Source organism: Lepisma saccharinum, chromosome 27 (genome assembly GCF_977018435.1).
Source record: "Lepisma saccharinum chromosome 27, izLepSacc3.1, whole genome shotgun sequence".
Classification (NCBI taxonomy): domain Eukaryota; kingdom Metazoa; phylum Arthropoda; class Insecta; order Zygentoma; family Lepismatidae; genus Lepisma; species Lepisma saccharinum.
Window position 1 is genome coordinate 34,841,157 of NC_139255.1, and position 233,954 is coordinate 35,075,110.

The 233,954-nt window shown below is 38.6% G+C and overlaps 3 protein-coding genes across 3 annotated transcripts; 2 read left to right on the forward strand and 1 right to left on the reverse strand.

Moving 5' to 3' along the window:
• Nucleotides 1-812: 812 nt before the first annotated feature.
• Nucleotides 813-134,402, forward strand: LOC145980361 (long-chain fatty acid transport protein 4-like). Its single transcript, XM_083113416.1, has 12 exons — nucleotides 813-1,075; nucleotides 83,045-83,198; nucleotides 89,364-89,601; nucleotides 99,550-99,778; nucleotides 103,578-103,779; nucleotides 105,067-105,259; nucleotides 111,117-111,260; nucleotides 113,127-113,264; nucleotides 114,590-114,656; nucleotides 117,409-117,499; nucleotides 121,586-121,739; nucleotides 133,609-134,402. Exons 1-12 carry the CDS (start codon nucleotides 906-908, stop codon nucleotides 133,761-133,763), a joined length of 1,935 nt encoding a protein of 644 aa, XP_082969542.1. The 5' UTR covers nucleotides 813-905; the 3' UTR covers nucleotides 133,764-134,402.
• Nucleotides 134,403-140,613: 6,211 nt separating this feature from the next.
• On the reverse strand, nucleotides 140,614-189,509 carry LOC145980399 (long-chain fatty acid transport protein 1-like). Its single transcript, XM_083113471.1, has 12 exons — nucleotides 189,267-189,509; nucleotides 159,461-159,614; nucleotides 157,715-157,952; nucleotides 156,105-156,333; nucleotides 155,530-155,731; nucleotides 151,038-151,230; nucleotides 149,941-150,084; nucleotides 149,616-149,753; nucleotides 146,243-146,309; nucleotides 145,747-145,837; nucleotides 145,380-145,533; nucleotides 140,614-141,414 (listed from the first exon to the last, which is right to left on the reverse strand). Exons 1-12 carry the CDS (start codon nucleotides 189,443-189,445, stop codon nucleotides 141,260-141,262), a joined length of 1,944 nt encoding a protein of 647 aa, XP_082969597.1. The 5' UTR covers nucleotides 189,446-189,509; the 3' UTR covers nucleotides 140,614-141,259.
• Nucleotides 189,510-196,453: 6,944 nt separating this feature from the next.
• Nucleotides 196,454-226,805, forward strand: LTV1 (LTV1 ribosome biogenesis factor). The gene is made up of 9 exons (XM_083113522.1): nucleotides 196,454-196,542; nucleotides 201,514-201,654; nucleotides 207,045-207,263; nucleotides 208,213-208,303; nucleotides 216,674-216,803; nucleotides 220,680-220,872; nucleotides 222,816-223,121; nucleotides 224,382-224,615; nucleotides 226,604-226,805. The coding sequence occupies exons 1-9, from the start codon at nucleotides 196,540-196,542 to the stop codon at nucleotides 226,715-226,717; spliced, it is 1,431 nt and encodes a 476-aa protein (XP_082969648.1). The 5' UTR covers nucleotides 196,454-196,539; the 3' UTR covers nucleotides 226,718-226,805.
• Nucleotides 226,806-233,954: the final 7,149 nt, after the last annotated feature.

Consider the following 233,954-nt stretch of genomic DNA (forward strand, 5'->3'; position numbering starts at 1 on the left):
TATGAGATTCCGAACACTGAAGCCAAAACTTAAAGTCATTCATTAATTTATTTCAGTGATCAGAGCCTCCCAATAATTTTGGCAAGTCGGCGCCCCTGGCAATGGGCATTGCCCATCCCCAACCTTGGACAGAAATCAAATCTAGGGGGGCAAACATTGAGGTAAAAGAAAGCAAGAGTAGTAGAATCTAAGAGTAGCAGGACAAAAGGATACTCAAGATGGAATTAGTTTTCACATCATTCTTGCATTATTTCTTCCAGACGGCCAAGAGCACCTGCAGGGGAGAGGGGCAATTGCTCCCCTCGATATCATTTTTTTTTCATCCAATGGATTAAATATGGTTCACCTAACGGCTTGAATGGGTATGGCGAATATGTGGAAAAGTAGAGTAAGATATGTAGTTTCTGTACCATACCTTTTTTAACACATCATCTACCGTTTGTGTTTTACACCAAAACGTTCATTTTTTTTCTGGATAACCCTCGTATATTTCAGGAAATATATAAATGTTAAATTTTATATTACTTTAAAGGAAAAAAAACAACATTAATTTCGATGGCACAGTCTGCGACATATTTTCCCCTTGTGGGCACCCCTGGCTCTGGGCAAGTTTGCCAACTGTCATCAATCACTTTCCCTCTGAGACAGTACAGAAAAAAAGCATGAACCACGTCCACAACAGGGAGAAGAAGCCTAAATATCTTGCATCCTCTTCCCCCGACCACGGTTGGTGACGTAATACGCGCGCGAGCGTGGCCAAGTGCTCCGTGGTAGAGGGAATGCCTCTTTCCGCAATCATAATCATTCCGGAGTGCCGTAGTGAAAGGTCTACAGAAAGTTTGACGCGTCAGGACTGTTCTGGGGAGTGTCGCAGCGCTGTGCGGTAGTAAACAACGCAGTTCCAAATGAATAGCTCCGTCGCAAGGCTTGCGTTAACTGCAACAGGTGTCTGGTTTTTGCTGGGATTCCGAACTGCGTTTCAAGTTTATTTGGTGGCAGCTTTTAGTTACATTGTAACTGGCCAACGCTACAAATGGATTCGTATAATTCACAAGACATTTCGTCGCGATATAACGTGAGTACATTACTTTTATTCTATTAATAACGCATTCTCACAGCATGTACCGAAAAATCGAAGCTCGTTCAGAATGCAATATTCAACAATGACAGCTAAATTATTGCAAAAATATGTTATTTATAAAGTTCACTGAGAATCGACAGTGTCATAAAGTACAGTGGTACCTTGAATATTTTCATAACACCCCGCCCTTACACCCTTAGCATTATTTGCACTGCGAATTAAGATTCTTGCTGGGGGGCACAGCGGCGTATTTGTGATTTCCTTTCGGGAAGTTGTTTGGATATGCAAATGTGTATATGTTACTAGTTAGGAAACGGTTCTAAGTACCTTAAAACATATTCTAACCTAGGACATTAAATATTATGATAACATTTACACGTAATTTAGAAACAATTAGTATATATATATATAGGGTGTCTCATAAGTAATAGCGCAAACTGGCACAGGTGAAAGCGCACGATAATACAGAGCAATCCCTGACATTCTCTAAGAGACTCGGCGGCATGCGGCCCGGAGTCAGCGCTTGTCTTTCCCGGTGAACGGGTACCGCGACAGTCGCACGCAACAGTCTGTTTTTGTCGCTTTCTCTGCCTTCGCTCTATTTCCCTTTCTGTTGACGTTGCAGACTGACGCCAGTAGGCCTATAATCCTCCCTCGGACGTTGTGTTGTGTCGTGTCTGTGTGTTGAAGATTGTGGCTTAATATGGCACCACAAAAGTTTACATTACAAGAAAGGGTTTATCTTGTCGAGTGTTACTTCCGAAAGAGGAATTGTGGAGAAGTGCGACGACGTTTTGCAACGAAATTTCCTGATGTTCCCGTTCCACATAGGACCACTATATTAAACCTCGTAAAAAAGTTTAGAGTAACAGGGTCAGTTCTGAATCAAAATGGAAAGAAAACCCACGTGTACTTACTGAGGAAAAACTCGATGAGATAGGACAAAGGTTAGAACAGTCTCCTCGGAAATCTATCCGTCGCCTCTCACAAGAAACGGGTGTTTCAAAAACCACAGCATTTAGAGCCGCTAAAATTGTCAGCCTGCGATTTCTATTTATGGGAAAATCTAATAAATAAAGTATACAAAGACAATCCGCACACCATCCGTGAGTTAAAAGAGAGTATTGTACGAGAAATCGGGAGAATTACAGTAGACGAACTTGCACGTGTAAATGCCAATTTCCTTCGGAGATGCCAGGAATGTGTTGCAGCAGAGGGACATCATTTTCAACATCTTCTGTAGTCAAGGTTAGTACACAATATGAAAACTGTAATTTTAATAGCCGACTCTAGCGACTGTCGCGGACCCCTTAAACCGGGAAAGACAAGCGCTGACACCGGGCCGCTTGCCGCCGAGTCTCGTAGCGAATGTCAGGGAATTCTCTTAGAAGCAAAAGAGTCTCAGTAAACATGGGTCTGCAAACGAGCCGTTTCCGAGATAATCGCGAATGTATGATTACAAGCCGACATTGACTTCGTTGTTTGTAAACGTCATCCTAGTTGGTAAAATGCTAATAATGTGTGGTTACAAGCCGTCACTGATTGCATTTTGTAAACACCGAGTGCTTTACTCCTTGCGAGGTCCGAGGTTTGCTCTTTGTTTACAAAACCGAACATTTCCGAGAGGTGGCGCTGTAATCAAACAGGATGGATACAATCAGTTCACAGTCTAATCGTACTGTGGGAGTCACTTTTCTTACTGTATTATTAGCAATTTACCAACTAGGACGACGTTTACAAACAATGAAGTCAGTGGCGGCTTGTAACCATACATTCGCGATAATCTCGAAAACCCATGTTTACTGATACTTTTTGTGCTTCTTTTATCGTGTGCTTTCACCTGTGTCAGTTTGCGCTATTACTTTTGAGACACCCTATATATATATATATATATATATATATATATATATATATATATATATATATATATATCAGGCATTATTTTCCTGGGAGTTCACCGAAGTCATATGACACACATTCAGTTTCCGCAAATACTTTCTTCGCGAAACAAAGGGATCGGGGGGTGGGGCTTGAAAGATTGGTACATAATTTTTTCATAGAATGAGGTTACATAGCAGAGTTTCATAATAATTATCATAAATTACTGTGACTGAAATGCGTGGATAATAAATAGTTTTTCCTGCAATTATAAAACGAATAATCACAATGGTTATACAATTATTAAAGGGAAATGGCAACCAATGGCATGTGCGTACCAGAAACCTGAGACCCTATCATTGCAACGCTACAACTCATTTTTTTCTTCTTTTTTCAAATTTGGAGTTGGTCGACCAGCACACGCATTATCTCTTATTTTCTTTCAACATACGAGAAAGTTTGTTTCCGTTAATTGTATGCATTTTAGCGGCCATTTCTTACCTGCGCAGACAGCAACACCTACACTGCATCAAATGGCGTAGCATAGTCCATCCTTTGGAAAACCAATACTTTGCAACAACTTGGTTTGAGTTTGGTGTTTTAAGTCCATTTTATGCACAGTAAGGCTAATCGGGACTGGACCTACAGTTTAAAGTTGGATCCGAACCACTATGTGCCTCCACCGGGTATCGAACCCGGGACCCCTTGATTACAAGGCGACGACGCTACCACTGCGCCATCGGGGAGGCCTACTTTGCAACAACTATCCAAGCACTTAGAAAACTTATAAACTTGAAACAGTGACACAGACAGGGTTTGTCACGTCTTCCTTTCTTGTCTAAGATCGCGGCATTCTTTTACTTTCACATATCCGAAGTGTTTCCATCTTTAAGGAAAAAGTCTGAATGCATGCACGAGATATTTTAGTAATGTAATTCTTATATTTTAATTCATCGTGTCTGATTCCAGCTTTCATTCATTTCTACTAATCCACAATTTTGCATTTATGCCAAGAAGTTCGGCACAAAAATTATTCAACAGAGAAGATTAAATATGTAACGAATGCGTTCCAAACTTAAACCTCACAGGGCAACACTGGAAGGGAGGAACCAGCTGGGTCTCACTGGCAGCGAGGACGATGCTGTGCCCTCTGGCTTCTGCTGTGGCTTCTGAGAGAGCACGAACTGCGCATGACCGTTGGTTGGAGATCGAGGTTCCTCAATATCCTTTTCCATGTTGTATTTTCCACATATAGCTACCCCGAGCTTCTGCCTGCCGCCCGAACCTTCACCATGGCAGGATTTCTCCTGTAGGGGTTCAGCTGAGGGTCTGCACGAGGGAGCCCGATTCGCGCTTTCTCTTTCTCAGCAAAAGAATTTGCCGTGTTACGGACACAAATACATGACTTCTTGTGTAGAAATTTAGCTAAAAATTGTCAAAAGGTAAAGACATTGATTATTGTCCATTCTCGAGGTAAATACCGTACATTATAAGTGGGGGTTCACTGATCCTGTGCGCTATAGGGCCAACCGCGCCTGATATATATATATATACAGGGTGTTTCGTAAGTTCGTTTACAACGCTTGGGAGGTGATTGTACGAGTGAAAATAAGGTGGAAAGTTCATGTAACGAAATTCCGGAAACTGCTTTGTTGCCGAGTTATTGACGTTTGAAAACGTGGGAAAATGATTTTCCGAAGTGAATAATGGCAAAACTGGTGGAGAGAAGTCGTCGGTGTTGGGCGGTCAACTAAGAAATTGGGTACGCTTTTGTCAAAAAATCACACGGCAATGTTGTGCAATGTCGGAACAAGGGATTTCCCATTTCCCAAAGGACGCGAACGAAGATGTTGACGGGTGTGGGGGTGCGTTCTGCATGAGCTGGTATCGACGAAAATCGGCATGTATTGAATGGCACCAAAAAACAAAGAAAATTTCCTGAGCGAAGAGCACCATGCCGTAAAAACGAAAAAAATGAACTGTCATACCCTGAAGGGCAGATGGGTGTCCATGTGATCTGACATTAAGTACCACCTTCCCGCTAGGGGCGCCAACAGTGTAGGTTTCCTCATGAAGGAGCGCAGGTGTCTGTGCCATTCGTGCTCCAGGTGCTGTGCCAGCAGCAGGTTGTTAAACATTCACGGTTGAATGGAAAGACGTGAGGTTCTTCGACAGTAGTGTTGGGCAAACATTTGACCTAGCAGTGTTACGTGTTAATTCTTAGCCACAGCCCATCGTGTTCTGTTCTGTGAAGTGTACTAGTGTTAACGGCCATAAACACTTGTAGCCTGGTGTAAGGGATGGCTGCATACACGTCCCAAGAGCTGGCGGACATGCATCTGATTTATGGAGAGGCTGGAGGTAATAGCCTTGCTGCAAGGCGTATGTATGGGGCACGTTTTCCAAATAGGGTGTTACCATCGCACACCTTATTTCAAACTGTAGACACTCGACTTCGGGAAACAGGATCAGTGTTGCCACCTCGTCGAGAAGTTGGACGACCGCGAAGTGTGCGAGCACGACGGTTTGTGGAAGATATGCTAACTGCAGTGATGGATCATCCAGGCACCAGTATGCGCGCACTAGCCCACGAACGAAACACCTCCCATGTGAATGTGTGGCGAGTCCTGGCAGAAGAGGGGATGCACCCGTACAAATTGAAGAAAGTGCAAGCACTTTTACCTCGGGTCTTTGACCCACGTGAGGACTTTTGCCAATGGTTTGTTCATCAAATTGAAACTATCCCCAATTTTCAGAATACGGTACTATGGACTGATGAGGCTATCTTCACAAAAAATGTTGTGTTCAATAGTAAAAACAGTCATGTCTGGGAACATGAAATTCACATGCACTGCTAGTGGCACATCATCAGCACAGATTTACAGTGAATGTGTGGTGCGGGATACTGTATGACCATTTGATTGGACCGTACATTCTCCCTGTTCGCCTATGTGGACCCACTTATCAAGCATTCCTCAGTGAGGTTTTGCCTGAACTACTAGAGGACGTGCCCTTGGCACTGAGACATAGACTGTGGTTTCAACATGACGGTGCACCCCCACATTTCGATCGGAATTTGCGCCATTTCCTCAATACCGTATTCCACAACCAGTGCATTGGCAGGGGAGGGACTGCCATGGCCACCTCGATCGCCTGATATTACGCCCCTGGATTTCTTCCTCTGGGGAGAGATGAAACGCCTCCTTTACGAAACACCTGTCGTGTCAGCCGAGGACATCGTTGCCCGTATCAATGTAGCTGCAGCATCGATAGCAGAAACGCCGGGGTTGTTGGGTCGCACTAGACAATCCTTGATTCGCCGCTGTCGCCTCTGCTTGAAAGTACATGGTCGACACTTTGAAAGGCGTCTGTGATTAGGTTCCCTTCACATCTCCATTAAGCACACTGTGTGCCCTTCAGGGTATGCAACCTATGACAGTTCATTTTTTTTCGTTTTTACGTCATGGTGCTCTTCGCTCAGGAAATTTTCTTTGTTTTTTGGTGCCATTCAACACATGCTAATGTTCGTCGATACCAGCTCACGCAGAACGCACACCCACCCCACTCCCGTCAACATCTTCGTTCGCATCCTTTGGGAAATCCCTTGCGCCGACATTGCACAACATTGCCGTGTGATTTTTTGACAAGAGCGTATCCAATTTCTTAGTGGACCGCCCAACACCGACGACTTCTCTCCACCCGTTTGGCCATTATTCACTTCGGAAAATCATTTTCCCACGTTTTCAAACGTCAATAATTCGGCAACAAAGCAGTTTCCGGAATTTTGTTACATGAACTTTCCACCTTATTTTCACTCGTACAATCACCTCCCAAGCGTTGTAAACGAACTTACGAAACACCCTGTATATATAATGAGCTATCGAACTACAGTGCGTCCATTTCGATATTCAGCCAAGAGATCGGGAGAAGCGTGGCGGGCGGCGCTGACGGAGATGCCGACATTTGCGGCCTGTAATGCCCGCTTATTATTATGGACATATGCAGACATTTATATAAATATTGCAAAACGAGCACTAACCAGTGTTATAATTTATCATCTGTAATTCATCCAAGTTCTGTCCTTATATACACAAAAAAATACACTTTAGAAACGATGTTAAGAGCCACAGATAATAAAACATTTTAATCATAGTTTTGACCAGTAACGTCCTGCTTAAGTTTATATCCTTGAAAGAGTTTTGTGCCGATGGGGATCGTTTGGAGGTTTCGAATGTGCAACACTGTATCAAGATTACGCTGTAGACGAAACCGTTAAAAGTCAATGGTGTTCGTGAGCTTCCTTGCAATCCGAAATCTCCGAGCTCGAGTTTTTTGTTCCTTCATGACAGTGCTGTGAATATAGTGGCGAGCAGATGTAATCCAAGAGCGTGTTAATTTCGTACTGTGCGCAAGAGTGTTATTATTGGTTACTTGCCGTTACTTGTTTGTGTTATTGCAGTGTGTATGTGTGTTGTGTCAGTAAGAGGATTGGAATGCCAGCCGCAAGGTTCACGTTACGAGGGGGGCTGATAAGTTCTCGGCCCGACCTAGAAGGACTTTAGGTACAGGCACGAAAGTTTCAGGCTATTCAACGTACTCTCCCCGAAAGTCTACACACTTGGCACTTGGTGGATATCAGTTTGAACAACTCTTATAACACAGGTTAGTGCTCGTTTTGCAATATTGATATAAATGTCTGCATATGTCCATAAAAATAAGCGGGCATTACAGGCCGCAAATGTCGGTATCTCCGTCAGCGCCGCCCGCCACGCTTCTCCCGATGTCTCGGCTGAAGATCGAAATGGACGCACGGTAGTAACACGGAAAACTTGACGAAATTTATATCGCCAAGTTCAAACTCAATGTCCATCTAACCAACCTACAAGTATCTTGTGGCACTTTAATACGTGTAAAATACCAGCACCGTGCCATGAAAACGTAAGTGTAAACAGGCTGCTGTTGCCTCGGTGAGGTCTATCAGTTTTGAGAACGATGTCTTTCTTTAATTCACAAGGCTGTCTACTTTGCGTTAGGGAAATCTTCGATGAGCACATGAATGGTTTTTCAATTGTGTTCGTTACATAGTAGTTAAGAAATGGTGTACTATGTGCGTGGTTTCAATCCTATTTTCTTTGAGATATATAAATATCCCTGGCAGGGATAAAAAATAATTTTCTTTTGCCAGGGATAACATTGCAACCAGTGATGTGCCGTAGACTGTAAGTTTACGTCTACATGCGTTGTCTACACGTAATCTAAAGTGCATTAAAATTAATTTTCAAGGGTTTCATGAAAGGAAAGTGACATTTTCAACTCTATTGGTTCCTAAAGAAATTAAACTAATCCTATTTACAACAAAATTTATCTTCTCTTCTATTATCAACTATGGAAGAAGATAAATAGTATGCAAAAAACAACAACAGATGGCAGTCGTGAGGCAAGAGTGGTCTTTTTCCCATAAAACACTATAATATTTCCTATCTTAGGTTTCTTCCTAGGTGAGAAATTGTTCGAATTTGGAAGGTAGCGTATGAAAGGTTCTTCTCACACATCAACAACTGATACGCAGTATTATTTTGTTTTACTTCCACGGCGCCCTTTGCTAAGTTATCACCTTTCGCCATGTTGTTTACATAGATTACGTAATCTACGTGTATATAATAGTGTACGTGTAGAATGTAAACTAACGTTGTTTACGCGTAGATGCAAATCACTGATTGCAACGGGCCCATAGCCAGACCTGACTTCGAATTGGCGGTTAAAGGGAGTCGTTTTACGCATATTAAAAATATATATTTTACAATAAGATAATTCTGAATGTGTGTGGTGGGTGTGGGTGTGTGTGTGTGTGTGTGTGTGTGTGCCCCAAGGAATATTTATTATTATTTAGTAACTTTTCACTTATTAAAAGCCTATTAGTTGTACAGTCACGAAAACTGCCGGGTTGTAACGATTCCATTGAAAGTCAGTGTATTCATTACAACCCGGCAGTGGCCGTGACTGTACAACAGAAGTGTCTGTGACTGTACAGTGCTTTCGTTACCAACAACTCAAATCAGATAAGATTCGAATTCGAGTGGAACTACAGCTACATTGGTAAACGGTGCCCCTTCCATGGGCGCCCACAAAAAGAGGGGGTTAATTGCCCCACCCCCGTGGAATACATTTCTTGCTTTAACTGTCATATATACGTGTATATTTATTTTTCTGTCACTGGTTTCCATTTATTTCTCTCGTTCTCTGTCGAGATTCTTCTCAGAAAATATACTCGATAGTCAATATAGGCGTATTCTGCTTCAGAGCGACGATATTCTTACCTCCTAGACTAGATTGGACTTATTTATCCGTGAAATATTCCTCAGCTTGTATGGGAAATGTTCTACCGTGCGGTCTAACGCACCAGAGCCTCCTCGAAGCAAGCGCACCGACTTTTCTCCTAAGATTTCTGCCTGTGCATGGACATGTGGCAACCCACCAGCGCGAGGACATTAGGGAGCAGTGCCGTGTCAAGGTTTGTGGAGGACCCTGGGCAAAATGTTTTGTGGTGGGGGCCCCTATTTTAAAATTATTTTTTACTAGGAGCTATGTTAGCTCAATATGTTAACCAGCAATTTTCAGCAGTTGAAATGGTAGACCTGATTTTAGAATTAGTAGTCATTCACAATCGAACATATCGCAGATAGGTTTGCAGGGAGAATAGCACAGTAAAATAAGGTTACAGGACGAATATTGTAGCATTATAGCAGCAGTAAAATTCTGCGTCTAAATGTCTACAGTATATTATGAAGAGTGAACACCGTAACTACAATATATAGTAAATACTAAGGGGGTTCAGACGGAAACAGAGAACTGAGCAGTAGACTGTAGTTACGTACATAATTTATTATAAATGATATTATTTACAATTAAGAGTAAATATGTCACTACATATGCACGGTCCATCTACTGGACAATTACCGACAGGTTCATTGTGGAAATTGTAGTAACTACACTTTCTTCAAGAAAATTCCCAAAGGCTTAACACTTATAGTAGACACACTTTTCTTGCCTTTTTCGCCGAAAATTCATCTACTATATCATCGAAGTCCAATTCACGAAGAAGTTCATGTTCAATGCTTAATAAAAAAAGATTGGATAAGCGATTCTGTCCCATGGCAGCACGAAGCCTGTTTACACTAATTTTCATTTTTGATGTTATTAACGAAAGAAAGTGATGTACTTTGTAGGAGTATTTATTATCTTCATCGTATCTGAGAATTGATTGTTTGAATAAGTGTGCCAAATCAATCCATGGCATAAAGTAAGTAGGTATACTGAGCTTCATATATCTACAATACAACATATCGACTGAGAGCTGTGCTACAATTGGATCCAGAAGAGTGTAGACATACGACAATATTGAAGTTATTTTATTTTTAAAATACAACTTCTTATGTAATTTTTCACAAGCATAGCCAGCTGGTTAACAGTTTTTTTGATGGAGGCGCTTCACAGCTTCCTGTTGGTGGGGACCCAGGGACAATTGCCCCAGTTGCCCATAGGTTAATCCGGCCCTGTTGGGGAGCTATGGATGAGTATCGTAACCCGGTCATGGAAACCTACAATAATGACTGGGGGTTCGTTGTGCTGACCACCAAGGGTCAGGCAGGAAGGGCCAAGCAATATTTTTTTTTTCAGTCAGTCATGTTAGGCATACTTTCTATCATAATAATGTTGCCTCCCCTAAAAAAAACAGTCATTCAGCCGCTATAATAATTAACATTAACTGTGAGTGAAGTACAATTATACATGTCAAATAAATCATTTTAAGTTGACATTCATTTTCTCCTTCCAGACGTAGAGGTATAAAAACGACGTAAAATAGCCGAAGTGGAAAGAAGGTTGCGTCGAGAGGAATCGTCCTATTAGATTTCGAAGTGTGATGTTGAATTTTTCTCTCTTCAGTTTCGGTAATAATAATTGTTACAAAGTTGCGCGACCCGCCATCGTCATATTTGCAGGTTCTTCTCTTCTTGTTCCTCTCTCATGGCGCCACCTTCCGGATTACTGTTGACAAGCCGGGAACAATTGGTAATGTTTTGCTCTTGTACAAAAACATGCTGAATATAGTATGAAGCGAATTGTCATTGGTTGCAGTCTGACATTCTCCCAAGCAAATTGTCGAGTATGCGACTGCAATTCAAATAGTCGACCTGATCTAACAAACATGACGTCACCATTTGCACGATCTTGTTTGTCTCTTGGCAATGTGAAATGGCAGAAGTGCCTTTCGGTCAATTGCAGAGAATTGACAGTCGCCTGCTTGTCATGATTCTGGCAGTGACACGCTGACTCTAGGTAATTGAGTCCATGTGGATATGAATGCCACACAACAATTCGCTATTGGTGCCTCGTGCCTGCATAACAGCGTTATATGAAACTCTGAAAGCCAGGATAACTGTCACCCTGAATTTGCAGTAAGGTGTTTATCCGACAGTTATGCGTCACTTATTCACATTCTAATCAACAATCACCACGGTAGCGCTAGTGTAGCTGCGAAAATGGCTGCCGTATAAGTGGGTTGCATGTGACGTCAGAATTCGCACCGCCGCCATGTTTGCGGCCGAGTTGTTTGTCGTCTGCAAGGAAATACCCATCACGTAGGAGAATGGAAATGCACGTAGCGTTCGTTACACCTGCGCCAACTGTACGTTTATTGTTAGTAGCTACTGTGTAAAATTTCGGTAAAACATTGCATACAATTAATGACAATGATGTGTCATCTGGAAATGGCGGTAATTTTTCGTGTTCAAGCTCTTTGCGCAGTCGACACAAAAAGATATGGAGAAAAAACAAAGTTTTGCGGTGTAGATCCTTAACGATAACGAAATGAAAAGGAGCCTAAACCTTTGGCCCACTCTAGTTCACGTGTGTTTAATTACTTCACCCAGCTAACTGGAATCAATTCGTTTTCGTATTATTATTGGTTCGGATTCGGCTTGAAATAATTACATCTAGTACAGATTTACTAATATTTTCAAGGCTCTGCCATTTTCGTCTCCGTTTCCCCCTAAGGTTTGTTCAAGCGCTGTAACTTAAAATGTTGAGTTGCTCAAGAAAAGTAATTTCACTCCTTTCTTTAACAATTTTGAATATACCGGCCTCCATGGCGGAGTGGTTAGCACAGCGCGCTACGATGCCAGGGGTCCCGGGTTCGAATCCCAGGCTGAGCATCGGTGTTCTGATAAGTTTCGCATTTATCAGTTTCAACATATCATCACCCAGCCTCGTCTTCACGATTAGCCAAAACTGGCATAAAAGCGAAGTAAAATAAACCAAACCAATCAATCAATTTGGGATCGGTTCTTTTTTTGTGTGTGAAAAATAAAAAAAAAGCAGTGTTGTAGAATTCAGTTCAAGTTTGTAAGTATTAGGCAATAGGATTTCCGTAAAGTATTTATTTTTAAAAAATGTCTGTTCGTTTATATTTTACATCGTTTTTCCCTTGACTCTACTTCAGAACTTTCACGACTCAAATTTACTTTGGGAACGTCTGATTTATTAGAATAATGACAAGGGATAGTTTGTGTGTCTTACACTCACATATTACGTGCCAACTCAAGGTCATAGCTGTTTTTTTTTATGCCGTGGAAAGTTTGATCATAGATAATATCTCCAGCTATGAAAAAAATGAAACATCTCTTGCTTCACAGGCACACAATTGAAAGACTGCTATCTGTGGAGCCACTGTGGCTGAAATGCAAGAACTTCAATTACGTCTGCTAATGATGATAACGATGCGAATTGAATGCACATTTATTTACAAATATTGCATAAGAGCATAACATATGAAATACTGGTCCAACATTGGAATGAACTGCCTACCTAACCTACAATCGTGTCTGACGTTTGAAGTTTAAGTTCACTTTATGCACAGAAAGGCTAACCGGGACTGCTGGGCCTTCAGTTTTAAGTGGGACCCGAACCACTATGTACCTGCAGCAGGTATCGAACTCGCGACCCCTTGATTACAAGGCGACGACGTTACCACCACAACATCGGGTAGCGCTATGTCACTGACACATCCAATTAAACAAATAATATCCCTCCCCCCTCGTTGCTTGAAACTTTAATCGGCTTGAAAATGCTTCATCTTTTTTTGAAAGAACACAGTGGTGTTTATTAATGGCGATAAGGTCCTCTGATCTAAATTTCTAAGTGGAAATATTAGGGGGAGAATTGCCCCCCGTGCGTGTCTACGCTGAACAGAATATAACTGTGCAATGATATTGCTATTGACACGTGCCAATGTAATTTTAACAGGCCCTGTGAGAATGTGAACGTTTCGGTGGCTACTTTCTTTAAATTCCGTTAGATTAACGGAACCCACGACCCTTTCATACTTGCCCATTAATGGAAAGGGAACTGTGAAAGATAATTGTTCGACTATGTTTCCAAAATTGATATCGATGGTTTCTGCATCGCAACAGAAATTAGGATCACTCTCGGGTGATTCTAAACCGGAAGGTTTGTTGGTGCAGGAACATTTACCTTGATCTGCTCCTATCCTTTCTGGTAAAGTTCGAATCGATAATTCTATTACGGAAGCGGATTTATTGTTATTTCGTTAGAATAGTCTAAGACGTAAAATATAAATATTAAAACAAACTTATATATATATATAATATCGGGAAACATATCAAGATAAAAATCGAAAACTCACGGATTAAGGTTGTTAGTTCTGAATGGGTGATGCATAAGTAATTATATTTGATTTTAAAACAAACACGACTAAACTTAACTAAATTAGTTCAGTATTCAATATTCTATTTATTTCTATAAAAAAGCAGCATACGTAAAAAGATGAGTCAAACTAAACTATCTTGAAAATTTTTCACGGATTTGCTTGACATACAGAGATAGGATTAACAATAAGAAAGGGTGCCTCAATTTTTACTACTTGGGGCATCCCCGATGGCGTAGTTGTGACGTCGTCGCCTTGTAAGCAAGGAGTCTCGGGTTCGATTCACATGGAGAGGCACATGGCACAGTGGTTCGGATACCACTTTAAACTGTAGTTTAGTCTTTTTGTGCATAAAGTGGACATAAAACAAAAATTTCAATTCAATCAATGAAATTTTACTTCTACCAAGCTCCTTGGGGAGCTGTCCCAACTATCTCTGGAGTAAAGACGCGCATAGCTGCAGAGAAGGGAGGGAAATCAAGTCGGCAGAGCGAAGCAGTACACGCTTCTTGAAGGCTGCTAACTGCATTCGCTTCCCCCTCCACGCAATCCCGTTCCTCTCACGTGTTAATTGGTGGAGCCGTCTCGCGTCACTACTTGCGCAGACTTGTTTTCGTTCGCCTACTCCAGAGATAGCTGGGACAGAGTGTACCTACCATTTCAGAAAAGAAAAACAGAGAATTGTGGATAAATAGTTACAGCTGTTGTACAGCATGCAGAATCAACACTAAAGAGGGCTTCGAACGCACTCGGTCCAACTGCCTACGAAAATATATTTATTTGCAGCTTTTACACTATAAAACCAGAATGGTCATTTAAATCATAAAACACGAGACAATTTTCAAAATAAAAAAAAAAAGTATCATGCTGTGTAGCCTATGTGTATAAGCAAAGTTTCACAATAAAAATAATTCCAAACACTTAATTATTAATAAAATGTGGTATAAATAGTGTTGTTTCTGCGCACATAGGCCAATCAGAATACAGTTTTGATATAAGAACAGAACCATTGTTTGCCTCACCACCAAAAAACGCATAATTACGAAACTTCTCGGTTACATAGCGGCAGCGTTAACTACTTCGCCATTAGTGCTTTTATAAATTGATACCATGATATGAAAATGACAGGTAATGAGCAAATATTTTAAATTCATTCCATAATCAAACGTTCCAAGGTCACACATGTAAATACGTGAGATTTCTTTTTTAAAAAAGTTGTGATTCACTGTTTTAGAAGTCCCTCGTAAAAGTAAAGTTTATTATTAAAATCTAATTTTATGATGAGCGAAGGTTCCGTTTCAGATAAGATCTGTTTATTTTCACTAATGAATTGAACGATTCAATGTTTCAACAAAACTAAAATCCCCCAAGACAGAAATGGGTTAACGGTAGTAAAAGAACCGAACACAATTCAGGAGATCATAATGGAATAGGCAAAGAACAGATTTTCCTTTACTTTGCTTCGTTTTGTAAAGAAAATTTCTGTTTCATGTTTGTGTGTTTAGAAATCATTCTAACTTGCAGTATTTTTGTATCGCAAATAATAATAATAATGATAAAGGTATTTGTACAAACTGGTCAAAGCTTCGACGAAAAGCACTCTGAATAAAGATAACTTTGTTCTAGGTGATACAGTTTTTAAATAAATCTGTACTAAAAAGTGCGATAAGAACCTGAAGATAACGTAGATAAAGTTTTGATGCTTGTTTAAAGGAGAAATACGTACTTTGAAATTCGATAAAACAAATCTTAACTATCGCGTTGACAACAATGAAGAAAGCACGTTATGTGAATTGCATAATCTTCAATAGGTTCTTATCAGGTTGCAAAAGGCGCGTGGGTATGTCATTGGTTGAAGGGAGGGAGGGGAGGATACAAAGGACACATTTTTTCCGTTAGAAAAGTTTGTGTAAACAACCACCAAGAGGCTTGATTTGCGGAACGTTGTGCAGGAACTCTTCAACCCCCTTACTGGTCAGCTTACTCGCCAGACTTAAATCTTATTCTCCTTCAGTCCAGTAAGAAACTATTTATAACACAATATATTCAAAAATGAAGGTTTAACACCGCGTTAATAAAGAAATATGTCATTCACAGGCAGTGGCGTGCACAGGATTTTTGAAAGGGGGCTTACATATACTTTTTTTTTACTAGTCAACCATCTTTTCTTGCCTTTGACGCTCTTTTTCTTAAAGAAGTCTGGGCCAAAATGACCCCCACCAACCCCCTCTCCCCCGGGCACGCCAGTGCTCACAGTCATTTCCATGCACAATGCTCGCCATAACATGTGATACTTTGATGCTCTCCAGTAGAGAGCCATTGGATGAACGAATGTGGCCTCTTTAATTTCCGGCGTAGTCTGTGAGCTGGTGCTGTTTGGTTGAGGCAAATGGAATTATGCCTGTGACGTCAGAGAAAAACAGGGAATCCTTGCATTTAGTCATGTGTAGGCGAAGACTCAGACTAGTGTTTACGCTGTTGCCAAGTTTTGTCGAGATCAGACTTAAAGCAGCTATTGTTAATTATGGCAAGCTTTGCGACGTTTTGACTATTTAGCTACTGGGGTTTTGTTTCAAGTCCCAACTCTTCTGCGATCCGATAATTCTTCATTACATACTAATGCAGTTTTCTTCACAAGTAGTAGGTCTCCCCGATGGCGCAGTGGTAGCGTCGTCGCCTTTGCTAGTATCGTAGAGGCTTGAGCATTTTACTTTATGCTCAGGAAATCACTATTCTACTTCACAGCAAATTATGAAATAAGAGTAATGTAAATAGTTCAAAATCACAACACCGTTCTCTGGTGAATATACTTGTTATTTGCACTAAATGAATACATTAGTTTGTGCTCGATTTGAAGTGATTCGAACTACTCACAAACTTTCTTGTTATCTCTTCTCACTTGTTTCTTACAACTAGTTGCTACGCAACAAAACAGTATGCTATAACATTTCTTTCTTTTTCTTTTACACAAGAAGTGATTATACATTTTACAATTTGAAAACAGTCACACCTTGTAATCACACTCCGATACCCGGTGGAGGTACAAGTGGTTCGGATCCCGCTTTAAACTGTAGGTCCAGTCCCGATTAGCCTTACTGTGCATAAAGAGGACTTAAATCACCAAACCAATCAAATCTTCACAAGTAGGCCTAAGAATTGGTGTATTTTTTTCTTATTTGCCGTCTTTTTCTCTACGTTTTTATGATAATCGTCGCGATGAGAGCCGGGGCTAATAACACTGGGTGGCCCACCAGTGCGCAATTTCAGATATAATTTTGAAGCCGAATTACGTTCGATAGTTATATATGGACTGCAAAAAAAATATTGCATACATATATTATCTTAGCGATACTTTCCAAACCAGTTTTTTTTCCCCCAGCAAATGGAGGCCAGGGGTTGTTTTACCTCCTAAGCCGCTCCCTAAATCAGGGCATGGCGAATGAATGATGAAGATTACTGGAAATTATGAAGGAAAAAAGAGACAGGAATACCTAAGCACAAAGCCTTCCGTGTATGGCTGAACCGGGGCCTAAGAGAGATACTTATACTTATGTACGGGCCTCACACCAGCTTTCGTGACGTCACAGGATTAGTCAAGTATGGTCCATTTACAACACTTAACAAAGTGCATTATTAAGCCAGCATCACACGGAACTGGATTTCCAGTAGTATGCCCTAGTTGGCGCTGGACTGGCTACCAATTTGCTAGTTTTCGCCTCACACGATACTTATCAGCGTACTTGTCGATATGGACAGTGTTAAAAATGTAAACTTAAACATTGATGAGGTCTTGCCCGGTCCCCCCGGAACTTCCGGTTTAGGCCAGTCACCGTTGTTTCCAATGGAGATTCCCCGGCATACGAGGTAAGAAATGAGCGCTTGTTTTCATCAATTGTGCGACGATAGTCAAGAAAGGTATTTGTTAAAGTTCTACTATGAAGGAGTGGACGTCAATAATCCGTCGGATGATCAACTGTAGAGCAGATTATTAAAACATGTCTTGTCTTTGTGGCCGCCAGTTGTATACCATACTACCACTACGTATCTCATGTACACGCACGACGAACTGAAAACGTACGAAAGTTTAGATATATATTCAATTATTTTGTAAATGGAAAAGTGAGGGAAAGAGAATTCTATAAAACTAGTGATTATTATATTATAAAGTATGCTTAAGTGAATCTTTGCCAACAAATCTGTAGAAGTAATGACACATGCAAATGCTAGTAAATATGTGTGCTTTCAACTTCGCCGGGAGAACCCATGATATGGCATGCCACTTTCACTTGCACAAATTTACTTCAAACAACAAGGGAGTTTTCAGACTGAAGCGACAAGCGATTTCGAGATTTCGCACAGAAGCATTCGATCCCGCTTGCGCAAATAACAGGCCGGGGCAACACAATGCACAGTATTGATAAAACGGCCCAGTCCGAGCGACATGAAAGCGAGAACCGACACCTGCAATTTGTCGTGTCGCTTTAATTGGGAAGGTGTTGTTTATTTTTTAATGTTGGTTTACGCACATAAGAGATCAACATGCTTGTAACAAAATGCAAGTCGTACAAATCCTTTCCGGGTACCAATCCTTTTTTCGTTCTGCTTGTATCCACAGGTTTCGTCTCTACGTCCTTCGGAAACCTACGAAGTGATACTTGACTCAATAAATTTGTTCCCGATCGAACTGTGCAACCATATGCTATCCAGCTGACACGCTATTTCCTTGTAAAAGAATCTCTACTTTGCTGTTTCATATTATCGTCCATAGCACCGTAAGCGTAACCGGATGTTCCAGGGGAGCCAGACGAGTGCGCATGCTCCGCAGTAGCTCCGCCTTTAACACCGTCTATATTTTTGTTCCCATACGAGGGAAGTTGTAATGGTGGCCGCGTGAGATGTAAACAATGTATCACTTCACATTTTTAAAAGCCGATAACTATTCAACCAAGAGGAATAAAGTTTCGTATAAAACGTTATTAGGTACAAAACAATGGCGCTGCTTAAATACATACTTTACAACGTTTACTGTACACGTATGGAAGAATATTTTAGTTGTTTCAAATGTAAACCCCGTGCACTCAGCATAGATGGTGTAACTAAACGCGCATTTCATGCTGTATACGTTATACGTTGCTGGAGTAACACTCGGAAACCACAGACAAAAACGCTCCTTTGCACACTCACAGATTATCTTCACATGGCGAAACTTTTCTCTGATTGACTGTTCCACAGAATCCAGTCGAGAAAAGGGGCCTCCCGATGGCGAAGTGGTAACGTCGTCGCCTTGTAATCAAGGAGTCCCGGGTTCGATACCCGGTGGAGGCACAAGTGGCTCGGATCCCACTTTAAACTGTAGGTCCAGTCCCGATTAGCTTTACTGTGCATAAAGTGGACTTAAAACAACATATCAATCAATCAATCCAGTCGAGAAAAGCAAGTAGCAATTAGAACATGTCCTATTCCTCCAAACCAGTCAAGCAGTCAGCCAGGCGGCCATGATTGCTACCTAGAAAGTTAGTTCAGCGCCAACTAGGGCATTCATACTATAAATCCAGTTCCGTGTGATAGGGGCTTAAGAGTATAATATTTAGTTTTCTGAGTGAATAGACCTCTCTTATTCGTTCAGAACGTTGCTTTCACCTGAAGAACGTTTCAAATGTTATATGACATTGGAAAATACGTAAATAATATCGATATAAGTAAAATCCAATCTTTACCGTTCTGCATAAAGTACCTTTATTTTTCAAATTACCAATGAAAAAAAGGCGATATAGATAAAATTTCATCCTACATTTGGAACTTACTGTAAGTTCGTAAACAATTATCGTCGTTAGTATCTAATTGTTATCAAATTGCTGTGGAATGAGAACTTACTGTCCAAATTATGTATGCAAGATAATTTTGTAAAAGTTTACGTACAGATGGTTGAAGAAAGAGCTTGTAAGATTAGAATTTCGTATTAAATAAGCTTTCGAACTTTCGAAACTCAATTCCCGTGTCTAATTTGATAAATGTTTAATTTTCTAGAAATCTGGTAAATATTTGGATTCACAAGTTCCCGTGGTTTGGTTGTAAGTTACATTTTTAAAAAATCATTGTTCGCATCAAAATCTTACATGCAAGCATAGAGAGAAAGTGTACAGATACTAATGCAACAAACGTACTAGCCTAACCTATTCGCAATACCTAGAGTCTAAGAACACAAATCTTAAATAACCTAACAGTAATTCAAGCCTATGAAAAGGGATTTGCGATCACACGGAAAATGAAACTCGTTGAGAATATTATTGCAACTTGCAAACAACTTACTTTAATTAAGAAGTCCAAAGCATCAGGACACAATAAACCTCATGCTCTATCAAGAGATTATTGTTAGAAGAATGTCGTATTCTAAAATCCTTATAATTATATCCCTTTTCGGTAAACAAGCTAGATAATGGTAAAAACCAAGAGACAAGTTATTTTTCAGGATAAGGCGTAAGTTTTAATATATATCAGGGTGTGTTTCATTCATCCCTAACAATGACAATTTACTTCTAACTGTACCTGAACATATACTGAAATCGTGTCATGCAATATTCGCTGACATGTAAGTTGATAATTATATATTTCCCCTTGTACTTGTGATATTTAGAACAGGTTGAGATAATATCTCGCTCTTCTACTTTTCCACAGAGCATAAATGTAAATAAAGGAAATGTGTTACATGAAATCACAATGACTGACTATGCAAATGTAATTACTAATCGTTATTCTTTAGGATAGTAAATTTTCACTTTAACAACTTGATTATAGAAATTATGTTCATAACCTTCGAAGGAATAGACGGCTCCGGTAAAACAACGCAGTCTATATTTCCAAAAACCTTAAATGTTGGTGACACAAGTGCATATTTTTATATAGTTCGCTAACTACATCGCAATAATCAAGAAGATCTTCCCGTTTTTGACAGAAATAATCGACAAAGGGAAAATATAACATCGATTACTGAGTAGAAAGGTACAAAATTATCCACGTTGTATTTGTGAAATACGTAGACTAATAAAATTGAACAGTCGTAAAATTCTATTGATGTATAGTATATTTCTTTCACATCATGTATATCATGAAGCACACAATTCTTGTAAATTGGAACATAGCATGAAGGAGTAAGTGAATATCCTCCACTGTGACTAGAAAGTAAATGTGTTAAAGACGTACACTGTAAAAAAAAATACACTTCTTGTACACTTTTGGTACACTTTCTTGCATATAATATGCACAAGATGTGTACTGAAGGTGTTGCAAAAGTGTACTTAAAGTGTTCTAGACGTGTGCGACCCGAAATGACGAAATTTTGTACACTTGTTGCACACTTTGGGGACACATTCAAAGTTGTGTGCACTTCTTCAACGCTTTCTGTACACTTTTGTTTAAAGTAAGTGTACACTTCTTGTACACTTTTGTAGCACATGATTTCATTTTGTGTTGTTGGTCATATCGATTGTTATTTTATACTTTTTTGACAAATGAATATCTTATGAACATAAATTAATTTCATTATATAAAGCAGTAACACACTTGAAAGCAAGCAACATTAAACAATAACAAAATATAACTATTTTTTTCCTGGAACACATGGAAATCGCATTGCATCATGAAACTATCAATACTTTTTTGTTTAATGTACCAATTTGATAATTGGATAAATCTCATTAAAATCGAAGAAGGATAAAGTTGAATGTTCCGAGGAAATTAATAGATTTTCTTAAATCGAACTATTCATCTTTAAAGCACACCAAAACAGATCGTTAACTTCGGGGGGCTGGTTGTTCCTACACCGGCCGCTAGATGGTTCTGTCGAAATGTGTACAAGAAACATAAGTTTTTGTACAACAAATAATGATACGTTCGATTGTAATCATAGTGAAAAATTGTGCTTTAACACTCTTCGAAAAATATGTGAACATCTAAGATACAAATTAAAGAAGAAAATGTACTGCAGTGAATAAAAGTGAATCTCCCATGAGCAACCTTTTTGATTCTGGACTATATATGTAGAAGGTACGTGTGTCGCAGAAAAACAAACACGCATCTCACAAAATTTAAGGTTCACAGTTGAAAGTTGTTGCTTTTACCTCTTTCAATTGTCAAGTTAAATGTGAGTGAACTGTATTTTTATTCTAGAAACTAAGTATAAGTACTGAATTGCGATATATCTCATGTGTGCAAGAAGTGTCGCTCAAGTATTTTCACAAGTGTTCCAAATGTGTAAAGTGTACCAGAAGTGATCAAAAGTAGTTTCTGCAGCACACTTCTTACACACTTTTGGGATACCTTTATATTGGAAGTACTTCTTGCACACTTCCTGTACACTTCTTTTGCTGCACTTTTTGTACACTTCCTGTACACTTTTTAGCACTTCGTGTACACTATTGAAGCACATCCTGTACACTTCTTGTGCACATTTAATGTGTACAAGAAGTGATCAAAAGTAGTTTCTAGGAAGTGTTCCAAAAGTGTGCAGAAAGTGTATTTTTTTTTACAGTGTAACTCTTGCACTTTTAACTGCACAATTTGGGACGACGTATGAGCAATAATACGGACATATAAATAACAATCAACATTTTTTCGTGTTAAATAAAGGAATATTATAGTTACAAGGTCGACATCCATGTACATAATATTACCATTCAGCTCTGTTCACAAATTCTTAAAAATGTATACTTCGCACTAACTTTTTTTTACTAACATATACTCCCTCTGTCCCGTAATTATTGTCCGGTACATTTTTGTTTGTTGTGTCATAATAATTGTCCGATATTCAAACTGTGACATTTGTGTATACAGTAGAAGAACATGAAACACGGGAATGAATCATACAACTTTATTACTCAAGGATCAGTACAAATTGTGCTTTCCATCTGCCTCTTCGTCTGTCATTCCTGTACTACCATTTTGGCATACCGGACTATAATTATGGGACAGAGGGAGTAATTAAATGTTGTACTACATACAAACGCAAAAATTTACTTGTAACTAATCAGGAGACAACTATGTTTAGTTTGCGATAACAATTATTGTTCTTACTCTGAAATGAATAGATTTACGGGAACTCTTTATCGTACAAATCTCTCATTCAAATACATGTATTTCGAAAAAACGCACGACTTATCTTTTGATGTCATCAGTCCTTTGACGTCATCAGGTTGCGGCCCGTACATAAGTATATAAGTATCTCGGAGGCCCCGGCTGAACCGATACAGCTTTGAAGTGATACCCATTCCGATATTCCCACCGATATCCATGCTTCTAAATTGTAACAAAATTTGCTCAAAATAATGATTAATATTCCACTCCACGCATCAATTTACCTGAGTTTTGCTTTAAAATATTAAAAAATTACATCAGAGTATGAAAATACCTGTTATGTAATCACAAAATACAGTTTTTCGCATAATATTTGTGTGGAAACTTCGAATTTTGCATAACTTCCAGGATAGTTAAATTCCGCGAAAATGTCGTGTTACATTTTTGGCGACCCCGCGAACGATCAAAACTCCAGGAGACTGGTAACGGTAAATAAAATCACCAGTAATCACAGAATTAGAGTTTTTCATTGCATACAAAAGTTGTATGTCGTAAACTGTTACATCAAAGTAATCAGTCGAAAATGTCAAATTTTCCGCCACTGAACGAACAATTGAGCTGTATGCATCTCGTCTATGTTCTTCTCCCTCCCTTTCTCTTTGCATTCTGTCCACAGCCGACGGAGCGAAAGTTGTACATGGGCTGAAGCCAAAGAACAAGAAGACTGATATTGTTGTGGGTCAAGGCTTAGACATCTGCTTAGAGCTAGATATTGAAGCCCCTTCCCCATCTTTTCAGAAGGCCTTTACATCGCAAAGAGAAGTTGTTCGACAAAAACCTCTCGGGTCGTGCTTTATCACGAACGAAAGCTTTTGGCCTTCCGTCGGCTGAAGTGCCAGGAAGAGTTCTTCAGAATAGACTGCCTTGACTTCCTTCCTTCCTGATAGTAATCAGACTAACCAATTGTAGGGTTTTTCAATATTTTTTTCGTATTTTTAGTACTTCTATTACTTCTAACGTGTAATAAAAGAAATCCGAGCTAGTGTAGAATGCATTATTTGCAGTGTGAGATCATTAGCTGTACTCTTTGTTGTTATTCAAAAGTGTAAAATATCAAATTTAAAACTCCGTGCTTCAGCAGCCCTTTGAAGGCCAATGCGTGCGAAGCGGCTTTTTCATTGGTTGGCGCATGGCCAGCGCATCGAATCCCGTTGTCTCTATTTTCTAACTTTTGAAACCATGGTCCGTACTATTGCTTCCACGTAGCTCCTTACTTTCCTCCATAGTAGTGGGTTAAGAAAATTATTGATTGGACTTTTATTTTTATGATTAATAAATAGAATGTATTGTGCTGGGTCAGCATTGTTATTTTGAAACTACTATAGTGGAACCAACGGCAAAAGAGCCTGCGCAGATCAGCGACTTCTGTTCATCGTACTCCCGCATGAAGGGGAGGGGCAGAATGGAGCATGCTTCCTTATGGTCTGACTTGAGGCGAAGGTGCGCGGATACTTTTTGCCCGAAGTTTGTTTTCCTTGTGGTCGCTCTATACCAGATATCGAACCCGGGACCGTTCACACCAAAGGCGAAAGCGCCAACCATTTGGCTGCAGGGCAGCTCAAGTATAGTATAATAAATAGGGAGCGGAAGTTGATGAAATGTCATCTTTTTTCTGACATCTCGGACACGATGCCCATTAAATATCCACAATATTACACTTCGTCTAGAACCCAAAAAAGGTAATTTTAAAGTGCATTTTTTGCCAATTTTCAGGTTTTAGGTCATTTTGCCCGATTTTCGGCATTTTTCTCAATATTCGGTGTATTGCTTCGTCATATTTTGTCACTTCTTTCATTTTGGTAATATTCTTGAGTCTATTCGCCAAGGTAAAATATATATCTCGCAGGATTGCAATTTACGAGCAAAAGAAATGCTGAACTGGTGACGGTCTTTGTTGTGTAGGGTGAAACCACAAGGTGTCCGTTGGGGCAAACTCAAATTTAAGATCAGATAAGGAGATTGCATTTTGTTTAATTTCCTTTTCATTAAAATTTTTAACCCGAAACTAACAAATGTAATGGTTATTTCTTGCCTTTTTGTACGTCATATTTCTCATTTTTTAGGACATTCTATAGGTCATATACCTATATTTTTTTAGGTCATCAACTTCCGCTCCCTAATAATAAATGTGCGTCTCGCATTCTGGGAGTGCTGTCTACGGCTTCAGGCTTTGGGCTCGGACTACGGGAGGCGCGCTGTTTCGAGTCTCCTGGGGTGGGGTGGGGTGGGGGGGGGATTTAACAACTTTTCTACAGAGATATCGTCCTGTATATGGGTCCGATGGCACCTACCATCGTGAGGAAATTGGAGAGCTACGAATGAGTAGCGTAACCCGGTAAAGGAAACCTACGATGACGACTGGAGATTCGTCGTGCTGACCACACGTCACCCCGTAACTGGTTGGCTGATAGCTCACCTCTGCCGAGGCATGTGGGAGTGAGGCCGGCAGTCGGTAGGTAGGTCTTGACCCTCAAGGGGTTTTGCGCATCGGGTTATTTAATATTTTATAATAAATGTGCGATTAACAATTATTAAACTAACAATTACAGTCCGTAATCATAGTAATATTCAAGTCGTAAATTGCAATGTTGGCATTATTCAATGTACCCCAAGGGCAAGTGTATAGGAATGTGTTCTTGTTTTCATTATTTGGTTTTGATGATGTGGGTTAAATTACTTTTGTTCTCAAGAGATGGCGTATGGAGTCCATGTATCAGCTGTTTGCGTGGGCGCCAAGCAAAGAAAACGGTTAGTGAGAGAGAAGCAACATGGCGCGAATCGCGATAACCACAGCTGGACATTACTAAGCACATACGTCGTCTAAAGTGATTAGAATTGCCTTTCAGTGATACTTCATGGTAGTTAGTGCATTACAGGTAGAAAATAGATGTCTCAAAAGAATCAGCGTGTGCATTTGTGATTGTGTTTTCTTACAAGAATCAACGCAACTCTAACAGCAAGGTACCTACGTATCTCAGGTTGTAACATCTGCTACATCACCCTTTATACTTACACTGCAACGAACTTTGATCGAGGAGTTGAACGAACCAGACATCGAAGATCTTCTACAGTCTGACCCAATCTGTGCTCTGACCTATGCCTAGCCGAACTTATTCCCGACACTTCACGACATGAGCCACGTGCTTCTGTTGGACCTTTTGGACTCAACAGTCAAAAGGTCGAAGAATGACATTTCAGTGTTAAATTCCATGTTTGATAAGGACTTCTGATTGGAATTTCCATCCACCTTTTATATGTATGTTTTTTTTTTTGTTATTCGCCGTCTCTTTTCTGCCCTTTTGGCCAATCACGACGAGAATGAGTGATGCTTATAGATGAAATTGAAGACTAAAATTGGTAAACGCTGTAAGTGCCACAATAATTCAAACACAGTTTTCCACGTTAAACTGTGAAATGTGCCATGCTTTATAATGTGGTAAACGTGAAATGTGGCTGGTAGCCCTCTAAGTAGTTCAAAGGGCGTGCAAAGAGGTTACTAGTGTGCACGTTCTTACGGGCTGAAGTGCGGAACAATGCGATTTCCCAGCACTTTCGCTTTTGGCACTTACAACGTTTACCACTTTTAGTCCTCAATTATGGATATTCAAAATAACTCATGACCAGGATGGCACTAGAATCATGGAACTTCAGTGATGAGGTCGAAAGTCAACCACTAGTTACCGAACCAATATTTCCTACATTTCTTACATTCCTGGAATTATGCGTGGATTCTACATAAACAGGAAATGCAACACAACTCATACTATGGGTCCCGATGACGTAGTGGTCACTCGTCGCCTTGTATTCAAATGGTCCCGGGTTCGATACTCGGTAGAGGCACATGGTAGTTCGGATCCCACCTTAAACTGTACATCCAGTCTCTACTAGCCTATATGTGCATAAAGTGAGCTTCAATCAAAACTCAATGACTTCTTGCAGTTTAGTTTTCAAAAAACAGTGAGCTATGAGGAACAGTTGAACAATTGTGACACGACATGAAATGTTATACCCACCAAGTCGACAATGGTGATTTTCTTCAAATTTCGAGTGCTTCCCGATGGCGTAGTGGTAACGTCGTTATCGTGTAATTGAGGGTTCCCGTGTTCGATGCTTGGTGGAGGCTCATGGAGGTTCTTTTCCCACTTTAAACTGTAGGTCCAGTACTGAGTAGCCTATAAGGCGGACTTAAAACAATAACTCTTCAAATTTCGATTCAAATAATATGTTCTATCGGTTTCTGATTATGAATTTGTTTGAATTGGCCCGCACTTCATTCATCACCAATATTTCGGTGTTGCATTCAGCATTGTACATTTGGATAAATGGGCATCCACTTCAGACACCTCTACCTGAAGGAGCGGGCTCTGGAATGGCACATAATCATTTCTGATGTAGGGGGGGAGGTTACAGTGTGTGGGTGTGTGTATGTCTGTTGAAGACTGGCCTGTAACGAAGGGTAGGTTGGGTGTACTGAAGCTTAGGGCGCATTGAAAAAGAAAATGCCCAAATGGTAAATATTGATAGTACAATTAACGATTTTGCATCATTGAAAGCAAGAAAAGTTAAATTCTAATTATATTTTCCTTCTGAGGTATCAGTCGGATTTTTTTAAAAAAAATATTTTGTAAATTTTCCTTAGAGCATAGTTTGAACATAGTTTATAACCGGAATTTTTGACAAGCAGAGTTGAATAAATTGAAATTACGAAATTTGTCTACTGAGGGCATACTGCACACTGTATTTTAATTATTATTCTTAATCTTATATTTTTCTTCTATTAGTTGTGGGTTTGTATTCTGGTAACACTGCTGGAATTTTGTGATTCCCAAGTCGTAGTAATAGTACAGTAATAAAGATGATTTTCAGATGTTCCGCAACACTCCACCCTTACCGGGCCGCTTCTGGCAGGAAAAACCCAAATAAACAACTAAATAGGCTCGTTAGTCCTGGGTTCCCATCCCGTTCCTCACCAGAGCGCTCGGAACCAAAGAATCAATCACAGGCAATAACTTACTGAATTAATGTTGCAGGGTGATTGCTGAAAACTCACAGAAATGGGCTTTATACATTTATTTACAATTCAACAAAACAAGGCTCGGATTCTTCCAATAATTCTCTAATTTACATTATTTACATTCCTCTAACTTGAGCCCCACGGCAGAACTGCCAAGTGGAAGCTAGCTAAGCATCGGCAGAACTGCCTCGGGATGCTTTTCTCATGGGAGTCCACTGGAGCCTGAAGATCGCTCTCCCTTCCGCTATCCAGTTCCTAAACACACTCCCCTGTCCTCTGACAGAGGCCATATTTATACTTCCTCCGGCGTCGCATGGGGGAGGGCTGAAAGTTCAAACCTTATTGGATCTTATAAGCTACACAGAACCATGGAAGAAACCCAAGCATACAAATTCATACACAATCACAAAAAAGAAACAAAAAAACAAATACTGTTTGTAACACAGACTAAGCCATAACTGAAATATTCTTTAAAATGCTAACCCTTTTTAAAAATCAAATGGAAAATACGAATCTTTAAACTAACTAACTCTCTAGCCTTCTTAAACCCGAAGGTTTATGGCTACAGCAACACAAGCCTTCCATTTGTCCCTATCCTGGGCAAGATCAATCCAATCTTTTCCATCCTTACCGGTTTCCTTTAGATCCATCTCAACGTTATCCCTCCATCTTCATCTTGGCCTTCCTATAGGTCTCTTATCATCAGGTTTCCCAACAAGAATCCTGCAAACTCTTCTTTCCACATGGCTTGCCAACCTAAGTCTTCTTAATTTAATCATTCTTTTAATGAGCTTTTCTTTATTTCCTCATTTCAAAATTTGTATAGTGTGTAAAAAAATCACAAACCATGGCATTAGAATATCTACGGACGCACATAGTGTGTGTCTGGGGGGAGGGGCAACAATCCTGCCTACGGCGACAAAATATGTAGCTTACTCTGCTGGTTGAAAAGGTGAACATTGTCGATTGCTTCGTTATCCAAACATGGAAACCATCATATGCCAACCATGGAGTAACGCTCTTGACTTTATCTGTTGATGTTTACACTGTTATCTATCACCAGACTCGTGTTTGACGCATGTTAACGAACATTTACTTTGTGCTCGCAAATGTGACGGCTTTATTTTATTCCGAAAAGAAAATTCGTTCACACGTTCACGTTTAAAGATTCCCGTAAAGACCTTTGTGCTCGAGTTGTCTGTGATATCATTCGACAAGTTGACAAGCTTATTTCTCCTGCTTACATTGAACTTATTTCATAAATAGCTCGTGTAAACTTTTGTTATTCTTATCACAAGATGCACCGAGGTTAATACAGAGCCTACTTGAGCTACGTTCTGAGACATACTTGATACCGATACTGATATGGACTCATTTTAAAAGTAAAAAGTTGGCTACATTTATTTTGATGTAATTTTACGTAAATAGACTAGGCCAGGGGTTTCCAAACCTTTCGTTTCACGGCGCCCTTAGTGTTTCAAGGTTATTCCGCAGCGTCCAAGTCAGAATGCAGGCGTATCTAACTAGTGATGGATCGTTCGTGAACGAGTCGTTCAAAAGTAACGACTCTCTCTTGTGAGCGGTGAACGACTCGTTCACCAGAATTGAACGACACGTTCAAAGAGTCGTATGTGTGCCACGACTCCTCCGCCCGCCAAGCAACTATTATTCCATTATTCCCTCTCCTTTCCACGAATTTTGCGAGGAAGGCGCATGCGCAAGTGTATACTCGCCTGGCGGCCGGAATTTTTGAAAGAAAGCAAGTCGATTCTGCGGGTAGCAAATGGGGACTGGAGAGGAGAGGGAGGGGGGTCCTCTCCAGTGTTGCCAATCTCCGCATGCAGGATTTCCCTTATACCAGTGTAAAATTTCCCTTTTTCGACCTAAATTTCCCTCGATTTTCAAAACACATCTGAAGCTGTATCTTTGTATTACTATAACTGTTAATCAGGACCGTATATAAGGGGGTTTAGTTGGTTCAATCCCCCCCATTGAATAAAATACCAGAAACTGATCATAGTTTCATAATATAATTATCCTAAAATAAACATTTGAATTTTAAAATAAAACACTAATATATTTTAAAAATCCCCACACCAAAAAAATAAATCATCTGCGGCGCAATGCGTCGGACTTTGAAACCCACCCATTGTCAAAGCTTAGCTAGGGGCTGCTGTTAATATTTTTGTCTGAGGAACAAACTTTATTATTATTATTATTATTAGATATATATGAAAATCATAAAAGTGTGAAGTAATGGTCGGATATCCTCGAACAAGAAAAGATAACAGGGGCGCACCGAAGTGGGGTCGGGTACTCTACGTTTTTCAAATTTTCCTGGGGAAAGAGAAACAGAAAATTTTCCCATTCGCTTCACTTGGGTAGGGTTACCAGACGTCCGGTTTTTCCCGGACATGTCCTACATTTTAGCCATATGTCCGGCGTCCGGGAGGAATTTGAAAAATAAGTTAAATGTCCTACATTTTTAGGGTAACATAATATTAATTAGGAAAATACGTGTTTCAGTTGAGCAAAGAGAAATCCTACAAGTTTCAAGTCTATGGACTGCGCTCTCAAACTCAATAGTGAAATTAATTTTGATTCTTCCATTGCCCAAAAAGAACGTAAAAAGTGTCTAAGTGGAATTTCTTACCTCGGGGTTTATACTGATGGAACAAGATGTTTCCTATTCTTAAAGCAGGGTGTATAGAGAACAAAGCTATTGAATTAAAAACTACCCTAGATGAAACTTCTGGAACCATTTCAAGTTATGGTAATTGCTGAATATTTGTTTACCATTCCAGGTCATAATGAGAGAGTACTTTTATTACCAGCAGCATAACGAAATCATGAGAGAAATATTATTTTCCAAAAAATCTGTAGAAATGTTGGTACTGGGGTTCAGTATAATTTGACTGTTCAATGTCTCATATACAGACTAAACCTGAAACTTTAATGAAAATTGGCTTCCCTGAGAATATCAGTAAAACAAGTACTAAGAACTATATTGTGTAGAATTAAATACGATTTTGAAAATTTTACATTTAAGGATTATTTTTTTTAAAATCTGAAAATTGTAATTTTTAAATTACTTTTTGACTTGTTCTAGAAATGTGTATTGTTTATTCCGAATGTTTTGTGTCCTGCATTTTGACTTAAAGTCCTACATTTTGGGACATTATGTCCTACATTTCCCCTATAGAGATATGGTAAGCCTACACTTGGGATACAAACATTTCTATGATATTCAAGGATTTAGGAAACAATTATTATTACCCAATATGTTGCTAGTTTTCAAAGGGAAAAAAATTTACTCGCTTCGCTCACAGTGCAAATATTTCCGAGTTCAGGAAACAATGTTAGCTTTTCACATGTTTCCCAGATATCTTTTCATCCGCAGATAAATCCCCACAACGTTTTCTAACCACTCTCCTTGCAACGACACAGGACACATAAATCACATACACAGCCACTAACACACGGTCTGAAATGATGGATGGAACAAGGAAAGAAGTTGAAAATCGCTTCCCAAATTTTTTCCAGGTGCAGCGCGGTTCGTGCCTTGAGGCCTTTCTAGAAAACGCGACAAATATAAGACTGACCGGTGAAGGTCATCTATAACAGGGAGAAAGGAAGCTTACTGAAAAGCGTCACTGTTGCTAACTATTCTTTTGGAAAAGTACGCGCTAAAAAAATATTTTCGACCTTTTTAAAAGAATGAAACGAAAACGTGAGTTTAAATTTCCCTGTTCTTCAGCTATTTTTCAATAAATTTCCCTTTTCCCTTTTCACCCTCAAATTTCCCTGTGCCGAGGGAAATTTCCCTGCTTTTGGCATCACTGGTCCTCTCTGTTCCTTTTCCCTACCCCTAGTTGAGTAAAGCTGGCTGAAACGTGCCGTGTACGATGAGAGGGGAAGGAGCATGCTCGCGAGTCGACTCTTTCCTTCGTTCAAAGAGTCGTGGCACACTTTAGCGACTCTTTGAACGAAGGAAAGAGTCGACTCGCGAGTGTTGTTTGCAGAGAGAGAGCGCGCAACCTCAGCCCATGACGGGCAGCGAAGAACAGCCAACAAATTTGTCCTGTAGTTTCAAGTTCGGCCAAACCATTAGCGCTAAAATTACAAGAAATTAAATGTTAGTAAAAATATTAGGGGAGTCTTGTAAAAATTTTGGGAAGGTGTTAGGCACAGACCTCTTGATTACAATATTCCGATTAGCCTATTTTGAGTTGTTATTGTTTAAGTCCACTTTATGTGCAGATAGGATAGTCGGGACTGGACCTACAGTTTAAAGTGGGATCCGAACCTCCACTTTGTATTGAACACGGTACCCCTTGATTACCGGCGACGTTATCACTACGCCATCGGGGAGACCCGATTAGCCTATTGGAGCATAAAAGTGGACTTATAACAATTTTTGCCAAGCAGACCATTTTAATACATGACAGCGTTAACCACTATGCTATTAGGGTGAATCAGAAAAGGGGGGCAGTAATTTATAATTTGCAACACAAAATACTTAGTGTGGAAAGCGATTGTTACTTTTAATTATTTTCTAAAGCGCCGGCCTCCATGCTGGAGTGGTTAGTACACCTCATTACTCATCCTGATCTTCGCGATTACCCAAGAAAGTGACAGAAAAGCGAAGTAAAATAAACCAAATCAATCAACCAATCATTATTTTCTAAAGCAAGATCAAAGACAATAAACACCTTTTGTTTTCTGTTACTCCAAATCCAAAAATGACGTAATACAAGCACAAGTTCAAATGATAAACCTTTGGTGAAAATAACAAACATGTATTAAAACAAAAATTATAACTTACAATTTTTTTATTCAGTTAAGAATTACCTAATAGAACAAACCACATGATAATGAATTAATTATAAGTGGACTCGTGAAATGAAGGTCTTTTTATATTTGAATACTACATTATGTTCTGTTTTTCTGATTTTTTTAATAAAGAACCTGAGAGACAAACACACGCTCACACACGCAGTTATACACAATTTCTTATAATCCGATCTATAATGGATATTCAATTTGTTATAACATTAATTTAATATATTTTGTGTAATACAAGGAACAAATTTGAAATTATGCGGGGAACGGTGGGGATTTCCCCTCTAACGATCATATCATGCAATTTCCCAATACAATCGCTCTCTCTTTCTCTCTGTTGGCATGTGTACATACATATACTTACATATTATACACGTGAGATTAAATCACATTGAAATGATAACGTTATTAGAGATGAATCACAAATTTACACCAATAGAAACACAGCATTATATACAAAATAAAAGTAAAACACAAATGAAAAGTAAAGATAAATTGAAAATTCAGTGCGCAGAATCATTGCAAAACAAAAATGCAATCAATAAAATTAATATTGACAAAACTAACTCAAGTATTCTATAATGTATGCCGGCGTGGTTAGCACATCAAGGGTCTCGAGAAATATAGTTTAAGGGATGTAAGGGATGATCCTTCCACGTAGTACACCCAATTGTCAACCTCACTTCCACATAGTACACCCTGGACTCCATTTTGCAGACTAACGAGGCTCTGGCGTCTATACCTACGACCAGTATATTTTTCGTAGGAATGTGTGTGTGTGTTGTCCTGTGTTTTGTCCTTATGTGTGCTGAGTGCCTTTACAGCCTCAGCTTTTAACCGGTCAGATTATTTTAATATTTTAGTTACTACAGGACATTACAGTTATGTTATTTTAGTTCTGGTAAGTGGCTGGATCCCGTATAAAGTGAAGGGTGCAAAATAGCCTAAGTGACGCACACAAAATTTTAAATTCATATTCAATCATAGCCTTTAGTATAAAACAGAGATGTGATGGGGAGGGCCGGCCCCCGTGGCGGAGTGGTTAGCACATCGCGGCACGAGGGCAGGGAGTCCTGAGGCCGATATTCGGTGGAAACACATAGCGGCTCGGGATACCACTTTTGCCCAGGCTTTGCTCTTCTGCCACTTTGGCTAATCGCGAACATGAAAATCAGTGATGATATAATGAAATTGATGAAGTGACACTCAATTCCGAGATTCCTCTTAGCGCATTGTTCTAACCACTCCTCCACAGAGGCGACTGAAATTGTTGGAAGTGAATCAGTTTCACAAGTAGCAGGACATTACAAAATCGCAATGAAAACATGGCCAACCCTTCCAAAGTTGGTGAGATGATGAGAGATACTCTGTGTAAAATGTACTGTCCGAGAATCTCGTCTCATTGGAGTAACGATACCGATTTATGCTTTGAAATCGATAAGCGAACAAGACCAGACAGGTGTTTTTAACTTGAAATCAAATCGCGAACAAGATATGCATTCTCATTCACGAGTTGAAACGATGTGCCAAGTCATCTTGTCTCACCACGATACTCGATCGAGTTGCTCTTCCGCTTCGTGCACATGTAAACCTTTTAAGTTACACGTTCAATTTTATTTATCCAAGAAAACAAATCTGTTAACATGAGAATGAACAGAAGAAATAAGCTACTAGTTATTTTTCCATTAAGGAACAAACAAATTTTAAAATGCTATAATTTCTTATAAATTAGCATGGAGTAATTATATTTTATAATTTATTAATTCAATTTTAATATTTTAACTGCCTAACACGCTTTGTTGTATTTTATGCATCTTTTATACCTAATTACTTAGTATTGACAGCGAGGATGAATGAATTTTACGTACAGATAAGCTAATCGGGACTGGATCTACAGTTTAAAGTGAGATCCACCAGGTATCGTTACAAGGCAACGACGGAGGATGGATGGTGATTAGAGTAATTGACAAGAGGTTAAATACAGATTACCACTCATCTCTGGGCTGGGGTTCGAACCCGGAACTTTCGGTGTCAATAGGCTTACTTTGAGGAGGGCGACACCACTTATCTGTCACTCCAAGATTATTTCAAGCTGGCCAACATAGAAACCAAGAAACAAAGAACATGCACCATGGAGTATGTTTTATTTATGTTATTCAGCCATCCTTTCATTCCTTGTTAAATCCTGGTAAGGAAATCGCTTCCTGTCTCGGATTCGATCCTCGGTGCAGGCACCTTGCCCAGTGATTTAGACCCCAGTTTAAAATGTAGCTTCAATCCCGATTAGACTATCTGAGCATAAAGTGAACTTTAAACATTGTCTGACAAAATCGTTTTCATATGACGTGAAATATTTCATTAACATTAACGTGTAAATATTTTACTAATGAAAACAGCATTAAAGAATAAATATAGAAGTTTAATCATAAATCTCATCGTACATGATACTGCAAAAAAGCTTTTATTGAATGACTGCAGAATTAGGATCAACTGCGTAAGATGGACATGGGTCATGTTCACGAGTGATATAAACAACTGTTGGCCATCTGCGGTGAGCCTACGTGTTAAGGTGTTTTACTAGTAGAAAGCAACGTTAAAAAAAATACATACGTATAATTTGGCCCGCTTTATAGAAATTCGATCATGCATTATGATATTGGCAGAAACTTATATTGAATGACTGTAGAACAACAAAAAGCTATGGACATGGATAATGTTCAAGAGCGATATATATTTCTTAAACACAGCTGTTAGCCATCCGCGGAGAGCGAGCGGGTGGATCCTACTTTAAACTGTAGATCCAGTCTGCTGGCGAGACTGCCGCACCCGCGCCTTGTGTAAGAGAGCTCGCGACTCGCGAGCGAACGATGAGTGAGGAGAAGAGTCGCTAAGGCGAGCGAGTCGTTAAGGTGCTTAATGACTCTTCGTGCCGACTCGCGAGTCGTGAGCGATGAGGGAGGAGAAGAGTCGCTAAGGCGAGTGAGTCGTTAAGGTGCTTAATGACTCTTCGTGCCGACTCGCGAGTCGTGAACGAATGATGGGGAAAGAGTCGTGGGACTGTGCTGTGACTCTTCGTGCTGTTTCAAGAGTCGTGAACGAGCGATGCTCGTGGAAATGCAAGCATGTGGCGCAGCGCAGATCTGGAGTGCATTTTGTTGCGATGTTAAAACCAGTGATCGAATGCAAAAAAGGAAGAATATGTAATGCACGTTATTACTAATAAAAGGTTGATATAATTATATAGCATTTCTGTGTATGCTATCGTACTGCATAATTTGCATTATCCGCAGTATGAAATGTAAACTGAAACAAGATACAAATATAGAAAATCTCACTCATGAGACAGAGTAATGAAAACAAGTATGTGCAATAAATTTTGTTTGTGTGTGTGTGTTTACTGTTTACACATATATGTATATCCACACACATACAGAATCGTATTTGTATTTTTCTTATTTTATGCCGCTTTTCTTCAAATTTTAAGTAATCGCGACGATGAGGATGATGCGTGATGATATAGATGAAGGGACACTCGTAAAGAATATCCTTGCCCAGACCGGGACTAGAACCCGGGAACTTCTGTGGCAAAATCAAATGTCGATTACTTCAGAATCTTGGCCATCTAGTCGGCTACACGCACACACACATGCACAAAAATGCAATACAATTTATTAATCTTGAAGGACGTACGTTGTGTTCCTTTACTTAAATACAATCATCTGCTTCAACACCACCTACCCCCTTCCCCCTCTTCAGGCATGTGTTTCGAGAAAAAGAAGCTTGGCGACTCTTTTGAACGACTCTTCTCAGTGAGCGAGCGCTCATGAGTCGACTCGCACAAATGAACGGCTTGAACCCATCACTATATCTAACACTTGCAACCAGGGTGCGATATCATTGAAAACTGGGGGGGGGGGGGAGAAAGATCTTAATCAGGGTGGTCCATATGTCTTGTTACCCCCATAATTTTACATAACTTGATAATAATACAACTTTATAATAATACAATATAATATAATGAAGTGTAAGGTAGCCATTCATTCCATATGTCGTGTGACACCAACAATTTTACATAATTTTATATTATGATAATAACAATATAACAATTTGTAAGATGTATGGATTCAGCGTCAACCAGGATGTTGTTCACGCATCCAAAAGGTCCGCATAACCACCATTATTTTCATGGCACAATATGACACGGCGCCATGACCTGTGTGAGATTTTACGAAGCAAATTTTTCGTGATTGTTGTCTGAAAGGCTGCCCTAATAGCGTAATTTTATTGTTCTGTTGTTTGGTATCGTTGTTGTGATACCTTTTCCTTAATAATGCCCCAGAGGGCATTGTCACAAGACGAGAGATCAGGGCTTCTGGGAGGCCAATCCAGAGGCGCCGGATGATGTACCGATCCGCGTTATATCCACCTATTGGGAAACACTTCACTTAAATATTCCCTGACAGCGATGGCATAGTGGGGCGGTGCTCCATCCTCTTGAAACCAGGAACGTCCCAGGAGATTCATTCTTTGGAGCTGTGGAACAAAAAATGCCCGTAACATGGCGAGATAGGAGTGTTGATTGACTACGCCATCGAAGAAATAGGGACCTGTCAAGTGTTTAGCGGACATAGCGACCCAGAGCATCACATGTTGTTTTCCAGCTCTTCGTAATAATTCCGATTTTCCTTGGACCAGAAATACACTTTCCTTGCACGTGCACTTCGATATATTGCGCATTCATCGGATAAGAAAAGGTCAGCCCGCTGCGGGAGTGTCAGAAATACCTCCAACATTCTTCCACATGCTGCATGTCGTCTACGCATGTCATCATCACTGAGCTCGTTAACGCTTGCTGGTTTAAAGGATTTCAATCCAAGGTCCTTCTTCATGTGTCGTAACATTGTTGTTTTCGGGATTCCAAGCTCAGCAGACCGTTTGCGCAGTAACTTCTGTGGTGAACGAAGCACAGATGCAACCACTCCTGCACATGTGTTTGTCTTTTGGTTGGTGCACCAGGCCTCGGTTTGTCTTTGATACATCCCAACATAAACAGTTTCTTTTCCCAACGCAGTATTGTCACTTTTGGTGGTGCATTTGTTTGGAATCGTCTTGTGAAATCTCGTCGCACATCCTCCATGGTCTTGCCGGTATGTGGACGTTTTCATGGGCCCAAACACTGACAACAAGGCGCTCTTCTACATTGTAGGAGCTTGTGTCAGCCATCTCTGCAAACGAAACACTAAATTAGAGATAACAAGATATTGATTCGGGGGAGGGGGGGGGTAACAAGACATATGGACCACCCTGTACAACCCCCTCTCCACACAAACATATGTATAAATTATACGATATGTATATTTATAATGTTATTAAAAGTAAAAAAATACTAAATTAAAAATATATTGTTATTATTATTAATTACAAATAAAGAAATCAATTTATTACTTTTATATATATATATATATCAGATATTATAAACTGGCAAACTAATTCCTTTACTAACTGGTTAAAGATGTTAATAAATTATGAAATGGTTGAAGTGGTTTTAATGTAGCCTATGTAAGTTTTTAATTAGTTTTTGCATTATGTTAATGTAAATCAATTAGATTTCATAATTATTACTGTCTTGCATTCTTGTTTTACTTTTATTGTGCATATTGATATAGATACTGATTAGATCTCTTGAGAGAGAAAAGCATTGAACACTCACAATCACACTAATCTGTGTGTGTTTTCGATATTATTCTTAGTAAAGTATATTTGAAATTAAAAGTAATTCCTGATTTTTTGTTTATTGTAACAAAAACTTTCCTCCTTGGAAATTTTTTGTGGGGATTTTTGAGGCCAAGATTATTGGGGGGAAATCTCCCCCAGGATTTCGCACCCTGCTTGCAACGCTCAGTTAGTGTGGTTAGGTTGCCTGTCTTAAGTTAAATAAGTTAAAAAATAAAGAAAACATATTTCAAATTCAGAAACATTTTACTTGTAAGAAAGTATTAAATAAGCACATATTTGGAAGAATCATATCATTCAATCAATAAATACAATAAATATTGGAATTAAATTAAATAATGGAACATTTCGCGGCACACCATGCAAGTCAGCCGCGGCGCACACTTTGGGAACCATTGAACTAGGCTAGGCAGTTGCTGTATTGCCACTGGGTAAGGTTATGTCAAATAGGCACTAAATCTCAAAATAGGCATTTATAGGCACTATAAAATGAATTACCAGTCTCGAAACGACATAAAGCTAAATTAAAACATCAAGGTAAATATATTTTGCGTATTTGCAAAATTATACTCTCTACTGATAAAACCTGCAACAAAAGAGACATGTGATTCACTATTTGTTTGCACTTGCTTCAAAGCTAGTAAATGTCAATTGCCACGACGAGTACAGAGAAAAAGGAAACGCACTTGTGAAGTGTGTAAGGGTATTCACTGCACGTAAACAAACTCCTCTTGCACACTTGTCCATTTGCATTTGATTGCTTCTTGCGGCATCCTCAACCTTCTATACGATGCCTGTTGAATTTGAATAGGTTCCTTTTCTGTCGCAGTCATCATAACAAGTATTACATAATGTAAATAAGCTTGGCCAGCTGATATGTTTCCGAATGTTGAATCTTCAACCCAACTATCGTAGGTTTGTAGCATAGGCGTGTGCATGGCGGTGGGGGGGGGGGGGCAGTTGCCCTCCTAATACTCTCGCTTAGAAATTTAGTGTAGAGGAATTTTATCACCGTTATTAATCTCCTTTACAAACCATGGTGCGCTTTTGTTGGTCTGGATTCGTGGTCACAAAATGAACAATAAGATTCATATCCAGAAGCTTACATGATGAACAAACGGAAGAAACCTACTGAATGAAGCGAAAGGTAAATTGAATAAAGGGGCAAAATTGGGAGCAAAAGACAACCCTTTCATGAATGAATGAATGAATTGCACGGAGTCGACTGCTTCTGATATATTGCGTCACTCGTTGAGCAGGGGCGATGAACTGCTTTGCCTCGCAGCACAAGTGTTGGTTTGCTTGCAGAGAGCGATAAGGGAACGCCAACTTGCAAGGGAGAGGGCGCACTTATCAGCGCCTTATCTGCCTGGCTTTGGCAACTCTCGCTGCATCGGTGGGTTCCAAAATGTGGTGGTACCGCCTCGTATTGGACACTGAAAGCAATGAGATTTAAACTTATTACTTTGGGGGATAGAGGACCATTTCTGAATTCAGGTGTGAGCAGATTTTTTTATTATTATTATTATTTTTACGTCGCTCTTATGCCAGTTTTGACTAACCGCGACGATGAGGGGAACTCGAATCCGTGAACTTTAGTGGCGAGATCGAAAGTCGATTACTTGATCCCTCTGCTGTCTGCTAGGTGCATACTATATTTGCAAAAAGCTCTACTATTCTCTTTTTGAAGAGATAAATTTATGTCGTTCATTCTCTTTATGAGCCGGCTTTCGTGGCGGAATGAATGGCACATCGCGCTTCGACGCCAGGGGTCCCAGGTTCGAATCCTGGCATGAGTTTGTGGGTGTCCCTTCATCAATATCATCACTCATCCTCTTTTTCGCGATTAGCCAAAAGTGGCAGAAATGCGAAGTAAAATCAACTAAATCAATCAAACAATCCTTTATTATGACACTATAGGCTATACGTTTGCATTTTGGCTCTAATTCGACACTCTTCGAGAATATATTTTGGGAATACACATACATATGCAGTGTTTACATTACGTTGTTACATTTTACGATGATGACGGATAAGAAACCGAAATCACAGATACAAACGCTCTGTGATATTCATGGATTTTTAAGGCTTGCCTTTACTCACCTTAGAAATTGACTCAAATTCAGCTGTCGTTTTTTACACGAATCTTACAATTGCATTTCTTCAAAGGACAAAGTCAGAACATGTGTTGAAATTTGTTACTTGCTCGTTGTTCCGCATCGAGACAAATTGCTAAGCCATTAGAAGCTTACGACACGCTTTTTTAGCTCGCGGAAGTTCGTTAGGATGGCTTTACGCTCTGCTGAGCGTGTCTTCAGTGTTGCCAAACCGAGTTGGTGGAAAAGAGTTAAATTGTTACATTAATCTAAAAGTTACATTCTGGAAGCTATTTTTTCCCCCCGTAACCTTGATAATTTGTATACGTGCGTTATTGACTTAAAAATATACAGGTCCGTCGATATTATTTTCCCCACCTTCTTCGACTAATAGTTACGTCATCCTCAGAAAAATATCAAAACGCACCTGACCTTGCCGTGTCTCGAACCCAGAACTTGATTGATTTGATTTATTTGACTTCGCTTTTCTTCCACTTTCGGCTAATCGCGAAGATGAGGATTAGTGATGATATGATGAAATTGATGAAAGGACATTCAGAAAGAACACTCATGGCCAGGCCGGGATTCGATCCCGGGAACCGTGCCGTCGTTGCATGCTGTGCTAACCACTCCGCCACGGAGGTTGGTTCGAACCCAGAACTTTCTGTGCTCTGTGCGATAGCAGTGATCGTAACATGCTACCAAGATGGCATGGGCTTAATACCATATGAGAGTGTATACACAATGAATGAGTGAGCGATTTTTAAAAAGTTTTTTTTTTTTCATAAAATGCTGTTTTTAGAGAAGTCGTCCAGTAAACTTGATGGTGGTCCTCAGTCATAGATTTTTCCCCCTTATTTGTTCTATATACATATCATTCGTGTGAGCCTAGTGCTAGAAATAAGTGTAAAAAGAAAAGAAAAGTAAAGGTGCCCTGTGCACTGCACCATGCCACAGGGAGTGTAGAGGTAGGGTTCCATACTTTATCGATCTCGGCCGTACTGGAAGTGATGTGTTCGGTACCACGCCCCAGCGAACTTTACAACCCCCTCCCCCGGTTGTCCCCCGGGTACCCATTGATTCGAGGTGGGTCGTAGAGTCTCTTTATACAACCAGCCCCTTTCAGACTTTTTTTTTTAAAGTCTGATGTTATACTGAATTTATTCTCGTTATTTTATTTAATATCTATCTTTTCAATTTCTTACTCTTTAATTCAGTTCACGATGAACGGAAAAAACACCAATGTCTTAGGATTCGAACCCAGGATCCCTATCGCCGTAGCGCGGCGCTGACCACTCCGATACGTGCATTTCCTGAAAATTATGCAGGGACTCTTATTATAAGTGGCGTGCCCTAAACTTGTGAGCTGGACCATAAGTTGGCAGTGATCTTACCAGGCCCCGTTGGCAAGCCATTGAACTGTTTACACCAAAAGTGCTCAGTTTCGAACTTGCTATCCTGCCGTGTGGTTAAAAGTTCCTTGCAAAAATCAGTAAGAGCACAAGGCACCATCTGGCGCCAAAGGAGCCAAGTTGGCAACAGTGCATATGATTCATCTTTCCATTGTTATGGCTATTCAAGGATAATTTAAACTGAGCTGATTTTTTCCCAGCAAATATAGTTTTTCGGGCAGAAAGGCACACGTAAGTGCCAATGTCTCTACATCTTAGCACGCTGTAGTAACTAAAGCTCACGAACAAGCCTGGCATGCACTTTCCGCATGGTTTTCCAGGCAGGAGAAAGCAAGTAATATCTTTAAGAGTTCAACCGAAGCATATTTCCTTCCCATAATAGTGTCGGCCTGAAACACTCCTACAGCTTAAAGTTACGATCCTATTATGTACCTGCAACACCCTTTTAATAAAATACTATGGCTGAAATGAAATTGTGTGAACTTACTTTTTAGATTGACATTCATTTTCCATGAGAGCCTTGCCCCCTTCCGCCCCATTCTGGACGTCCATAGTCTTTGGCATTAAAACCACAATCACAATAATCATATAACGTAAGTGGCGTCAAAATTACTAACAGATCTCCACGTGTTAATCTTCACTTGTACCTCAAGAATGTAATAAAATAAAAGCAAGGCAGATTATTTGACTTCGAATGATTAACTGTGGTGCGAAACGCACTTACACTTCACCAGAGATGCCACTAATCTTAATTACACACCCTCTGCTTGTCGATTTTCATTTAGTTATACTGTACTTGAAACGGATCATGTATGATTCAGTGGCGTATACAGGATTTTGGAAAGGGGAGGATAAGTATACATTTTTAGTAGTCAGCCCTCATTTTGCATATTATTCTGTCTTTGACGTTCTTTTCTTATGAATATTGGGCCAAAGACTGGTTATGGACCCCCCCCCCTTGGGCACGCCACTGGCATGATTTACATATTGATGATCAGAAACAAAGTTACCAAATTCGATATGAAAATTCCTGTCAAGTAATACAGCACTTGAACCAAGAATTATTAATTTTAGTAATCTGTCATTTTATTCACAACACATAAATTGTATGTATATTAAATATTATCCGTTTTCCTTGTTGTTTCATTCACGTATTAGTATTTCATAACTTTTTCCTTCCTTGTACTCGCATATTTACTTTTTTGTTGTTGGGCTATGTGCTGCTACAACAATAAAGCCAATTGAATTGTATTTATTTGCATAGAGACTACCATTGTGTATAAGAAAGAAAAACCTTGTAGGAATGAAAATGTGGTTGTAGGATAATAGTTAGACATTAGACCATAAACTTCTCCCTTAATGGTCAACATCAGTAACAAAGTTCAGAAGTTATAAATTGCAAGTCATTGCCTTTACTTGAACATTTTCTTAGGAATTCGTACTCTGTACCTGACACCTTTACGATGTTTCATAAGAGTATTGCGCTTATACACAGCGTATCCCGAATGAGTAAGATAAGGCGATAGGACATCTGTTCAAAGTTCATTGACAACCGGTGACGTCACCCGTAACTGCCATTTATTTTTGCCCAGGTTTCTATGCTATTTCCTTAGGATATATTCGCCCTGGAACCACGAATAGAAATGAATAGTGGTGTCTCAGGGAGAAAATTTGAAGGGTGCTTTACCATTTGTCTTCGTTTTCCTTTCATGAAGAAAATATTGACTACATGAAACAATTGCAAACTACTGTACATCGGCAAACCGAAATTATCATGTTCTTCTCCACCAACTCGGAATAAAAACTTTCATGTCACATTTTAACTTACCAACGGTTAGATTATTATTGTAAATTCTTGTTAAAAGGTTGCCAGAAGCCGTTATTTTAGTGTTCAAAATTTGGTTAATGCATATGAAGGTCTGACTTAATAATATTGTATATACACCGCTAGTTGCTAGTATTCTTAAGTTTCATGGCATATTATCATAGATGCCTACTGAAAGTTGTTTAGTATTTTATTTAGTGACTAAAACATGCATGCATGTTTCTTTTTTTTTTACTTTCAATATCGCACCCCTAGATGATTAACATTGGCGCCACCGCTGGCTACTACACGTAACAGACAGAAACTTCTTACATCCACTTGGCTCGTCCCCATTTGCATCTAGCAGCACACCCAACTGAAAAAAAAAATGCTAATTGTCCGTTCCCATTTACATTCATTTTGTTTATTTCAATTCCTTATTATTATCACGTTGTGGATGCAGGAGAAACTCTGAAAAGTAAAGCGTTCCGTTTCGTGAAAATTCCCTTTGAAGACCTGCTTCTTTACATTCACAAAAGAAAAACGCCTGTCGAAACTTTTCCACCTACCGCTGTAGTAGTCACGGCCACGTGACACTTTCGCCTGTGACCCGGAGCTTGAGTCACCGGACGGTGCCAATCAAAGATAATATAATTCTGTCCTTCGTAACTTTGCTACTCAGAATCGGGTTATCACGCACGCGCCCTGCATGTCTTCTGAACCTCAAGTGCGACGAGCGCGCCCCCTCCTAATGTTTCCGTTGATTAAAATAACCATGGCTACCCGCATGGTTGAGAAGTGCCAGATTCTATCTTATCAGAGATTAGGGTGCTTTTTTTTAGTCTACTCGAGACGTTAAAAAAACTAAGCAGATTCTATAGAAAAAGGTTTCCTCTTCTCCAGAAGCTGTTATTTTAGTTCAGTAAGTTTTTAATGCACTTCTGAATATAGTTTCGCCTGTTTTCTGACTTAATAGAGAGTGTGAACTCGTACTGCGATTTTTTCTAACAAAGGTATCCTCCTCACAATATCTTGGATTCTCTATTTATGGTCATTCGTTTTTCTTTCACACTTTCGTATTTTATATATTCAAAATTAAAAACTTTATTAAGAAAATTCTATGTTTTAATGGGCTCTATACGCTGTGAAGCATTGTGCGGTGACGTCTTGTGTATGTTGCTCATACTGCGAATGCAAGACGAACATAATTATTTTTGTACATATGACATGTATAACTCTCATTGTAAAAGGTAAAAAAAAAAACGATTGTTGATGCATTTAAGCCAAACTGTTTAGCAGCAACAGTCTGAAGTACATAGTTGGTCTTACTTCTCTCCCCTTTGGTTATTTACAATGCTTTACAGAAACGAAAATGTTTAGATCCAAATTACTGCAAACTGAAAACAATATTAATTAATAGGGCGCTGCATTCTCTCTTTTAAACGTTCTTATTTAGATTGTTCGCTGCCGGGCTACGGCTCTGAACTTTTACGAAATGCATTTTTTTATATATATAAAATTTGAAATCAAGGATGGCAATTGCCTCTCTGTGCCCCCCGGAAGGTGCCCTTGGCCATCTGGAAGAAAAATAAAGAAATACATGAAAACTAATTTCATCTTGGGCATCATTTTTCCTGCTACTCTTTGATTCTGTTAGCCTTGCTCTTTTTGCTTCAATGTTTGCCCCTATAGAATTGATTTCTTGGGGGGGGGTGATAATGCCTCCTGCCCACCTGTAGATGCGTCACTATCTTCCGTCTACCCCAGATGCTGCGGTGTCGGGACAAAACGTGAAGTGCACATTAACTTCGTCTTCGTTAAAATCCCTTCTGCAGCACTATCCCCATCAACGAACTGTAACATTTCTTCGCGAACTTTGGGCTCCTCAACAAAGTCTGAAATAGTACTACATGTGACGTGGAAGATATAGGACGTACTAACAGGTAAACTAACCCTTCACGATGCAACTCGCGTTAAATCATTTCCCGAGCACGACCTGATAATATCTTGAAGGCACCTGAAACTTTTGTTCCAGTGCGACTTGGAGAAGAGAGAAAAGAACAAGTAGGCGGACATTAAAACAGTTTAACAAAAAAAAAAAGCTGTAGACAAATATATAAAAACACAAACAGGCCACTTAAAACAAAAGAAGAAACAATTCTTAACAACAATACTGACGAAAGAATAGACAACGGCCTCTGATCTTTATAGAGACTGCTGACAATACAGGAAAATATATGCAGCTTGTCTTCCAATGCTTGGCTGTTGTATACAATAACAGCGGTTTCACTACAATACCTAACATTCGAGCGCTCAACATGACTACGACATATGACACTGTAAGAGTTAATGTTTTCAACATAGGTTTTGAATAGGGGGTGCGGATGATAATTCCCCCTGCTTTTCTGCCTCTTTAGGCAAATTGTAACGATGAGCACGAATGATGGTGGACGTCTCGCCAGTAGTGAGGTGAACCCCAAACCCACAGCCATTACGAGAAACCCCAACACCCACCTCCCAAAACTAACCAATCTTCGAAATTTCTTGTCTTCAATGGTTTCTCGCCCGTCTCCCTCGTTAGCCCGAGGAGCACAGACTGGAGGATTACAGTCTTGAAGGAAGTCCAACAAATAAACTTTCAACCAATTAAAAAAAAAATCTCCACCCAAAGCAATAAAATATTTGGTTACGTTAAGAAATTTCGTGGTCCAAATACTTTATGAACACCCTGCCAAACTTATTACGTAGTAGAATAGAACAAGCAAACTCCCTTCCCACTACATACTATGAGATACTTAAGAATAAACCAGAAAAACCTCCACAATTGAATGAACTAATGATTTTGCCCTTGAAAGTTATGCAATCTGTAAGACATACATGTCTTCAATCACTAATGGCTATTGGTACCCAGAATACAGAGGTTGATTCATTTATATTGAGCCGAATTCAATGTGCGACTGTACCGCACATGCGCAACGCATCGCCGTGACAACAGTATCTCGTTAGTCATGCAGTACAGCAGTGTGGTCGAGCGTAGTCTGATGCCGCCGAAACTGAACAGATTCTGGGAGGGGTACATTGTTGCCCTTTCCGACGGTAAGTTCACGGCGTCGCGCATTGTAGAAATGTGTAAAGTGCGTAAATTTCGTGTAGGTCGTGCCACTGGGATTCGTATTATACGGAAATATGAGGCACAGAGTTCTGGGCCCACCACACCGACGCGAGCAGCTAGAAACCGGCCTCCCGTGAAGAGGACCCCGTTGCTATTGCGTGTTGTTCGGCGTATGGCGTCCACAGAAAATCCCCCCGCACAGCGTGTGATGGCCAGCAAATGCCGCACATCGCAGGCGACAATCAACCGCGCCATTCAAAGGGATATACGCCTCAAGGTCGTTCGCAAGAGCAGTGTACGTACCAGCATGAAATCCCAGCATTCTACGGACAAGACGTACACCAGGTTGAACTGCACTAAGACCAGGCATCCAGCCACACAGCGAAAACATCGCTGGAATTCTATCGCCGTATGTAACAGGAAACTGGAATATCTGCAATTCCCATTCGGACTCCTCAAGCGGCGCCTGTCCCATCGTCGAGTCCGCACCGTCTCCGGCATGTGGAAAGCCTGTGAGGAGGAGTGGGATGCAATACCCATGGTCCAGCTGCAACGCGGTCTCCTGCAATGGAAACTCCGGCCGGGCAATAGCCAGTAGTGGTGGCCTGCAGATCGAACACAACCGTTGGTGGAAACACTGCATTTCCTAGGTAAGTGATATATTCCAGGCTACCTAGGCTATCTGCGAAGCCTGAAGCACACAGACTGAAATACACAAGAAAAATCGATTAGAAAATGTGCATAATCTGTTCATTTCAATAATAAGACGTTGATGCTTTACGAGTTGGAAACATGATTTCTTAGGAGTTGGTTGATGCTTTGCGAGTTGGAAACATGATTTCTTAGGAGTTGGTTGATGCTTTGCGAGTTGGAAACATGATTTCTTAGGAGTTGGTAACCTGACCAGACTTCATCTAGAACAGGGGTTTCCAACTGGCGGCCCCCGGATGCCTTTTTTTTGCCAGTTTGCAAAATACATTAATTTTATATATTTTTATTCAAATACGTTCTATTTTTACTGAAGGAACGGAAGCTCTGTGAAGAAAGACAATATCACAGGTGGAATTGATTTTGCAGTCAATAATGATCATAGAAGAATCTAAAGTGACGTAACTTTCTCTTAATACCATGCATTCCATCCCTTCGCTATGCGGAATGAACTCGCCCGCTTCCCACATCTTCGCTATGCGGAATGAACTCGCCCGCTTCCCACCTCTTCGCTATGGGGAATGAACTCGCCCGCTTCCCACCTCTTCGCTATGCGGAATGAACTCGCCCGCTTCCCATCTCTTCGCTATGGGGAATGAACTCGCCCGCTTCCGCGAAAGCTTCACTCTTTGTGTTTAGAAAACAAACTGCAGAGCCAGGGGGTGCTATTCCGGCTTCCCGCGCTATGGCGGCACGTGAAGGTCTTCTGCTAGAGTGACGTCAAAAAGGGGATCCCTCAGCTGCGGGCCGCTTAATAACATGTAAAATCATACAAGTTTATCGCCTCATAGAGGCGATTATAACTCTTGGGAAGCAATGTTTATAACATGTAGTTCTTCTTCACTGCTTTCCCGTACCTCCTCAAGTTAACTGAGGTTGGCAAACGAACAAATTCATGCTGAATTCAGCAAAAAGGGAATCAATGTCTTTGGTTCTTTAACACTATTTGTCTACACTTCTACACTGTGCTGGAGGGGGGGGGGGGAGTAGTGTCTCGTGCGCATATTTTCATGCAAATAGTTTACTAACTTAACTAATTATAGCGTGGACATAACTGCAACAGGATCGAGAGAGTAAGATTGAACGGAAAGGATTAAGTAAGTCCCTCTACATGTATATAACGGGTCTCCATGACAGCATAACGCTTTAGGAAGCCAGAGGCCCCAGTTTGAACCATAGTAAGGCATATATCAATGTTTGTCTCATTCTCCACTCATTAGTTCATCATTCATCCTCATAGTAGCGATCAACCCAGTAGAAATTCGTCTTTAAATGAACGACACATACATACATATTGATTTATTATTATTTCGTTTTTCTGCTACTTCTGGCTAATCGCGAAGATGAGGATGAATCGTGATAAGATGAGGCGGATGAAGGGACAATCATAAACATGTAAGGACAACACAATACGAGCCCCACCAAGGATTATAATGGCCACGAGTCCAGACGCCAGAGCCTCGCTAGTCACTAGTATGTAAAATGCAGTGGTATGAGTCCTGTCGAGTTGCATCCACGGGAAGCTCCAAAATTTCGGTGTTATGTGCGTGTGAATAAAACTATTATTATTATGAAGTTACAGTTACGCAATAATAAACGTCTAAGCCGTATGAATGCAAATATTGCCATCAGTTTCAATAATACGAATGTCTATAACAGTATCCTTCTTATTTAATTTTTATTTAACACGTAGTTTTTTTTTGATACGGAAGAAACATGCATCAAATTATGTCAATATATTGTACAGTGTCTCTCAAAAGTTTTAGGACAACGACATTTAAACTAGGCAACCCAATTTACACAAGCCGTTGGTGGGTTGCGTGCAGAGTTAGGCTCAATTTCAGGGTTGCCACATGCACAATAGATATTTATAAAATACGCTTAAGAAATATAAACAAGTATTATTGTATAAAATTATTAAAAATATCACTATTATATCGCAAACGACAAAATTCTTTCTTAAAGAAAAAAATAGGTTTTCTAGTATTTCATCGCTGATGAGTCTACAGTAAGGAAAAGAGGTGAGAGGAAACGAAAGGTTACAAAAGAGAGGAGAAAGAGAAAGCGAAAGGAGAAGAGGAAAAGTATATGAGAGAAGAAAGATAGGATAGACGAGGAGAGGAGATGTAGTGAGGAGAATGGAAAAAGATTCGAGGAGAGATGAGGAAAAAAGAACAAAGAAGAGAAAAGAGGAGGAAAACGAGAGGAGAGGACAGGAGGAGACGAGAAGGCGGAAGTGGAGAGTAGAGTAAAGGAGAGAAAAAGAGAAGAACGAAAAAAGAGAAAATAGTGCAGTGGAGTCGGAAATCTAAGACAGGAAAGGAGATAAGAGGAGTGGAGAAGAATGGGATGGAGATAAGAAAAGTAGGGAAGGCGATATGAGATAAAAGCAGAACGGAAAGAGGGGAGAGAAGAAGGAGAAGGAACTGGAGAGAAGAGGTAGTTGCAGAAAATATCGTCTGACCGTCAAGAATGGATGCATTGGTCAAATTATCGACATGAAACATTCAACAACATTTTGAAATGTATTGGAGAATATATTAGATCGGTGCGAAATGCCTTTTGGCTGAGTTCAGAGCAAATTAAAATCTCCCATGTAAGATCTTTGATTTTACCTGCGATTACACCACTAAAAAAATGAACGGAATTTTTAATATTTATAAGAATTATTCAATTTTCTTCACTTCTCGGTTCGTTGAAATGGAGATTTTGTAATTCAATATTTCCCCTCCCCCCATCGTTAATTCCAAACTGAATCATTCCGTTTCACACGGCGTGGACAATGAACACAAGGGGATATGTCTAAAACTTACGAAAATTTTCTGCCACCGGAAGGGTTTGAACCTACGACCATCAGATTGACAATCCTGAACGGTAGCCACTACCCTACAAGATTTAGCTCCTTAAACCAGGTAGAAGAACCACTATACCACGCCTTTACCTTCGAATGAAACAACAATTTTTTTAAGTATTCTGTCCCTCCAATATTGTAAATGTCGTTTGGTATACGTGTAGTTGAACTTTTACTTTAATTTTGATTTGTTTTCTTGTAGCATAACCGATATCTTCGAGAAATAATTTTCGAAGTGATTAAAAACGAGAATATTGGTAGTTGTGAAAATGCGAGTTATTTCTTCTAACTTATTATTGTGATTAGACATTATTAATGGAAAATATCTAGAGGCTTGAACATTACAGGACGATGTGCTTTTCCTGTGATACTGTAACAGACAAAATGCTTGTTTACTGATGCAAGTCTTGTGTCCAGAACAGTCTTATGAAATGTATTTGCTGTTGCGTAAGATAACACGAAATAATTACACCGTGTGCGAACTACCAAATCTGCGCAACGTTATACGTAAACAGGCGGAAAATTTTATTCATAAAATCACTTCACATTTGACAGTGTTAGTCAAGAGAGACTCGTGGGACACTGTGTTAAGGTGCTGGACTAAATTCTTCAAATTTTTCGTTCTCGAAGAACAACAATTTCTAAGGAAGAGCAACAGTGATGATCAACAGACAGATATTACAAAATAGTTCAAATAGTGCGAGCGCCATTAAAAAGTCATAATAATTCTATGTTGCGTACTTAGAATTATTCATACGATAAAGAACATGTCTAATTGTGAGTTAACAAAAAAAAAAAAAACAATAATAAAGAGACATTTTCGCATGACGATTGCAGTTCGAAAAAGTCGGGACAGGGATTGAAAGTAACGCACTGTCCTGACTAAATCGGTGAATCGGACGTCTGGTAGCCTTGCATCAATGATTATAAAACTAAAACCACCCAATATTGCAGCTTGAAGACTTTTGCTCAAGGAACAGATTCATTTATACAAAAGCAAAATTGAAATTTTTACTCATTTCATAAATCGACGATGTTATTTTCGTATTTATTTATTTATTTATAGGTTCACATTTAAATATTTTAGGGTTCGAGGGGGAAGCATGGCCCACATGGCCCCTCCCCTGGGTACTGACCTTACGTAGACAGTGGGAGAGAAATTTTGGAGAATCTTTCTATTAAGTGTATTATTTAAATCCACCTTATGCTCAGATAGGTTAAACCGTTTATTGACAATCGTGAACTTTTCGTTTAATAGATAATATTTGGTTTTAAACGACGGGAGAACATTGGTCGAATTTCCTTTCTTGCTCTTTTGAGAGAATATATACTTCTACAATTGCAATCGCGTTCGGAAACCGTGAAAAAAACGACTTGGTTTTCAAAGGCAGACAAGCTTGGTAGTCTAGCTTGCTCGCGATCAAAGTGACTCACTCACGCTATTCAAGGCCGCTTCTTATCGCAAAACACTGTACTTCGATGCACACGCACAGTGTCTGCACCCAGCACGTTACAAGTGACTAGAGTCGAAATTTAAAGAGAATCTGAAGAATGGTAGATTTCATCAGAGGCGGCTAGGTAGGCACCAGCTCAACATGCAATAGTTTAAGTGATAATTCCTGACAAACAAAAAACCGTATTGAATAATTATTGGGATAGTAATACGTGTATCCGCTCCTTTTTAACAATGTAACCTCGAAGACAATCTGTATTCCATTTATTTATATTGGCAACTTGGTCAACCGGAGGTTATTTTATCGCCTTCGATAATCGAATTATCTGATCGATTATTTTTTGTTTACCCAGGAACATGCCCCATAGGAGATTTCCGAGACCGGGTTACGCTACTCACTCGTAGCTCCCCAATTTCTTCACGATGGTGGGTTGCCACCGGTCCCATACACAGGCCGAGAACCTAGAGAGTGAGCATAGGCGGACTCGAATCCATGCCGTCCTGCATTCGGAGGCCACGGAGGAGGACTTTTCTTATTTTACCTTTGACTAATCGCGACGATGAGGATGAATAATGAATAGAAAAATAAAGAAGGTCACGCACAAAGTAGAGGACGATCTTCAACCTCTTAAGTGACGAGTTCAAGCCCTAAATATGAGGATTTCAACCTTAGACGACCTCAATTTCAATTTTATAAACAAAATGCCTACTTACACTAAACTTCTCATCAAGGCCAAAATAGTTTGTAACTGTGAAACTACCCCTGAATACAAATTGACATTTTATTTCCATGTGAGTAAGAATTAAATGTGTGGCATACAGAGATGGATGATACCTTTTGAGAAGCAATTAACTGTACCCTATCCCAGCATCTCTGGAGCAAAGCCGCGCATAGCGGAAGAGAAGTAGAGAGAGGGGAGAGGGGATCAAGTGGACAGAGCGAATCAGTGCACGCTGCTGGAAAGGCTGGTAATTGCAGTGGCTTTCCTCCCTCCACGCAATCCCATTCCTCTCACGTGTTCATTGCTGCTCAGATACTTGTTTTCATTCACCTGCTCCAGCGATAAGTGGGACAGAGTGTAGTTCGCATACATGTAGCAAGTAAAGAAACTTATCCCAGAATGAAAATTCCACATAGTTTAAAAACGTTTGTTTAAGCAATGAATGACTGGAAACGGATCACACATAATTCCCTTGCCAAAATCTAGTGGTCGAAAATTAATTTCAAGACATTTCATATCTATTCACCATATTCCAAGTTATAAGAAACTATTTCGTAGATGTTCATGACACCGTTATAAAATTACAAATAAAATATATTCACAAGCTTAGATATACTAATACGAAGAAAGAAATTCAGAGTTATATTTCAAATGCATGTGTATAAAGAAATTCTAGAAGTACAGAGCTATATCTGAGTATTTAACTTCTTTTTTGCAGATAACGTTTACAATATTGAGGCGAAAGAATAATTAGGAACAGTAGCTCCAAGAAAACAAAGGGCGTAGTGTATTGGTTAGAGTTCTTGAAAGCATTGCGGTCCCACGTTCGATCCTCCATACTAGATGTTCCTTAAAAAAGAACCCCTTCCATTAAACAAGAGCATGGTAACATTATTTGTAATAGCAGTATATAGTGGCTACATTGTTCTGCATATGGAATTTATAAAAAAAAAAACAAATAAATGAATTGACACACGTTCAACGGGATATTTTTATATATAAGATCATGGATTATGATACTCTAACGATAATTGTGTACTGCTTCAAAGACATTGACAAATATTAATGAATAAACTATTTATATGAGTGGCAATTCAGGACATGCTAATTTTACCCCTTTTCCCACTTGAGTTCAATGCAAGGATGCAAGGATGTGTAAAAATTTCAATTTTGCTCTTGTATAAATGAATCTGTTTCTTGAGCAAAAGTCTTCAAGCTGCAATATTGGGTGGTTTTAGTTTTATAATCATTGATGCAAGGCTACCAGACGTCCGATTCACCGATTTAGTCAGGACAGTGCGTTACTTTCAATCCCTGTCCCGACTTTTTCGAACTGCAATCGTCATGCGAAAATGTCTCTTTATTATTGTTTTTTTTTTGTTAACTCACAATTAGACACGTTCTTTATCGTATGAATAATTCTAAGTACGCAACATAGAATTATCATGACTTTTTAATGGCGCTCGCACTATTTGAACTATTTTGTAATATCTGTCTGTCTGTCTCTCTCTCTGGTCTACGTCAATGACAGAAATGCAAGCAATATTCTTATTTATTTTTAACCCAATTAAAGGAAAGTGTAAGCATTTAAAAGAAATAAGAAAGATCATCACTGTTGCTCTTCCTTAGAAATTGTTGTTCTTCGAGAACGAAAAATTTGAAGGATTTAGTCCAGCACCTTAACACAGTGTCCCACGAGTCTCTCTTGACTAACACTGTCAAATGTGAAGTGATTTTATGAATAAAATTTTCCGCCTGTTTACGTATAACGTTGCGCAGATTTGGTAGTTCGCACACGGTGTAATTATTTCGTGTTATCTTACGCAACAGCAAATACATTTCATAAGACTGTTCTGGACACAAGACTTGCATCAGTAAACAAGCATTTTGTCTGTTACAGTATCACAGGAAAAGCACATCGTCCTGTAATGTTCAAGCCTCTAGATATTTTCCATTAATAATGTCTAATCACAATAATAAGTTAGAAGAAATAACTCGCATTTTCACAACTACCAATATTCTCGTTTTTAATCACTTCGAAAATTATTTCTCGAAGATATCGGTTATGCTACAAGAAAACAAATCAAAATTAAAGTAAAAGTTCAACTACACGTATACCAAACGACATTTACAATATTGGAGGGACAGAATACTTAAAAAAATTGTTGTTTCATTCGAAGGTAAAGGCGTGGTATAGTGGTTCTTCTACCTGGTTTAAGGAGCTAAATCTTGTAGGGTAGTGGCTACCGTTCAGGATTGTCAATCTGATGGTCGTAGGTTCAAACCCTTCCGGTGGCAGAAAATTTTCGTAAGTTTTAGACATATCCCCTTGTGTTCATTGTCCACGCCGTGTGAAACGGAATGATTCAGTTTGGAATTAACGATGGGGGGAGGGGAAATATTGAATTACAAAATCTCCATTTCAACGAACCGAGAAGTGAAGAAAATTGAATAATTCTTATAAATATTAAAAATTCCGTTCATTTTTTTAGTGGTGTAATCGCAGGTAAAATCAAAGATCTTACATGGGAGATTTTAATTTGCTCTGAACTCAGCCAAAAGGCATTTCGCACCGATCTAATATATTCTCCAATACATTTCAAAATGTTGTTGAATGTTTCATGTCGATAATTTGACCAATGCATCCATTCTTGACGGTCAGACGATATTTTCTGCAACTACCTCTTCTCTCCAGTTCCTTCTCCTTCTTCTCTCCCCTCTTTCCGTTCTGCTTTTATCTCATATCGCCTTCCCTACTTTTCTTATCTCCATCCCATTCTTCTCCACTCCTCTTATCTCCTTTCCTGTCTTAGATTTCCGACTCCACTGCACTATTTTCTCTTTTTTCGTTCTTCTCTTTTTCTCTCCTTTACTCTACTCTCCACTTCCGCCTTCTCGTCTCCTCCTGTCCTCTCCTCTCGTTTTCCTCCTCTTTTCTCTTCTTTGTTCTTTTTTCCTCATCTCTCCTCGAATCTTTTTCCATTCTCCTCACTACATCTCCTCTCCTCGTCTATCCTATCTTTCTTCTCTCATATACTTTTCCTCTTCTCCTTTCGCTTTCTCTTTCTCCTCTCTTTTGTAACCTTTCGTTTCCTCTCACCTCTTTTCCTTACTATAGACTCATCAGCGATGAAATACTAGAAAACCTATTTTTTCTTTAAGAAAGAATTTTGTCGTTTGCGATATAATAGTGATATTTTTAATAATGTTATACAATAATACTTGTTTATATTTCTTTCGCGTATTTTATAAATATCTATTGTGCATGTGGCAACCCTGAAATTGAGCCTAACTCTGCACGCAACCCACCAACTGCTTGTGTAAATTGGGTTGCCTAGTTTAAAATGTCGTTGTCCTAAAACTTTTGAGAGACACTGTACATATATTCAGGTAGTGTTGTATTTTAAAAATTTCCAGCAGTAGAATTTCAGCAACTTCTTTGCAGGGGCGACTTATTGTTGACAAGAATTAATTGAAGTTACTGCTGCATAACATAATAAGTACGAGTATATTGCAAAATCATAGACAAAATGCAGTGGGTGGAGGATGTCTATGCAATTTATCCTAGTGGGGGAATTAATTTTCTTTAAGAGGATTTTCTTAACTAGAGAGATAGCATTCCAAAACCTTTCCCCTCTTTGAGCACTGCTGCCTCTCCTGTGAAAAAATCTTGCGGGCGTCCTTGTCAAATTGCATCATTACGAGGCAAATATTTTCTTCTTATTTTTGGGTTGCTTTCCTGTAACTTTTACCTAATTGAAAGGCGAGGATGAGTAATGAATAGATGAAATAGATGGACACCCGCAAAGGGACACAATGTCCAGGCGGGACTCGAGCCTTAAACCTTCGCTGGGTAGCGAGATCGTTACTGAACCAATTAACGTTCTCATCTATTTCTATTTTGAGGGCCTCCCGGATGGCGTAGTGGTGGCGTCATCGACTTATAATCGAGGGATCCCGGGTTCGGTACCCGGTGGAGGCACATAGTGGCTCGGATCCCACTTTAAACTGTAGGTCCAGTCCCAATTAGCCTCAATGTGCATAAACTGGACTTGAAACGCCAATTCAATCAATCTGTCTTAATGTTTCACGTCGCTTTTTGACATATAGAGCAAACTAGGGTAATTAAATGAAAATGAAAGATGAAATAGATAAGACATACAATGATACACACCCATGCCTCAACCAGGGTTCGCTTCCGAGTTCATAGAGCGTTACGCTAGCCATTCCTCCAGGTAAGGGATATACGATAGACTATTTGACGTACACCGAGGGGGTTCATACCTGCAGTTGGGAACATTCAAATGGAAAGTAATTTCTTCCAGTTTCCGAACGCGACATGGCTTTCATTGTTCGGTATAAGCCAACTTCGAGGCACAGATTTCTCCCAGATGTCAGAAAAATCTGCAGGTCCAGTAGTAGCGATCAGGTATTCGTTTACAGAAGTGCTTGTGCTGTTTGTCTTGAATATTAAAGCGAGTAATTTTTGGTCGTATTACGTTTATTCGGTGTCTGTACCATGAATAAGAGTGCCAAAGGTAAACATTCTTGTGCTGTTGCAGAGTGTACCAATTGGGGCTTTAAGGAATCTGGCACCACATCTGTTTCTATTTTGAAGGCCTCCCCGATGGCCTAGTGGTGGCGTCATCGCATTATAATCGTGGGATTCCGGGTTCGGTACCCGGTGGAGGCACGTAGTGGTTCGGATATGGAAAAAGTTATTCAATTTGAGATTGTGTTTGCATCCTTCCATGGGTTAACTGTTTCCAAGCAACATAAAGTTATGGACACTCTAAAGACAGTACTTCAGTCAAAATTTCCTGAAGTTAACGAAAAGATTATTTCCCTGTATGTCAGAACAAGAACTTTTATTAGAATTCGACATTTGAATAAACTAATGAAACTCAAGTCCATGGAAGCAAGTGCAGCGAGAAAAAGACGACAGTGGATAGCATCGTCTTCAAAATCATAAGTCTCCAGGAAGGGTAAGTTGTAATGAATTTTTATTCTTACTGATATTTATTTCCGCCTCGGCCTCCACCGTATAGTGATTAACAAATCACATTGCTAAACCAAGACAGAGGCCAGGCCTATTGTTCATGTATTTGTTATTTGACGTCGCTTTTTTACCACTTTTGGTTAATCGCGGTGATGAGTGTTGATCACATAAAATTAATGAAAGGGCAGGCACAGGATGGGATACGGAGCGGCGATCCTCCGCCTCCACTCGCCACACTCACTTTTGGTACCCTCTCACTCAGATCTTCTTTCTTGATCTTATCTGAGTGTGGTATCCGTATCCCGGAATAGGATATAAGGATTAACTTAGTAAGTGGAGAGGTCAGAAGGTACGTAAGAGAGAAGAGGCAAGTGCTCTGAGTCTTGGTACCTAAGATTTAAACCAAGACGTTTTTGAAAAATTAATATTGTGAAATTGAGTAGCTCCAAACAATAAGCAAGATATGAAATATAAAGATACATATAACATAGAAATAAAATAATGAATATATAAGAATACAATATAAGAATGAGAATATAGAATAATATATTCGAGGAACCCTTAGATCCCATAAATAAGAGAATAATAATGGCACTTGATGAGGAATTCTTAGATCAGAAGACAAGTAGATATTCATAAGAGTTATATTGAAGAGACATCCCTGAAGAATAGGGAGTTCTCAAGCCTCCTCTTCTGTCTTCAATCTTCTACTCGCAGTCCTCAACTGGTAGACAGCATCTGGATACTGGAAATATATATATTGGTTTCAGTCATCCAGTTCTGGTATGTCGGGTTCTCTTCTGAGGGATGTAATGTAGTATTTTCTTCTATTCAGGGAAGCCGGTCCTTCTTCATACTATCTTATTTCATTTAAGCAATTATTTTGTGCACAGCTGCTTTCTCCCATTAATTGGGCAGCAAGTCTCATGCTCGATCTAGTTTTAGTTCCAGTGGGTTCCATGTTTTCAATAAATGATGATATTGGAACCACTTGTCGGGCTCGTGACTCTTGATGGTGTTTGAATTCCATTTCCTCAAGCGTAGATATCAGCCAAAGCATTAATTGTAGGAAAGGTTCGTTGACAAGTAAGTTGTTGTCTTACAAGATCTGGTTCTAGCTTAGCTCTAAGTTCCCTTATTTTGGGGTCTTGAAATTTATTGCAATAAAACACAGCGTGTTCTGGAGTATCAGTAGTCTTACATACTTGGCACTGGTCATCTAGACTGAGGCCAAAGCGTTTCAAATATGCCTTATAAGGGTCATGCCCTGTAATGAGGTGTATCAACCCTTTAGTTGGTTTAAAGAGTGAGTTCATTGTCCAGAATTTAACGTCAGGCATATATAGCTTCGTGTGTACTGATCCCGAGTATTGTCTCCACTCTTGTTGCCATTTGCTTTGTAGAACCTGGTCAATGTCCTGCATGGTATTCACATTAATTCCCAACAGCATGAATATCTTAGCTTGGTCTCCCTTCCGAAACCAATATCTAGAAGCGTGTCTTTGAACCTCAAAATCAAGAGGCAAGACACCAGCTAGCACTATAGTTGACATAGTTGACGTTGTGCGAAAGGCCCCAAGAATTCTCAACAAGACGTTGCGCTGTGCCGACGGCAGGCACAAAGAACATCAATGCCCACGACGTGACTCCAAGTCGGGAACTTCAGTCGAACACGCGGTTGACCAGATTCGCCATCGAGCTGGCACGAGTTTTCTTGAATTTATTCAGGGATTACGCTTTCCCACGACATTGCATTTTATCCATTTATTATTTATTTATTAAGTTCTAAAAAACATAGTTTGATGTTACGGTTTTTTAAACACAAATCAGTTTAGGTAGAATATTTCTGCAATTTTACCATAGTGTAAACTTTAATGTAAGCGAAAACATGTGTGCATCACTAGTTAAAGATTTTCACATCTACAAAAAAAAATATCCAAAACCCATTTCCACCTCACTCAAGGATTATGTTAATTCAATTCAAATTGTACGCGGGTTCAGTGCCATGAATCTAACCTTTACTGAACAGAATGAGATTGGTTCATAGAATGTATCGCCGAAAATCAATTTCGCTGATATCCCGTTGTCGCTGTTCTATTTTCATTAGATACGAGCTCCAATTACCATTTTAATCCTTCGTTTTAAAAGTTATTCAAACACAAAAATAGTTATTGGGGGTCATTTTAAAGTTTTTTTTTACTTCATTACTGGTGTTATAATTCATTACTGTATTCATTTGATTTTTGATTTTCTAAGAATTTCGGCGGGCTGCAGCCCCTTAAACCCCCCTGCGTACGCCAGTGCTTGCCACACTCATCTAGCCTACGCTCCCATCAAATTTATCATTTCATCATTCATTTTTATTGTTGCGGTTACCCTAAATACGTAGAAAAGCGACGTCATATAACAACAGCGACAGCGACATCCTATGTATACTAGATATATAAATTATAATGAACAAATTATTAATAACAAACATCTGTGAAAATTTGAAGGTATGAAGGATAATAAGTATTGATGTGGTAGCGAAATATTTAATACGTAAAATTGTATTTATTTACCCATACGCAACTTCAGATTTCAATGTAGGGGCGATATAAGAGGATAGTCGTGATTACTTTTTGTTTGATTTGTATAACGCCATTTATTGTAATTGCGTGCTGTAAACTTCTTCATATTATTGCCTAGGTCTTATTCCTTGCGTTTTGCTTATTATTCTGCCTCAAATGGTTAATAGAACCAAGATATGGACAATTAAAAATGAAAATATTTCCCGTAAGCTTCCATTGCTACGCGAGCCCCGCCCCTTGACAGATCCCCTGGGTCACGTCAGAGCTCGTTGCGGCTTCTGGCCAATGGGAGAGCTCCGTGTCTCGGAATGCTCTTCCTAAAATACTTCTATATTCCTTGCTGCAGAGCGGCGCTATAGAGATCTGTTTTACTACGCACGAAGTACGAAGAGATTTCCAGTGTTCGAACTCGGATTGTACTGCGACTGATTGTTAAAGTCTGTGCAAATATCGAAATGAGCCATAGGAAATGAGCAGCATCCAGCAATTTAGCAATCCTCTTGGCGTTAACTTCGAAGAACAAGAAGCTTCTCTCCAACTGAATTGTGTGATTTGCAAGGCGATGTGTTCCTTCAAACTAGGCAAGAAAAGGGGCCATAGTTTCTCAAATACCTTTCGAAGGAACACTTTCCAAACCTTCGTAGTTTTGGGCAATGATTGACATATGTTCGGCAGCACATACACGTGTGAAAGTGTTTTTCCTTCAATGAAGTTCATCAAGAACCGCTACAGAAGCCGACTGGCAGATTCTTCACTGCTTCACCTTTCAAATACAGAAATTGAAGTGGACATTCCAATTTTGATAAAAGAAGCAGATCGGCTTCAATTTTCACATTGAACACTTACTATGAAAGATTCTTATTTGTATGGTGTGTTTTTAATTTCTTTCAATTCATCCATAAGTATTGGGTTTTTGTGAAATAAATTGTAATTATACAATTTTGATTTGTGATTCCATTGTTTTTATTGCCTCATTTAAGAAATTTAGGTCATGGGAAAGTACTACATTTTCAGTTCAGTACTTACAACTTTTGTAATTTTAATCCCCCCCCCAAAAAAAAAATTGCGGCCCGCCAATCAAATGCTGGATATAATTTTGGCCCTCGGACCTTTTGAAGTTGGAAACCACTGATCTAGAAGTTGCGAAGAACATAGGACTAGCCTTCTTCTTTGAATACAGTGTTGTTCACAGCATGGATATTTCTCAGGAATGGGGAATTTTGAAGCCAAAAATATTAAATAAAATTGGAAAATGGAGAAACATTTTAAAATGTGCATCTCCCCTTCACCAATGGCTAAGTATGTCCAGCTACAAAACTTTGTTGCCATATTGAATAGAAAGAGACAGTATTTTCCAATAATTGAACAACAGATAATTTTATGATGAAAAAAGAAACTGTTTCGCATTGTTTGAAAAAAAAATCTTATTTGAACACTAATGTCTTATGAGATAGCCCAAGTTTTGAACCCAGCATACGACACTGGTAAGTGGCACATTCGAATTCGACTCCAAATGAATCAACCTCTGTACACATGAGAATCCCCCCGCTGCAAGAGAATTCACAAATTAGTATACAAATAACAAAACACTATGGGTGATGAGTAAGTTGATTACTGAGAAGTATGAACACAGGTGCACAGGTATAATACTCAAAGAAACTTTATGAAACAAGCAAGTATGTCGAACAAAGCAGAAAAAAAAAACACTTTTGAAATGAACTCAAAATTAATTATGTATCTGAGTGTACAATAAATCAATTATCAAGTGACATTATTACCTAAAAGGTTATTTTCATACCTACTAAATGGCAGATTATTTTAAGAAATTTGTATTGAGTACAATTACTCCTACTCTTCAAAATTAATGAATTACAGTGCACTGCAGCGTACTTAATGTACACATGTTACTAGGGGTGTGCGGGACAGAATTTTTTTGGTCGGGACCAGTGACGTAGCGTTATAGTACGCCCGTACGCCCGGCGTTCCCAGATTTAAAATTTCAAAAATGCTAAAATGCTGTGATTATAAAGTAAAACGTGACTAATTTCAAATATGTTTGACCTTCATGGCATTATAATAGCTATTTTTCGCGATCCGCTTGCAACACTCCACTCTCAACACTCGTTCTAGCATCTCTTTTCAATGCCTTTCCCGGCCGGACGCCGAGCAGGTTCGGCGTACAGGACTCCTATATTCCTTGCTGCCTTTATGGAGGGAAAGCTTCCATTTCTACAGCACGCGCGTAAATGGGCTCTCTTACGCTGGCGTACGAGAGGTCTACCGTGATTGGTTCATGTGACCCTTCCTGCCTTCTGAAGCAGACGACAGCGGTAGCATTCCTACCCGGTTCTTCGCTCTCATGCAACTCGTGCTATGTGATGCTACAATACGCAATATTGACTGACGTAACTTTACCAATCTCAAATATACTGCTTCTTAATAGTCACTGCATTGTATGATTTATCGCACGAACAGCGATGTGCATTAGAAACTAAAAGATCAACACAGTTTTTGTGAAGTAAGTTGGTGAAGTCCTCGTGGTAGAAATTCAGCGTGTTGCTGCTCTACCACTTAACCCGCAAAACTATTAATTTTTTTTATTGAATTTTTTCGTTATTATCTAACTGCTTAATATTGTGTCAATGGAAATGTTTAGCATTCATTTGAAAACTCTTAACATCGAATGGTCTCTGGACAAAATTATTTTAAAATGTTTATCAGCATTCTCAAGATGTAATAAACAGTGGTCTGAATTACTAATCGGCACTGTTACGTCAGTAGAGTGTACGATATTTGGATTATCCACTCTGCTTTGCACAGTGCGCCAAGACGACAGAGGTCCCTGGTTCAAATCCCAACGTGAGCACGGGTGTTCTTTGTCAGTGTCCCTTCATCAATATCATCACTCATATTCATATTCGCAATTAACCAAAAGTGGTAGAAAAGCGAAGTAAAATAAACCAAATCAGTGAGTAGTTGGATCAACCACAACAATGACGTCTGCTGTTGTTCAAAGGCGCTTGTGATTCAGGTAGGTTTTCTAATGACTTGCGTCATGCAGAAAGGTATAAAACACCAGAGTTCAAAACATTTGTGGCATAGTGAGGCATCTAATTGTCTAGCTAAAACATGCATGGATGATGTTTTATTGAAAACCCAGCTGACTTCAGGCAAATAAACAATACCTGTGGCGACTAATACCATAAGTAAGTTATTAAGCAAGAAAGGGCCGACCCTTCCTTCGGACTTGGCGTTCCCACCCGAAATGTCCATGCTACGCCACTGGTCGGGGCTGGAAATTTTTTAAATCCCGACATTCGGGACGGGAAAAAATTGCAAATTTCCGTGACGGGAAATATTCGAAATTTCCCGACGCTCTAGAAATCTCGAATTCTACACGTCGTTTTCACTTTAAGTGATTGTTTTTGCATTTCTGGAATAAAAACTAGCAATTTCAGATAATTTCCAGAAACTTACAATGCAGAAAACGTCGAGAATTAACGATATTTTAAAATGAACATTCGGTATTTCCCGACTGCTCGGGATACCCAATAGTCGGGAAGTCGAAGTCGGGATTTGGACGGTAAATTTTTCCCGATCCCGGTCACGACTTTTCGGGATCCCGAACACCCCTACATGTTAACATTACATTACTGGATTGCCACAAAATGGTTATGCACTGTAGTGTACAGACTAGTGTGCATTAATTGTTCTTAGAATAAAGGAACATACCATATGTTTAACGAATTTCTATGCACAAATACTCTGATCATGGCCTAGTGCTATTGGTGTTACATTACTACCCAAATAATCACGTACTGTAGTGTACAATTGCGTAGACTATGCGTGTCACTAAACAGATATCGCCACACGCACATCGACTAATTTCAAGTGTTTTAACAAATCAAACGTCATGTTCATTATTAATTACATATAAAAATACGACAAAGTATTTTTTATGTATTAGTTCGTATTACTAAACTGTGAAAACGAGAACAATCTGGGTGTTTAATAGGTTGAAAACAATATTTCGACACAAAATTCTTATTCCTGTCGTTTAGTTTGGACAGTCAAATCAACAAAGAACCCTAAAATCGTGATTATTCCTTCACGAAACTGACGTGAAAAGATCGTAGGAATATTTCCTTACTACGTGTATTATCTTGACTTGGGAGAAAGTCTCCTATTATCCATCAAATCTCACGAAATCAATTATTCTTAAGTCGCCCATTTTGTTATCACGCATGCTTTTCACTGCACGATTTCATATGCTGGCATCAGCAAAACACCAAAAAAGTTCGCTTGATATTCTGTACTACGAAGCGAAAGTCGATTCCTATCTTACTGCGTCGTCCCAACGTGTTTATACCCCCCGACTATTCCAAAATAATGGTTGAAGATCTCCACGCTTAGAGGGACGAAGGAAAGCGTGGGAGGGAGACCAGCAGTCGGTAGGTAAGCCAAGGCCCTTCATGGGTTGTAGCGCGAAGTATTATTATTATATTCAGTGACGTGCGGTGATGTCGACACTTGGGGTAGCAATCAGTGGCGTGCCCAAGGGAGGTTGGTGTTGGTCATAATCCCCCTCCCCCTTTAGGGCCCAGTATTCCTAAAAATAGAATGTCAAAGAAAGGAAAGGATTGCAAAATGAGGAAGGACTACTGAAAAGAAGCACGTGTTAATCCCACCCTCTTTCGAAAATCCAAAACATTTTGATTTGACTATTAAGCCAGAGATCCCGGGTTCGAACCCCGACCTGGGCATGGGTGTTATTTGTGTTTGCCCCTTCACCAATTTTATCGTATCATCTTGACGATTAGCCAAAAGTGTAGGAAAAGCGAAGTAAAACAAACCAAATTAAACAATCAATCAATGATTTGGTTTATGCTACTTAGCGTCGCTGTCACATTTGGTTAATCGCGAAGATGGTACAATACAATTAATGAAGAGACAAACACAAAAAACACCCATGCCGAGGTCGGGGTTCGAACCCGGAACTCCTGGTGTCATAGTGTGCAGTGATAACCACTACCCCGCGGTTGGTTGATTTGGTGTTTAAGTCCACTTTATGTACATAAAAGCTAATCGGGACTGGACCCACAGTTTAAAGTGGGATCCAAACCACTATGTGCGTCCAACTGATATCGATCCGGGGCCACTTGCACTCCCTCACGGAGGTCGGCCGACAACAAAGATGAGTGGAAAGCTCTAACAACTATTCGGATACGTGGGTATCGGTAAAGCAAACTGCATATTTACTCAGTGGTACGTAAATTTCAATTGGATTTTTGAAACACCTTATTTGCATATGATTAACGTTTTTCCAAAAAAATTGCATTCCTTGATTTCCCTAATTTCTTCATCTCACGATCTCGTTACTGAAGGATCCGGGCTCGAGCCCTGGCCTGTGCATGTGTGTTCCTTTGTAACCACTTTTCATCCCTTTAATTTAATCAACGTTCATCGTCATGGCAGAAGTTAGGTAAAGTGATGGAAAAGCAACGATAAAGAAAGGAAAAAGAAAATACAAATAATTTCCTCCCAGTGCATCTGCAGGGCACTGCGAAATCAGGAGTCTAGAGTTCTCTGTTTATGATTGTACCTTGTGACTTCCATAAGCTCGTTAGCTAATTATCGCGATTAAATCTATACAGCTAGAAAAAGTGATGGAAGGTGGCAAAAATTAAATATATTAGAGAAGATAAACAGGTAACAAAATACACTTTTTGTAGTTTCTTCAACCATAATCGTTTGGCTCTTTTAGTTCTGGGATACATTTTACATTCCAAATTATTTCATTATTCACTGCAGAGTACAATACATAGGAACAAGAATGCGCGCTCGTCACGGGTTCGAATCCCGGCCTGAATTGTTCTTTGTGAGGTCCCTTCATCAATTTCATTATATCATTACTCACCAAATGTGGCAGAAAGGTGAAGTAAAATAAACCAAACCAACAACAACAATTAAGAATGCGCGTTTTCTTGCCCAAATTAATACATCCGTATTCATGACTGTTTAACTTACCCATTTTTTTTATTGGAGGCCAGATTATTAGAATATTTAAATAAAACACTACTAAAACGAGAGCGAGAGAGAACGTGAGCAAATATTTGTTATTTAATCATTATATATTCCATATTTGAAAAAAAGAAAAGAAACCATAACATTTTTGTCTGCATATAATACAAGTACGTTCCCATTCATATACAAATAAAACTAAATCCCATATTATACATAATATTGTACAACGTTTAAAGGGTTGTGTAAATACAGAGAACATAAGTACTGCAGAAAATTTTCCCCTGAGTTCTTTAGAGGATTTACAAAGGAATCGAAGGGAAACCAATCCCCTATCTGTCTTATAGGAGATAGACTGGAGGACTTGAAACCACGGGCTTTCAACCATATGAGCGGGGGGCGAAGGGGCAAGGGAGATACAGTCAGAAATCTTCCCTTTCGCTTCGGGCGGTTGTCTAGAGTCGTTTTCACGTTCAGAAGACACAACGGCGCTTATGGAGAAACCGCACAGTGTTGCCAATACAGTGCTAGCTCATGTCGCCGGGAAATGATGACCTTCCTTCACAATGAAGGTGTTACATATTTTGTATATATAATGATAATTATATGTAATTATTAATATTAATATTATACTGTGAACGTTACAGTTACCCTTTTTACTATGATCTATTGCAATCACTACACACGCGAGTGTAATGCACGAATATGACACTTCAGAAATCACTTAAAAAAGTAAAAATCACTGAGCGCTCACGCAACTGAAAACACTTTTTCGAGAAAGGGAAAAAGTCTAAACAGACCAAAGCAGACCTCTCACTCAAGTAAGGTGAACCTGGCACATGGGTTAGATTCAAGTTGCAACCCAAACAAACAAATGAGTTATGGCCCACGTGAACTGATAAGACGTGAATGACTCAAGCAAGGCATGTCATATTTCTATCTTGAAGCCCCATATTTTGTCACGTGTTGGAAAGCCTTTCAAAGGTTAATATGGTGTCTATGAATTTATGTGTACGTTGGAAACTGAAAGGTGATCTTCATTTCAGTATTAATATCGACAGTAATGTAAACAAAAGCAACGTGTATTTGCGACAGCACTAATGTTGCTCACAACAGCAGCATTGGAAATAATTGTCAATTATTAAATTTAAGTAATTTCAATTCTATTATAACAAACTGCATGAAGTTCATATTTTTACTGAATGGAAATAAAATTAGCTCGAAAACTTGGTGGTGATTAGCCGGAATGCTGCGGTGAGCCAGCTCAAGATGGCCAGACAACGCCTCCTTACTTCGCGCGCGGTTCGGGTTAAAAAGAAACTCCAAATGCTTGGAAGTAATATTTCTGGGAACCTTTGAGTGGTTATAAAAAATAATTTCATTATTTTCTCCACAACTTTGTCGCTGGAAGTTTTTACTTGGAATTACAGAACAAAAAATTGCCAGCGACGACATTTTCTACTGCACGAATATAAAAAATCTCCACATACTTCATTTGAATATTTTTTAATGCAAATATGCTTTAAAGTATTGATAAATTCTGAGTACCACCGTCACCTATGACAATTAAAAAACAGTGTCAATTTTTTTAATAATGAATGCTTCAATTTTACGGCATGTTTCAACGTTAGGAATGAAAACAATGTAAAAATTGTGTTTTCACAGAAAATTTGCGTTTTTAATTGATCTAAAATTATGTAAGCAAGTTACCAGTTTTTTGTGTTCACCATCGTATTCTCTACAAAATTTCCTGCAAAACTGCAGGTACCGATTTTACTTAAGCTAAATTTGTAAATCCAGAAATTTCACAACAGCGCGCTCGTATTTCCCATAAGAAAAGCATTGCCCATAAGAGCCCATTGTGTCTTCTGAACGTGAAAACGACTCTATACCTGGAACTGCTAAGGCGGAAGAAGAGCCAGCTAGGGTATTCAGCCTTGCCAGCTGATCACATCGAAGGACGAGAAGCGCGTGGAAAGAAATGTTGCATATGAACTTAGGCTTCAAGATAATAAATATTTTGATTTGAAAATAATTAGAGATGTGAGATTGATTGATCTATCTCTGCTAGACTAGCTACTCCTCAGTGCACGTCACTGATTATATTATATAAGAACAGTGGCGTCTCGTCCCTTGGGGCTTCCGGGGCTTAGCCCCTAAAGAAAAACGGACGTATTGACGTAATTTTCAATCACCATAATACATAACTATCACACAATCTTATAAAAGGCGATTTTTACCCACGTAAGTTCATCGTCTGCTGCAATGGATACGACAGCGCTGCTAGCGGCATTGATGTCAGTTATCGGTCTCGGGGCTCGTCGCAGAGGAAGGCGTGGTCTACGCTACACGCTACAGTGAAGGTCACGTGCTAGCAGAGAGAGAGCGAAGGGGGGAGTGCAATGGGTTTGTGTGTTGATTCGGGGCTAGCTTTTATTCGCTATGAACAAAGTGGATTTCTTGTTGGCAACACCATTTCAGACATTGAGTAACCAAGAAAAACGTGTTGTTAAACAATTAGGTCCTGACCATCCGAGTGTTACATTAATACAAAAACACAAATCACCAGTGGCGTCGCTAGGCCCTTTTGGAGGGGGCTTCAGCCCCCCCAATCCCTCGATAAGCCCCCCCAATTTTTAGCAATTATTACATACAGTATTTCGAGAAAACATATTTGAACAATTGTTGATGCAGGAACATACCTGTAGATACATATTCTGGGAAAGAATCGTTTCGTTGTGACATAGTTTTTTTAAACCACGATCTTACATCTGACACATCATGCCTTTAGCTGGCAACAGTGCAAACGATCGCCGTCATTTGTTCTGTTTTGACAACGGTTGCTACCCAAGGAAACGGTAGTGGTGCATTTTGTGTTACGGAGTTTGTGATATTGTGTGTTTGTTATGAAAGTTTTTGTGACATTTACTGTTGTTCGTACAACAATGGACAAATTTATTATTCGAAGTAAGCGCCTGAAATCGGAAATCGGAAAAGGAAGAGTGTCATGAATTGTGTGTGGATTGTGTTATTGATAATTTTGCAAGAAATTCGAACCGCAGAGTACAGCTGATACATAAAGACATAGTTCACCAGCATTAGAAAAACAGAACAAGAATATCCATCTGTTTTCATAAACATTAATGCAGTAAATCTATGTTAGTTTTAATTCCTTATGCTTGTTATATATTATTGTCTTATTAATCACTTTGCTATTTTCAAACATTAAAAATATTTACAATAGTAGTAAGTCATGTATCTGGTAGCAGCCCCCCAAAGCAGATGGCCTAGTGACGCCACTGCAAATCACAATCACGCTCTTTCAATGCAGACTGGTACAACAGAAAACCGTGGTTGACAGCTAGCGAGATCAAGAAAACTCTCGTTTGTTTTAATTGCCTTTTGTTTGGTGGTGATGCTTCATGGACAGTTCATGGTATAAGTGATCTCAAACATCTTTCTGAAAGAATTAAGTCACATGAAACTAGTTCTTCGCACATTGGAAACTCGTTAAAATTGAGTTTGTTTGGAAAGGTTGATGTTCGAACACAAATCGATGAAGGATATAGACTGTCAATTACAAGGCACAATGAATTAGTCCGGAAAAATAGGCATATATTAAATAGAATTATCGATTGCTTAAAATTCTGTGGTCGATATGAACTTGCTCTACGAGGACACAACGAAAGAGAACAATCTTCAAACAGAGGCATCTTCGTAGATTTAGTAAATGAGATTGCTAAGCTAGATAACAGTTTGCATGAACATTTAGAGGAATTCAAAGTAAATAAATACACATCAGCCGTGATACAAAATGAGTTGTTAGACTGTATGTACCAGGTTTACAGTGAGGCCCTCCAGGAGGATGTAAAGAAAGCTATGTTTGTGTCTGTACAAGCTGATGAAACCAGTGACATTTCCAATAAGACACAATTGGTTATTGTGATTCGTTTTGTTCAGTGCTCGCAAGTAGTAGAGCATTTTCATGGTTTCGTGCAACTGACTGACAGATATGCATCAGAGATATCCCAATGTATATTAGATGCATTAGAGCAGTACAAACTAAAAGATAAATTAGTTTCTCAAACTACAAAATTTACAAAATTTGCTGAGCAGAAGAACAGGAGAGCACAGTTCTTGTTTAAATGAGAACCAACGTTCGTAGAGAGGTACGTTTCACAGCAATACCTGTTTCTTTTGTAATTCATGTGAATGGTCATTATATTTTAAATTCTTTTAAAAAAAAGTCCAATTTTGTAGTTTAGAGGAAGATAAATACCTGTTTTTTTGTAATTCATATGAATTACCATTATATTTTAAATTCTTTAAAAAATAAGCCCCGGGCAAATTTGAGGCCACGAGACGCCACTGTATAAGAAGGAAGGAAATCTCTTATCTCCTTTGCGTATAGGATAGCATGGCGACGGGAGTCCTAGGTCCACCTTCGTCTTTCTGGGACTCGGCGATATTAACCTAAACCTACCTTCTCCGAATTTCTGCAGCCGATACCTTTTTATCGTAGAACCCGCGTCGCGTAGAACCCTTTCCCTTTCACTTGCTTCCGGATAATCTGTTTCGACTGCCAGAGACATCTTGTGATGCTCTCGTGAATGATCCAGCGGAATTCTAGATTGTAGTCCATACACTGATGTTATCTGTTGTGATTCACGCAAACGAAATGGACTAACAGCTACGCGAATCTCTTGCATACAGGGCCGGCGGAAATGGGGGGGGGGGTCGTGCCACCGCCCAGAGCGGCAAAATTTGAAGAGAAGGAAAAATAAGCCTCTTGAAAACTTGAAAGTCATAATATTATAATATTATATTATATAACTTGGAAGTTAATATATGTCAACCCACCGTTTTGAAGGAACAGAACCACTGAGTGCCACAAGGTGGGAAAGCAGATTCGATGCCGTAACTCCGTTGAAATATCAAGTGAGAGAGGTCTTTGATGCGCTCCTTCAAATAATTGGCGACAATAAAACTGTCCGAATGGTCCCACATGAGGCTCGGTGTATTGCAAACCAGTTTTGTGGCTCACTAGTGATCCGGTATGACTTTTTACTCCACGCAATGTAATGAGCAAATGTCTTTAAAACATTAATCTATCGTACGATGTGTTAGATGCTGTTAGATGATTTCTTGCAAACAAATCAGCGCTTTGAAGAAAGCAGTAGTGATGAAAAATTTCAAAGTTTCTTAGACACCACTTGGCAACCTGGCAGGGCCTCCCTCCCTCCACTCGTGGAGGCGTCAGGGGGCGGCGACCTGTGGGTCCCGGTTGATGAGAAAGAATTGGCATTGAATTTAGATATAGATGATCCAAGAATAGGCAACACTGTACAGGGCCGAAATCGAAAGAAGAAGCAGTTTCAGTATGATGATCAGTTGAAGATCTACAAAAACGGTACAAAGTTGATTTTTATTACCATGTCCTAGACGATTATTTTAGCTCTAAGAGATTTATTTTTATGATATTAGTAAGCATAAAGATATGCCATCGGATCTTTTGTCTGAAAAGTGTAGAAAACTTGCCGGAATGCTAACACACGAAGGTTACTTAATTAAAAGATGAACTAAAATTGCTTTCGGCTATAATAAAACAATTATACCAAAGGAGACTTTAATCTGATAAAGGGCATGATTTTGCACCTAATGTGGATGTAGAACATCGAATTTATTAACATTGTCGGTAACCGTGGCAAGTGGCGAACAAAGTTTTTGTTTGGAATTAAGGCTAATAAAATACTATGTTCGGTCAATCATGTCTGAAACATGCATGTTTCCATTTTATGCAATATAACATTATACGAAAAAGAATATTACATGCATGTAGCACCATGTCATGAAGTCACACTTAGGGGATATGAGGGTAGGGCCACACACATTCTCGATCACGGCCATTTTGGAGGTGATGTTATCAGCACCACTCTCCGACCGCCTTTACTTCCCAGGGTTGCCCCCAGGTACCCATTAATTTGAGGTTGGGTGAACCCCAGAGCCGCTTTATGCGGGGACAACGCAGGAAAAAATTCAGACCTTAGATCAAGCACACGGGAGATCCGGGAATATTATATGTAATTCTTGCAAAAAAAAATCCAATCATATATCAGACCTACAACGCTAAACATATGAAGTCAAACCTTAATTTCTTTCCGAATACTCGTTACATTAAAAATTCGTATGAGAGAGAGAGAGTTTTTTCATAAAATATAATAATAATAATATAAAATTAGTGTCGCACTTTTTAAAGTTTAACTGTCGTCGAGCGAGATATCCTTTTGTGCTTAATGTATTGAAATAGCGTAACAAGTCTCATTATTTATTTTGTAGTTTGATGTTTTACTTAGGAATATATTGATTTTCAATTCCCCGTTGCTGCGTAATTACGGCGGGGGTGGGGATGGGGCGTTAGAAAGGGAGCGGCATCTGCCGCCACCGCCCAGGGCGGCAAAAGGACTAGCGGCGGCCCTGTTTGCATATAATAAAACATATGATAATTTCGTTTTCGACAGATATTATGCCTATCTATCGTCATAATGGTTAGATGAAATTAAAGAAGGAACACTCACTGCCTACCACTATATGAAATTTATTGATACTCACAATGAAATGAAATGAAACACTGAAGCCCAGTCCAGTATTTGAACCCGGAATTTTCGGTGGGATTAACCGCTCAACCACCTTATTGATGTGATGGAGAATTTTCATTTTGAAAAAAGAGAGAACGTGCGATGAAGTTAAGCACGCAAATCATCTCAGGGCACGAGTAATATAAACAGGCATGGACGTCCGGAAGAGGAGGCAAGGAGGGGCCCCCTGGAAAATGAAAGTCAACCAATAATTATGTATTTCACACACACAATTTAATTTCAGTCACAATAATGTGTGTTAATTATTGCATGAACATGAAAAATTCATATTGAAGCAATGTTTTTGGGGGACACAACACTATTAGGGGGGAAAATGTGCCTTGTTTGCCCCCCTGAAAAAAATACCTTGCTTGCCCCTCCCTGGAAAAAATCCTGCGGACTCCCATATAAACAGGTAGACAAAGCCATGTATAATTTACAACCAATGAATTAACCAATTTACCTTGTCTCTTCCTCTACTCAACTATTACAAATTATGACAAGTTAAAATATATTCATAAAGTTTCGTGGGGAAACACTAAGTAATATAGCAAACGTAATTTGCGGTTTGCTTGAATTCTGAATAATAAATATTATGAAGATGATAGATTGTTGTAAAAACAAAAGCGAGAGCAATGTTTGAGAACTCAATATTTGAATCGTAGGAGTGAAAAACTGATATGATATCAATGATGCAAAAGCACAGAACGTATCCATAATTTTGAAGTTCTTCACATCATTGCTGCTACAAACAACTCCAGCCCTCTGAGGGCCAGGGTGTGCTTCTTTGAGTCACATCGCCGATGTTTTCTGGCTTTCGAAATCGGAGACACTTCCTCAATTTTTCTCACGATGCTGGGTCAAATTTTGTGGATTCCCACTGGGACTGGGACCTTTCACCCCAGAGCTAAAGCACTACGCACTAAGCTACGCAGGAGCTCTCTTCCATAGGTGTGCGCATGGGGATGCAAGACGGGGCAATTGCCCTCCCTTATCATGGACGTCCACAGATTTTATCCACGGAGGGGCAAACAGATTATTTTTTCCAGGGGGTAAACAAGATAACAGTTGAGCTGAAAAGTTCGTAGGCTAACATAGTAAAAAATATTTTTTTGACAAAATTCGATTTTATTATTCAATATAGTTGCCTTCGAGGGCGATACAACGATTATAGCGGTCATACCATTTTTCGATGCCATTTTTATAGTACGATTTCTCTTTATCCTCAAAATAGGCCTCAGTTTCGGCGATTACCTCTTCATCAGTGCTAAATTTATTTCCAGCGAGCATTCTTTTAACGTCTGCAAACAGGAAAAAGTCACTGGGGGCCAGATCTGGGGAAGCAATTCGTAGTCTAATTCATATAATTTTGCCATCGTTTTCATTGATTTGTGACACGGTGCATTGTCTTGATGAAACAGCACTTTTTTCTTCTTCAAATGGGGCCGTTTTTTCGTGATTTCATCCTTTAAACGCTCCAACAACGCTATGTAATAATCGCTGTTGATGGTCTGGCCCTTTTTGAGGTAATCGATGAATATAATACCATACGCATCCCAGAATACTGATGCCATAACCTTGCCAGCCGACTGTTGCGTCTTTCCACGCTTTGGATTCGGTTCATCACGTGCAGTCCACTCGGCTGACTGTCGATTGGACTCTGGAGTGTAGTTATGGAGCCATGTTTCATCCATTGTAATATATCGACGGAAAAATTCGTGTTTATTACGGTTGAATATCGCTAAACATTGCTCCGAATCATCAAAACGTTGTTGCTTTTGATCGATTGTGAGCACGCGCGGCACCCATTTTGCACACAGCTTTCGCATGTTCAGATATTCATGCACAATATGTCCAACACGTTCCTTTGATATTTTTAAAGTCTCAGCTATCTCGATCAACTTCACTTTACGATCATTTAAAATTATTTTGTGGACTTTTTTGATGTTTTCGTCGGTAACAGCCTCTTTGGGGCGTCCACTGCGTGCATCGTCTTCGATGCTCATTTCGCCTCATTTAAATTTAGCAAACCACTTCTCAACGGTTGATTTTCCTGGTGCAGAGTCCGAATAATGTTTATCAAGCCAAGCCTTGGCTTCAACAGTATTTTTTTCCGCCAAACAGCAATGCTTTATTAACACACGAAATTCTTTTTTATCCATTTTTTCACAATAACAAAAGCTGCTTCACTCACAATGCTATATCTCACGACCTAATTATCCGGCAGCTGTGAAATTTATACACGTATCTTTTGAAGGTTAGTACTAAGTAAAAATCACGTGGATTTAATTCTAGTAACGCCATCTATGAGTCAGCCTACGAACTTTTCAGCCCAACTGTTATATTGCCGCGATAATAGTGTTGCTCCCATAAAAAGCATTACTTGAATTTGTAATTATCGCGTTACTGCATCCCCATACTGTGACCGAAATCAAATTATACGTGTTAAATGGTTGACATTCGTTTTCTAAAGGGGACGTGTGACCATCCTTGTTCCCCTTTCCAGGCGTCCATGCTCCTATATATTATACTTTCACCTACAAATTTAGTGTAGAGGAATCTTATCGTCATTATTAAACAATATGGTCCTACTACAGAAAATGAAGTATTTTCAAGCCGACGAAAGTTCAAAGCAACTATAACACGCCCCTGTTTCATATCCATCAATACAATAAAACAGAGATGAAATGGGATTTTCTTTCCAGACTGAACTTTCATCATGGCTTTTGCCTCCCCCCCCTAATCAGAGGGTCTGCGCACGCCTATGCCCTCTTTCCAGTAATAGGTATGATTAAATTTGAGTTGTTTTTTTTTTTTAACTAAAGTAACTTTTTCTAATTTCATCTACCATCGTCGTGACGATGAGCCCAAAAAACAGGAATGTGCATCTTTTTGTCATTGTGGTGCCCATTTCCCTACTTGATTTAGTTTTTAGTGCTTACAAATCCCCACCCATACTCATTTCATTACTTCCTAAAACGATAAAACGAGAGCGTTTACATGATTTGCACTACTGCAGTACCAAACACTCAGAAGACAGTTTCATCTTACCCAGAAGACAGTTTCATCTTACCCTCAGAGAAACCTATATATATATATATAGTGTGTGTGCGCGCGTGCGCGATTTGTAATTAATTAATACACTTACAAGGGAGGTCTAAGTCTCCCCCTCCGATTTCCATGAAACTTGGCAGGTGTATAGAAGCCCCCCCCTCAAATGTCAAGATGAGGAGAAATTGAAGTAAGTATCTGACCCCGAAACCACGTAAATAGGGCATAGGGTCTCTCTATACACCTGTCAAATTTCATGGGAATCGGAGGGGTCACAGGGGTCAGATGATCCCCACGTCAATTTGTCCTCATCTTGACATTTGAGGGTAGGTTGCCCCCTAGAACAGATTTTTAGCCGAAACAAAAAAACACGTATTTCTTCATTTGGGCCCGTTAATACACACACCTGCCAAGTTTCATGGAAATCGGAGGGGGCCACAGGGGTCAGATCCCCACTTCAATTTATCCTCATATTGACAATTGAGTGGGTTTTGCCCTGTAAAACCGTTTTTTAGCTGAAACAAAAAAAACACGTATTTCTTCCTTTGGGCCCCTCTATACACCTACCACGTTTCATGAAAATCGGAGGGAAACACAGGGGTCAGATCCCCACTTCAATTTGTCCTCATCTTGACATTTGAGGGTAGGTTGCCCCCTAGAACAGATTTTTAGCCGAAACAAAAAAACACGTATTTCTTCTTTTGGGCCTGTTAATACACACACCTGCCAAGTTTCATGGAAATCGGAGGGGGCCATAGGGGTCAGATCCCCACTTCAATTTGTCCTCATATTGACATTTGAGGGGGGGTTGCCCCCTAAAACAGTTTTTAGCCTAAACAAAAAAACACGTATTTCTTCCATTGGGCCCCACTATACACCTACCAAGTATAATGGAAATCGGAGGGGGACACAGGGGTCAGATCCTCACTTCAATTTGTCCTCATCTTGACATTTGAGGGGGTTTTGCCCCTAAAACAGTTCTTTTAGCTGAAACAAAAAAACACGTATTTCTTCCATTGGGCCCCACTATACACCTGCCAAGTTTCATGGAAATCGGAGGGACACACGGGGTCAGATCCTCACTTCAATTTGTCCTCATCTTGACATTTGAGGGGGTTTTGCCAATAAAACAGTTTTTTTAGCTGAAACAAAAAAACACGTATTTCTTCCTTTGGGCCCCTCTATACACCTGCCACGTTTCATGGAAATCGGAGGGGAACACAGGGGTCAGATCCCCACTTCAATTTGTCCTCATCTTGACATTTGAGGGGGTTTTGCCCCAAAAACAGTTTCTTAGCTGAAACAAAAAAACATGTATTTCTTCCATTGGGCCCCACAATACACCTGCCAAGTTTCATGGAAATCTGAGGGGGACACTTAGATAACCTCCCTTGTTAGTCTTACGCTTTGTAATTATATAACACTGCATATATTATAATGTTTTATTTTAATTTGTAAAACTGTAACTCAAGAACAATTGTATAATTTTTGTATAACATTTGTATCTTGTTATAAGTGTTAAAGGTTTCATCCTGGAATGGAATGTCTCACATTTATGTGTGTTTTCATTTCCAATACATTCGAATGAATACATATTCGTTTCAATGGCATTTACAAAATCACCTGTGACATTTTATGTTAAACAAGTAAGATTATTTTTGTGTACGAGTGTGTTAGCCGATGCGTAGCAAAGTATTTTAGGAACAACACTTGAAAAAAATTCTTGTAGGACTAACTAATGAAAAATTTCTTTGTAATCGAAGATCATAATACCTTTTAAGGTGTGGTAATATTATAATGGGATTGAGATACGAAACTCTCGGATCCGGATCCGAAACTTTCAGACCCGGATCCGGAACTCTCGGATCCGGATCCAGATCCGGAACTCTCGGATCCGGATCCAGATCCGGAACTCTCGGATCCGGATCCAGATCCGGAATTTTCGGATTCGGATCCAGATCCGGAATTTTCGGATTCGGATCCAGATCCGTAAATTTTGGATCCGGATCCGTTTGGCCATCCCTATTCTAAACACGAGGGCTTGAAAAGAGCCTGGCGGACCTTCAGAACCGTGATGCCAACTCTTCTTTTCAGCTTTTCTCAATTTGGCTAAATCGTAAATTCCAAGGGCGGGGAGCGGAACTCCCTCAAATTTGTTGTCCCTCAGCTTGAAGAGTAGTCAAATAGCCATTTTATGGTGCCTCTGTCGTTCCAGGCCCGTAACCAGTCAGGGGCCAGGGGGGCTCAACCTCCCGCTGGACCTGCCATCAGCCCCCATTGACACTGGGTAAAACTATTTTGTGTAATTTGTTTCCAGTGAAGAGTGAGAATGTAGACAGCTCACAATTTTAAAGATAAATCCACAGAACATGAACAGCAGCTATTACATTCGCTCATCTTGTTTACGAGCAGAAGTCTAAGTAGCTGCAAATATTTTGAAGATTATCTAGACTTTGTAAGTTCTTTCATAAGGGGTCTTCTTTATCTGTACCTTCACTGTCCCTGTTGCGACCTCCCGTTTAGACAGAAATCTGTGACTTTGATGTCGTCATGTAAATTCCCTTCGCATCTGCATCAAAGGTCAACAACTCTCAAGATTTGGGAACGAAGGAGAGTGTAATTACTTCGGCCGGGTGTGAAACGTACTGTAGGCAATGTGATTGAATATTGTGCGTTCTTTTGATATACATGTCTGTATCATCTGTAGTATTGAGTGTGCAGTGGTCCCCAAAGTGTGCACCGCGGCACCGTGGTGCGACGTGGCTGGGTTTTAGGGTTGCCGCGAAATGTTACAATATTTTCACTGAAATGATTATATTGTTCCAAATACTTGCTCATTTAGTACTTTTTACATGTAAAATGTTTCTGAATTTGAAAACTGTGTATATATTTTTTTAAAACTAAGGCAACTAACCACACTAACTGGGCGTTGCAAGTGCTAGATAAAGTGCTAGAAAGTGTGGGGCGTTACCCCCACACCCCCTATACGCCTTCATGGCGTGGTGCTATGCACAGGGGAAGACTTTACTTTTTTTTACCTTTTTTTTTAAGTGCTAGATAGGCTTACATTCTGACCAGGGCGCCGCAGAAAAATCTTGAAACACTAGGGGCGCCGTGAAACGAAAAAGTTTAGGAACCTCTATTGTAAGGGATGATATCAGTTTCAATCAATTAACACTCCAAGAGATGGTTTAAAAGATGTTGAAAAATGTAGTATCTGTATGGTATTTATAAATTTTATATAAGTTAATGACACCCCCCACCACACGCACTCACACACATCTTCATTTAATACTTTTAACCTTTTGAAAAATAGACTTGGTTTACAAAGCCCCCCCTGATAATCCGTGAGCCCCCTCTAGCGATCATTTCTAGCTACGGGCCTGTGTCGTTCCCTCTTTTCCTTCTTCCCTTCGGGTTCCAGTCTAGTGCCTCTTGACAGCCTCATTTTCCTTCCTCAACGTATGCCCTATCCAATTCCATTTTCGTCGCTTTATTTGTATGGACACCTCGGTTTCTCCAAAGTTCTTGGTTTTGAATCACTTCTGGCCAAAAGATATTCAAAATTTTTCTCAGGCAGTGATTGATGAAGGTCTGTAGTTTAGAGGTGATTGTTTTTCTTACCTTCCAGTCTCAGATCCGTATAACAGCACAGCCCAGTGGCGTGGCGTGACTTTTTCAAGAGTGTTACCGGTCGCGGTCATCAGACGTTATCATCTCCGCCCTAGTCGCCCCCACCCAAAAAAACATGCCTTTGATCTGGATTTTTGTTCATTTCGTTTTTTTTTTTTTCAATCCGCTCAGTGATTTATTTAGCCACAATCACTTCTAGAAAGAACTACCACTCATGAGAGAGTTACTGCGAAAATCCAGTGAATAGTAGTCGAGCCTTGTCAACCATCTCTGTTTCTTTGCAATGAGGTGGAAAGGGGAAGAAGAACCACACATTCGGGTCAGTTTGACGTTTCTGCGGTGAGCAGACGACAGAATTCCCCTCCTCCAGCGGAGGAAGGGAAGTCCAGATGTACGTTCTACTGTTGCCAACTTAGATTTTTGGAGCAAGGTTTGTCCAAATCACGAATCGCATCAAGTACTTATCTCTTCGTCTATTACTAAACTGTCTCAGTTGTAGTTAAATCCAGCTTTGGCTTTGCAGTCTAGCTCTTGTTGCTTCAGAGAAATAGTATCCCCGTTTTAGGCGGGATTTAGCTCTTTTCTGGAAATCCAATGTGACAACACTTGCTGATCCGGTAGGCCGCAGCGGCAACAGGACCCTTAAACAGGCCTATGAATAAACCCCTAGCACACTTGCCTCTAAGTCTTTCCCCGCTGTTTCCTTGCATTGGCGCCCTTTCCTCTTGTTGCCTCTTGAGGGTAGCGGAACGGCCTGTCTCTTCGCTTTTGCCGGCTGCAGAAAAAATATCCTCTGCAATATACACTCAACTCGGTTAACTTATTTAACAATGTTGTTATTTTATTAAGAATGTTTTTTTAAATTTCTTTACATTTTTCTGTTACCTGCTGTAACACGCCTCTGGCACAGACTTAACATTACTTCGAAAAATACGAAGTTTGGTCTTCATAGATATTTTCTTGAAGGAAAAGAGGGAGGCCTAGAGAGACGTGGCGAAGATCTGTTCACGCTGAGGCATTGGAGGAAGGAAAGAGCTGGAATGCAATGAAGAGAATTGCCATCAGTAGGATCAGGTGGCAATGCTTCGTTGATGCCCTATGTTCCACAGGGAACAACAGGAATTAAGTCAAGTCCTCTGTCGAGCAATGATATATGACAGGAAATCAAGGAACGTTGGATTTTCAAATAAATCGCTGTTCCTTGTCGGTGAATTCTGACTGATGACTTGACAAGAATGGACACACACAGTTGTCCCTTACGAGAAATTAAACTTTGTTATGGTGGAATTTTTAGTTTTACAGGAATTATGTTTTTCTTCCCTCTATTTGAATTCAATCTCGCTTGCTTGTACAAAAAATTAATGAATTACTGATTTAGAAGCGTGAGGCCCTGTTTGGGGGCATGCGTAGCACACCCCTAAGGGTGGCCCTGGTTCAACATCATGGGGACAATTGGCGAGCTTCTTGAAAGAAGTAGTAGCTGGGCCAGAAAGCTAGATCATAGAGGGAATGGGATTTGATGCACTAAGCACATGTTAATCCAATCCAATGAAAGGTAGACCTTGGCTCTCAAATGGCTGCTGTGCCAGAGAGTGTAGTTTACTTTTATGAAGATGTGCATTCAAACTTTACCCAATCATTGTGGAGCTACTTGAAAATTTGTTACAGTACCCAATGTGCTTGGCATGTCACCAAATGTAGAATATTTTTAACCCATTCACTTATTTACATAGGCATGCGCAGACCCTCTGATTTGGGGGGGGCAAAAGCCTTGATGAAGTTCAGTTGGGAAAGAAAAATCTCATTTTATCTCACTCTTTTTGTTTTATTGCATTGATGGGTGTGTGTGTGTATGTAAAGCATATGATTTAAATACATTACATAATTAATTCATCCGCCCCATAAGAAACCAAATGCAAAAATGATAGCCTATAAATTGTCTTTGAAATGTGCGCGCTCCTTCTCCTCCATACCAAACTGTTATAGCAGCAACTATCTCAAGTACTTACTTGTTCTTACTTGTCCCTCTGGTAATTCACAATGCATTACAGAGAAGAAACAAATTGCGAGCGAAGTGAGAAAGATAATTTTTCGATCAAAATTTATATAAATTGAAAAGAGCATTGATTTAATAGCACGCAAAAAAATATTTCAAGGATGCAATGGCATTCTCCTTTACAATTTTTCTTATTCAGATCATTCAGCGTAGAAGGACAACTCTCGCAGCCCCCTAGCTACTACTGTTCTGAACTTGACAAGACTGTAAGGAAAGCAGATATATTGCAAGCGAAGCAAGCAAGAAAATTTTACAAAAATAATTTTTATTTGTATAAAATTAGAAGTCTAGGGGCAATTGCCCCTCTGTGCCCCCTGCAGGTGCATGTGGACATCTGGAAGCAATAATGCAAGAAATACATGAAAACTAATTCCATCTTCAGTATTATTTTGTCCTGCTACTCTTAAGATTCTGCTAGTCTTGCATTCTTTTACTTCAATCTTTGCCGGCCTCCCCGATGGCGCAATGGTAGCGGCATTGGTAGGGATTCGATACCCAGTGGAGGCACATAGTGATTCGGATCCCACTTTAAACTGTAGGTCCAGTTCCGATTTGCCTTACTGTGCATAAAGTGGACTTAAAACACCAATTTAATTAATCAATAAATTCAATGTTTGCCCCTAGAATTGATTTCCATCCAAGGTTGGGAAGAGGCAATGCCCCTCTGCCCCTTGTGATTGTGCCATTGAACCCCCTTCCCCTGTAGTTGCTTCGAACTTTCATCAGCTTGAAAATACTTCCTTTTCGTTAAGAGTATAATATCGTTTAATAACAGCAATAAGATTCATCTACACTAAATTTCTAAGTGAAAGTATAATAATGGCATGGAACATCTGGAAGGGGGGGGGGGGGCAAGGATGGCCACATCTCCCCCTTCGAAAACGAATGTCAACCTAAAAGTATATATTTTACACTTATAATTTGATTTCAGTCATAGTAATTTACATTATTTATTATGTGATAATTTCAAATTCAAGTTGTGTTTTTTGAGGGGGGCAACACTATTATCGGGGTAATATGCCCCATGGAAAAATACCTTGTTTATCCCTTTGTGGAAAAAAAATATGCGAACGTCCATGATTAGGAGGACAACTGCCCCCCCCCCCTTGCCCCTCGAGCGAACGCTTATGTTTATTTAAGTGTAGTTACCTAAAATTGTATTTATTCCATTCTTTTAGTGAGATAGCATCATGATTTGTGTATTCATGTATATTTATATGCATTTTTCTTTACATAGATTAGACTATTATGTAACCTTCTCTATCATCATTATCTTTACCATTATCTGTGTTATCATCTTCCACTATTTTATAACTCTAATTATACAATTACAATTATGACCTGTCCCATATCATGGTAAAACGTATTATACTTATATGTTCAAGTGGATGGCTGGACAGACCTTACTGAAAAGATGATTGTGTTTGTTTAGTGTATTTTGTCAATTGTTCTTATATTAAACAAAGAAAACAATCCATTACATTAAAATTACAAAGTAATATATTTATTCTATCATTACAGTGCCGCAACCAGGTTACTTAAGTCGTACATTATAATGTGGTGGTGGGAGAAAAAACGCTACACTGTAGCCAAAATTTTTAGCAAGGAAACTGTGCCCAGAAATCCTAAGAAAGTTGCAATTTATTTTGAAGATCAAACATGGACTTATGAACAAGTAAGTAATCCTCGTGCCTCTGATATGAATATCCTATTCACTAATGTTTATTATTAACCTAATCTTCACTTAATATTCAACTAATCCTCCCTAAGTTAGTGATATATATATATATACACACTGCTGCGTCGAAAGGAAATGAGATACGCCTACAAAACTATATGAAATAGATTGCATTTCATTGCATTATACTTCTTCCAAAATATATTAGATAATGTTCACACTACATACAATAAGCCATATGTGCAGCATAGATAGGTTTACCTGGCTACTCTGCAGTTCAAACACAATTGTTAACTTATTTTGAAAGATGAGGTAACAAATACCAGAAACTACCCAGTACAAGTTTCCCACTTATGATAAACTAAAAGCTACTCCCTGTGCATTTTACTGTTCCTGAGAAGGCACATTCTTGAACATACTCATAGTGTAGGTGGTGTGATCAGTAGCACACTCCAACTATATTTACCTCCCCTCCCAAGGGTTTTCTTCCAAGTACCATTGTTGCGAAACCAGGTGAGGTCCAGAGCTACTTATGAAGGGACACTCCCTTTTATACAGGGTTATTCAGAATAAACTTGACAACATAGCAGAAAAGCAATTAATTAGAGCTTCTGTATAACTGTGGTCAGAAGATCAGTGGCATATCCTGCATATTTGACGTGGTTTACTGCAACAATTCATATTTATTGTATGTACTTATTATACACCCCACCTAGGTTAATTAGATATAAGATATAATATAAATAAAATACCAATGCAGGCATGCAAAAAAAAAAAGAAAACAGTAGTCAGATAAATTAAAATTTTCCAGCAATTTTGATATTTTTCATAAAGTTTAACCTGGATTTCTCTTCATGTGGCACTGCCTCTGCCAAGTGTGGCACAGAAAGCAGAAAGGAATAAGCAGTTTTCTCCCACCAACGTTGTTTGCAGAATTGGAACTAAGCACTTAGGCTATGTGCTTTTCAATAGCCACCCGCCCATTCTCTTCGGCTCCTTTGGGAAACTGGGTCATCAGCAGTGTGTGTTGAAGACTGATCAGTGGCATAGGGTTGTTTAGATATTTGATTCTGGTATAAAAGCTTGTTTTAATCGAGTGCATAATAATGAGCCACTTTCCACATATTAAGCTAACTACATACAAAATATGAGGAAAGATGGTGTAATGGCGGTAAACGTGGTACCATTGAGAATGCACGACTGTAGAAGATGTCCCAATGTGTGCCAGTTGATTGTGGTTTTGTGAGACTTGGTGCTTGTCTCTCCCCTGACTACGGTAATGCATTAGAAGATTTGGAGGGGGTATCTAATTTTACTATGGTCTTGGCATGTGCAGCCTATGGAACTGACATTGAAAACCTGTAACTGTCATTGTAAGTAAATTCTCTGATATGCAAGTCTTCATTTGACACATCTTTTCATTCAAATAATCATAAACGAGTCAATCCATATGAAGTCATACAACATGGTTGCTTGACCATTTTTTAAAAAAGTTTTTTTTTGTGTGTGTGGTGTGAGCCTCATATGTTGACAGTTCAGAACCACTGTTATTTTATTTTTACTATAACCGATTTGAAGATGGCGGGCATTTTTTTATCATGGCATGCGTCATTTTCTCCATTCGTAAGCATCAGCGGCAACTTTTTTTTCTCAGCTCTGGTAAGTCCTGCTACAATGAGACAAAATCTGTGATGTTAAGCACATTATAGGCTACAATTATATTTCAGTGTAATTTTCTAAATATTATTCCTTCATAATAAATTTTAAGGTCAAAATTGTGTATTTTAATCACTCAAAATGACATTTTCGTACATTTTTTTGGGGAAAAAGGCAGCTTGTTTGACACTTGAATTTTTTTGTGCAAGTACCTGTGTACCAATAGAGTGTGTCAAAATTATTTGAAGCTTGAGACTTTAATATTTTTTTTTTTCTACAGGGTCATAAACATGTACTTTTTGTTGAAAAATTCCAAGTTCAGGGTTAAATATCTCTGGTGGACAGTTGTTTAAAAATCTGAAATTTGTACACAATACAGTACTCCATGATAAGTAACTTCAGCAAAAAGTTTGAGTTTGAGATTCAATTGGTTTAAGAGATACAAAACTTGTGAAAAATTCAATATTTTGCATTAAATATGGTATGCCTAATTTAATTTCTTATTAACATGTTGTGTTAAAATTCTGCAAACTGTAATTTGGAATGTCAATCAACAACATTACAATCCTGAAATGGATCTACAATAAAGTATATATACGAGGGCATGCTGAAAAGTAAAGCTTCCTATGTTTTTATTTTCTTTGTTACCTTGTAAACGTATTTTGGATTTTGAGCAACCTTATAAGACTTTCCTGCTTCTCCATTGAAATGTTTCAAACTTCTATCGCCAGGGGGTGCTGAACTATTGCAAGGAAAATGGCAGTATGTAACCATACAATGTTGGTGAAGCACCTGAAGTAGCGTGCAGTGATCGCTTTTCTAACCACAGAAAATGTGCTACAAATTGACATTCATCTGAGACTGAAAGCATTTTATGGGGATGAATGTGTAGACATCAGTACTGTGCGGTCTTGGGCTATTCATGCTTGTAAAGAAAACCCAAGCTGAACAAGATTCCGATGACCTCCATCAGTTGCAGGTCGTGGCCTTTCACTCCATTCTCTCACATAGCTGAGATTTCTTCAGCTGGGGTTTTCTTTACGAGCATGAATAGCTCAATGTACAAATTTCAGATTTTTAAACAACTGTCCACCAGAGATATTTAACCCCGAACTTGGAATTTTTTAACAAAAAGTACATGTTTATGACCCTGTAGAAAAAAAAATATTAAAGTCTCAAGCTTCAAATAATTTTGACACACTCTATTGGTACACAGGTACTTGCACAAAAAATTCAAGTGTCAAACAAACTGCCTTCCCCCCCTCCCCCCACAAAAAATGTACGAAAATGTCATTATGAGCGATTAAAATACACAATTTTGACCTTAAAATTTATTATGAAGGAATAATATTTAGAAAATTACACAGAAATATAATTGTAGCTTATAATGTGCTTAACATCACAGATTTTGTCTCATTGTCGTAGAACTTACCAGAGCTGAGAAAAAAAAGTTGCCGCTGATGCTTACGAATGGAGAAAATGACGCATGCCATGATAAAAAAAATGCCCGCCATCTTCAAATCGGTGATAGTAAAAATAAAATAACAGTGGTTCTGAACTATCAACATATGAGGCTCACACCACACAAAAAAAAAAAACTTTTTAAAAAATGGTCAAGCAACCATGTTGTATGACTTCATATGGATTGACCCAAACATGTATTACAATAAGTGTTTATACTTGCCAATATTATTTTGAATAACCCTGAATACATATTGTCACAATTACCTCTTCTCATAGTTTGAAAGTAATTAATGATAAGTTACAGTTTAAGCCTAATTATTTGCATGCAAGCATGCTTTGACTTTTCTCAAGTAACCCAAAGTGGTTGGGCCAACCGTATTGAAAATTTAAAAACATACTATTGGCTAACAATAATTTTGGCTGTGGTTCCAATGTTGGCCCAATGCATGTTTTTACATTGGACCAACGTATGGTTTACAAAAAAAAAAACACTGTTACATGTCATTCATTTTACACTAAAATTTACAGCATACTTCTGAAAATTGTCTCAGTATGGAAAAGTTGTTTTTAAAACTGATCTTCACTCACTTTTTCGTGGTTGGGCAAACATTGGCAACCACCATTGACCCAACATAAAACCAACGTCAATTTGCCAACCAACGAGAAAACCAACCTTTCCCACGTAAAAACTGACGTTGCCAGGCGCGTATATTCTAGGCTACCTAGGCTATCGCCGAAGCCCATATTAAAATACAGGAAATAATCGAGTAGCAAATTTAACCGATGCTTCACTCTCAAGTTACGACCAAGGGGGAAAGCGCTAGTGTAAGGTCGTCTTTATTTATCGCCAGGCTTCTTCGTCTGAGGATAAAGTCTTTGAACCAGCAGGCGGTCCTTTCAACCTATGACGTATTTGTGCTGGCAGGGACGACCTTGGTGGTCCCTGGTGCTGGCTTCCAACCCCAAGCGCTGGAGAGTGAAGACTTCGCTGCATCCTGGCGATATTGTAGGGTTGCCAACAATGGAAATACGAAATTCGCTAGATCGCTGGAAAAGAAATTATAGGCGGGGGTGTCAATGCAAATTATTCAAGCTAGGGGATGCCTCATGAAAATTACATCACCTCCCCCCCCCCCTCCATCCCTTCGAGCATTGCCCGTCTCTCTTCCAGTTCCATGAATTTCGTCACATACAAGCATTATAAATCCGCCAAATTTAGTGATTTTCCCCTGAAGGTGGCACTCTGCTTCTCCATGAAATTCGACTGTGGTCGCAGCCGGTCGCAGTTATATGGGACATTCTGATGACGTCAGCCATGTTGCCATCCTGTTTACTTCTGTTTCAAGCAACCCCCTCCCACCTCCCCCCGCTGTCAAAATGTCAAAACCTTCGCCCTCGCGGCGGTGGGGGTTTCGGCCCGAGTCATCCCAATGAAATACGTTTGGCAACATAAACAATCCATGTTGTCATAGCAACCATTCACGCACGTGTTTTCAACCACGCGGGTCGGTGGTAGTTTCCGCAAAAGGAAGGGATATATGGTCAAACTTGTTGTGTCCGAGATCCGAGTTCTTTGTGTCGCCCGCGTATCGTGTTCATGGATGGGAATCCTTTTTTTAAAAAAAATCAGTGATCGAGGCCCTTTTGTTGTGCTGTGTTTTTGACATGTGTTGTGTTGTTCTGTGTTTTTGTTCCGTGGGCGTGTGAAAATGGATTTAATCACCGAACTTGTCTCAAAGACGCCATTCTCACGGCTTCCTTACGAGGATAGGATGCAAATAATAGACAGGTAGGCCTCTTCCACCTCTTCCGGACCTTACAGTCGTGCAGAAAGACAAAAATAAGGTATATATTAGGCGTTTTCACGAGACCAGCTGCCAAAAATATATTTGGTTGACTGGGTCGAGGGCACTTAATAAGTTGTATTGCTGGGCATGTTTGCTTTTTTCTACCGACAAAAGTCCTTAGAATACAACAGGATTTAGTAATTTAAACTATTTGGTAACTGCTTGCGATAAACACCAAAAATCACTTAGTCATATACATGCGTTCAGTAACTTACAGACATTCGGTTCTCAAAGAATTGATCATTCCTTGAATTTGCAAAAGAAGATTGCTGACAGTTTGCATAATGAAAAAGTGAAGGAAAACAGAATTATTATAAGAAGATTAATTGATGCAATAGCATTTCTGGGGAAGCAAGAATGTGCATTTAGGGGCCACAATGAGCAACACAGGGACAAGCGCGGCTTAGCAATTTAGCTATAATGTCTATTGAGATAGGGGTTCTAATCAACATCAGAAATTCATGTGAGGACACATTCTTCGATAAAGTGACAAAAAAAATTCACGGAAAAGGAGAGAAGAATGGAGTTTATCTTCAAGTAAGGTAAGAAGTTAATTATTATTTCATACTCGCATGTAGGTCTTACATATTGCATGTTATAGACCGCTCCTCTTTATAAATAAGCATTAAATAGTTTATGTCCATTGCCTACTATTGTTGTTTTTAATGGCAAGATATCGATGTAAACAAAAAAAATCCAAAATGAATGAGGAAGAGCCCCCCCCCTCTTTTTTGCCGGATACATTTTCATTTAAAATTGAAACACTACTATATTTGGAGATAGCCCTGATCTTGGTCTCAGCATACGCCACTGGACGTTGCCCCAACGGTGGTGGTTACTTGTGTTAAAGCAAAGGTCTACTCAGTATTATTATTAATTGAATGATATTGACTTGCTTTATTTTACTTCGCTTTTTGTGCCACTTTTGGCTAATTTGCAAAGATGGGGATGGGTGATGATATGATGAAATTAATGAATGGACACTCACAAACATCCATGCCCAGGCCAGGATTCGAACCAAGGACCCCTGGCATCGTAGCGCAATGTGCAAACCACTCTGCTATAGGGGCTGGCTATTATTATTATTAATGAAATATTATCCATCTTCTAATAAAACTATATTATTGCAACTCATAATATTATATGGTTTATAAGAAATATTCTCTGCTAATTAGACATATTATTTCATTCTTAGGTAGAAGAATACAGCAACAGAGTTGCCCATTATTTCAAGAACCAGGGCTTCAACCATGGTGACACAGTGGCTCTGTTCATGGAGAATCGCCCTGAATATGTCTGCATCTGGCTTGGACTTTCGAAAATTGGTGTAATAACAGCTTTAATAAACTTTAATCTTCGTCGACAGCCTCTCTTTCATTCCATCACAGTAGCAAATAGCCAGGCTCTTATATATGGTGCTGAGGTATCTGAAGGTAACAATTTGTTTGTAATGATTAGGGAAAATTATTTAGATTTAGGTTTAGATGTACTATGAATACAGTAATAGATATCATATCATCAATGTTTTCTTTCCATCATATTGATACTGGGATGAGGTAGATTAATCAGTACTCTTGCAGTATATGGACTTGGTATATCAGTGAATTGAGCAGCTCAGGAGTAAAACTTAATTTCCTACAAAAGTATGAAGCCGAGAAAAATGCAGGCGAAAGCTCGTCCATTACATTGCAGCTATGTTTTCATGTGTTTTAGACTATCAGTGGCTATTGAAGGAACGTCATTCACTATCATACAGCAACTTTAGACTGTGCAGGAACTGAGTCCAATGTTAACTCAATTTAAACAGAGTGTGGCTTATTGAATTTTATTCCTGAGCTGCTCAATTATAAACAGTTAAATATTTAAATTATAGCATCATTAATATAGCTGTAAATTTTGTCACAAAGAGAACTAATAGATTGTTACATTGTACTAAATGAAATTACAGTGGAAGCCAGATTTTACGTTCCCAGACTGCCTTGTAATCAAGGAGTCCCAGGTTCGATACCTGGTGGAGGCACATAGTGGTTCGGATCCCACTTTAAAATGTAGGTCCAGTCCCAATTAGCCTTACTGTGCATAAAGTGGACTTAAAACCCCAAATCAATCAACCATCGTTCTCAGATTGTACATTTTCCTGCATCCTGCATCCAATCTTGATAGTCCCAGTATGGCAATGTTATAAAATTTTGCTTGATTTTACATTTTCCTAAATTTTAAATTTTTCAGCTTGGTCCCCTGAAAAACGTAAAGTTGAAATTCCACTGTAATTTACATTCAAGAGTCTTAAAATACAATAAAATCACTGACTCAGTGGTTAAGCATGATAAATGGTCAAGTTTCGACTTCACCACCAAAGTGAATTGGTTCAAATCCCAGCATGGGTCTTCTTTGTGAGTATCCTTTCATCACTCATCCTTATCATCATGATTAGTCAAAATATATTAATTCATCCATCGTTCTCTACCTTAATAGGCAGTTTTTTCATTGTAAGCTCCAGGCTGTCTGATCTTGCACCTTATGCTTCATGTGAGCATAGAATCCACTTAAGCCTAGAAAGCTAGCATGTCCTGTTCCAATTGTAAAAGCTAACTATTCGTCTGCTGGACTACTGATTTCTTCAGAATTAATACACAGGCTGAATTTTGCAAAAACTATTTTATTTACTACAAAAGTTAGTATTTACTTCCAAATGTACATGAATAGTATGGCAGGAATGCAAAATTACATTTTTATAAGTCTTGTGTGCACTCAAAATAATACTTTGACTGGTGTTCACCACACATAGCTTTGGAGCAACGGAAGCAAAAGAATCTGGTCATCCTCCTCTTGCCTGAGGGTCAGAATGCACAAATCTTCCTTCCTTGTAGTTGTTCAGCATCTGCATTAGTTTGTTTTTTTCATTTCCACATTCAGGATGATAGCAGAATCTTACAAAGTTGTTATGGAAATTTTGGCGTACATAGACACTACCGTTTTGTCCACCAGACAATGCAAAATTGAAAGCCATTAAAAACACAATGAAGGAACACTTGTAAAAGGACACCGATACTTCCCTATCGACCTCTCTGATCCAAATGAAGGTAGATATGACTGGGAGCAGAAGAGTTAATTGAAAGGGTGTGAAACAAGAAAACGACCTTAAATGCGTAGTCTGCCAGACGATGCGTAAGCCTTTTGGTGTTAATTAATATTATCTCTCTTCTGATGTCTTCTTCCCTGAATCTTTACCACATTTCTAAAGGCTTTAGTCTCTTTTCCTCACTTCTTCATAATAATCATAATTTCTGCATCACACTGTGTGAGTCTCCTCCTTAGTTTTTTGTCCAAAGGTCCATAAAACACACTTTTATTAAAGGCTTCCTTTACCATTACTATTCTTAGTGTGACTTTCTCTCTTCAGTTCCTGTCACTGCTTATGATGCATCCCAGGTTGAGTAATCTGAAGCTATGAACTCGTATAATACAGTGTGTCTGGATGAAAATATACCAATAAGAAATTTGAATAACTGTGCAACCGTTGGTAATAGAAATGTCCGGTTACATTTATTTGGAAGAGGGAATCATAGAATTTTATGATAACCTAAAGCAAATTGCAGTACTCACCTCAGAAGATCTCAGTGTGATCTCCTTTGGTGGTTCGACAAACATGAAGTCGGTAATCAACCTCAATCCATACGTTGCGCAACGTTTGACGTGTCAGACGGACATGCATTGATAATTCTTTCTCGTAGATCGTCCAAACCTTGCACAGGTGTTCAGAAGAGAGAATCATAGAATGCTTTTACTAGCAGATAGCAACAACAACAATGCAACATGAGTACGTGCATGAGCCGCTTTGTTCTTGAGTAGTGAGTGAAATGGCATCGTTTTACTGTGCGTCAGAAAGTTGAGTGCTGTTTTTGGTTTGCAGAATTGAAGATTTAGGCAACAATATGGACAAAAACCACCAGATCGTCATTGTTAGATGGTACAAACAACAATTGCAATTCTTTGTTGAGGAAGAGAGGCAGTGGTAAGAAGTGTGTGAGTGAGAAGAAAGTGGTTGCAGTGAAGGAAGCTTTTCAGAGAAGTCCACGCAAATCAATTAGATGTGTGAGTTCACAACTGCAAATTCCACGTTCAACTGTGCACGATATCGTACATAAAACGTTAAGGCTCAGAGCAACAAGTTACAGCTGGTTCAAAACCTTAGGTGCTCTGACAAACCTGCTAGGATTGACTTTGCTGTGGAAATGCTATCACACATTGATCAGGACAATGGATTCCTTACACGTGTTGCCTTTTCTGTAACCTTCCATACATCGGGAAAAGTGCATAGGCATAACCGCAGGATATGGGGTGAGCAAAATCCACATGCAGTTGTTGTACAGGGTCCGGCGGAATGAATAGCCTGATTTGAGTCACGTAGTACGGCTTCGCTGTTGCGCAACGACGTGTGTGCACGCTGCATTGAGGAAGTACTGCCATTTGTAAGTATGTCCTTGTGGAGTTCGGAACACCGAGCATTCGCCGTTGAGGCGTATTTAAAAAATAACGAGTCTTCAATCACCGTGCAGCGGCTCTTTCGTCGCCATTTCCAGGTGGGCCGACATCAGAATGTCCCGGATCATAGGACGATTGTACGGTGGGCGCAACAATTCAGGACTAATGCATCGTGTGCAAAAAAGAAAAGCCCAGGGTGACCAAAGACACAACGGACCCAGGAGCGAGTGGAGAAGGCCCGTCAAGCACTGATCCGAAGTCCTCGGCGTTCTGCTGCCAGACATGCTTTGGCGCTAGGAATGTCAGATCGTTCCCTGCGGCGCATCATCCATGAAGACCTCCACTTCCACCCCTAGAAAATGCAGGTCGCACAGAAACTAACCGAACAAGATAAACATGCCCGACGAACCTTTGCGTTGCGTTACTTGGAACTTTTAGCAGCCGAGCCTCAGATGCGAAACAACATAGTAATGTCGGATGAGGCTCATTTTGATCTGCACGGTGGTGTCAATAAACAGAATTACAGTAACTGGGCGCCATTTAATCCTCTTTGGCTGCATGAGCAACCCCTGCACAGTGAACGTGTGACGGTGTGTTGCGGTGTGGCATCGTTTGGCATCATCGGTCCATATTTTTTTGAGGATCTTCATGGACGTGCGGTAACGGTTAATAGCGATCGCTATGTCCAAATGTTACATGACTTTCTCCTTCCAAGGGTGAACAGAGACATATGGTTCCAACAGGACGGGGCAACAGCCCACACGGCCCGCCGGTCCATGACTGTCTTGCGGCGTCATTTTCCTCGTCGATTGATTTCCCAATTTGGGGACATTCATTGGCCGTCACGGTCGCCCGATTTGTCTGCCCCGGACTTCTTCTTGTGGGGCTACCTGAAAAGTCAAGTGCAGGCTACACATCCTCATACCGTGGCTGAACTGAAGGCAAGGATACGTACAGCTGTGGAGGCGATCCCATTGGACATGCTGGAGCGGGTGATGCGAGCTTTCCTTCGCCGCCTGGAAGAATGCGCTGAACGTGATGGCGACCATCTGTCGGGCGTTATCTACAAAACCAAGTAAAATGACATATATGGTATGTAATGGCATCTATTATTCTTTGTTTTCAATGTGTGTTTCAATAAATTATTCGATTTGTTTCGACGTTCTGTCCTTTTTATATCCTACTATTCATTCTGCCGGACCCTGTATATGAACGCGGCAGCCCAAAGTTAAATGTGTTATGTGCTTTGACACAAGATTCTATAATTGGGCCTTTTTTCCTTGAAGGGGCTACAGTTCCAGGAGCAAGTTATCTTGAAATGTTAGAACAGTATGCTGTACCCTGTGTACCTAATAGGTACATGTTCCAACAAGACAGCTCCCCCCCCCCCCCATTATGCCTGTTGTGTCACGAACTTCCTACATAACCATTTCCCTGACAATTGGATTGGGAGCGGAAGTCCTATTAAATGGCTTCCAAGGTTGCCCGACTTGACTCCTCTGGACTTTTTTCTGTGGGGGTATGTCAAGTATATTGTCTACCGAACACCTGTGCAAGGGTTGAACGATCTACGAGATAGAATTATCAATGCATGTGCGTCTGTGACACGTCAAACGTTGTGCAACGTATGGATTGAGGTTGAGTACCAACTTGATGTTTGTCGAGTCACCAAAGAGCTTACATTGAGATCTACTGAGGTGAGTACTGCAATTTTATTTTGCTTATCATAAAATTCTATGAATTCCTCTTCTAAATAAATGCAACCGGACATTTCTCACCACCGACGGTTTTCAAGTTATTCAAATTTCTTTTTGGTATATTTTCATCTTGACACACTGTACTTTGGCCTCAAATTCTGACATAAATATTCCTTGGTTTCTTCCCAATAACCATTACTTTTGTTTTGTTCACATTGGCATTAATCCCAAACTGCTCACAATGGGCATTTAAGGCTTGTAACATACTACGTATTCACCTTCCTTTGATCTGCTAGCAAAGCCATGTCGTCCACAAATTTTAAACATTTTATTCTTCTTCGTCTCCCTTATTCTGGAAACAGTTATTTACTAGTTCTCCTAAGTAGATGTTGAATAATGTAAGTGATGCTCAGCATTCCTGTCATACCCTCACTTTCACTCATTGTTTAATGGACAGATTGCATAAGGCTCTCCCTCTTTCCAGGTTACACCAGTATATAATATACTTTCTCTAAATGGGAGTTAAACTTTCAAATGATTATATAAATAAATTGTTTGTTGGCAATATATGTAGGCCATTCGCAAAGTAAAGAATGTTTGCATATACAGCCCGTGCAACAGTTTCGTTGCAGCTAGTCATTTGTTCGCTGCCTTCAGTGTGGTGTAGGTAGTTGTCTGGTGCAGTTGGTGATCAGTGGCGAAGCGTCCTATGAGGCCAGGAGGCCGGGCCTACCCACGCCATTACTCTTTTAAATGTGTATTTACTTATTTCGTCAAAACACATGCAATGCAATGGAAAAGTTTGGAATTTTAATTTATGATAATTACAAAAAGATTCTAACCCTGTCCAGTCAGTATATGAACTTTCCACGGAGTGAGGCACATTTGCTGGGGCCTCTTCTCTTCACATTCCGTCCTACGGTGGTATATGCGGGAAGCCTAATCTTACGAGTACTGTACGTATGCTTATAACGCGCTCCTGAGGCCGGCCTCCCGGTGTTACCCACTAGGACGAACAGCATATCAGCAACACTGCATTTCCGCCAGGGTTGGAAATTTGTGGTGTACCGGCATTTTTTATAAACATTAGCCTGTGTTCGTGCAGAGAGACTTCTATTTCATTGTACATTCTCCATATTTTGTACGAAACTTAGGTTTTCCTTCCTTTCATCGACAAGTGTAAGTGAAATTGAAAATTACGGAGTACTGTAGTTCTGACTTCGTTTTCTGGTCAGAGTGCTGATGGTCTTGTCGATTCACCCAACACCGTAGCGTAAACAGAAAGTCCAAAGAACTTATATTTGTAAAGTAAGTCTTCATACCAAATTACGTAAATTAAAATGATAGTTACGCTTTATATTTACAAAGTAGTTTTACTTTCACTGGGAATAGAATAATTTATTTTTATCGTGAACGGGGATTCCCTTCTCGTTCACCCTCTGGGAAAACTTGCCTCCTGCTCACGACGCTAGAAGGGAGCTTGGCGCTTGGCTCGGAGCGTGAGGTTCGTGGCGGTAGAGCTTTGTTTTTGATTGGTGTCGTGTGCAGCGATCAGATTTATGCAAGAAGTGCTGGACTGAAATGCAAGAACAAGAACAATCGAGTTCTTAATTGAGTGAAGAAGTAATCATCGGTAAGGTAGGACCCACTTTTGGTCTTTCATGTTTCCTTCTTATAACAATCATTTCTAAAATGTTTTCAAGTATATTTTCCTTTGCAAGTAGCAGTGGCAAGTGACAGCAAAATATTTTTAAAAATTCAAAGTTGTTGAAACGTTATTTAATGCGTTAACACTGTCGTTGAATAAATATTACAAGCAGATATTTTTTTTATGCAGCCGACACAAGCGAAGAGGTAGGCAGTTTCGTTTACCCTGAAGGGATAACAAGAGAAGAGGGCGGCCAAATAAAGTACAATGCAAGGGAAGACTTTTTTTGGGTTTAGGACAAAGAGGGTTATGGGGTTATTGCGCGGGCCATGTCTGTTTCAGGTCTGGCGGAACATGCCAGTGTTGTCACATTGGATTGGCAGAAAAGAACTAAATTGCGCCTAAAATTGGGATTCTATTCTCTCAAGCAACTACATTTATTATAACCTGTTTATATGTTACATAGTAACCTGTCGTGTTGCCGGGTCCCAAACAAGGATCCTATGTTCTGTTATCACGTAAGGGTGTCTACTAACACAAGGGGTAGAACAAACTAGGATGCGAAGTATACACACTGAATGAGAGAGGTCACCTTTACTTATGTTTTTTTCTTGAAAGCCCCGTAGTCGTCATCCTAACACGTTACGAAGCAGGTGACCTAATTGTGGTCATGTCAATGTTTCCTGGTCATCTTTAATTCATTCTCCATACATTCTCATCGTCACGATTAGCATAGATCAGAACAAATGAGATGAAAATATTCAAAATTTAAATTATGTTTACTTGCACATACAGGTGTCAGAAATTCATTTATCTAGAAAGCCAAGACTGGAATTAACTACAACCATTCCTTTAGTTAGACAACAGATAACAATGGTGTTTTCCTCGGTGCGAGGAAGTCTTGCTACAAAAACTAAGTTGGCAGCAATAGAACATACCAAACTGACAGTCGCTGAAAGTGCGGAATTCTGTCGTCTGCTCACGGCACAAACGTCAGACTAACCCGAAAATTATGGGGTTCTTCTAGCCCTTTTCACCTCAATTGCAAAATAAATAAATAAATTTAGAAAAAAGTGATGAAGAATTGACAACAGGGCTCGAGCACTATTTGTTGGATTTTCGCGATGTCTCATGATTGGTAGTTCTTTCTGGAGGTGTGTGCATAAATCAGGGGTTGAAAAAATACAAACAAATAAAAAAAACAGAAGTGAACAAAAATCTAGATCGATGACATCTGGTGGGTGGGGGAGAATGTCTAAGACACAATTATCGTGCTGATGGCCGGTAACAACACTTTTGAAAACGTCATGCCACTGCCAAGTAAAGAAGCGGTCTGGAGAGACATTGAACCACTCTCCATGACATAGCCCCCCCCCCTCCCTTTCTTTTTTACAGATTTAAGCAACTAATGGAAATTATCGCACTTCTGTGCCTACCCTGCTAGGAACTCTACGCTTCGCCACTGTTGGTGATGCCAACCTATTCATGTGGGTGTAACAAGCTGCAACAATTAACGTGCTGTTTGCAAATCCCACCAACTGTAAGGTGCATTGTGTGATTCATTTTTGACAGTGGAAATGTTGAACCCAGTTTCATTCATCAGAGACTTATTGCAATCTATCTAGTGTCCGGAAGTAGTGCATAATATTAAGAATGGGCGAACAGATGTTCATGATGCGGAGCGATCAGGGCGACCCTCTGTCATCATGGATGTATGGATCATTCAAGAGAATCGACGTAGTTTCAGACTTTTACCTTTTTTTTTTCCAAAGATGAAGAAGCACCTTGCCAGTAAATGCATCACAGGTGATGAGGAACTACAGGATGCTGTCATGGATTGCAGGGGTGGCGCGTGCCTTTTCAGTCAGGCAGGGCACATTTTTCTTTTGGGTGAGGAGGGGGGGGGGGCAGTTAACCTCTGTATTCCTCTTTAAGGTTTTTGAGGGAAGTTCCTTGATATGGAGGAAGTAAATTGTTCGAACAATTTGGAATTAAATTAACATTCTGATCAAGATATCTCTCCAAAGAGCATTAAATACTCACTACGTAGGAATACGAAAAATCAGCAACATATGGAACAAATTACATGAATAAAAAAAAACTCGTCGGAACCCTATACGCTTGCAGTAACTAAACTTTGGGTAGATACTGGAATGATTAGGAAAATGTTACACTGCATTTTTCTTCCATTGTCAATGAATTGAAATTTGTAGATATTAAAGTTTCTACATGATTCAATGTCATATTCACCAAGTATCCACTAATATCAATGACTAAGTAGGAAGATGATGCAGCGTTAAGTTCAGTTAAAACACTTTACATTGGCCATGTACCCCCAAAAAGTTCGTTTATACTTACGAAGATATTCTGCATGTCAAGTTGCTGGAACACAGACACAATTACACAAATAAATAAACACGTACAGTAACTATAAACTCGCGAAAAACTAATCATTTCACAAGCCACCAATACGCACAGACGGAACGCAACGCAAACTCACACACTAACTCAAATCCAAATCCGTATACAATGGAAAGAAAGGAGGATCTTTTTTGAAAATACAAGGGACTAGTTTGTGCAGGTCGAAGGAACAAGCGCGAAGAAAAGCATTCGAGGGATTTTTTTATATCTTATTGCTGCAGGCTGGAAGAACGAATGAACTGCCTGCCAAGCATTGGAAACACTGAACGGTGAACGAGGCAAACATGAATGGGCAGGGCACCTCGTTCACTGCCCAGAGACGGCTATGAATTTTGCGCTTTTCCATTGTGAGGGGACCGTCCCTTGCTGTAAATGTTTGGATCAGTCCGTGACGTCACGTCTCCGGGCAGAGCTGAGATTGGACTCTCTCCAACAGGACGGAGAAATATATTAACCTCGCACAGGGTGCATACCCTGTAAGTCTGGTTGCAGCAACATAGGGGTTGAGGGAAAAACAAAAAATTTAGTTACACGTATATACCGATCGTCTCTTCAGATGAACTTTTTATGTTAAAATTGTTGTGGGGCAGTGCCCTAGTTGCCCTTTATGTAGCATCGCCACTGATGGATTGGTTGAATTGCTACGCGACAACGTGGTACGAGGATGGGATAGTGAAACTGGTGCTGAGGTATGACAAGTACTTCAATGTCAAAGGCGACTACGTGGAGAAGTAGGAAAAAGTATGTGACAAAACATGTATATTCTGTTTCTTCAATATCATTAAATATCTTTGTATGGAAAAATGTTCTTTACTCTCCGAATGACCCCATAGATTCACACTTCTTAGCATGTAATGTTAATTGTACATGATCTATACTTTATTTATTCTAACATGGCAATTGAAGGGAACACCTCTTCTTTGGCATGATGGTGGGGATATACTTGTGATTCACCCACCACCAGCTAAAAAGAGATTTGGGTTCACCTGGAAATGAGAGAAAAGGTGCTTATACTTCTTTTCTGAAACTTGTAAAGTATGCTGTTTTATTACGTTTTGTAAATTTTAAATGGTGTTTACTTCTAATATTTTATGAAGTTGTTAATTAAATTTTCGTACATATCTTTCCAGCTGTTAAAGAAATAGTGGGAAGTCTGAACAATATGACATTACATGAAGCAGGAGGTAACTCAACAGAGGTAAATATTACAGGAGCAAAGCAGTTAGACACAGCTCTTCAGTCAGTTTCAAGTTCTTTACCAGCTGAAATTGACATGGGATCTCCCAGAGACAAACTTGTTTACATTTATACATCTGGCACAACAGGTTTACCAAAAGCTGCAGTTATTACAAACATGAGGTGAGGAATATTTTTTGTCAATGTAAAACGTAATTTTAAGCATTCGAAAGAAAATTAGTCATTCATGCAGATTTTATTAACAGCACATTGATGATTGAAAGGTTAATGAACAAACATGCACGTAATGCACTGATAGTATCTGTATACAAAACAAAATGTTGTTCATTATATGAATTAATATACAAAGATATAAGATTTCACTGTTATTATCACAGCAGTAGTTGCATTGCCATGGTCAGGGCTGTCGTTAGGGGTGTGGGACACTTGCCACCGCACCGGGCCTCGCGCTTCGAGATATTTAATATTATTGACTCTTTTATTCACATTCATTTCTCGTCAAAAGTTAATCACATTAGAATAGATAAAATAAAAGAGAAGAAGCTACATTAAGAATACAGCTTTATTTGCAATCATAATATAGAGAAGGAAAATGAAATCAAATCGAAAACGGGGACAGCGAGCCTGATGTGAAAAGAAAATTTCAACACTTACAGTGAATTTCCTTATTTGTGGTCCCAACCTTGTACCGATTCCCTGTCAAACTCTATTGTTTGATAGAGTGCAGGCATCCTTGCGATTCTTTGCGTTGAAACCTAGCTTCCAGGCCCCAAATTTGATGATGGAGAATTTACATTGTCGGTAAATTGAGAACAGGTGTCAAGAAGAGGATAGACCATGACAGGGAAACTTGTCCTGGTTGGCATTTTACCTTTTGTGCGAATGGATTCGCAGCTCACTAGAAATAAAGTTTTGGAGATACTTTTATATTGATGTTCTTGAACCCCAAGGAAGGGGATTTGCAGATATCGTGGATTTTACCACTATGCCAATGAACCAAAAAAGGCTAACGACCAGGAGGTATTTGAAGAGTGGATGAAAGTAGTTTCGCTATGAGCCTGTGCCTGATTTCCGCCCACTTGGGAGGAAAGTAGAGGTTGATGAAGCTTGTCCTGTGGTTGCTAATGTTTTGCTCTTAGGGGAGCAAATGTATGTTCTAATTTTTATAATGTCCCAATCCTTCAGAAGCAGGCAACTAAAATTCCTCACATTGGAATTTTTTTCAAATAGCACAATGGGCTCTCTTCCATCACCAGATTATTGACAGAAACTTATGTGGCATCAAAATTTGACTTTGATTATGGGATTGACCAGGGTGCACACAGAGGTGTGCTGATAATGGCAAGGACCACATTATCAAATACACGTATTTGGGGGTGATTTTTTTCTTAAAATAATATAAAATTCAACAGTATACATTTTTCTTAAATATATGTAATATTGTAATATGTAAAAAAAAGTTTACAAGTTGGCACCATGCTGCAATATGTGCAATGATGTGGGGGAGAAGGGAATCCTTAGTAATCCATTTACTTTAGCTGGTTTAATGTCATTTTTACTAACAGCTGCAAACATATTTAGTTCGTTAGGTGAACGGAATGATGAATTTTGGGGGAAGGCAGATCAATTAAAGTGTAAAGCTAAGTGATTTCAGTTATGAAATAGTTACGCTGTCTTAATTATCTTAATTAAATGCTTTATGAGGATTATGACATGATGTGGGTGAACGCCATTGGCCTTGGGTAGAAGGGAATGGCGACCCCTGGGATTGACGATGTGAGGGATACATTTTATCTGAGCAGTAATCTACTCTATGCTCTCTAAAAGAAGTTCCCTCAATTATATCATACCAAATACTTATACTTCCACAACACATGTGTAAAGAATAGCATTCGTAGTAGAAAGTGTTAGGTGGGGGATTTTGTTTGAGTCTTGGGGGTAGTTGGGGGGAATTTGTTGCAAAAGCAAAGGGACTTAGCTGGGGAATCCCATTCTCTCGCACCACACTCCCCACTGCACCTAGAGCATTGGTAAATATCTTAAGTAACACACAAATATTTATATTCGTTTATGGATATATATGTATGTACACAGGCTGTTGCTGCGAACCACCGACAATCTTTCACAGCATTGAGAGGACATCAATGTGATCGACTTTTCTAGATAACGTTTTGTTTATGTAAAACCGATGAGGTTTTATTTCGACTTTACGACTCCTCAAAAATTAGCATTTTTATCCTATATGTTTGCAGTCACGAATCACATTTTTCTACCGGAAAACTACGAAATCTTTAGTATGCTACGGATAGATAGGAAAGGCTCGCCCTCAGGATATTAATATAACTTAGCGAGTCACTAAAGAATGATAAGCAACAGTATGTGAATTGAGCGAAAGGTGAAATCAGGAATGTCTTTCTGCCAGCTTCTCTGCCAGCACAATCTCGCTTCCATAGAGTACTAATGTGTCTATGTTGGTAAAGTTCCCCGTGCACTCGTAGCACCGTGTCATGAAGGCACATTTAGGAGATGTGGGGGGTAGGCTCTTATGCATTCTCAATCTCAGCCATTTTGGAGGTGATGTGATCAGCACAATTATCCAGCTGCCTTTACCCCAGGGGTGACCCCAGCTGCCCATTTATTTCAGGCTGGGTGGGGCCGCAGAGTGGCTTTATGCAGGGACAAGGCCAGAAAAATTCCAAACTTAGATCACCCACCCTGGAAATCGAAACACTTATCATATCGAACAACAAGCTTTTGTATTCCGTCGTCATAGAAGTTTTCCGCCTGAGTTGACAGCCACTGCAACATGGCCGTTTTGAGGCTATCGTCTGCTAAAACTTCACTTTCTTGGGCGATGTTGAATGCCGCCATTCCATGGATTGTTGTTTTGTTTCGGGTGTAATGTAGGCCACCCATGTTTCATCGCCTGTGACAATTTGGCTTAAGTACGCGACACCTTCAGCTTCATAACGCACAAGAAAAGTCAAGGCGCTACCTAAACGTTTGCTTTTGTGCGCCTCAGTTAACATTTTTGGTACCCATCGTGAGCACAATTTTCGATAGTTTAAGCGTTCGGTAACAATTTCGTAGATAACACATCTTGAAACTTCAGGGAACTCCTCTGATAACGAAGAAATCGTGAATCGTCCATTCTCTTTCACTTTTTCGTCGACTTTCTGCACCAAATCGACAGTGATCAATGAGGGTCGTCCACTCCGTTCCTCGTCATGAACATCCTTTCGGCCATCTTTGAAAGCTCTTACCCATTTGCATACCATTCCATCACTCATAATGTTTTGTCCGTACACTTCACAAATCTGACGGTGAATTTCAACTGCTTTCACGCCTTTAGCACTAAGAAAAAGCATAACCGCGTATTTCACAGTCGGAGGGATTCGCAATCGGCGGAGGCATTTTAAATACACAAAAGCAAATGTATACACGATCGATTGTTGCCGCAGTGGCGTCTGTTGCTTGCCAACAGATGTAGGTACACAGTGCGCATGCACGGGACACCGACTGCAACACTGCAGTGGCAGAATTTCAAAACGGTACTTACTTTAAAAATACACCTCGTATTTTAAAGTATGTTTTTACTTGGTATGTGTGAACCTACTAGATATATGTTAACTTAATCTTGGAAGTAGTGAGTCATAAAAGTACATAATTTTTTTCAATCATCAGCTTATAGTGGTGGTGATTAGAGGGTGGGGGGTGGGGGGGGGGCAGTTGCCCTCACACTATGCTAAATCTTATCTACAGGGGAAAGTAAACTGTCTTTGGGCCCCCAGTTTTTGCATCTTGACCCCCTAATTTTGGAACCTAATCGCCACCAATGTCAGCATAGCATTAAATAAGTAATTGAAAGCACTATAACAACATATGATTATATGTGCATATGTGTATTATTACATTTCAGCAATAATATATTGTATAATGTGATCATGTTTTACTTTAACAGGTTTATATTTATGTCAATGGGTGTAAACATCATGCTCAATGTAAAACAAAGTGATGTCATTTATGATCCATTACCACTGTACCACACGGCAGGAGGAATGGTTGGTATTGGACAATTGCTGCTCAGAGGTGTCACAATTGTTCTCCGGAAAAAGTTCTCTTCGTCCAGCTTTTGGACTGATTGTGTGAAATATAATTGCACGGTAAGATTTCAGCTTCTCTTGCATGCTTAGCTTGTAGTTTCAAGATTCCAGGTTTCCTGGTTGGAAAAACTCACAAATGTAGTCCTTGGGACAGAAAATTCTGTGCGAGTGGATTCCCTGGCTCACCCCACTCCTTCATTTTGAGCACCACTTTCTATCACCAGAACAACAGCAACCAGAGGCGTCTCCTGAACACATGTGGTGCATGTTGCGCATGCATCAATTGTGGGGAAAAGGACAGCTTGCTCTACGACGACATTAATGAGCATTTCTACATTCTAATTTCTTCATATAGCAGAAGTATTTGTTTTACACGAGAGTGCTCAACTAAGCTTATATTACATTTCTTGGATCTGAAGTGAAAGAAAGTAATAATTCTTTTCCCACAATTGACGCATGCATCACTTCAGATCCAAGAAATGTAATATATGAGTGCTCTCGTCTAAAATAAATACTTCTGCTATATGAAGAAATTAGAATGTAGAAATGCTCATTAATGTCATCGCAGAGCAAGCTGTCCTTTTTCCCACAATTGATGCATGTGCAGCAAGCATCGCATGCATTCAGGAGACGCCTCTGATGGCAACCTTTTGTAGTATTTTGTTGATGTATGTATTTAAAGAAATTATGGTACACTTAATGATGTACATGTAATGGAACTTTATTTTCAGGGAAGTAGGTGGAAATTAAAATGTTGGAAAATATAAAATCAGTGTTCCACTATATTGCCCTCCCCCCCTCACCACACACACACTCACACACACACACACATGCATCATAACAGTTATAGTGGTGTCTTCTTCAGCAATAAACTTCCATATTTAAGAGTACAGCTACCCAAAATAAAATAAACAATTAAATGAAATATATTTCTTATGCTTTTCAACTTCAATGCCTCATTTTTACATTTTAAGGTGTGACATTTATAAACTAAATAGTTAAAATAATTAAAGGCTGTATATTGTACAACAGTGCTTTCAGTGGCCAAGGTCTGTGAAATGGGTTTTCATTGAGTAGTCAGTCTATGGAATTCCGTTGGTCGAGTTACCTGGCTTTCTAGGCCATAACTTTCTGTCATCATGTCCTCATGATGCTGGGTCAGCCCTTCAAAATTCCCATCTGGGACTTTCACCTAAGATGTAACATCAGCTATGTGAATATCCTCACTGAAATTACACCTAGGTAGTAACAATTTCTTTGTTATTTAATTTTATTTTAGTTGTAACACATACACATTTGGAATAATGAAACAGAAAATATTGTTAATGCTATATTATCCTCTTTCAGATTGCTCAATATATTGGTGAAATATGCCGATATCTACTGTCAATGCCACGAAAACCAGAAGAAATTAAGCACCAAGTTCGTTTGATGTTTGGGAATGGTCTTCGGCCTCAGATATGGACTAATTTTGTGGAACGATTCCACGTGAAACAAATCGGAGAATTTTATGGTGCAACGGAAGGAAATTCTAATCTTAGTAAGTAATTGTAACATTTTAAAGTAGCCCTTAAGTTGAAAGATTGCTATTTTGTTCAAACTTTCACTACGCAAGAGCATGTGCTGTAACTGTATCCAGTTACTTCTAATAGGCAGCTAGCCAAAAAGTGGCACCAAAGTGATGCTAAATAACATATAAAAGAACAATAACTTATTTTTATCATTAGTTCTGGCACCTATTTGTTTTTCAACTATGATATTTTCACTGTATATGTGCACACTAAAGAGGAAAAGACAGAAAATAGGAAAAAGAACTAGAAAAGACGAAGAAAAGATTGATTGATTGATTTGGTTTATTTTACTTCACTTTTCTGCCACTTTTGGCTAATTGCAAAGAGTGATGAAATTATGACGTTGATGAAGAGAGACTCACAAAGAACACCCAGGCCAGGATTCAAACCTGGGACCACTGGCATCATAGTTAATCACTCCAGTACAAAGACCGGCTAAAGAAGAAAAGGAAAATAAAAAGATGAATGAAAACCCAACATCAGATTCATAATCCTTGTTATTTGACCTGATGAAAACTGTTTGAAACAGTGGATATGTTTTGCCCCTCACCCTCCCAACAATCACCCTCAAGTGTCAGCTTGGCCCAATGTTGGCTCATCATCATCAACTATGTTTTTTTCACATCGACTTTGACCAATATTAGTGAATCAGTTCTGTCCAATAATATTGGAATGTTTTCTACAAAATGTAATTATTTCTCTCTGATGACACTTATTGCATAGATGGTTTATTGTTGAACTTCAACGCAGATATTTCCGTGCCTTGGTACAAGGAGTAACAACACGTGCTAACAGTTAATTAACACTTTATTAGTGTCTAACGCGACGCGATGTACATTGCTACATTCTTGGTACAATACAAACTTCTTGGAGAGCATTCTCCACAGACTACTCACTACAGAGCAAAAACAAATGATAAGTCAATTTGACCATGTTGGGAAAGTGTGTCTTTTGTACAACGTTCAACACTTCCCCTCAAAAACAACTTTCACAAGCTTCCCTTTACAAAAAACATTGTTACACTTTAACATAACAATAAGTACACTACTTTTCATTTCCCACTCCCATTAAGCCACATAATTTAGCAAACCTAACTTTTGCTAATGGTTTCGTGAGAATGTCTGCTACCTGACTTTCAGCATCAATGTGTTCCACATTTAACATTTTTTCCTGAAACTTTTCTCTTACAAAATAATAACGCACCGCAATATGTTTTGAGCGTTTATGAAATTCAGGATTTTTTACTAACTTAATAGCACTAGCATTATCCACCAGCAGTGTGGGCATTCCTGTCAGATGAGTGATCTCATCCAACAGTCTTGTTAGCCATATCACTTCCTTCGCTCCCTCGCTGGCTGCCACAAATTCAGCCTCTGTTGTTGATAGAGCAACAGACTTCTGCTTCCGGCTCATCCAGGATATCGCTCCACCTGCATACTTGCATAGAACTCCAGTTGTTGAGCGTCTTGTTGTTGGATCTCCACCATAATCTGCATCACTGAAGGCTTCCAGGATCCCAGGATTATGATTTGAATTGTAGCATATTCCATAAGCAGTGGTTCCTCGTAGATACTTGAAAATTCGTTTCACTGCTTGCCAATCAGATAGTCTTGGACTGTCCAATGCTTGCGACACTAATCCAACAGCATAGGAGATATCTGGCCTAGTGACTGTAGCTGACATCAAGCTGCCAACTGCTTCTCTGTAAGGCACACTAGTGTCTACTAACTGCTGTGTGTTTTCTTCCCCTGCATTTACACTTCCCTTTTCAGCAGGTGTTGACACAGCATTTGCTTCACTCATGCAAAATTTCTCAAGAATTTTCTTTGTATAGTTTTCTTGACATACAAAAATAGAACCATCTTCCTTTTGTGTTATTTGTATGCCCAAGAAACAATCTAATGACCCAACCACAATTTCAAATTCTTCTTTTAGAGTTCCGAGAAAACTGTTGATATCTTCAATATTATTGCCAGCAACCAAACCATCATCCACATAAATGGCTACGATCATTTTCTTTCCATTTTTCTTACGAATGAACATACTGGGATCAGCTTTGCTGCATGTAAAACCATGCTTCGATATGAAATTCACAAATCGTCTATTCCAGCAACGAGGTGCTTGCTTCAGTCCATAAAGACTCCTTTTTAGCTTACACACACGACCAGTCCCGTCATCAAACCCTTCAGGTTGACACATATAGATTTCCTCAAAAAGTTCACCATAAAGAAAAGCTGTTTTCACATCAAATTGAGCTAACTTCAACCCTTCACAAGCTGCAACACTCAGCACAGTTCGTACAGTATCAAATCGAGCCACTGGACTAAAGGTTTCATCGCAATCAATTCCACTCTTCTGTAGATAACCCTTTGCTACCAGTCTTGCTTTAAATCTGTAGATACTGCCATCTGCTTTGGTCTTTACTTTTAGAACCCACCGATTATCAATAACTTTCTTATTGCTTGGAGGTTCAACTAGTATCCAAGTATGGTTCTTAGCCAAAGACTGCATTTCATCTTCCATTGCTAATTTCCACTCTGCAGCATTTCTTGATGACATGGCACCTTTATATGAGCTCGGTTCTAAGCAATCTACCTGTAACACATAACCATCTTGCCACACTGGTTTCTGCACCCTTTGACGATCTCGCAATTCATAACGTGGTTCACTTCCCCCAGTTACATCTCCTGTGATGCATCTGTTTCCTGTATCATCGTAGTTTGCAGACTCACTACCAGGGCTATCAGGTTCTTCCACAGTAGATTCAAACATTACTGATTTTTTTGGTGAAACAATTTCAAAAGACTCTTTTACTGGCAAAATTGTTTCCGTGCAAAAAATAACATCACGACTGAGCAACACTTTATCAGTTTTCTGATTCCAGATGCGGTAACCATCTTTTTCATCACAGTAACCAATCAGAAGACCCTTAATGCTCTTTTTGTCCCATTTCTGTCGCTTTTGCTTTGGTACATGAACAAAACACTCTGTTCCGAACACTTTCAAATGATCTACACTTGGTAAGTCTTTTCCATACCAAAGTTCATGTGGTGTCTTTTTCTCTACAGTTGTTGGTCCAGTTCTGTTCAGAACATACGTTGCAGTATTCACTGCTTCAGCCCAAACTTCCACTGGAAGACCTTTTGAATGCAACATTGAGCGTCCAGATTCAACCAATGTTCTGTTCTCACGTTCTGCAGCTCCATTCTGTTCAGGTGTATAAGGCATGGTGGTTCTGAAATTGATCCCCTTTTCTTTCAACAAAGCCTTCACTTTCGCATTATCAAATTCCTTCCCACAGTCAGTGAGCAATTCTTTTACTACATGACCTGCAACACTGACTTCAACTAAAAACTGTTTTAGTCTTGCAGCAACTTCCGATTTTTGTTTCAGAAAAAACATGCGTCGGAATTTCGAAAAGTCATCCTTGAAACAAACAAAATACAGTGCACCTCCCAATGATTTTGTTTGCATTGGTCCACACACGTCAGCATGGATTATTTCACCTGGTTTTTCTGCACGAGTAACCCGCTGTCCAAAACTTTTACGATGTTGCTTGCCAACCACACAGCCTTCACAAAACTGATCATCAGTTTTTACATCAATTCCGTGCTGCACTAGAAACTTCCGAACATGTTGCTTACCTTGGTGTACCAACCTTTCATGCCACAGCTGCAATGTATCGGAAGCTGACACTAAGCACACTTCAGCAGGATTTTTGGGGGGTAATGCATGCATGTGCATTTGGTACAAACCACTTAAAGTAACACTTCCCCATGCATGTACTTTACCATTCTTTTTTAGTAAACACTTCATGGAGTCTGCACAGAATAGAAAACCTCTTTTTGTAGTGGAGTTCACAGAAAATAAATTCCTACTGATATTTGGCACATACCACACATCACGAAGATGATTTTTCACCCACTTACCATTGACCAACATTTCCACATTCACTATACCACTGCCATGTGCTAATATGATGGCTTTATTTCCCACCTGTAATTCCTTTGGTGCTGGGAATTTTTGGTACTGTAGAAAGTAGTCCTTCCGGTTAGTCATATGTGCTGTGCTTCCAGTATCTGCAATCCAAACTTCCGAAACAGGACAGTTCGATTCAAAGCTCACAAATGCTCCTCCTTCTGGAACACTGTCACTCCCACTGGTTGAAGATCTATTTAACACCAACTTGCATTGTTTGGCAAAATGGCCTACCTTGTGACATTTAAAACACTTTTTCGCTTTTTCTGGACGTTTCTTGTGTTTCTTCGGATCATCACTTTTTACCACAAAAGCTGTTGTGTCACCACTCTTGTTGGGAAGTCTCATTTCAATTAGCCTAAGTCGTTCAGTTAGCCTGTCTACAGTACGCTCTTGCACTGGAACTGATTCCCATACACTTTTGAATTCAAAATATTCACTAGGTAAGGTAGACATGATTCGACTCATTAGAAGCAGTTCTGGAACCTTGGACTTCGTGAGACGTTCCATTTCGTCATTCATTTCACGGAAATTTCTCTGTAATTTGGACACGTATGTTGCAATGTCTTCCGCTGCATCTTTGGATTGATTGAAGAACTGCTCTGACAATCGATCCAAACGCTGTGCTGAACTTTGTTCATATACTGACATTAGTTTGTTCCAAATTTCCTTAGACGTATCACACGTGCTGGTAAATTCCGAATTTGCATCATCCATACTATTCACCAATATCATTTGTGCCATAATGTCCGCCTTCTGGAATGTTTTACACTCTGCTTCGTACTTACGTCGATCTTCGGTAGTACACTCAGCACCAAGTTCCTGTGGAGAAGTACACGTGCCATCCACAACTTTTAGGACATCGTGGTGTCGTAACAGCAGCTCCACTTGTCGTTTCCATCTCGGCCAGTTCTTTGCACCTTCCAGCTTGTCTACTGTAGTCTTGAACTCCATCTTCAGCAGCAAAAGAAACACGCTTCTTCCGAAAGTGTAAAACTCTCACCAGTCCGGTTAGGAAGACAAAGGACACTTCCTGTTGTACTCCAAACAACGACGACATTTACTGTTGCACTCCGACAAACTACCAAATTTCACGGTCGCAGTGGGAACGTATCTGGGCCCATAACCTGTTGAACTTCAACGCAGATATTTCCGTGACTTGGTACAAGGAGTAACAACATGTGCTAACAGTTAATTAACACTTTATTAGTGTCTAACGTGACCGACCGCGACGCGATGTACATTGCTACATTCTTGGTACAATACAAACTTCTTGGAGAGCATTCTCCACAGACTACTCACTACAGAGCAAAAACAAATGATAAGTCAATTTGACCATGTTGGGAAAGTGTGTCTTTTGTTCAACGTTCAACATGTATCATACGAGCATTGCAAAATCCAACCAGCACTTACATGGAGTAACAATATACTGGGAATCTTGAAAAATGCATAATTTTTATTAATAATTCTGCTCCAAAAGTTGATTTTCCAAAAAAATGCTTGAAATTTTAATATTCGATTGTCCCATGAGTAAAAAGTTTGAAATGTTCCTATAAGTTAATTGAAAGTGAAACATCATGCAATGTGCTTACGCCTTGAATCAAACTCAGGGCATCTTGATTAAAGACAGTAGTGTTATAACCATGGCAACAGGGAGGGCTAGTGTCAGGTATAGGATTTTATAAATTTCATAAACCAAATAAGTGGTGGGGTTACATGTGATAGTTACAGTGTTTTGTAAATATTCTAGCATTTGGAACTATTATAAACCATTTAAAATTGTTATAACATGGAAATATGAGTATCTGTATTTGTGGATGTAATATATATTCTCTTCTTTTAATATAGTTAACATTGACAGCAAGGTTGGAGCAGTAGGTTTTATACCAAGATATGCAGGAAGTGTTTATCCTGTGAGATTAATTAAAATTGATGAGGATACTGGAGAACCAATTAGAGGACCTGATGGATTGTGTATAGCTTGTCAGCCAGGTATGAAAAGTTTATGAAATGTTCTTAATACTTGTTGAAATTGCCACATCTTACACCTACAAGAAATGAAAGTTAAATATGCTGTTGAGGCTGCAGAGTGGCAAAAGTGGATGAGTAGATAGCAAACCAATGCAAAAAATGTATGTCGCACTCTGATCTGGCTACACTGCAGTCTGGATGGCAACTTTGATGGACACCAGAACATTCATAAGTTTTTAGAACGTTTCTTTCTAAAAATAACTGAGTTACAGTTAATGCTTCTTTAACAGTAATTAAGTTATTTCTGCAGTTACTTTATTCTTGATAAGCAATCTTGTAGGACGTGTTACACACATGAATGTTGTTCCTAAAGACAATTGGTGTTTAAATGTTACATCATTCTGTTATTTTCTTAGATTATATGTATAAAATTATATTATTAACCTTTTGCCGCCCAAGCATCTCGAACGAGATACCCAAATGTAACCCTCACTGTCCCAAGCGTCTCGATCGAGATGCTGTGTCAAGGTCGTAGTTTTTACGTTATAACTTTTCTATTTTTGGTTAGAATTTCGATTTTATTTTTTTTATATTGTTCCTAACACATGTATTTAACAGAAATGGTTTTTTGCATTTTTTTTTGTCTTCATGAAAATGGAGGGGAAAAGGCGGGAAAAGGTACTTCTCTTTTGCGGCTCTTTTCAACGTCAAATTTTTGCCGATAAAGGAAGACGGGCTTTGTTGATCTAAAGCAATGATTTTCACTCCCGTCTGTTAACTGCATTCGAAGGAAACTTGTTTATCAGTATCTGAAGTCAAAATGAAAGTTTTCCGTGAGGGTGCATGCAGGGGTTGCGGGGTGGGGGAGGGGGAAGACTGGTTGTTGAATCTGCATTGTGAGAATGGAATTTCAAAGCACGCTGAAGGAAACCTTTTTTTTTTTTAGCACAAGTGTCCACAAGTTGCGACAGGGGTTACCCTGCATTGTCTAAAAATAGAATTTCAAGCAGCTGCAAGAATCGCCACTCATTTTTCACTGCGTTCTAGCTTTGTGTGCGTAGGTGTCGTTTTGTGCCCAAGTGCGAGGACATTTTTTGGGTGAAGTGACAATTTTTTAAAATAATTTTTGGGGGTTTTCTTCTTTCCCCCCCCCATATATACGCCAAATTTGCATAAATTTTGCATTTTGTGCATTTTGACCTTTTTTTCAGGGGGGGAAACACCATTTTTTTTAAGAAAAGTATTTTTGAGGGGATTTCCCCCCTTTCCCCCTCCATATGTACGCCGAATGTGCATAAATTATATATCGTCTGAATCTGTGATTCATTCTGCGTACAACGATATATCTTTCATATCTCTAGGGCATTTAGTTTCTGAGCTATAGTCATTTCAAGGTACCGCTGCATTTTGAAGCTTGAATCAGTGGCGTGCCGACCATTCCTTTTGGGGGTACAACTCAAGTTGCATTGGTCATATGATAATAATGCAAATATTTTTGTGTTCCTTACATGTCAGCGATCATTTCCATGTGCATGTCGACACTGTCATGTACTTTTTTCTTGGGGGAGGGTGGGGTAACCAATTTTTTTCCCCGAAATTTTGGAATTTTGAGAGTTAGCCCCCTCCCCCACCACATATACACCGAATTTGCATAAATGTCATATAGTCTGAATCTCTGGTTCATTCCGCGTACAACGGTATATCACTCATCTCTCTAGGGCAATTAGTCTCCGATCTACACTTATTTAATTGAAACTCTGCATTTTGCTCAAAATCTGCTCGGTACCGAGAGGCTTAGATGTGAAAATGGCCTTGAGCGCCAAAAGGTTAATTTTAATAATTATTATAAATATAAAATTAATTCAATATGATTCTTTAAAATTTCAGGTGAAGCTGGAATGTTAGTTGGCAAGATTAATCACAAAAATGTCATGAATTCCTTCCAAGGGTATGCAGATAAAAAAGCTTCAGAAAGAAAAATTATTCAGAATGTTTTTTCCATGGGAGATTCAGCATTTAATTCAGGTAAATTATCAATGTTATTTAAATTATTTATATATCTGAAAGCAACAATTGTCTGAGTATATAAAACTATTTTTTTTATCTTACTGAAATTAATACTTGAAGTTTTTTGGAAAACTTTTTAACTTTTCTCTTTTCATTGTTCTAAAAGTAACAAACCTTTAAAACTATGAACCATGACATAGAAAGCATTTGCAGTACAGTTTATCAACTGAAAACAATACAGGTTTCATAACACCTATTGATCTACTGAAAACAGTAAACAGAATTTTCAGTAGGGTTTGCACATGGCATTTTATAAGATACCTGTTATTCTGGCAGAAAGAAGCTCTATTGCAGAAGTTACTACACATTTACATTTGAAGAGCAGTTGCACTTATTGTGCACACATGTCTTTATATTGGTTTCTACTCAAATTATTTTGTATTTTTCAAATTCGTGCTGTTAGAAGAACCATGCCTGCATGTTATCTACGACTAGTAGACAATTTTCATTGAACAAAACCTGCTTTCCAGTTGATGCATTTTCATGCTAGAAGCAACTTCACACTTTGCTTTGCACAAAAAATCAACTTCAAGAACACCATAACGTACTTCACAATCCTCATGAGAGAACTTAGGAACAGCCAATTGCCAAACATCATTTTAACACATTAAATGCATAAAAGCTAATTTCTCTTAAGCAAAAAAAGATTCATTCTTGGATACCAAAGAACTTCAGCTGACACACAGTACTCAATTTAATTAAATATCGCTACATTTTTACTTAAGAAAACCAGCAACCCTTGTACTGAAGATACTCCCTCCAATCCAGTGCCACTCCACCACCATTTACCAACATGTTAACCTTTTAACATAGTAACTACTAATTTCCATGTCCGGAACAGTCTAAGGAATCAGACTTTGGGCTTATGCTACAGGATGTACGCTGGTTTGAGTCTCATAGAAGGAAGCATAACACTGTTTCTCCTGAGATTTTGGCCATTGTATGGGACTGGTGACCACCAACTACTATGAAGAAGCTGAGGAGCTATGAATGAGTAGCATAACCTGGTCATGGAAAACCTACAACATCGAGTGGGGTTCATCTTGCTGATCACGCATCAACCCCTAGCTGGCTGGGCGATCGGCTGGATGATTGCCCACCTATGTTGAGACATGTGGGAGTGAAGCTTGCAGTCAGTAGGTAGGCCTTGACCCTCACAGGCTGTTGAATCATGGGTTGTTATTCATGTCAATCACTTTGACATGTACCTAATGTTCCTCAAGTTTATGCATACAATCAGAATTCATAAGAATTTTAGAGAGATAACTCATTTGTTTTTGCAGGTGACATCTTAGAAATGGATGAACTTGGATATTTCTACTTCAAGGATAGGACAGGAGACACATTCAGGTATAGACCCAAAACTATTATAGATTTTGATCTATTAAATAGTTGCGGTTTTAATCTTTTTATGAAATTGAAATTTGCTTTTGTTTTGTTGACGTAGTATCTCAATGAAATCAATTACATAATGTGAAATTATTCAGGGGGGAAGGGGGAGGAAGGCTGGTGTTCAGTGGGCACCAAGTGAAAATTTATTTGTTATCTGCATGTTGTATTTGGTGTATAACATTCTTGTGTGAACCAGGCCCAAATTTATATATGTGGAAGTCTGGAGTTAACAACATTGCAATTTTAGTTGTAACTTGTAGACTAGATTATACCAAATCAGTATATATTTTATATTTTTGCCAGGTTTCAAATATCTTGTTTATTTTATTTATTATTTTTTTACATTTTGTGACACTTTTCAAAGTATATTGCTAAAGGAGATCCCAGGGCTTAAGCTCACTGTTCCTCTCCAACTTTTAAACACAGACCTAATGTAAACTTATAAACAAACATGTTGCAATGTGCAGATGTTAAAGGCCTGAATACATGAGAAGCAGCCATTATATGTAATGCTCAACCTGAAAAATACAAGTATCACTTACATAAAAAATGAGCATCTCTGTATGCAGTTTCATGTGTTCAGTTCCAACATATTTGATACATACGAGAGCAAATCAAAGAGTCTTTGCACCTAATTTTTTTCTAGCTTGTTATAAGTGTTATTACAAAAGCAAGATATATGAGGGATGCAGTAGGCTTTTCTTGGAACGGCCCTATTGTAACTTCCAATTCCTTCCACGGCATGGTGCTGTTATCAGTTGGCAAAGATGGCTTGAGTGTTCAAGAAGTCCACGCCATATGAGCAGAGAAGTGTTATTCGCTTTTTAAACAACTTTCATCATCAAGAAGCTTAGGAACCCACCGACACAACACCTTGCGGTATCCCAACAAATTGTGAACAATGTTATAAACACTACCATTGGTAGGCTTACCATATGTCTGGGTTTAGCCCGGACAGTCCTGTTTTTTTAGTGCTGTCCGAGATTGCAAAATGTCCGGGGTTTTCAGAATCTGAACATGAAAATAGTTACTGATATTGAATATTCATGACCAGAATGTATGACCGGCAAGGATCGATTATACCTTTTCTTTCTTCGAGATATCGACTTCTGAGCGGTTCCGTTTTCGTACTTCCATGAGCATCTTGGTGGTCAAGGCAAGCAATTTTGAAGGTGTTTCAAAAGACTTATATGGCCTCCACGATGCCGCAGTGGTAGCATCATCGCCTTGTAATCAAGGGGTCCCAGGTTCGATTCCTGGTGGAGGCACATAGTGGTTCTGATCCCACTTTAAACTGTAGGTCCAGTCCCGATTAGCCTTACTGTGCATAAAGTGGACTTAAAACAACAAATCAATCCAATCCAATCCACTCCAATCAAAAGACTTATATTTCATGCACCAACATTTCTAAAATGGTTGAGTTTGCTTATTTGCTATGTCTTTGCCTGAAACATCTTCTTCAGTTGAGAGAGTATTTTCAATTATGGGGAATATTTGGTCTGCAGAAAGCGGTAGACTTCCAGTATCCACTGTTAAACATCTGCTGAATGTTAAAATTAATTCAGAACTTTCATGTTGTGAATTTTATGATGTTATTAAAACAAACAAACCATTTCTGAAAAAAGTCGTGTCTAGTGAAAAGTACAAGTGAGTCAACTAACAGATAATGCTACCTAGAACAGAGAGGTTTCCTAAACATCAGAAAATTTATTATTCAATGAAATATTTGAAAATTAATTGATTGATTTTAGAAAATAAAGTTAATATTTTTTCTTGTACAATTTATAGTTTAATGTTCCAATAAAATGTTAAGGCTTTTAAGTAATTTCAATTTATTTTTGAAAAAAAAACTAAAATTCAGCAGTAACGAGTTGATCGCGAATATGTCCTGGGTTGGGCCCAAAAGAATATGGTAAGCCTAACCTTAGGAAATGCCATGTTCAGTGGCAATGTCCTTCAGATGAACACGTAGATCAGCTTTCACCATTTCATCAACACGGGTAATGTTGTCCGGTGTCAGCGAGGAACTAGGGCTGCCTGGTCGCTCATTTTCCTCCACATTTTCCCATCCATTGCACCACCACTGCACACTTTGCACTGATAAACACTTGTCACCATACACTGGCTCCATTTCCCTGTGGATATCTGTGGCTGTTTGTCCTTTGCACCATAAGAAACGAATAACACTTCGCTGCTCATATGGCGTGGACTTCCTGAGCTCTCCGGTCATCTTTGCCAACTGATAACAGGGCCGTGCCGTAGAAGAAATCGGAAGTTACAATAGGGCCGTTCCAAGAAAAGCCTACTGCATCGCTCATATATATCTTACTTTTGTAATAACACTTAAAACAAGCTAGAAAAAATTAGGCACAAAGACTTTTGATTTGCCCTCGTACATAGTGCAACACTGCCGCAGAGCATTCTATTTCAGTGTATGTGGATAACTTCTCTTTACACCAATTACATCAACCCAATTCATCCCCTCATCCCCGTTGCTCTAGACATTCTTTTACATGTAGGAATATCCAATATGTATGACATAAAATTCATAATCCAGTGTATGATACTATGATATATATTGTAATTTTTTCTATCAACATAATAGCATGAGAAGTATTCAAATTTTGGCTTGTTTTCTCATGTCTTCAGGCTGATACATCATTTTGTGGTATTCTGCATCATAACTCAATCGTCCTTTCATGAATTTCAGGTGGAAAGGTGAAAATGTAGCAACTTCTGAAGTTGAAGCGGTTATTAGTAATGTCATTGGTTTGAAGGATGCTGTTGTGTATGGTGTGGAGGTAGGTGCAAATTTTACTAGTATTTGGAAATTTAGTTTGTAGAAAAACTTTACAAGATTGCCTATTAGTATTGCTAATAACCACTAATGGCACACAAATATTTAAGAAAAATTATCAAATAAAATTTGTTGCAATGCAAGTATGTAAGATCAGCAATTAAATGAACACAAGACAGGAAGCGTACCCGGAAAATATTTTTATAAAGGGTTTGGGCAGGGTCATAATTTTCGTAAATGAATATATTAAGGTTGGGTGGAAAGGAATGAGACTGACCATGTGAATGGAACATGTTTCATGTTAGGGAAAAAATGACTGTGGTTCACGTAACTGGTGACCTTTGTCCTTTGCCAGTGCCAAACAGAAATGTAGAGTTTTCCCCTAGAGTTAGCACCACCGAGCAGCCGGTATTACCCAGGAGTAGTGTCAGGCGTAACATGATTAAGTGTGGTGCTCTCATGTTGTTGTGTCATCATAGGACATGACTGTCATGGAAAACCTGTTATTTTTGTGTAAAGAGGGTGTAACAACATTAGAGACATTGAATAGGCTATGACACTCCTTAAGAAGTAGCAATCAATGCAGTGGAAGCACGCAACCCTGCACACGGCCAAAGAAACTCGGACCAGGTTTCACATGTGGGGAAACAACTGGCACCTGTATTCTAGGATGCTGGCAGCATCCTGCTGCTGGAATGGCTACCATAAAGATCAGCAGTGACAGGTACTGTGACCAGCAACATCGTCTTCGTCAGAGAATTCAGACAAGACAGCCAGGTAAATGGGCCAAACACATCATTTTTACATAATAATGCTAGGCCTCGTACGTCTGCACAGACTAGGGTAAAACTACAGGAACTCTGAGTACACCATCCTCAAATATCCTCCATATATATATATATATATACACACATACGAGGGTTATTTTTTATGTAAGGTCCGTTTTGCAATAAAAACAAAGTAAGTAAATGTTTTTCAAGATACCATTTATTTTCTGAATTTACATACATTTCTCTATTTTTCTACATAATTTCCTTGCCGATTTAAACATTTATAGTAATGAACTACGAGTTTTTGGATACCCTCCTCATAGAACTCTGCCACCTGTGATGATAGCCAGTTACTCATGGTCGCTTTCACTTCATCAGTGTCTAAACGCTTGCCACCCAGGAAGGTCTTCAGATGGTGGAAGAGGTGGTAGTTGCTAGGCACACGGTCTGTTTGTGAATACTGTTTGAAATTGCACGTGCATGTGGGAATGAGTGTGCGTGCAGGCTCCCGGCATTCTTTGAACAGCATCATGGCAACTGTGTTTTGGGACAGGCAGGGTGTTTTGTTAATGGACTTTTTGCCGCAAGGAACAACAATTAACTCAGCTTCCGTGAGTAACTGGCTAACATCACAGGCGGCAGAGTTCTATGATGAGGGTATCCAGAAACTCGTAGTTTGTTATGATAAATGTTTAAACAGGCAAGGAAATTATGTAGAAAAATAGAGAAGTGTATGTAAATTCAGAAAATAAAGGGTTTCTTGAAAAACATTTACTTACTTCGTTTTTATTGCAAAACAGACCTTGCTTAAAAAATAACCCTCGTATATTATTGACTCCCTGTTGACATAGTGGTAACATCATCTTGTAATCGAGGGTTCATGGGTTCAATACCAGGTGGAGACACAGTGGTTCAGATCTCACTTTCAACTATAGGTCCAATCATGGTTAGCCTATGTATAAAATTGACAAAAAAAAAAAAGTATTTTTGTTAGCAGAGACAATTCGTAATACACATATGCATGTATATATGGGTGAATCAAATATGAACGAGCCTTGATTGGCTAAGCATCGGAATGGGTAGCAGGGTGTGATTGGGCATGTGTGGCCGGTAGGTGGGGCTGTCGTGAGTCAGGAACCAGAACAGCTGGCATGTCACATGCTTCGTTTAGTAGCTCTCACGATGAGTGAGCAGAGTGTGCCAGTGTCTGTTGCGCAACGCATAATCATCAAGTACCTCACCCAGGAAAATGTCAAACTGGCCGAAATTTACCGGAGACTGCAGGCCCAGTTTGGGAATGGTACCCTCTCGTGGGCAAGAGTGAAGGTGTGGTGTAAGGAATTCCAGCAAGGCCGTGGACGTGTTGCAAATGAAGTGCACCCCCGTCGTCCTCGCACCAGTGTGATGAATGACAACATGGCTCGTGTTCGTGAGCTTGTCGAACAGGATCGCCAAGTCACTGTGAAGCAAATTGCGGCAGAACTTGGTGTGAGCTATGGAAGTGTCCAATCTATCATCACAAAGCACTTGGGCTTCCTCAAAATCACAGATCGGTGGATTCCCAAGCTGCTGAATATTGCTCAAAAAGATGACCGAGTTCGCATTGCTCGCCAGCTTCACACTCGTTTTGAAGTGGAAGGGGAAGCGTTTTAGCATCACATCATTACCTGTGATGAGACATGGGTGGATCATTACACCCCAGCATCCAAGCGTGTCAGCATGGAGTGGAGGAGGAAAGGCGAAGGAAACCCTGTGAAGGCGAAAGTTCGGTTGTCTGCGGGGAAGGTGTTGGCCACGGTGTTTTGGGACTGGAGGGGGATCCTACTGGGGGATTTCTTACACAAACGTCAGACCATCAACGCACCCTACTATTGCGGCCTCCTGGATCAAGTTAAGGTCCCATTCAGCAGGTGTTACGCGGCAGAAACTGCTGGAAATGCACTGGAAACCGCTTCCGCATCCACCGTACAGCCCAGACCTTTCACCATGTGGTTTTCACCTGTTCGGACCCCTCAAAGAAGCACTTGGGGGCGAGCGATTTGCGACCAACGATCAGGTGAAACCTTTGTGCACAACTGGTTGGCTACCCGCCCAGCTTCATTCTACGAGAACAGCATCTAGAACCTACCACAATGTTGGGAAAATTGTATCACTAAGGGTGGAGACTATGTAGAAAAATAGGATGTGGTAATGTCTCTGTTTCCTTCAATAAATTTTGTTTTTCCGCACAAGGCTCGTTCATATTTGATTCACCCTCGTATGTGAAAATCTTGAATTCTGCATGCTAATTCTCCCTGAACCATGAGTATAACTTGTGACCTAATTTTGGGGAACAGAATCCAACTTGGGGCTTCACTTTGGAGGAGTGGGGGCAGGGGGAAGGATCAAAAAGTAATGTATGTGATAAAAAATAGCATCCATGGACCCTTTTACTAAATTGCCTCCCCAATGGCGCAGTGGTAGCGTCGTTGTCTTGTAATCAAGGGGTCCCGGGTTCAATACCCGGTGGAGGCACATAGTGGTTCGGATCCGACTTTAAGCTGTAGGTCCAGTCCCGATTAGCCTTTCTGTGCATAAGGTGGACTTAAAACATCAAATCAACCAACCAACCAATCTTTTGCTAAATAACTGATAAATTGTTGAAATCATAAAAAATACTCATTATTTTGCTTCTCAGGTCTGAGGAGGTTAACAAAAGTACCACTTACTTGTAAATTTTAATAAACATGAAAATTTTGGTGTGGAAAATGTCCCCCTTGCCCCCGCCAAGTTACATCTATGCCCTGAAGTGATTGTTTTTGAATTTCTGGGATGAAAATCATATTTCCAAGAAATTTTTAAGACAGTTCAGAAAACTTGTAAAATTAAATACCATGAATGCAACAATACTTGTATATGACCAGTTGAAATTTCCCAACTGTTCGGAATCCTAAAGCTTTTTAAATGTTTTCCCAAAATAACTGGTTGGGACAAGATTTTTTCTTTGCAGGTCAAAAACAAATTATTTACTTATACCACATGAGAGGTTATTGAAATATACAAATTTGTATATGAAGTGCACAGTGTGCAATGAAAGCTAATTTTTTTCATGCATTATGTTTTATTTTTACTGTTTCAAGGATGTATGAGGGGAGGGGGTTGTACACCTTCCTCTCCTTGGCATGTTCATGACGTAAGAAGACATAACATCAGAACATTTGGCTGCAGTTTTAACTGAGTTCACATTATCTTCTGTATTCAAATATCGTTCATGCTTTCATCTAATCTGTAATGTGTATATTTTGTGCTACTTTACTTTTAAGTTTGTTTCTTTAAAATAGATACCAAATGTTGAAGGAAGAGCTGGAATGGCAGCTATAGTAGATCAGGATAATTCCCTTGACATGAAATCTTTAGCAGAAGGGATTAAGAAGGATCTCCCTAGCTATGCACGGCCTATACTCATCAGAGTAATGAATGAGGTACCACTTACAGGTAAGCCAAATACAGTGAGGATTTATACCCTTACTCTTCGATAATTTTTAAAATTTTCGCTGTAAAGGTGTTTGTGCAGATTTCTTAAAAAAAATAATGAAAATATATAGAAACGAGATCAGAATTATAGATGACATGCTATCATGGGCATTCAGAAACCCGTGTGCATCACTAGAAACCCTCAACATATAATATCGCAAATCCCAATATTTCCTATTTGCACTGCCCCTTCACCCACGATTTCTAGGATGACTTTTCTGGTAATGTCGGTAAAGCTGACAGGAGGGTTGCAGTATGTGAAAACCTCTATCAGACAGCATAGATCAAAAAAAATATTATCCCCAACACCACTTAATGTACACCCCCAAAATAAGCCCTATCCTAGGTGTGAACTAAATACAAACTCAAGTATAATATTTTCTGATTTATAAAAGGTGGTTATAATTAAAGTGACGGTGTTCAGAGTGGCACAGCACAGGCTGTAATGAGAGTAGCAGTCTGAAACTTCGTAGATATGATAATGAAGCAATGTGCTCGCGAATTATGCGGAAAAAAAAAAAAAAATAGTTCCAATTCTCGCCACCAGGGTAAAAAATGGCGCTGTAAGCAGTCAAAACGTGGAATTTTCCGTAACTCTGACGTCAAAGTCGGTGACATTGCCTAACCATTGTGTGAGCTCCCTAGTTGTGGTTGGTGACACTTGTTGCTTTTTCCTTTAGTAATGTTCATGTAATTCGAATAGTGAAATTGTAGCGATATTTTATTACAAAGCGTATTGTTTTCTGTGATTTATAGTGTTTATCCTGTAACTATACCAAGTTTTGACTGCTTACAGTGCCATTTTTTACCCTGGTGGCGAGAATTGGAACTATTTTTTTTTGCCTCGCGAGCACATTGCTTCATTAGCATATCTACGAAGTTTCAGACTGCTACTCTCATTACAGCCCGTGCTGTACCACTCTGAACTCCGTCACTTTAATTATAACCACCTGGTATGATGTACTTATACCACGTGAGGCACCTAAAAGTACCACCTGAAATAGCGAAGAAACCAGAAACAGTAGCGATGTGAGGTTTGCGGGAAACAATAATATCAAATGGGGCTCGTAAATCGGAGGTATGGGGTGGGTCGAAAAATATCGACAAATGGGGCATCTGGAGCAAAGTCATATTTTTTTTTAATGGAACGATATACAATAACATGCATAATATAAAAGAGCACACGTAGAGAAACACAACGCCGTTGGTCTCATGCATCTACTGCACATAGGAACGAAGATATGGCCATGTGAAAATATGTAAACAAACTAACAAGTGGCCCACTTGACCGTCAGTACCACGGCATGTACAAGTATGAGATGTCGGAAGCCATTGGACAAGATGAAGACAGAACGTGTTAAAGGAAGAAAAAAATAGAGTAGACATCGTCAGCACCATGTATTTGACAGTGTTACAGCATAATGAAAATGACCATGACAGTATGTCGAAGAACCACTGCGTAAGAAGCGAAAACCTGTCAAAGTGTGTGTTCAAAGTGGTGGCCGTCAGCTGCGATACAGGCAACGAGGCGCCCACGCAAAGATCGTTGCACAGAATGTAGCATCTCGTAGGGAACGTCCCTACAGTCCGCAGTAATGCGGTGTTGCATATCCTCTGGAGTTGTTGGCACATCCTGGTAGACAATGTCCTTCAGCTTTCCCCACAGGAAAAAGTCTAACGGTGTCAAATCTGGGGAACGAGCCGGCCATTTGACAGGCCCTCCACGTCCTATCCAACGATTTGGAAATGTATTTTCTACACATGCTGTAGCGCGTCTTGCACTGTGAGCTGGGCACCCGTCATGTTGGTACCACATTTCCCTCCTTGTCTGAAGTGGTATGTCCTCCAATAGTACAGGGCAGTTCATGTTGTAAAAACTGTATGTATCGGTCAGCATTCAGTGTCCCTTGTATAAAAAAAGGGCCAATAAGATGTTCACCCACTATACCACACCACACGTTCACACTCCATGGGCGCTGGAGTTCCACTTGGCGAAGCCAATGTGGATTTGTCACCGACCAATAGTGCATGTTCCTTAGGTTGACATTTCCATGATTGGTAAAAGTTGCCTCGTCAGTGAAGAGGATACGTGACAAATCGGGTGTGTCGTGTCGTAACATCCATGTGCAAAACCGAACACGGTCCACAAAACCATTCCCATGAAGTTCCTGATGGAGGGAGATATGATATGGGTGAAACTTGTGTGTGTGCAGAATGCGCAATACACTTCGCTGACTCATCCCATCATCCCTGGCAATTTCACGGGAGCTAACGTGCGGATTCACAGCAACAGCGGCGAGAACATTTGTTGCACCTGCCTCACCTGTAGTTGGCTTATTCCGCACACGTGCTCGTGGTGTTACACTTCCGGTGTCTCTTAATTTAATAAATAACTTACCAAACAGACGTCGAGATGGCTGTCGTCTGTCCGGATATCTCTCTGTGTACACACGGTAGGCTTCTGAGGCATTCTTTCGGCATTCCCCATAAATCAGGATCATGTCCACTTTTTCTATGTTTGTGAACACCATAATCTTCGCTCTTACCACTACAACTGCTTGCTATGAACTAACACAATCTCGTGGACCTGCTATCAAAACTTGCTCTGCGTAAAGGCAGTTCTGTCAGGCACCTGAGAAGTCTTACATGCCGTGGGCCACTTGTTAGTTTGTTTACATATTTTCACATGGCCATATCTTCGTTCCTATGTGCAGTAGATGCATGAGACCAACGGCGTTGTGTTTCTCTGCGTGTGCTCTTTTATATTATGCATGTTATTGTATATCGTTCCATTTAAAAAAATATGACTTTGCTCCAGATGCCCCATTTGTCGATATTTTTCGACCCACCCCATTCCTCCGATTTACGAGCCCCATTTGATATTATTGTTTCCCGCAAACCTCACATTGCTACTGTTTCTGGTTTCTTCGCTATTTCAGGTGGTACTTGTAGGTGCCTCACGCGGTATATGTTCCTATTTGAACCTACTAAATACCAGATGTAGAAGGATATATGATAAAATCTTATATTGGTAGTTCAATCGTACGTTGGTATACCTCTTGTTCCACCCTCATATATGCGATCAAAACTCAAAGTCGTTTGGAAATACACTCTACTCATAGCTTTTGCAAGTACACATCCCTTAGACATGCACCCCAACGAGTATTCTGATTTTTATATACCAAGCCATGCTACATGTAACTACAAATCGTGCTGTTGACATTAACTCAGATCAAATATAGGCCAAAATGTTTTAGTATTGTCAAGAAACAATAGCCGGTAAAATTGATGGTATCATGAACTTCACGTCGAGGTTAGACATGACCAGAACACTCTAGAATTCCCCCTTTCTGGAAGGAAAACATTGATTAATGCACAAATGAACATAACTATAGTGTACCCTTGGATATATTCACCCAATGGAAAGGCTCTTGAATTAATGATCACATTTATTAAGTTGGAACATGTACAAATCCGTTGCCATCATGCAACGTAAATTTTGCTCATGTTTAATGACAATCCCAGAAAGACGTGTAGCTCGTTCTAATACCTCAGAACAGCTGTTATTTATAGTTGATTGATTTACCATGCTATAGAAGCCTAGTGAAGTGACTTACATCACCATTTCCATCTCCTCAAATTTATTTCACAAAAATGTAAGCTTTCTTTTATACCACCGTGTTACACATAAATAGAACATTTTTATAATAACCTGATTGGCTCATTCACACAGGTTTTATAACAACAATACTTCAAACTACTTTAATGCAGTGATCGACGTCTTTCGAGTCATATGTATGCACCCTGAAATCCTACTAGTGCGAAAAGCTTATGTCAATCCTATGCACTCCCATATAAGGGCATATGACCTTCCTTCAATACAAAACTGAGAAAAGAGCATTGTCCGTTCATACTCAATCTCAATTCTTATCTTTTCATGAGAAATCAACCAGTTTCATGCCCACATAACAGAAAAATCAATTTTTCTTGGCAATGACATCCGCCGCCATTGCACTCGAACCACTTTGAGCGAATTGAAGATTTTGGCTTTTCCTGTCAGCACACGATACACACGCCAGCATGCTATGAAATTTGACTATCTATGAAGTATATCTACCATTCTAGTACACTACATGAGCTCATGTGAGACAAAATGTGGAAAGCCGGCTTACCTCCAATGCGGAAGGGGGGAAATGAGAATCAGTCACTTGCCTACCTTCGATAAGCTCAAGATGAAATATATGCTACTGTGAAGTTTATTTGATAATAAAATTGATCTCATCATTTTGATACCAGACAGGTAAGATGCAATTCACAATCTTTCATTTAATTACACCAAATGGCCAGTGCCATCTAGCAAACTTTTCCATCATTAACGTATGCAAAGGCGACTTCATTGAGCAGTTGCGCACCACCTATTGTGAATACTCTTAACTATATGGAAGTATGCCATATGGACGTGAAATTTTATATTAATTTACTGACAAACATGTAAAAACAGTAGTATAAATAGGCCTTATGACAATATTTGTCATACAAACATATGTCCTTGTATTTGTGTGTGTGTGTGTCACTTTTGCCTAGTTTCGATGATGAGGATGAATAATTACTGGATGGATTGATGAAAGGTCCAAGTCCAAGTTTAGAATGTGACTCACTGTCAAACCTTTAATTTTTTATGGTGAAATCCTGGGCAGACCACTCAACATGCTGTCATTCAAGTTACAATGCAGTGCCAAAGTATCTCCTTCTCTTCCATGCCCCCCCCCTTCTCTCTCTCTCTCTCTCTCTCTCTCTTTGTGTATCATCTCACTAACTCAGATTTTTCTCTCTCTCTCAAACTCAATGTCTCTTCCAAATTCTCACTGTGTGCATCTCTCTCTTACTTCATCTCTCACACTCACTCTCCGTCTCGCTTATAATATATCTTTCTCTCACTCTATATTTATCGATCCATCTCTCTCTCTCATGATGCTGAAATACTTACATAGATTTAGGCTTACCATACGTCTGGGATTAGCCTCAACAGTCCTGGTTTTTTAGTGCTGTCCGGGGTGATGTCCGGGATTGCAAAATGTCCGGGGTTTTGAGAATCTGAACATGAAAATAGCTACCAGTATTGAATATTCACCACCAGGATTTATGAGAAGGTAATTCAAAACCAACAGGTTCAAGTTATGAAGAAGTACCAGATACTATTGAAGAGAAATGGCAAGCAATTTTTAAGGTGTTTCAAAAGACTGATATTTCATGTACCAACATTTCTAACCTGGTTGAGTTTGTTCTTCTTTGCCTGGAACATCTGCTCCAGTTGAGAGAGTATTTTCAATTATGGGGAATATTTGGTCTGCAGAAAGAGGTAGACTTCTAGTATCCACTGTTAAACATCTGCTGAATGTTAAAATTAATTCAGAACTTTCATGTTGTGAATTTTATGATGTTATTAAAACAAACAAGCCATTTCTGAAAAAAGTCATGTCTAGTGAAAAGTGCAACTGAGTCAACTAACAGATAATGCTACCTAGAACAGAGAGGTTTCCTAAACATCAGAAAATGTATTATTCAATTAAACATTTGAAAATTAATCGATTGATTTTAGAAAATAATGTTAATATTTTTTCTTGTTCAATTTATGGTTTAATGTTGCAATAAAATGTTAAGGCTTTTAAGTAATTTCAATTTATTTTTGTAAAAAAACAACCTGAAATTCAGCAGTAACGTGTTGATCGTGAATATGTCCTGGGTTGGGCCCAAAAAAATATGGTAAGCCTACAATTAGCCTCTTTCTATGTATTAATATTTAACCTCTTAACTGGGTATGACGTAATACTCCGTTCTAGCTCTACTGATTTATAATGGGCATGACGGGATACTACGTTCTCATGTTCTTACTGCTGATATCTGTTGTGTATGACGAGATACTTCGTAAAATTACTTTCTTCTTTGTTTCACCAGATGGCTCTGACTTCCAGACTGTTGTAACCGTTAGAGTTAGCGGGAAGCAACGAACACAGCCCGACGTTCAGTTCTATCGCGTATGCAATAATGGCTCAGGCAAATCGGAAGCGACGGCGTGTTTTTCCTGCTGAGGAAATCCGAGATATATTGGATTGTGATGACGAATCGGAAGAGTTTTCGGGTGAATCTAGTAATGATGGCTGGTGCAGTTCAGATAACGATTATTCCAGCAGTGAGGCGCATCCTGAAAGTGGGACAGACAATGAAGAAGAGGAAGAATTGGAACCTGCATCAAAGAGTTTCGTAAGTAACGGAGGAGTTAGACCAAAGTTTCCATTTGTTGCAGTAAGTGGTTTGCATGCTCAATTTGATGATGAAAAAGACGTTGTGGAGTACTTTGACACATTTATAGGCAGTGATATGTGTCAGTTGATTGCCGAGCAAACAAATACGTATGCGAATCAGTTTTTGTTGGCGCATCCCAACTTGAAGGCTCGGTCTCGAGCAAGAGACTGGGTTGATACAAATAAAGACGAAATAAGAACTCTGATTGGTTTGTTGCTATTGCAAGGAATTGTTCACAAACCAGAGAATGGCATGTATTTTTCTAAACGTGTTTCTATTATTACACCATATTTTCTAGAAATTATAAGTGAAAAGAGATTTCATTTGCTTCTGAAGTTCCTCCATTTTGCTGATAATTCTAAATTTGATCCCCTTATGCACAACAAAAAGCTGTACAAGATTCATCCTATTCTTGACCATGTAAAGACAAAATTTTCATCTGTATACACTCCTGAACAAAACATATGTGTCGATGAATCGCTTCTTCTCTGGAAAGGGCGACTGGGATGGAAGCAATACATCCCTTCAAAAAGAAGTCGCTTTGGAATGAAAGTGTACAAGCTCTGTGAAAGCAACTCAGGATATGTGTGGAATTTCGTTGTGTACACTGGAAAGGACACTGATTATGGACAAAGACATCCTGGTGAACAAACTTCTTCACGAATTGTGTTGGAACTTGCCAATAACTTGCTTGACAAGGGATATTGCCTGTACCTGGACAACTGGTACACCAGTCCCAAACTAATTGACACATTATGTGCTCGAAACACTGATGTTGTTGGGACAATGAGAACCAACAGAAAGGAGTTCCCTCTGTCAGTGAGGAGTGCCAGATTGAAAAAAGGAGAAACAGAGGCAGCATTTCGAGGTAAACAGATGATCATGAAATGGAAAGACAAGCGGGATGTTACACTGGTCAGCACATTTCATGATGACAGCATGGAAAATGTAACATCAAGAAATGGAATTGTACAGAAACCATCTGTTGTACTTGATTATAACAAAAACATGGGAGGCGTAGATAAAAATGATGGTCAAATTGGCATCTACACAATGGCTAGAGAGCGTTTGAAGAAATATTATCAGAAGATGTTCCGCTATTTACTTGATCTTGTGTGCCTGAATGCCTTTATATTATACAAGAAAAATGGTGGACAATTGTGTAGGCTTGATTTTCTCATGGTATTAGCTGAAAACTTATCCTCATCTGGTGGGGTACAGAAGTCTGCCAGCAAAGGCCGTCCGTCTAGAAGTCCAGCACCAAGTCGACTCATGCGACGATGTTTTCCAGACACGCTGCCTGCAACTTCTAAAAAGTACCCTACAAGAAGATGTGTTGTATGTTGGAGCAATGGAAAAAGAAAGGAAACATCGTATTGGTGCCCTGACTGTGAAAAAGCTCTGTGCGTTGTGCCATGTTTTCGTGCATATCACACTGACAAAAGTTTAAAACTATGAACTATTTTAGGTGTAACTATTGTATTTGAAAGCATTGTAATTGTAAACATTGTAGTTGTAAACATTGTAACTTTATAATTGTAAACAATATATTTGTGAACATTTCATTTGAAATCTCGACATTCTAAAAACATAGATGATTTTAAACCGAACTAAATTTAAACATTCCTTTTGTAATCATTGCAATTGTAAACATTGTAATTGTAATCATTGTAGTTGTAAATCTCGCATATTGTAAAAAGTACAACAAGGACCAATAAAAGAATAAACAATACCTAAATGGTATGCCATGGAGCACAGAAATATTAACTAAAATATTGGTTTACGAAATTCATCAATTTATCAACAAAAATACCCAGGGCAGATTGGGCTTTCGACGACGAAATTACCCAGTTAAGAGGTTAAACATCAGAGACAGTGGCGTCTCGTGGCCTCAAATTTGGCCGGGGCTTATTTTTTAAATAATTTAAAATATAATGACAATTCACATGAATTACAAAAAATAGGTATTTTTTCTTCTAGACTACAAAACTGGACTTACTTTTTTGAAAGAATTTAAAATGTAATGACCAGAGTTAGGATTTTTAGGGGAAAATTTCATTGGGAAAAAGGAAGGGAAAAGGTGCTAAAATAAGACCCAAAAAGGGGCAAAAAAAGTGCTGATTGGGGCAAAAAAAGGTGCTGATAATTATACTACTTATTAAAACTTTCCCTCCTATTTTATTAGTCTAAGCTATTCACTCGAAGCTGTGTACACATCACACACATAGGTTGTGTTACAGTTATTCACCAGAGTCGGGGAAAAACACAAAGCTGTTGTACCTTACAACATTAAGCATTTCTAAATTTTTAAAAGTGAGTTTGTTTCTTTTCGGAGATAAAATATCTTTATATAAGCTGAAGCTTCTCTCTACATCCACAGAAACAAGTGGGGCAAACTTAGTATTCACTCGGAATGGCAACTCTGTGGAAGTGGCAAATTCCACAACATCCAGATTCTTGTCAAGACTAGCCTCAAGTTTGTCTCTGGCAAAACCATCTAACTGCCCCCTCACAGATATCCCATTGTTTTCCCTTTTCAACACCTTGTTGTTCTAAGCTTTTGATGGCTGTCGACAGGTACTAGGTAGGAATGTACACAAAATAGTTCTTTTTGCAAATCATCTATCTTGTCTGGGAGGAGAAGTTGCTGTGCCTTGGAAATTGCACCTGCGTCGATTGAATCCAGGGAAAGCACAAACTCCTTAATTTTTTCAAAATTTTCACACAGAAATGCAGCACACTCAATCCATGATCCTCAGCGAGTAATGATGGGGAAATGTGGCAGGGGCAGGCAGGTAGTTTCTCTGTAGGCAAGAATGCGACTCGGGGCCTTAAGGAGTATTTTCTTCAGATCAGATATGAACTCATTACAATGTTGTATTCGTTCCTAATAGATTCAGAAACCCTGTGAAGGGCATGAGCCAAACAGGTTGCATGCTTTAACTTAGGGAACAACGGCTTCAATTGGTTAAATACCGGTAGCATGTAGGGAGCCTGCTCAGTAACTACAACAACAACTTTTTCGAACTGAATTCCACCGGGCCACAGTTTTTGACAGAAATTCATAACTGTACTGGCATTGGTTTTCTGCAACTCATACATGTTTAGTAACATGGGCTTAACTTCCTCACCTGTCAGAGGAAAAACCAAAATGTTCAAAACATATTGTTGCATTGAGTCTGTCGTCTCATCCAGAATGACACCTATATCGCAATCTGACACTTTCACCTAATTTTACGAACAGTTTCTTCATACACAGGTTCAATATAGTTTTCCCTTAATGTGCTCTCATCGGGCACTGACAACCGTGTGTACTTTTCAAGGAACCCTTTCAAGGCCGTATGGTTCACCTTGTTGAGTGGAATCCCCAACTGTGTAAAAGATGCACACAAGTCAACATTAAATTCCTTTAAATTTTGGTTCTTGGAAGAACACTGCTCAAATGTATTGCGTAAGAGAGGCTGCCGAGATTTACTTCCTTGCAGATTCTTGTTCTTTTGATGCTAAGAGCTGGAAATATGTTGCTGGATGCGATCTCTCTCGTGTTTTTCATCTAATGTGATTCCCGTATCACAAACCGTGCATCGAATAACAGTTCCATCACTTTCTATGAACTCGTGCTTAAATTCTTGAGCCAGATTGAGAAATCTGGATCTGGGTACTTTCGGCATGGTAAAGTACATGCACTAACAGGATCTAACAGAGTGAAAAAGCAGGTAAGGAACTTACATCCACAAACAATATCTGTCACTCCGCACACATGAAACGTGAAACCCACCACTTCAGAAACACATTCTTGCTTAACTGCTTCCAGGACCAAACTGCGTTTCCTTCTATCTTAAAAAAAATAACGGCGATCTTGTGCATATCAGTAGCGGTCTTTCCATTGTTGATTTCAAATAGGCAACAATCAAGCACAGTTTAAATACATTCAATTTCAGTTAACAATGTGAAAACATCTTAAAGAGAAAAGTGTCGCGAAAAAAGAAAATAAAAATTCAATGATTTGCTGAGGAAATATATTTAATAACACCAGTAAAAGACACAAAAAGGGGAGGAAAAGCGATGAAGAACATGAAAAAGGGGGAAAATATATAAATGTCCCAGAAAAGGGAGGGAAGGGGAAAGGTCATCAAAAAAGGGGGAAAAAGGTGCTGGAAAATTAACTCCATTCTCACGTTGAGGCAACATTTCACCCACTGAGTCCTTCCAGAGAGATCTCACTTTCACTACAAAAAAAAGGTGCGCACCTAAAAATCCTAACTCTGGTAATGACAAATTACATGAATTACAAAAAAATGGGTATTTATCTTCTAAACTACAAAACTGGACTTATTTTTTTAAAGAATTTAAAATATAATGACAATTCACATGATTACAAAAGAAACAGGTATTGTTGTGAAACATACCTTTCTACGAACGTTGACTCCTGTTCTTCTGCTCAGAAAATTTAGTTATTACTTTTTCGTTGAAGCCCTCTATGTTTGAAATGTATTCTATCTCTATTGTAAGCAAGTGCCAAGGCATTTGGTCTGTCTTGTCCCATTGCATTTCTTAAGCAGGTTTTAATACGCTTCAATGTGCTGAAACATCGTTCAGATTCAGCTGTTGCCACTGGAGTTATTAAAACTATGTTTGTCATTTTTACTGTTTCTGAAAAGGTACCCTCTAAATAATTTTAAATAAAAAATGAATGCAATCTACTGATAGAGTTTATGTTTTTCAACTCTTCACTACAATAAAGAACACGAAGTTACCTCTTCTATGAAGGGATAATACATCTGGGAAAAAGAGTGTTCTCTTTCGTTATGACCTCGTAGAGCAAGTTCATGTCGACCACAGAATTTTAAGCAATCGATAATTCTATTTAATATATGCCTATTTTTCCGGACAAATTCATTGTGTCTTGTAATTGACAGCCTATGTCCTTCATCAATTTGTGTTCAAACATCAACCCTGCCAAACTCACTCAAACATATCGAATGGAAGCCACCAAAACACTACAGAACAACATGCGAGATCGAACGCGACGCAACAGAAGTAGCCCCGAATCAGCACTCAAATCCATTGCTCTCTCCCCTCCTCTCTCTGCTAGCATGTGACCTTCACTGTAGCGTAGGTGGGTGTAGGCCACGCCTTCCTTTGCGACTTGCCCCGGAAAACGATAATTGACATCAATGCCGCTAGGAGCGCTGTTGTATCCATTGCAACAGACGATGAATTTAAGTGGGTAAAAATCGCCTTTTAAAAGACTGTGTGATAGTTATGCGTTATGGTGATTGATAATTACGTGAATACGTCCGTTTTTCTTTAGGGGCCAAACCCCGGAAGCCCCAAGGGACGAGACACCACTGATCAGAGACCTTGCCAAAGTTAATGAAGTTCCAATACAACACTTTAAAATCTTCAACTAACACTGCACAATTAAAACTAGGCAAATGCCTGCTTGAAATCTCATGTTGGAACATTTTAATGTGTGTCTTTTCAACCTTTTTAAAGTGTAAATAGTTCTGTTTCTTTTTTTCAGGAACCTATAAACTCAAAAAGAGAGAACTGCAAGTGGAAGGGTATGACTTATCAAAAATCAAGGATAAACTGTTTATCATGGATAGAACTGGCTACTATATACCCTTGACACAAGATGTATACTCTGATGTACTATCAGGAAAAATGAGGCTCTAGTATTATAATGTGAAATAGTATTCAGGTGAAATAGGGAACAAGGTGAAAATGAGTTGTTTATTATATGTTGCAGTTTCCACATGTGGTGTAGAAGGAACATTTTGGTTAAACTATATGTGCAAGTTGCAAAATGCACTTCATTCTAATTAAATATGGATTCAAGCATAAGTTGTGCCATTCTGACAAAAGGTGATAATAAATTGACATTATTTTTAGTGAAATTTACTTCCCCCTTCCCCAAATAGTGTATATTTTATAAAGATATATTTTCCTATTGGTGCATACATCTATGTGTTTGTGTATGTGTATGTGTATGTGTGTGTGCATGTTAGTCACGATTGTCATTTTTTGAAAGAGCAAGTTGTATGTGTTTACAACTCAATGTAAATATTGTATTATATGGTAGTACAGACTGTGAAGTTTTCATTTCACATTAGTGGTATTGTACAAATGCTCTCTGGGGACCATCAATTTTTAATTGTTTTCTAAAGATGTTATTGTTGTCATACACTGAGAAACATTTTTTTACTGTCGTGTTTTATATTGTATATTGTAGTAAAATACCAGTTTCACTACATGGTTCATACATTGCTGGGATCAATTTATTATATTCTGAGAATAAAGTTTCATGAACTTGTATTTGCCTGTATAGTTTCTTCATTTGAGTTCCCAAAGTAAAATTTACTTACTTGCTTACTACAACATGGATTCATATCTTGGTATTGTAGTAAATGGACAGATTTGGGTGTTACTCTGTAAGGTGCATTTAAACACATATTACAATTTTGTTTTTTTAGTAACAGTTGATCTTACCAGTTACTCAGAAAATGGAGTTAAGATTAGAAACCTTCCTCCACGTGTGAAGGTTGAAACTCCAAAATAGCGGTGGCTTAGCCAAGGCCTTGCCTTTTAAGTGATATGCTATGATATATTTCAGGAAATGCTATGAACCTAGTGTTAATCATGTGAAGTGTCATATGATATCACCACACTAGATGTGATAAACATCCCGTACAAATGTACCTAGAAGCTTAGACATCTAGTATGGATATGCCTGGCAAGGCCTTCCTCCTAGATTTTGGACTGTTTGCAAATATAGCCACCAAAACAGAAAAGAGCTTACTTCTGTTTGAGAGGCTGAGTAATTAGGCAAGGTTAACCATAAAATACAAATGCTTAAGACTTGAGAGGTGTAATCATGTTGTGTACCCAGAAACGCTGTCCGAGCTGTTACTGTGGCTGAAATTCAAAGGTAAGTTTACAGACTAAGTCCAGTTTTTGGAGGCTTAGATGCTCCCTTTTGATATACAACTAACTAATTAGATTGGGTTATCTCCTAACTTAGGATTAGGGTACTAACAACAAAATATTGATTAGTTACATGTTAATAAACTAATTATTCCGGATTGTGAGTGTGTGTATCTCTCACTAGAAGAGCAGCGTTTCAACTCAAAAACGTAACATTAATATGTTACTTGCAAAAGTAATATGTTACAAGTGCCATTACTTTGGTTCGAAAAGTTGTTACAATTCCTGCTATTTTGCTTCCGAAAGTAACATCTTATCATTACTGTTACTTTGCTTCCACAAGGTAAAAAAAAAGGTAAAGTGCTCCCCTGTGATTAGCATCATGCCATGAAGGTGTATAGGGGTGTGGGGATAACGCCCCACACTTTCTTAATCCGGTCGTTAGTGGGGGTGATGTGATCAGCATCATGCCCCTGACTGCCTTTATTCCCCAGGGTTTCCCCCCAGGTGCCCATGTCATTCGACGCTGGGTGGGGCCGCTTCCAACGTTAGAAAAGTTCCTGGATTTGAACCGGCTGGGGATCGAACCCGGTACCTTTAGCATGGTAGTCAGACGAGTTACCGACTGAGCCACTGCGGCCACAAGCTTCCATAAGTAACAAGTTATTCTCTACATAAAAAATACTGACTACTAAGTGGCATGGTGGTAAAGTGTCAGATTCACACACTGATGGTTCCTGGTTCAATTCCCGCTCATTTGCCCCTACTTTTTTTTCCTTTTCTAATAACTAGAGCAACTATTTATTGCAAAAATTCATCATCTATTTACTGTGTGAATTGTTGAGAAACTGGTACACTACCACTGATCTACAGGTAGGGTTACCAGATCACTGTAAGGGAAATGTAGGACATGCTGTCCCAAAATGTAGGACATTAAGTCAAAATGTAGGACACAAAACATTCTCATTAAATAATACATATTTCTATAGAACACTTTAGAAAGTAGTTGAATTTGAATTTGAATTTAAAATTTTGGGTGCGTCAGCACTTAGGCTATTTTGCACCCATCACACTATACAGGGCCCTGCCCCTTATCATTATCTAAAGTTGCATAACTAAAAATCTTAAAATCTTCTGACTTCTGTTAAAAGCTGAGGCTCTAAATGGGCACTCAGCACACACAAGGACAAAAAACAGGACAACACACACAAAATTATACTGGCCATAGTGCCAGTCGCCAGAGCCTCGTTAGTCTACAGTCCAGGGTGTACTACGTGGAAGTGAGGTTGACTTTTGGGCCCCTACGTGGAAGGTACCCCTTACACCCCAGAAAGTAGTTGACGCTTTTCAGTTTTAAAAAAATTAATTCTTAATGAATTTTTAAATGCCAAATTTCAAAACTTGCAATCATACTAATCAATGCACCTCTCACTACATGTCTCAGAGGAGACAATTTTTATCAAAATTTCAGGTTTAGCCAAACTATATTTATGTTAGAGTGGACAGTCAAACTCTTTGAAATTATAGGGACCAGTACCAAACAAACATTTTACAGACTTTATGAAAAAATAATTTCTCTCGTGAGTCTATTGTGCTGATGGTAATGAAAGTACTCTCTCAACATTTCAATTATGACCTGTAATGGCAAACAAATATTCATCAATTACCGTAATTGAAAATGGTTTGAGAAGTTTCATCTTGAGTAGTGTCCAGGGTGTCTACCAATATAACACATCCAGAATTCTTGACTTTTTCTGGACTTTTCTATACCTTTTTCCGTTTTTCTTAATGTCTATTTATTCAACCCCTTCTTAGGTAAAGTTGAAAATTAGTAATTAAAAAAATAAATATTTATTTAATGAAAAACCCTACCAAAGAGCCAGTTATGATGAAAACTGAAGCTGAATTTAAGAAGAGAATTAGATCTGCTTTCTCGTATTAATATAATACATCCTGAACTGTGTTTGGAAGATAAGCGAGGCTTTGGCGTCTACTCACAGCCAGTATAAACTTATGTGGGTCTTGAGTCGGTTGTCCCTATATGTTTGTGACTGTCCCTTCATCCATCTTATCTTACCACCATTCATCCTCATCCCTGCGATTAGCCAAAGGGACAGAAAAAAAGTGAAGTAAAATAAACTAAATCAACCAATCAGTCATTATGATAGCAAAAATTCTTGACCACAAAAATAATTTATTGCCTTTTTATTGACTTCTTGATCTACTTGTTAATTTCTTTATTTTTTCATGACTACCATGACTTTCTTGACTGGCAGACACCCTGAATAACTTTGTTCTCTATACCCCTGCTTTACAATCAAATTATCTTGAATATTGAATAAGAATGGGCAACACCTTGTTCCATCAGTATAAACCCTAAGGCAAGAAGTTTTGCTCAGGCATTGAACAGTGGCGTTATCAGAAATTGGTCCCAAGACTTTGTTCATTAATTGCTTCCGTTTTCCCATTTGTTTAATAGCAGGACAAACTTTATTCTTCTTGTGCAATTAGGGTGACCAGACACATACATTAAAAAAAGAGGACAGAGCATGGCGAAAAAGGAGGACAAAGTCATAAAAAAGAGGACACGGCAAAAAAAGGCTATACATTTGCCATTACTCATAATTTAATCAATATACAAAAATCTTACCAACATTTTGCTCACAGATGATTTTCAGAAGATCTCTGTCAAGAACCTCATCTTACCTTTAAGCAAAGAAAGCAATCTCCTAATCTGTTTTTTTTTTTTTTTTAACAAATTACAAAGAATATCTATAATTTGAAGCACAGAATTTTACTCCTTTTCTAATTTTTGGATATTAGACTCAAATATCTCCACAAGTGAATGCAAATGTAACAAGTAAGATTCGCTTAACTTATTTTGAAAAGCCAAATTAAAATTTTAGGTAGTTTGGATTGGGTAGAGAAATATGATTTCAATGCCACGAACATTTCTAGCACTCTTTCAACAGCAGGGGAAAGTGACAGCCACCTTACATTTACACCACGTTCGTTTCTTCCATCCTTTAAAACTGGATGTTTTATTTCGCATCGTTATTTCATGAAAGTAAATATTACGTAATAATCAAAATTCTCAGTACACATTTCTGTATCGCGTATGTATAACTCAAAAAGGAACTGGCCGACCTCTGTGTTGGAGTGGTTACCACACTGTGTCACAATGCCAGATGCCTCGGTTTCGAATCCCGGCCTGGGCATGTGTGTCGTTCATCAAAACCATCATATCATCGCTCATACTCATCTTCGTGATTAGCCAAAGTAAAATAAACCAAATAAATCAACCGAAAAGGAACTGCACGGACTACATGCGTTGCAGCAGTCTCAGCGCTTAATACTAATGACTGGGGTGCGGAAATTTGCCTATTTGCCTTTTTTATTCCTTTGTAGTAAACTATAGGCTTTCATGTTTAAACTTTAAAGTTCATTCCGAAAACACATTTTTATAGTTCCTATAAATTCCTATTTTGATGGTTAGTTCCTATTTTGCTTAATCGTGCCAAAAAAATGGATATTCTGCAATTTTTGCATACTTCAGCTTTTTCTTACGTGCATTTGGCTTTCCCTATACTGAAAGATGTAAGGTTTTGTTGATGTTGTACTCACTGAAATCTGGAATTCGCCAGATTTGATGGTCTGAATTGGAACATTGTTTTAAATATTTTTGGTTACAATGGTGCAAATTGTTTATTCATCATTTGTTCAAATTCGCAGTCGTTAGCACAAGTTCTTTTTGTGAGAATTACTTTAACAGACGATTCCCCGCAAATGTGAATTTCGATCAAAAGAGTATTAAAGTATGTTAATCGCTAGCGCACTTTTATAAGCTGAAGTGCTAATACAGTATAACTGTGCATTGTAAGAAGAAAATTTAAATAAGTTCACATCCATTGCCTATTTTAATGTCTTTTTTATTTAAGTGCCTTTTCTTAGTTTATGGTGCTTTTTACGTGCCTATTTTCATCATTTTGGTACCTATTTGACTGCCTATTTCAGAGGTTTTTAGTGTCTTAAATACGTGCCCTACTAATGACTCAGTCAGGAAAGTGATCGTATTGAGCTCCCAGATGCTAGGTGAGCATTGCTCAAATTAATGCACACCAAATGAAGCATTCTGTGTACAGCACATTTGCTATGGTCAATGCTATACTCTTTCCAAAAAAGGAGGACATTTACCAATTTCTAAAAAATCCGCCCGGACGCCGGACAGACACCTGAAAAGGAGGACATGTCCGGATAAAAGAAGACGTCTGGTCACCCTGCACAGTGCAATGACTGAATCAAAATAAATTTCACTATTGAGTTTGGAAGCGCAGTCCATAGACTTGTAAATTGCATGATTTTTTTCTGTTACGTATTTTCCTAATTAATATTAGGCGACACTCAAAATGTAGGACATTCATGATATTTTTCAAATTCCTCCCAGACGCCGGACATAAGGCTAAAATGTAGGACATGTCCCGGAAAATCCAGACGTCTGGTAACCCTATCTACAGGGGCACTAGGCACACTTAGAAAGCTTTGAAACCTTGAAGCACTTTTTCTTGGCAATGGCTGGCTAGTGTGCATTGTATCTTGGCATATCAATACCTATAGGGTAGCAGTCCCATTCGAAAGTCAATTTCCCAAGACATAACCTCTCCTTGTCAGTACCACCGTAACATTAACACATTTCATATTTTTGCTCCCCCTATCCACAAGTGCCTGTTCCAGTTGGATACGAGGGATACACAATATCAGAAATTTAATATCGTGATATATTGTCAAGAAAATATTGTTACAGACTATATGATAATATTTTTCCCATATCATGATATCAGCGATATATTGTCTCCATGATATATATCACCAAATATCGTGATGATATGTTGCAAACACTATACATATCACCAAAAAATTGTGATGATATATTGCCGACACAATATATATTGCCAAAATATTGTGATGATATATTGCCGACATGATATATATCACCAAAATATCGTGACACTATTGGATACTTGTCGTACTATTCCTGCTACATATACACCCTAAAAATGTTTGTTTATTTGGGAACAGTTACAAGATTTTTAAAAAAGGTCAATGAATGTCAGTTTAGTATGTTTGGTTCAAAATTTCAGTCTCTTAAGAAGAGAGATTTATCTGTTGAAAATATCAAACAGAAGTTCCTCATTAAAACATCAGAAGGCGATATTAAGTTGAAAGTTTTCAAATTGATTATTATAAAAGAAGCGGGATTAATTGTACAGCCGTGAAAAATTGGAAATGTTACCTAGGCCATATATTTCTCCCCCCCCATCATTATGAAACTCTTTGGAGTACACACATTGAACTTTAATCTTACGAGGAAAGGGTTAAGAATCAGAAGATCCAACATTGTCCATTCTTTGTAATTACATACTCTGTATGTAATTGCATCACTGCTGTACCTGACTTTCTAGACTAAGACACTCAAACAAGGAAATTAGCTATGTGCAATAATTGGTATTGAAACAAAAAAAATGTATGTTTAGAGGCTCCATGCAAAATGATAAAATATTTTTTCTCAAATCGTTTCACCTCATCAATAAAGAATACACAAATGAATATTTATAAAATTTATTGTCAAAACATACAATAAATTGTTCCCAGATTTACATCAAATCTCAAATTTAAAATGCAGGAATGCAATGAATGTCAGTGCAAATAGAAAAATTCTTAGAATTTTTTACATTTGGATCACAGGCTCAGTAGAATTAATCACTTGCACAACATCACTAACATGTAATGGTACCCTGGCAGCATGTTTAAACATCAAACACTACACAATATTAATAAGTATGCTTTTATTTTCTCCCAAAAGAGGAGAAAAAACCTTAAACTCTCTCTCACACACACACATGCACAGAATTAACAATAACAAAATAACTTTTGAAGAAATTTATGACACATTTAAAACAAAAAAATCTTGATAAAATGTCCAAAAAAAATTCAACCACATCTTGAAAAAAAAATTATATTTAATGCCCAATTACCCACAAGTTTCTATGCACATTCATCTTTCCTGACACAATCTTTAAAAGAGCATTTCAATCCAAATAACTAGCAGAGAGGAATCCAAACTTAAATGTTGATTTCACAACTGCCTTTGTCGATTGTTCTGAAGAGGATTTTAGGCTGCTAACTTTCTTACAACGTTGCATTCAATAACATTGGCACTACTACTTATTAATGACACTATCTCAACACCATTATAGTCTTACTTTTCCATCCATTAGATCTGAGTATACTTGTTCTGTCAATTCTGTATAGTATCCAGTCTTATCCATGATGAACAATTTATCTTTGATCTTGGTTCGATTGTATCCCTCCACTTGCAGATCCCGTTTCTTGAGCTTGTATGTTCCTGGTAAAAAGAGAGTTTTTCTTTTTTATTTGGGTTTTTACATTCATAAAAGCATGGGAATGAGCTGAAATTTTTGTAAAGGGGTCAAGCTGATAAATCTTGATTAGTATAAATAATGACTGTAATTATTATTACCACAGTTGTTATTTTACAATAACTATTATATACTAATAATAATAAACTCATTTTATTCCAAATTATTATTATCCTTATTTTTTTAATTATTATTATAAATGAGAGACTTTGTTAATTGATGTGCCATGATAGATTGTTCTCATTCCACCAGATGAGTGAATATCCAGCACAACAGTTTATTATTATTTACATTTCATGCAGTTAGTGTACTGAAATTAAGTTATTATTTTTTGTTATTAACTTTTCCCCTTGTTCAAGGAATGGTTTTATAAATTAGGGAGAAATTGTATTCATGAAGTTTATGTGGTGTAACCTCTTTCATAAAACTATAATTTTTGGAATTTCGATAACTGTGGAATCATTTATTGTTTAGATTAAATGATAGAAGATGAAACTATGAGGGCAGTCAAATGAAAACCGAACACCCACTACAAACTGACAATGGAGTTTGTTTTATTCAAAAGTAATTGCCACAAGTGTTAAGACATTTATCCCACTGGGAGACGAGACGATCAATTCCAGTCTTGTAGAAAGAGGTAGGTCGCTGACGGATCCACAACCTCACCCACTGTTACACTTCCTCGTCCGAATGAAACCAACGTCCACGAATGTCTTTCTTCAGGTCACCAAAAATGTGGAAGTCAAGGGGAAATATCGGGGCTGTATGGAGGATGTTCAAGAGTTTCCCGGCCAAATGTCTGAAGCTTATCCCTCACCAGATTGGCAGTATGGGGACGGGCGTTATCATGCAAAAGGATGATTCCATCCGACAGCATTCCAAGGCATTTTGACTTTATGGCGCATCACAGTTTCTGCAACATGTCTGCATAGCGTTGCACATTGATTGTGGCTCCACGCTCTAGGAAGTCGACAAGCAGAGGGCCCTTGCAGTCGGAGAAGAAGCTCAGCATGACCTTACCGGAACTCATATGGACAGCTTTGGATTTCTTTGGCGAGGGAGAATCGACATGTTTCCATTGTTAGCTTTGCTGTTTGCTCTTGGGCTCAAAATGGTGACACCACGTTTCGTCCCCTGTGACAATACATGACAGAAACACATATTCTTCCTTGTGGTATTGCTGCAAATGACTCAGACATGCAGTCATTCTGTCAATCTTTTGTCCCTCCGTCAGTTGATGTGGAACCCACTGCGTTCAAATTTTTTGGAACTGCAGGTGATCTTTCATAATGGCATGCACAGCCATGACTATGCCAACCTGAAGACGAATTTCTTTCTCTGTGATTCGTCGGTCTTCCCGGATCAGACCATCGATCCTCACAATCACATCAGGCGTAATTTCTCGATGGGTCTGTCCCGGGCGCGGATCGTCTTGCAGTGATGTGAATCCTTCGCAGAATCTCTTCTGCCACTTGTGCACACTTATCAGGGACATGCAGTGTTCGCCATACACTGCAGACCTGCGACAATGAATTTCACGTGTTCCAGCACCCTCAGCCACCAAGAAACGAACCACACCTCTCTGCTCTTCTTTGCTTGCCTCCATTTCCAATGCTGGACGGACACACTTTTCACTACTCTCACCTCCTGAGCAATGACGAAGCAATTGTGTGGACCTGTGCGTTTTCACTATGCATTTCTCTTACCCTACAGATGGCAGTATCGATACGTAACAACAGTGTTGCCAACTTGCAAGGAATGTGTTTTATGGTGGGTGTTCTGTTTTCATTTGACTGCCCCTCATATAACCTTTTTCCTGTATTTTACACTAAATATTTTCAATCTAATGCAGTTTTTACTGTGGTTATTCTGTTCCAATACTAACTAAATGTTCTTTATTTATGTATTAACAATAAAAATAAGCTTTCTACTTTTTGTAACTTGAAATGAATGATACTTAACTTCCAGGTGGGGTTGGCAGATACTTAGCAAAAGTCTTCCTAGCTGGGGAATATTACCCCACACCCCTTTCCATATCGAGCACTGATTTGTTTAGAATACCTCATAGGACATTCCATCTAGGTTATGTTTCTGTTGTTTGCAATACTCTTGTGGCTTTAAAAGGGAAGGGTGGGAGCAAATATTTAGATAGCATTGCAACATTAAGTCCAAGTACCGACTCTCCTAAATTATCTAGAAGAAATTAGTTCTAAACAGAAAATTTTGACAATTACTGTGCAATGGCACAGGTATTGGTTGGCAAATTGTCCATGACTATTTTCATTAATTATTCTCATGCATCCTATTTGCTTTTACTTAGCCTGGTGCAGAGGTTGTCACCAGCTTGTTTGACATTTAGTCAGGGGCGATTCCTCCATGTAGGAAGTGAGGAAGTTCCTACAGTTCATTTGTACTTATTTCGAGTTCTCTACTTTTTAGGAGTTAAATGGGTTTTATAAATTTTGAGCGCAATGTATGTTCAATTGTCTAGATTAGCTACTGTCAAGAGTTGACTGCTCTCGCACTCACCAGCACTCACCAGCAAAGACGATGGTCACAGCTTTCTGCCGCTCAATGAGGAACCTCGGCTATAATCCTACAGACAGATGGGTGAGGGGTGGAAGGGGCAGTGAAGGGAGGGAGGGTGAAGTTGCAAAGATCGGCGAGGACTGAGGAACCAGCAAGTTTTTCCTCAATCAGCGTTGCCAACCCCAGCAAAATGGTACTAAACCAAGCAGAGTTTGATATTTGTTGACACTTATGAGCCTGCTTTTGTCATAATGGGAAAATCTACCATAATCTGCAAACTCCAGTTCATGGGAGAGGGAAATCGAACTCAATGCAGTATGTTTTCAGGAAATAGAAATAATATTATTTCCAAATCTTATGTCTGCTTCACGAGAGGACATGTTTCAAACGAAAGGCAGTATGCCATTCCAGCAGCAAGCTTTTTTACAACCATGCCACGAAACATCCTCTATATTTTCTTCATCCTGCCCGATTTAGTTCGTCAGGAGATTGTATGGTAGGAAATCGGTAGAAAGTTGGGGGTAAACAATTTTCTAAAACCTTTTTAAGTTCTATGTTGAACCATGTCGTTTGTTGCACAATTTAAAAAAAAAAAATTGGGGAAAAATTTACACTAATACATAACTATGAAGAATAAGTAACGCAAGTTCAAAACTCTATAAAAGTAGATGCAGAATTACAATTATACTAAAAAAAGTAATTAATAATAAATCCTAGCACAATTTAGAAACATTTAGCATAATTTCGAAATTAAAGAAGCACTTTTTGTTATCGTGAATCCACTCGACGACAGGGAGGGAGAAGAAAATCGAAATTCTTGAAAAATCTGAAATATCGTTAATGTTATTTTCGTTGGTTCTTATAGGTTCACATTTAAATATTTCATAGTTCAAAGTCATGAGCAAGTTCTCCTTGCCCTAGCTTGAGCATAGGCCAGCAGCTAACATTCTAAATGCAAAGGATAGTACAAGCGATACGTGTGAATGTAATTGAATGCATTTTTCAAACCTTCCTCGGTTTACCATAAATTCTTCCTACACTCCGAAAAAGTCACGAGTCGCCACTGCATTTAGTTTCAGTTATTGCAGCTCTTATTGCATAAAACGAAGAGAATATACATCCTAATGGACAATTTATTTGGTAAAACTTATGCATCTCACTCTACAATGTCTGGAGTGTATGAAGTTATGGTGATTTCTTGAAGGAAATGAGGCATATAATAATTCACTACATTTTTCTATTCATATAATTGCATTGAAAATATTCTTCAATAGTTTACCTCCACTCCCTTTTATAAAAATCCTGGGTGAACTTGTCTCTGGATATCCTACACATATTAATTGTTTCGGTTAAAGTGGTTAGGTATGTCAGTGTCATTTTAGAAACTACGTGTTAATCTTACCTGTGAGTGGCAATTCGTTCATCACTCTGATGAATACAGGTCGTGCATAGCTAGGGAGATCCTTCTTAATCCCTTCTGCAAGAGACTTCATGTCGAGGGAATTATCCTCATCGACTATAGCTGCCATTCCAGCCCTGCCTTCCAGATTTGGAATCTGTTTTACGATTAATAAACATATAAGTGATGGAACATGATAAAATTAATGCAAGATGAAAAAGGCTTTTTCCCAAAAATACAAGAGATTCTGAAATGACGAACTAGTAAAACATTATTGTATTCTATTTAACAAATTATTAGGTTGAGCTACACATATATTATTTGTCCAACAGAAGAAAATAGGTATTAAAAGTTAACAATGTAAACTTACCTCCACACCATACACAACCGCATCTTTCAAGCCAATGACATTGCTAATAACTGCTTCGACTTCAGAAGTTGCCACATTTTCACCTTTCCACCTGAAATCCATTAAAAGTATAGAGTATATGAGGCAAGATAGGAAAACAAAAAATCTATATCATATGTTATATCATTCTTTGCTATGACAATATGATTTGTTTGTGGATTATAATGCTATTTTTCCACCATTAGCATTTTTTTCAAAATAACTTTGAGAGAATAATAACTAATGAAGAAAACAGGTTAGATATTATGAAGTTGTAAAGATAAAACCAAAGAACAATTGAAAATTACATTGTCCAATTGTATTAACTGCAAATTTGTTCTTTATGGGTCGCCTGAAAAATTCCCAATGTGCCAGTGGGGAGGGCATTCCAGTGACTTCTTTTAAAGTGTAGGAATTTTATATACAGTTATCCTCAACGTAACACTTATTAATAGAAGTAAGCTAAGTTAATTCATACCTGAATGTGTCACCCGTTCTGTCTTTGAAGTAGAAATATCCTAGTTCATCCATTTCCAAGATATCACCTGTAAATAAAGAATTTCAAAAATATATATTTTTTTATGTTTATGGAAGTACGACAGCAACAAATATGTGAAGAATTAGACCAATTTCATGCAAGGAACTAATCAGGTACCACAACTGTATGAAGTAATATTTTTAAATAACATTTTCAAACAAATCTACTGAAGTTGGTCAGGAGGACAAGACTCAACTGTAACTGATCTTCACATGCTCGAAATGAAACATAGTTTGTAATGCAACCTTTTATGACTAGTCAGTGGGACTTTCAGACATTGGAGCACCAAAGGAGGGGTACATGTGGGTCCTCCTTTGTACTTAATTTTTTAATTTCACTAACCTATCTATAATAGCATTCAAAACACTTTTTTCAGCAGCTGAACCCCTCTTCAAACATTTTCTGAGTACATCTATGTTTTCAGACATCACATGTCTCCCTTGGCCAAATGGTTGCTTAAGGTAATTGATTCTTATTTGGAAAGTTCTAGTTTCAAATCCCAGTATCAGACATCACAACCATTATTTTTTTTTTCATGATTTCTCTAAGAAACAGCTTTCAAATGCAGGGGCCAACCTCCATGGCAGAGTGGTTAGCACAGTGCACTATGAAGCTTGGGGTCCCAGGTTCGAATCCTGGCCTGGGTTTGTGAAAGTCCTTTCACCAATTGCATCATGCTATCACTCATTCTCATTTTCGCGATTAGCCAAAAGTGGCAGAAAAGCAAAGTAAAATAAACCAAATGAATCAATCTAATGCAGGGTTAATGAAGGAACGAGATGCTTCCTCCTATTTTCATGTATCTTTCCAACAACTTTCCCCACACCCACCAAGGTTAGCCTAATTATGCAAATAAGCAAAGGTAATTAAACCAATCACATAATTAGCCATTTCATGTGAAAGAGAACTAAATGTGGGTGACCAATCTCTCTTCTCCCAGTCATCTCAAAAATACTCGAAAGCAGTGGCGTACGCAAGGGGGGGGGGGGGGGTTACCGGGTTTAAACCTCCCCCTTGAGCTTTTGAAATATTATGGAAAATGCTGTAGAAAAAAATTAAAAATGGCTAATTTATCACAGTCAAAGATCTGCGACAGTAATAATAATAATAATAATAATTTGAATTATTATTCCCATGCAGCATGAAGAAAAATACAACATTCTAAAGACAATGTAAGCGGCCGCAAAGTTCAATTTTGCAATTATTTTTTTTTGCAAAAAGTCGCGCAGTGACTCTCAAGAATTGTGAAAATTCCTTGCATCCTCGCAGTGTGCCGATATTGCAAACGTTCTTCCCGGTACTGATTTCACATCCCCTTGCGAACTCTCAAGTGATGCTGAGTCTACATCCGCATCATTAAATAATGTTGAAGAAGTGCTTTGTGAATCACCTAGAAGTGATAAATGTGTTGGAATGTCTATAAACTTACTTTTCAACGAAAACATAGACTCAGTGGAATTTAGCAACATGTATTCTCGCACTTCATCATCATCCTGGGCGAGTTCCATAGGTAAAGGTAATGTAAATTCCCCCGTTCATATAGCACCGTGCCATGAAGGCACACGTATTGGTGTGGTGGGCCCCAAAGATTCTCGATCTCGAACTATTTTGCAGGTGATGTGATCAGCACCATGGTCTGGCAGCCTTTATCCCCCAGGGTTGCTCTCGGGTACCCATTGCTATGAGGCTGGGTGCGGAGACAAGGCTGGATAAATTCCAACCAATTCCGGGAATCGAACCCGGATATCCCACGAAGTTGTCAGACTAGACCAGCGTGGCTCCTTGAATGAGTTTCATATTTCGATTATTTCAATAAATTTAATATATTTGCTTGTTTTTATGGATTTTCTTCACACTTAAAATGTGTCACTTATCATATACAAATAACCGTTGACTAGACAATTATTTTGTAACAAAGAAACATAAGAAATGTAATTTTGTTCTATTTCTTTCATAAATAGCAGCTGCATTAGTAGTAATTATTAGTAGTATTTATAATTAACCTAATTAATTAATTAATTATAATAATTATTAATTAATTTATTATTATTATTATTATTATTATTAATTAAAGTATAATAAAACAATGGTAATGTGAATTTGTAGAAAGTTTTCGAAATAACACCCCCCTTGATGAAATCCTGCGTACGCTACTGCTCGAAAGGGTTATGTGCAATAGATTAATAACATTTTTCAACAAATTTTCCATCATTTCAGAACAACAACATGGTTTTTGCAAAGGAAAATCTACTCAATCTGCTATACGCACATTCACAGAAGCAATTAGAGAAATTTTGGATGAAAAAGAACACTGTGAAGGGCTCTTTCTTGATCTAACAAAAGCATTTGACACTGTCAACCACAAACTCTTGGTAAAAAAAAAAAATGGACCAGTATGGGATCAGGGGAGTAGCAAAAGAATGGTTTAAATCATATCTAATGGACAGGAATCAGATAGTAGAAATAACTCACATCGATGAGGATAATAACAAGGAAAATTATCGATCAAAGAAACAACGTATTACATATGGTGTACCCCAAGGATCCATTTTAGGACCCTTACTTTTTTAAATTTACATCAATGACCTTCCACAGAACTGTAAAGATGCAAACGCAACTCTCTTTGCTGATGATACAACTGTTCTTATAGCAGGAACAAACGCAGAACGGTTAAAACACAACATAAAGAATACGATCACGCATATCTCAGAGTGGATAGAAAAAAATGGTCTTGTGGTAAACACTAAAAAAAACAAATGCAATTAGATTTCAAATCAACAGCTGTAGCAGTGTAACTCCAGAAATTAACTTTCAAGATCAGGGCATAGAATATGTATCTAACATAAAATTCCTTGGCGTACAACTATCTGAAAATTTAAAGAGGGATCTACATATTGAAGCTACAGCAAACAAGGTTAGTGGGTTTTGTAAATAATGTCACAAATCTCTCTCTCTCTCTCTCTCTCTCTCTCTCTCTCTCTCTCTCTCTCTCTCTCTCTCTCTCACACACACACACACATGCATGCAAACGCACACACACATAGAAAGCTGTTTATATATAAAACAGTATTGTTTCACCTTTGCAACATAATTGCATAAACCGTTTTCCAGCCCTAATAATATTTACAGATGATCTTAGTGAACCAGGACAACGTTATTATATGAATTTCATATTATGTATGAATTCATATTATTTCATATAAAGAAAATATCATGTAAAATTTAATGTGAAAGATCTGCACTTTCCCACTAAACATCTATTGAAACTGGAACTTATAAATGTAGAGACATACATAAATTTGCAAAACATTACCTGAAACAAATGCTGAATCTCCAACAGAGAAAACGTTTTGGATAATTTTCCTTTCTGAAGCTTTTTTATCTGCATACCCAAGGAAGGAACTCATTGGAATTCTGCTGATTATTCTGCCAACTATCATTCCTGATTCGCCTGGAATTTAACATGTTATTACATTAGCATCTGCTCAAAATAGTGAAATGAAACATGAACAATATGATATAAATTGGTGTTAAGATACAAAAAGAAAAAAAACTTTCACAAATACTCAGATTAAAACTACTGTGCTCATCACCAGAAGTCAGTCTTACTTGAGGCTTCAGAAATTATCTTTTCATACCTGCTTGACAAGCAACACACAATCCATCAGGTCCTCTAATTGGTTCTCCAGTGTCCTCATCAATTTTAATTAACTGTACAGGATAAATACTTCCAGCATATCTTGGGACAAAACCTACTGCTCCAACAGTGTTGTCATTATTGACTGCAATAAAAAAAAGTATGATACAATATATTTCTGTTAAACCAGTTTTCAACTTGAACAAAATGTAGAGATAAGAGGGTGCTTAAGAAATTTATTTATTTACTTGTAGATATAAGTATTGTATTGTACTCTATCTAATTGAAATCAATTTAAATTGATTCATCACAATAAATATTGCATGGAATGTATTTTTAACAAATACAATTCTGATCCCAATATTTGTAATATCACCATTGCTGCATGCAGAAGCTCTCAACATTTCCATTTGTAGCATGTAAATCATGGGTACTGCTAGCAGGGGGAACAAGGGGTTGATTCCCTTCAATGATCCACGCAGGATGTATGTGATGTATTAGTGTATTATATACACAGTGGCAGATCCAGAAATTACCTTTCGGATGGACAAATTTTAGTCTGAATTTTAGCAAGTGTATCCTAACATACACTGGTATTGTTTTACATAAAGAATAGAGTTTAGCTCTGTTAGGTCTAGCAGTTAGCATATAGCTCTGTGAAAACAGGACTGGTAGCTTCGAATCATGGGTAAGGTTTGAATGCTAACAGTTTGTTTCGATTTCCAAAATTGATCCATTTCTTACAATAAACCTGAAGGTATAAATAATCTCCAGAATTACATGGTTCCTGCACAACATGGAAGATTTGAAAGAAAAACACACCTGTGCATGTAATTAGACCTGGTCTGGCAGTTGGGAAGGTGATCGCCCCCATTATCCACCCTGTGGATCCATGCCTGATTACAGAGCATGTCCCATCAAAAGTAATTGAAAGGTAATGATGGTTATGATATAGGCAGATAACAAAAACAGTTAGCTTAAGAGAAGAGGAATTTTAAAAACATGGCCATGTAAGCTATACAATGACAGTCAAATTCTCTCTGAAAGAAGCATGGTACCTTTATACATATATGCTTTTCGGGAAATTATGTGGCTTACCAAGATTAGCATTTCCTTCTGTTGCACCATAAAATTCTCCTATTTGCTTTATGTTGAATCGTTTTACAAATTCTCTCCAAATCTGAGGTCGAAGGCCATTTCCACACATCAAGCGTATGCAATGCTGAGTTTCTTCAGGTTTCTTTGGCACTGACAAGAGATATCGACATATTTCACCAATGTATTGAGCAACCTGTAAATATAATATTGTTTGATACTTTCTCACTATGTTCTTTTTGTAACAATTTTGCAACTAAAAGTCTGGTATTAATTTAATAATCCAGTATGACAAAACATCTATCGACATGCATGATATAGTTTGGTAGCACCAATAAAAAAAAATTGGGCACCATGGTTGTATAATTGTAAGCAGTGGCGTGCCCAGGATTTTCAAATGGAGGGGGTTAGATATACATTTTGTTAGTAGTCAGCCCCATTTTGCCATTTTTTCTGCATTTGATGTTCTTTTTTTAGGAATACTGGGCCAAAGGGGGGGGGGGTTAGAACCCCCACCAACCCCCCCCCTTGGGCACGCCACTCATTGTAAGGGTTTCAGGTTTGGTCCCCAGTGGAGGCACATTGCATAGAGATCTGGATCCTACATCTTGATTAACCCATTTAACTTTTATCTTCTCATATAATATCTAAGAAACTGAAAGTTAAAATATACAAAACAATAATTTTGCCTGTAGTACCCATACACCAAAAGAGGAACTTAAATTAAGAGTTTTTGAAGAAGAAAAAAAAACGTTTGAAAAATATTTAGACCTGAAAGGAATGAGGAGACAGGTGAGTGGAGAAGGTTACATAATTTAGAACTGCATAATTTGTATTCATGACGAGATAAATTTAAAATAATTAAATCAAGACTTAGATGAGCAGGGTATGTGGCACAAATGGAAGAGGAAAGAAGAGTTTATAGGATTCTTGATGGGAAACTTGATGGTAAGAGACCTGGAAGATGGAGGGATAACGTTGAGATATACCTAATGAAAATCAGTAAGGATGGAAAAGATCGGATTGAACTTGCCCGGGGTAAGGACAGATCAAAGGCTTGTGTTGCTGCAGCCATAAATCTCGGGTTTAAGAATGCTAGAGAGTTAGTTAGTTAGAGCATAAAGTGAACTTGAAACAAACTTTTGACCAATAAAGAATCCCCTCCCATTATGAATTTTTTGGGGATAGCACTGAGCACAGCAGTATTGAATAATTGAAATTTTTCAGATAAATGAAGTATAGTCATGTCTGCATTTCTTGACTATATTTACAAAGCCATGGTGGTACCCAGTCAACACACTAACATTGCCACAATGTTGTATGCATGTTATATTTATGATGAATGTTGTATGTAGGGGAACAACGTTGTGATAACATTGCATCAACGTTACAAAAAAAATATTCCACTGAATGCGCTTTAGTTGGAATGGTCACCACCACGAGCGCCACAAGCATCAGATCGGAGTGTTTTGTTTAATCTGAATTTGTGTGTGCTCTGGCCACCAAAGCTTATATTTCCTACAGCGTACATTAGATGAAAGTGCGACTCAAATGCAAAACAAACATAAGTTTTAGTAACACATATAAGGATAACTGCGATTGTAATTAGTGAAAAAATGTGTTTTATTATCCTTCGAAAGATGTGTGAATATTGAAGTTGTAAGGAATATCAGAAAATGAAATGTGGTGAATACAAGTGAAACTCCCATGATAAATATTTTTCCCAGACTATGTAATCAGGAGCTAAGTACTGCACAAAGAAACTGAACAGATCATGACAGTGATCGGTTAGTTCATATGAACTTTCCAGCCTGAGTATTACCAGTGCATGATTAGAGATCCGCTAGTTCATTGAACTCTCCAGCCTAATTATTGCCTATTTTTGTGGGAGCAGGAAAAGGTTTATTATCCATTTTGCCTTGACTCATCTCACTCAACAGGTCGCTATAGCTCGACCACAAGGAAAAAAACCTTCCGTCCAAAGCATTCGCGCAACTTCCCTGCCGTTATCGGTGTTCGGGGCAGTGTTGCCAGGTCAGATTTGAAAAATTCGGGAGATTGTTCCTTGGAAACCAGAAGTTCTGCTACAAAATCCGATGATCTAATAGAAGAGGATGAACGACGTTCTTGGGGGGGGGAAGGGCGGCATAGTTGTGTGCACTGGGGGGGGGGGGCAGGGGAGAGTGGCACGCATTGTTTACGGTGTAAACGTCACAGATACTTTTGTAACAATGGTGCTAAACCCAGCACCCTGTGTTTGGCGAAAATATACCGAAGATCTCCATTTCAGGAGTGGACATGTTTCAAACAAAAGAAAGTAAACCGCCCGAAGGAACCGACCAACATCTTTCATCTCTTCCGCATTTTCCGGTTAGAGGGTGCGTGGAAAACGTCCTCAAATTTGCCCTTTCTCAGCATTGACACAAGGGGTTGGGATGCCTCTATTATCGCGAGGAATTTTTATGACAGGAAATGGTAGAAAGTTGTGTTCACAGATGAAGCTAACGTGCCGCCTTTCGTTGTCAGCGATTTTCCACAATCTTTCAAGTCGAATGCTAACAATAACAAATCAATTTGCCTTCTGATGGTGTTCGTGTGCAGCTATCGATAGGGGTGGGCACGCGTCCTGCACCATAATGAAACAATGCATTACGTATGTGAAATATATTTGGTGAATTAGACAGCATGTCTTCCTCAATAATTCAAGATAGCAACGCTTATGCTAGGGTGCCACCCATCCTCCCCATCTGCTAGAAATACACACACACCCCCACAAACACATATATGTATAACATAATTTGCCCACGCTACGAAGTCAGTGTTTCTACCTAGTAAGGCAAGGACGTTTTTCACTGTGTCTGTGTCACTTCATCCATTTCATCAGTTTTTCATTCATCCATATTGTTGTACTTACCCGTAGAGGCACAAAAGCGACGTAAAATAACTAAAATAGAAATAGAGTTTAGGGTGGGATAAAATACAGCCATCTAAAAATAGTAATGTAGTAAAAGTAATAAAATAATGTCCTAGCACAATTGAGTAGCGTTTGACATAATTTCACAGTTCAAACAGCACTTTTCAGGGCTGAGTGGAGTTCCACTCCACATCTCCCCTCCATGTTCAAGTAAAGAGGAGCAGGAAACGTGTTTTTGAGCAGGCCGTCGGAGGTGCCATAGCAATAGTTTATTATGGAATCCTACCGAGAAATCAATAGGTCTGGCAACACTGACGTTGGCGACTCTGAAGGCTCCTTCCTCCTGTCTTTTTCCCCCCACCCGCCAGCGCGATGGGGTCTGCGCAGGTTTCTTTCCTTGTGGTTCCACTATAGGTGCCGTGGCTTGCCGCGAGTTGATAGCTTCCTGGAGATGAGGCTTTCCTTGAAAAGATTTATTATCCATGCACAAAGAAACTGATTACCAGGGTGTAGTTAGAGATTGGTTACTTCATCAATCTATCCAGACTAACAATTGCCTATTTCTGTGGAGCAGGAAAAGTTTTTATAAGCTGAAAAGAGAAACTGTGACTTTACAAACATGGGTTTTTCCTGTTGCGCATATGTATTATATACAAAAATGCCTTGGCAAGATTGCTAATAGTTTACCATAAGCATATTTTAAATACAGGCAGCAAGGTAATGTTGCAAAAAAGTTGTGGCAACGTTAACCCCTTACATGCCTAACGTTGCTACATAATGTTCAGTATATGTTGCCACAACGTTGTCAACCTACGTTGCAGCAACGTTGAAATAAATGACCCTTAAACGTTGACACAATGTTTTCACCACGTTGTATCAACATACATGGAACATTGTAACAACGTTAGGTATGTTAGGGGCTAACGTTGCCACAATGTTGTGGTAACATTACCTTGTTGACTGGGTAAAGTTTCTGACTGAGCCAGGTTCGATTCCTGGAATATATTATTTCAAGTGGGATTTTTTCCAGCCTGTTATAAATGACTACCTGGGAGGTAACCCAAATGAAGGTAAAAATAAATGGAGAATGATGCTGATCACGTCACCTCCATGAATGGCCAATATTGTGAATGTGTAGGACCCTACCTCCACATCGTCAATGTGCAAAGGGTAGTTAGTTTACTTTTTCTTATCTCTTATCTATAGCGTTCAATAGAGTAAATTGAATCATAAATTGTTTATGGATAAACTTAGTGAGGGTGAAATAAAATAAATAAATAAATAAATAAAGTGAACAGTGAGAGATATTCAATGCAAACTAAGTTTGTGAAAAGAGAAGTGATCAAAATAGTAATTACAAACATAAACAACACACATGAAAACTCCGTAATTTAAAATTATTTATATTTGTTTAAATTTCTGTATTTATTTGCAAAGCTTAAATGTAATATTGTAGTCAAAATTGTCAAGTATATTGTTTGTCCATTCCATTAAGTTTCCTCTGTTACTATAAGTAAATTGAATAAGTAAGCAACACCACAAAAAAACCTAAAATGCTAGAGAAATTGTAATTAACCTTACCGTACAATTGTATTTAACACAATCAGTCCAAAAATTAGAGGCGGAAAATTTTTTTCTGAGGACCACGGTGACACCCCCAATGAGCATTTGTCCAATACCAAGCACACCACCAGCTGAGTGGTAGAGTGGCAGCGGATCATATAACACATCATCCTTCCTTATTTTAAGCATGATGTTGAGTGCCAATGCTTGAAATACATACCTAAACAAAGTAAATTTACAATGTAATGAAATTAACATAGAAGACAAGTAAAAATTTAGCAAAACAGGTAACAATGGAAAAAATCCTATAACAATGCATGTTGAGTTGTAATTACTGGATAATTTTCCCAGAAGAGTAAAAGATTATGGCTAGTGATAAGAGATAATATATCAATTTGATATCATAGTCCATTGGTGCTGGGTGAACCCTCAATTTATTTTATTCTCACCAAGGATCAAATCCAGGATCACCTGCATTAAAATCATGGTGGTATTAATTTAACTATGCTTGATAGAAACAAATATTTATTAATATTGATTTTTCATTTTAATAATAAAACAAAAAAATGTATGATACACATACAATTCCTTACCTCATACTTGTGACAACAGCAGCTTTTGGCAGTCCTGTGGTTCCAGATGTATAAATGTAAATGAGTTTGTCTTGAGGAGACACCATGTCTATTTCATTTGGTACAGAAGTAGGAAATGATTTTATTGCTTCGTCCAATTTCTTTGTTCCTATAATATTTACATCATCTAGATCACCTCCTGATTCATATAATGGCATGTCATTTAGACTTTCCACTATTTCTTTGACAGCTGGAATTACACATAATAATGTTCAGTTTGCCTTATAGCAAATAATTAACTTACATAAGTTATTCTTAGTTTTTATAATTATTTGAAATTTCAGCTCAGAAATAATCTCTACTTGTGGCGCCAAAAATATATAACACTTCAATTATATTGAAATAAGAGTAAATTGCATAATGCTTTTCTTATTAGAAGAGGCTGAATGTATATTTAACTATATATCATTTCTATTCCAGCATGTTCTTGTCTCAAATTAAAAAGTGTTGACCTTGAGAGGCAAAGAAAACTTAACACAAAATAAAAAATAAATAATAATACATGATGAAATTAAAAACTTGGCTCATAGTATAAGTAACAAATACTATGATTATAACTTTAAAAAAACCACACTCCATAGTGCACCATCTCTATGACAACAAAAGACTGACAAATATTTATCATCAACTGACATGTAGTTAGCATATCTAAGTTCATTAATATTGTGTTATCTGGCTATTAAACACACAGTCTGGTATTAATTCTCAAGCTGTTCCTCAGTTGTCATCACAATGCTGTACAAACACCATAATTTTGAGTTTCCCCAACATGAATTAAATCTGGGATATGCAAGGCAAAAGCATGAGTCATGCATCAAAATTTATTTCCATTATCAGTGTGTTCACTTTATTTGTGTGATTATTACAATAATGAGCTCCTGTGCAGTCTAATATTCAGAGCTCTTGCCTTTGTGGAAGCAGTTCCGAATTCAATCCCTGGTGGGAGTTCCAAAATGTTGGTGTTGACCCAGCATTGTGAGGACAATTGGGAGTTACTTGGAATCAACAGCTGTGAGCTCCAGTCTGGAAAGCCAGAAAGCAGAGGTGATGGGACTCCATTTGCTGACCACACATCACCCAACAAAAAGCTACTTAGCAGGCCTTGGCCCTCATAGTACTGGTGTACCATGGAGCTTAGTGTTTTATTTTATATTAATAATAATAACCCATGACACAAAAGTATGAGGCTAGGGTCTACTTACAAACTTCCCCACTCACTCCCACATGCATCAGCAGAGGTGGGCGACCATCCAACCAGTTACAGGGTGACCTTTGGTCAGCACGATGAACCCCCAATCATTATTGTAGATTTCCATGACCGAGTAATGCTACACATTCACAGCTCCCCAATTTCCTCATGATGGTGGGTTAGGTTAGGTTAGGTTAGGTTGAAATCTCAGGAGAAAAGTTGTTACACTTCCCACCAGGAAATTCGAACCAGCACATGTCCTGTAACCCAAGTTTAAAGTCTGATACCTCAGACCACACAGCCACAGTGCGAGACTTAATTTTATTATATCATATCTAAATTTACCAACATTTTTAGCTCCATTCCATCATAAGTAACATACCTTCTGATACCTCAGCACCATATATAAGAGCCTGACACTTTGCTACAGTGATGGAATGAATCAGAGGCTGTCGACGAAGATTGAAGTTTATTAATGCAATGACTACCCCAATTTTCGAAAGCCCAAGCCAGATGCAGACATATTCAGGGCGATTCTCCATGAACAGAGCCACTGTGTCACCATGATTGAAGCCCTGGTTCTTGAAATAATTGGCAACTCTGTTGCTGTATTCTTCCACCTAAAATTTACAGCAAAATAATTGTTGTTAGAAAGTTCATACTTTGCATTTAGTTCTCATGCACCTTTTGTACTACATTAATTTATTCAATATTTTCTAACTGGAAAATAAAGTATATGGAGACAAGTACTGTATATCTCTGAATGCAAGATGACTCCGAATCCAAGACGACCCCCATTTTTCAACAAGGGATTATGGAAAAACTATTTTCAAAACTTACAAATGATTACCTGATTACAAGTAACTGAAGGAGACAATAAAAGTACCAGTACACAAAAAATAAAATCAGATACAGACATCCCTTAGTCAGCATGCGAATGTTCAAGGCTAAAGCGGTAGGTGTGGCAGAGGGTAGAATTAGAGCTTAATGGAAGCTCGTGGTTCTGTTCAGTAAAGAAAAGAAAAACTCCACATCACATGCTGCGAAAGCAAGATGACCCCATACTTCTGGGTACGAAATTGCGGCAAAAAACCTCATCTTGGATTCAGAAATATACGGTATATTGCAAGATGATGCGTATGAAATCAAAACAATAGATTCTTATTGTACACCACATATTCATTCCTTCAAAGGCAATGTCTTTTCTTGCTCATGAAATTAATCTTCCCTGGGGACAAAGAACAAAAGAAGTAAAAGTCCATAAGGTCCCATAGTGGGGATGAGCTTTACTGTGGTGTGAGGTTTTGGAGGGGTGTGTGTAAATCTTGTCAAACTGTAATTAACTGGCTCTTCTTGAGGATTTATATTCCAGGATGTACAAAAACTACAGACTTATGTTTTTACGTGAAACAATTCTGTCTAAGAGCAATAAGTGCTGAAATTGATTTCATAAGTTCAAGTTCAAAAGGTAGTATATATTAGCATATGAGCATAATTGTGTTAATCATATATTAGTTGTGGTAATATATATTTATATTTTTCTTACTTTATGTCACTCTTTTGCCTCTGTAAGCTAATTATTACAATAAGAATGAATTAGATTATGCATCATTAGATGAGATTACCTACACTGGGACTCAAACCCATAACCTTTGGTAGGAAAAATTATGAGTACACCATTCAACATGTTTAATCACTGACATGACATATAAATCTAGGATACAGGGTGTTTAAAAAGTTTTATTAACACTTACATGGGAGGCAACTTGCTTAGAGATACTGAATTAATAACACACAAAATTATACTGTCAAATGCATTTTGTTTCCAATGAGTCCCCACTTGTGCACTATTACATATGTGTTTGTGTGTGTGCATGCACAGTCAGAAGAAGTGAATTACCATTGTTCACACTTGCTGGGGAAAAAACCACTGAAATAACCACATGGATCCTAGAACTTTTTTCATGATTCTTTCCATTTATTGGCTTTTTTGACAAAAAAGGAATATTAAGTATAATAATTTTAAGGTGTGGTTTAAAGATTCGATAACAATAATAATCTCCTGACTAAAATACTTCACATAAGTGTTAACATTCTTTGGACCATCCTGTAAATAAGGACCACTTACTTGTTCATACGTCCATGCTTGATCTTCAAATTGGATTGCAACTCTTTTAAGATTCCTGGGCACAATTTCCTTGCTGAAAATTTTGGCTATAGTGTAGCCTTTTCTATCCCACCTCCACATAATGAAACGCATTTTCACCAAGCTAACTAAAGCTCTGTAAATAGAGTAAGATAGGATAAATATTAGTTCTATTGTTATGCGTAAGATTATATATTCTATACTAAATCTACTACCAATGTCATTTATGTGTCCAGGTGAGCATACCAGGTCATTTTTCAGGGAATGAGGGGGATTAAAGCTGAAAATGCATTTTGGGTATAATTACAAATGGGAAAATATAACTAAATAACTGTATTTATATTTCTCTATTTTCTTCAGGATAATGAAGCCAAAGAGGGATACGTAATCCATAACACCATGTTTGATGCTTCGATATAGGTGAGCTGTGCAATGGACAGCATGACGTCATGCACAAGGAGGTATCATGGTACAATGGGATCCATGAGCATTACCATGCAAATTATCCATTACTATTTTCATTAATTTTTCTCTCACATCCTGTGTGTTTTTAAGCGACGATTTTTTATATGTATGCTGGTGCAGAAGTTGTCAACAGCTTGTTTTGACTTTTCTCTTAATTCTTGAAGCTCTTTTTGGGTCAAATAAAGTGTACGAACATGGTGATGGACAATTTCATGGTAATACTTATGGATCCCACTGTACCATGCCCAAGGAGGGGAGAATAGTGTGGAGTTATAGCACTTTGGGCCTGGCCAAAGCACATTGTGTTTCTCCAATCATTCATTTCATTAATTCACCTCATCGTTGAGAATAACTCAAGAAAGAGGAAACAATTTTTGATTTAATGATTGTCATTTACTCAACATCAATTCAAGATGTATTTGCAATAATATTTTTTGGGGGACTACTCCCCTAAAATCTGCCCATGTGGTCAAATAAGATACTTCTATCCTTCCTTTATCCAAGGAGTTTATACAGAATTTTCCATTAAGGGGGTGATATGAGTTTGTATATAGGGGGAGGATGTAAGGGTAAATTTATTTGTTTAAAATGACCATAAATTGGACCTTTGTGATAAATTTTAGGGGGTGTTGAGGAAATGTAAATAACCACTTGGTGTTTTTTTGTGTGTTTGTGGATAAATAACTTATTTATCATTGTCAGTGTCTTTTTTTCACATAGTTCTCTGTGACATTGATGCACCTAGCCAGTGTGAAATGAGGGGGATGCGAGGAGATCGTGTACCCCAGAGCTAGCAAAATTTTCACGAAGCTGTCTCATTGCCACTATGCTAAACCATGGGAGCATCCCCAGGGCAAATCCCAAGGTTCGACCAAACACCTCCCAGCTAGAATTGCTAGGGTGTTGCTGTGAATCTCCGACAAACTTTCACATGGTGTAGAGCCATAGGCGTGCGCAGACCCTCTGGTTAGGGAAGAAAAAGCTTTGATGAAAGTTCAGTCGGGAAAGAAAAACCTCATTCTATCTCATTGTTTTAGATTCATTGCATTGATGGGTATATACAAACTGCAGCAACATGGAGGTGCCATAACAAATAAATAAATTGTCTCTGAAATGTGCTTCTTTTCTCCAAACAATTGTGTTCATGCACTTAAGACAAAACTGTTTAGCAGCAAGAGTCTGAAGTACTTAGTAGTTATAACATCTCTCTCTGGTAATTTACAATGCATTACAGAAAAGAACAAAACTGCGAGCAAAGCAAGCAAGAAAATTTTTAGATCCAAATTTTTGCAAACTGAAAACAATATTGATTTAATATGGCAAGAATAATGCAAGAAAGACGTGAAAACTAATCCCATCTTGAGTATCCTTTTGTCCTGCTACTTTTAGATCCTAATAGTCTTGCTTTCTGTTACCTTAATGTTTGCCCCCCCCCTGCACCCCTAGACCTAGAATTGATTTCCATCCAAGGTTGAGGAGGGGCAATGCTCATTGCCCACCTGTCGTTGCGCCTAGGGTGACCAGACACATACATGTAAAGGAGAGGACAGAGCATGGTGAAAAAGGACAAAGTCATAAAAGAGAGGACATCGCAAAAATGGCAACTCATTTGCCATTACTCATAATTTAATCCATATAAAAGAAAACCGTACCAAAACTTTGCTCACATGTAATTCTGATGATCTTTTAAACAATTTCCTCTTACCTTTAAACAAGGAAACAGGCGCGGCTCGTGCATTATTTACCCGGGGGTTCACTGAAGTCATGTGACATATATTCAGTTTCCGCAAAATAAACTTCCTTCGCCTAACAAAAGGATGGGGGGCGGGCTTAAAAGATTTGTCCAGAATTTTTTTTTATCTGGGAGTATAAGGTTTTGTATTAGGGGTGTGCGAATAAATTTAGGGCTGAAACTACAATAAATTGTGCCTTTATGAAAAAAGTTGAGTTTTGTTGGAATGGACGTCCTCAAGTAGGGGCAAGTAATATATTTTTTCCTCAGGAGGAGCAAAAAACACTCCTTCAGTCTGAAGTTACTGCAACGCTTTTATAATAATTACCAAAAATTACTGTGACTGAAATTAAATTATATGCGTGTAATATATAATTTTTGGTTTACATTCAATTTCCATGGGGGGCTGCCCCCTTTTCCCCTTCCGGACGTCCATGCCGACTAATCAGAACTGGTCCTACATTTATTAAAGGGAAATGGCAACTAATGGCATGTGCATACTAGAAATCGAACCTGAGACCCTTTCATTGATACAAGATAGCTTTGTTCAAATTTGGGGCTGGTCGACCAGCACACGCTTTTTTTCAGTGGACAAGGAAGTTTGTTTAAGTTAATTATGTGCATTTCTATCGGTCATTTCTTACCTGCGCGGACAGCAACGCCTACACTGCATTAAATGACATAACCTAGGTAAAGTCCATCCCTCGCTTCACTCGCAGCTTCACTTAATACTTTCCAACAAGTATCCAAGCACTTCAAAAACTAACAGGCTTGAGACGATTGACACCGAGCAACAGCGAGTCACGTCTTCGCGCCATTCTTTCTCTTTCGCGAACCCGAAGTGTTTCCACCTTTAAGGAAAAACCTCTGAATGCATGCACGAGCTATTTTGGTAATGTATCTCCTTTATTTTAATTCATCGCATCTAATTCCAGCTTTTATTTGTTTCCACTCATCCATCTCTGCCACAATCTTGCATTTATTCCAAGAAGTTCGGTACAAAAATGATACAAAGAGAATATTGAATATGTAATGTGTGCGCTTCAAACTTGAACCGCCCACAGCAACACTGGAAGGGAGGAAGCAACGAGATCGCAGCCTTGTCCCGCGCCTTCTGCGAGAGAACGAACTGCGCATGACCGTTGGGTGGCACATAGGTTCTTCAAATCTCAACTTCCATGTATTTTGTCCTATACCCTCCTCGAGCTTCTGCTCCCGCACGAAGCTTTCACAATGGCAAGAGCTGTCCTGTGGGGGTTCAACTGAGGGTCTGTATCAGGGCGGCCGAATCGCGGTTTCTTCTTCTCAGCAAAAGAGTTCACCGTATTACGGGCACAAATACATGACTTATTGTGTAGAATTTTTAGCGAAATAATGTGAAAATGTAAAGACATTGTTTATTGTTCATTCTCGAGGTGATTATCGTATATTACTGGGGGTTCACTGATCCTGTGCGCTATAGGGCCAACCGCGCCTGCAAGGAAAGCAATCTCCTAATCTATTATTTAACACATGACAATCATAACTAAGAATATCTATAGTTTGAAGCACAGAATTTTACTCTTTCTACAATCTTGGATATTAGAATTCAATGTCGCCACAAGTGAATGCAAATGTAACAAGTAAGCTTCGCTTTAACTTATTTCCAAAAACCGAATTTAAATTTTAGGTAGTTTAGATTGGGTCAAAAAATATAATTTTAATGCCACGGACATTCTAGCATTCTTTCAACAGCAGGGGAAAGTGACAGCCACCTTACACTTTACCTCATATTCGTTTCTTCCATCCTTTAAAAGCTGGATATTTTCTTGCAAGATCATTGATGCACATTCGCTTCCTTATTTCATAAAAGTAAATATGACTTAATAATCAAAATTCTCAGTACGCGTTTCTGTATCACGTATGTATGACTCGAAAATGAACTGGCCAACCTCTGTGGCGGAGTGGTTAGCACACCGCGCCACAACGCCAGAGTCTCAGGTTCGAATCCCAGTCTGGCCATGGATGTTCTTTGTGATTGTCCCTTCATCAAAATCATCATATCATCGCTCATCCTCATCTTTGCGATTAACCAAAAGTGGCAGAAACGCGAATTAAAATAAACCATATCAGTCAATCAAAAAGGAACTGCTCAAATTACATGTGTTTCAAAAGTCTCAGATTGCGAAGCAACGAGTTAAAATAATAATACGTACTAATGACTAGGGGTGTGCGGGACAGAACTTCTTTTTAGTCGGTACGGGGAAATTTTTTTAAATTCTGACGTTCGGGACGGGTGAAATCCGCAATTTCCCAACCAAGTCGGGAAATTTTCAATAACGGGAAATGATAAAGAAAATTCCCGACGCTGTGGAAATCGCTAATTTTACGTCATTTCTCTTTTTTTTCTTTTCTGAAATAAAAGCTAACAATTTCCGAGAAGTGTCATCACACTTACAATGCAGAAAACATCAAGAATTAACCACTTTTTAAAACGACCATTTGAAAGTTCCGAACTGCTCGGGATCCCGAAATGTCTGGGAAAGTGATCATGTTCAGCTCCCAGATGCTAGGTGAGCATTGCCCAAATATTTAACGCACCCCAAGTGATATGAATATCATTATGTGTGGAAGCATTCTCTATGCAGAACATTTGCTACGGTCGATGCTATACTCTTTCTAAAAAAGGAGGACATTTACCGATTTCTAAAAAATCCACCCGGACGCCGGACAGACACCTAAAAAGGAGGACATGTGAGGATAAAAGAGGACGTCTGGTCACCCTAGTTGCGCCATTTAACCCCCTTCCCCCGTAGTTGCTTTGAACTTTAATCGGCTTGAAAATACTTTATTTTCTTTAAGAGTATAATATCGTTTAATAACAGAAATAAGATTCCTCCACACTAAATTTCTAGGTGAAAGTATAATTATGTAGAAACATGGACGTCTGGAAGGGGGGCAAGGATGGCCACACCTCCCCCTTAGAAATCGAATGTCAACCTAAAAAGTATATATTTCACACGTATAATTTGATTTCAGTCATAGTAATTTACATTAATGCGATAATTTCAAATTCAAGTGGTCTTTTTTGAGGGGGCAACACTATTATCGAGGTAATATACCCCATTTGCGGATGTCCATGATTAGGGGGGGCAACTGCCCTCCCATGCCCCTCTTGCGCACGCCTATGTGTAGAGCAGTGTTCCTCAACCGCCAGCTGCCTCACGCGACAGAACGTCACTGACCAATGCAGTTAAGAGGCCATATCATGGGCAGCGGAAAAACAGACCTTCATTCAGAACACTTTTACTCGAAAACTATTTGAGACATTTGAATGAGCTTTGTGGTGAATTGATTAGAAAGGATGAATCTTAACAGTGAATATTGAAATATTTTTATCACTTCCATATTTTAAAAGATATTAGCTGTCAAATATCTCACTTTTTGGATCGGCGTATAGAGCCCGATTCTAAGTTACTGTAAAAATTAAACCTTGCAAGGCTTTCTTGCATCCTTCCTGAGTAAACTGATTTTTTGTTTTTTTCAAATTGAGAGGCCCATTGTGACAATACGCCATTTGCAAACATTGATATGCATTTTCAAACAGCTTTGAGAATGGCTTTATTCGAGCCATAGCGGGGCTGGCCATCGGATGGCGGGGTTATGTTCAAGTCCTACAAGTTCAGCCGTCTGCCGATAGATGACTCTGACCAGGTTTTACAATAGTGGGCGTGGCTTCGCTTACTTCTTCTTCTACCCTTGGTATTGTCTTTTCCCTTGGGGGCGGCTTTTGACCGTGCTCCGACCATTTCGGAAAATCCAAAGTTGATTTCCTTCACCCGGCTGTTTTTTCATTGTGTTCCATTTGTCTTATTTCTATTTTCCAAAAGGATAAATACATTAATACAGAGACTGTCCCAATTGAATCTTACATACATTATAGCAAAATTAAAGTTAGTTTTAAGTCAATTACATGCTTAAATAGGGTAATCGGGACTGGGGCTACAGGATAAAGTGGGATCCAGACCACTGTGTAGTTCTACCGGGGAACGAACGTGAGACCCCTTGAATACAAGTCGAGATAATTACTACTAATTTCATCGAGGAAACTCAAGGACTTATTTGGGGAGGGGTCCGGACCCCTCCCCAAGAAAGACTTTCCAAGTGCAAAAATTAAATAATGAAAATATATTTGTGTAGCATTCATTTATTACATAATCGATGGTTATAATTTCCTTTGAACTTATTGATTGATTTGTAGTTTCTAAGTCCACTTTTTGCACAGAAAGGCTAATCGGGACTGGACTTACAGTTTAAAGTGAGATTCGAACCACTACTTGCATCCACCGGGTATCCAACCCGGGATCCCTTGATTACAAGGCAACGACGATACCACTGCGCCATCGAGGAGGCCCACTCTTTGAACTTATTGGAAGAAAGATTGGAATTAGGGGGCTTAGAAGGACAGTACCAATTACCAAAGATTTATGATTGCACGCTACTATTTATAACAATATACATAAAATATTAATCAGGAACTTTACTTTTCGCTAACCGGATCTAACATTCTCTTTTATTCAATAAATATTCAATTCTTCATCAATTTGAAATGAATTTCTTTGTCAGGGCACTTGTTTTTTATGCAAATTATGCCGATCTTAACTACAGGTAAGCTAGATAATGAATACGTGCTGTTATCCGATCTTTTTACCTATTTATGTGGTAATAATATAATTTTAACTTAAACATCATATTATTATTATTATTCCTGACACACTTGGTTCGGTGTATTTCTAGATACGTGTCTTGGGAGGCCCTACAGAAATTACAGCGAAAGGAAGTGAGACAGTCGGATACTCTTTCAAACTCTAAATCTTGTTCTTGTCCCAAGTTATGTAAACGCTCTCTCGTTCTCGTCTCGATCTCTGAATATAATTTCAATTATAGTCACATTAACTTCAACGCATTTCAAAAATACAATTTGTGTCTATACAAAGAACACGCTTGGGCAATAAATTCACATTTAGAGAACACCGATGTATTTCATAAAGAGGTAAGACAACTATGCTGAAGGTAGATATTTACATTTTAAATATAATTCACTGCACATTCAATTATACTATACGTAATGTTATGTTATAATAATGTAACTCACATCTTGCAAATTTTTTAATTCTAGTTTCATTGATATTTTACTTTGGATATTATGTGAATACATTAATCGTGATGGAGGGAGAAAACATACCGGAACGACAAGTGACCGACGACACGTGTCGCTTGAGAATTTCACCAATCGAGCGTAGGCATGTGCTGCCTGTCATGCCGCTACGGTGTGAAACGTTGCTGCTGATTGGCTCGTTCCCAAGCGACATGTGTTGCGTGTCGCTTCGGTGTGAGTTCTCCCTAAGAGGGCGTGTGACAATGAATTCAATTACATCTTCATAGCTCCTTCGTGACTGAAAGAAGCTACTCGTGTCGCATGTCGCTCGGATTGGGACTTTCTCTCAATATCGTGTATCATGTCGACTCGGTTTGTTGTTCGTGCATGTTTTGCTTTAAACTGAATAGGCTCTTGTTGCTTGATGTGAATGTCCCGTGTCGCTTGGGAACGAGCCAGTCAACAGCAACGTTTCTCAATGTAGCTGCAGACCGAAGTGACAAGCGACACATACCTCCAGAGAACAATCTAATCAACAGCAACGTTTCACACAGCTGTAGAATAACATGTCATACAAGCCTGCGTTCAATTGGTGAAATCCTCAAGCAACACGGATATTTCATGCCGTCTAATACAAGCCTGCGTTCAATTGGTGAAATCCTCAAGCAACACTGATATTTCATGCCGTCTAATACAAGCCTGCGTTCAATTGGTGAAATCCTCAAGCGACACGGATATTTCATGCCGTCTAAAGCAAAATATTCACTGTGCATGCGCGAACAACAGGCCAGGGCGACACGATGCACGGTATGAAAAAGAACTCAGTCCGAGGGACACACAAGCAACAGACAACACAAGCTGAATGGTTGGTAGGATTTATTACTGAGAGCCAGTTACCAAGAGACACGTGTCGCTTGTCGCGCGTTGCTTCGATATGAAGTATCCCTAAAAGTAAGCAGCTTTTGAATAGTTAATAGGTAAACAGCAGTGACAGCGCCAGACTTTCTTACGTGGGAGAACTACTGGATACCTGTCAAAGATTTGGGTGGACCACATCTTCACATAAATATATTTTGATATTAAAATTTTACGTGATCGATACTAAGAGGGTCCCTACCCTTGCAGCCACTTCTGTAGCCTTTTTAGCACATATGCTCTTAAGCTGACAATAACTATTAGTCAATCATTTTCAAATGCCATGTTAACATGAATTAATTCAGAGAACAACCAGTGTAGCATACAGGTATGAATAAGCTCATGACTTTCTAATGTCACTATATGTTTGCATTCACCACACCTACCATAGTTTATTAGAAAGATATTAATTTACATTGAAGAACGAGATCAGATCCTGCGTGGCCTAGGGACACGAGATCGAGTATGAGACTCCGTCTCTAAAATAGAGCCAAACCAGAATTGGAGGTAGGATATTTATTCCTTCTCATGTGTGAGCCGACGAGCTGCAGCTATGTATACAGATGTGAAATACGTTTTCTACCACACTTTCCTTTTGGTTTGGAGAAAAACTATACCAGTTGCCCTGTAGTTTCTAATAATTTTTGACACCGCTGATTTCCCAACACCAGCCACTTCAGCGATTTGCCGCACAGTCATGGATGTGTTCTCACTCAATGTAATAATTCTAGAACGTTTTCTGGGTGTTATATCCATACTGAAAACACGTAGGAACACGGAGCACAACAAAAGCGTGTTTACTACAGCCAAGCACTCACAGAAGTCTGTTGGTTAATAATTGGCATTACACAACAACGACAATAATGAAACAACAAAAATGCTTCAAACCTTGCAATTGTTGCAATTGTTGTAAACAGTATCAAGTACGCATCAAACAGTTAGCTGATACTACTAGTATAAGTTTATGTTACGTATTTATTCGATTATCTCCCATAAAGCGTGGAGAACTGTGGAAGGGTGATTTTTCTCCCTTTGTCCGCATTAATTTGCACAGCACTGTATGTGAGTGTGTGTGCCCGTATCTATAGGTTAGATTACCATTCTTATATGCATTTTTTTCTTTGTATTTCTTATTTCTCTGTAATTTTAATTTATATTTTTATTTTTCAATATTTCAATTATTTCACATTCATTTTTTTTGTAAACATGGTCAAGTGGAAGAAAAGGCTCCACAGTCTTAACTTCGCCATGTAAAAGAAGACGAAATAAATAAATAAATATAGATACATTGTTTGAAAAGTAATAATAATTCAAAGGAATTTTAATGGTACACTTCTATGGTACGGCTAAATGATCGGGCAAGAAATTTTATGTTAATTGCGCAGTACTTCCACATTTATGGTAAACACCAACAAATACTGCTGTTTCACTACATCTAACACGGATGATCTTTCTTCTTCCTCGCCGTTACCTCATTTCTGCAGGTTTCATTTCTTTTAAATTAGTATTTCATACTCTCGGTCTCGACTACTTCAAACATACCTGAACGTTATTTATCTACTTCATTATTTACAGATTATCATAATCGAAATTACAATCATAAAGATAAATCGTAAGTGTCAACTGTGAACCTGTGCGCATTCATTTCACATATTCAGGCGAATTCAGTTTTCCGAGGTTCTAAGAGTTGAAACAAGACGCCAGCCCCATAGATCAGTCCCTGGGCAGGATTGTCGTTTGATGCCTCCCTTTCCCCGCACTACTAAGCACCGACATTTTATACTTTCTTCTTATGCAATGGTTTTTAATATTTACATATTACAAATTGTGAAATGATGAAACAATTAAAACTCAGTAAATGAAACAACAACAACAATAATATACTAGACCTTGGTGGCGTCCCTTCATCATCATCGCGATTAGCCGATGTTGGCTAAAAAATGACGCTAAATAACAGAAATTGAATAAAATATGTAAATAATACTTGTTAAATTTGAAGATCAGTAAAGCCGGCGAATGGCAAAACTGTCATAAAAGTAACAACAATAACAGCGGCGCAGCGTAGCGACCATTTTATTTTCGGAAAGGGTTTGCGTTCCTAGAAACTACTCTATCCCTCTCCAGTAGTCGGGGCATCAACCCATCTCATGGTAGGTGTAAAGAAAATCCACCCACTGTTTATGAGTTAGACTGTAAATATTTATTTCCCACCAGAATACTTCCGATCTGCAGCAAATTTGAGCACCAGACCTTGAATATAGTTGTTTTTAATATACGAAGATAAAAAGATACTCGTTCGTCTAGAGAACAATCCAATCAACGTTCGTCTAATATCACTAAGGTAAGGACTTAGGGCAGTGCGGGCTATTCTCAAAATTATATTATTGGTATCCTGAGATCCATGCCAACCCTATTAAACAAACACTTCAACTACCCCACCTTACGAGGAATTTATACTCAAGCTCTCAGCCTCGAACCCCTGTCCTTTAGTAATTTCAAGAATCTGAAATATTACATGCAGATATTCTGAAAATACACAGTTTCATTTCATGCAATTTACAAAGAGAAATGTCATTCCTTTAAATTAACAGTTCCTGTCACGTTTCACACAGTTGTAGGATAACATGTCACACAAACCTGCGTTCAATCAAGCGACACGGATATTTCACACCGTCTAAAGCAAAATATTCACTGTGCATGCGCGAACAACAGGCCAGGGCGACACGATGCACGGTATGAAAAAGAACTCAGTCCGAGGGACACACAAGCAACAGACAACACAAGCTGAATGGTTGATTGCGTTTATTACTGAGAACCAGTTACAAAGAGACAGGTGTCGCTTGTCGCGTGTTGCTTCGATATGAAGTATCCCTAAAAGTAAGCAGCTTTTGAAGCACAGTATGAATAGTTAGTAGACAAACAGCAGTCACAAAACATATGTAATGATATATATATATATATATATATATATATAGATAGATAGATAGAGAGAGAGAGAGAGAGAGAGAGATATATAGATAGATAGATAGAAAAAATTGCCTATAAATCCGCACCCTAATCAAAACTTATTAAACATATCAAAACATATTTTTTCATTCATCAATTTTTTACGCTTACAATAACCTCTAATTATTACTAAATCAATTTTTGTATTTTCCATCTAATATCTTATTCTATTTAGCTCTTGCCAGTAGGCACTTTATCTTCATATGTACATTTTTTTTGGCCTCCATCTCATCAGACTTAGGCTATCATTCATTAATTTCCTCAATTATCTCATCCAACTCGTTTGCATTTCCACCCTTCTACATAGGAGTTGTAGCTTACCTGGCGACGTCAATTGAACAGGGGAGGTCAAATCAGCGTTAGCTTCCATCGTATACATTGCTCTCATCTTCAGGGATGAGATGTTGTTGCTATGTATGTGCTCGAAACGTTGGAAGATAACGCCGATATAATCTGGCTGGTACACCTGTTCGAATCCTTCTACATGCTAAATTGAAACAACAATCTTTCGTAATCATTAAATAGGATGGAATAAATAGCGGGGAGGCTTTTGTAATATTAGTAATTTAAATTACATCCCCATTAAAAACTGAGCATCCTCGATGGCGAAGTGGTAGCGTCGTCGCCTTGTAATCAAGGGATCCCGGGTTCCATGCCTGGCCCAGTCCCGATTAGCCTTTCTGTGCATAAAGTGGACTTAAAACACCAAATCAATAAATCACCTGATTCAAAATCGGTCATAATTTATTTCGGAAATTAGTTTTGGGATGATAAAGATAGTCGATAGGAGAGCTTGACTGCCGTTCGATTCCCGGAGGAGAGGGTGAGGAAAGTGGGCTCTCCCACTGCATGAGGTGCATCTACGTACAAGGGACTCTACTATACAACTTCGTGGGAGCATAGAGACGATCTGCATCGCCTCTATAAATAACCGAGACTATGCATATGTAAAGAGCCACCACCACCCACCCACCAATATGCCCTCAAAACACATTGCATAATGCAGGTGGGTGGCTTTACCAATATCTTTCAAATACAAGTAGTTAATTATAGTAACAAAACATATTTTTATACATAAATGGATTTTTCAAAATTACAATAAAATAACAAAGCAACCCATTTTGTTGTAATTCTATAAAGAATAAGTTAACATAGGCCAGAATCGGTGAACTTCCCGTTCGGACAAATGTCGCAGTTGAAGTAGTGGTCTAAACAGGTAAAAACTGCTTACTGGCACGTAATCTGACTTAAATTTGGCATAAAGCAGTCTATTTTTCTAGTTTGAAAGACCTTGTGACATTTGTCGAGCCGGGATGAAGTTCTTCATAACTAATGAGATAAAGAAAAAGGAAAATTTAATTCGTAACACTACTAACGGACTTATTACGCCATTCGCATGATGTAATTAATAAATACAATAATTCTAATTACATGATTATTAAAAAGCAAACATTTCTTTGTAAATAATAATGTAAAATGCCTGTTTTTGAACAATCCCTCCCCTGTTGTAGGTTTGTTATCCATGAAATATCAATCTGGAAATTTTGTTTCGCAGGTACCTGTCATAGAGTAACCCTTACGCTGTAAATATAATTTTTTTTAGCTCCCCCATCGGAGACATCTGGGCTCAAAATTTTGAAAAAGAGAATCAAGAAACGATCAAAGAGATACTCTGATATTACATAACTTCCCTAAAAAAAAGGTCCTAAACTTTGAATTTTGGTCAAAATCAATATGTTGAAAAAATACACGAAACATACAATGTAGCTTGAAATGAACTGAAAACAATATTTCTTTACCCAAGCTAGATGAGTTATCATAATTACCGCAACTGTCTACAAAGGCTAAAAATTCCGCAAATCATAAGTCAAACATGGCTGCAGTTTTTAAACGAAATCAAGTTTAGGAAAATACTACCATTGCATTGGGGTTACAACAACAAAAATATATATAAATAGAATAAGTTGACCATTTTGTTAATTATTATCTTTTTGGAAAACATGGTATTAAATAACCATATTTTGCTTTAGACCTAATATTAATTAAAATATGCAAGTTTGATTAAATTAGTGCATATATTGCGTATCAGTGAAAGTTTTATAAAAATAGATCAAATACATTCACTGAGTCGGTTTTATGCAAGGATAATGTTGGAAAATTTTCCGCTTGAAATCATTCACACTGAGAATCGAACCTGGGTTTACTACGTGGCAGTCCGATGTCATATTTTCTCTGCTTTTCTCATATATCAGTTTTTACTCAGTTCCACATTTTTTCACATTCACATTCAGAACATAAACATCCATGTCTTACTCGGGATTCGAACCCGGGACCCCTGCTGTCGAAGCGCGCTGCGCTAACTACCTCGCCCCGGAGGTCAATAATAGACTACTGGGACTCCTTATTCGTTGAAGAGAAGAAGCTTTCACAATTATGTATGTTACAAGCCACATATTGTTGCTGCAGGACTCTATATTATCGTCTGGAACTTTGACACGAAATGGTAAGATCAGCTTTTGGCAGTGAAGACCGAACAGCAAAACCTAGGACATGTCTGAGGAAAGAAATTACAAGGGTTTTACGACCTGTCAATCACTAACTGCCCGTGTACCGGAGGAGGCGTGTTCTTGAGGAGCCTCGCGAAGCGGGCCTGGACAAAACATCTGGTGGTGTAAACGCTGTGCGCGCTCTATCGGCAAAAGGAAGGCGAATTCGGAAAAGGCCGTTCCATGATATACAGTTTAAATGTCTGCTTTTGAGTTCCACCATTTCATCTGTTTTCCTACCATGTGGTTCCATAAGGGGGTGCTTAAACATACCCATGTCGCAAGTGCTCAGATCCATACATGGCGGCCTTATGGGGGATTTCCCACTAGGCTATCCTAGGCTATGGCCGCAAGTTCAGGGAGAGGCACATAGAAATGAATATGCAGAAGTGACAATCGACAATTAAAATTCCTTGATATTGTAATAATAGCAAAATGAAACAACATGTCAAGTCCTTTTACTTGCTTATTTCATTAAAGAAGGTAGAAGGAAGGAGTTTCTAACGTTTAAATAACTTTTTGAACTTCGAATATAAACAATTGTTCCTCGAAGTAACGAATGTAATGAATTCCAATGGTTGAAATCGATTTTTTCGATCCGCTAAAACCGTTTAAATCAACATCATTGTTCCTCAGCTCTCGGCCAGTGTGGCTACCCATAATGTAGTGTCGGTTTCTTCACCTTTGGTGCGTGTGCGGTATTAGGACACAGTTTTAGGTGAGTGTTACTTTGTTAGATATTATATAAGAGTGTTGTTTTATCTAAGTTTAATGAATAATTTTTAATCATGTGTGTCTATATTTTAAATTTTACAGGTATTATTAATACATAATATGCAATTAGTGGAAGTGAAGTACCATGATAACAAAACAATTATTATTATTATTATTATTATCATAAAGTCAGCATGGCCCAAAACAAAGGATAGCCTACGGGCCAATAAATATGTATATATTATTATTATTATTATTATAAGATGGGACTTCTGGCTTCGTAGCACGTTACACTGACCACTCGGCCACGGATGTGGGCTAATATAATTGTCCAGATGATTATTATTAGGAACATTATTGCTTTTACGACTATTAATTTTATATCAACACCTGCCCCCTTCCCTACAAAAAATTCTGGCGACGCCCATTGTGGCAATTATTTTCAATAATTTAGTCTCAGTTCAGTTCTGCCAACTCACTCTCGTGAGGGACTGTCCAATATCAGTTTTGCAGTCTGGCGGTTCATGGAATCAGGGCGAGATAGGTCCTTCAAGGCTGATTAGTTATACTTGATAAGGTACATCACGAGTGATATACATCAACGCGAAAACACCGACAGTCTACATACATGCACAGCCAGTGGCGGTGATTAGGTTCCAAAACGGGAGGGGGCCTAAGGAGAGTTTACTTTCCCTTGGTAAATAAGGTTTAGTATCGTGCTGGAGCAAAAGTGGCCAAAAGTAAGGGGGCAACTGCCTCCCCTAGCCCCTCTAATCGCCGCCACTGCGCACAGCAGAGACAGTGTAGACTATGCGGTTCTCAACCCTTGTGAGCGCACGGCCCGGTAAATTCGTTTTTTTTAAAAATCGATGCCGGATCCTAATAATTTTACTCGTAAATAGCTTTCTAACGTGCTTTAATTACATACATTAATTAATATGTACCCATGAAATTTATTATTTCAATATACTTGTTAATGAAAATTGCTGCGAAAACTAAACTGGCCGCGCAAACTAAACTGGCCGCGCATTTTCTTTTTCCAGTCAACTTGTGAATGCGGCAAGGTTAGATTAGATTAGAAAGCAGCAAATTTGCGCTAAAAATAGGAAATAAGACATTCTCACAATCACAGCACCGTAACTTTCCAACAGCCAATCAGAGAGCAAGAAATGAAACCGCATTCACAAGTTGACTGGAAAAAGAAAATTCGCAAACTGGCCGTGGTGCCCGTTCGTCAACCTCCAAAGTTTGAGGCGGGAAACACAGCGCGACCCTTACATCGTTTGATCGCTTACCAGTCACCACCAATATCACGAAAGATTTTTCTGTTATCGCAGCGGAAACTCGAACGAAAAGCCATCTTTCCAGGTGCTGGCCGGGCTGCAAATCTCAAACTTCAGGAGAATTCTCGCGGACTGGTATTAGCGATGTCAGGGCCCGGTACCGGATCGCGGCCAGGCCTTTGAGAAACGATGACATAGCCCACTGGTTACCAACGTGTGCGCCGCGGCGCCCTTCCAAATATGTGCTTATTTAGTACGTTTTACACATAAAATGTTTCTGAATTTGAAATATGTATTTATTTTTTAACTTAAGGCAAGCAACCTAACTAACTAACTGAGCGTTGCAAGTGTTAAATAGGCCTATATTCTGACTTGGGCGCCGCGGAATAATCTTGAAACACTAAGGGCGCAGTGAAACAAAAAAAGTTTGGGAATCCCCCTGACATAGGCAATGTGCAACATGACGACCAGTATAGACTTAGCTGCAGGCGTTATAAATTGAATTATTCTACGTTTCCAACTGTTGAAGGAGCGTGAGAAAAACCTTCCTTGCATTGTTCTTTACGATTACACGTGATAATTTAACGCAATTACTGAAAAATTCTCACGAGTTTTCCTCTACATTTTATATTCTCCTAGCAATTATCCTTGAAAGAGCATACGAAATGTTTGTGGTTTTAAAGAAAAATGTTTCCAGTCTCTGCTTTGCATTCAAATACCTGTACATTGCTTCTTACGTTAGTGTAGTTGACATTGTAGACGTAGACCATCTGAGCGTGCGGTAGGAACCCTTTCGAAATTGAATGTCAGAAAAAAGTTATAATATTTTACATGTATAATTTCATTTCAGTTCCAGTAATTTACGTTAAATTACCTATACTTACAAGTAAGACTGCCACGAGAAGTCGATAATTTTAAACCGAAGCAGCCGACCTCCGTGGCGGAGTGGTTATCACAGCGTGCTATGACGTCAGGGGTCGCGGGTTCGAATCCCAGCCTGGATGTGGGTGTTCTTTGTGAATGTCCCTTCATCAATTTCATCACTCATCCTCATCTCCGCGATTAGCCAAAGTGGCGGAAGAGCGAGGTAAAATAAAGTGAATCAAACTGAAGCAGTTTCTGAGGAGGCAGCTTTGTTTTGGGAGAAAATTTGCTTTGCACTGTTTCCCCCCACTCAAGCCAATGTTAGGCCATATGAAATATAAGCCAGTGCTTCTAATCAACTCGCAGATTTTGCATAGACAACACATGTAGATGTAAATGGCTCAACATTTGCATTTATGGTGATCATGAAATGCGTATGAAGAGACATCTAATGCATATGCAAGAAACAGTAGTGACCTTCTTTTTATGCGGACGAACCTTACCCATTTTCCTATTCTTGCGGAATCAGGAAGTCAAATTATTAAATTGTTATCATAGGTGCCTCCAGAGGCCTCATTTGAATTTTGCGGTAGTGTGGGGATGAATGAAATTCTCGACAAATAAACTCGTGAAACTTTAGAAAGTTCACAAAAATGTATCTACTTAAGGCGAAGAGTGACAGTTTCGCACCAGATATGCATTTATTTCAACACAACACAAACAATATCTTCAACCTGTCCTGTTACCGTTCATATGTTTTTCTACACCATCGGATGTTTGATATTCCTAAGAGAACAAGTAAAATAATACTCCCGTGAGCACAATGCTAAGTTTTCTCCCCCTCCAACAACAATCCAGCGCAAGGACCTCTCTCTCGTAACCATAAACAAACAAAAAAAAATGGTCGCCTTTACAACATTTGATAATTCTAAACAAACGTGCATGATTGAAAGTGTTTTTTTCTGGTGAATAATTGTCGCCTACTTAAACAAAGGTGAAAGCGATTCCGGTTTCGATTCCCGGTTGGAGCTAAAGTTATATTTAGAAGGAAGAAGGTTCAAATCCTACAGCTAGCTAGCCTGTCTGAGGGATTGTACATTTGAAGAAGACCACGGACATTTTCTTCCATTTTCTTCATCGTCGTTCGACCTCTCTCTTACTAATGGCATAGATAAAGGCCGAGTCTGCTGCCACGCGCGTGTCAGCAGTAATAATAAGCGTCAAATTTGCTCCTGCCACGTAATTCGTCTGCTAAGAGGATGTTACAAATCTTAAGAACAGATGAAGACGATAAAAATTCAAGTTTATGACTAGTGGGAATCAATGTGCAGGTAATTTAGAACTTTTTTTTTAAGAAAGCATTTAGCGATATTATTTTAATGCTAACAGAACCTCTAACAACGCGAGCATTTAGGTTTATCATTAGAAGAATGCTAAGGGACCTAATCTTAAAACATTTTTGTGTAAGTAATCGCTAAAACTTCACAGTATGTGTTACATACGTAATTGCATACATAGCATGATGATATCACGATAAAACAAAGACAGAGTCTGCTGCCACGCGCATGTCTGTTTTGGGTTACAGCAGAAAAAGAACGTGGCAGCAGACACTACCATAGATTAAATGACGTTACTTGATTAAACCATCCCTAAAACCCACATGGGTGGGAATATTAACAAATAGACGTAGGGCACCAAGACACGGTAAAGGTTTGCTTTTGCAAAAACTTTGTTCTGATTCAAGGACTTTGTTTTGAAAAGAGAAATGAGTTTATGCGTTCTTTGCTGAGGACAGTCTAGAGTTCAACTTCTGCATGTCACGCCATGGAGGAAAGTACACGATAAGCAAAACCAGCAAACAAACATCCAGTACTCACGGAAATAGTACTCATGTTTTGCTGCAAGGGTCCATAGTTGATTTTTAGAAGATTTTGTTCAGAAATTGGGGCTTATCATTATCACATTGTGTGCACAAGGAAGTATTTGGCGTTAGTCTGGAATTACTTATGTTTGGATCAAGGGTTCTTGACGAAATAAAGAATCTGGACGCACGCTGGAAAATAAGATTTGCAAACATGCAGATTGTCTTGGCAATTATATTTTAATTGGGGGCTTACTAACATTCATTTCGCCGGCTCGGTGACTACCTATTTCTCCACCGAAGATCCCTGGATTGAGTCCTGGCCTTTGTTAGTGTCCCTTCGTCATTTCATCTAATCGTCGTCACTCATTCTCATCGTCGCGTTTAGCCAGAAGTTGAAAAATGCGACGCTAATTAATAGCTAACTTTCACTCAACTTGATTTCGAAATACACTCCGCGGCAAAAAAGAATCGCCCCCTAGTGATAAAACCTAATATTTTCATGCAAGCAGTATGTTTTATCTTTTTGTAATTATTTTGAAAATTGTACATTCTGTACGTAATTTTAACATTTTCTGATATTTTACTTACTCTAACAATAAAGCTAATAATGAAGAAATCAACAAAGAAAGCGATTTTTGATTAAATTGTTAAGCTTTATGGCCTTCATTGCCTTCCGCTATTGTTTAGTTATTTCTTGAAAAATGCAATATATTCTACATTTGCAATAAAAATATAATAAAGAATTAACGTAATTTGGGTCACAATAGTAATAATAATGTGCAAAAATGTACGAAAATGTAAGAACTCCCTCCTTCATCTACATAGTAGGTATGTAGCCTACTTTAAAATATCACACACTAACTGTTGTAAATATTACATTGTTGAAATAAATCCACAAATGAAGAAATACTGCTTCAACTAGTGTTGCCCACGAGACGAGACTTTGGCCTGTCTCGTCTCGCGGAAATGATGTGAAATGCTGTCTCGTCTCGAAAATATTCGTTTGTCTCTGGTCACATGATCAATCTCGTCTCGTCTCGAATTTTTAAAAGCCTGTCCCGTCTCGTCCCGTGGGCAACACTAGCTTCAACGAAAAATTTTTACACTTTATTACTAGGGGGCAATTCTTTCTTGCCGCGGAGTGTACAAAGTACTAACACAAAAACATTATTATTATTATTATTATTATAATTATTACATACCTTTGGTTCTTATATCAAGTTTCAGACATTGTAGTGGTTTTTATATTGCAAAATATGCACAAGACTTGATAAAACTCGATTCTTCACAACCGAGTTCATAATTTATTTCCACATTGCGATATATTGTCCAATAAAAAATTGTGAAAATTTCGTTTAGACTGAAAAACAGTACCTTAACACGAAAAAAATTATTATTTTAATTTTCATATTAAATATTTAATATTGAATTATTATTCTAATTGGATATTTCCATTGCTACCACTGCGCCATCGGGAAGGCCCTTTAAGCAATATATGTTTACTTTAGGTACTACTTTAGGGTCACTTTCATTTTTGCTAACATAAAACGTACAAAACTGCTCAGGCTCACTGTCATTGTTGGTGCACTGAACCCTGTTCTGCACAGTTTGTCTGCTCGACTAAACTTGTATTAATGCGAACAACACCCCCCCCCCCCATCCAAACCGATTCTAAAGGCATAAGATGTGGTGTTCCATTTCAACCCTATCGCCGCGATCACCCACAGGTAGGTAGAAAAACTGTACATTATAACCAAAACTAAGAATCAATAACAGGTCAATCAAACGAAACGATCTCCCCCCCCATTCTTGTGTGAAGATATATGGAATTTGTATAAAATTTTGCCCCCCCCCCTCCTGTGGGCACCCCTGATTTGAGGTGATACGATGACAATAAGAAAGGGGGAAGACAAACACAAAAGTACAACGGAGGAGAAAACAGGATAAGGAGACAGGGAGAGAACGAGAAAGAGGTAGAAACAGGGAAAAGGAGAGAAGAGAGGCTAAAACGACGGATAGTGACAGGGGAGAAAGATATAGGTAAGAGACACCACGACAGAGGGGATAAAAATTTACAGTAAAACCTCGGTAATCCGGACTAATGGGGGGATAAGTCGATCGGTTTAACGAAAGTCCGGATTAACTGAAATAACCTAAAATAACAGTAGAAAGTGCATTAAAACTCCGTTTATAGCAACAAAACACTTTCATTTTGGTTTATTTAAAGGGCATAGGCCTAAATACATTGTACAGTACAGTAAAATGTAAAGCAATACGACAATGCAGTGCTTCTAGCCACATTTAAAACCTTGCATTCTGTTTCTTTTTTTTTCCCCTTTTGCCTGTCTGGATTAAGCGGTCTAGCTTATCGGGATCCGGATTAACGAGGTTTTACTGTAAATGGAAAAAGTGCCCTATGGAAAATCATGGCGATGGAGATAGTACGTACGAGAGGGATAGAGAAAGAGAATGTAGAGATAGACAGACGGGATACACATTTGTTAAAAGTTGGTAACTTTTTTTAGCAGAGGATGTGTGAAGACACGTGTAATTGCACAAAGGGTGAAAGGGTACACCGTTAAAAAAAATAGTCTGAGTAACACTGGTCTGTCTCTTCAGAAAAACTAGTCCGAGAGAAACTAGACTGATATTCTTTTCTCCTTTTTTAAGTCACAAGAAAAGAATCAACACTCGTCTACAACCATTACAGGGAAACACTAACTTAAGTAGACTGTCACGAACCGTTGATGCATGGAACCCTTGCAAAGTTTATTAGAGATTTACAGATATAATACAGCTCTTCTGATCATCCTGAAAGGAATACTAATTTCACCGTTAGCGTTCATAGTTAATGAAAATCATTAGCTGTAGTAATTTTGAATGTCATTTTTTAAATAAATCTTTATCTCGTCCATGTACAAAGTTCAACAGCTTCTTTCCAACTACGCGACAGTCGAAGAAGGGTCTGTGTCAAGGGGTGATAAACTTTTCGACTCGGATTTCTCAAGCCATGATAAGACAAAACCTTGAGCTCTTAAATAATTATGAATCAAGTTTCCATTCGGATTTTTTTTTGCAACTCGGTTCTCATTTGTACTAAACTCAGCCAGGAAACTTCGAAAATGTGTAAGCTGACGTTTGAAGATTGGACTTACCTTCATTAGTTTCGTTGATTTCTTCCCTTGTACTTCGTTCAAGACGTTCATGGATATCACGAAACAGAAGAGGGAGGTTTTTGACCTTTTTCTTAGTATTCAGTGTTATAATTTGCCATGCTTTTAGTTATCCGGCGGTTTTTTTATTCGGAAAACTTTCCTTGAAACAGTGTTACACCATCCAAAAGGAAAACATATCCAGCTTATTTATAGTTTGGTTTGAGTTGGTGTTTTAAGTCCACTTTATGCACAGTAAGGCTAATCGGGACTGGACCTACAGTTTAAAGTGGGATCCGAACCACTGTGCAACGTGCCTCCACCGGGTATCGAACCCGGGACCCCCGGGACAAAAGAAGTAGAAAAAGAGTGGCAGAGAAGCGCGCGCGCGCGCAATATTTTCCTTTGAAATTGCAACCCACCAAATCTTTGACAGTCATCCAATGCCCACCACACCAAAAAATCAGGATCCCCCACTGACTTTCAGGTTATTAGAGACTTGTCTGAGCTGGCGCTGGGTATTTCAAAGCATCAAAGCCAAATTCAACTAACACCCCGTCCTCTCTTTTCAGTACCATTCATAGTTCTATGGCCGATATGACAGGCCAGTTCATCAGTTATCACTCGAGCCATTCGGTAGTAAGAGACCTGATCGGAAGCTTTCTGTTACTGAATTAAACCATATCAATTAATTAATGCCGAAAGAAGTGCATTGCTCCATTGCAAAGAAGTGTTTAAAGTTGCAAATAAAGAATGCACATACACAGAAGGTGGCGTAAATTTTACACATTTAATAATCTTCATGCTTAATTTACAAAAAATTATCGCAACTGTTCTTTTCGTACACACATGTGCAACTTTCAAATTCAAATTTGAATATTTTTTATGGCTTAAATAGATATATACAGAGGCGTCTCGTGAACGCATGCGTCAATTGTGGGAAAAAGGACAGCTTGCTCGGCGACGACGTTAATGAGCATTTCTACATTCTAATTTCTTCATATAGGAGAAGTATTTATTTTACACGAGAGCCCTCAACTAAGCTTATATTACATTTCTTGGATCTGAAGTGAAAGAAAGTAATAATTCATTTCCCACAATTGACGTATGCGTCACTTCAGATCCAAGAAATGTAATATAAGCTTAGTTGAACGCTCTCATGTAAAATAAATACTTCTCATATATGAAGAAATTAGAATGTAGAAATGCTTATGAATGTCGTCGCAGAGCAAGCTGTCCTTTTTTCCACAATTGACGCATGCGCAGAATGCACCGCATGCGTTCACTCTGGATATATAGATATGTCCCGCACCGTGGCCGTGCGGTCGACTCCGGCTATGGGACGCGCCTTGGGAAGCGTAACAACTTTCCTTCTGAGATTTCGGCCTGTGTATGGGACCATTAGTCACTCACCATCGTGAGGAAATTGGGTAGCACGAATGAGTAGCGTAACTCGGTCATGGAAACCTACAACAACCACTGGGGGTTCGTCGTGCTGACCGGGCGTCAGATGGTCGCTCACCTCTGCTGAAGCATGTGGGAGTGAGGTCAGCAGTCGGGGTAGGCAGGCCTTGGTCTAGCTTGCCTCAAAGGCTGTTGCGCCACGGGTTATAGGCTACTGTGTTAAATATAGATTATAAATTGCAGCAGCGACACAATATACATACGAGTATACTATTTTTAAAAACAGAATAATTAAAATTACATTAATTACTATTAGCTTTGTAATGCACGTTAATAATTTTAAAACGACAATGGCTATTTTTAAAGGTAGTTGGATTTTTCCAGTCGAAGAGGTTTGAATTCTGAAGGCTAGACGAGTTAGGTTTATTTTTAGTCTATTTTTAATTGTTTATTTATTTTGGATTACCATCTGTTGCAGTTTTTTCCATAACAAAACGAGTTAAGGTAGAATGACCGAGAAGCTGCCCATACCACACTAGAGTGAAAACTTTTAATTGCTGTTCAATTTAGGTTCATATACCGTAAAACCAGTAGCCAAGCCGATAGAGACAGGGTAGATGCTGTATGCCCTAAAACTATTTCACTTTGCTATTTATTTCAAAAATTAATATTACATTTCTAAAATTACAGAAGAGAACTTAATAGCGCCGTATCTATACCGTTCCGAAACCCTGACTCAGCTGTCACTTTCATTCCTTGCTTCTTTCTCTTCCTTGCACTGTTTCACCCGTGTGAGCTTTCTTTCCTTCCCTCCAGGGACGGGTGGGCAAGCGCCCACCCAAAAATTCCTGTGCCCACCCGATTGCCCACCCTCAAATTCAATAAGTACATATACTTGGGGATATATGAATGATTCAATAAATAAGTGTATTCTGGTGTTCATAACATGTATATTTTACTTGTGAATATTATCTATTCTAGAAATGTTCACATATTATCAACCCATAAAAAGTCAATTTTGTCATTAGAAAGTGAAAGTAATTACTAGAGCTATTGAAACAAAAACTGTGATCAAATGAACACTTCCACGATTAAAGACAGCTAGTAGGCTTAGGAGGCTCAAAATTATGCAGGGTATGATCAAGATTAGATCAGAATTTAGGGTGAACTTGAGGACTGCAGCTCCGGGCCTTCACTCGTAAAGACTGCTTTGAAAAGTACCACATAATGAAAAAAAATTAGGTACTTCGGATGTGGTAAAAAATATAATAACAAACCACACCATGTAACTTGACGAGAAGTTATAACTGAAACTGTGTAGAGGGGATTGGAGTGAGGTCTTGGTGCTGTAAGTTCCGGGCCTCCACAATCCACATATATATAAATCCTGAGTACGGTGAAAATAATCTCAAAATAAACAAATAAAAACATCATCTAAGCTTTACTTCCTTCAGCAACACAATAAATTATTTCGACTTTTTAATTATTATTAGAATAATCAAGAAGGCTTAGGTGGGCAGCACATGTGGCACAAATGGGAGAGGAAAGAGGAGTTTACAGGATTCTTGTTGGGAAACCTGATGGTAAGAGACTTTTAGGAAGGCCAAGACGAAGATGGAGGGATAACGTTGAGATGGACCTAAAGGAAATCTGTAAGGATGGAATAGATTGGATTGATCTTGCCCAGGCTAGGGACATATGGAAGGCTTGTGTTGCTGCAGCCAAAAACCTTTGGGTTTAAGTATGATAGAGAGTATAGTATAGTTTTAATTAACTCTGCATTGAAATTTCAGAAGTGTCTTTTTTTATTTCATTACAATTTTTATATACCTGTCATCTTCAAATATCAATATGGTATGTGGAATATCAACTTTATATTCGTTCAACTAATAAGAAGAAATCACAATAATCACTACAATACCGAAGTGAATAAATTTTAATAAACCAGTTACGTATGGAAAAAGCTACAGAATTATTCAATTGCTATTATTCAATTATATTTAGAAATCCTCGTTCCACACATAAATTTTACCATATGAATCAGCCGAAAATTTCGACAGAATCTGAAGATGCAGCTGAAGTAAAGAATAAAGTTATGTCACGAAGTATCCAGAAGACGTTTTGTTAGTTTGTTTATAAGCCAACTTTTATGCTCAGATAGGCTAATCGGGACTAAACCTACAGTTTAACGTGTAGTCCGAAGCAGTGTGCATTGTGCTTCCACCAGAGGAGGGGGGAGTCGAACACATGACCTCTTCATTATAATGCGACAGCGTTATGCCATTGGGGAAAAATACAGTTCTGTATACAGAAAGAACTCGCACCAAACGTGTCATTTTATCACAACTGAAGATGCATCCATTTTAAGAGGGTGACTGCCCGAGACAAATATTTGAGACTTTTGAAAAATAACGTCATTGTTCACGGAATTAGCTGCCTGCCTTGATCCACTAATGAAACGCTGTGCAATTGAAACTACCACCTGAGCTTTCTAAGAGGTATGAACTAATGAAACTTCATTTTTGGAAGAGTAAGTTTTGGTTGATTTGTTTTATTTAAGTCATTTTCCTGCTAATTTTGATAATGACGACGACAAGGTTCAATGGTGATTAGATGAAAGTAACGAAGGGGCGAAAACAAACACATGCTGACACTCAAAATACAAACCATTATAAATTATTTATTTGACAGTGGTTCCAGGAGCCAGGGACTCGTTGCCGTGAAAGAATAAAGTTTCAAGGGTATGCTGCACAGGTTAGAGGTTGACTTTCTAGTGTATTCGAAATGGTCACGCTATACAACCCAAGTCATCTATGAAAAATAGATGAATTATTACTGGTACGGTGATCAACTTCGATGAATTCCTTGTGTCCTAAATCATTTTGTTACCTCAAATAATATGTTCATGTAACCATACGTGTATTGCTTCTCCCGCATTAGTAACATGACAGTTCAGAAAACGAATAGCAACTTAGGTAATAATCTCTTCAATTCTGAACACATTTTTCAATCTTACTTGTTTGTTACTTATGAGTGATATTTTGTCAAAATAGCATTTCATTAGCCTAGGAATACTTCATGGACAATGAAGAAAGAATTGGATTACCATGTGTGTTTTAAATCATATCTAATAAGACGTTCATTTTAATCCAAACATTCATTCAGTGGCGGCGATTAGGAGGAGCGGGAAGTGGGGGATGCAGTTCCCACCGCCACTTTTTGCCCCCGCACTTATGGCCTCTTTATGGTAAGCCTTTTCTGCCAAGAAAAAGTATATTGTCCTTGCCCCTCAAACGTTGGCACCCAATCGCCGCTACTACAAACATTCAGGTACTTTTAGATTTGTCAGTTGTACAAACCTTGTAAGCTAAAAAAGAGTGACCCTCTACGAGTAAGAAAACTCTTTCAGTCAAAAACTCATACCATTGAAATACTATGCTCTGGAACATGCATTTAAATTACGAGGAACTTCACGATTGTCTACCATCGTACTTTCTATCACTGTCGCCGAATACATAAAATCAAGTATGTGCCTTGTACGTATTTGCAACACAAGCTTAAACCTAATTCACATTTATTTCACTGTATTAACACGCATGAAAGAATGTGATTAGAATGTATGGCTGTGCATGGGTAAACACTTCCTTGAAATAATTGTCCATCAGAGACAAAGCGAAAGGAAATGGAACAAGATGCGAGAATAGATTAGAAAAGAATAAAGAGGAAAACAAGAAAAGGAAAGTGAAAAGAAGTAAGAGGAAAATCGGGAGTGTAAGAGAGAGGGGGATACATATACTTCTGCGTCATTGCCTTGTAATCAAGGGGTCCCGGGTTCGATACCCGGTGGAGGCACAAGTGGTTCGGATCCCACTTTAAACTGTAGGTCCAGTCCCGATTAGCCTTACTGTGCATAAAGTGGACTTAAAACACCAACTCAAACTCAAACATATACTTCTGACGTACGCGTACACATGGTCTTACATTAATACTGCCCACCCAAATCTGTCAATAAGGAGCTTCTGCCCACCCGGTCGAAAATTTCTGGCGCCGCCCCTGCTTCCCTCCTCTCTCATTCTTTCTCTGTTTCTATCCGTCTATCAATTTCTTCCTTCTCTCTTTCTCTCTTTCCCTCTGTAAGTGTTTTGAAAATTTGTCTTAGAAGCTATTTGGGTGGACTTGCGACGCGTCTGATTGTTATTGCAATTTGTGCTCCTGCAGTATAAAGCTTAAATTTTCAGTTCATAGATGGCAGGACATAATATATTGTTTTAAAATTACAAAAATCAGAAAATGCTAAAAAGTTTATTATTATCTTGTACGTTTTTATTTACGGTAATTGAACCTCCTAAAAAGAAATGAGAAAAATATTATGCTGCTTGCTTTCATAACGATAACAATTCACATTTAAATTTAACCCTTGCGAATGAAGAGAATCTCTATGAATTCATAAGGAATCATTAAGCCCATTCCGATACGTTGAGTAGTAAGTAGTGTGTCTATGTTGAATAGTATGTTTATGTGTTGAGATATTTGATGTCGTATGTAAATCATACGAACCCTCGAAACTTCAAACATTGACTCATGGCGCCCTACTAATGAAATTCTACCACCCTGGTGCTCCTTTTCGTGAGACCCGTAGCAAAACCTGTGGTGTTGCCACAGAACTTGCATGCCTTCAGAACAATCATGTAAACTGACACACAACTAAGTTTTTTTGTCCTTTGCTGAAGTGAAAACAAATAGTATTTAATAGATCAAGGACGCCCACTCAACTAGTACTCCATATATTTTCAGTCTCGTGGTTTTCCCTCGAACATCCGCTAACAGCCTTGACAATACAAGTAATTAAAATAAATTAAATGCAATTGCCCCTGCGAAGTTGCATGCTGCAAGAACTACACGCGTCGGCAGACGTTTCCTCTTCACCAGCCTCAGTACAATGTATAAGGGAAAAAGGGGTACAATTTACCTACCAATATCTATGCACTCTACTGTACGTACATAATTTTTTGCTCATTTGGCTTGTTTTTACTTCCCTTTTCTGTCGCTTTTAGCTAAGTGCGAAGGTGAGCATCGTTGTCCAGGCCGGGATTCGAACTCGGAACCCCTGCCGTTGTAGCACGCTGTGGCTGTGCTAACCACTCAACTACGGAGGTCGGCATGTGCATACATGAGAAACTGCAATACAACGATGGTACCGAGGATGAGATAGGCAGTTAGCAACACAAGACGACATCGAGGACGAGACCGAGAAGAAGGCAAGCATTGAACAAGTCGAGACGAGACGAGCCAAACCCTTCTCCCCTCCCAAGAATTCAAAGTTCCCGACACCTGTGACCTGAGGCAAAAACAATTGGAAGCGAGATACACGTTTGCAAAGAACAGGTGCAAATTGTGAAGGACAAAACAATTACTTCCCTCCCGCCTTTTTCCTATCCGAATTATGTAAGTAAAATTCAACTTTTGACGTCATGAAGACACACAGGAGATATCGATTCGAGTTTGGCTGTGACACACAACATTTTGTGATGTAGAATCCAGCATAATATTAACCAACGCCGAGGACACGTTGCTGTAAGGCTCCAAGCGGTTTCCATTCTCCCCCTTTTGGTCACCGATAATGTATGATCGGTGGCTGTGCGGTATCCTACTTGCCAAGCTAATTTTACGATGAGCACTGCCATTAAATACTTGTTTTAAGTGTCATAAAAGGTAACAAATTTTACGGGACAAGTGTTGAGTGGGAAACTAACGGCCTACGTTTATGGGGAAGGAGGCTGATGACACACCAGTTGTTCAATGAAGAGTTACTTATTGCTTTAGTTTACTTATGTCGACCTCCGTGACAGAGTAGCTAGCACAGCGCGCCACGACTCCAGTTTCTCGGGTTCGAATCCCGGACTTGGTATGGGTGTTCTTTGTGAGTATTTGTTTGAATAGCTGTTTTAAGTTCACTTAGGAACTGGACCTACAGTTTGATCTGAACCACTGTGCAACGTGCCTCCATCGGGTATCGAACCCGAAACTACTTGATTACAAGGCAACGACGTTGTCCTTGCCACTACGTCATCAGGGAGGTTCTTTGTGAGTGAGTGTCCTTTCATCAACTTTATCATATCATCATTCATCCTCAGCTTCGCGATTAGTGGAACAAAGCGAAGCAAAATAAAGCAATCAAAATTGATTTAACGTCGCATTTCTTCCACTTTTGGCTAACTGCGACGACAAAGATGGGGTGCGATTAGATTAAATTTAAGAAGGAACGCTCACAAAGAATATCCATCCCAGGCCAAGACTCGAACCCGGAAACTTCGTTGGTGAGATCAAAAGTCGACAGTTTAACTCTCTCGGCCACAGAATTGGCGTATCAATTTATTAGAGGATGAGTGAATCCCAGAGCAGTTCATTGCAGAGAGATTATTGGAAAATTTCCCATTCGTGGAATTGAACCCCGATCTCGACTCTGTATTTTGTAAATTGTAACAAATATGCATCTGTTGATGCATTTAGTGCATTTAGGTCGTGGAGTAGCAGGTGGAAGGGAGGAAATGCTTTACATTAGCCTAGAGGCGTCGGCACTTTTAAATCCGACCCTGTTTATATTAAATACCAAGAAATAATATATATTCTCCAATTTCTTTTTGCAGGGCTTCAGCCCCCGTAGCTCGCTCATTTTGGATAGAATACGAAATGTAGGTGTACTCACTTTAAATCCCTGGGAAGTGTTTTCTGAATTATGCGAATCCATCTGTAGCGCTTGCCAGTTGCGATGTAACTTACAGCTGCTACTAAATAAACTTGGAACGCAGTTCGGTATCCGAGGAGAAACCAGACACCTGCAGCAGTTAAGGTGACCCTTGCAATCGAGCTCATTTCGAATGGCATGTTCGCTCTCTCGTTTGGAGTGGAGAGCGCTCGACCAACTTGCTTCTGTGTGAGCCGACACGCGTCTGCTCATACACTCCGATCTGCTTTTTCGTCGGCTTCGTGGTGCAGGGTAATTTCTCAAAAATTCCCACACAGATGGCAACACTTTTTTCCCCGACTTCCAAAAAATCCCTCATTTCCCAGAAATCCTTGCATGTAAAAAAAGACTGGATTTCGCACATCTAAAACCAACTCTCTGGTCAAATGTTTTTGGTAACTAATAGACGGTGTTATATATCAGTGCTTACAGCTTACATCTGAGTAATGCAGCTTACTCGACTACTAGTAATTTGCATAGGGAGATAATATGAACAAAGTCTAGGAATATGCTGACCTCTCCTTGTTAGTGCTACGTTTCACTGACATTTTGACATAATGACGTCTATTTGCGAAGGGCCAGTAGTATGAAAGTATGTCTCGGAAAGAGTTAACATTTTCAAACGGTAATAGGGCTACCTCTGGATAAGTGGTACTGTATACAAACATATTTATGTCAATAAAAAGCAATTATAGAAGTTTTACTCTATATAATTTTGTTGTAGGCTGTACGATTATTAGCAGCTGGATCCTATTCTCGATTCAGTATCTCTCTCTCTCTCTCTCACTCTCTCTCTCTCTCTCTCTCCCCTCCCCTTTTTACTTTATTTCTTTTATCTTTATTTTTTTCTCTCTTTCTCCTTAACGCATATTTTTCTATTTCTCTTTGTCTTTCTCTTTCTCTTACGAGTCTGTTGTTTCTCGCTCTCCGTTTTTCTCTGTCTCCCTCTTCTCTCTCAGCATCTACTTATATATAGTGACAATGCCAAAGGGGAACCAGGGTGGGCTAAGCCCTGCACCCTTCCTGCAGCCTCCCAAAACTAAATAAACCTATGGAAGTTTGAAGAAGATATTCCGTCCTCAATATTAAGGGCTGAGGTGGTAAGTGCCATGTGAGACCGGCTCCGATACCGGGTGGAGGCACATAGTGATTCGGATCTCCATTTAAACTGTAGGTCCAAACCCAACTACACTATTTGTGCATAAAGAAGACTTAAATGTTTCATTTCGTCTTTACTTCAAACGCTGTCGAAATGTTGCGACCCAGATTTCCCTATATACACTGATTTGGCAACATTGGCAGCGCTGCTACGCATGCGTAATTCTCGACGTCATGAACTACGCTTCTTCATGTAGTTTTTCTTGGCTCTATTTGTCTCGACACCAAGACTCTCTTTTGTATTCTCTTAAAGTCTCCATCTTTTCTCTCCCTTCCTTCCCTGTCGCATTTAATCTTCCTATTTCTGCCTCTTCCGTTTTACTCTCTTTCTCTCTTTCTACGTACTTGTGAATTAACGTTTGCCGTGCGTAAACTGTAAATTTATCATCTGTAAGTCGGTGGAAGCACTTTCCTTTCTTGCCAAATCTATTCGAAGAGGGATAGCGAGACTACAAAACATCCATCCACCCACCCACCCCTTCATATTTGAAATAAATACATATCGTACGTATATAATATATACATATGCATATATAGTATGGCGCTCTATATTTCTTTACACACTCACTATGCATGGGCGGAGTTTGAGCTTTTGCTTGGGGGGGGAGACTCTGGGATAAGCATATGATATTATAAACTAGGGGATATTCAATAACCCCAGGTATTGAATATCCCCTAGTTTATAACGGGTCCGGAGGCCTTCCCCGGAAACAAAAAAAACAAAAAAAACTTAAAATCACTGAGTATTATGCCTTTTAGATTTGAAAATGTTAAATTTCCTCGCTTAAGTAAACAAATATTAATCAGTATATTGGTTGTCAGTTTTAAAAGAAGCAAAACAGTACGATTATTGCATTTCATTATTTTTTTATTGATACAATACTCATATTACTTTAAAAAAGTTACGGTACAATAGTAAGTTTTAGAAATTTAAAAAAAATTAAATTGAAAAGTTATTTTGATGCCTCAGCAGTAACAGTTGACTCAACACAATGTCATTTTACGCTTTTCTTTCTTCAGACTGTACACATCAATCAAATCGTCTAAAACCCGCTATTGCGGCGCAATTACCGAACATGCCATCATGCCAAACGTCAAGATTTGCGGTATGGCTTCATAACAAAAATGTAGTAACTGAACTTAATCATGTGTTATTTATTTTAGTCTCTTTTAAGTTGAGGGGAAGACCCCCCTAGCTCCTCCAGAACTCCGCCTATGTCTCTATGTTGACAAAAATGTTAGATACCAGCTGACCACCCATCTCCTAGACAGGAGGAAATAACGAGCGCTCGAGCGAACACTTTCTCCAAAAGTTGGAACCCACCCCCGAATTTCCAAATATATATCCTGTAAACAGTAGTGTACTTATCCGCTGATAGACGTTTTTAGGAACACTTTTAATATGCACGTGGCGGAGTGGTTAGCACATCGCACTACGACGCCAGGGGTCCCGGGTTCGAATCCCGGCCTGGGCATGGGTGTTTGTGAGTGCCCATTCATCAATTTCGTCATATCATCACTCATCCCCATCTTCGCACCAAAAAGTGGCTCAAAAAGCGAAGTAAAATAAAGAAAATCAATCAAGCTCGTACACAGCAATTCTTCGAAAAATCGAAACCCACGAATTTCAGGGAAATATAGTATCAATCAATTTTGTGTCAAATGTGCACAGTCTTTTGCAACAAAATCAATGTCTGGTAACAGTAGAAAACCAATAAGGCAAAACCATCTTGTGACAAAAATTTCGAAATGTTGATTTACTATAAATTTCTCTTTTCTATTGGTAATTTACTCGCGATTAGCCAAAAGTGGCAAGAAAGTGAGGATATTTCTAAAACTGTTTAAGCAAATTCACTTTGCCAGTGTTTTATTATAGTTTAATTACTACTACTAATGCTGCTGCTGTTACTACTAATACCACCACAACTACTACTCCTACTACTATTAAGTAGTAGAGATCTGATCTACATAAATATATTTATGAAAGCAATAGAACGAAATTACTTTCTAGTCATTAGATTTTGAACAAGTTCTAGGAGCATATGAACTTCGTAACGAAATAATTGTCTAGTCAGCGGTTATTTGTACATGGTGAGACATTTTAAGTGCGAAGAAAATAAATGAGAACAAGCAAATACAATAAAATAAATTGAAATAATCAAATTATGGGCCGGCTCCCGTGGCGGAGTGGTTAGCACATCGCGCTACGACGCCAGGGGTCCCAGGTTCGAATCCTGGCCTGGGCATGGATGTTTGTAAGTGTCCATTCATCAATTTCATCAAGTCATCACTCATCCCCATCTTCGCAAATTAGCCAAAAGTGGCACAAAAGGCGAAGTAAAATAAAGTAAATCAAAAAATAAAAAAGTAAATCAAAGTATGGAACTCACGCAAGGGGACGCGGTGGCCTAGTCAGTAGGGCGTCTGACTACCACGGGTCTCCCAGGGTGGGTGATCTAAGGTCGGAATTTTTACGGCCTTGTCCACTCATAAAGTGGCTCTGGTGCTCGCCCAGCCTCATATCAACCCTGGGGGATAAAGGCTGATGGAGCGTGGTGCTGACCACATCACACTCAAAATAGTCTCGAGAATGTGTGGGGACAACAATGTGAGCCACCCGCGTTGTCAGTGCCACCGCTGGAATCAGCGTTGGCGGTAGAAACCTACTTGTTCCTACTCCTACATCCATCCCCTAAGTGCTTATAGAACTCATCCAGGTTGATGAAGAGACACGATGTAGAATTCGCGGTCACTCTACACATGTTGCTCAAATTCCACTATTTCTGCGTTTCGAAGTAAGTTTAAAGAGTACTATATTTATCACTTCTAGTGTTGCCCACGAGACGAGAGTTTGGCCTGTCTCGTCTCGTGGAAATGCTGTGAAATGCTGTCTCGTCTCGAAAATATTCGTTTGACTCGGGACACATGATCAATCTCGTCTCGTCTCGAATTTTTAAAAGCCTGTCCCGTCTCGTCCCGTGGGCAACACTAATCACTTCTAGGTGATTCACATAGCACTTCTTCAACATTATTTAGTGATGTGGGTGTAGATTGAGCATCACTTGAGAGTTCGTAAGGGAATGCTAAATCAGTACCAGGAAGAACATTAGCAATAACATCACCACACGGGGAAGAAGCACTTCCCAATGGCGTGAAATGTGCTCAGGGGTGCCCACAGGGGGTAATTATGGCGCAGGCTGCGCCATCGAAATTTGGGGGTATTTTTCCCTTCAAATAATATAAAACTCAACATTTATATATTTTTCCAAAATATATGTAAAAATTTTACACCTTAAATGCACTATGTTTAATCCATTAAATGAAGAAAAGAAAGTGTTTAAGAGTGTTATCGAAGGGAGGGGTGGGAGAAATATCCACCTCCAAAATATTATTTTACACGTGGGTTCTGAGGGTGGGATTCTGAATTTAACGTTGGGACGGGACAGTATCCAACTCTAGGTCTTAGATTATGGCGGGTATTTTAGTTAGGGAGGGCTTGAGCATTAAATTGAGGGGAGTATCCAATTCTTGGGTATTACTATTGTCTTAGACTGTTGTGAAATTCTTGTGTGGAGACTGAGGATTAATTTTTTGGAGGAGGCAATATCCACTCTTCAATATCAACAGTAAGTCTAAAATTGGCTTGGAAATTATGGTAGTAGGATTGAGTATTAAATTTAAAGGGGGAGATAGGAAGCTTTTGAAAAAGTGTTAAATCTTAGGTTGTCAAGGTATTTCTGTAGTGGAGAGAGAGAGTTCGAACATTACATTTTGGAGACTGTATTTAGCGACGTTTAGACCCCGAACGTGCCTGCAAAGAGATGGATATAAAAATTTTCAAGAATGTTGCAAGAATGCGTGCTTCTTTAGAGCTTTGCTGAGGTGAATGTGAAGTTTTATACTATAGGTGCATTACAAGACATAAGCGATATTCTCGATGTTCATTAATAACATCACTTAATGCTTGGCGTTGGTATACTGCTTAATTTAAAGCAGGTGGATAATTTGGAACAAAAATATATCGAATCCGCATATTTAACTTCACGTCACAGAAAAATTTTACTTTAACAAGTTAAATTTGTACTGAAGATAAAATCCACGTAATTATTGTTATGGGTTACTAAAATAATTATATTTACCCCAAGAAAACGGGGGGTGCGTGAATTCTTTGAAAGAGAAACAGTATTATATTATCGTCCTGAGCTTTACTTTATGGGGGTTACTATATGATTTGAGTGCGCGAATAATATAATTTGGGGAGACGCATGACATGATTTTGGGGGGGGGATTGCGCCATTGGCCTTGGGGGGATGGGCACCCCTGCACTTCCAAACCAAAAAACATTATATTTAACAGCTAATCCTTCCATGCACAAAATAATACGCAAAATACCATAACCACCAAGCTTTAATAGCATCCCAGCTAAAATTATAGACCCACTAACTGGAGCTTCAACATGAACCCTTGGTAATCATAAATAAACTAAAAATATAGTCTATTCTGTGTCCCTGCATGTGCTTAGTGCCCCTTTACAGCCTCAGCTTTTAACCGAAGTAAGAATATTTTAGTCGTCCGACCATAGGCGTAGCTACGGGGTGTGCCGGGTGTGCCTAGGCACACCCTAATGGGCTGCTTTATCAAAGAGAATTAAAGACAGATATTTCAATAAGAGAGAAAATAAGCGGCAGTTTGTAAGAAGTTGAAAATGTCATTACTTGGTACAAATGTGTGCATTATCGCTGATGAAACGAGTGTCTATAGTTTTCCGATTTTTTGATATCATTGGAGAAAGAAGATATTTACTGCATTCTACTCTGTGATGCAGCGCTTTTCTTCTATACCTGTCACAAGCTGCACGTGTGAGAGAGAGCTTTCTCCAAGCTTACCCAAGTTAAAACTAAATTAAGAGCAACTCAGAAGCAGGATAGATTGGAAGCCCTGCTCTTGCTATTTCGGGAACAGGAAAAAGCTTAGTCTATTGATGTAAATGAAGTTATTGATGAGTTTAAGAACATTGTACCTTTTGACAGACGTCTCGTGTTATAGATGACGTGTATTTTGATCTATTTGTTTCTAACATTTATGAACATTTTTTGTGTGTGTAATTTCTATGCAATTTGATTTTTTTCTACTACATTCTTGTATATTCAAAAATTTTCAACACTGTCATTTAGTGAATTTATATTCCTTTACAAACATCAGTGCAGTTAAAGAGCCAAGTGATTGTGTTGCAAAATATGCTATTAAAAAGGTACAAGACCTTTTTTTTTTCTTCTTTGTGCACACCCAAATATAACGTTCTAGCTACGCCTATGCGTCCGACATTAGACCTACATTTATATTTTAGTTATGGTAAGGGTGGACCCCGTATAATATGACGGGTGCAAAATAGCCCAAGTGCTGACGCACCAAAATTTGCAAGCTCAATCAATCAATCAAATAGTTAATCTTATTGTCGTTCGAATCCAGAAATTCAAACGTGCCGCTGCCGCGGCAAACAATAAGAAGACGGACTGGCGACTGTGTTTTCTTATTGGCCTAGCCTTTCTCCTCATTAGCCGCTTACAATGAACAAAGAACTTTCTTTGTTACTGCTCGTTGTTCACAGAAAAAAAAATACATGTTGGTTTAAATATTCGATGAGATACAGAACAACTTATTTTCTCTTTAAAAATCATAGGTGCTGTCATATTTTATTTTCAAGGCATTCACTCTTTTAATGAGACGTGTGTTTGGAATGCTGTGCTCTTTCTACGTACTGCATGGAAAAGATAATTAAAATATTTATTATTGTTATTATTGTTGTCGCAGATCATTGATTGTGGTAAATTGTCTATTAAAAATAATACACAGCATTTCTTTAAAGATCAAGAGTTTGTTTAAATCCAGTAATTTCCGTCCCTTGCGTACGCCACTGGTGGTGAAAGTCAGGTATGGCCCCAGACAAGGCATAAGATTCAGTATCTACATATCGTCAGAAGTACCCAACCGATAGGGTTATAGAACAGTTCTCAACTGGGAACAACGTGTGTAACTTAAGTTTTAGTAGATAGTTAGATAATCTGTAATTCTGAAAATGGTAAGGAGAAAATGTAATATACTTATATGTTTAGTAACGAAATATCGATATTGTTAATATGTGTCTCTTGCCCATTTCATGTTTTATGACATTTGCACAAAAGTAGTGGTTACTTATCATCACTTAGAATAGTTGATTATTTTGATTTTGGTTATTTAGCGTCGCTTTTGTGCCCTTTAGTGTAATTGTGACGGTGAAAATGATTGATTGATGAAGGGATACTCGAAAAGAACACCCATGCCCAAGTCAGGATTCGGAGTTGGAGCTCGCTGTGCTAACAATTTTTGGTAAAAGTTGTCAATCGGAATAACGGATTTCTTCATGCCGTTGCTGTTCCTTGATCTACGTGAATCGGATGATGATGACGTAATCTCCTGTCAGTGTTTCCGACACGGTTGTTTTGCAAGAAGATGAAAAAAACGAAAAATACATTCTCGATATTACTACGACCCAAAATTTTAACTGTTTGCCTAACCTAACCGAACCTTACCGTGAATAGTTTGTGGGGCTATCCGGGAATGGTTTTTGGGGCTATGCGTGAAAGGTGTGTGGGACATTTTTCGGTTAAGAAAGGTGGAAACACTGTATACCACTGATACTATTGAAACTGTACCCGCCATATTGTGTCTTAAGGAAGCGAGAAAAGGATGAACAATAATTATTGTTATTAACATTATTTTCGGTACTATTATCGTATGGGTGAAACACCTACGAATCATATATTTCGGACTTCTTTACATTGCTAACGTGTTGCGGAACATTTCTTAAGGCGAAATAATGCATTTCTAACTAAGATAATGTTTATTTTTTCTATTTACGAGTACTTACTGTTACTTGTTGTTTCGAATCTGTAACACATTATGGCCGTGATAGCATACTCGTTTAGTTCTGAGAGTGTTTTGTCGATTTATGCAGTGGTGCAACCTCGTTCACCGGAAAATATCTACTTTCGTGCCCGTATTTGAAATTATGCTAATACGTCGCATTTACGTGTAGAACTTGTAAAATAACCTTGCGATTTACCACATTCATTGTCCATACACAGCAATTCGGAACCATCTTTCTTTCGCAATTCGTTAATGCTCTTCTTTTACGCACAACACTCTTGCAACCTTGAATATTCACGTCAGACGAGGAATGCCTACGTGGTTAGGTTAGGCCTGTTAGGTTAGGTTCCATTAGCATAAATACAAAGAAAAAATAATATTTTCGCTAAGAGACGCTTTACCTTTGTATTGCCTAACATGAAAAAGGTCTCCTGTGACGTCAGAACACAATGTTGCTAGAGTGTTGTGCGATAAGTGTTAATGCTCTTCCTTTACGCACAACAATCTTTCAAACTTGAATATTGACATCAGACGAGGAATGCCTACGTGGTTAGGTTAGGCCTGTTAGGTTAGGTTCCATTAGCATAAATACAAAGAAAATTAATATTTTCGCTAAGAAACGCGTTACCTTGTATTGCCTAACATGAAAAAGGTTTCCTGTGACGTCGGAACACAATGTTGCTAGAGTGTTGTGCGATAAGTGTTAATGCTCTGCCTTTACGCACACCAATCTTGCAACCTTGAATATTGACGTCAGACGAGGAATGCCTACGTGGTTAGGTTAGGCCTGTTAGGTTAGGTTCCATTAGCATAAATACAAAGAAAAATTAATATTTTCGCTAAGAGACGCGTTACCTTGTATTGCCTAACATGAAAGAGGTCTCTCCTGTGACGTCAGAACACAATGTTGCTACTGTGTTGTGCGATAAGTGACACCCATTCGGGGAAAATGGCTTGTTCCGAACTCGATAGGTGGTTCTAGTGAAAACACGGCGAGGCTGAAACACTGGCTACGGGGTTGAATCATCTTAACACACGGAACATAGCACTCTCATTCAGAAAGCAAATGGCGGGAGCAGAAACAGCGTGTCGGACAGATATTTTCGCAGAAAACAAAACGCATTCACATTAAAATGGATCAAATCTACATTCAGGAACTTCCAAAATGCTCAAGAAAATGATTTCCGTAAGTACTTTCTCCTGTAAATTTGAAGGAAATTTGAAGGAATCCGTTTCACCCATACGATAATGTTACCATTTTCGGTAAATATGCGATATCGCCCGAACGGATTTCTTCAAACTTAGAGGAGAAACTACTTACTGAAATCAGTTTCTGTAGCAATGTCAAAGTTCTTCGAGGTATTTTCTTTCGCGGAAACTGAAAACTTCACCATAGAATGCTGCAGAACAAGAAATAATGGAACGAGTTTACAATACCGGACCGCTCTCAAATTGCTATGAAATTTCGCCTACTCACTAATTGAGTAATAATGTAATAATTGGCGGTCAAGTATGGAAATAGAGAAAAAAACGAAATAAACTATGTTTTCTTAACGTAACGTAACCCTACCATAAGAACAGCAGCTCCACGGAACACCCCATTTTTCCCGAATGAATGTCACTTATCGCACTACATTGTAGCAACATTGTGTTCTGACGTCACAGGAGAGAGCTTTTTCATGTTAGGCAAGACAAGGTAACGCGTCTCTTAGCGAAAATATTATTTTTTCTTTGTATTTATGCTAATGGAACCTAACCTAACAGGCCTAACCTAACCTCGTAGGCATTCATCGTATTACGTCAATATTCAAGGTTGCAAGATTGTTGTGCGTAAAGGAAGAGCATTAACGAATTTCGAAAGAAAGATTGTTCCGAATTGCTATGTATGGACAATCAGCATAGTAAATCGCAAGGTTATTTTACAAGTTCTACACGTAAATGTACAATTTGAACATGTGACCGCCAAATATGAACTACAGATACGTCATCAGGACACCGAAATTAGTAAGTAGGCGAAAGTTTATAGAAATTGGAGAGTGGTTCGGTATTGTAAACTCATGCCGAAATAATTACTTTTTATGTAAGGAACTTGCATTTTCTGTAAAGGGACAACATTATGCCGTTGTTTCCATTATGTACCTGCAAATGGCGCAAGCGTCGAAAGTCACGCGTTCTAGCCAGTGTTTCCAAATGTGCCTTTTTTTTACGAGAATTTTTTTTTAACTATGCTTACCTAACCTAACCTTGCTATCGTGAATGGTTTTTTGGGCTATCGTGAATGGTTTTTGGGGCTGTCGTGAATAATTTTTGGAGCTATCCATCAATGGTTTGTGGGGGGCTATCCGTCAATGGTTTGTAATGACATAATGAACACGAAAGTAGGTATTTTTCGGTTAAGAAGGTTGAAACACTGCATACCCACTCCAAATCGACAAAACTCAAGCACAACGTGCGATGATCCATGACGAGTGCATGCCATATTGTCTGTTACCCAAGCGGAACAAGGAAGACAAATAATGACTCATAATATGAAAAGTTGACACTATTTTATGGAAAAAGGCATAACTTCACCTTAAAGAATCTTTCGCAATGCAGAATAGCTAAGTATCAATGCTAAAATTAACGAAATAAACGAGTGAGAGGTGTTCAGGCGATATCGCATAATTACCTTATTTTCCTCAGAAAAGCAAAAGGTAAAAGTTGCCTATCGGCCGAACGGATTTCTTCATTTTTACACAAGAGAGTACTTACTGGAATGAGTTTTTCTACCATTTGGATACTTTGTGGAGATATTTCTGTCATCGTAGAATCTGCTGGAGTGGTAAATCATGTGTTTTTCATGATATTACTATGTTTGCCTAACCGAACGAACCTAACCTTGCCGTGAATGGTTTGTGGGGCTATTTATAAATGGTTTTTGGGGCTATCATGAATGGTTCGTGGGGCTATTATTGACATTATTTTCATCACAAAACATCAGAAAAGCAATATTTCACCTTAAAGAATGTTTTGCAATATCAATAGATAAGTACGAATGTAAAAAGTGACGAAATAAACAAGTGAGAGGTTTTTGATCAATGGCAACATTTAATCAATTTTTGATTGATTGCTTGATTTGTTGTTTTTAAGTACCAATTGCATCACCGAACAATACCTCTCACTCGTTTATTTCGTCATTTTTTACATTCGTACTTACTGATTGTGCATTGTGGAACATTGTGTAGTGTGTCATTTTGCTTTTCTCACGAAAATAATGTCCATAACAGTAATTATTGTTTGTCCTTTTTTCGCTTCTCTAACACACAATATGGCGGGCACAGCATCGTGAATCAGTGGGTATACAACCAACCTTCTGTGTTTCCAACCAAAAATACAAACATAGTTAAAATCCGTTGAACCATTCACAATAGCCCCAAGAAACATTATGTAAGGTTAGGGTAGGTTTAGTTAGGTTAGGCAAACATAGTTAAACGAATTTTAACTATGTTTGCCTAACCTAACCTTACGTAATGTGTTTTGAGGCTATTGGCAATGGTTGAATGCATTTTAACTATGTTTGTATTTTTTGGGTTAAGAAGGTTGGAAACACTGCATACCCAATGAAAATCTACAAAACACAAGCACGATGATCTACGAAGGTGTACGCACCATATTGTGTCTTACGGATACGAAAAGAAAGAAGTACTCGTAATGTGAAAAATTGAAATTACTTTCATCAAAAAAAACCGCGAATACACCTTAAAGAATGTTCTGCGAAGCAGATAGGTAAGCACGAATGTTAGAAATGACGAAATAAAGGAGTTACATGTGTTTGTGGAATAGTAAATTTTTACCGAACGTTCAATAGCTATATTTTCTCGTATCACAATAGCAGGATGGTCAACTGTTCAGAATGTCCTTTAATATTGTCACAACTACTATACCAAATATAGCAATTTTCACATTAATGGAAATGTTGCAAAGAAAAGAATCATACATTGCAATGGAAAATCCATATATTTCCATTAGAAGTGAACAAACTCTGCATACTAATAATGGCTCCACAGCAATTTAAAATTGAGGGAGTAATTTCCAAATTATAGAAAGTGTTTACTGGAAATTTTAATTGCTGTGTTAGTAATTTGTATTTGTTTTTCATTTCAAGCCTACCAGGAAAAAGAAGTTTATTGATAAGAAGAATTCTCTTTCTTTCAATTTGGTTCATAGAAGTCAGCAGGATCCTTTAGTTGCTGATGAAAAAGCACCTCAACATGTTTTGTTGCCAGTGTCGACAAAAAATAAGAAAGTAAGTTTTGTAAATTTGAGGTTGAAATTGATAACTGTTGTAGTTTTTAAAGATTTGTGTGTGCATATAAATATACATTAAATATCCTGAATTTACTATAAATCATTTGTAAATATTGTCATCCATCAAGGAGAAATATTTCAGTGCAAGTTAATGTTACTGCCAATATATTTATTTGATATTTTACTGGAGAGCTTGTTATAAGCTTTCCATTCTTCTCAGCAGTTTATCGTGCTATCAACTTTATATTATAACAATAATGTGAAAGCTGTACAGGTGTACCCTTTTAATTATTCCCCCCCTTTTTCGTTGTGTGCAATATGTGCAGGTGGCCATGTCGATCAGTTCCTTTCAGAATTCAGAAGAAAAATAGAACATGAAATAGGCAGAGGTGTTGTGCATGATTTGGAAAATGTTAGCCTTCATTACGACTGTATCTGCAAATCACTCTCCTAGGTATCTTGCTCTCCATTAAACAAAAAAGAAAGTATTAAAGATCAAATTAATAGATGTTATGCGAACCTCCACCCTCTAGTGTGACTTCCATGTACTAGATAATTTCTGCAAGGTTTTGTAGATGGATTAAGAAAACGTAGCAAAGTTTCAAAATGGGTTTGAATTAATGTTTGAAATAGATAAATGTGTATTAGTTGGTATATTGAGGTCAGTAATTATGCAGAAATTGCATTCTGAAAGGCAGGTTCAAGAAGTTACGAGGCACATGAAAAAAGAAAAGAAAAAAAAAGGCCGATAATTTTTTACTTGGGGACTGGCAACACTAACGAAGCTGCGCATGCATGGAAGCATGCTTTAGTAGTCTGTGCCTGCAACGGAGGTATATTTCTCAGTGGAGGTGCATACGTGCGAGTAGCAGGAAGTTGAAATGGTTGCTGTAATAGAAAATCCCGCCAAATGCGAGGTGAGGTCGGTGATTAGATTTCTCAACGCAAAAGGACTGAGTGCAGCTGGCATTCATTGAGAATTGCGTGCCATTTACGGACCAACAGTAATGAGTGAAGGAAAGGTAAGACAATCGTGCCATGCTTTTCGGGAAGAGCGTTCAAATGTTCATGATGACGAGCGGAGCGGCAGGCCTAGTGTTCAGATGGATGACCTTGTGCAACGTGTTGATGAGAAAGTGCGATCCAATGGCCGTTTCACCATTACTGATCTAGACAAGGAGTTTCCTGAGGTGTCTGATAAAACATTGCACAGAATTGTAACGAACAATCTGGGTTATCGAAAACTGTTTGCAAGGTGGGTGCCAAAAATGTTGACAAACACTCACGAAGATGAAAGAATGAAATCAGCACGTGAATGGCCCACTGGGAGAAGGATGGGAAGGACTTGTTTTCTCACAAAGTGACTGGAGACGAAACCTGGATATCGTACATCACTGGTGAGTCGAAGCAGCAATACATGCAATGGTGTCACTCCGGTTCACCGAAACCGAAGAAATTCAAGCAAACACCATCACATGGCAATATCATAGCAACTGTGTTTTGGGACCAAAAAGGTGTAATCCTCGTGGAATTCCTGGAACTGGGACGAACCATCACAGCAGATGTGTATTGCCATCCAAAACCAGCGAAGAGGAATGTTACGGTTTTGAATTCTGCTTATTCGTGACAACTTCTCCCACACACAGCTGAACGTACTGTTGCGACAATTAAAGAATTCTGATGGTAACGTTTTAAACACTCACCATAGAGTCCCGATCTTGCCCAAAGTGATTACTTTCTGTTCCTTCATCTCAAAAAGTGGCTTGCTTCGCAACGTTTCGGTAATAGTGAAGTTCTCAATACATCAGATCTCGACTGGCTGAGATCCCAGGCAGCAGATATCTACGCAGAAGGTCTATGTAAACTTGTTTGACGGTATCAAAAATGCTTGGAGCATCATGGTGACTATGTAGAAAAATAGCCAGGGTATGCACTTGTATAGCATCAAAATAAAAATTTTCTCGCTTGATTTTATTCCCTGTAATAACCAATCGGCCCTTTACACTCTTTTTGTGTAAAAAAATTACATACATGCATAAATAAGTAGGAAATATATTTATATATAATGCAAACTGGTGAAATATGTAAAGTAAACAGATTTTAATTGTACATACGTTGAATAAGGTAATTTCAACTCAAGATAGTGGGAAATGTATAGGACAGAAAAATGATTCTGCAAGAATGATGCATTACATATTCATTTTACCATGCAAGTATACCTGTAGAACAGGTGCACATATAATGACAAGATTAGCATCCATCCATCAGATGGTGGATCATGAATATGCTTTTCCCGCTGTCCAAATATTCACAATGGACCCATATTATTTCTTAGTTGCTTGTTATTTTATTGGAGCATTCGGACTGAAGCGACAAGCGACACTTGTTATTTGGAAACCAACCTTTAGAAATAAGTGCTCTCTGGACTGGATGGAACTGACAAGCTGCATGTGTTGAGTGTTGCTTCCGTGTAACCCATCCTGTGCCAATTGAATGCATCATGTCAACCTGGTCTGATTATCATGCATCCACAGAGAATACTTTTACACAGACTGGAAAGGAAGGTGTTGCATATCAGTGTGCAGTTCATAGCTGTTGGCTGTGTCACTTGCTTGGGCTTATACAGAGTTTCCCCTCTTTTAGGAGAGTAAGACTGTGTTCTGGGACATGTAAATGCGAATTTAACGTCAAAGTTACAAGAAATTAGACCTTTCAGAAGAATTTTAGGGGGTTTTGCAGAAAATTGGGAGGGTGTGTTTGGATAAGTCACTGAAATGCCCCGACGCTATTTGAGTGTGAAAGGTATCTAATATATATATTTTAGTTTGTAACTGCATCTTTCATTGATATGGTTTTGATCATCCATACCCCTGTGACAAAGAGGAAAATTTGGCATTGTGTTTATGAATGTTTTCTGTGGTTTTTATATCACAGAGAGCCTATGGACAGGTAATGGATGGTTTTTAGGTGGTTCTACCATATGTACCCATGTATAATGCACACCCTGTTTTTTTATGGTAAAAAGTGACAACAATTGTGTCTCCTGTATAATGCGCAGTACAATCCAGGTTCAAGATATGGCTTTCGTATTTGTAGGTCATAAAGCTGTTGCTATGCCGATCAAGAATGAATGACATCATACCTATTCAATGAGTCACCTGTTGCTAGTGGACCAAGAGGAGAATATCCTCTTGTGTAAACAATAAGCCACCAACCAACGACACCTCCCCCCATCTCCCTCCACTGTGTTGAGCATCCCAAAGATTTAACTCTTTAACCACCTTATTTATTATGTAATACAGTAGTAGAGAGCAAGATCAAAATTACCTTATGGATTTGCAGAGCTCAGGAAGTTATTTCCTATTATTTCTCGCCCAACAAATACCGCTGATGCGCATCCCATGTGACGGGAGGTGTATGCTTGAATTCCGCCAGAATAGCACTGCTTTTCTTGGCATCGCAGAACATTACATTACGAAGTGAAAAATCGTGGGACATGGCCTTTAAACTTTCATACGTGGTTTTGTTCATTCCTTCTTTACTTTTTTTCTAAAAGAAAAACTTCAAAATATACACCTTTTTGTGATTAATGTAACATTTATATGAGGCACATTCAGGACCCTTATCTAGCAGTTAGCAGCACAAGATTTCTCCCATTAAGGCAGTTACACACTCCATATCAAATTATTTGGCCAGTAATAAAAATCAGAACGTTACTTCATTTTGTGATGAGCTTATTTCAACCACATTGCACATTAGTGTCACCATCTTGAATGGAATACTGTTGCCATATTCAGAAACTACAGAATTCAAGCTTTACAACGATATAGATAGGGTTCCATAAACATGAAAAATCAATGCAAGTGTCACAAAATCATGGAATGACCCTGTACGGTTTCATGTTGGCTGCCCAAATTATTCCGTGCATAATGTGCACCACAGTTTTTGGGGACAAAGATTTGGGAAAAGAAGTGTGCATTATACATGAGTAAATACAGTATGTATCATGTCATTATGTCGTTCCTCATACTAATATAATTTGTTATGTTGTGGATGTGTTAGGTTTCATGTTATCATTTCCATGTGCCTTTTTTTCTTCCTTTAATATGTGTGTCCATACTGTGATATTTTGTTTAAAAAGCTGTGAAAGTGCTCAGTGATATTTCAAATTGGATGATGACTAGTCACGTGAATACCGATGCATTCACAAATATCCTTTTTTCTCCCTGCAAAAGGGGTGAGAATATATATATATATATGCACAGTGTGTCCGAAAAGTAACTGTGCAGTGGAAATGTTGTGCTTACGGCATCTGCCGTTTTCTCTACAGGAGATGCTGGAAATGTCCTCCTCCAACCTGAAGTCATGTCTGCACACAACACTTAATATTGTTAAACACTTTATGGAGGGTTGCTGGAGTTATCTGTCCAATGTGTTGGGTAATGGCTCTCTGCAGCTCCCCCAGTGTGTGAGGATTGTTCTCGTATACCCGTCCCTTGGGTGAGCCCCACAGACAAAAATCCGGGGGAGTGAGGTCTGGAGACCTAGCAGGCCAGAATCCACGAGAGATTATGCTGTCACCAAAAGATTCTTCCAAAAAATGGAGTGATGCCCCAGCTGTGTGTGCAGTAGCCCCATCTTGTTGAAACCAGCCCTCTTGAATCTCGCGTAACACCATCTGGGACTCGCATCATCGTACTAGTCTCACTCACTCTCCCAGTGCAATGTCTTCCCCCATTTATCACTTTTTCACACGTTCTTTTATTTTCTCACTGCACTGCACAGTTAGTTACTTTTCAGACATGCTGTACATGTGTGTTGTGAGGGGAGGGGTAAACTGTACTTCCTTTCTGTTTATGTGTGTGAGCATGTGTCATGTGTGTGCATTATGAACTGTATTCTTTTTTAAATAATAATATTACTAAACAGATGTAAGACAACATCGAAATTGATGGTTAATTAGAAGAAATGGCATTATAGCCTTAATCTCATCATGTAAACAAAGCTAAAACAAGTAAATAAACTGCTTGTGAGAATGAACATTTTCAAGGCATGTATGTATATTTCTTAATGATGGTTTTTCTTTTATAGGTGATTTGTTTTATTTGCGTAGGAGTGTTATATATTATGGTGTAACTAATTTTTGTTGTTAGGTTTGCTGCTGATAGTAATTTTCGATGTTTTTTGTTAGGTTGAGTACTGTTAGAATGTCCACATGTTTCTTGGATTTACGTGTGTGCATACATTTGTGAAGAATATCTTGGTTATTTGTGGTTTCGGCATCTTGATATAAGTGTTATGGGTAAACACTGTTGGTTGAATTTTAAAAATGAATTTTTTGAGGATGGATACATGACTTTTTATACGATTTTTAATCTGTGTTTACAGCCAGAGGAGGATGAGAAAAGAAAAGAAGAGCAAAGGAAGTTTGGTGTATACTTTGATGATGACTATAATTACCTCCAACATTTGAGGGATGTTAATAAACAACCTGTTGAATGGGTGCCGGTTGAAAAATTTCACTTAAATGAGAATGAGTTTCCACCATTATCCTCGGAGTGCAAACCAAACGAGTTTCCACCGGTATCCTCGGAGCGCAAAGCAAAGGTGAGGGTTTTTGTTACATTTCTGTTTATACTCTTAAACAATTACACTGGCATGTGAAATTATGAAATTACTTCTTTGGTGCCTGAGTACATTGAGTGGTCGACTCATAATCTCACCACTGAAAGTTCTGGGTTCAAATTCCGGTTTGTGCATGAGTTTTCCTTTGTCCCCTACACCAATTCCATCTATTTACTGTTAATTCTCATCATTGTGAGTAGTCTAAAGAAGGACCAAGTATGACATGAAATAAAAGTACAAATTGATAGTTTTTGCTCCTTTATTTTTTATGATAATGATTTATTCCAATTGAAAATTGACCAAAGTATAGGTAGTTTTTGTGATTTTTTTTTTATCATTTTCTCAGCATGTTCTTGTTCATTTACAGTACTTTCCTTTTCACTTCTTAGTATCCAATGGGATTACTTCTCACTAGGGCTGAGCAATACAACTACCATTAATTTTGAAATACCATCTATATAAAGAGCCTCTGCAAAGAAATACCACTTTTAGAGAGTCTATATACAGATCTGCTGCAGGTAATGATTTCTCGAAGAGGTAAAAAGTGACATAAATGAACCAAAAAAAAAGTTGTTCTATTTAATGCACAGAAGGGCTGTTCAGGACTGCACCCACAGTTTAAAATGAGTGACAACTCTTCAACGTACTTCGACCTTGAATCAAACTGGGAATGCCTTGGTTACAAGGCAACAGATCTACGCTGTTGAGGATACACACTGGCTTTTTTAAATATCACAAATTGTATCAAGAAAGAATGTGTTGTTTATAATATTAAATAATGAATAATTTTATTTTTGAGCACAAGGGATCTTGTGTTAAATATATTATTATTTTTGCTTTTTCATTGTTGACAATTTCAGTGTAAAATGGGGACCTGTGCTGGATCTGGAATTTTCTAAATAAATAAATATTGTTCTTGCACTTATTTTAGGAGGAAAAAGATCTGAAATTGCCTTCGTCAGTTTTTGCATCTGAGTTTGAGGAAGAAGTAGGTCTCTTGAATAAGGCAGCCCCTATCAGAGGTAAGAGAGAGAATTTCAAACAACTAAATTGTGGAATTATTTTCCTGTAGTTTGCGGTTATTGCAAGCATAAGAAAACAGTTTTTCGTTGTGACGTTTCAGGAGAACACACGCTCCCTTCATCAGACATTTATTTTCATTTCGACTAAAGATACAGTTATAACAATGGTTAGCAATTTTTTAAATAAAAAGAATCTGTTATATAGTGGATGTTGTCAATGTTACATTGTTGTAATATTGCAACTTAACTGTGAGAAGAAGCAGTCTGTTTTATTTTTATTTCAGATAAAAAAAATTGATCACATTATTTTTTTATTTAAAATTATGAATCCCAAATATCATCAGGTAATTCAAAGTCATCATTGTTTTCACAAAGTCTCTTGATGTTTTCTGTTACATTAAATTTTAAAGATGGTGGCTTACTCCATTTGTGAAAAAGAACACTCCATCCTGGATCTATGTTACCATTTTCATTATTTAATTTATTCCAGTGTTCTTCTGCAATGAACGAAGCTTCCCAGACATTCAACTCTGTGTTTCCCGTTAATCTTTTTAAAACCCTTCTCTTTTTAATCAAATGCTTCTCTTCGATGATATGAGTTGACAAACCTGTTCTTGGGTTTAGATTTATAATGTCCAAATCGTGTTCGTGCCATCTTATTGCCATTTTCCTTGCTGTTTGTCCCACATAATCCTTTGAACATGAACAACTTATATTATATATTCCTGTGGTTTCCACATCTGGTAGTGTTTCTCATTTTGAATTAATTAAATGCACATTCCAAACTTCTTGGTGATCTAAAAACAATTTTGAAATTAAATCTTCTAAAAATTTTGGCAATTTTATGTGAGAATCCCTTGTGGAATGGAATGCACACAAATTTATCTTCAACAGATTTTTCATCTTTGTCTGTATTTCTCTTTTCCTTTAGTTTTCTTGCAACTTGTTTTTTGATTTGGTTTATTCTGTTAATGTGAAATCCATTTTCTTTTGCTATATTAAAGAGCCTTTCTTCTTCATTTTTGATATCCTTATTATTAGAACATAATCTTTGTGCTCTCAGGAAAAAAATTAAAAATATATTATCCATTGTTGTACGTGAATGTTCTGAATTGGCATGGATGTATTTTTCCCCTGCTAATTTTTTCCTATGGACTGATGTTTGAATTGTTGTGTCAGTTGTCTTAATTTGCAGATCAAGGAAAGAAATTACATTGTTATTCATGGGTTCGCAAGTGAATTTTATGTGACGATTTGATTCATTTAACAATTTAAATACGTCCATGATGTTTTTTTAAATTTTTAGCAATAATTAGCACATCATCAACATATCTGATGTAGAGTATGATATCTGCACTTATCTCATTAACAATTGGAGATTCTATGTATTGAAGGAAAATGCTGGAGATGATTCCGGATACTGGGTTTCCCATTGATAGACCATTATTTTTCTGGTAGATTTTGCCATCAAATATAAAGTAATTGTAATTCGCACATACAGTAAACCATCGAACCATTTCCCATGATTCTACTGGGTTAACCTTCATCTCAATAAGCCATCTGTGTAATGCATCTGTGGCACCTTCTATTGGGACAGTAGGATATAAATTTTCAACATCAAAACTTGCAATACGATACTCATTATTCCAAACAATATTTTTTAGTTTCTGTTTCACTTCATATGAAGTGATGAAGGGAGCGTGTGTTGTCCTGTTCGTCACAACGAAAAACTGTTTTCTTATGCTTGTAATAACCGTAAACTACAGGAAAATAATTCTACAATGCAAGCAATGCGTACATACAAGAAAAAAAACTAAATTGTGTTATGTTTGACACATTATTGAATTATTTTCCGCACAATGTAGAGTAAAATATGTTCATTACAAAAACTGATTGATATAATCCATTCTCATTTTTTTTCACATGGTGTATGTTAACCAGTTCTAAATTAGTTTGAAAAGCCATTTTCTGATACATAAGAGCATTGCGAGATATGCAAGATGTCAAAACTGAATAATTCCAATACAAATTGTGGTTTAGAAATTATTTTTTCAAAAATAAGGTACTCTTCTTAAAAAGTGTTGGGATGAATATATTAATTTGGGATGTGACAAAACTAATTTCTGATGTATGACTATCAGCTGAAATTGGTAATAATAAGATACTTAAACTGATTCCTGTAAGGAAAAAACAGGAGATTTATTGGTTATTTTATGGCATGCATTTTTGTGTGTGTACTAGCCTAGGTTTGAGAGTTAGTTAGTTAGGTTTGAATCCTAGTTAACTCTTGTATGTCTTATTGTGTTCATTCCTTCATCTATTTCTTCAATTCACCATTTGCCGAACTCTGTGGTGGAGTGGGTAGCACAGGGGTTGTGGGTTTGAATCCTGGCTTGGGCATGGGTGATTTTGGGAGTGCCCCTTCATCAGTTTCATCATATAATCATTCATCCTTCTCATCGCAATTACCCAAAAGTGGCAAAAATGCAATATAAAGTAGCCTAAATCAGTTATCAATCAGTCAACTCACCATTCATCCGTAGGACTACAGTCGGAATCACGACCCTCTGTAAACAAACCGTCTCACTTCGTGTAACGTATCACACCACGTCAGCTGTTCGTGAATTTCCCTTGCCATCATATGCTGTTCACTGGTACTTCACCCGACCTTTAATTTTATGTAACATGAAAAAAACAAAAACATACTCCTATTTTAACTGATAGATCTACACATTGAAGTATAAGAAATTTTCATTAAGTGATCAAATACGGTCTTGTTGAAGAATGAACATATTCTTCTACGTCAAAAGTTCAATTTATCTGGCACTGGGTTAACAGATCCCCCTTCCCCCTCCTCTCAGTATGACAGTGCCAAAATAAGAATTACAAGAGAGTGAGAGAATCTTTTCAGGAAAATTCAAGCCTTTTGATTTTGTTGCTGCCCTTTTCCACCAAATTATTGCCCAACATTGTTGACATACAGTGTTGTTTTCTCCTTTGTGCAACAAATATACAGCCAGTTTTAGCGGAAGCTAAACAAAGATAAGCTGAGGAATAAAAAGAGATTGTTTATCTTTCTCTACTCTCTGTTTCACATGCACTGGAAAACAAGAAGACTATAATAAACACATCATTTATCATTATCCCGGTCAATGAGTGAAAATGAATGAAATGAAATACTTGTAGCTAAATTACTAAGCCGGGCTTGTCCCTGTGTTGCTCTGAGATACGTCTTAATTCTCCTTAGAGAAGAAAAACTCCTTTCGACTGTTGCAGTTGTCAATGGAAATGTCAATATTAGTTCTGCTAGTTTGTACACTTCACTAAACACTATGTCCAAATTATTGAGCTTCATGTAATTTGTAATTTCATTCACTGATTTATTCTTGTACTCATCCAGAGAATAAAGCACATTTAGTTCATTTTTGAGGCAGGCTCTATCAAAATTTGAGGCATACTGTTCTCTCAGTTCTACCAAAAGATCTCGAGGAAACATTTCACAAAATGTATGAAATTTGTCTGAAACCAACAAAGACACAAATTTTAGATCGTTTTGAGATTCAAATCTGAATTTTATCTGATACATCATTGTATCCAGAATTTCGTTGAAAACCTGTTATGCGGGCGACATGACAAGTTTGACCATATATCACTTTGCGGAAACCACCACCGATCTGCGTCGTTGAAAACACGTGCGGTGAATGGTTGCTATGACAAGGATTGTTTATGTTGCCAAACGTATTTCCGTTGGATGACTCTGGCGGAAACCCCACCGTGAGGGCGTAGATTTTGACAGTGGGGGAGGGGGTTGCTTGAAACAGAAGTAAACAGGATGGCAACATGGCTGACGTCTCAGAATGTCCCATATAGTTGCGACCACAGTAGAATTTCAAGGAGAAGCACAGCGCCAACTTCAGGGGCAAATCACTAAATTTGGGGGGATTTATAATGCTTGTATGTGACGAAATTCATGGAACTGGAAGAGAGACGAGCAATGCTCGAAGGGATGGAGAGGGGGAGGTGATGTAATTTTCAAGAGGTATCCCCTGTAGCTTGGATAATTTGGATTGGCACCCCTGCCTACTGCATTGTCTCCGTGTTGATTCACACAAACATTCTAGGCCAACCTCTAAACTTGACCAAGTATTCCCCCAGCTAGGAATTTATACTCCAAACACTGGTGGTCAACTAATTTTCTGGCTACTTTGCTGTACATTGGCAACCTATCTGTGTCGAATTTGAGGAAAATCGCCCAGAGGTATATATTTTACATGAGTACAGCGAATGTTACATCTTGTCGTCATCCACATAATTTAGTTCTGAAGCAAAGTTTTCCAGCACTTGAGGTTGGAAGCCAGCACGAGGGACCTCCAAGGTCGTCCCTGCCAGCACAAATACATTATGGTTTGAAAGACTTTTCCCTCAGACAAAGAAGCCTGACAATAAATAAAGACGACCATACACTAGCACTTTCCCCCGTGGTCGTTATGTGCGAGTGAAGCATCAGTTAAATTTGCTATAGTGCGCGTCAAATCTCCTGCATATGGCGATAGCCAATAGCAGCGCACTGCGGCGGTGCCATGTCGAAATCTCACATGGAAAAGAGACAGCGTGGTTGGGCGAAACGCCTTGTCACGGAGAGCACGGAACATTAGATAATATAACATATAATAAACTTAATGGGAGAAAAGAACATACCTGATTATGCCAGAGGGACTGCCAGGAGCTCCTCGTCACTCCAACAACTGCCGTCGTTGTCCTCGTCGTCACTGACCGCACTACTTTCGCCCTCTGTGTCACTGTCCTTCAAATTTATTATAATTGGGTCCAAAATTTCATCCCGACATATCTCCTTTACATAATCGTTTTCCCGTAATTGTTGTGCGTGTTTAACACAAGCGGCCCATTGTTCTTGTGTTACATTGTCAAGTTCTTCGTTAACAAGTCTTTCAACGTCCACAATTTTGAATGTACTGTTTCTATTGGCAACCTGACGCTTTACTTGAGCCCACACAAGCTCAATTGCATTGTACTGACAATGGTATGGCGGCAGTGGTATAATCTGATGCCCCCTTTCATTAGCAAGTTGATCGAGCTCATATATTTTGTCCTGATTTTTAAACGGCAGAACACGTTGTAATAATTCTGCTTTAGTTTCTGTTTGTGAAAAATTTATTCCGCGTTGCTGTAACCATTGTTGAATGTCAGTTTTGCGAGTAGTGGTGTTCGGAATTTTGTTAACTATTACGGAATGATAACTTGAATTATCCTTAATAATTATGCTTCCTTCTTCCAAGTAATTAATGAACCTGTTCAGAAACCAGTCTTTAAATGTATAAGCTGTCATTTCATTGTGATAATCTGATGTCAATTTTGATCGAAATACCCACTTACTCTCTGGTAAGAATCCCGTTTTCGCTGAACCTACATGACACACGATAAGACGGCTACCTTTAACCCACCATTTCTTGAGGTATCTTGCCAAATACTTTTTAATGTGTGGTTTTGATTTACCCAAGTCTCATCAAGGTAAAAGATTGGTCTCGAATCACCAGACACTCGAATTTCGTGCATTGTACGAATTTCGTGCATTGTACGAAGAAATTTTACCCTTGACGTAACAATGTCACTTCTCTCCATCAGAAATTTACGACCGTCGTTGGTTTTCCTGTACTTGAAGCCTAATTGTTTTAATATTCTCAAGGTGGAAGTTGTAGAGCCTTTGTAAGATATTTTGTCCCGTAAAGAGTACGTTATCTTTTTGGCAGTAGGAAAATCGCCACGATCGTAAAATTCAAAGACTGTTGTACGAACTACGTCTTTTTCAAAGTCATCTAAGTTTGTCGTTCTTTTCGGTACGTTAATGTGCTTTCTAGGTGATTGAAACATTGGAGCAGGCCCCGATCCATATGGTTTTGTCCCCGAACATATCCGAGAAACGGTAGCTTGATTCACACCACACGCTTGATCTGTTAGAGCCTGGCACTTCTTAAAGTCAATTTTACTTCTCTCTTCTTCACTTGAACATTTTTTAAAAAAATTGTACACCTGAATAATCACCTGTCGTGCCTGGCTTCGTACAACACTGTATTTTTTCTCTCTTCTCTCGCTACCACTACCACTTGGTTCAACGACATGCTGCAAACACCCACTAAACACACGGAAAAAACGATCAGTGGCGGTATCCTCTTTGTCAACTTCTTCTACCATCACCGGGAACGAATGTACCCTATTCCCCTCGCTAATCGGAAAGTTTCGGAATGCAGCAGGAACGAAGGGAGAGCAAAAACGATACAATGCAAATACGTTTATAATAACATTGCTTCTACAGAGAGAACGGTATAAGCTACAATCACGCTTGTTTTTCGTACATACTCGCAAATTCATTATCTTTCAATATGTTGAACTATTGACACTTGAAATAATCTATTTATATCCGAGCGCCAGGTACACGATTCATTAGCGAGGTGAAACAGGTTCTGAACTAGGCAACGCCGCACGTCTGTGATTCGCTGGTGCTGTTCAGCCTTTCAAGGCCATATGCAGGAGATTTGACGCGCACTCTAGTCGATTATTTCCTGTATTTTAATATGGGCTTCGGCGATAGCCTAGAATATACGTGCATGGTTAAGAACAACCTGCTTCTCGCCACTTTTCAAACAGCATATTTCCGAAAGAAACTCTGAGAACACAGAGACCTTCCTGCACGCATGGAAGTCGCCATCTTTGAAACTGGCACTATTTTCTTTCTGCTCACGTGATCAGTTGTAATTTACAAAGTCATCATGTATAATTATTATAAACAGAATGAAAATATATTTTAAAGTGTATAGCCCAATGTAATTTACACGTTTTTCTTGCATTAGTGTACCTTTATAGAACGGACTACATGCTGCGGAAGAAATCCATTATTAGGCTGTTGCCAACCTCAATACTTCTCACTAAGTCAAGTACAGAAACGGAAGTGGTATGTCGAATGTCAGCATATCATAGTGTGATTTTACATCGTCAGTGAGAATGATAGCTGTGGGGTGAGGGAGGGAGGTTGACTTAAAAGGGACTCAGCAAGAGAGAAGAAAGATGTGACAATATTTAATAATTCACCTCCAAATGTGCATTTTATTTTGTTTTTTCATATGTACATTAACTCCCAACAGGTCATCAGTGAAACACTACTTATTCTGCGTCGTTTGGCAAATGGAATGTCTTTGCACCTTGTGGTTATGTGGATTATTTTCTTTTTATAAGTTGGCAACACTGTTAAGGTACACGTGCTTTTGTTTACAGAAGGTGTTCCATGATTTTCACTTTTGGATTAGCCCAGAGAGGTTGAAAAGTGATGGAAAATAACCAAAAATACATTAGATTGACTAATTGCAATGAAGCATGCTTCGGCGATTCCATGAGTAGCATCAAGTCAAGATATGTAGTTTGAAACAGAGTTGCTAATTTTATCTCTTCCCTCATGTTACAAATTTTACAGGTTAACAATTTAAGTGTCCTAAAGTGACTGTGGATAACATTTCTTCTATTGCAAAAAAAAAACAAAAACAAAAAAAAACCTCTTGTTACAGTTGCAGCTACTTAAGTTTAAAAGCATCTAGGTACAGTTATAATTACTCCAAAAAGTAACTTATTTCCAAACACTGATCATGATTTATAACTTGATGTTTATAAATATGGAGAAACTAGTACTCACTTTATCCGCGAAACTGTTTTTTCTTCTTTGTTCTATTAATTTCAGGCCACCGCCACCATCCTCGTTTGAACTCGCTGTACTGTTGCTTGGCGTCTTTTGTTTGTAGTTCTCTGGCTGCTGCTAGGTGCGCTGTTAACTGTGCGTCTGCTGCTATATCCCGGTGTTAACTGTTGTAGTAGGGGAATCCAAGTGTGGTGTGCCTGTCCGCTATCGATGTTCAGCTTGTGCGGGAAGTGCATTATGGCATGCGTTTCCTTGATTTTGGTGTCTGCGAGTGTGTGGGCAGTGTGTTTGACTTGTACCTTCTGAATTTTATGGCTATGGTATTTGTGTGTTTGGCAAGACCAGTAGTGGGTTGGGCTTTTTTTGCATCCGTTAGGTGCTGTTAGATTCTTTCATTGACAGATCTGATGGATCTGCCAATGTAATGTGCTTTGCACTTGCAGATAAAGTGAGTACTAGTTTCTCCATATATATACACACTACTGAGTCTCTTTTCTCAATTATGAAGTAATGTTTATGTATTAACATCAACAGGAGTTGAATCTCCTCTTCTATACTAAAGTTTGTTTGTGAGCATTAGATCTCTCTAAATATGCACGACTGTACAGTTATGTTATTGCAACTAATTCTTGTATAACCTAACGTTTACTTGTATTTTGAAAATGTAGGGTTACAGCTTGACTTGGACCCTGATGTTGTGGCTGCAATGGATGATGATTTTGACTTTGATGATCCTGACAATCAGTTAGATGATGATTTCATAAATGCAGCCAATCGCACGCCTGATGAATCAGAATAGTAAGTTTCATGTATTTTTCTTATTGCTTCTTGATGAACATCATGTATCAAGTTACAGTGCAATGAAAGAGTGGAATATTGTTCTAACACATTAGGCTAATAGCTTGTTTCCTCAGAAGTGCATAGTCATGTGTATGCAGTATGAAAATGTAACAAGGTGTATGCTTCTTATTCTCACAGTTAGAAAGGGGTGACCTTTTTGCAGGCCAACGAGGCTCTGGCAACTGGACTCCTGGCCAGTGGGACCATGTGGGTTTGTGTCCTGTGTCTATTGTGTGTGCCGAGTACCTCTTTACAGTCTCAGCTTTTAATCTACGAAGGCTGTTCAATAAAGAATGATCATAATTTTTTTTATAACAACATACCCTCACTCATCGTCCAAATTTTGATGGTCCTTTTCAAAGTAGTCCCCATTCGATGGAATGCACTTATCTCACTCCCCCCCCCCCCCATTCTTCAAAGACATCCTGGAAGCCATATTTCGATAGGTGCTTCAAAATCGCCTTCACCACTGCTTCTGATGATGGAAAACGCTTTCCACGAAGGTGTTTCTTCACATTATGGAATAAAAGAAAGTCAGAAGGGGCTCGATCTGGACTGTAAGGAGGATGAGGAACATGTCAAATTTTGTGTGGTGAAATATGCAGTAACAACATCTGTGATGTGCGGGCAAGCATTATCGTGCTGCAGCATCCAACCTGATTCTTTCAAATGTGGCATTTTGCAATTGATATGGACTTGGAGAAGTTTCAGTATATCCCTGTAGTATGCTCCTGTTACAGTTGTATGTGTTGGTACGACATGCTGATACACCATTCCCTGAATATCGAAAAATGATATGACCATAACCTTCCCAGCAGAAGGCACCACTTTTTTTGCTGTCTTTGGTGTTGGTGATGACTCAGATTTCCACACAGAGTTTTGCTGTTTGCTCTGGATCGTAATAGTGTAGCCAAGTTTCATCTGCAGTGACAATCTTCGAAAGAAACACCTCATCTTCCTGTAACATCGCCTTCAACTGTGAACAAACCAGCACGCGAACGTCCTGTTGTTCGGGTATGAGGCGTAGGCTGAACTTGCATGGCTGCCACTGACGTACTACTGGCAAAAAATAATTGAAACTCTTACCACATATTCATCACACATGAAGCTAACAATGCAACATAAAATTAAATTTGTATACAATACATCATGAGAGTAAGAAATTTATGATCATTCTTTATTGAACAGCCCTCGTAGTTAAGGAGATTTTAGTACTCAAGAGACAGTAAAGTTTTAGTTCTTGTTAATGAATAATTAAGTAACAGGGTGGCTACTCACAGGGAATTATGCATGTCTTTTTGACTCCATGAATTCTGTGTGAATTTGTCTCCGTAGACGCAGGCCCGGATTCCCCAATAGGCCTCATAGGCCCGGGCCTAGACCGGCACTTTGGTAGGGGGGCACGATTGCTTGCTTTAAATTTATAAGGAATACCTAATTCTCGGATTGCCTCTTTTTTTCTCCGGACACACGAATGGAATGACTTAATGTAGTTGTATTGTAAATATAAGTTAAATAAAGTAAAAATAAAAGTCTTCTCTGAAAAACAAGGTAAATGTTAAAATGTAATTTATATAATTTGTCATATCGCTTTGTTACATTTTTTGTATGATGGTATGTACCTACCACTTAAATAAAGTAAAAATAAAAGTCTTCTCTGAAAACAAGGCAAATGTTAAAATGTAATTTATATAATTTATGTCATATCGCTTTGTTACATAGTAATACAGAAAATAATGATTTTTTTAAATTTTTGATGAATGGTATGGGGGCGGCTGAGCTTGTTTGGCCTCGGGGTGGCAAAGAGGTAAATCTGACCCTGCGTAGACGTGAAAAATTGCAACTTTTATTATAGCCACCCCCACTGACTTTATACATATTTATTAATGCCCTGAGGCAAGTTTTCACAGTTTAGCCATTATTTTTATCAAGGAAGGATAATTAATGAAAGCTGCATTGAAAATAAAACAGAATTATCTCAATTCCTTTACCCTTTGCAGAACAATCTATCTAACCGATTGTGAAAATTATTGCAAACTAAGATATATATTGAAGTTGTTAGGTAAATTTGAGTTTGAAGTTTTTATACGCAGCGAATTCTCTCTTTCCCTTCCGCTAGCAGTTAGTTTGGCAACAGTGCAATAGCACTGGCTGCATCTCGTACAATTTAACAGTTTATTGTAAATTAGTATGTCCTGTAACATTTGTGTTTGTAGATGTATTTCGAATCTTGGGTATGTGAAATGGCAAATGTAAACTCTGCACCTTAAATTACATATTTGAAATATGTGTATTTGTGCCCTTGAATTTTTGGAACGTTCACCTTGAAAATTGGGAATTATACTTGAATTCTATCATGGTCCTAGAGTGGCCAACCTGAGTAAGGATGTTTTTAACAGATTTGTTTAGAGATTTTGTCTTCAATTTTATTTTAGTTATGGGGCTTATCCCCATATTACGTGACAAGCAAAAATAACCTATGTGATGATATGCCCATACTATAAATAATTAATCAATCGCAGAAAATTGTTGCTTATCTGTCTGTCGTATTTGTACTTCTGTTTCTGTACTTTTTTGAATACCTGCGATCAGTTTCCAGCTAGTTTGTACTGTTGCATTTGTTCCTTAAATTATAGACAGTATTTTAAATGTAAAATTGCTACAATTAATTCCTCAATATGGCATCTGTAAGAAATTGTCGGGGTTCCCATGAACCTGGAAAATTCAGGGAAATTAACCTGTGATTGAAAAGTCAGGGAATTATGAAAAATATTCAAGAAGTTTTAGGTACTTGCCAGGATTTAGGAATGAAATTCAATTCCACATCTTCCTTGAACCAGCTTATGTAACACTGAAGAATGTTAATTTTTGCAAAAAAGTATGTATGTTCAGTGACATATTGTGAACACATTTTTCGTCCATTCGAAATCATGAGATAATGTGAATTTGGTATAAAATGTGGATTGTAGCCTTTTCACAAATGCCACCACATTATATGCTTAAAGGTAAAAAATGCTATGAAAATCCAACATGTTTGTGTTTCAGGTTTAAAAATAAAATTTACCGTATTTACACATACATAACATGCACATTTTCCAAAATGTTATCAAAAAGAGAAACTGCATGTTATACATGGAATAATTCTGCCAGCTACATGGAACCAGGTTTAAATGGATGTTTTTCACCATTTTCACCTTCTATCGGAACGTTTTACATCACCAAGCAAAGTGGTAGGGTTCTGACAGGAGATTAAGTACGCACGTACTGTTACAAGGGAAGTGTAACGTTGGTATTTGTTGTCTGAAAAAAAATAAGTGGTGCAAATTTGGCAGAGATGAAATGCATACCTACCGTCACATGCAAAATAATGGAAAGTAACAGACTCCTAAAATTTGTTCCAACATGACACTGTCATGAATCAGTGTAGGCCATGTAACCAACAATTAAAAAGCACAATGAAGGTATAATTTTAGCTATATATGGCAGAAAAGTGTGCTAAAATAAAAACTCAAATTTTGGGAAAATTAACACTGAAAAGAAGAAAATATCACCAAAAATCGAAATCCCTAGTGATATTCTATTTTTTAAGTTTATTTAAGTTAATGTTGGATAAACTTCCTTTATTAAGTATAAAGTGCAGTTCAACACTTTGTTTGGTTATTAGCATGCTAAAACATCACTGAATGGTCCGAAAATTTACTTTAAATTGTCGGGAAAATCTGGAAAAGTCTCATTTGTTTCGCCAAAATGAGTGGGAATACTTATTCATTACTAGCTCTAACAATATGAACTTTAATTGTGATATAATATTAATCCAGGTTTGTTCCATTACAGCAGCGAGGATGATGATTTTGGCGACATATCATCAGGAGCTGACAATGAAGATGATGAAGTTGGAAGCCTCAACGGACGTCTACACACATTTTTAGAGGAAGAGACAAAGTCTCGGTTTACCAGTTATTCTCTCAGCAGCTCTGTCATCCGGAGGAATGAACAACTGACTTTACTGGATGATAGGTTTGAAAAGGTCAGTTTTTTTGTTGCATTTGTAACATAACCACCTTGGACCGTGTGGGATTAATAATGACATTATTACATATGTGAATAAAGTACACATCCAGGTGCATTGTTATTTTTCGTAGCTCCATCAGGCCACAAAATTTTGTCTCTGTGGCTGAGATATCTGATAGTTTGTACTGACTGGCACATAAGGATTTTTTCTTTGCTGTCAAGTTCTCTAAGAATTTGAACAGAGAATAGCTTTGTTTACCTCAAAAACTGTACAAACACATAAGCCAGAGATTCTAGTTTAAAAAAATATATAAAAACTAGGCTGAGTCAATACCAGTGGTATCAGTATTAGAAGTATTGGTTCGAGTTTGTTGTAATTTATTTATCGATACGTTCCAATAATTTTCTGGCATTTTGGTCTTTCACAGAATTTGCAAAAATGTACCAGGTATGCATTTATTTCAATATCTTCTATATGAGCACTGCTACTATACAAGAGAGTATGAATTTCTCCCCATGTTGCAAGTGGAAGCAATTTTTCAAGTTCATTATTAAGCTACATGTTTGAAAAATATGATGAATAAGAATTTTCAGATCCCCATGCATTCCTTATGGAGAACAAATATGCAACAACTTCAAGTTACGACTAATCAAATGGAATTTTTGTACTTTCTGATGACAAATCAAATCTTCTGTTAATGTGTTTTTCTACACCATTGGAAGTTTGGTATTCCCAAGAGAACGAGTACGTAATACTCCCAAAGCGTAATGCTAACTTATCTCCCCTCCTACAACCATCCACTGCACAGACCTCTTTCCCCAGTTTGCCGAGGGAAAAAGAGCCTTGTGTCTGGCTGGACATAGAAACTGTTACTTGTGCCCTTAATGTTGTATTCTAATTCTTGAATGTTTCGAAGCAAAACTTTTGGTAAATTAGTGCTTGTAATTGGAATGCAATACTTACACATTAATACTGTATTTACACATGCGTGTATGATGCGCACTCTGGTTTTGGATGGATAAAAGTGATAAAAAATTTTATCTCGTATATAATGTGCAGTACAATCCAGTTTCAATAAATGGCTTTCTTAGTTGTAGGTTGTAAATCTGTTGCTATGCTGATCATACCTATTCAATTGCTCATCCCTTCTTTTTCAAAATATATACTTTCTCTTTCCGTGACTAATGTAACATTTATACGAGGCACATTCAGGCCCTTCCAAATAGCAGTTAGCAGCACAAGATTTCTTCCTTTAAGGAATTTACACACTCCATGTATGTCATATTATTTGGCCAGTAATACATTTTAATTTTTATTATCTTTTTCCTTATGTTTTCTTTCATCCAAATTACCATAAAATCAGAATGTTTCTTCATTTTTTGATGAACTTATTTCAACCGCATTTCACATTAGTGTCGTTATCTTGTATGGAATACTGTTTCCAGATTCAGAAACTGCAGGATTCAAGCTTTACAATGATATATAACATGATAGAGTTCCATAAACATGACAAAACAATGCAAGTGTCCCAGAATCATGTAATGACCCTGCACGGTTTCATGTTGGCTGTCTGAATTATTCCGTGCATACGCACCACAGTTTTTGGGGGCAAAAATTTTGGAAAAACGTGTGCATTATACGTGAGTAAATACGGTATTAATCAATATTTTGAACAACTTTTAATTATTAAAATTTGCAAGCATCATTGTCAATATTGGCGGGAATTGGTAGAAGTGTGAGCATTGGTTGAAAGTCGTATCAGAGCAGCCCATAATACAAACATTATTCGTCAGAGTAACATGTCAAACACTGTTACACACTCTCGAAGAAGACCACTCAGTTTTATTGAAGACCATTATTTTTGTTCTGTATTTTGTAATATAATTTTAAAAAAATAATAAACCTTAGTCTGGACACTTATTAAAATTAAATGATTTCATAATTTTGTTCCATTTCAGATGTTTGAAATGTATGATGATACTGAAATTGGAGCTTTAGATTGCGAAGATATTGAAGGTCACATTCCACCAGACTCTGAACAACTACTTCAGTGTGTAGAAGAATTTAAGAAAGAGCAGGAAGACAACAAGCAGAACATGCTTACAAGACCAACAGTATTACGCAGAGAAGTGGGTTCTGATAGCAGCACCGAAGAAGACATGATGGAAATGGAAGTTAAAGAACCAGAACAATGGGACTGTGAATCTATTCTGTCGACATATTCAAATTTGTACAATCATCCCAAGCTGATTGAAGAACCATCAGTAAGTATATTGCAGTTTTTCCATCAGAGAAATGGATTTTTGTTACTTCTGAAATCTAGATCTATTAGGGTTAATTTTCACGATTAGCACTCTTGCCTATGGTGTGATTTGTCTGTTTCGATTCCTGGTGGGAATCATTGACCCATTGTGAGGACAATTGAAGAGCTACTTGAAAAGAATGAGTAGCAGGTTTCGGTCTCGAAACCCAGAAAACAGTAGTGATGGGGACTCAATGCATGATGAAAATGCCACTCTGGCAGGCCCTAGCCCTTAAGGGTACTGTTGCACCATGGCGTTTAGTTTTTAGTTTGAGTAAAGGTGGCAGAAAAACCATGAAGAAAGAAAAAAAAATGGTAGCGGAAATTGTTCTGGCTGGGCCTCGAATTTTTGTTAATTTTTTAACAAGACCACCTAGCATTGTATTATAAAGGGCGTTTCATAAAGTGCGCAGTTTTTAAATCGCTTGTCATTTTTTTTGTTTGAAGGTTGGCAACACTGTTCTTATCATTTTCGTAATCTCTGATCACTCAGATTATTACTTGAGCAATTTGTTGGCATTTGTTCAGTTGAGTTGCCATGGAGCGGTTCACTATCGAGCAACGCATTGTTATCTTGAAAACACATTACAGAAACGGGGAGTGGGGAGTCTTATGCACAGACAGTTCATAATATTCCTGCGATCTTCAGACATAACAATGCCCCCACTGCAACAACAGTTAGGAGGCTGGTGAAGAAATTCGAGATATCCGGGTCAGTTGCAACCATAAATTGGCCTTGGTGAAAACGTAGTCGTCGCACAGATGAAAACATTGCAATAGTGCAAGACAGTGTGAATGTTAGCCTCGCGAAGTCACTTCGCCGTCGTTCACAACAGTTGGGGATATCGGTATCCTTAGTGCTACGAATACTGAAAGAAGACCTTCATATGCACCTTTACAAGGTTCAGTTGACGCAAGAGATCAAATCAACTGATCATGTGAAACTAAGAAATATGCCATATGGACATATGCCAGACATCATTTTTCATGTTTAAATCACATACGGGCAAATGCTGGACACTTTTCACTTATCAATTATTAAATCGTAGTGAATGTGTAAAATAATAAAAATAAAAATGTCAACTTTCATGCAATTTTGGCTGAGTTATTGCATTTTCAAAAACTGTGCACTTTATGAAACACCCTTTAGTATTTTGGCTTTTCAAAATTAATCCCTTTGTGTCATGCAAAAAATTAAATAATTTATTTCCGATACTTCCAGAAGCCTGGAATAATCCGCATTTCACAGAAGACAGGGATCCCTTTTGATGTATTGCATAGAAAGGGACTCACAGCTCGTGATCTGAAGCAGTTGGATGCTTCATACAACTCCAGAGATATTTGTGATGGAACAGAGTCTATTCTCAGTGCTATATCCACATTGTCTGTGCGGCCGAAGGACGAGACTCCCGAGGATAGAAGGCAGCGTAAGAAAGCATTGAAGGAGTGCAGAAGGGTAAGTCAATAATATTAATTATATACAGTGATACCCTCCACTGCAAATATGATAAGAAACTTTTATAATCAATATTTTTTAAAATAGAGAAAAGCATTGAGGTTTTTCTTCAGGTTTGTTTTGGAGCATGGTAATACTAAGTGAGACATTTCAAAAACGTTGCAAGATATGAATTAATAATACTGGGTGTCCAAAAAGTAAAGTATCCAAGATTTTGAAAGTACATAACTTTTGTACAAAAAGCGATGAGACATGAACCTTGCATTGGGCATTAACTTTGTCTATGTGGATGTTTTGTAAACATTAAACAAGAAAATTATTCTCTGTATGAACGTTTAGTATGCAAGAAAAGTTACCAAGGGTGTAAAAAAGACAGCTGTGAAGTAGCTTGCAATAATTTTCAATGTGTATCGATGGTCTCCATGGACATTTATCGAATTTATGAAAGAACGATAAATTTTTATGCATTTTGTGCATTACAGGATGATTTAAGGGCTTGATTATGACTAGGGACATGAAGTTTTTGTTTTAATGATAACATTGGTAGATTAAAGAGGCAAATTTGCTGTGTGTCAGGATCTTGAAATAATGCAAATTATGCCATTTTTCAGAATAACACCGAATTTTGCACCGATCCGAAAAATGCATAGAAATATGCAATATAAATTGAGGATAACACTTCTACTGTTCCAAGAGAGTTATCTGAACTACTGCTGAAATACACTATGTAGCCCAAAGTTATCAGACACCCAGTGCTGTTTGTTCGGAAGGTACCAGATGTGTTATTAATCCTCCCTTTGCTGTTAAGACAGCACTTAACCTTCGGAGTAAGTTTGCCACTAAGTTCTGGTGGAATTTGTTTTCATTCTTCGTGTACCATGGTGAATAGTTGACGTGTGTTCATTGGTCAAGTGGGTCTGACTAACAACCGATGCTCCAGCTTATCCCAAAGATGTTTGATTGGGTTGAGGTTGTGGCTTTGCGCAGGTCAATTCAGCACTTCCACTTTCTTAAATTATGATGCAATTGAGCTTGATGTGTGAAGCATTATCGTGTAGATACAGAAAAGGGCCTATACCAAACTGTTGCCACAGCGTGGGAAGAATGTTACTGTCTAAAATGTCCTGGTACAAGCCACAGGTCATCGACCTATCGATTAAAAATAAGGTCCCAAGTCCATTACCCAACCACCACCAAATTTTTGTCAACAAAAGACCATTTGCCAGACATCCACAAGTTCCACACACGTTTGTCTGAGGGTGCTTGCATCTCTCCAAATGACAGTAAGCACTGGTGCATGTGATCAATGGTTTCCTAGCAGCACGACCATGAAAACCAAGCTCTATTACCTCCTGGCAGTTAGTACTATCACTGGCCACTGTACTTGGGCTGCAGCGGAAATCCTGTGCAATCATTGATAAGGCTGTTCTGACTGTTGTTTCCCACACACTTCAGTTTGCCAGTCTGGGTCTATTTGAGTGATGATTTGGTTCAGTGCTTCCATAACTTTCCCACTTGCCAGTGACATCGCCAACAGTGTAATGGGGGAAATTTAATTGCTGAGAAATTGATGGAATGCCTGAATTTATGGACTCCATTTAAAAGCACACAACTCCTCTCTGTTTACTCATAATGACAGCAATCTAGTGTGTTCTTGTGTTTGTACCTTCACTTACATAGCATTAGTCACATCCGTTAGCATCATACTGGGCAAGTTCACTTGGAGCCCAGGGTGTCCGGTGACTCTTGGCTATATAGTGTATGTATGAGGGGGTATCCCTACATTTAAGTCTAAATAAATTGCAGTTCAGCTCTCTCTTCAAAACGAGCTTTCATGCAAGAAATCTCGAATTTTATCTTTGTTCAAATACAGTGAATTACAGTTTGGTTAGTGTGTGTTCATTTACTTGTTTATTTGAGGGCACTGTTTTTATATCTGCAGTTTTTATAAATGTGTTTTGTATAATATAAATTGTCTTTATTTACAGGAGAGGAGGGTAGAACGCAAAGCAAATACGCTGGCATTTAAAGAGGAAAAGAAGAGGCAAGAAAAGATGCTAGTGAATAATAAAATGAACATTCAAGGAATTAAAATAGTGTGAATCACACATTCAAGTGTTGTTTGTAAATACATTTCTTGTTGCTACCTTCTAATATTTTGTATATAAATGCCATCTTCAATAAAGGGGATGTAAAGAATTTTGCCTTCATTCGTGGTTACTTGAAGTACATCCGTATTGGAAGTTTGAATTCAACTTATCCAGTGCCTTCCCAGACTATCTGAGGGTACACAGATGTCTATATATTTTTGTGAAGTCCAAAAGTCTGGGAATTGTGTGAAAAAACTTTCTCCTATAAGGTTATTCTCTCTACAGCAAATCTGAAAACTTTAGATCAAGAATTATGTCAATTCAATGTAAAATTTGTTTCAGGTGTGGAAACCACAAACGAGCTAGATATTTCATGTCAAGCGTAGCGTGGTTATGTATAGTGGAAGCACACACACAAGAACCTGCACAGTCCTGTGCACGTAATGTGGAGGGGAGGGATAGAGTGAATCAGGTTGAACAGATTGAGGTGAATTTGCGTGAAGGATTTTGACTGCTCTATAAAAGCCTATCAGACTATTTTCAACATTTTTTATCATACTGTTTTTGTCTTTTCTCATTTCCCTACCTTATTCTGTGTAGCGAGTTTTCTGTAATTTGAGGTCTGTCCTATCCACTTCAAATGATTAAGACTACTGTGTTTGCAATTTGCTAAAGGATTTTGGTATATTTGTAATGTCCCAAAATTTAGCAGTGTACCATTGCTTTCATATGTGCTATTACCACATCAAGTTGCTGGCTGACAGTCTCGCTATCAAAGGATCCCAGTTAAATCCTGGCCAAGGGCATGGGGTGTGGGTTTTACTTTACTAGTGTTATCGATGTAATGAATTCGTCCACATTGTATCAATTAGCTTAAAGTGGCAGAAATTCAACTAAACTGCAGTGCAGCAGCTCTTTGTATGCAAAGTCCTGCATATTTTGTTTTTGACAAACACTAAATGTGAATTAACGAGCTGTAATGTTCTTTTTCCATGTGAAAGGTGTAAGGAGCATTTTCCTATCATGTTTTGTCACAATATGTGACTAACTTTTAAACACTAAATTTAGTTTATTTACCGACACGAGACACACTGAAGTCTGAACTATCCTGCATGTTATGGAAAATAGATTAATTCTGCTGTGAATATAAATGGGCTCTTGCACAGGAATAAATTTAATATTCTTATAACTACATAAAGTGTGCTATTACAAGGGAAACGCTTATTTTGTGTAATGTGTAGTTTTTCAATGAAATTTAAGTTACATTCACAATTTTAACAATGAAATGCCATTTTATAAACCTTTCTTGGTCCTGAAATGTGCCAGTTTTTGTACAGAAATCTTATTCATTCACGATAAATATATGGCTCTACACCAGACTCATGACAACTTACTGAATTCCATCACTAGTTATGTGGCTTACTAAACTTGATTCTGCGACTGACTTTCAAGCAGCCCCCCCCCCCCATTTGTCCTGCTGAAGAGCTCTTTGCAATGAAATTTTGATCTCTTACCGAGATCAAATCCAAGACTGATTACACTAAAGAAGAGTAATACCCATGAGTGTTTATTCTGATGAATGCACAACAAAATGTTCAAATTTCCATTTTTTCAAAACAATCCGAAATCACATGGGTGTAAGTCTGGAGAACTGGGTGGCCAAGGATCTGGACAACTTCAGATGACTCTGCCACTGGCAATGTTGGCATGAAGTAGGACATTCACGCATCGACCAACATGCAGGAACCACATGCTTTGCAAGGAGTTGAAGTAACGTGCACTCATAATGGACTGCGGTTAATCCACACCATACAGTGACATAATCGGAATGCAACAGGCGAAAAGTTGTACTGTGAGCATTTGCTTCCCTATTGTCTGCATAGCCTCTGTACAAAAGTTTCATCACAATCGATTGCTTTGAACAGGCTCCAGAGGGCTCTTGAGTAGGGGAAGTTTAATTCTAATCACCTAACATAATTTTGAAATTGAATTATTTTGGTAGCCTACGCTTACGCAAAATTCCATTCCCTTCGATTGATTGAGTTGGTGTTTTAAGTCCACTTTATGCACAAAGGTTAATCGGGACTGGACCTACAGTTTAAAGTGGGATTTGAACCATTGTGTGGAAAGGATGCTACCACTGCGCCAACGGGGAGGCCCATTCCCTTTGAAATGATTCCTCGATATATATATATGAGGGTAAGTCATTAAATAACATGAATTTTATTCTAAACTTCATGGAGATTTATGCACGTATTTCGGGACTCAAAACGGTTCCTTAGCAACATGCCATAAAGGTGTCATGATGATCAAGCAGTATGAACATGCATAGCATGTACAGTCACGGACACTGCCGGCTTGTAAGGATTCCATTGAAAGTCAATGTATTCATTAGGAGCCGGCAGTGTCCATGACTACAACCTGACCACTCCATTATTGATTGCACCGTAGAAGAGCAACAAAGTGTTATTCGTTTTTGCGGTCAGAGGGAGTGAAACCTTCTGAAATCTACAGCAGAATGAAGGTTCACTAGAGACAATTGTTTGTCGGGGGGGGGGGGGGGGTGTATGAATGGGTGGAAAGATCAGTTCTTAAAAACAGAAGACGAAATGTCAGTGAGTGGGAGGCCACTTTGTATGGCAACTGAGGCTGTGACACAGCAGATCAACCAGCGAATCCATAAATTTAGTACAATCTTCCCTGACTAAAACAATTGTCTCTATACCGAACCTTCATTCTGCTGTAGATTTCAGAAGGTTTCACTCCCTCCGACCACAAAAAACTAATAACACTTCCTTTTTTCTTCTACGGTGCAAGTCAAAAGTGGTGCAGCATGTTGTACGAGCTACTACTCATTGTCACTGCATGTTTATGGCACATTGCTAAGGAACCATTTTGAGTCCCAAAATACAATTTTTCATTGTGCATAAATCTCCATCAATTTTAGAATAAAATTCCTGTTATTTAATGATGTCCATCATATAATATGCAGGTTGGGAGAATATTTTGCATTACACACACTGCATATTGGTTAGTTGCTGCACTTTCCACCTTAACATATTTTTTCTTCTTCAGAAAAAGAAACTATCATAGGGCCATAATAATACTCCACCTAAATTCAATTATAAAACATTGAAACACCAGTGGCGTAGCGTTATAGTATGCCAGGCATTCCCAGATTTAAAATTTCAAAAATGCTGTGAATATAAAATAAAACTTGACTAATTTCATATATGTTTGACCTTCATGGCATTGTAATAGCTATTATCAATGCCTTTCCTCACCAGACGCCGAGCAGGTTCGGTGTACATGACTATATTCCTTGCTGCCTTTCTGGAGGGAAAGCTTCAATTTCTACAGCACGCACATAAATGCTCTCTCGTACGCCAGTGTACGGAGCAGATGTGTCTACCGTGATTGGTTCATGTGACCCTTCCTGCCTTCTGAAGCAGAGGACAGCAGTAGAATTCCTACCCGGTTCTTCGCGCTCATGCAACTCGTGCTATGTGATGCTACAATACGCAATATTGACTGACGTAACTTTACCAATCTCAGATATACCTCTTCTTAATGGCCACTGCATTATATGATTTATCGCACGAACAGCGATGTGCATTAGAAACTAAAATATCAACACAGTTTTTGTCAAATAAGTTGGTGAAGTCCTCGTGGTAGAAATTCAGTGTGTGGCTGAACCAGCAAAATTATTATTTTTCGTTATTATCTAACTGCTTAATATGTGATGTGTCAATGGAAATGTTTAGCATTCATTTGAAAACTCTTAACATCAAATGGTCTCTGGACAAAATTATTTTAAAATGTTTATCAGCATTCTCAAGATATAAAAACAGTGGTCTGAATTACTAATCGGCACTGTTACGTCAGTAGAGTGTACGATATTTGGATCATCCACTGTGCTTTGCACAATGCGCCAAGACAACAGAGGTCCCTGGTTCGAATCCCGGCGTGAGCACGGGTGTTCTTTGTCAGTGTCCCTTCATCACTCATATTCATATTCGCAATTAACGAAAAGTGGTAGAAAAGCGAAGTAAAATAAACCAAATCAATCAGTAGTTGGATCAACCACAACAATGACATCTACTGTTGTGCAGAGGCGCTTGTGATTCAGGTAGGTTTTTAATGACTTGCGTCATGCAGAAAGATATAAAAAAAGGTATAAAACACCAGTGGCGACTAATACCATAAGTAAATTATTAAGCAAGAAAGGGCCAACCCTTCCTTCGGACTTCGCGTTCCCACCCGAAATGTCCATGCTCCGCCACTGTGAAACACAGAATATCCTTTAGTAATAAAACTGTTGAAAATAGCTAGTCATGATCAGGTTAAAATTTAATATTGACAGTAACATAACTGAAAATCACAGATCTACTTTTGGTGTTTACAAATTTTACCATACTCCTCACCTGTCGATTCATATGAACTTTTCCTCCTGAATTCTACAATCTAATAATAATAATCTACTGATTTACAAATATTTTGTTATACACAGGGCACTATGAGTCAAACATGTCCACATATAATTTTATCTGCAATAAGAAGCGGTAACTTATCTTTTCCCATTGTTTTATTCTCCACATGACAAACAAATTCAATAACTTTTAATTCACCAATGAAAATTAGAACAATGCATCATTTAGAAAAACATTCAAACTGCATGAACCTTTCGATAGTGTGTGATATTTTGTGGAAGATATTTTCCCCATAAAACAAAAATCTTTACTGCATTAAATGTGCTTTGTAAATAATTTATTTTCATATTTTCCCTATTTGCTTTGTAAATTATATACATAACTGTTAAATAAATATCCTATATACACTAATGTTTACATGTCCAGTACTTAACTAAAGAATAAATACTTATCAGGAATAAACCAAAGTAGTTTCATACAAAAAAAATGAAAGCTCTACTCATGTACACTCTAAACTTGACATATTCTAACCCCATGAATATGTAAAAAATTCAAACTTATGGCGCTACTGCTATAATGGTACTTGTAACCTATATTTTGATCTTCAATTAGAAGGCAACTATAAAACAAAATATTTTTTAATTGTATTTGTTCTAAATACAATAAACATGTATGAAACCAAATATACAAAAATGCTAGTAATTATAAGCACATCCATTGGTTAAGTTAGCATTAAATTTCAAACTTGCTTCTCTTAAGAAAAAAATTAACCATCATCTTGAATATTATGCATTCAATTCATACAATGACTAGGTTGGAGAGGGGGGGGGCAGAACAATCTTGTGTTGTTCACTTCTTCACAAGTTACACCAAACAAAATAAGAATTTTGTAGAAAATTAGGTATTTTTATTTGAAAGTTGTTCCTCATATATATATTTTTTTTCAAGATCAAATGGTACCTCAATTTTCATGAGAAACTTTCTTGTTCTCCATCTTGCCTTGAATTCTAAAGGCTTTAAGCATACATGTCACCAAATCAAAAGGAACACAATACTATAAATTTTCTGAGAAACTGGCAAGTGCAGTAAACAAACCTATTTCACCAATGATAGTACCTGTTCTGTGCATGTAATGTTAATTTTATTTCATAGGGTTACATTCACCTCACATCCAAGTTTTATAAAGAAATATCTGGTCACCAACTATGTACAGTAATTCAAGTGTGTTGTTCACAAACAACTCATTGTCAACAAAAATATGAATAACTTTCAGAGGTTCCAACACACACAAGGGAAAGTCATGAAATAGGTCATAGCTGATAATGGTAGTTAATAATTTCAAATGGTGTCAGCAGATGGAAATACAATGTAGCTTGAATGTAGGTAACAGATGCTAGATATATTCTGTGTACAAGCAATTTAGAATCAAAAATAACCATTCCTATTGTATGTTTTATTGAGCAAAAGGATTTTCTGCAAAGGATATTTATAATGAAACACTTCCTGTTCATGGCCAAAAGTGTTTGCCACACAAGATCCTCTTAAAACTCGCCTTTCTGGCAAAAGACAGGAAGGTTGAATGTGACGTGCAAATTTGGTCAAGACAGCAGACCTGAGACTTTTATACCATGGGTATTGGGCTACTCATCAATGACGAGATAAATGCATTAGTATCAGTGAGAATTTGTTCAGAAAGAAGCAATATGTAAATCTAAAAAAATTGTACGTTTTTTTTTTTTTATTTACAGCCACCTGTGACCTATTCACAGACTCCTCCTATACGTATTATTCCTGTCCAATGAATCCCATTAGAAAAATGGGAACGAAATGAGTGGTTAAGTAAATGACAGTCTATATGCAGTATATCCACATTTGACTGGTATGATAGGATGGAAATGGTTGAATTCTACAGAGCATTCCCTGACATTCGCTACGAGATTCTGCAGCAAGCGGTCCGGCATCAGCGCTTGTCTTTCCCGGTGAACGGGGTTCGCGACAGTCGGTAGAGTTGGGTATTAAAATTACAGTTTTCATATTGTGTACTAACCTTGATTACAGAAGGTGTTGGAAATGATGTCCCTCTGCTGCAACACATTCCTGGCATCTTCGAAGAAAATTGGCATTAAAACGTGCAAGTTCATCTACTGTAATTCTCCTGATTAAAAATGTTAGCGGCTCTAAATGCTGTGGTTTTTGAAACACCCGTTTCTTGTGAGAGGTGGTGGATAGATTTCCGAGGAGACTGTTCTAACCTTTGTCCTATCTCGTAGAGTTTTTCCGCAGTAAGTACACGTGGGTTTTTCTTTTCACTTTTATTCAGAACTGACCCTGTTACTCTAAACTTTTTTACGAGGTTTAATATAGTGGTCCTATGTGGAACGGGAACACCAGGAAATTTCGTTGCAAAACGTCGTCGCACGTCTCCACAATTCCTCTTTCCAAAGTAACACTCAACAAGATAAATCGTTTGTTGTAATGTAAACTTTTCTGGTGCCATATTAAGCCACAATCTTCAACACAACTTCCGAGGGAGGATTATACTGGCATCACTCTGAAACTTCAACAGAAAGGGAAAGAGAGCGAAACAAACGGACTGTAGCATGCGACTGTTCACCGGGAAAGACAAGCGCTGATGCTGGGCCGCTTGCCGCCGAGTCTTGTAGCGAATGTCAGGGAATGCTCTGTATTTGACCATGTTCTTTTTTCTCCAACAAAATTTCACAAAAGCAGTAAATGATTCTAACTTATTAGAGGATGTTACCGTTTTCAGTCTAAGCATTTTTCCTGTACATGAGAACATTGTGCATTTCTATCCACAT

Coding starts and splice junctions, on each gene's coding strand:
- LOC145980361 (XM_083113416.1), top strand. CDS start 906: ATGAATAGCTCCGTCGCAAGGCTTGCGTTAACTGCAACAGGTGTCTGG. Junction 89,602..99,549: donor TGGTGCTGAGGTATCTGAAG/GTAACAATTTGT, acceptor ATATCTTTCCAG/CTGTTAAAGAAATAGTGGGA. Junction 105,260..111,116: donor GGAAGGAAATTCTAATCTTA/GTAAGTAATTGT, acceptor CTTTTAATATAG/TTAACATTGACAGCAAGGTT.
- LOC145980399 (XM_083113471.1), bottom strand. CDS start 189,445: ATGCCATTCGAAATGAGCTCGATTGCAAGGGTCACCTTAACTGCTGCA. Junction 159,615..189,266: donor ACACTTCCCAGGGATTTAAA/GTGAGTACACCT, acceptor CTCTATTTACAG/AGCTTTAGTTAGCTTGGTGA. Junction 149,754..149,940: donor GTGTGTTGCTTGTCAAGCAG/GTATGAAAAGAT, acceptor GTTAAATTCCAG/GCGAATCAGGAATGATAGTT.
- LTV1 (XM_083113522.1), top strand. Junction 207,264..208,212: donor CCTCGGAGCGCAAAGCAAAG/GTGAGGGTTTTT, acceptor CACTTATTTTAG/GAGGAAAAAGATCTGAAATT. Junction 224,616..226,603: donor CATTGAAGGAGTGCAGAAGG/GTAAGTCAATAA, acceptor CTTTATTTACAG/GAGAGGAGGGTAGAACGCAA.